This window comes from Balaenoptera borealis (genome assembly GCF_965194805.1).
Source record: "Balaenoptera borealis genome assembly, chromosome: 2".
Classification (NCBI taxonomy): Eukaryota; Metazoa; Chordata; class Mammalia; order Artiodactyla; family Balaenopteridae; genus Balaenoptera; species Balaenoptera borealis.
This window is the reverse complement of record NC_138867.1, coordinates 174,717,546-174,919,734: the sequence shown is the minus strand read 5'-3', so window position 1 is coordinate 174,919,734 and position 202,189 is coordinate 174,717,546. Positions and strand designations below refer to the sequence as shown.

At 44.4% G+C, this 202,189-nt stretch overlaps 3 protein-coding genes, 3 long non-coding RNA genes and 1 pseudogene across 11 annotated transcripts; 5 read left to right on the top strand and 2 right to left on the bottom strand.

The window, feature by feature from the left end:
* Positions 1 to 9,696: 9,696 nt before the first annotated feature.
* LOC309624694 (uncharacterized protein) lies at positions 9,697 to 23,742 on the top strand. Of its 2 annotated transcripts, XM_082383078.1 has the most exons (5): positions 9,697 to 9,953; positions 19,950 to 20,076; positions 20,273 to 20,333; positions 20,741 to 22,492; positions 23,673 to 23,742. In XM_082383078.1, exons 1-4 carry the CDS (start codon positions 9,951 to 9,953, stop codon positions 22,467 to 22,469), a joined length of 1,920 nt encoding a protein of 639 aa, XP_082239204.1. In that variant the 5' UTR covers positions 9,697 to 9,950; the 3' UTR covers positions 22,470 to 22,492; positions 23,673 to 23,742. The 2 variants fall into 2 exon arrangements, with proteins under 2 accessions (XP_082239204.1, XP_082239203.1); XM_082383077.1 differs by lacking the exon at positions 23,673 to 23,742 and having other exon boundaries at positions 20,741 to 22,678.
* A 10,030-nt stretch (positions 23,743 to 33,772) lies between these two features.
* On the bottom strand, positions 33,773 to 48,758 carry LOC309624717. 3 transcript variants are annotated; one of them, XR_014242090.1, is made up of 3 exons: positions 48,457 to 48,758; positions 47,717 to 47,809; positions 33,773 to 40,637 (listed from the first exon to the last, which is right to left on the bottom strand). It is a non-coding gene; the product is annotated as an uncharacterized lncRNA (long non-coding RNA). The 3 variants fall into 3 exon arrangements; XR_014242091.1 differs by lacking the exon at positions 33,773 to 40,637 and adding an exon at positions 40,652 to 47,126 and having other exon boundaries at positions 47,576 to 47,809; positions 48,209 to 48,710; XR_014242092.1 differs by lacking the exon at positions 33,773 to 40,637 and adding an exon at positions 40,652 to 47,126 and having other exon boundaries at positions 47,576 to 47,809; positions 48,457 to 48,708.
* A 202-nt stretch (positions 48,759 to 48,960) lies between these two features.
* LOC309624718 lies at positions 48,961 to 50,292 on the top strand. The gene is made up of 2 exons (XR_014242093.1): positions 48,961 to 49,046; positions 49,939 to 50,292. It is a non-coding gene; the product is annotated as an uncharacterized lncRNA (long non-coding RNA).
* A 3,021-nt stretch (positions 50,293 to 53,313) lies between these two features.
* LOC309624710 (protein LRATD2 pseudogene) lies at positions 53,314 to 54,296 on the top strand (annotated as a pseudogene). The gene has a single exon. The product of its transcript is annotated as a protein LRATD2 pseudogene (transcript).
* A 2,068-nt stretch (positions 54,297 to 56,364) lies between these two features.
* On the top strand, positions 56,365 to 57,087 carry MBD3L1 (methyl-CpG binding domain protein 3 like 1). Its single transcript, XM_082383103.1, is given in 4 exon segments — positions 56,365 to 56,432; positions 56,434 to 56,466; positions 56,468 to 56,839; positions 56,841 to 57,087. Coding segments are annotated over 4 exon segments (546 nt in total). The 5' UTR covers positions 56,365 to 56,376; the 3' UTR covers positions 56,926 to 57,087.
* Positions 57,088 to 58,584: 1,497 nt separating this feature from the next.
* MUC16 (mucin 16, cell surface associated) lies at positions 58,585 to 201,782 on the bottom strand. The gene is made up of 30 exons (XM_082380461.1): positions 199,694 to 201,782; positions 160,980 to 161,458; positions 160,705 to 160,755; positions 158,711 to 158,813; positions 125,264 to 125,503; positions 103,890 to 124,178; positions 102,139 to 102,243; positions 91,181 to 94,675; positions 89,932 to 90,056; positions 89,771 to 89,838; positions 86,414 to 86,586; positions 84,105 to 84,140; positions 83,818 to 83,883; positions 81,792 to 81,922; positions 81,629 to 81,696; positions 78,876 to 79,048; positions 75,472 to 75,507; positions 74,445 to 74,510; positions 73,245 to 73,366; positions 73,076 to 73,143; positions 72,742 to 72,914; positions 70,791 to 70,921; positions 70,364 to 70,431; positions 69,390 to 69,538; positions 67,697 to 67,857; positions 66,711 to 66,778; positions 62,246 to 62,412; positions 60,444 to 60,485; positions 60,126 to 60,241; positions 58,585 to 58,765 (listed from the first exon to the last, which is right to left on the bottom strand). Exons 1-30 carry the CDS (start codon positions 199,773 to 199,775, stop codon positions 58,667 to 58,669), a joined length of 27,150 nt encoding a protein of 9,049 aa, XP_082236587.1. The 5' UTR covers positions 199,776 to 201,782; the 3' UTR covers positions 58,585 to 58,666.
* LOC309624716 lies at positions 139,853 to 156,059 on the top strand. Of its 2 annotated transcripts, XR_014242088.1 has the most exons (5): positions 139,897 to 139,975; positions 141,962 to 142,017; positions 143,100 to 143,397; positions 143,890 to 143,963; positions 153,260 to 156,059. It is a non-coding gene; the product is annotated as an uncharacterized lncRNA (long non-coding RNA). The 2 variants fall into 2 exon arrangements; XR_014242089.1 differs by lacking the exons at positions 143,100 to 143,397; positions 153,260 to 156,059 and adding an exon at positions 146,056 to 149,869 and having other exon boundaries at positions 139,853 to 139,975.
* Positions 201,783 to 202,189: the final 407 nt, after the last annotated feature.

Sequence of the window (202,189 nt, the reverse complement as noted above, 5' to 3'; positions counted from 1 at the left end):
TCTCAGATTCACAGGATCATAATGAACAATTCGTCCTCCATGGTGCTTTTCAAACAGACCCAATATATTGTTTATCCTTTTTCCACAGCGTCATGGATATCTCTTTTTACAAGATTTATTGTTTTGTCTATGGAAAGAGGAAAAGCAGAGAGTAACCGGCTGGAACCGGGTTGCATGAAATCCTTGTGCCTCTCCCCCCAGGGTCTTTCCTGGGCACAGACATCCTATGGGAAGTCCTTTGGGTGGAGGTTCCTCGTAGGAAAATTTTCTGGGTGATCCGTCCTGTCAGCACTGCCCCTCCCTGGGTTTGTCACTTTGAAAAGATTTAATCACTTATTTGAATCTCAGTTTTTCAAAAATTTATAATTTAAGTGATCAATAGAGCTTGAAAGTATAAAATATTTCCAAAGAGGCAGGAAATAGGTGAATAGCAGAAAAAAAGAAAATAGGACTTACCTGGTGGCGCAGTGGTTAAGAATCCACCTGCCAATGCAGGGGACACAGATTCCAGCCCTGGTCCGGGAAGATCCCACATGCCGCAGAACAACTAAGCCCGTGCGCCACAACTACTGAGCCTGCGCTCTAGAGCCTGTGAGCCACAACTACTGAAGCCCACGCGCCTAGAGCCCGTGCTCCGTGACAAGAGAAGCCACCGCGATGAGAAGCCCGCGCACCACAATGAAGACCTAATGCAGCCAAAAATAAATAAATAAAATAAATTTATTAAAAAGAAAAAAAGAAAAAGAAAATAATCTAGGGACTTCCCTGGTGGTCCAGTGGTTAAGACTCCGTGCTCACAATGCAGGGGGCCCAGATTCGATCCCTGGTCAGGGAACTAGATCCCGCATATCTCAACTAAAGATCCCGCATGCCACAACGAAGACCCGGTTCAGCCAAATAAATAAATAAATATTAAAAGAAAATAGTCTAGAATTACTTAAATTCTTGTTTCCCTTTTTTCCTCTCCTGAGTGTGTAGTAATAGGATGTTTTTCTTTCTTGGGGAGGAGGGTGGTATTTTCAAATGGAATTCCAGAGCTTACACTTGAACAGCAGAAGTGTTCCTGCATGATTAATTCTTTTTTTTTTTTTTTAAAAACAAATTACTTTTTTTTTTTTTTTAATAAAGACAGTGAAATAGAGAGAAAGTCTTATTTATTTATTTATTTATGGCTGTGTTGGGTCTCCGTTTCTGTGCAAGGGCTTTCTCTAGTTGCGGCAAGTGGGGGCCACTCTTCATCGCGGTGCGCGGGCCTCTCACCATCGCGGCCTCTCTTGTTGCGGAGCACAGGCTCCAGACGCGCAGGCTCAGTAGTTGTGGCTCACGGGCCTAGTTGCTCCGCGGCATGTGGGATCTTCCCAGACCAGGGCTCGAACCCGTGTCCCCTGCATTGGCAGGCAGATTCTCAACCACTGCGCCACCAGGGAAGCCCTGATTAATTCTTTATAAAACAATTTCTTGCCTTGGAAATAATATTATTTTCCAAAAGTAATGAATACTGTGAATTTTCTTGTTGAACTAGGAAAATGCCTTATAGTTTTATACTCTCCTTTTCACATAAACATTGGGTTTGTGTGATTTTGCTTGATCCTTCAAATACTGAGTTTGTGTCATTTCAAATGTCAGTGGTGGTCCAAAGCAATGTGACTGGGAGCAGAGACCTGAGGTCAGTGTCTCCAAGCAAAGCCCCCCCCGACTCGCCTCCGCCATCCCAAACCCCACCCCACAGCCCCGCCAAGAGCCTGCAAAGGAAGTATTTGTAGGCCCGGTTGTTTTTCCTGGGGAGTCTCCCTGAACAGGTGTCCTTGCTCACACCCACCGCAGAAGGAGTCTTTATTTTGAGAAAAGCTACAGAGCCCTCGAAAGCTGGGGATATACATGCTCATGGTGGGGAGTGGGGTTGATGCCCTTTTTGAGCTTTTAGTTGTGGTTCTCCTGGGCCTGTTTGTAGACGTAGGTTGGAGTTCTGCATCCATAGTGCAGCTGCCCTCAGAGTGTATTTGTTTACGTTGAGAAAGTCTGTGAAAGTCAAGAGTTCTGTGTCCTGGGTTAGGGCTCATGAATTTGGAAGCTCATTTTAGTCACAGCCTGAAACTGAGTCCTGCTCAGAGTTTTCTCATTGTGGGAATGGAAGCCTGAAAAAGGGAGTGGTTCCGTTATTCCCTGGGGAGAGGAGGGTGCATAGCGTTCCCAGAGTCCATTCCTGTGGCTGCTCAGGTGCCCCCACCCTCCTTCACCAGGGACTGACCTGGTCCAGCGGTTCTGTCTCAACCAGGATAGCCTAGCGTGTGTTAAACTTGCTGAATGTGGCTCCTTCTGCCCTGTGGAGCTCAGGCTGCTTATCTGTGCTGATTCCAATATTTGTGTTTCTTTCCTTCGGATTCTTTTATCGTTGAATAGTGCAGTCCTTTGGCTCTTGTTTCCTTTAGCACTTTGTAATTAATTCCCTATGTGAGAAATAACATTGTTTGTTTCTTGAGCTTAAAAATGTAAGTTGATTGAGAGAAATGATGTCATCAAGGCAAGAAAATTATGGATCTGCTGACTTTAAAAAAACGCAGAACGTGAAAGTTGCGAGTTATGTTTTATTTGGGGCAAAATGAAGAGTATAGCCCAGGAGACAGCGTCTCAGATAGCTCTGAGAAACTGCTCCAAAGAAGTACGGGGGAAGGTCAGTATATATGTGATTTTGGTGAAGCGGGAATACATGCAATCAAGCACTATTTTTTACAGAAGGTTTCTGCTAGTCTCGTGAAGGTTACTGCTAGTCACGAGGAGCAGACGTCACCATGAAGGATTTTAGTACTTTTCTAGATATGAGGAGATACAGAATTGGGCTCATAAAATCATCTCCTGAAAATATCTAGCTATCTGAAGACTTGTTCTGCCAGTTTTTCCCAGAGCACAGAGTTCCTTATTTCTGCTCTCCACCCTGGACTCCTTTCAGGGGGTGTTGAAAGTCAGCAGCTGCAGCGGAGCATGATTTAATCCCCGTAGAGGCAGATGGCAAGTGCCAGTGGCAGGTGCCAACTTGTAGTTGACAGAACTAAGAAGAATTTCTGTTCCTTTTAGGCAAGATAACTTCAACTTGTGAGATGAATATATTTAAGTTCTCAGATACATTTTTCATTTTTAGATCAGTGTTTGTATATGCATGCCCCTAGAGAACATTTAAATTTCAAAGACTAAAGTAATTGAATTTCTATTTTAATTGATGTGAGGAAAACTACTCAAAGCTTATGTAAATCTTTGAAAATACTACTACATATAAGGGGCTAAACTAAAACCACTATTGCATTATAATACTCTACTTATTCCTGAAAGTACCCCCGTGTGAGAATAGGGAAAGGACAAACTAGGATGCCGCATATCCTTTAAGTTGGAAATAGTTTGAAAATTTTCTTTTCTTTTTGTATGGTTTATAATTTTGTAACCATTAGTGTTTAAAGGAATTAAATCTTAGAATGATTTCCTATGTAAAAAAAAGTTTAAAAAAGGCTGTCAGATAAATCTAGCATACATAAATTTCTCTGTTAATTTTAAATAAATCTGTAAAACAGGAAAGTCTAATTTAAGAAAATTCACTGCCCACATATCCTGGTCCCGTCTAGCACTGTTACTCGTCAGCCACCCCCAGTATACAGTTTTGCTCTTTTTTTTCTATGGCCGCGTGGCTTGCGGGATCTTAATTCTCTGACCAGGGATCTAACCCAGGCTCCCTGCACTAGAAGCGCAGAGTCCTAACCACTGGACCACCAGGGAATTTCCAGTTTAGCTCATTTTTTGAGCTTCCTGGGGATGTTTGTTTAAATAAGGTTCCTGGGTCGGTGGTTTGCTTCACTTATTTCTTCTGTTTCTTTGTATCTTTCTTCTCTTTCATATATTCTTGCTCTGTGTTTGTTATACCTTTTGTGATTTTCCCAAAGTTCTTGGACTTCTGTTCTGCCTTTGTTGTCCTTCTCACCTCTTTGGAAAAATGCAGTGTAATTACTGACAGTTGGGTTTTCTCTTTTTGTAATGCAAGTGCTTGACTTAAGCTTTGATTGCCGAGGCATCCACTTCAAAGAGGCATCCACTTCAAAGAGGCATCCACTTCAAAGACAGCTCTTGCCAGCCACAAAGAGCCAGGCCACCTCCCCCCACTTAGACTCCTTTGTTTTAGAGATCTTGGTTGATTTCAATAACTGACCATTTGAGCCACTTGTTTTCCTCTTACTGCACTTTAAATTCCTGCTCTTATATTTTAAATTCACCAATAAAGAGTGAGCTTCTGAACCCTAGGCCCGCACCCTCTACCCCAATAAAAATAGAACCCCAGGCCCCCCTCCCCCCCGCCGTCACTCCCCACCATACCCCACAATCTCGCTGTGTGGCCCCTGGTGTGCTGTGTGATTTGCAGGTCCTATAAATAATAAACCTTTATTTTTTTCAAAGTTTCCTGATGGTTATTGCTGAAGGGCAACCGGCAATCATAATAAGAACCACAAAGGCTGGTCCAACCATAACATTAGTTATTCATAGGCTGAGACCTGCACAAAATAAAAGGTTCTATTGACATTTTCTCAAGCTTACTGGTTCTTTCCTTACACATTTCCACTGTGATGAGCATCCCCCCTTTACCCAGGAATACTTCATTTCTGTTCTGTTTTTTTGTTTGTTTTACATTTCTTGCATTTCTCTTTTGTTTTTTTCTTAGTGTTTCCATCTCTGCAAACATTACCTATCTATTTTTGCATGCATCTGCTATTTCTATTAGAGCCTTCAGCATAATCATGTTTGCTTGATTCAAATATCTGGTAATTGCAAGATATCTGCTACATCTGAATCAGGTTCTTTTGTTTGTCCTATTTCCTGAAAAAATTTTTTTAATTCTTTTTTTAAAATTTATTTTTAAGTGAAGTATAGTTGAATTACAATGTTGTGTTAATTACTGCTGTACAGCAAAGTGACTCAGTTATATATATATATATATATATATATATATATATATATATACACATTCTTTTTTATATTCTTTTCCATTATGGTTTATCACAGGATATTGAATATAGTTCCCTGTGTTATAGAGTAGGACCTTGTTTATCCATTCTATATATATCAGTTTGCATCTGCTAATCCCAAACTCCCAATCCAACCCTCTCCCACCCCCCTCCTCCTTGCCAACCACCAGTCTATTCTCTATGTCCCTGATTCTGTTTCATAGATAGGTTGATTTGTGTCATATTTTAGATTCCACATATAAGTGATATCATATGGTATTTGTCTTTCTCTTTCTGACTTACTTCACTTAGTATAATAATCTCTAATTGCATCCATGCTGCTGCAAATGGCATTATTTTGTTCTTTTTTATGGCTGAGTAGTATTCCACTGTATATATGTACCACATCTTCTTTATCCACTGGAAAAAAAATTTTAAGCTTTCTATTGTGCCTTTTAATTTTTTCTTGAATACTGGACATGATGTACTGTAAAAAGGAACTGAGGTAACTAGGTCTTTAGTGTAAGGTTTTATGTTTATCCAAGGATTTAGGCTATGTTTACTATTTCTTGTAACTGTCAGTGGCTAAAGTATCCTCAGGTTCCTTGCTTTTGTTTCCCATGACATCTTTGAGGATACTATAGAGACTTCTTAAATAAGTTTGGAAACATACAGTTCTTTCAGTATTTCCAACTGTTATTAAACAGGACTTTTCTTGATGTAGTGGCATGTTGTGGGTGGAGAGGAAATGTTCTATCGTCCTATGATTTGGTCTCAGTATTTTAATGAGCCTGTATCCCTGGGCTGTGTGACCTTCTGTGGTATGATAAGAAAAATGTTTGGTCTTTGCCCATGGTTCTTAGCAAAGACCTCCTAAAGCCCTTGGACTTTCTGAGTGATAAGTGTGATAAGAGCATCTTACGTCCCAATGAGGCAACTGTTTCCAGGCCCCTAGATGGCTTCAGGATGGGGCTTGGTTGCTAGGAAGACCAAGCTTTGATTAGAGGCTTAGAACGTTCAGCCCAGTTCCCAGCCTCTGGGGAGGAGAGAAGGGCTGGAGATAGAGTTATTCACCAATGGTCGACATAAGGAAACTCCATGGAAACGTCTAAACCTCGGGATTCAGAGAGATCTGAGTTGGCGAACACATCACCATGCTGGGAGGCTGTCATGCCAGGAGAGGGCATGGAAGCTCCCTAGCCCCCGACCACCACTTTGCCCGGTGCACCCTTTCCATTTGGCTGTTCCTGACTTGTATCTTTTACAATAAACTGGTAATAATAAGTAAAGTGCTTTTCTTCACTCTGATGATCGTTCTAGACAATCAGCAAGTGTGAGGTGTTCAAGGAGCCTCTGAATTTGTAGTGGGCTATGCAGAAATGTGTGTAGGCTGCCCCCCCAATTTGTGGCTAGCATGTAACATGGGGGCAGTCTCATGGGACTGAGGAGTCCTTATACTGTGGAGTCTGAGCTTAACTCTGATTAGTTATTAGCAGAATTGAATTGAATTGTAGGCCATCCAGTTGGTTTTGGAGAGTTTGATAAATGCTTTCAGAAAACACACTGCATGTTTGAAGTCAGGAGGGAAAAATAACCTATTAACCTCACAAGTTTTTGTTTGCTTTGTTCTGTTTTGTTTTCGGCCGCGCCGCATGGCTCGTGGAATATCTTAGTTTCCAGACCAGGGATTGACCCCAAGCCCTCAGCAGTGAAAGTGCAGAGTCCTAACCACTGGACCGCCAGGGAATTCTCCAACCTCCCAAGTGTTTCTGAGTCCCCACTGCTACCCTCAACTTAGGTGAGGCAGAGAGGGTAGGGGAAGCTCAAATTGACAATTTCCTTCCCACCGTGTCAGTTTGGCTAGTAAAATCCCAGGAGTTAGATTTTGGTGAAATAGAATCTTTTGAGGACAGGCCTTGTTAAGCAAAATAGAATATTTTGGGCATATTTCAGAATAGCTGTTTTTCTCTCTTTCAAATTTTGGAGGTAGCGGTTTGCCCTGCAACCTCAATTCTTTGATAGATCTAAGAAGAGCGGTTGCTTTTAAGTTTGTTTGCTTTTTTAAATAGTGAAGATGGGAATGTCACCTTCTAAGCTTCTTATCTGGAAAAACAAAAACCCAAGGTCTCTGACTCCATTTTTTAAATATTTGACTGCTGGTGTGTTAGAAAAACCAAGTAGTCTTCCTCAGTGGGCAAAATCCCAGTTCTTTCCTCTTGTGTGTCTCCTTTATACTCATCCAGAACAATCACTTCTGACATTTCTGATACCAAATGTGTGAGGGTTTTTCTCCACAATAAACAATTCTCTGTGACACCTGCCAGGTATCCTGCAACTTAATCCGAGCAGTATCAAGGCAGAGATAGCATCCTGTCCCACTGGTTAAGGGCTCAGTCCCACAAGACTGCTTCCTCCCCACTTCTGATGCCAGTTGCAAGTGTAGGTTCTTAGGTTACTCACAACTTCTGTCTGACTTGCCTATAAATCTGAGGTTCCCACACAACCCCCTCCTTGGGTCTGATTAATTTGCTAGAGCAGCTCACAGTACTCACAGAAACATTCACTTAATTTACCAGTTTATTAAAGGACATGATGAAGGATACAGAAGAACAGCCAGATGAAGTGATACACAGGGTGATGTCTGAGAGGGTCTCTGTGGAGTTAGGGTGTATCACCCTCCCCGTATATAGATGTGCTCACCAACCTAGGAGCTCTCTAAACCCCATACCACTGGGATTTTACGGAGGCTCCTTCACATAGGCATGATCAATTATTAACTCCACTTCCAGCCCCTCTCCCCTCTCCGGAGGATGGGGTGTTGGGCTGAAAATTCCAAGCTCCTAATCATGGCTTGCTCTTTCTGGTGACCAGCCCCCAACTGGGAGCCCAAGCAGAGTTGCTTCAATAGAACAAAAGATGGTCCTAGTGCTCTTATCAATTATGAATTTACAAGCGTTTCAGGAGCCCTGTGTCAGGGACAGGGTCAAACACGAAATATTAGAACTAGAGGTGTTCCTAGTGTTCTTATCGCTTAGGAATTTACAAAGGATTTAGGAGCTCTGTGCCAGGAACTGGGGGGCAGAAACCAGTACATATATATATATATATATATTTTTTTTTTTTTTTTTTTTTTAGAGGAGGAAGTTTTTTTTTTTTTTAAATTATTTATTTATTTATTTATGGCTGTATTGGGTCTTCGTTTCTGTGCGAGGGCTTTCTCTAGTTGCGGCAAGCGGGGACCACTCTTCATCGCGGTGCGCGGGCCTCTCACTATCGCGGCCTCTCTTGTTGCGGAGCACAGGCTCCAGACGCGCAGGCTCAGTAGTTGTGGCTCACGGGCCTAGTTGCTCCACGGCACGTGGGATCTTCCCAGACCAGGGCTCGAACCCGTGTCCCCTGCATTGGCAGGCAGACTCTCAACCACTGCACCACCAGGGAAGCCCAGTACATATATTTTTATTATCCGACAGCTGACAACTTTATGGTCTATCCCTCCTTCTTCCCCTTGTGCCCCACATCAGTACAAAGTGATTAAAAAAAAGTGACAACTTGCTGTGTCGGTGCTGGCAAGAGATTCACCAGAAAGCCCCCACTGTGTGTGTGAATTCCCATCCTAGCTCACCTCTTAACCTCAATAAAAAAACCCAGGCCAGGCTCCTTTCCTTGCTCTCTGAAGGCATTTCCCACCTGCTTGAGAGGCCTGCCTGCTCTCCCCAGAGCCCTCAGTTATCAAGTAATTAACCCTTTCATGTATTTCTGGTAGGTGTGTGGTAGTCTCCACTACTCAACCAAACCTTGGGTGGTGGTCAGAGGTCTACCTGTCTCAGCAGGTTATAGAAAAGGTAGCATGGTATATATATTGTAATATACTTCGCTTATTTGTTCTATTGATAAATCCTCCAGATCTTTTCATATCAATACCCTTTGTCTTTTGAAAGTACATACGATAATGAATTTATGTAAAACATCCTTTCTAAATACACACTGGCCTGTTACCAGTTTTTGCTGCCCAAACCATGAATTGCTACATTATAGGACAAACAAATATACACAAGGTATGTTCTTTTCCAACCTTAATTACTTCTTAAAATTTTTATCATCAGATATATTCGAGGAAAAACGTACAAGACGTTTTGTGGTAAGATTTAGTAATAATATAAACATGCTTGGAATCATCATGAAGATTCATAAATGGCCTGTGGGCAGTGGTGAAAGTCTATCGATATTCTTTATCCTTCATACCTTCACCATCTCTTAGTTTTTACTCAGCAGTGTTCTTTCAGTTTTGCCTCCTTTGATCTTTCAAAAAATGAGTATTAAAGGAATTTAATTGAAAAGGTTTTCCGGTGGTTTCTCTTTCTGTGTTTCACACATGCTAGTGTCTGAGGCTTCAGGGCTGGTCTAGGACTGCGGGGTTCATCCTCCCACCAGAGCCAAGTGCCCCTGAGGCCGCCGGGCTTTATAAAGCACCGAACGAGTCCGGGTGGGGAGGGATGGACGGAAGTCGCCCACAGGAAATGGTCAAAGATCAAAGTGGAGTCACACTCATTATTACGTATGGTGAGGCCACTTTTAAGTGACCGTATTTATGAAGCAGTGTCACAGTTCCGCGAGGGTTCACGGCCATTTGGGTCAGTGCAGCGGCGTCTCTAGAGAGGAAAGCACCCACCCACTGTCAATATAGCTCTGTTCAAAGACCCGACCGCCGGCCTGCTGTCACTCAGGCACGGGTGGGCGGGGCCTTGCGAACTGTCCAATCAGGGGAGTCGCCGGTTACGTACGTGTGGGCGAAGCTCCGCTGACGGCGTGGGTGGCGTGGACAGCGAGCTGGAGCCAAGGTGTTCCCGCGGTTAGATTGCCTCTCGGTACCCGTTAAGTACAGATGGCTCTGCCGCATCTTCTGTTGCTGTGACCTGCACTTGCTGCTCGGGAATCTTGAGGTGGACGACCCGGAACCCGAGAAACCGAAACATGGTGAGTTGCGGGGCTCGGGGACCTGAGTACGCAGGTGGCGCGGCGCAGCGTGGGGGCTCGGCAGGCGGCCGTTTCTCCTCTAGATTGTGCGCTGATCACGGCGAAGGTCATTGGGACGGTCGTGACTCGGTCTCCGGGGTTCGTGCGTGGGAGGAACTGTGGTCTGTGGGGTCTCTCCTATCTCCCCAGGAGACCGTTTCCCCCTCACTTTTGTAAGTTTGAGGAGCACGACCCTGTCCCCCCAGATTGGTTTTCCTAGGGCTGGCAATAAATGCCTAAATATCCAGATCTCCCTCCAGTTCATACCATCATTATTACCTCTTATCCTCCGTGGTGCGTTTTAAACTACGCAGTATTTTAATTGTTTATCATTTCTCCACTGAGCCATGGATGGCTCTTTTTAAAGATTTGGTTTTTTTGCCTGTGGATATTTTCCATGAGAGGAAATCAGAGATTAACCACCTGGAACTACGTTTTATAAAAGCCTTATGCCTTTCCTCCCCAGGACCTATCCTGGGCACAGACATCCTATGTGAGTCCTTTGGGTAGAGAGTCCTCTTTGGAGACTCCTGGGTGATCTGTCCTTTTATCACAGTTCCACTTCAGCACTGCACCTCCCTGAGTTTGTGACTTTATTCACTTTTGTTTTAAGTTTCCATTTTCCAAATAAGTATAAAATGTACTTAATAAATTGGAAGAGTGTATAAAATATTTCCAAAGAGGCAAGAAAGAGGTAGATTTCAGAAAAAATAAAGTATTCCATTATTCCACTTTCATTTTTTTCTTCCCATGACAGAGTGTAGTAACATTCTGAGATCTGGTGTTTTCTTTTTTAAAAAAATATTTATTTATTTATTTATTTGGTTGCACCGGGTCTTAGTTGTGGCAGGTGGGCTCCTTAGTTGTGGCCTGTGAACTCTTAGTTGTGGCATGCATGTGGGATCTAGTTCCCCGACCAGGGATCCAACCTGGGCCCCCTGCATTGGGAGCTCGGAGTCTTATCCACTTCGCCACCTGGGAAGTCCCTGAGATCTGGTTTTTTCTTTTGGGTGATTTCAAATGCAATATCAGGGCTTACGCTTCCAGCATCTAGTAGTGTGTTCAATTATGATTGTTTTCCACGCAATTTTTTCCCATGGAAATAATAATCAACTGACATTTATTTTCTGAAATGAATGGATGTTTGTGGGGGGGTTTTGTTGTTGAATTAGAAAAATGCCTTACAATTTTCTTTCATCCTTTATACATAAACACTGGGTTTAAGTGATTTTACCGGACTGTTCAAATACTGGGTTTCTGTGTTTAAAGTATCGATGCTGGTCCAGAGCAACTAACTGGGAAGCAGAGACCTGAAGTCAGTGTCTCTTAGCTAAGCTAGCCCCCTCCCCACCCCATGCAAAGGGAAGTACTTGAAGGCCTAGTTGGTTCTTCTAGGGAGCCTCACCTGTGGGTGTCCTATCTGCTCACACCTACTGTGGAAGAAGCCTTTATGCTGAGAGAAGCTACAGAGACCTGAAAAGCTGGGGATGTACATGCACATGGCAGGAGGCGTTTGTCGGGGTCTAGGGAGTGATGCTGTTTCTGAGATTGTAATTGTCTTTTCCTAGGGCCTGTTTCTAGACGTAGGCTTGAGCTTTGCATCCGCAGTGTAAATGCACTGGGAGTAATTTGTGTACATAGAGGAAGTCTGTGAAGTCAGGAGATCTGTCTTCTGGACAGAGTGTTTATGAATTGGAGAGTTCATTTGGGTCACAATCTGAAATACTTTCTGGCCAAGAGTTCCTCACTTGTGAGAACAGAAGCCTGAGAGAGGGAGTGTTTCCATTATGTCTTGAGAAGAGAGTGTGCAGAGCTCCCAGAGTTTGTTCCTGACACTGCTCAGGTGCCCCTACCCTCCATTACCAGGGACTGACCCACTCTAGGGTTTGTGTCCCAACAAGGGGAGCCTGGACCTCAAACTTGGGAAGCAAGGCTGCTTCTGAAATATGGGGAAGCAGGCTGCTTCTCTCACCTGATTCGAATATTTGTGTTTCTTTCCTTGTATGCGTTTACATCTTGGATATTGCAACTCTTAATTCTGTTTCCCTTGGTAGTTTGTGATATTATTTCCCGTGTGAGTGTGTAAGATTTCTCATTCTTGGACTTTGAAGATGTAAATTGATTGAAAGAAACAATGGGAGGAAGGCAAGAAATTCTGGAACCAAGCAGAATATTTGTTCCTTTTAGGCAAGAGACCCTCAAGATAAGAGATGGGTGTATTTGAGTTTTCAGGTGGATTTTACATTTTGTAGGTCATTTGAGTATATGTGACCCTAGAGAGCTTTGAAAATTTAAATACTGTGATATTAGTAAGGCAATGAGTTCCTATTTTAATTGATACGAGAAAAACTACTCAAAACTTACTTAACCCCCCCCCCCACCCTTTTTTTTTGGCCTTGCTGCATGGCATGTGGGATCTTAGTTGCCTGACCAGGGATCGAACCTGTGTCTCCTGCATTGGAAGTGTGGGGTCTTAACCAGTGGACCACCAGGGAAGTCCCATAAAACCATTGAAAATCCTAAAACATTTAATGGATTAGGACCAAATCCTGAGTGTATTATAAAATGTTGCTTATTCTTGAGATAACCCCCTAGAGTGAGATACAAGGAGGAAGTATGATGCCTCTTCTTATTTTAGTTAGAAAGAGATTTGGAACTTCATTTTTTATGGTTTAAATTTTATAAGCATTAATGTTCAAAGGAGTAAATCTTAGAATGGTTTCCTCTGTAGAAAAGTAAAAGTTAAATAAATTTAAAAATAAAAATTTTAAAGCAAAAGTAAGTTAATTAAAAATAAAGGCTATTAAATAGAAAAATATGGTTTACATAAATTACTCAGTTTATTTTAAATAATAATTCATGCGAAGGTTAGCAAAAATCCGTAAGAGGAGAAGGTCTAAAGTAGATTCACTCCGGAACATCCTGATCCCCTCCAGGATTTCTTTGTTGGGATTTATCTGTATTATAGTGAAGCTGTGACAGAGGCTGTGTTGGACACAACGTATGGGGCACGGGTTGAAGAGGGGGATTATATCCTGTGCAAGAGGTAGGTCCAGTGAGTGGTCAGTCCCAAAAGAGCAGTTATATAAAAATAGAGAAGAGGGGGGAAAGGCTGTATTAGATGGCAGGCTTGAGTCCACACTCTTAATTCAAGAGAGCTCCTTAGGACACTTAAGTGCCTCTACTGCTGCTGCTGCTGCCTCTGTTGAAACAAACGTCCTGTCCTTCCAGGTTACAGAGGACAACACCATGGCAACCCTGTGGAACAGCCAAGGGATTAGTTCAAACCTGACTTGAGCCCAGGTTCCTTATACTTCGTAAAACAACCACTTGTCTTGGAGGCAGCCTGTCACCCTGATGGCACTGATTTGAGGCTCTATGGAGGAAAAAATTTATAAATAGCAGGGTACAGAGGACACCCCTCTCCTGAAGCATATCCAGGGACTAAAAAAACAAAACAGGGAAGGACAAGAGGGAGAGGACAAAAGAAAAAAATTCTGAAACAAAGGTCCACAATTTGACTCAATTGGAAATCCAAAATATACTGAAAGAATTTACACAACAAAAGAGATGAAAGGGCACTACTTGGCTTTGGGGTCAACATAGTTGGTGAAGTAATTTTGCCATCTGCTATACTACAGTAATTCTCAAACCTTCATGCAAATAATCAATACCATGGCTCAAATTACAGTTATACGTGGGATGCCTTAAATTTAAGTCAGATACCTATGATAATCTTAGAGAAGTTAGTAACTATCATGTAGAATACAAATAGGTATGTTTCACCTTAACTATGAGAACTGTGGTCTTACCTGAATTCCCCATGATTGTTTTAAACTATCCCACACCCAGCGGGGAAGGTCTGAACCAATGAGTTATAAATTAAATTTTAATTTAGTCTTTGACACTTTCAAATTACATTATGAAAAATGGGACCCTAAGACCTTACCCCAGTTAAATTACTTACTGTGGCCCAAGGTAAATTAAACAGGTTCTTGAAGGATTGCAAACCAATGTACAACACCTGTTTACTGAAGAAGTCATTATCCCCTCTCTTCTCCTTTTAACAGCTTTATTTGGCATGTTCTTCAAACTGAAAAGAACAAATGGCACCTCAGGGTGGATAATGGCAACCTTGAGGCCATGATCACACCAAAAAACCCCTATTCCCAGTCCCCAACATTGTGGAAATTTTTGACTCCATTCATTCAGTATCTGGTAAACATTCTGCTCTCACAGATTGGGCTAAGTCTGTTCTGTTCAGTGTCTATTTTAACAGTCTCTCTACTGCAGTTGCCTTCACTTCTAAAAGGACATGATATTCTTTTACCTGGTTACCCTCAGGGAACCTCAACACCATTGCCACTGCACACAGCCCCTGAAGGCAGGGTCTGAACTGTAGCCACCTTCCTCCAGAAGCACAGGTATGACATTACATCAATGGCATCCTCTTCTGAGGATATTCAGGATATTCAAATATTGAGAATAGAGCTCATAAAAAGCGCAGAGTCTATTGCCATATATAGCACGTGAGACACTGACACCTTGTTCAAATTCCTAAAAATTATTTGGTAATCTGGGGCCTGCTCCCTCCCTGACATGGTAGAAATAAGTTGTTCATAGGCTTCTAATGCAAGAGCCTGCCCTAGGCCCCAAAGTGTATGGCATTCGAGCTGCAGTTGTCTCTTCCTTTTTTTTTTTTAAATTAATTAATTTATTTATTTATTTATTGGCTGCATTGGGTCTTCCTTGCTGCACGGGCTTTCTCTAGTTGCGGTGAGCGGGGCTACTCTTTGTTGCAGTGTACGGGCTTCTCATTGCGGTGGCTTCTCTTTGTTGCAGAGCACAGGCTCTAGACACGCGGGCTTCGGTAGTTGTGGCTCGCGGGCTCTAGAGCGCAGGCTCAGTAGTTGTGGCGCATGGGCTTAGTTGGTCCATGGCATATGGGATCTTCCCGGACCAGCGCTCGAACCTGTGTCCCCTGCATTGGCAGGCAGATTCTTAACCACTGTGCCACCAGGGAAGTCCCTGCAATTATCCCTTCTGACAGAGCTGTGCTAAAAATAGATAGCCCTGAGCATGTGACCCCTCATCCAGATTCCCATTATGATTTGGGACCTGTAAACAGCACCCCAAGAGCTCAGCTACAGAGACACCCTTGAGACAAGATACAGCTAAACCTGGGCCCCCCTGCCATAACCTGCCTGCAGGAGGGGTGGCCTCCCTTCTCCTCAGTTCCTTGCCAGGTGCCAGGTGCTCAAGGAGGTCACCCCTTTCCCAGGCCCCTAGGCTCCCTGTGAGCTCCTTAGGATTCCCCGAGTGAAAAGCAATGAGAGTTTTAGACATTAGAGACAACATCACCGCAATCGTACATGATCCAGCTCAGGCAGTTGCTGCTTTTCATCCCTCATTTAGGACAGCCTGATGAAGGATGGGTCTCAAGGGTCCACAACTGACCAAACATCAGGCTGTCGTCTTAGCCCTGATCAGAAGTTGCCTTCGTCAGCATGTGTTTGCAGACCCCTGAATGATTGTCTAAGAGTTGCCCCTTTGTGGTCAAAGAATTCTGGAAATCTCTTGCCTAACAGATACCCACAATAGAAATCAAGATAACACTTGTCTGTATGTATACTGAGGCCACAACACAGGGCCTCGCCAGAACACTCTTATCCGCGTCAGAGTCCCAGGCACTACTGATAGTAACCAAGGCACTCATTTCACTTTTCAGAATATACAGTGCTGGGCTGTGGAACACGGCATTCAGTGTAGTTTTACCCTCTCTTTTCCAGGTCTCAGGCTCCAGGCCTCATTAAGAGCACCAAAATGGCTCATTGAAATAACTTCAAATCAATTGACTGAAGATGGCCTTTTTCAGTCATCAGTCATCAGGGATGAATATTAATGCAGCTGTCTTTATCTTTTTTTTTTTTCCTATAAGACTTTACTTTTTTTTACAGCAAACAATTTTAGGTTTACAGAAAACTTGATCAGAAAGTACAGAGAGTTCCCACATAATCCTTCTACCTCCACATAGTTTGCCTTATTTTTTATATTTTGTTATACTGTCTTCAGGCTTTGGCAATGTATCCACGGACAGTTACATGTGTCCATGATTCCTGTGTCCTGTAGAATACTTTCACTGCCCTAAAATTCTCTCATGTTCCACCTACTCATTCATTCCTTCTCACTCCCAAATCTCTGGCAACCAAAAATCTTTCACTTTCTCAGTTTTGTCTTTTCCAGAACTGTGCCTGGAATCATACAGTGTGTGGACTCGTCATATTGGTTGCTTTCACTTAGCAATATGATTTTTAACATTTATCCACATCTTTTTCGCTTGATACCTCATTTCCTTTTATTACTTGTTGATATATTTTATCGTATGGATGTTCCCATGATTAATTTTCCATTTGCAATTGGGGGATATCTTTTTACCTGTAAGTCCTGACAATCATGAATAAAGCTCTTATAAAAATTCACGTGCAAGTTTTTTTTTGTTTCTGTGGGTTTTTTTTTTTTTTTTTTGAGAGAGTTCTTTTGGGTTTTTTGTTTGTTTTGTTTTGTTTTGTTTTTTGGCTTCCCATCTGGCATGCAGGATCTTAGTTCCCCCACCAGGGATTGAACCCCATGCCCCCTGCAATGGAAGCACTGAGTCTTAACCACTGGACCGCCAGGGAAGTCCCCCAAGTTTTTTTTATGAGCATAATTTTTCAACTCTTTTTGGGGAAATACGAAGAAGCCCGATTGCTAGCTTGTCTGGCAAGAATAGGATTAGTTTTTTAAGAAACCTCCCATCTTCCAGAGTAGGCATATCGTTTTCCATTCCCACCGGCAATGAATGCGGGTTCCTGTTGTCCCACATCTTCTCCATCATTTGGTCATGGTTCTCAGTGTTTTGAATTTCAACCATTGTGGTGTCTAGTAATATCTCCTCCTTTTATTTGGAATTCCTAATGACATATGATGTTGAGCATTTTTTCTTATGCTTATTTACAATCCGTATACCTTCTTTGGTGAGGTGTGTGTTCACATCATTTGCCTGTCTTCTAATTGTTGAGTTTTAAGAGTTTTTTGGACATTTTGGATACTAGTCCTTTATCAGATAAATGTTTTTTTTTTTTTTTCCATGCTAACTCTCTTTTTCTTTTTCTTTTGGCTGTGCTGGATCTTAGTTGCTGCGCACGGGCTTTCTCTAGTTGCGGCGAGAGGGGGGCTATTCTTCCCTCTGCTGCGTGGCCTTCTCATTGGAGTGGCTTCTCTTGTGGAGCACTGGCTCTAGGCGCACGGGCTTCAGTAGTTGCAGCACGCGGGCCCCAGAACACACAGGCTCAGTAGTTGCGGCCCACGGGCTTAGTTGCCCCGCGGCATGTGGGATCTTCCGGGACCAGGGATCAAACCTGTGTCCCCTGCATTGGCGGGCGTTTTCTTAACCACTAGATCACCAGGGAAGTCCCCAGATAAATGTTTTGCAAAGATTTTTCTCCCAGACTGTGGCTTGTGTATTCAGTCTCTTAATGCTGTCTTTCACAGAGCAGGTTTTCATTTAATGAGGTCAAACTTACTATTTTTTTTTCTCTCATTGATCTTGCTTTTGGTGTTTTATCTAAAAATTCATCACCAAATCCAAGGTTGCCTACATTTTCCCCTATGTTATCTTCTAGTAATTTTGCATTTTACATTAGATCTGTGATCCATTTTGAGTTAATTTTTGTGAAAGGTATAAGATCCATATGTAGAGTTGTGGGGGTTTTTTGTATATGCATGTTGAGTTTTCCTGGCACTATTTGTTGAATATACTATGTTTTCTCCATTGAATTGCATTTGATCATTTGTCAAAGATCAGTTGATTATATTTGTTTGGATCTATAAGAAAATATTGATTTTAGTGTATTAACCATTTATCCTTAAACCTTAATCTACTCATGTGTTAGTTCATGGGGCTTCTTTATTATTGTTGATTTTTTGAGATTTTCTCCTTAGATGATCATGTCGTGTGCAACAAAGACACAAGTATTTTTTACTTCCCATTCTGTATACCTTTCTCCTTCTTTGTTTTGATCAATACAGTTTCAGTATAGTTTTGATCAGTACTGGTGAGAATGAACATCATTGCCTTCTTCCTGATCTTACCAGGAAAGCATCTTATTTCTCACCAGGAGGTATCATGTTAACTGCAGGTTTCTTGTAGATGATCTTTCTCAGGATGAGGAAATTTCCCGCTATTTCTAGTTTGCTGTCATAAATGGATTTTGAATTTTGTCAGATTTCCTCTCCTTTCATTCTTGATATTAGTATCTTTTTTCTCAGCTTGTATAGATGTATGTCAATTTTATTAATCTTTTAAAGGAAGCAGCTTTTGGTTTTACTGATTTTTCTCTATTGATTTCTCATATTGTTGATTTCTTTTCTAATTTTTATTACTTCTCTTTTTGTACTTTATATTTTTAAAATAGGTTATTTATTTATTATTTTAAAAAATTATTTTTATTTATTTATTTTTGGCTGCATTGGATCTTTGTTGCTGCGTGTGGGCTTTCTCTAGTTGTGGTGAGCGGAGGCCACTCTTCGTTATGGTGCGTGGGCTTCTCATTGTGGTGGCGTCTCTTGTTGTGGAGCACGGGCTCTAGGCGTGCAAGCTTCAGTAAGTGTAGCACGCGGGCTCTAGAGCTCAGGCTCGGTAGTTGTGGCGCACGGGCTTAGTTGCTCTGTGGCATGTGGGATCTTCCTGGACCAGGGCTTGAACCTGTGTCCCCTGCATTGGCAGGCGGATTCTTAACCACTGTGCCACCAGGGAAGGCCCTCTTGCATATTCTTTTTTTAAAAAATAAATTTATTTATTTATTTTTGGCTGCGTTGGGTCTTTATTGCTGCACATAGGCTTTCTCTAGTTGCGGCAAGCAGGAGCTACTCTTCATTGTGGTGTGTGGGCTTCTCATTGTGGTGGCTTCTTTTGTTGCAGAGCAGGGTCTCTAGGCGCGCGGGCTCAGTAGTTGTGGCTTGCGGGCTGTAGAGTGCAGGCTCAGTAGTTGTGGCGCACGGGCGTAGTTGCTCCGTGGCATGTGGGATCTTCCCAGACGAGGGCTCAAACCTGTGTCCCCTGCATTGGTAGGCGGATTCTTAATCACTGCGCCACCAGGGAAGTGCCCCTCTTGCATATTCTTGATTGAGTGTCTATGTCTATGTTTGCCAAGAGTTGGCTAGAAGCTGCTCTGAGGCACATGAGTGTACGGATTTTGTAATCTAAGTTGTCATGTCTTCTTCCTCATGTCTGAGCTCTAAGATCCAAATTACTTTCTAGCCCATCAAATAGAACAGAGAGAGAGGAAGAATTGCATCTGTGGTGAATATTATACAAGTTAAAAGTAATATTCTCCACAGAATATTTGCATTCAGCCACTTGCATCTGATTACTTCTAATGGCCTGGAGTACCTAGAACTATATGGCCAGCTAGGCTTTGTTAAACGTTTGCTTTCCACAGGCCTCCTGGAATCTCATGTTTGGTGATGAAAATAAAAGAGAAACCCTCTATTTCTTTACCATGTTTTTATTCATTGAAACCTCATGTAGATCTGACCTTCTGCTTCATGGAGTGCTGTAAACAGTAGGTAATAAAGAAGGAGATGAAAGGTTTTCTCACAAGGAATGAATGGTCTTAAAATGATAACATTTGTTTCATTTATATAGCATTGTGTCATTTCCCAACATACTCTGGACCCTTCCATTAGAGAGCAGTAATATATAATATGATCACTATAAAAGTATGTAATAGCCATGTGTTCATGATGCTGTTAAATTTATGAGGAAGTAAGTGTGGACAGAGAGTTTTTGATGATCAAGTCATAGAATAAAGGTTTGGAAATAGCAGAATCATACATAACCTGCCTATAAATGGAGTATAGGTGTCCAATGCTGTCAGTCTTACTCATCCTACCATACACATATTTGGTATGTTTTAGGACTCAGTGATTTTTGAGGATGTGGCTGTGAACTTCACCCTCGAGGAATGGGCTTTACTGAATTTTTCACAGAAGAAACTCTATAGAGATGTGATGCGGGAAACCTTGAGGAACCTGGCCTCAGTAGGTAAGGATGACAACTTTCCTTTACTTTGTCAGAGAACAAGTTTTCTTGCCCATGAACATTGTTCATGTAGAATGTGGAAAGGGAGCACATTGGTAAATAAGCTAGGCATGGTCACAGCTCATTATACAACTAGAATCTAATAATTTTTATATAATTCCTAATATTTTGGAGTCATTTTTCTGGGTTTGCATTTTAGGGAAGAAATGGGAAGATCATGACGTTGAAGATCAGTACAAAAATCAGAGGAGAAAACCAAGGTGAGTCTCTCTCACAATAGAAAGTACTCTCTCATGTCAGAGTCCTGGTATAATATGAAATTTTAAAAACAAGCAAACAAAAGAAATAAGCCTGACTTCAAATGTATTTATTCTTAGAAGATTTTCACCAAAATACCCTCTTATATATGATATAGATTTTCAGTGTTTGCAAAATAGTTCACTTGGAAACAGTATTCATAAACCCTATGTATGGATATCACTGTTTTGATGATAGCAAGGGTGAAGTCCCGTTGCAGGGTATTCAGTATATTCAATTCCAGATAATTTAGGCAAGGCAGGAAATCTACACTTTGGAGATAAATCATAAAAATGTAGTTCAAGTATTCTAATAAATATAAAATCATTAATAAAGAAATCATTGATAACATGCTTCTCCTATTTTACAGAAATCATGTGGTAGGAAGACTCTTTGAAAATAAAGAGGGTAGTCAATGTGGAGAAAACTTCAGCTTTATTTCAAATCTCAGTCTGAACAAGAAAACTGCTGGAGTGAAACCACATGAATGCAGTGCATGTGGAAAAGTCTTCATGCGTCTTTCATCCCTTAATAGACACATGAGATGTCACACTGGACATAAACCATATGAATATCAGAAATATGGGGAGAAGCCATATAAATGTAAGGAACATGGGGAAGTCTTCCATTATCTCCAGTATTTTGAAAAACATGAAGGAAATCACAATGGAAAGAAAACCTATACATGTGTGGAATGTGGGAAAACCTTCATGTGGCTCAGAAGTTTTCAAAGACACAAGGTAACGCACACTGGAAATTCTCCTCATAAATGTAAGGAATGTGGCAAAACCTTTATTTCTTCAAATTCTCTTCAAATACATGAAAGAACCCACACTGGAGAAAAATCCTATCAATGTATACAATGTGGAAAAGCCTATGGATATCATCAAAATTTTCAAACACATTTAAGGACTCACACAGAAGAGAAACCGTTTGAATGTAAAAAATGTAGTAACGTTTTCATTTGTCCTGGTTCTCTTCGGAAACATGAAAGAACTCATACTGAGGTGAAACCCTATGAATGTAAGCAATGTGGTAAAGCTTTCCGTTCTCACGTAGACTTCCAGTTACATGAAAGAAATCATACTGGAGAAAAACCCTATGAATGTAAAAAATGTAGTAAAGCATTCAGCTTTCTCAGTTACCTTCGAAAACATGAAAGAACTCACACTGAAGAGAAACACTATGATTGTAAACATTGTGGTAAAGCTTACAGAGATTACAAATTCTTACAAATACATGAAAGAACTCATACTGGAGAGAAACCCTATGAATGTAAACACTGTGGTAAAGCCTTCAGTTATTATAGTTCCTTGAAAATACACAGAAGGACTCATACTGGAGAGAGACCCTATGAATGTAAGGAATGTGGGAAAACTTACAGATATTACAATTCCTTTCAAACACATGAAAGGACTCACACAGGAGAAAAACCCTATGAATGTAAACAATGTGGTAAAGCTTTCAGTTCTCAAAGAGGTTTCCAAGTACATGTAAGAAATCACACTGGAGAAAAACCGTATGAATGTAAAATATGTAGTAAAGCATTCAGTTGTCCCAGTTCTCTTCGAAAACATGAAAGAACTCACAGTGGAGAGAAACCTTATGAATGTAAGGAATGTGGGAAAGCCTTCATTTGTCACACAAACTATCGAAGGCATGTGAAAATGCACACTGGAGAGAAACCCTATGAATGTAAGCAATGTAGTAAAGCATTCGTGTGTCCCAGTTATCTGCGCAAACATGAAAAAACTCATACTGGAGAGAAACCCTATGAATGTCAACAATGTGGTAAAGCCTTCAGTTATTACTATTCCTTACAAACACATGAAAAAACTCATACTGGAGAGAAACCCTATGAATGTAAACATTGTGGTAAAGCCTTTAGTTATTACCATTCCTTTTACACACATGAAAAAACTCACACTGGAGAGAAACCCTATAAATGTAGTGAATGTGGAAAAGCCTTCATTTGTCACTCAAACTGTCTAAGACATGTGAGACTGCACAGTGGAGAGAACCATATAAATGTGAAGAATGTGGGAAAGCCTACAGTCATCTTAATTCCTTCAGAAGGCACAAAAAGACTCACTGGATAATCTTCCTGAATGTAAACAGCATGGTAAGGGACTTCCCTGGCAGTCCATTGGTTAAGACTCCATGCTTCCAATGCAGGGGCTGCAGGTTCGATCCCTGGTTGGGGAACTAAGATCCCACATGCTGCGTGGTGTGGCCAAAAAAACCAAAAAACAAAAGAAGTTAAACAGCATGGTAAGTCTTCATGGGCCCACATTACATATGAAATCTCCTACAGAAAAGAAAAAATGTAAGTAACATGACAAAGTTTGATGGAAATTGATTTATGTATAATGTTCCAGAAAACTTTCAGCATGAAAAACTTGTTATTAATGTTGTAAATATATTATGTTTATCAAACCTCTTCCTTGAAGTGCATCACTGGACCGTGGATTTCTACCGGTTAATTTTTAGAAATGAATATTGAAGTGAGATAATTCTACAAGTTGTTTTCAACAGTAGTACATATGAGTAATAGGTAGTCCTTTTTTCTTAAATTAGTTAATATTTTCTCTCAGTTTTGAACCTGTTGGATCCTTGCATGAATTAAAGTGTGTTTCTAATAAGCAATTAGGTTAATTTTTAAATAATGTTTTATTTGTTCTGTGTTAAAGGACCACTGAAAAATGATAGTTTGGATTTTCCTACTGGCTTTGTGGTGGTTTCTAGATATCCCTAGTCCAGTATATATATTCCACCTTTGTTACTGACAAAGCTCCTCTTTAGGGGTGACGGGTATCTGAGCCTTTTTCCACTTTCCATATGAATAAACAGTTGGAAAAAAATTTTTGTGTGTGTCAAGTTTATGAAAGAATATAGTTTCATGTGAGTTATTATTTTCACATTTGGGCCTTTGCTTTTTGTCCTTTATTCTGACTGGTATTTGGTGAATAGAGTTTGATTTAAGCAGAGAGATATGAAAGGCCCCAAAAAATGTAAAATTGGAGATATCCTCCCTGTGGATAATGTTAGGAACTAGAGTTTACAGAATTCATCCCCCTTATGGCTCCATGTTAGAATTCACCAATAGCCTCACTTGCATAGGATTTGGAAGGCAGAAACGAACATGGCATTAGTCAGAGTTTGGAGCCACCATACAGGGAGAGAGACTGATACATATAGGAACTTCAGGGATACCATCTTCCAGCCTATTTTCTGGATTGTTGATCTTCTAATCAAGAGTATCCTCAAAACCACCACCAACTGTTTGATTTCCATTTTTGTAGAGCTGTGGGTTTCCACTGATGTCTTTCCAAGATCCACATCAAAGATCCATTAAAGTTTGGATTTTTTGGTAAGTTCTTTTGTGTCTATCAGGAAACTAATTCAGACTTTCATGCTTGGAAGTATTATCTGATTCCCCTCTTCTCTACTTATATCCATATAAGGTCTAATTTGCACAGGAAACGCATTATGCTTTTAGCAGTGCTAGTGAGAATGTTTGCATTTACTAAGGTGCAGTCAGTAAAGAACGACATGGGAGTTTGTTTCTCTGCTGATTGTACACTGGCTGCCTTCACCTGGTCCTTCCATGTGAGAATAAGCACCTTCCTCATGTCAGCAGGACCGTGGGTGTCTCCTATTCCTTGTAGCTGAATGTATGTCTAAATGTTTTCAAATATGTGTGCGCATTTTTTTGTCAAAAGAAACCTTCTGTATTTCTTTCATTGAAATATATTATTAACTCTTTTCTAAGCTGTCACATGATAAGAAATACTGTGTTTTTTATTTCCTAAGAGGATATATTAAAAAGTCCCATTATAATTGTGGATTTTCAAATAAACTTTGTGGTTTTCTTCATTTCATCTTTATAAATTATGAGTCAGTGTTATCATTTCCATAAAAGTTCAGGTAATTTTTCTCAGGCATATTTTATTTTTTAATATCTACAGTTTTTGACATGAAACTAATTTCTCACTCATAATTAATACCCCAAACTTAAATTATGTTTTTTCAGTGCCCACTTGCCAGTGACCTGCATGATTACACCTGTAGTCAAAGAGAGGAGGGTAATGAATTCTGATAATAAGAATGACTGCAAGGTACACGTGACCATGAAGTGTATCATAAAAGGTACTTTGGACTTTTATAGGATTTTGAGGAAGTCAGGATGGCAGAGCAGTCTAAGACGTTGTGTTCAGGATTTTGGCTTATGTTATACGATTTGATTGCTATTGAAGGCATCAACAATTTTTTGTGTATTGAATGCTGTGAGGGCTAATCTTTCTCCTATCATTGGTAATTGTAAACTTTGTTTTCTCAAAGGCCAAAACAATTTGATGGAATTAAATTTAATTCATGAGAAGCCCCAGTAGTCATATTAGTAAGAAGAGGGAAATATTGGTCACTGTTACGATTTGAAACTTTATCTTTTATCATTGTTAGATATATGTTTATAAAATCCCCTTATAAATGTCTTGGCCCATCATAGTCACTGACTACCTTTAATGAAGGACGTATGTGACATTTTCTCTTTAAAGGATAAGAGTAGGCCTTGCCCTGAATGTAGGCCAGCTCCTGGTCCTTTGGAACAGCTTTTGCCTTTCCTACGTATTACTAAAAACTGTTGTATTATACACTTTTTACCATAAAGTGTGTCAGTTAAAATATATAAATTAACTCCTTAGTATGCTATGTAATATTTTCAGTAACTCCCTTATGATTCCACTGAGTTGAATAAGTTTAGATAAACACAAATGTAGCAAGGGAGAAAGACAAGACCGCTGTTCCAGTCAAGCCTTTCTTGCGCAGACACTATACTCTTGAAGCTAATGATTCAACATCCCTCATTGCCATGCACTTAAGAGTCAGTGTACCCCATTTAGCACAAATAAACAAGGCACTGTAGGATTTGGTTATAGCGGAGTGAGACAAACAAGTTCTTGCAGTCATGGTGCTTATAATTTTGTGGGAACAAGAGAGATGGTTAACATGGTAAAGCTTTGGTTTATAAGATGGAAATAAGGGCTTTGATGAAATGTAAAGAATGAAATGCGATATAGGAAGGTAGGGTGAGTGTGCGGGGCCTTGTGTCCAGGATGCGGAGGAGCGACTGCCTGTGGCCTCCCCGTGGTCAACTCTGGAATCTGCGGACCTGAGTCCATTGCGGGGACCGCTTGGACCTCAGTTGCCTCCGTGCACAGTGCGGGGGCTGGGCTGGCAGCTGGGACCCTGGACGTTCTGTCCAGTTACTGCGCCTGACAACTTCAGCCCGGGGCTTCTCTCAGCAGCTCTGTACCTACAGTCTCTCATCTGCCCTTAATTGTATGATGAGATGGGGTGTGTCAGCAGTGGATAATCCTGACTCTTGTCTTTTGGGTTCATATGTGGGAGGAGCTGTGGTCTGTGGAGTCCTCAGTCCCTCCTTTCTTTCTAGAGGGGATCAGTTTTCTCCTGAGTTTTCCAAATGTTTGGGGAGCAGGAGCTCAAATCCACGACCCTAACCCCCTAGCCTACTCTTCCTAGGGCTGGCAATATGTCCCTAAATTTCCAGATCCCTCCTGAATTCCCAAAGCCAACTTTCCCTCTCTGGTCACAGCATCATTATCAACTTTTTGTCCACCATGGTGCATTTCAGACTCAATATTTTAACTTTATTAATTTTTCTCAGGGCCCTGGATAGGATATTTTTTAAAATTCATATTTGTCTGTGGATTTTTACATGAGAAGAAGGTGAAGAATAATTACCTGGAACTAGGTTGCATGAAATCCTGTGCCTCTTCTCCCAGAATATTTCCTGGGCAACAGACATCTCGTTTGAGTCGTTTGGGTGAAGGATCTACTTTGGAGACATTCCTAGGTGATCTGTCCTTTTCATGGCATTACTCCTCCCTGAGTTTGCAAGTTCATTCGCTATTTTAATTATCTGTTTTTCAATAAGTGTAAATATGTTTAATCAATAGATCTTGAAAGAGAGTATATAGTATTTCCAAAGAGTCAAGAAACAGGTGAATTTCAGAAAAAAATGAAAGATTCTATTATTACATTCCATTTGTTAAAATTTTTGTTTCCTTTTTTCTTTCCACGAATGGATGTAGTAGCATTCTGAGATCTGTTCTTTTGGGTGATTTCAAATGCAGTATCAGGGCTTATGCTTCCAAGATTTAGAAGTGCATTCAATTATGATTGTTTTCCAAGCAATTTCTTGCATGGAAATAATAATTAACTGACATTTATTTTCTGAAAATAGTGGATATTTGTGCACTTTCTTCTTGAACTAGAGAAATGCCTTACGATTTTCTTCTATTCTTTACACATAAACACTGGGTTTGAGTGCTTTTGCTGGATTGTTCCAACACTGGGTTTGTATATTTAGAGTATAAATGGTGGTCCAGCACCTCCAGGGGGAAGCAGAGCCTGTCAGCGTCTCCAATCTTTGAGGATGCAAAGGGAAGTTCTTGAAGGGCCAGCTGGTTCTCTTTGGGGAGTCTCCTCCTGCAGGTGTCCTACCTGCTCACATCCACCGTGGAAGGAGCCTTTATACTGAGAGAAGCTACGGAGCCCTGGAAATGGGGATGCACATGTGATAGTGGGTGGGGGGATGGGGGTAATCCCCTTTCTGAGGTTGTAACTCGTTTACTTGGGCCTGTTTCTAGACATAGGCTTGAGCTTTGCATCCGCAGCGTAGGTGCGCTCAGAGTAATTTGAGTACGTTGAGAAAGTCTGTGAAGGTCAGGAGTTCTGTCTTCTAAACAAAGGGCTTATGAATTTGGGAGCTTGTTTGGGTCACAACCTTAAATTCAGTCTGTCCAGGAGTTTCCCCACTTGTGAGAATGGAAGCCTCGGGGAGGAAGGCTTATATGCTCACGGGATAGGATGGTATGTGAAGCCACCAGATATCGTTCCTTTGGCTGCTCAGGTGTCCCTATCCTCCATCACCAACCAGAAACTGACCAACTCCAGGGGTTGTATCCCCACAGGGGAGTCTGGCCCTCAAGCTTGGGAATGTGGGTTTTCTTCTGAACTGTGGGGAAGCAGGCTGTCTGTCTCACCTGATTCATGTATTTGCATTTCTTTCTTTGTATACATTTATATATTGAACTTTGCAGCTCTTAATTCTAGTTTATCTTAGCAGTTGTGATATTATTTCCTGTGTGAGTATATAAAATCTTTCATTCTGGGTTTTGAAAATGTAAATTGATTGAGAGATACAAGGGGAGGAAGGCAAGAAATTCTGGAACCAAATAGAATATTTGTTCATTTTAGGCAAAAGGTCCTCAAGATAAGAGATTTGAGTCTCAGGTGGATTTTACATTTTTAAGTCATTTGGGTTTGTGCATATCCCAAGAGGACTTTGAAAATTTAAGTTCTATAATATTGGTGAGGCAAATGAATCCCTATTTTAATTGATAAGAGGTAAACTACTATACAAATCATTGAAAATCCTAATACATTTAATGAATTAGGACCAGATCCCTTATGCATTATAAAATGTTACTTATTCCTGAGATAACCTCCTAGAGTGAGAAATAAAGAGAAACTCTGCCTCTTGTTATTTTACTTAGATTTGAAACTTCTCATTTTTTATGGTTTAAACTTTTATAAGTTAGTGTTTAAAGGAGTAAATCTTAGAATGCTTTCCTCTGTAGAAAAGTAAAAATCAAATAGATTTTAAATTAAAAAAAATTTTATTGAAGTATAGTTGATTTACAATGTTGTGTTTATTTCTGCTGTACAGCAAAGTGACTCAGTTTATATATATATATATATATATATATTCTTTTTCATATTCTTTTCCATTATGGTTTATCACAGGATACTGAATATAGTCCCCTGTGCTATAGAGTACGACCTTGTTGTTTATCCATTCTCTATATTGATATAGTAGTTTGCATCTGCAAATCCCAAACTTCCAATCCATCCCTTCCCCCCACAACCACAAGTCTGTTCTCTACGTCTGTGAGTCTGTTTCTGTTTTGTAGATAGGTTCATTTGTGTCGTATATTAGATTCCATATATAAGTGATATCGTGTGGTATTTGTCTTTCTCTTTCTGACTTAACTTCACTTAGTATGATAATCTCTAGGTCTACCCATGTTGCTGCAAATGGCCTTATTTCATTTTTTATGGCTGAGTAGTATTCCATTGTATATATATACACCACATCTTCTTGATCCATTCATCTGTGGATGGACATTTAGGTTGTTTCCATGTCTTGGCTATTGTGAATAGTGCTGCTGTGAACATAGGGGTGTATGTAACTTTTCGAATTATAGTTTTTTCTGGATATATGCTCAGGAGTGGGATTGCTGGATCATATGGCAACTCTATTTTTATTTTTTTGAGGAACCTCCATACTGTTTTCCATAGTGGTTGTACCAGTTTACATTCCCACCAACAGTGTAGGAGGGTTCCCTTTTCTCCACACCCTCCAGCATTTGTTATTTGTAGACTTTTTAATGATGGCCATTCTGACTGGTGTGAGGGGTACCTCACTGTAGTTTTGATTTGCATTTCTCTAATAGGGATGTTGAACATCGTTTCATGTGCCTCTTGGCCATCTGTTTGTCTTCTTTGGAGAAATGTCTATTTAGATCTTCTGCCCATTTTTCAATTGGGTTGTTTGTTTTTTGATATTGAGTTGTATGAGCTATTTGTATATTTTGGAAATGAAGCCCTTATTGGTCGCATCATTTGCAGATATTTTTTCCCAGTCTGTAGGTTGGCTTTTCACTTTGTTTATGGTTTCCTTTGCCATACAAAAGCTTGTAAGTTTGATTAGGTCCCATTTGTTTATTTTTGCTTTTATTTCTATTGCTTTGGGAGACTGACCTAAGAAAATGTTGGTACGATTTATGTCAGAGAATGTTTTGCCTGTGTTCTCTCCTAGGAGTTTTATGGTGTCATGTCTTGTATTTAAATCTTTAAGTCATTTTGAGTTTATTTTTGTGTATGGTATGAGGGTGTGTTCTAACTTCATTGATTTACATGCACCTTTCCTTGCTCTCTTAAGCTATTTCAAGCTGGCTCGAGAGGCCTGACTTACTCTCCTCAGAGACCTCAATTATGAAGGAATAAACCTTTTCATAGGCTATTTGGAGTGTGTGGTATCATCAGCTGAGGGGTTCATTCTTATGCTCAGAGGTTGAGCTGTCATGCCCTTTACTTCACAGGGGAGCTTGGAAATTACAGAAATGGTCTGGGCAGCTTCTAGAGTACATGGTCAGAAAACATTTCTACCTGATTGGAGAATGGAGATTTTATGTTCTTTTGGAAGAAAGTGCTGCTGACACTGTTATGTATTTCATAATCATGGGAAAAATTCACCATCAACCCATTGTGGATTTCACTGAACGCTCTGCAATCTACAGCTCCTTTAAAATTTTTTTTTATTTTATATTGGAGTATAGTTGATTAACAATGTTGTGTTAGTTTCGGGTGTACAGCAAAGTGATTCAGTTATACATATACATCTATCTATTCCTTTTCAAATTCTTTTCCCATTAGGTTATTACAGGGTATTGAGCAGAGTTCCCTGTGCTATACAGTAGGCCCTTGTTACCTATTTTAAATATAGCAATGTGTACTTGTCAATCCCAAACTCCCAATCTATCCCTCCCTCTACCCTTCTTCCCCAGTAACGATGTTTGTTCTCTAAGTCTGTGAGTCTGTTTCTGTTTTGTAAATAAGTTCATTTGTATCATTTTTTTTTGATTCTGCACATAAGCAACATCATATGATATTTGTCCTTCTCTGTCTGACTTAATTCACTTAGTATGATAATCTCCAGGTCCATCCATGTTGCTGCAAATGGCATTATTTCATTCTTTTTAGCGGCTGAGTAATATTCCATTGTATATATATACTGCATCTTCTTTATCCATTCATCTGTTGCTGGACATTTAGGTTGCTTCCATGTCTTGGCTATTGTAAACAGTGCTACAATGAACACTGTGGTGCATGTATCCTTTCGAACCATGTTTTTCTCCAGATATATGCCCAGGAGTGGGATTGCTGTGTCATAGGGTAGCTCTATTTTTAGTTTTCTAAGGAACCTCCATACTGTTCTCCACAGTGGCTGTACCAATTTACATTCCCACCAACAGTGTAGGAGGGTTTCCTTTTCTCCACACCCTCTCCAGCATTTGTTGTTTGTAGATTTTTTGATGATGACCATTCTGACTGGTGTGAGGTGATATCTCATTATAGTTTTGATTTGCATTTCTCTAGTAATTAGTGATGTTGAGCATATTTTCATGTGCTTCTTGGCCATCTGTATGTCTTCCTCGGAGAAATGTCTCTTTAGGTCTTCTGTGCATTTTTTTGATTGGGTTGTTTGTTTTTATGATATTGAGCTGCATGAGCTGCTTGTAAATTTTGGAGACTAATCCTTTGTCAGTCATATTGTTTGCAAATATTTTCTCCCATTCTGTGGGTTGTCTTTTCGTTTTGTTTATGGTTTCCTTTGTTGTGCAAAAGATTTTGAGTTTAATTAGGTCCCATTTGTTTGTTTTTGTTTTTATGTCCATTATTCTGGGAGACGGATCGAAAAAGATATGGCTGTGATTTATGTCTGAGAGTATTCTGCCTGTGTTCTGCCTAAGAGTTTTATAGTATCTGGTATTATGTTTAGGTCTTTAATCCATTTAGAGTTTTTTTTGTGTGTGGTGTTAAAGAGTGTTCTAATTTCATTATTTTATATGTAGCTGTTCAGTTTTCCCAGCACCATTTTTTTTTTTTTTTGTGATTGTGTTTTTATATATACGGTTTTATGGGTTTTTGTTGTTGTTGTTGTTTTTGTTTTGTTTTTTATGGCTGTGTTGGGTCTTTGTTTCTGTGCGAGGGCTTTCTCCAGTTGTGGCAAGCGGGGGCCACTCTTCATTGCGGTGCGCGGGCCTCTCACCATCGCGGCCCCTCCCGTTGCGGAGCACAGGCTCCAGACGCGCAGGCTCAGCAATTATGGCTCACGGGCCCAGTTGCTCTGTGGCATGTGGGATCTTCCCAGACCAGGGCTCGAACCCGTGTCCCCTGCATCGGCAGGCAGACTCTCAACCACTGCGCCACCAGGGAAGCCCCCCAGCACCATTTATTGAGGAGACTGTCTTTCCTCCATTGTATAGTTTTGCCTCTTTTGTTGTAGATTAATTGACCATAGGTGTGTGGGTTTACTTCTGGGCTTTCTATCCTGTTCCACTGATCTATATTTCTGTTATGTACCAGTATCATACTGTTTTGATGACTATAGCTTTGTAGTATAGTCTGAAGCCAGGCAGCCTGATTCCTCCAGCTCCATTTTTCTTTCTCAAGATTGCTTTGGCTATTTGGGGTCTTTTGTGTCTCCATACAAATTTTAAGATTTTTTGTTCTAATTCTGTGAAAAGTGCTATTGGTAATTTGATGGGGATTGCACTGAATCTGTAGATTGCCTTGGGTAGTATAGTCATTTTGACAGTATTGAGTCTTCCAATCCAAGAACACGGTGTACCTTTCCATCTGTTTGTGTTGTCTTCAATTTCTTTCATCAGCATCTTACAGTTTTCAGAGTACAGGTCTATTGTCTCCTTAGGTTTATTCCTAGGTATTTTATTCTTTTTGATGCAATGATAAATGGGATTGTTTCTTTAATTTTTCTTTCTGATTTTTCATTGTTAATGTGTAGAAATGCAACAGATTTCTGTGTGTTAATTTTGTATCCTGCAACTTTATTGAATTCATTGATAAGCTCTAGTAGTTTTCCAGTAGCATCTGTAGCATCTATAGTATCATGTCATCTGCAAACAGTGACAGTTTTACTTCTTTTGCAAGTTGGATTCCTTTTATTTCTCTTTCTTCTCTGATTGCCATGGCTAGGACTTCCAAAACTTTGTTGAATAAAAGTGGCAAGAGTGGACCTTCTTGTCATGTTCCTGATCTTAGAGGAAATGCTCTCAGGTTTTTGCAATCTACAGCTCTTAACCTGTTCCTCAAGGACAGCAAGGCCCAGGATAGACTGTAATGGTTCTGCCAGAAAGAGCTCTTCTGGCATATTATTGATTTGGTGTGTGTGCCTGTGTGTGCCAAGATTGGCTGTAAACAGCCCCGAGGCCCATGGGTATAGGGATTTTGAGGTCTAAGTTGTCATGTCTTCTTTGTTTCTGTGCTCTAAGTTCCAAATAACTCCTAACACATCTGTATGGCTGTTAGCATAACTGACACCATCTTGGACCTGTACAGTTCCTCCTGCCCTTCCACTGACCCTACCCAGGACTGTACTGTATGGAAAATCACTTCTCTGTCATTAAGGGCTGTGTAGTTAATAGATGCAGTTTAATGATCATTAGGTCTATGCTCTGTTAGCCTCCAAACAATGATGAAGACCTTCGCTGATGTATTCCTGGTACCCACGAGACTAGATGCCCATTCATAAATCTTGACTTGGGAGTGCAGTTCCTCTCTTCAGCCATGTACTCCCATACCCTAGGTGAATGATAAATTTGTCCCAGTTGCCCCTTGGCAGAGTGGAGTGCAGCTTCAAATGCTTCTGGATCATTGTCTGCCCACCTACCCTGTGAGTAAATTACTCTATAGTAAACAGATCCATTGATTTATATGGAGCTGCCTGCCTCGTTTTTTAGTCTCAAGATACCTTCTTGTCTCTGGGCACTTTTTGTTTCCTCTGTCCTTCAATACCATCAAATCGGTTGGAGAGAGAAAGGAAGAACTGCTCTGTGATGAATATTAACACAAATTAAAAGCAATGCTTATTTTTAAGAATATTTACATTTGGGCAGCTGCATGTCCTTCTAATGGGCTGGAATACAATTGACTCTTGTATAATGCAGGGGTTAGGTATTCTGACTCTCTGCCCGGTGGAACATCCATATAACTTAAATAGGCCCTCTGCATCTGCAGTTTCTCATCTTGGGTTCAACCAACCCTGGATCCTGGGCACTGTAGTATTTACCATTGAAAAACCTCCATGTATATGTGGATCCATGCAGCTCAAACCCGTGTTGTTTCAATGATCAACTATACTTTAGGACAATACAGCCAGCTGGGCTTTGTTAAAAGTTTGCTTAGGACTTCCGTAGTGGCACAGTGGTTAAGAATCCACCTGCCAATGCAGGGGACACGGATTCAAGCCCTGCTCTGGGAAGATCCCACATGCTGTGGAGCAACTAAGCCCGTGCGACACAACTACTGAGTCCGCGCTCTAGAGCCCACGTGCCACACCTACTGAAGCCCGAGCGCCCAGAGCCCGTGCTTCGCAACAAGAGAAGCCACCGCAATGAGAATCCTGCGCACCGCAACGAAGAGTAGCCCCCACTCACCACAACTAGAGAAAGCCCGCATGCAGCAACGAAGACCCAATGCAGCCAAAAATAAATAAATAGATAAATATATTAAAAAAATAAAAGTTTGCTTAATACAGGCCTCCTGGACTGTCATGTTTGGTGATGAAAATAGAAGAGAAAACTTTCTCCTTCTTCACTGTTTTTATTAATGGAAACTTCATGCAGGTTGGACCCTCTGCCTCATGGAGTGCTGTAAATGGTGGGTAACAAGGAAGGAAAGAGTTTTTCTCACAAGGAATTAATTGTCTTAAAATGATAATATTTATTTCATTTGTATGGCATTTCTGTCATTTCCCAACAGGCTCTGCACTCTGCTGTTGGAGAGAAACAAGATATATCATGATCATAGTAAAATGTATAAATATTTTTCATGTGTTCTTGATGCTGTTAAATTTATGAGGAAGTATGAGAGTAAGTTTCTGATGATTGAGTCATAGAATAAATGTTCGGAGATGACCGAATCATACGACACCTTCCTGTAAATGGAGTATAGATGTCCAATCCTGTCAGTCTCATACATCCCACTATACACATAATTGGGATGTTTTAAAACTCAGTGGTTTTTGAGGATGTGGCTGTGAACTTCACCCTGGAGGAGTGGGTTTTACTGGATCCTTCACAGAAGAAACTACAGAGGTATGATTTGGGAAACCTTCAGGAACCTTCCATTAATAGGTAAGGATGATGACTTTTCTTCACTTTGGCAATCAGAGGACAAGTGTTTTTTGCGCATCAACATTGTTTCAAGATGTAGAATGTGGGAGGGGAGGATGTTGGTAAACAAAAAAGGCATGGATACAGCTCATCCTGGGCCTAGACATATCATAATTAAACCTCTTTGCTGGGACTAGGAGCATGTGAGATTTTGTGTTTGCCCTTTAAGAGTGGACTCTCTGTTTCCTACAGCCCTCTAGCTGTTTGGTTTTTTTTAAATAGATTTTATTTATTTATTTATTTATTTATTTATTTATTGGCTGCGTTGGGCACGCGGGCTTTCTCCAGTTGCAGCGAGTTGGGGCTACTCTTCATTGTGTGTGGGCTTCTCATTGCAGTGGCTTCTCTTGTTGTGGAGCACGGGCTCTAGGCGCACGGGCTTCAGTAGTTGTGGCTCCCTGGCTCTAGAACACAGACTCAATAGTGTGGTGCATGGGCTTAGTTGCTCCGCGGCATGTGGAATCTTTCCGGACCAGGGCTCGAAGCCATGTCCCCTGCATTGGCAGGCAGATTCTTAACCACTGCGCCACCAGCGAAGTCCTCAGTATTTTAATTGGTAAGGCTGTATCCATGCATGTCCACACATCATCAGTTTGATGGCATTCCCCTGCTGGAACCCCAGCTCCCACCCTTTTATGCCTCATCTTTCAAATCTTCCAACAGGAAAATTCCACGCCCCTTAAAATCATCACAGCACAACAGTGGAAAAGAATATAGCTGTCCCAGAGGCAACAAGGTCTACAGGTTTAGGCCCTGCTGAACCTTTACTACAAGTTGGTAAGGACAGAACTGAGTGTGTAAACTGGAGATTGTCTGAGACCGTGGACCTCAGAACCACACAGGCCCAGAAGTTACCCTGGACAGCAAAGGGGAGTGTGGATCATTCACAAGTTGACTAGATAATAACAAGTTCTAGTATTTGGTGAAAAGAAACTTGAACAAGAGAGACAGAAATGTTCCCTCCGCCTCAAGAGCTGTAGAAAAACATCCATGGTCCTTGGGAAGGATATGGTCCTACCACAGACTACTTGTAAGATACCCTTATTTCAGGGGTTATTGCTCTGCCTATGAAAGAACCTCCAACCTGTAAATCCCAGGAGTTCTGAGAGCCTGTCCCTGCTCCTGGCCCTGGTGAACAACACTGAGATAAATGATTCTGTCATCTGAGGAAGGGGGCATGGGGTGTCCTTCAGTAGCCAGGGACGGGGATGGGGGCTGGCCCTTCTCCCTTCTCCCACATACAAGAAGCTGATGACCCAGCCGAATTACTTATTTCAAGGAGAAATGTGAAATTCTGTATGTCATTTCTATGAGCACAGGAAGTGAAAGAACCACAACATGACTCCCAGGCTCTAGTGAAAACAGAATAGAATGTTATATTAAAATCCTAACTATTTACAAGAATTAAATATTGCACTTTGCCTAGGTAAATAGGCCCTGGTGTACAGATGTCAGGTAGATGGGAGGGGGGGGTCACTCCCTATTTTTGGGCTTCATGCGACCCCAGGAAAAGGCTTACAAAATTCTCTTTCCCTTAAGAGCTGGCCCTGTGCACCATGAATGTCCCAGTTGTGTCCCCACCATAGAGGTAGTGGCTGTACTTGAGCTGGCTTCAGGAGTCAGATCGGCCACTGGTTCTGGTCGATGTGTCAGGGACTTCGTGACTGAATAGAAGAGACAGATATCTGTGAGGCCTCCCCCAGAATCACAACCCACCTCCCTGCCCCCACTACAGTCTGCTCCAAGTCCTGAGCTGAATGCTTAGTCAGTCAACAGCACCCCATCTGTCATTGTCATGGGACTTTAGCATCACCCATTTTATAGAGGATGAATATGAGTCCCATAAAAGTAGCCAAAGTCTCTCCATGACAGGAATGGTTAGTGGTGGAATTGGGATCCAGTATCAACTGTTCTTCTCCCCAGGCCCATGCTTAACCCAAAGCTTCACTGAACCCCAGGATTCAGCCTCTGCCTGCCCAGACACTCACTCAGACCTGAACTTGTTGACAGACAGACCTTGTTGGCCTTCAAGAATAATTCGTTCTTTCCTGGACATACACAGCGGCAGCAGAAGATGCCGTTGGCCAGACCTAATTGGAGTTGAAGGCCACTCTCATCATGCTGGCCTTTTGGTGCTGGGGCTCTAGGTGGCAGGACAGGCGGTAGCTACTGGACAGAGGAGCACCTGTGAGGCTACCAAGAGGGCCACCTCCCAGCAGCTGGAGTCCGGCTGTCCCAGGGGTCACCAAGCAACAAGGTCTGGGGCTGACCAGGGAGCCATGGCTGCAGACTCTCTGGAGCAGCCAGCAGAGAGAGTTTACCCTATCCTCAACCATCTTCTGTCCCGCCTCACCTCACTTCCTTGACAAAGGGCTCCATAGCCTGGAACCAGGCCCCAAATTGCTCCTGGGCTCCAGCTTGTAATGGTTTGCAGCCACCTGGAGCAGCTGGATCTCCCTAATTGCTTGCAGTTCCTGGGACAGAGGGAAGGACAGGATGCAGACAGGGCTCTTCAGGGGCCTTGTGGGGGTGAGGAGTGGGGCATGGGGCAGGTAATAAGTCCTAGCTCACATGGGGACCTTCCTTCCCTCCACTTCCATCCGGGCCCTGCCTCTTCTCACAGTTGGTGTTAAATAGCTCCTCCTCCAGGAAGTTGTCCTTGATGCCATCCTCCTGTGCCCACCCACCAGTGGGATGGCTCTCCTCAACTCTGTGTATCAGTTACCCAATAAATGTACGAAAGATGGGGCCAGAGAGGGTCCTGCCTGGGGGGTCTGTGGTTTCCACACCCACACCGTCCCCCAGTGAGGCCACAGCTGCTCACCTCTGTACTTTTCCCAAATTAGATTGCATTGCTCTGGAAGGCAGATGGCCAAAGTCCATTAGAAACAGCCCCCTTAGCCTGTAACTAGCCCCCTTCCACACCCCATCTCATGTTGCTTTACTGTCAGGGCCCACCAGAGGGCAGGCATGCTCAGAGGAGGACTTGGACCTGAGCCAGGCTCTGGGGTCCTGAGAAGCGGGGACAGGGGACCTCAGGCCAGAGACCTTCTAGCCCAACACGCTCTGATAACTGATGGGGAGACTGAGCCTCTGGTAGGATGTGTTTTTTGACTTGGAAGGATAGGCTTCACTCCCCATCACGGGCAGGGTCTGAGGGAGTGGATGAGTCCAGCTCAGACTCAGCCTCCTGTAGCGTTGCAGTCAGGCGGCCCTGAGCTTCATCTGCCCAGGGAACTGGGAGGGCGGCTTATTGGGAGGCTCCTTTCACTCATGACCAGGACGGGCCTAAGTCCCTGCTCCCAAGGGCGGCTGTTAGGCTCCCATGAGAGGAGGTTTGCCACATGCTGAGAGCTAAGGGCTCAGGGTGGGGCTGTCTCCTTCCCAACCTCAGGATCCTGCCCACGCCCCCACTCCAGGCTCCCTTTCTCGTGATCGTCCATTATGTAGTCCAGCAGCAGCAGGTGACTGAGGACGGGGACGCCACTCTGTGCCATCGGGATAGGAATGGTGATGAGCCCCCTCTCTCAGGGGCCATCTGAAGGTCCCCTGAAGCCCCTCACTCTCAGCTTCCTCTCCCGCCCCCAGACCCCACACGGAGTAACCCAGGACTCTCAGCAGCCTCCTCCGAACCCCCTCCCTTCCCCTTCAGGAGCACCAAACTTCCTCCAGTCACCTCCCAAGGCTGGTATTTGGCAGATCCCAGGTTATGCGGTCCCTGGCCCATCCCTCCCCAAATCCCTCCTTCTGGTCACTTCCAATGCAGTCAGCTCAGGTCCCGTGGTACCAGGGGCAGGTGTGCAGAGGGAAGGCGCCCCCCTCCTGGGGGGTGCCTCCAGCTGGGAGGGAGGAGCACCGTCTGCTCTGACCCCTGGGCCTCTCCCCTCCGCAGGCACTCTCACCTGCTGCTGCTGCGTCTCCTGAGCTCCCTGGAGCTCCACCTCCACGGCGGCCAACAGGGAGGTTGCCTCCTGCAGGGTGGAGGACAGCGTCATTGTGGCCATACTACCCTCCCACATTTCCCCCAAGCCGCGTGATCTCAACCCCTGGACATGTGGCCTGAGTGACCTGGTACCTCTGCTGCGCCAACCTCCAGTGAGCTCTGAGTCTAGAACAACCCCAGCTCCAACACTCACTTGTGTGTGACCTTGGTTCTGTGACCTGGCCTCCCTGAGCGTCTAGCCTTATCTGGACCGTGTGAGGAGAACTCCGCCTGCGTCCCTGGGTCTCCTGAGCGCTCAGTGTCCTGTGACTGTCATTCCTGCCCTCACCCCTCCAGGTGGAGCCATCACAAAGCTCCACACATTCTTCTCCTCCCTTGAACCTATGCATTGAACCTCCTTGTGCAGCCTAAGTACAGAAGCATCTCTCTCCAGATCTTCCCGGTTAGGGGACTGAGGCCCTCAGAGGTGAGTGACTTACAGAGGGGTCCACAGAGGAGAGGCCACTACCCCTCCCAGCCGTAGGCCCTGTCCTGGGTGCCTTCACCCCGCCCCCAGCTCCGCCACTGACCACAGTCCTAACCTCTGGACTAATGAGTGTCCAAGCTCCCAGCAAGGAGCTGAGCCATGGAGGGGAATTAACAGGGTATGTTGGGGGGCCTGGTTGAGAGGCTCCTGACTGCCCTAGCCTCCTGTCCTCTGACCCTAGGCTGACCCGAGGCCATGCTAAAGCCTCACTTCCCTAAGAACCCCTCATGACATTCCCTTGCACAGAAATCCTTTTCCATGTACTCAGAAAGGGGACCCCTGAGGTGCTCTGACTGACAGGGCAGCGGGCGATCAGAGCACTAACTTCCACCTTTTTTGTGGCAACTTTTGAAGTCCAGTCAGGAAGGATCCATTAGGAATCCATCAGTTCCTCAGATCCTTCTCTTCACCATCTGGGGCAACTATCATTGCTAAAAAGGCATCAGGCGAGAATCCCTCCGGGATCGTTTAGCAGTGACTCTGTAGGACAGAGTGGGGAGTTTCAGAAAGCACACATAATCTTTCTCAGGCTGGGCAGTGCCCCACCATCCCCCTGGTCCCTGGGATTCTCGCTGTGTCCATCCCTGTTGCAGCCAGGGTCCCCTTCTCCTGCGAGGTACGGTGAAGACAGAAGGAGCAGCAGGGGCCTGGCTGAGTGAGGACAGGCTGGGCTGGTTTAGGAAGAAAGGACCCCCACCTGCACCGTCCGCCCAACAGCCTGCAGGACGATGAGTGGCAGCTGATGGGCCAGCAAGGAAGCCAGAGGACTACTAATTCTACCAGCTTCTCACCCTCCTGAAACAGTCCAGCCAACACCGCTACATCCCACGACCAAGGCCTCCTGCCCCAGACTGCCCCCACCTGCAAACACCGCTACATCCCACGACCAAGGCCTCCTGCCCCAGACTGCCCCCACCTGCCTGTAGAGCTCACACATCCCTCTTCCTGTCAACCTGGACAAGACAGACTGAGTTTCTCAGAGAACTTTTTGTGATAAGCTACCCACACCACATCCTGCCTGGTCCCCCCTCCTTCCAGATCTACAGCCTCCAGGTCACCTCAGTGATTGTCCTCCTGCTTAGCAGTTCATTTTTCCGGCATAACTTTTCAAATTGTCGGGAGCTCTTCCTGAGGGGAAGGGAAAAAAGGAAGAAAACAGGGGAATAATGTGCAGGGATTTGAGAGCAAATCCTTTTTATTTGAGTACCTGGAAAATTAATGGGCCTCATGAGGGTATCCCCTGCGTCGTCTGGGCCCAGAGGTCTCTGTGGGACTGGGGAGGAGGCTGTCATGTTGTCTCCTGGGGCCTTTGTTCCCTTCGCTCCTGAGCAGATCTGTTTTGACCGGTGTTGATTTCAGTTGGATAAAGAGTTCTGTCGCTGGAAAGTAAACACTTGAAAATCTCCCATTTGGTCCAATGCAGGATCTGACATTTAAAGATCCTGATTTTTTAAGCAGAACCACAGGCCTCAGGTCCTAGAGAGACTCAAGAGACCTGCCAACCAGGTGGCTTCCCGTCCCCAGGGTCCACTGTCTCCCAGGACCTCCCAGCTGACGGAGGGGACACAGCCAGCAACATGGCGGGTGGTGTCTTGTCTACTCTGGTGCTCAGATGGAAAGCAGCTTACTCACCTGGAAACTTGTCCCCATGTGTTTCTGAGGTGCTTTAATGGAGGGCTCTGTAGAGCCAAAATGATGGCTTGTAGAGAGGAGTAATTCCTTAGGCCTCTGCACACTTGGGGAAGGAAGGGAATGGTCAGTGAGGAGAGAGCTGGAACCCCGCTCCTCTGGCTTCTGTCCCCTCATTAACGTCTCTCCTGGATGAGAAAGATGCCCAGTGGCCCTGGGGAGGGTGCACCTGGGACCCCATGACTAATACTCCTGGGCAGGAGGGTTTTAGCTCAACCCAAGGAGGAAGTGAGCAGCCCATCACTGGGATCTGAATGTCAAGGTCAGTGTGCCCCTGGCAGGAGGGGCCTAGGGACTGTGTAGGAACTCAGGCCCCAGACTTCAATCCTGAGAGCTGAGAAAGGAGAAGGGGCAGTGCCCAGGGCTCCGGAGAGCACTCCCTGGGCCCTCCCACAGCATACCTTGGCCACCTGGATCCAGAATTCCACCACCTCGGCCCTGTTCTGGGCTGTCATGATTGGGTTCCCGAGGTAGGTGGTGGTGATAAAGTTGACCACCTTTTGGAAGTGGGTGATGGTGTTGTGGACAGTGGGCACCAGGTGCTCGTGGCCCCTTTTGGTCCCCTGGGACCAGATGGAGCCCAGGCAGTGATGGGGCACCACCTTCTTGAACAGCTCCTGGGGAGGATGCAGAGTGTCACTCAGCCGCCACACCACAGCTAGCATCTGCAGTTCCCCACGGTTCTACACCGGGGTTTCTGGTCAGAGCTGGAGCTCAGGAAGCTGAGGATGTGGCCTGAAGCTTCTTGGAGTCCCTGGGTCTGTTTATGTCCAATGAAGATGCCCGGCACAGGATGACACAGGACTCAGTACTGGGGAGGGGGGAGTGGCATTTGCATCCAGCCCAGCTTCACTTCTTCCAAGCACCAGAAACGTGACTCACACCTGCCCATCTCAAGGGGCATCTTCCACTCATTCTGATACCCCTCGGGTCTGACTCCCCATTCAGATGCACATTCTCCCATGGCTGCTACAACCAGGGTCTTTGTCTCCCATTAGACAAGTACACACCAGGTGCCTAATAAATGCGGAGGCTGTTGAGCAAATGCTGGGCAAATGCGTGATTGATCCCAGGACCTGGAAGCACTTCAGTGAGCTCACCTCCCTCCCTCAAAGGACCAGCCCCACCCAATGTACTATCTGTTCTTCCTCATTAATCTGCAAAGTCACCCTGTGCAGCAGGCCCTCTCAGTGTCCACCTCTACTGTCCATATTGGACACCGAAGATCTGGGGTTTTAAGAAAGTTGCTCAGGTCACGCAGTGGGAAGTGGGGGAGGAATAGGGCTTCGGACCCAGATCATCAGGTTCTTGATCAGGGAATGGCAGGTGTGGGGCAGCTGATGAGAAAGCTGGGTCCACCCAGCCTTCCCTGAGAGCCAGCTGCTCACCACACCCATCAAAGTCAACTGTTCAGCCACCAGCCGGGCAGGGAATATTCTAGAATATTAGGCCTCTAACATTGAGTACATTGTGCTGTCTTATTAAGCCCTGAAAAGGGGATGCGAAAAGGAAGGAAATCAGAAAACATAAAAATTCTCATCTCCCACTCTGAAGGAAACAGTGAAGTGGGTGGAAAGAGACAAAATAATTATGGACAGTTGTGGGGAAGTCGGGGTGCAGGGGAAAGGACAGGACAGGTGATGCAGAGAGCCTTGGTTCATCCATCCACAGATCCCCTAAGCATCATTCATCATAGTAATCAAGCAGAAAATGAATAAATAGAAAGGCACTTCCTGCTGGAAAATGACATCCTTGCTAGGCTCACTGATCCCACTCTATGGGAGAAATATAAAAAAGGGGAAGCGGGCTTCCCTGGTGGCACAGTGGTTGAGAATCTGCCTGCCAATGCAGGGGACACAGGTTCAAGCCCTGGTCTGGGAAGATCCCACATGCCGCGGAGCAACTGGGCCCGTGAGCCACAATTACTGAGCCTCTGGAGCCTGTGCTCTGCAACAAGAGACTTCACGATAGTGAGAGGCCCGCGCACCGCGATGAAGAGTGGCCCCCACTTGCCGCAACTAGAGAAAGCCCTCGCATAGAAACGAAGACCCAACACAGCCATAAATAAATAAATAAATAAAATTTAAAAAATAAATAAATAAATAAAATAAAAATAAAAAAATAAAAAAGGGGAAGAAAACACCAATAACCAACCTCCATCTTTGTATACACTGGGTTTATTCTCAGAAAGCTGCTGGGATCAGCCAAAGTGCAGACAAAGACAGGAAAATGCAGGACCAGGAAGATGAAAATCAAAGGGAATATCTTAGAAGTATCTGCAAAGCCCTAAGTCTGTGTGAGGTGTGGATGGAGCACAGGTGGAACCTGCAGCCTCAAGCAGGCATATATATACATGTATCTGTACATATACATACATACATATTCATATACATGTAACTGTATGTGTATATATAAACACACGCACACACACATTTATACGTTTATCTATATATCTATTGGTGTGTGTGTGTTATTCTATGGATGGGACAAGCAACTGTAATGTCTCCAGACTCCTTTCAGCAAAGTCTCTTCCTCTCCCCCGGAGTATCCGTACCTCTTTCTGCCCCCCACTACATAACCTTAGCACAAGCATCCAAATCAGAACATAGATATGTAAAACTTTGAGTTCACACCAATTTCTCCAGTCCAACCTCACAGAGTTCTTTTTAAGCTTCTCACTTTCCATATTTGTAACTCCCTCCTATGACGGAGAGAAACTGCTCTCACCATCCTCCGTGTATTTCCTTATTTTTCCCAATACCCCTGTGGCTAACAGACCTCCCCGCCATGCTGGCTGTCCCCTCTGCCCCACCCCTGTGGCTGGCTGCTGCTTGGTCCAGCTCTGCCAATCCCACTCCCCGTTAGCCTCTGCGGTGCTGGCTGCTGCTTCTTCAGGCCTTGGCCCTGACCATGCCAGTTGCTGGGAAGGGAAAGTTAATTAATTTATTTTTGAATGGTGTGATGTAGAGATATAGCTTTTTTTTTTTTTTTAATGGATAACCAATTGTCCCAACACCTATTCTCAATTATTTGAAATGCTATCCACAATTTTGTGTCAGTAGCTGATGATCTTTTCTCTTCTGTTAATCTTTTTTTTCTGTTTGTGACCCAATATCATCCTTTAATGACTGTGATTGTATATTTTGATACGTGGTAGTTAGAGGCCCCTCAGTATGCTTAAAAAATGTCTAGCTCTTCTTAAGCATGTATTCTTCCAGATGAGTTTTAGCATTAGCGTATCAATTTTGTTAAAAATCCTATTGTAATTTTGATTGGAATTACATTGAATTTGTAAATTATTTGGGTAAAATGGCACCTTTACCAGATCAGGTCTTCCCATTAGGGAACATGGTATGCCTTTTCGTTTATGCAGTTTTTAAAATTTCCTTCACTGAACATTTATAGTTTTTTTTGTGTATCGCACATAGAGTTTGTTCCGAGGTTTAAAAATTTTTTTCTGTGGCTGTTATTAATGAGATCAAAAGATCTTCTTTCTACGTATTTTACACATTATTAAGATTATGCTGCATATACAATTCTGTATCCTGTTTTTTTAACTTAATGTGTCATACAAATTTCTTCACTAATAGTTTTTATGATTTCATAATTGCCCATCAAATTTTCATGTCATAATTTAACCATTAACATACACTTGGCTTCTTTGTATTTCTCAGTGTCATATAAAATCATCTTCAAAATTTCAAAAATTTATTGTGTGCCTTATAAAGTTGAGTGCTGCATAATTCAGAGAATGTCTGTATACTGAATATAATTTAATTTTCTTGATTACTCAAGGTTAATATAGAATCAGATTTTAATATTTCTTCCACAAGGCCTATAGAGGTGTAGGACTTTTTCCCCCTAGGCTAAAGACACTAAATTGCGTTGCTTTTTGATCATTAAGTCAATTTTTATGCCTTTTTTTAATCTCTGTCCCGCTTATAGACTTCCAGTCTTCTTACTGCTATCTGCATGCCCACATGGGATAGTTTCTCATCCCACTTCTAGTTTACGGATTTTAATTTTTTATGAGTTTGGAAACCGGACTGCCAGGTCCTTTAAAATCAAATCCAAGTAAAGATTAATAACCTATGAGAAAGGGCTTTGATGAATCTCTAGGAGTAAGGGGCTTGATCTTTAGGGCATGGACTTTGGTGATCTCTGTTTTATTTCTGAAGAGGTCTTTTTCCATCTCTTTTATTTCCTTGGTTCTTTGCTGTACTTTAGATAGATGAGATTCTCAGATAGCCAAGTTACACCTGAATGAAGTTTCATTACAATTATTAGGTTGGCAACGTAACATGAAAATGCCCCGCTCCCTTTCTTCTGCTGAATTCTGACTCTCGACTTCCTTTTTTGTTCCTTTCACACTGTGCATCAGGCTTGGTTCACTCAACCTAGAGAAACTGTGACACGGGCTTCAGATGTGTGGGATAAAGTCCAATTGAAACCTTTATTTCCCCTCACTTTTCTTCCTCTCAACTCTTTTTTTTTTTTTATAATTGAAAACTCTTTACATTTCAAATCAACAAAGATATAATTCCATTATATTTTTAAAAAATTCATCTCTTGTCTGAAGCCATTTTGGATTCAAAGAAATTAGGGGTATTCCATTATATGAAAGAAAATAAAGACAGTTTACACAACTCTACTGTTGTCTTCCCTTTACTCATTGCTACTTGATAAGGGCTATGGTACCAAACCATGACTGTGTGGTCATTCTCTGTAAAGGCCAATCATGCTCCCTTTGCTGCCAATAGCTCCTCCTAATATTTAACTCCCTTGTAAGTACTTAGGTACTTTGAGTAAGGGGATTTGCAGGTTCAATAAAACCCATACAATACTGGAGAATCGACTCAAACTTCTTGTCTTATTAGTGGTGGGTCAGTGGTGTCATGTTTGTATTTGGGTACAATAAATACCCTTGATGATGACAGAATTGTAATTTCTTTAGTATACTGTCTTTGAAAAAAATGTGTCAACAATGAGTGCAAAATAGGTGGTCATCAATGTTTGTGATTTCAACTTTAGATCAACTTAGAGTTTCTTTTACAATGCCATTCCTTAGTCATCTTTTAATACATGGAATTGTGACATACTTGCATTTGCTGGTGAATGAACGTTTTAAGCTCTTACACAATGGCCCAGCCTACCAGTCAAGAGTTTATTTTTGGCAGCATCTTCATTTACGGTATTTGTTTATATGACTGAACATTTCACTACATTTTTATCACCATTTATAAATATGAATAGAAAATGGAAATGCTGATACTAGTGATAAGAAACATAGTTTTCTTAAATTTACTACAACTGAGCAAAGATGGAGTCATTAACTGTATACAAAGCAGTGACTCTAATTAGGACAAAATCAGAAAATATAATACAAGCTGGAAGTACTTTTTCAAAGATCAGATCTTAAAGGTGAGTTGCAATTAGGAATTGAATAGTGATTTTCAGCTCTCTTGGGGAAAAATGCTCTTGTAATATACTGTGTATTTAATTTTTTTCATAATCAACTTTTGTATATGTGTTCAGGAGTGTATGAATAAACTAGGAGGGAATGGGTTGGAAATAAATTAGGGTTCCACCTGTAGAAAGTTCCAAATGGAACTTAATTTTCCCCCCTTTCCCAGTCAAAATGTCTTTTACAGAATTTACATTGTCAATACAAAGTACCTTCAAACTCTGTAGAGAACTGAGGAAGAGGTCTGTGCCTAAAAGTGTCTGTGCCAGACAAACAGATGTGCTTTTTGCCTGTTGCTTTTGCCCACTAAAGAGCTCTGCTGCTAAAACTGAACAATTACAGTGGTTTCTTAATTTTCAGGAAGAATGGATTTAAAGGTTTGCATTTTGTGAATTGTTCTTAAATGTTTGATACTTTCTATCTTGTGAAGAGTTGCCAACAAATTTTAAAGGAAAAAAGCAAAATCAACTATACTTCAATAAAATTTAAAAAAAAAAGGAAAAGGCAGACATATTATTTCTTAAAATACATTTTTTAATATGTGGGAGATCTGAATAAACATAATATAGCCAAATTTAGTGTTAGTAAATTTGTGTCAAGTCCATGTGGAAAAATTAAATCCATCAACATTTCATAGGGTTCCACAATGACTACCCTAATTTCTAAGTCCTGCCACCTGAACTAGTTTGAAAACCAACACTTGACACCTCTGACTGCCTTTTGTTATTCTGGGGGAAAGGAATGTTATTAGTTCAGTGGTACAAAGTAATACTTAAAATAAATTTAAAAGACCAGAGGAGTAGAGTACATGTGAGTGTAAGAAAAATAATGTAACAATGGCTACTGCTTCCCAAGCACTTATTATTTAGCAGGCTTAGTGCTAAGTATTTTGCAAACATAATTTGATTTGATCCTTACAACCATCCTGTGAGGTAACATCACCCATATTAGATAGATGAAAAAAAGAAGGCTCAGAGACTTGCTCAAGTTCACATAGCTGGTAATTGGTGAGTGACACTGAGATTCAAACCCAAGTTTCCAGATTCCAATCATGATCATGTTGTAATGCCTCTGTGTGTGTATAAAATTAAAAAAAAAAAAAGTTTTAGAATTGATATGCAGTAAAGCACACAAATCTTTTTACACATGTTAACATTTGTAATCATTAACCAAATCAAGATATTGACCATTTCCAGTAACCCAGAAGGCTCCCTCCTGCCCCCTCTCAAGTCAATTCCCCCAAAGTAATCACTACTCTGCCTCCATCACCATAGACAGATCCGTTTTAGAGTAATCTAACTTTTTGGAGTTATCACCAAAAAATTACATCTACCAATCCTTCACCCTGCCATTTTAGCCGTAGTATTCAAAGCTGCTCTAGTTCTAACTTTTCAAGCACTCACTGTAGAGACTAGCTTTTGGAAATGGTTTCATATTCAACCTCCTGTATTATTCTGAAATTCATACTAACTTTGGGGGGGAAAAAAAAAAAAGTCCTGAAGCAGATTCAAAGGACTTACCAAACCAACCTCTCTTAGAAACACCAGGGACACAGGTTGCTTGACTGAAGTAATTTGTCTTATCTATTTCCAATCACGGCTTCTCATTAGGGACCGGATGACCCCAAAAGGTCGTCTCAGTTGATGGAAGGAAAGACTAACCAGGAAGAGTATGTGACAGTGGTTGCTTTGCGTCATCTTACAGCCCATGAGGAAAACGTATGTCCAGGTATCTTCCACAGTTGGCTTGCTCTTCTATGATGCAAGGGAAAGAACAGTCAAAGGGAAGAGGATCTAGGTGGAGGCAAATGGGGTAAATAGGACCTTCAAGGAGGCTTTAATATGGGGGCTTTCTGTGCCTTGCCGACTAGCTCTCAAAACCGCATTACTTCTTGCCCAACCTGGCAGTGACAGAAGGAGGGTCACAGCTGCACCTCAGGCTCTCAGGCTGGCGTTGGTGAATTTCAGCGGTGATTCCAGACAACGCAGTCGGCCTTCTCTCTCTTCCCTCCCCACCCCCAACCCCCCAGGGCTGCCTTTTGCACCTCATCCCCGATTCCCACCTCAGCCAACTGTGGCGTTTCAAACAGTCTACAGATTACAGCTCAGCATCAAGGAAAGAATAACTGACATTTATAAGGACCAATGGCTCACCTGTGCGTGTGAGGTGACTGAAGTGGGGGAGGGGGGCATCTAAAGGAACGTTCCGGCCCTCAAAGCGGGAGGACTGGCCCAGAAATGGGCGCACGTGACAACAGCATCACCCAGCGCGATCTCACCCCTGGCGGCAGAGCTGAACTATCTAGGGCCTGGAGATCTATTGAATTCCCCTTCCGCTTCCTCACAAAATACCAAGGACCCCGCCAGTCAGAGGCCCCTGAGGAAAAGAGGAATGCCCAAACCTCACAGGGCGGCAGAGCCACGGTTCACCTTCTCCGCGCAGAGAAGGGTTTGGTCTCCGTTCTCTCTCGCAGCTGCTCATCACCCACAAACTGTGGAGAGGGCAGGGCTGCCCGTTCTTTGGAGGGTGCGACGGCCCCGTCGCGAAGGCAGCGCCACCGGGAGGCCGGGAGCTGCGGGTTCCCGGGTGCCGGTCAATTGGGCGCTGGCAACGCGGGCCAGTGATACCCAACCGCCCCACCCCCCCGCAGGGGAAGCTGGGAACTCTCTGAGCGCAGGGCAGGGGTCGCCCTTAAGGCCTCCGGCCTCGCCCTCCGCGCATGCTCCGCGCGGCCCCGCCCCCAGCCGCGTTCGCCTCCCAGCTGAGCGCTTACTTCAGGGCTGAGAGCTGACGAAGAGCTGAAGTGGAGAGCTGGCGTCTGTGAGGCGGCCGCTGACAGGAGAGGGCCGCCGCGCTTTGCCGGGCGCAGTTTCACCGCAGGCAGCGAAGCGCGGCGAGATGCTCGGGGAATGGCGGGCGGCGCCGGCCTGACAGGAGACCCCGGGGCCTGGGGCTTGACCCCCACGTGCCAAGAGCACCTCGGAGCGGCAGGTAAGAGACTGGCGAGCCGGGCGGGAAAGGTGGCTTCGTGAAGGGCGGGCGTTCGTCTCCAGCGCCTGAGCTCCAGGGAGAGGGACGGGGCGAGCGGGAGACGGCGAAGTGGGCAGCCAACGGAGCCCATGGCGATTCGGCTACTGATTTATTTTGTGTCCTGAAGTTTTCTTTTATGAAGGATTTGATAAGAGCTGAGAGAAAGAGTACTTGAATAACCGTAAACTTACTCAAAAACTTTTAGGAGAAAAATTCTGTTGGGCTGACTCCTAGTACGCATTTCTTTCTGTACTATTCTCCTTTAACCACCACAGAGTTGACAAAAATTAAATTTTAATCTCCTCGGTGAAATAGCAAACCACAGCTTTTCTAGAGACAATGAGCCCTTTGGCAAATTTTAAAAATTCGATTATGTAAATATTTTCAAGTTTTACAAACATTTCTCACTTTTGTGAGTAACTGCAACTTTCTGAGTGTGAGAACTTTATCGCTCCCCCCCCCACCCGGCCCCATGCTCCATGTTGATAGCTTTTTGTAAGTTTTCATTTGAAATTTTTTCATATGTGGCGATCGGTCAAGGTGGTTGGTTTTCCTTTGTGATCTACTTAGTAAAAAGGACTTGTCTATTTACGGTGTAAAATATAAAATAACACACTGGGAAAAAATTTGCCCCTCTTTCTTTAGTGTAGATGACAAGCTGACTATTCAGAATGTCATTTTTCCCCCCAAGCTTCAATGATTTCTGTAATATCTTGCCTTTTTCAGCTAATCTGTGTATGTATGATGGGTACAATTATTCCTTAAATATTTTCCTTTAAATGGACTTGACTCATTTTCTCTTTGTTTTATCCTTGGTTGTCCTCATATCCATGAACTGATAATTTTGTGCTAGTTGTAAATGAAAAACTAGTTCTTCCTGAAGATGTCTTGCTTAATGCACTTGGGAAAGACCACGTCTATGTAACTTTGGTTCCAGATTGATTGCTTTGTATTTTCAGGTAAAGGAACTTCATAATGATTCTTCTTCTTGCTTTTGATAATTTTATTCTATTTTCGTTTTTGGGTGTATTAATTGTAGCTATTTATTCGTTCTCAACAGATGTTAATTGACATCACTTTTAATAGATAACTGGGGTTTCCTACCCCCACCACCATCCTACCTTTGTTAAAAAAAAATTACAAAAGAAATACTCTGCTTGCAATCACTAAACAAACCAGGGGTGAATAAAGAAAAAGTTAATATATTCCTCCCCTCTCAGGTCTCTCCCTTCTCCACTGTACTCCTTGGGGTAGCCAACATTAACCAACACTTTGAGTATTTTTCGACATCTTTCTCTTTGCTCAAAAATATATAAGCATACATACACACATATATAGACTTTTTGTAACTTGCTATATTCATTTAAGAGTATATCATGGCTATCTCTTTGGGTTAGTCAATGGACCTCTCAAAATTAAGAAAAAGCTGAGTAACATTCCATAGTACACTACACCATAATTTATTCTGTTGTTCTCCATCTGATGGATGTTGTTTGTTTTCATTTTTTTTGCTATTGTAAACATTAGCCCACTGTAACACATGATTAGAGAAGCAAACATTCTGAATAAAATATTAGCAAAATAAATCCAGCTGTGTATTTAAAAGACATACATCATGATCCAGTAGAGTTTATTCCATAATGGCAAGGACAGTTAAATATTAACATAATTTATTGTATTAACATATTTCAGGGTAAAAACTATATGATTATCTCTCTTTTGTGGTAAGTGGCGGGTGGGGGATGGAATTTATATTGTATTTCTATAAATTGCATAGGGAGATACCTGCCCAGGCGGGCAGTAGTCCAAGTTTTGTACCATTTTTGATCCTCAAAGTTGATAGACAAAAGCTTTTTTCCTGGAGTCTTTGGGGGAACTTTTTGGGACCTTGGCCTTGGCTTTGACCTTGGCCTCACTCATGGTCTGTGATTGCCAAAGTGTAGTACTCTTGACTACATGGGAAAAGAAAAACAACATACTTCCAGAGACTGGGGTGGATGATATGGGTGAGACTGTCTAATTTAGGGCTGGCACTTTTTAATATCTTGTATTTGACTACTTTGGGCTTAATGAGCACCTTGTTGGCCTCTGTACAGATTAATTTTCATTGTCTTGGAAACATTGGCCTGAATCTTTTGAGGCCTTTCTTGTTGTGCTTGTTGACCAAATATGCATTCCCACCTCAGTCCTCCATGCATCTGGGAGTCAGGACTGAGGATTGAGGCAGACCCGTGAGCACATTTCTCCCACGTCTCCTGTCCTGGGCCTGATGGTGGGTGTCAGGAGTGGTGGATGTGGAGGGGGCCAGGTAGATGAAGATGGGACTGTGGTGGGGATGGTTATTTCAGGGGATGCTCAACCCATCCTCCCCTTTGATTCTCAAGGGACCTGGGACCCCATATACAGTTCTCTTTCCTCCTGTTCCAAAGCAGAAGCTTCCAGACCTCAGCCCTCCCAGGGAAATCAAAAGATTGTGTGAGATCCAAGGTTCTGCCAGTCACTCCCTACACACAGCCCCTATACTCTCCCCATCTGTTTTGTGGGGACAGGAGGCCCTTCTTCTGGGCCCAAACACCACTCAGGTTTTTAGTTGGTCCTGTGGTTCATCATCCCAGTTAGAATATGGGAGGGTGCTTGCAGATCTAGATGAGGGCATCACATGTGATGTACAATGGGCAGGACCTGCAAATGATGTCTAGTATGACTGTGACTCTTCTGCTATATTGAGGCCCAGGTATTGTGTCTGCTTCATTCACTGAGTTATGTTAAGTGTCTCAGAAAGTGCCTGCATGTAGTAGATGCTTAATATATACTGTGGAATGAATGAACTTCAACCAGAACCATCCCAGGTATCTGAGTGGGCCTGGGGCCTCTCATCCTGCCCACAGAGATCCCTACTCTGGCCACACCAAGGACAAGGACCAGGATCAGCAAGATGGCATCTCAAACCTCCTTTGCATTGGAATAGCAGGTTGCTTTCCATGTGCTTTTCTAAACTCAGGAAGGCCCCAGACCAGTGCGGTGTGGCAGATGGCCTTTCATGGAGGAGGGGAAAATAATAACCAGGAACAACCCCAGCACGTCCAGCGGCCCTTTCTGCAGAGCCAGGCACCAGACAGGCACCTGCCATAGCTGATCCAGTAGTCCCTACAAGGAGGACTCTATGGGTTTATCCTCTACCACCCTACTTCTTGGAGCAAACTGAGGCTCAGAGAGGTTTGGTCACATTCTCAAACACACACAGCTAGCAGTGGGCAGAGTCACCACTGTGCTGAGGAGGGGGCCACGCTCACCTAGTGAGCCACTGGTCCAGTACCTGTTGGGCGGTGTTGCAAGTGGGGTAGGTGGACAGCAATGTGGCCACGTAGGAGACATTTCTCCCTGGTAGGTACCATGGATTTCACAGGCTTCTACACTGTCTCTTCCTGGAGGGTACCCATCCTGCAGGCCTCATTTAGTTGAAGAGTTGATTCATCTTTGCCTGCAACAACAGGGGACAGTCAGTGGCATCACCATGAACTACCAGGAGGATGGAGGTCTGGAGCTCACCCAAGAACTCCCAGCCCCTCAGGCACATGTGCAAGAGGAGGGCCAGGAGTGCCCGCAGTGAAAAAGGCTTTGGCTTTGAAAGTACATTTTGAGTCTGGTTGAGGGGGAAAGTTATACAATTGTTACCTTCTAGGCAGTTTGTTAGCTGAGGAACAACAGACTTTCCTGTATTAACAGTCTGTATTACTTCCCCTGGGGAAGCCGGGAGCAGGATCTAGTACAATCCCAGCTCTCCTGATCTGGTGCTTGTTGCTCACAGGGCTGAGTGGGAGCTGCCGATGGCAGGCAGCAAGGCCGCTTCCTTCTCCTTCTGGAGCCCCACCTCCCCGAGAGCAGGTTGAGGGGGCGCAGCAGCCCCAGCAGGAGGGAAGGGATGGGTGTGAACAGGCATCGCCCTCCTACCTTCAAGCCTTGAGGCGCGATGCAGCTGTAAGGGCAAGACGTGTGTCCCTTCCCCCTGCCCAGCCTCGCTGCCACCACGCCAGGAGAGGAACTGCGGAGCCCACACTTGCAAACTGCCCTAGAAGTCTCAGGGTGCAGCGCCCCCCTCCCCAAAATTCCCCACAGCCTCCACCTCTCCCGGGTGGTCTCAGTCCCTGTCCGGAGACCTGTGCCAATGACCCTAGTGGCGGTTCCGCTTTCTCCTCTCTCGGCGGTGTGAACTTGCGTCCGCAATGTGATGGGAAACCATGCGGAGAAAATGACCCGCCTAAGTTATTAGGAAGTTCCCACAGCCGACCCGACGGGCCCCACATCGGAATCTCCTACATCTTCTCCGATGATGATGAGGCCGTGGAGCCGCAGCCGCTGCCCCAGAAGCCGGATGGCGGCGGCCGTTTGCCCAACTGCAGTGACGCGCAGCCGCTGCCCCCGCCGTGGACCTCTGACCCGCGGCTGCGCGAGGTGGGGCGCTCCGAGTTCTACCACCACGAGTGCATCTACCAGAAAAGCTTTGCGCGGGCTCCGTGGCGGTGAGCACCTACACGCCCGAGAACCTGCTCAAAAATGCCGACCTGGCGACCTGGGGGAGTTCGACCTGGGGGAGTTCGTGTGGCAGGCGCAGTACCTGCACAGGACTGTATACGTGGGCAATTTCCAGGTGGTGCATTTGCATGGGCTGGAGGTGAGCAACAGCCTCCCACCCGACGCGAGCCGCGTGGTGAACCATCTACAGCTACGAGCCGCGGAGCCTCAGCGCCACGGAGTGCAGCGCGAGCTGAGCAGACGCCACTCCGAGAGCTTCACCCGATTGATGCCGCCTAGGCCAGCGCGGGTTCAAGATCGGCGACGAGCCGCGCTTCGGCCAGCAGCCCTACGGGGTGCAGATCCAGCTCTTTGCCCAGCGCAACCACGCGCTCGAGTTACAGAGCCTGGAGGACCTGATTATGGAGAAGCGGCACAACGACCACTTCGGGCGTGCAGCGGCGCTGCAGGAGCTCGCCAAGCACCTGCACCCCGCGGAGCTGGAGGAGGGCGAACACAACGCCACGCAGACTTCGCCGCCTCGCTGACGCCCCCCTGCGCCAGGCCGGGAGGAGGAGGACCGAGAGGCGGTGGTGCACTGATGCGCGCGCTGAGTGCGGAGCTGTGAGGCGAAGCTGTTTGCAGCACCTGCTGCCCCCTCCCTTCCCTCACTCTCTCCTCCACCACCTTGTGATCGCTGTATGGCGAAATGCGCAGGCTTTGGCTTGAGCGTGTTATCTTGGACGGAGGAGGAAGAGGGAGCAGGTAGGAGCCCTTTGGCAGGGGGAGATTCCTGTCCGCCCGCTCAGTCTTTCGTTCTTTCTGAAGTGGGGTAAACTGTTGACTTGCCTGACAATTAATCCCTGCTAGACCTGGATCCAAAAATCGACGCTTCTAACGCGCGCGGGGGTGGAGAAAAGTCGGAGTACCGTCGCCTGCCATTGCCTCCTACCCGCTTCCGCTCCCAGCCTGGGCTTGGAGGATACCCTGTACTAAGGCCAGAGCCGGTTTGTGGTGGCGTTACCCCCGTGGAGCTGTCTGTGGGATCCGGGAGTAGGGGGTGGTTTATCTTATGGGACTCCTAGGGTGCAAAGCTGGTGAAATCAGAACCAGGTCTGGGAGCAGCAGACTAAAACCTAGCAGCCTTCTATGATGTGTAACAAATAGTTGAGTAAATTTGGGCTACAAAACAGAGACTTTGCTACCTCCCTCCTCCCCATCCCCAAGCAATTCATCTTCTGGAGCTGGCTTCTAGCTGAGTCTCCTGCTCCCTCCGGCTCCAGCTGCCACTTCCCAGGTTACAAGTAAATCACAGGCCAGCTAGGAGAAGGATCAATTATGGTTCTGTTTTGCTGCCTTTGTTTCTCGCCTGCTATTGTAGGCGCTTACAGCTGCTTTATTTGTTATCAAAGGAGGGAATAGCCCTTTGTGTCTCTGATCTAATTAATTAAACCTGTTTGGCTGCATTCATCCTCTGGTCACACGTTGGCTGGTGTCACCCCATAAAGTATCCACTACAGAAGCAGCCAAACTGGGTCAAATATATATATTTGACTATCATCATTGACTGTTAATGATGTACCACACTCAGCCCTGGTCTGGGACTTTGAAGAAATATCAGTCTCCTTTTGGAAATGTAGATCTAGTTCCTGTGTTTAATAATCTTTAAAGTTTAGTAATAAGCTCTGTGTTTATAGTCTCCTGGTTGTGGAAAAACAGAGCAAGATAAATGTGGGTAAAGACATGTAACAGAGAGCCTGCAATACCTAACAGATTTGGATTTTCTTTTATGCTTAACACCGTAGCGAAAGTTGAAAGAAACGACCAATGTGCAGGCAGCAGTAGGGAAGAACAGAGCAGCACTGTCTAGCAGCTCTGGGGGCTGGGGAAGCCAGCTGTCTTTTTCACTCCCTCATCTCTGTCTCCCTCCTTTGCCCTCAAATGGAAAGTGAATGTCATTGATCATAGCAGTGACCAGCTGTTGTTACAAACGTCTTTGTGAGAAATCTGAATTTGAGGGAAGAACGCCTGTAAAATCCATACCAAGAGTAGCATTCTCCGTCTAGAGAAGAGATTTTTGATAATAGGGCTTGAAAATGAACTAGAAGAGGAAATAGATCTACTCCAGATGCTGCTTTCCAGTGCAATGCAAACGTTTTTACAGGGTACCAGAAGTGTGAAATATGCTTCAGAATGGTGATTCCGTTGGACGTTTTCTTAGGGTTATCATGCTTAAAGTAAAGCAACAACCCATCAGTGAAGGTTCCAAAAAAGGGAATCACATCAACTGTTGGATCTTTCCTGAAAATGGCAGTGTTGTGGATAAGTTTTTAATGCCCGGGCAATGGCTCCATTGGCACTTAAAAATATATATATAAGGACATGGGGAGGGCGAAGGGTAAGCTGAGACGAAGTGAGAGACTAGCATTGACTTATATACACTACCAAATGTAAAATAGATAGCTAGTGGGAAGCAGCCGCATAGCACAGGGAGATCAGCTCAGTGCTTTGTGACCAACTAGAGGGGTGGGATAGGGAGGGTGGGAGGGAGACCCAAGAGGGAGGAGATGTGGGGATATATGTATATGTATAGCTGATTCACTTTGTTATAAAGCAGAAACTAACACAACATTGTAAAGCAATTATACTCCAATAAAGATGTTAAAAATATATATATATATATTTAATAATATTTGTTTCTCCTTAGGAATAAGACGTTAGAACTATTTTGTCCTGTACAATTTCATGATTAATTTTATAGGATAAGAAGAAAAGAAGCATGATGGTCAAGACTTCACAGAGGAGGCAACGTGATTGTAGAAACCAATGCAAAGTGTGGCTTAAGCACCTCCATCCCTTTGAGAATGTCTGTACATATTCAAGAGGCTGGTTACTAGAATCACATCCTATCCTGGCAATGAGATCAGATGCCGTCAATGGGAGGAAACCTTGGACAAGCCCCAGCAAGTGCTCTGGCAGAAGAGACTGCATGGATTCCAGGCCTTCAGTGGAACCAGAGAACCCTTAAGTACTTTGGATCTTGCCAAAGCCTTGCAAAAACGTGCAACTAGTTGCACAGGTGAATCTCTGCCAGGAGTTCTCACAGGTGGTCTGAACTCCAGCCCCAGGCCCACCCCTGCCCAGTCTTCAGATTTGGCAGAGATGATTCCAGGAGCTGGTCTGGGTATCTCACAGCTCCTCTGCAAACAATTTCCGGTGACTGAGGAAGATATCAGGAAACAGGAAAGTGAAGATGGCAAGAGAGAGACTGAGGATAGCATTGATTGCAGACAGGCTAGCTATCAAGGCAGAAAAAGTGAGGGGCTAAGAAGGATGTCCTGACAAACACTATGGAAAAAAAAAGAGAAAATGGTGCAGATGAAATGGTACACCACAGCACTTTATTAATGACTCTCTGCAGTATCTGTAAGTTTTTCTTGCTTTGAGCTCTTGAAACTTGAAAATAAACCAATACTTTTCTTTCATTAAATTCTTTTGCGTGGCATAGAAAATATAGACAGTGATCTATTTATGTTTGTTTGTTTGTTTTTTGCTGGCCCCTCAGCTTGAGGGATCTTAGTTCCCTGATGAGGGATCAAACCCGGGCCCGTGGCAGTGAAAGCGCCGAGTCCTAACCACTGGACTGCCAGGGAATTCCCTAGACAGTGATCTTTTTGAGGGGAGTGATTTGGTTTCTGGTGAGAAGAAGAGATCTTTCCTCTTCATGTTGTTATTCATTTTCCTCTCTATGTATGTTATTGATTTGTATTTTAAAGTCAATAGAGAGTTATCAAAGTTATGGGATTATTTAGTTTTTTTGCCCTTACAATCACAGAATAAAACCTACCTTTTCACAATAGATTATCCTTTTTTGTATAATACCTAGTAGATTCCAAAATAATATTGCATTAAAGAGCTGTTATAATTATGTTCTCACATAAGGTATCTGCTACTAGGTCTCTATTTTTGTGTTGTTGCATGCTAATTCAGAGTTGCATATAATGAGATACCAAACTTTTCCTCATTTTTAAAGATTTTTGTGTGTTGAAAATTTGATTCATGAAAATTGACATGCCATTTGGGGTATCATGATATCAAAAGAGACTGTTTTCCGCATCATTAATCTAACAATAAGTCACTGCTTGTTGGGATTTATTTGCCTGTTTGCCTCATCAAGCATGTTGTATTATTCAAATCCTCTTTATCATGACTTACTTTTGTCTGAAGGATTTATAGTTTCTGAGAGCGAGGTGTTAAACAATAATAGAGCATCTGTAGTATTTGTTTCATGCCTGGGATGCTTCGCACTGCCTGTTAGGGAGTTTCTGCTTTAACTGTTTGGTTAGATTCAGTGCAAAAAAAAATGAAAAAAAGACTATCTTTTTTTTCCTCTCAGACCTTTCCCCCGAGTTTTATTAATCTTTAAATCCAAAGCAGACCCTCTCTCTCTAGAGTTTGGTATTACTCAGGGATTCAGTCTTCCCAGATACCTAGTCATTTCAGCTCCCAAGTCCCAAGGCTGATTGCAGAGTCATGTCAGACCCACTCATTCCTTCTTGGTGTGTTTCCCACCTTGGAGGACCTGTGATGAGGGAAAGGAGTCACCAAGGCAGATTTTCTGGACGTCCTGGTGAATCTGAACATCAGAGAACGAAGTAGTTCAAGGGGAACTTGAGACTGTCAGGGCTTCAGGGAAGGGGGTGCAGAATATGGAGGAATAGAGATGGGGTGATGGCTGTGCAGGAGTCGAGGAGAGACGTGTGTAGTGGGTGACTAGGTAGGCAGACCTCACACTTAAGTGGGATGTTGATTTTGTTCATTGACAATGTCTGTGCCTGTTTCACCAATCCTGGTGTCCCTGAGGGATGATATGGTGTGAAACCATAAGACAGAAGTTGCAGTTGTCTTTAGGACATAATGAAGGGGAAAACTTTTATCTCAGTACAGTGTGAACCAGGTAGGGGCCAAGTCAGGAAAGACCCAGAGGTTGTGTCTGACCAATGTGGTTTATTTCTGTTCTGGCCAAGCTCCTTTGGAACCTGACTGGGTAAAGGGGACTCAAGCAGATGTCACTGCAGCTTCCTCAGGTCCACGCGTGGCAGGTAATAGCCCAGGCGTTGTTGCTGAGCCTCGCAGTCTTCCTCCTCCTTCTGCCTGGAAACAGTGACCTGTGAGGGTGAGCAGAGGGCATCAGAATGGACCAGTCATTGCCAAGTATCGGGGGCTACAGGGGAGGGACATGGCCACAGCCACAGAGACCTGATGTTCCTGTGTGTCTCTCTTCCTTTTTTCTCTTTTTCTCTTAATTTTCTCTCCCAGCCCTTTTCCTCTCTTTTCTCCCTCTTTCACCTCTTTCTCTTCTTCTCTCTTCCTTTTAACTTTTTTTTTCTACCATTTTCTCTCTGATATCCCCTTAATATCTTCTGTTTTCCTCCCCCCAACCCCAGCTTAACTGATGTATAACTGACATACAGTAAACTGCATACATTTAAAGTGAATGATTTGATAAGTTTGGATTATAAACTTATTGAACCATCCCCACAATCGAAATGAGGAATGCTCATTATCCCCCCAATTGTCCTCATGTTCTTTTGCAGTTCCTCCTCCCCTGCTATTTACAAACACATTCTTATTCCCAGACAGCCACTGATCTGATTTCTGGCCTCAGAGATTAGCTAGTATTTTCAAGAGTTTGTTTATAAATGGAATCATACAGTAAGTACTCTTTTTCATCTGACTTCTTTCATTCAGCATAATTATTTTGAGATTAATCATTGCATGTGTTAATAATCCTATTATTAACACATTGCATGTGTTAATAATACTATTATTGCTAAATAGTATTGAGTTGTGTGGATATACCACAGTTTGTTTATCCCTTCCCCTGTTGATGGACTTCTGGGTTGTTTTTAGTCTTTGGCTAGTACAAATATTATTATGAACATCTGTGTACAAGTCTTTGTATAGACATATGTTTTCATTTCTCTTGGATAAATTCTTAGGACTGGATTGTTGCATAGATGTAAGTAACTTCTTTTAAAATTTGTTTTTTAATTGAACTATAGTTGGTTTACAATGTTGTGTTAATTTCTGCTGTACCGCAAAGTGACTCAGTTATACACATATATACATTCTTTTATATTCTTTTCTATTATGGTTTCATCTCAGGATATTAGATATAGTTCCCTGTGCTATACAGTAGGACCTTGTTTAGCCATTCTATATGTAATAGTTTGCATCTACTACCCCCAATGTAACTTTTAAAGATGTGTCCATGTTATGTTTTACCAGCACTATATGCGAGTTCCAGTTGCTTCATATCTTCACCAACACTTGTTATCATCTTTTTAATTTTAGCCATTCTCATGTGTAGTGGTATCTCATTATGACTTTCATTTACATTTCCCTAATGACTAATGTTATTAAGAAAAGGAAAAGGCAAACTACACGCAGACTAGGAGAAAATATTTGCAAAACATATCCCCAGCAGAAGACAGGTATTTGTAATATATAAAGGGCTCTTACAACCTGATAGTAAGAAGACAACAACACTTCCTTGCTTATCAGGAAACAGCAGATCAGGCATATGATGAGCCCCAGGAGTCCTGCCAGACAGATGAGGATGATGGCCCAGAAGGGGAGGTCTGGGGAGACAAGTGCTTGTGTGAGCCACCTCCTATCGTTCCCCTAGGGCTCCTGATTCCCCCTACTGTGCCTCAAAGTCCTTAGCGTGGGTTGGCCAACATTCATCATCATCCAATACCCTGGGTACATGGTTCCCTTTAGTGAGGCAGATAATCAAAATATTCCCTCCCCATCCTGGCCTGGAGCGTCTTTGAGGCTTACCCGAATTCTCAGTCAAGACATTGTTTCTGTTGGGAGAATACCCTGAAAGTGAATGAAATGGAGAATGCATGTGAGTGTGTTTTACTTTTTTAAATAAAACTTTTCAAATACACAGAAAAATAGAACCACATTATAAACGTGCATCACCTAGAAATAACAATATATAATTTATCCAGTTAAAACAGTATCATACCCAATGTATAAATTATTAACACTTGCTACCCTTGCATCATCCCGTAATTCCATTTAAATATTAAAGTCATGTAGCCATAATGATGTTTCACTCCATTTTAGTTTGTATCACTGGAAAATGAGGATATTTTGCTACATAATAACAAAGCCATTATCACACTACAAGAGTGATATTTCAAATCATACCTCTGGGAATGGATGACTGATGATGGGCTGGACCATCTTATGCTAGTGGAGGGGAGAATGGATCATCACAGTTGACAAGACCATGGCATCTCTTTAAATTTATAAATTCCCACTCAAAACTCTCTTCTCTGGCTATGAATACATTCACTCCCTTCTCCTTTACTGAGTTTTTAATGCTTATTTTCCAGGATTCACCTATACTGTAACTTCCTCCAGGAAGCCTTCTGATTACCACTCCCCAGTATGGATTGGTTCACATAAAATAATTTATAATTTTAAATTGGCTATTCTTGTTATTTCCAACTGCAACACAAACTCTATGAGGGTAGGGACACATAGCACCCATTGGGCAACGGGAGAGGGTTTCAGGTCCCCCTGCTCGTACAACCCCAGGCAAATTCTTAAGATGTGCTGCCTGATACGAGCAGGAACAAGTGCCATTTTATTTATTTTATTTTATTTAATTTTTCATTTTTTTTTCTACATCCACTTGGAGGTTTATTCTTACTTCCATTCAAACCAGGTTTACAAAATATATGCTGTGATTAATTAATTAATTAATTTTTTACTTAAAAAATTTTTTTTAAAAATTAAAAAAAAGTTTTTAACATCTTCATTGGAGTAAAATTGCTTTAAAATGTTGTGTTAGTTTCTGCTGTATAACAAAGTGAATTAGCTATATGTATACATATATCTCCATATCCCCTCCCTCTTGTGTCTCCCTCCCACCCTCCCTATCCCACCCCTCTAGGTGGTCACAAAGCATCGAGCTGATCTCCCTGTGCTATGCAGCTGCTTCCCACCAGCCATCTATTTCACATTTGGTAGTGTATATATGTCAATGCTACTCTCTCACTTTGTCCCAGCTTACCCTTCCCCCTCCCCGTGTCCTCAAGTCCATTCTCTACGTCTGCGTCTTTATTCCGGTCCTACCCCTGGGTTCATTAGAACCATTTTTCTTTTAGATTCCATATATATGTGTTAGCATATGGTATTTGTTTTTCTCTTCCTGACTTCAACAAGTGCCTTTTTAAATTAAAATTAATTTTAATTAAGTGAAATTTTAAAAATCTGGTAGTCAGTACTATTAAAAATCATTAACCATAAAAGCCAGTCACAATGGCCATGCTTAAATAAGAGCTTCATGTGGCTTATGCACTGGATAGCACAGTTATATAACATTTCCTTCACTAAGAAAGTTCTATTGCATGGTGCAGTCTAGGAGAAGGCGAGTGTCTCCTATATCCCACTGAATGTCCTTTCCTCTCCCTCAGTGGTGGGTAAAATCTGTGGGAGTATGCACCTCCTGCCAGCCTGGGGAAGTTCAGTGCTGACTCATCCCCAAGTCTCCAGATTCCCAGGAAAGTCCCCATGTGAGGAAATTAGAAGCCCCCACTTCTGCCCCAATGATCAGGGAGCCTTACCATCCACAAGGACACTATTCCTGTCCAGGATAAAATTCTGCAGCTGGGTACCATTCTTGGTCAGCTGCAGGAATTCCTCATAGATGGCAACTCTGTCCAGTCTCTGAGCCAATGGTGAGAAGTTACACTGAGCATCTACCCCAGTGTGGTTGCTGGGGGGCTCAGACCTGGAAGGACACAAGGGATGAACAAGGGTATCTGGAATTCTACCCCGATTCCTGGTTCCCTGGTTCTAGTCCTGTCTAGGAGAACTTTCTGCAATGATGTAAACATTTGTGTCTGTACTATCCAATACAGTCATTATTTGCCCCATGTTGTTATCGAACACTTAAAATATGGCTAGTGTGAGTGAGCAACCGAATGTCTCATTTTATTTAATTGAATTAATTTATAAATAAGTAGCTGCAGGGAGAACATTTTGAAATGTTGGAGTAAGGACTTCTGAAAATCCGTGAAAAGAATGAGAACACTGGCAAACATGGTCAAAATCAACTTTTTCAGAAGTCTAGAAATTAACCGAAGGCTTGCAACAATTCAAGCAGCATTTAGTTAAGAAAAAATGTTTGAATCTTGGTAAATGGAGTAAACGTTACGGTGTTATAACTTGCGCAGTTCTCATCCTGCTCTCACAAGGGGCTCAGTAACTTTGAAAACCATAATGGGGTTAGAGCTCCCCAAAAGACCCATCACCATTGAATTGTCACTATTTGACCTATCTGGCAGCTCCTTGAAAAAGCCTCATTTTCACAGCTTGTCTTTATTTGACTCAGAGTTTGTTCATTGGAGTATAATTGCTTTACAATGTTGTGTTAGTTTCTGCTGTATAACAAAGTGAATCAGCTATATGTATGCGTATATCCCCATATCCTCTCCCTCTTGCATCTCCTTCCCACCCTCCCTATCACACCCCTCTAGGTGGTCACAAAGCACCGAGCTGATCTCCCCATGCGATGCAGCTGCTTCCCACTAGCTATCTATTTTACATTTGGTAGTGTATATATGTCAGTGCAACTCTCTCCCTTCGTCCCAGCTTACCCTTCCCCCTCCCTGTATCCTCAAGTCCATTCTCTACATCTGCGTCTTTATTCCTGTTCTGCCCCTAGGTTCTTTAGAACCTTTTTTTTTTTTTTAAGATTTCATATATATGTGTTAGCGTACGGTATTTGTTTTTCTCTTTCTGACTTACTTCACTCTGTATGACAGACTCTAGGTCCATCTACCTCACTACAAATAACTCAGTTTTGTTTCTTTTTATGGCTGAATAATATTCCATTGTATATATGTGCCATATCTTCTTTATCCATTCATCTGTCAGTGGGCACTCAGGTTGCTTCCATGTTCTGGCTATTGTAAATAGTGCCGCAATGAACATTGTGGTACATGTCTCTTTTTGAATTATGGTTTTCTCAGGGTATATGCCCAGTAGTGGAATTGCTGGGTCATATGGTAGTTCAGAGCTTGTTTAGTGAGGAAAGCCTAACCCCATGGCACTTGCCACAGTCGGTGGTAATTGTTTTCCACTATATCTGCCCAAGGGAGCAATACCAGTTGAGGCAAGCAAGAGGTGAGCTAATAACTTAAAAGAAAAAATTGGGGAATGAGAGGTCTACAGGGGGCTTTGAAAAGCTCCAGTGTATTCCTGGGGATCTAGAAGACCACAAGAGTGCTGTGCAAGACTTGAGAAGGTCTTAAACTCTTACCTCTAGCTGAAAGGTTGGCTTAATATCTAAAAAAATTGATCAATGTAACATACCATATTAATAGAATAAAGGACAAATACCACATGTTTTCTTTTTTTTCCCCACGTTTTCAATAGACACAAAAAAGAATTTGACAAAATATAATTTCATGATTAAAAAAACCTCAACAAACTAGGAATAGAAAGAAACTTTACAAACCTGATAAAGAACATTCATGCAAAGACTACCCCTAACATCATACTTAATGGTGGAAGAGTGAAAACTTTTCCCTTAAGACCAAGGGCAAGACAAGTATGTCTGCCCTCATCTTATATGTTATTCACATCATACTGAAGGTTCTTATGGGGCCAATTAGGAAAGAAAAAGAAATAAAAGGCATTTAGGTTGGAAAAGAAGATGTTAAACTCTCTATTTGCAGATGACATGATATTGTATATAGAAAAATCCCAAGAAAGACACACACACACACTACTAAATCCTATTAGCTCAGCATGATTGTAGGATATAAGAGCAATATGCAAAAATCTATATTGTATTTCTATACACTAGTTATTAACATTCTGAAAATAAAGTTAAGAAAGCAGTTCCATTTACAATAGCATCAAGCAATGTACAAAACACTTTGGAATAAATTTAAAAAAAGAAATGTAAGATTTGTATATTCAAAACTATAAAACTTTGTTCAAAGACTTTTAAAAAGACCTAAATAAATGAAAAGGCATCCTATATTCATGAATTGGGGATTTAATGTTATTAAGATGCTAGCACTCCCCAAATTGACCTAAAGATTAAATTCAATCCCTATCAAAATCCCAGCTGGCTCTTTTGCAGAAATTGATAGCTGATACTAAAATTAATATGGAATTTCAAGGGACTCGAATAACCAAACCAATATGGAAAAAGAACAATGCTGGACAGCGCCACTTCCCAATTGCAAAACTTAGTACTAAACTACAGTAATCAAAACACTGCCACTGGCAAAAAGAGAGACATACAGATCAATGAAATAAAATTTACTGTCTATAAACAAAGTCATGCAATTATGGACAACTGATTTTCAACAAAGTTTCCAAAACAACAGGGAAAGGATAGGCTACTTAACAAATAGAGCTGGGACAACTAGATATTCACATGCAAAAGAAGGAAGTTGGACCCCTATCTCAGCATATACAAAAATTAACTGAAAATAAATTAAAGATCTAAATGTGAGAGATAAAATTATATAACCTTTGGAAGAAAACATAAGAGTAAATCTTCATAACCTTGGATTAGTCATTGCTTCCTTAGATATGGTACTAAAAGCACAAGAATCCAAAGGAAAAAGTAGATAAATTGGATTTCACCAAAATGAAAAACTGTTGTGCTTTAAAAGATACTATTATGAACATGAAAATCCAACCTTTCAAATGGGAGAAAATATTTGCAAATCATGTATCTTGTAAGGGTCTAGTATCCAGACTATATTAAGAACTATTATACCCCAACATTAAAAAGAAAAATCAATTTTAAAAATGGGTAAAGGGCTTGAATAAACAATTCTCCAAAGAAGATATAAAAATGGCCAATAAATATATGAAGAAATGCTCAACATCGCTAATCATTAGGGAAATGCAAATCAAAACTACAATGAGCTACCACTTCACACCCACTAGGATGACTATAGTGGGGGGAAAAAGGACAATACTAATCATTGGTGAGGATGTGAAGAATTTGGAACCTTTATACATTGCTGAAGGGAATATAAAATGGTGGAACCTCTGTAGAAAATAATTCAGTAGTTCCTCAAAAATTAAACATAGTTACCCTATGACCCTACAATACCCATTCCTATTTATATGCCCCAAAGCATTGAAAACATAAGTTCACGTAAAAACTTGGCTATTAATGATCATAACAGCATTATTCATAATAGCCAAAAAGTGGAAACAATCCAATGTCTATCAGTGGATGTACAGATAAACAAAAGTGGTACAGCCATCCAACAGAATATTATTCAGTCCTAAAAAGGAATGAAGGACTGATATATGTTACAGCATGGATGATCCTGAGAACATTATGCTAAGTGAAAGAAATCAGTCACAAAAGACCACATAGTGTATGATTCCATTTATATACATTTCATATAAATGGAATGCCTATTGTCCTGAATAGGCAAATCTACAGAGGGAGAAAGTAAATTGTTTGCTAGGGGGTGGGGGTGAGGGAAGAATGAGTGACTGCTAATGGGTGGGTACAAGATTTCTTTTTGGTGTGATGAAAATGTTCCTCCCTCCATTAGGTAGTGGGATAGTTGTACCACTATATACATATACCACTAAATTATGTACATCAAAAAGGTAAATTTTATGGTATGTTAAACATATCCCAAGAGGTGTATAAAAGTTTTTAATTGCCTCTTATGGCTAGTGGCTACAGTGTTGGACAGCACGGTTAGTCTGCTGGATTCTAAGTCATCTGGTTCTAACCCCCCAGCTCCCATGAATTCTGCCTTCAGTGGCCGATTTCTTAAGATATGAATGCTACACTCTATATTCCATGGCCCCCAGCACCAGACACCTTCATGTCTACCTAGGTTGACACAAGCTCTCCTGAGTTTCTAGCCAGCTGTACTCACTGGTTCAGGAACAAGCTGATGTTTGGGTAACAGCTTTATATTCCTAGGGCTCTCCTCCATAACAGCTAGGAACTGAGAGACTATGGCAGTGGGACACTCTCAAAGGACAGAACAAACCTCCATAGTGATTGTGTCCTGAGTTGGAACTCACCTGAATGCTGAAACTTGACAGTCAGAAAAATAATTCTTGATGCTGCTGTTTCGGAAGAGCTGGTTGAGCTGAAAGACAGGGCAACATTTCCTTGGTCAGCATCCATGGCCCATTGGCATCAGAGAATGCCAATTAATCAAAGAGCACACTTCCCCATCAATTTTTTTTTTTTTTTTGTCGGTCCAGTGGTTAAGAATCTGTGCTTCCACTGTAGGGGGCACGGGTTTGATCCCTGGTCGGGGAACTGAGATCCCGCATGCTGAGTGGTGTGGCCAAAAAAAAAAAAAAAAACAACACGAAAATGAAAAAGAAAACACTAGTCCAGGTCCTGTTCCAGGGTATGACTTGGGCTAGCAAGTGAACCCCTCTATGGCTGTCTCTTAGTTTGTAAAATGGGAATAAGAACCTGTCTTCATGAATTGTTAAAAAAAAAAGTCACCCTCCAGATAACCAACAAGGATCTACTGTATAGCACAGGGAACTATACTCAATATTTTGTATTAACCTTTAAGGGAAGAGAATCTGAAGAAGGATATATATATATATCTGAATCGCTGTGCTGTACACCCAAAGCTAACATGATATTGTAAATCAACTATACTTCAATTTTTAAAAATGACCAGCATATATACACTACCAAATGTAAAATAGATAGCTAGTGGGAAGCAGCCGCATAGCACAGGGAGATCAGCTCAATGCTTTGTGTCCACCTAGAGGGGTGGGATAGGGAGGGTAGGAGGGAGACGCAAGAGGGAGGAGATATGGGGATATATGTATAGCTGATTCACTTTGTTATAAAGCAGAAACTAACACACCATTGTAAAGCAATTATACTCCAATAAAGACGTTAAAAAAAAAATGTCCAGATTGCCAAACTGAAAAAAAAATAAATGTGCACACCAAAAAAAAAGTCACCCTCTGACTACCCAGTGTCCATAGGTCAGTCTCTACATGGGAACAGAGTGGACAAACAACCCCATTCTCACCGCATCCTCAATATTTCTCTTGTTCCGCTGGTGTTTGGGGGTGCCTGGGGCTATGTCCTGGGAATAGATTAAGTTGGTGACAGTGAAATTCAGCTGGAAGTTCTGGAAGCTGGGACTGATTGTTGGTTGGTCTGTTGGTAGATGAATTGATGGCTCCACTTCTAGAATAAAAAGAAAGTATGAAGTTTTTAACAAAGAAGTCATTGCAGCCAGTCTACTTATTCCTGGCAATGTGGACTGAGCTGGGTTTTTAGAAGTGGGCTACACTCAAAAAGAATGAAATAATGCCATTTGCAGCAACATGGATGGACCTAGAGATGATCACACTAAGCAAAGCAAGTCAGAAAGAGAAAGACAAATACCGTATGATATCACTTATATGTGGAATCTAAAATTCGATACAAATCAACATATCTATGAAGCAAAACCAGACTCACAGACATAGAGAACAGATTTGTGGTTGCCAAGGGGGAGGGGGATGTGGGAGGGAGGGAATGGGAGTTTGGGATTAGCAAAGGCAAACTATTATATATAGGATGGATAAACAAGGTCCTACTGTATAGCACAGGGAACTATATTCAATATCCTGTGACAAACCGTAATGGAAAAGAATATGAAAAAGAATATATATATGTATAACTGAGTCATTTTGCTGTACAGAAGAGGTTAACACACCATTGTAAATCAACTGTACTTCAATAAAATTAAAAAAAAAAAGTGGCCTACAGAGGACCGTTCATCTGCCTGTTCACCTTGAATCCACTCATCTGTCTGCCTGTCCAACTCTCCACCAAGCATTATGAGAGTTCACTAGGATGTGGGGAAGAGGAGCTTGGGCTTCTCTGGGGCACAGTTGGCAGGTGCAGGTGCTGACCATCTCAGTGGGCATCTATCACACACCTTTGCTGACCTAGGTTCCTAATGTGTCTTCCTGCCTCTGTTCTTTCTCCCCATCCCCAATCATTGTCCTTTTAACACCGAGAGGATGCGCTTTCTAAAGTAGAATTCTGAGTGTGTCCTGTTCCTCCACAAACCATTCCAGTGCCCAGGAAAGTCCCTGCCCACATCTTCAGCTACAGCTTTCCCATGTCTCATGTCAAGGTGTATGCTTCAGCCACACCAAACTTCTTAAAGCCTCCTCCAATGACATGTTCTTTCTATATTCTCGGTTATAGACACATGTAGCACAGCTGCCCATCTCTTTCCCCCAACTAGGTCCTGTTCTCCTTCAGATCTCAGTTTCTTCATCACTTCCTCTAGAAAACTTACCAAGAGAGAATTGTGTATCCCTTTTGGGGGTTCCCACAGACTTTAGAAATTCCCCTGTTATAGCGGTTATCACAATGTATCATCAGTGCCTATTTATCTTCATGGCGTATACATTGAATGAATGAATGAATCAACCAATGCATGACTCATAACTGCAGCCTAAGAAGGAAACACAGGATCCTTTACATTCTGGGTTAGAAAAACTGACATGTAAAATAACCATTTCCTTGGTTGCAGTCGCTGCATTTTCTCTTCCTGCATCCTGTTGGATGACACATTGCCATGAATCATCAACATGGGCTTCAGAAAGCCCCCCTTTTTCCTCTGCAGCCTCTTTCCATTTCACTGCTACCCAGAAGCCCTATCCTTCTTCATAAAACCATCTTTTCCAGCCATGAACCTATTCCCCCACTTTATCTCATACCTGTCACATGCACATCTGTCAACTGGTAGGTGGCACCCAGCCAGTAGGATGAGGCATTAAGGGTCTTGCCTAGAAACACTTGCTTCACCACGCTGGAGTCCAGATTGGAGGCGAATAATGCCTTGATGCTGACCGACATGGGATCCAACCTAGGAACAGAGACCATGGGAACTCAGCCAGCACCCAACACCAGCAGTGTCTCCTGAGTTACTGTTTTATAGAGCCAAAGACCTAAGGACAAGCACTGTGGGTATCTGACTGCCTCTTCCCCCCGGCAAGAGAAGAGACCCTGACCAAAAAGGGAAAGACTTCTAGGGGTTGGGAATAGAAGCAATAACAGTAACAATAATGAATGTCTAATGTGCACCTCTAAGAAGTGAATTCCACATTCCTTCCCCATCACTCTGGTGGAAGCTATTATTATAATTATCCCTATTTTAAAGACAAAGGAACTGAAGTTTGGTAACATTCAAAGTCAGCATCGTGTCCCATGATCCTCCCTCTCTCTAGTATAGATGTCCTAGTTCCTCTACCCATCCCTCAGAGAACTGGGTTCAAACCCAACTTTGACAGCTCTTGGGCTGTTCACTTCTCTGAGCCTCAGTCTTCCCATGTGAACACTGGGGATGAGCATTGCATTCACTTCCTGGGGGATGTTATGAGAATTAAATGAGATGATCTTGCATGAAAGTACTCAGCAGGGAGCCTGGCCACGGTAAATGGTATTATTGGACTATTATTAGCTGAAAGTTGTATTTCCCAAGAAGGAGGTGGGTGCAAGGGGTTGGTGGCTCCATGAGGTTAATCCTTTTCCTGCACCCCAAAGACATACAGAAGGAGATGGTAAGATTAGCTGTCAGGGACATGTGGAAGAGTGGGCACCATGTCAATGAACCTTCCAGTTCAAGGGTGTGCCAACAGGGGGTCAGAGCCTCAAGCCGCCAGCTCAGCCAATGCTTCCAATCTCAACTTACATCAAGTTGGTGACCAGGCAGGAGTGGAATATGTCTTGTAGCTGGCTGCCTCTGTACAGTTTTGTGACCTGGAATAAAGGGTAGGGAGAGTGAGTGAGATGGAGGTCTCTTGGGGCTGGAGGGGGCCACTGGAGCCAGTGGAGGAACAAACATAGGTCTTGAAGGAAGGGAGACCTGGGTTCCAATCCTGGCTCTGCCCTTAACTCAACTGTGTGACCTTAGGCACAGTGCTCCCCTTTCTGAGCCTCAGTTTGCCCATCTGAGATGTGGGGAGGCAGCTAGGGTACGACCCCTGGAATCTGAAAGAACCCAGAACATGTGGGTAAAGTGAAGAGTTGAAGCCATCACTTAACAGATGTAAGTCAGACTGAGGAATGAGAGGGGCACCCAGAGCAAGGAGAGATGGGAGAGGGGAGAGAGACCCTACCTTGTCCTGGATGTCCTTCAGCAGGGCAATGTACTCTAAGGACGTGGGGTCTGGGTTGCTGAGGTTCCAGTTGATGATGTGGAAATTTAGCTGGTACTCGCTCTGGATAGATAAACTCTGGGGTGCATAGCCTGGAGCCACCAAGAGGAAGAAAAGACAGATGGAGACTCTCAGCTTTTAGGACAGAGGCATGGTGGCCTGGGGGCCCCTACCTACTGTCATAATCAACCAAAACCAGGTCCACCTGTTGGGGACTATAGGGCTTCCAAATGGAAAGTCACCCCGTAGAGGGGGAAAACAGGAATTTTATAAGGAAACTCCTAAACTGAGCTTTTCTGCTTGTGCTTATGCAGTTCCCGCTTCCTGGAATGCTCTTCCACCCTTTTCTTTTCCAGGAAAACTCCTATTTCTGCTTCAGGAGCCCATTGAGGTGGAGCTCCATGAGAGCAGGCATTCATCTATCTTGTTCTTGTCATGTTCAGTGCCTAGTACAGTTTCAGGAGGCACTCCTTGACTTGCCCCATCTCTGCACTCCCATGGCACCCTGTTAATAATAGTGTCTCTGCCTTTTTTGTGTCCTTAAGTAATATATATATTTTTTGGCCATGCCATGCCACATGTGGGATCTTAGTTCCCCAACCGGGGATCGAATCTATGCCCCCTGCAGTGGAAGCGCAGAGTCTTAAACACTGGACCGCCAGGGAAGTCCCCGTAAGTAATATTAAAAAAAAAATTTATTTTATTGAAGTATAGTTAATTTACAATGTTGTGTTAATTTCTACTGTATAGCAAAGTGATTCAGTTATACATATATATATATATTTTCATATTCTTTTCCATTATGGTTTGTCACAGAATATTAAATACAGTTCCCTGTGCTATACAGTAGGACCTTGTTTATCCATTCTATATATGATAGTTTGCATCTGCTAACCCCAAATTCCCAACTCACCCCTCCCCCATGGCAACCATAAGTCTCTTCTCTGTAAGTCTGTTTGTTTCATAGATAGTTTCATTAGTGTTATATTTTAGATTCCACATATAAGTGATATCATATGGTGTTTGTCTTTCTCCTTCTGACTTACTTCACTTGTGTCCCTAAGTAATCTTTTTTTTTTTTTTCCTAAGTAATCTTGAGTTCACTTGATTATGACTTTTTCAGAGACAGAACCTGTGTATTCTATCTCCATGGCCAGAACATGGCTTGGGACAGAATGGTCACACATATGAGTCTGTTGAATGAATAAATGTGAACTGCAGTGGATCCCCAGATATTAGGGCTGAGATACACATCTTTCATTTGTTCACTCTTTCATTGGGTACTATGATGTGCCAACATATTAAGAACTGAGGATACAGTGCCACATTAAACAAACACTAATTTTATAGAATTGGATAATTAAACAAATAATTGCTGTGAAGTGATAAGTGTTGGTCTGGTGCTCAGCTAGGAACTATGAGACCGTGTTCAGCAGGGTTTCTCGTCCTCAGAACTACTGAAATTTCAGGCTGTATAATTCTCGGTGGTGAGGTTCCCCTGTGCACTGGAGGATATTAGCTACATATCTGGCCTTTATCCACTAGATTCCAGTAGCACTCTCCCCCATTATGACAATCAAAAATGTCTCCAGACATTGCTGAGTATCTCCTGGGGTGGGGTAGAATCACCCCCAGATAAGAACCACTGGCATGGATGAACCTCGCATAGAAGAACCTCTATCCCAAGAGATCCCATGGGTCAGACATTTTGGTATTGAATGAAAATTCATTACATTCATTTGGTCAAAGAATTTTGTGCTGTTTTCCTGAACTGACAGGAGAGACCCTCCCCATGGAGGTTTGGGGAGGGTGCTCCTCAAATAAAACTTTGACTGACTTGTTCAAGAGGAAATAAAATAGAACAGTGACAAGTAATGATCACTATAGGTCCAAGTTCAGCATGAACACTCACCATTGACGAAGAGGCTGTCCTTGGCCAGGGTGTAGAAGCCCATCTGGGTGGCACCACTGGTCAGCTGGTTCAGCTCCCAATAAAGCTGCTCTCTGTCCAGCCTGTGGCCCGTGGGGTCAGGGTGGTAGGTGCAGACGGCATCCATGCTGGTGGCTGCACCATCCTTCTCAGGTCTGGGGAGAGAGAGAGGTGGGGACTCAAGAGAGAGGTCTTGAAACCTCTGGGTGTGGGGCCAGAAAGAGGGAGAAGCAAATGGGAGGTCAGTGGGAAGACTGAGAAAGGGGTGGTCACCCAAAGTGGTCCTTACTGGCAAATGCTCAGGAAAAGGTCTTACTTGAGGGAGATTGGTCTGCAACCCGAGTAGAAGGGGCCCAGGCTGCTCTTCTGGAACAACGATCCAAGCTGGGGAGGTAGGAGAAGGATGAGGAACAGAAAGGACAGGGATTGGGAGAGGGGCTGGGTGGGAATCATCCCACCAGGGGTTGCTAGGACCAACATCTCACCAGGCGCTGCAGGACCATCTCGGTGGAGTTGAACATGGCTGAGCCATTGCTCATGTCTGATGAATATGGAAGGTTGGAGATGGTGAAGTTGAGTGTGAGGGTCTTCAGGTTGTGTCCCATAGCTGCAATAAGGTAGGGGGATAGATGGTTATCACTGAGGCCTGACCTGGGACTACATCAGAGTCCTGCATTCATTATAATCTGTTGTCTTCTCTTCCAGTAGCACTACCTCCCACCAATGGTGTCACCCAAGTCAAAACCAGCATATTTGCTCGGCTTCTCTTCTCTCACCTCCAATTAACCACAATTCTACTTGCAGAATGGTTCCTACATACATCCCCTCTCTCCATTCCTGTCCCAGCTTAGGTCTTATCTTCTCTGACCTGGACCAACACCCCAGCAGACTCACTGGATGCCCTGTCTAAAGGATGTTCTCTACACTGAATACTAGAAGAAATTTTCTTAAATAAAAATCTCACTACTGTCACCACTGCTCTAGTATCACCCGTGGCTACCTATGGCCTTCAGCACTAAGTTCAACTTTTTAATTAATTAATGTTTTCACCACGCGGCATGTGAGATCTTAGTTCCCCGGCCAGGGATCTAACCCATGCCCCTTGCAGTGGAAGTGTGGAGACTTAACCACTGGACCGCCAGGGAAGTCCCTAAGTTCAACTTTTTTCGATCTGGCACTTGAAGTCCTTCTTAATCTGGTTCTTGCCAACCTTTCAGCTTAATTTATCCATCTACTCCAGGTTAAGCTTTAAGCTTCATGCAAACCAAATTCTTCTCAATTTTCCCCGTACACTGTGCTGCTTTTGACCACTGACATTTTGCTCATGGAATCCCATCTGCTAGGAAAACTTTTCATCCCCTATTTGCCTGGATGAGTCCTACTTTTTCTTAAAGACTCAGGTCATGTGAAACTTTCTCCAGAAAGCCTTTCCCTTCAAAATTGTGCTAGGTGCCTCATCCCAAGACCATACCACATTATGTTATAATAGTCTGTTAGTCTCACAAGACTGGAGGCTCCATGAGGGCCAGCATCAGATTGAATTATTGGTATAATATTTGTGATCAGCACGATTGCCCTAAAATCAGAATTGCACCCCCTGGCCTCCCAGCTCCTGTGTTACAGTTGGCCAGTGGATGTGTGGGGCTGGAGAGCTTCTCTTGGGAAGGAAAAGGGGCCCCCAATACCTGTGGTGGATTCTGGTTGCACAGGTGATGATGAAGTAGGCAGGAACATGGTAGCTGGTTCGGGAGCTATGGGAAGTGCAGTCATTAGGGAGGAACAGAGCCCCCCACAGAGTGGGAGAAGCCTCCAGGCTTACCTGGGCTCCAGAAGCCCCCAGGCTCACCTGGGCTCTAGAAACCATTCATAGGTTTACCATTAATGAGAGTGAGCGAAGGAGTGATTGTGTGAGTAGAGGGACGAGCAAACCTGTGAATGAAATGAACCCAAGAGAGTGTGAGTGGGTAAACAAGAAAGAGACTGAACAAAGAGGACAGACAGATGGAGGGGCAGAAATACAGGCAGACAGACGGGATACTTAGACGGACAGAGGAAGAATGGACAGAAGGAGGGTCAAAGAGAAGGAAAGAAGAATAAACACAAGGAAGAAAAGTTGAGAGATGAATGGAAGTGCAGAAGGAAAGAAAGACAAACAGGTGAATAGGCAGAAGGATGGTTGGTTGGATGGATGGATGGATAGATGGATGGACGGGAGGGAGGGAAGGAGGGAGGGAGGAAGGAAGAGGTCTGAGAGAAGGGATAACTAGGAGAATGGAAGAATGGAATGGGTGAAAAGATAGGTGAAGTGATCATTGGATGAGTGAATGGACAAATGTGGCCAAACCACTGAGTAGCCACCAGAGTTTGCAACTTGACACCAAGGCCCATTCTGCAGCCCCTATTAAAAGGTTTTGTTATCAGGAGGCATGGACTGCAAGGTCATTATCTGACCTGAACCCTTATTTCTGTAGCGAACGCTCGTTCAAATTTCTTCCTCCGACCCAGAAGGGTGTGGAAAATTCGGAAAGCCAATACCATGGCTTCAGGTCTAAAAAGAGACAAAGGACTCAGCATCCTTCCTCCCACTGATACCCTGCCCCCACTCAGGAGACCTAGCCTGAGTTTGGGGCAAGCTCCCTTTGTCAGTGAGAAGAAAAGTTTGGCTCAAGACCATTGGAGGCTGAAATGGACAGTGGATGAAAAGATGCATACTTGTAAGAGGCTCATCTGGACCATGTTCATTATAACCTGGAAACAAAAAAGTCACACATTAAGGGGAGGCTGAGGAACAAGCCCAGATATCCCTGCCTTTGTCCATGTGGGGCATCTTTCTGGATGTCATTCCCTCTGTACCAGGTGAGCATCTATGCATCTTCTAGGATCAGACTCAAATGTCATCTCCACTATAAAGGCTTTCCTGACCTTTGGATTAGAGATGACCCTTCCTTACCCACCTCACCAGCAAGCCCCCAACAAGAGACTCTCATAATATTTATGTTCACACATTTTTGCCCCCAAATATCCATCCACCCTGCCATCTGCCCTTCCAACCTCCCTCCAATCTATCCCTACATCCAGTGAATATTTACAGAAAGCTTACAACGTGTCAGGTTCCATTTACATTTGGGGAATATACTGCCGAATCAAACAGTCTTTGCCCCACTGGAGCTTACATTAGGATAGGTTGTACATGTAGCCTGTCTGTCTCTGGTGTCGGGCACAAGGCCTGGCTTATAGTAGATGCTTGGTAAATGCTGAATGAGTGAACACAATGAAGCATATAAGTTGTGCAGCTTACAAGGGGCTGGGGGGAGTCTTTTTTTTTTTTTTTTTTAATTGTTGAAGCCTCCTTGCTGAGGCCCAGTTTTGTTTTTTTTTTTAATTTACTTATGGCTGTGTTGGGTCTTCGTTTCTGTGCGAGGGCTTTCTCTAGTTGTGGCAAGCGGGGGCCGCTCTTCATTGCGGTGCGCGGGCCTCTCACTATCGTGGCCTCTCTCGTTGCAGAGCACAGGCTCCAGACGCGCAGGCTCAGTAATTGTGGCTCACGGGCCCAGTTGCTCCGTGGCATGTGGGATCTTCCTGGACCAGGGCTCGAACCCGTGTCCCCTGCATTGGCAGGCGGATTCTCAACCACTGCGCCACCAGGGAAGCCCTGGGGGGAGTCTTAAACTGGCCCCTGCAGTGGCCAAGGTGAAGGGAAAAAATGTGAACTCAGAAGAACCTCAGGACCTAGATTGGTGAAAAACCTACTGTGGGTGTGGACAGTTCCCGTCCCTTCTCTGTAATTCTGTTTTCCTCTTTGCTAAAATAGGAGTCCAGGATGTCTCCTGCCCACCTGATGGGACCAGGATGTCTCCTGCCCGCCTGATGGGGCAACGGCGATAAGAAAGTGTGAGTTGCCAAACTCTATTCCTAGGTTGGGGACAGAGAGGAGGGAAGCTGAGTAATTTCAGTCAACCTCACCACAGCTGTGCGTTGACCCTCAGAGCCCCCGTTAAGGGTCACCCTTCCAAATGCTCTTTCTTCCTGGATTCTAGGCTGATGCCCAGTGTGTCCGAAGCTTGGATCTCCTAGGTGTTCAGAGTGCCTTTCTGGCATCGGGGCCCCAACCAAGAGAGAAACCCATCCTGGTCAAAAGTGAAAAGTGGGGCTGTAGAGCACAGGAAACTCTACTTAATACTGTGTAATGGCCTATATGGGAAAAGAATCTAAAAAAAAAAAAGAGTGGAAATATGTGTATGTAAAAAAAAAAAGCAAAATTATTAGTCATTACAGTTGCAGATTTAAATAAAATGATAATGTCTTAAATTATTAAATACAAGGAAGAAATAAAAGAGGTCAGTGATTTTTTAAAAATTACCCCTAACGGTTGTAGAATTTAGAATTAGATGTTATGTCATTTGCGGGTAGTGATGGTTTTTCTTCTTCTTTTCTGGTTTGTGTGTCTTTTGTTTCTTTTTCTTGTCTGTTTGCTGTGGCTGGGACTTCCAATGCTATGTTGGGTATAGGTAGTGAGGGTGGGCATCCTTGTCTTGTTTCTGGTATTGGGGGAAGGGCTTTCAGCTTTTCACTATTGAGTGTGATGTTGCCTGTGGGTTAGTCATAGATGGGCTTGATGTGTTCTCTCTGTACCATCTTCGATGGGTTTTTTTGTTATGAATGGGTGTTGAATTTTATCAGGTGCTTTTTCTGCATCTATTGAGATGATCATGTGATTTTTATCCTTCCTTTGTTGGTGTGTTGTATTACATTGATTGATTTGTAGATGTTGGACTATCCTTGTATTCCTGGAATGGATCCCACTTAAGCATGATGTATTAAAAAAAAAGTGAGGGCTTCCCTGGTGGCACAGTGGTTAAGAATCTGCCTGCCAATGCCCTGGTCTGGGAAGATCCCACAGGCCGCAGAGCAACTGGGCCCGTGCACCACAGCTACTGAGCCTGCGCTCTGGAGCCCGCGAGCCACAATTACTGAAGCCCGCATGCCTAGAGCCCGTGTTCTGCAACAGGAGAAGCCACTGCAATGAGAAGCCCGCGCACCACAACGAAGAGTAGCCCCCACTTGCCGCACTAGAGAAAGCCCGTGCGCAGCAACGAAGACCCAACGCAGCCCCCCCCCAAAAAAAGGGGCTTCCCTGGTGGCACAGTGGTTGAGAATCTGCCTGCTAATGCAGGGTACGCAGGTTCGAGCCCTGGTCTGGGAAGATCCCACATGTCACAGAGCAACTAGGCCCGTGAGCCACAACTACGGAGCCTGCATGTCTGGAGCCTGTGCTCCACAACAAGAGAGGCCGCGACAGTGAGAGGCCTGTGCACCGCGATGAAGAGTGGCCCCCACTTGCCACAACTAGAGAAAACCCTCGCACAGAAATGAAGACCCAACACAGCCAAAAATAAATAAATAAATAAAAATAGTAAAAAAAAAAAAAAAAATGCCGAGTTTGAGAAATTGCTGTACACAGATTCACAGTTCTGGTACAAATCTAGCATTACCTTGGGGCTTATTATTTTTTTTAATAAATTAATTTTATTTATTTATTTTTGGCTGTGTTGGGTCTTCGTTGCTGTGCACGGGCTTTCTCTAGTTGCAGCGAGCAGGGGCTCCTCTTCGTTGCAGTGTGCGGGCTTCTCATTGCGATGGCTTCTCTCATTGAGGAGCATGGGCTCTAGGCGCACGGGCTTCAGTAACTGTGGCACGGGGGCTCAGTAGTTGTGGCTGGCGGGCTCTAGAGCGCAGGCTCAGCAGCTGTGGCCCACGGGCTTAAGCTGCTCCGTGGCACATGGGATCTTCCCGGACCAGAGCTCGAACCCGTGTCACCTGCACTGGCAGGCAGATTCTCAACCACTGCGCCACCAGGGAAGTACAAACTCAGCATTTTTGACATTTTTGCCTAGAGAATTCATTTTGGTGAGGAGCTGCCTTGCGCATTGTGAGATGTTTAGTAGCACTTCCTGCCTCTACCCACTAAATGTCATTAGCACCCCACCAATCATGACTTGAAAATGTCTCCAGATGTTGCCAAGTATCCCCTGGGGTGCAGAATCTTCCCCAGTTGAGAATTACTGGTATAGAGAGACATGGCCTGTAGGAGACCCCGGCCCCACATGGACACTCACCATTGACATAGAGCTTATTACGGTCCAGGGTGTAGGTGCCCAGCTGAGTGACTCCATGAGTCAGCTGACTCAGCTCCTGGTACAACTTTTCTCTGTCCAGCCCGGGATGCATGGGGTCAGGATGGTAGGTGCAGATGGCATCCACTCCAGTTGCTGCCCCATCCTTTTCAGTCCTAGGGTGGCAGGGACAGAGGAATAGGGACATTCAGAGGTGTGGGAGAGTTATATAATTTGTTCATCTTGAGACCAGCTGGGACCATTTACTGCCGTGCTTGCACCTGGACAAATGTCTCCTCAAGCAACAAAATACAAAGAAAGTATAAGGGACTAAAAATAACTGCGTGCATGCACAGTTGGGGCAAATTACGGACAACAAGATACAAAGAGACCAAAATACCCAACTGCCACTTCTGAAGAGCCAGGAGCAAAAGCAGGGGGTTGGGAGCAAAAGCATGGTACTGCGCATGCCCCCTGCACACAACACCACCAAAGGGGTGGGCAAAACACCTAAGCCACCCCTCCAGCCCCATCCCTGGACACACCCCTCCCCTCACCCCATATAAGCCACCCTCGTGCATCTGCTTATCCAACTCGCCCCCCATCTTGGGGAGTGAGCAAGCAAGGGGACCTATTGCTTGTTCTTGCTACCCCCTGCCACAGCAGGGGCCCCAATAAAGCCTTGCCTGAATTTCTTGTCTGGCCTCTCATCAATTTCTGTTGATTAAGGAGGCTAAGAACCCTTGTCGGTAAAAATCTCCCTCCTTTAGACTGATCCCCACCCCCGCCCCACCCCCGCTTTGGTTTATGACATTTCTCTTTACTGGGTCTTGTCTGGTTTCTCAGCCATGGTCTTTTCTGGGTCCTCTTCGTCTAGGTACCTTCCTACTCCATAAAGTGATTGATCTTCACGTCTTCACCCTCAGCCAACTTCTCTTCTTTTTCCCCTCATTCTTCTTGGATTATTCGGTTCATACTCACTTTTTTCAGCTACCAGCTTTATTATCATGAAATCCAGTTTCTCTCTCTCTAGCCAAGACCTCCCTCTTGAGCTCTGTGCCACGTAACCAACAGCCTCAAGGATGTCTTCCAGACCCATTAGATTCCAATGGGAAGATAATTAAGTTTATTATCTTCCCCCATAAAAATGCAGAACCTGCTCCTTCTCCCACGTTTCTATATCAGTGCCAGAGCCAGAGATGTAGGAGGCTTTCTGGACATTCCCCATCCTTTGTCCCCCCCATCCAAGCAATATCAGGTCCAGTCTGACATCTCACTGGTCTCCCCACCTGCTGTTCCCTCATCACAGCAAATTTTTCCACCCCCATACCTACCAGTGTTCTACTTAAAATAAACTACACCATTTCAGACTCTGCTTACGATGGTTGCATGGTTTCCTACAGTTTTGAGTAAGTATAACTAATATTTATGGAACACCTACTAGTTGATAATATTTATGGAACACCTACTAGTTGATAATATTTATGGAACACCTACTGGGTGATCTATTTTTACATTTGCTATCTCTTTTTATCTTTTCAGCAACTCTATGAGCTAGATGCTGATATGATTCCCACTTTATAATTGAGAAAACAAAGTCATGCAGATATTAAAGAACTTCCCAAGCATCACACAGCTAGTGACAGAAACAGGGTGTGATGTCATGTATTTGGACACTGAGACCATTAATGCTTGACCTTGGGAATTCCCTGGTGGTCCAGTGGTTAGGACGCCGCACTTCCACTGTAGGGGGCACGGGTTCAACCCCTGGTCGGGGAACTAAGATCTCACAAATCCTGCAAGCTGCGCTTTTGCTGTGCAAAATACTGTGAAAATTCCTTAGTATGACCTTTGGCCCCAGCTCCAATCTGAACTTTTGATGATATTTACTAGTACAAACTCATCCCACAATTCATCCACCATTCATGCAACTACACTTAATTTATCTATCCACTCAGCAACCTCTTTCTCTAGCTCTTTCTTTTCCCCTTCCTTCCTTCCTTTCTTCCTTCCTCTCTCTCTCTTCTTCCCTCCCTCCCCGCTTCCCTTCCTCCCTTCTTCCCTCCTCCCTCATTCATTCAGTTTGCCTCACACTCTACTCTCACAGACCTTTTCTCATGTACCATGATATTTCTCACATCTATCCCATTACTTAAGGTATGCCAGCCCTTGAAATATCCATGCCAATGTTTCTTCTGGCAAATGCACACTCGACTGTCAACACTTGGCTCAGGCATCACCTTCTCCAGCCAGCCTCCACTCAGCCCCCTAGATGGAGCTAAGAGTCTATTCTCTGGGCTCCTATGGCCACTGTGAAGTGCTTTATCATTGTACTAACCACATTCATATTATAGTTTTAAGTCCATATGGCTGTTGTCCTCTCTACACTGGGGGCACCTTGAGGGAAGGGCCCATGACTGATTCTCTCAGTGCCCTTAGCACCTGTCACAGGGCGTGTCCTGAGGTACCTCACTTCATGTTTGTTTAATGAGTCAGTGTTGCCCTTTCTGACTGCTGAGTGTGAATGCTCCATGCATCTGCTTATCCAAATAATTTAAGACCTCTGACAGCCACCTCTTTCAGGAAGCCCTCTCTGATACACTCAGCCAGGGTGTATGTCTTCTCCGCTGAATTCCTGGAAGGCCCCAGTCATTTATGATTCTCACCTTGTAGTTGTCACGTTCAGGTCTTCACCTCCAGGTGAGCTTGCCTGTGACAGTGCAGCCCTCAGGTTGTGAGGAGGGGCGGAGTCTTACCTGAGCAGAGTCAGTCTGCAGCCAGAGTACAGTGGGCCGATACTGGTGTTCTTGAACAGAGGACCAAGCTGGGGAGAAGGGGGAGACACATGAGCAAGAGGGGCTGAGGGACTGGGTGGGGTGAGGACAAGGCAGGCCAGCGAAGGCATTGAAGGCCTCTTACCAGGCGATTCAGAGGCTTCTCAGTGAAGTTGAACTTTGCGTAGCCTCTGTGCCCCATGTCTGGGGTATAGAACAGGTTGGTGATGGTGAAATTAAGGGTGAATGGCACCAGGGCTGGGCCCATGCTTGCAACTGGAGGGAGAAAGAGAGAGAGGAGACCCATCAGTCTTAGGCCTGAGCTGTTTAAGGGCGAAGGGACTAGTGCCATCTCTCTGCCCATAGTGTCTAGTAGGTGAAGACTGAGATATCCCATTGGGATACCCCCCCTCCTCACCTCCTCAGCCAGCCAGGGGAGGAGAAGGGACCTTTGTCCTAGAAGTGCAACATCAACTTGAAAGGAAACCTCAACCCTCTTATCCTGGAGTGTCCAAAGGCTGACATGTCATGGACATTTTTGTAGGAACAGGAGGGACCAAGACCTTTGTGCTCAGGCCTTAAGCCACAAATACTTGAGCAGTCAAGAAAATCAAAATAACAGTAATTTTTAAAGATGTGCATCTTATATATTTTATTAACCCTAACTTATGGTTACCAGGGGGGAAAGGGGGGAGGGATAAATTGGGAGATTGGGATTGACATATACACACTACTATATATAAAATAGCTAACTATTAAGAACCTACTGTATAGCACAGGGAACTCCACTCAATACTCTGTAATGGCCTATATGGGAAAAGAATCTAAAAAAGAGTAGCTATATGTATACGTATAACTGATTCACTTTGCTGTACACCTGAAACTGACACAACACTGGAGATCAACTATACCCCAAGAAAAATTTTTTTAAAATGTGCATCTCATGTATTTTATTAACAAGCTTACATTTATTAAAAATATTCTTAAATTTTTTATACAATATGATTTATTTTTATTTATTTTATTTTTTTGGCTGTGCTGCACGGCATGTGGGATCTTATTCCCTGACCAGGGATCGAACCCGTGCCCCCTGCATTGGGAGCTCGGAGTCTTAACCACTGGACCATCAGGGAAGTCCCTTTTATACAATTTTAAAGGTTACTTTCCATTTACAGTTATTACAAAATATTGGCTATTTTCCCCATGTTGTACAATACATCCTTGAGCCTACCTTACACCCAGTAGCTTATGCCTCCCACTTCCCAACCCCTGTGTTGCCCCTCCCCCCATCCCCACCGGTAACCACTACTTTGTTCTTTACATCTGCGAGTCTGCTTCTTTTTCGTTATATTCACTAGTTTGTTGTATTTTTTTAGATTCCACATATAAGTGAGATCATACAGTATTTGTCTTTCTCTGTCTGACTTATTTCACTTAACATCATACCCTCCAAGTCCATCTGTGTAGCTGCAAATGGCAAAATTTTGTCCTTTTTTATGACTGAGTAGTATTCCATTGTACACACACGCACACACACACACACACACACACACACATCTTTTTTTATCCATTCATCTGTTGATGGACGCTTAGGTTGCTTCCATATCTTGGCAATTGTAAATAATGCTGCTATGAACGCTGGGGTGCAGTTATATTTTCAAATTAGTTTTTGTTTTTTTCAAGAGTGGAATTGCTGGGTCATATAGTAGTTCTATTTCTAGTTTTTTGAGAAACCTCCATACTGTTTTCTGCAATGACTATACCAATTTACATTCCTACCAACAGTGTACAAGGGTTCCCTTTTATCCACATCCTTGCACACAGAATAGCAGTAATTTCCAGGAAGAAAATGTTCATATCAATAGGAATAGAATAGAGATTAGCTATGGGGAAAAGCTATTTTCTAGGAGACGATCTGAGCAAGAACATGCTGTGATGAGATTTGGAAGACAAGGAGGAACCAAGCACAGCTGAGTTCCAAAAACAGTAAGTACATGAGGATGGAAGGATGTCTGGGCCCTGCAGGAACAGAAGTGAGGCTGGATTAGGGAGCAAGGTAGACAGTGGGACAGGCTGGGGCTGCGTGGGCATCAGGGTCCAGACCATGCAAGAATCCATCAGCCACTAGATGGGATTTGAAATTTCATGAGACCCAGAGATTAGATTCCTACCTGTAGAGCTGGGGGTGGAGGTCAGAGTTGTTGGAGGTCCTGGAGAGAATGTAGAGGTCACCGGAGCTGAAAGAATAAAATTGTTGGATCCTATCATGAAGCAACGAGAGGCTAGAGTTATTAATGGAAACTTGCATCTCTACCTTGGCTTAACCTGAGACTTTTGCTGGTCTGAGGCTATTGTGGGGCTAAGGATCTGGGGGATGGGGCATACTTTCCTCCCAGGGAGCAGGCTGAGGGAGGAAGGGTCCCAGGGTCATGGGAATATCTGAGCCCTCATTACTCACTGCTGGTGGTGGGGATCCAGTACTGATGGTTATAACCTGCAGAGAGAGGCAGAAAGAGTAAGATGATGAGAGAAGGTTAAGAAAGGAGTGAAGGGGGACTTCCCTGGCAGTCCAGTGGTTAAGACTTCACCTTCCAATGCAGGGGGTGCGGGTTCAATCCCTGTTCGGGGAGCTAAGATCCCACATGCCTCGCGGCCAAAAAAACCAAAACATAAAACAGAAGCAATACTGTAACAAATTCAGTAAAGACTTAAAAAAAAAAAAAAAGAAAGAAAGGAGTGAAGTGTAGAACTGGAAACACAAGCTCACAGACCTTCCTGAGTGCTTTCTTTGAGATTCATCAATAAATAATGATGGTTATTCTTTATGAGTTAACTGCCTCATACTCTGATGCTCCTGATAATTTCATCCTCATAACCATTAACCTCAAAGAAAATAATGATCAAATCACCCTCAATATTGTGGAGATTTACTAGGTGCCTGGAATAATATCAACCTCATCAAATGAATAATAAGGACAGCAATTTTATGTGTGTTTCCAGCCTTATTTGTGTTCTCTTCATCCATGACATATAATTTTGTCCTTGCTTGTTGAGTTTCTCCTAATACCCAGCTCTCCAAAGACAAAGTTTGACCTCTGACAGCATAGTTCTTGGACTTCTGTAATGTTGGACTGAGAACAGTGAGGGAGATGGAGAGAGAGAGAGAGACTTGGGGGTCAGCCAGAGAGTATAAAGTTGGAGAATAAGAGAAAATGGAGGAAAGCGGATTTGAATAAGTATGGTTCTGGATAATGGATTGGATCCTCTTTGATGCTCTGTAAGAAATGCAAGTAAAACTTAGACTTATTTTATATTTAATAGTCTCATTGGGTTTATTGAAATGAAACTTCTCAGAGACTTGACCAAGTGGAGCCTGTGGTTTACTTGGGTTATTCAGGTTTCATCTCATTTGACTCACACTTAGGTGACTTTTTTTTTTTTTTTTTAATAAGGAATTGGCTTATGTAATTATGGAGGCTGAAAAGTCCCAAGATCTGCCCTCTGTAAGCTGGCGACCCATTAGAGTCAATGGTGTAGTTCCAGTCCAAGTTCGTAGATGACTTTTAAAAAAATTCCATTCTAGCAACAAGAGAGGCCGCGATAGTGAGAGGCCCACGCACCGCGATGAAGAGTGGCCCCTGCTCGCCGCAACTAGAGAAAGCCCTCGCACAGAAACGAAGACCCAACACAGCCAAAAATAAAAAATAAATAAATAAATAAATAAAAAATACTTAAAAAAAAAAATTCCATTCTAAAAATGGACAAAAGTCTGGAGAGGTCATGACTTGCCCAGGGCCACATAGTAAGCAAAAGGCAGGACCAGGGCTTAATTAAAGCAAGACCTATAGTTCACCAAAACCCATAGTGGTTAACTACTGCTTTCAGGTAATTCCCAAGGACTGCTGAAATACAAAATAGATTTTAATCCAGGTAGAAATAAATTGTCCAAGGTGATATAGTGACATAATTACTTAGTTTAAATTGTTGTATTAGGGGCCCCTTAATATTCTTTTCCATCCTGAGATTTGAGGCTTGTTATAGCCAGGTTAGTCTGAGCTGTAGCCTCGTAATTAGGTGGGCTTAGATTTTCGAGTCAATTTAGGTTTGAGTCTCGATTCTACCACATGTATTAGCTGTCTGATCTTGGGAAAATGGATTTCTGTCCCTGAACTTTGTTTGATCCTCTGTAAAATATACATAATACCCCATAGAGTGCTGGGCAGGATTACTAAGACATAATACATATAATGCTTTAGAACATAGGAATCCCTCAATAAATATTAGCCTTTAGTACAGGTGGTATTGCGGGTGCTGTTGCTAAGAGCATTGTGGCAAAGGAATTTGTTGCCAAAAGCATTACTAACAGCTTTGTTGTGTGTTTCTTAGGTGGGGTGTAGTTCCAGCTGGCCCTTGGAGAGTGAGTAAAGGGACCACAAGCTGCCATAAGGAAGAGAAAGAAGTGCAGTCACTGCATTGGGAACCCATTGCCTCTTGGGGAAGAGTTAACCCCAATGGCCACCATGGGCTTGCTTTACCCTTTTTCTTCTTTGATGTCTGCACATTCCATTTGGGCTTCTGTGAAAGGTCATTGAAATGAAGTAAACTTAGGAGGAAACCTTTATTTCCAGACCTGGAAAGTTCCTTTTTAGGTGTTCTGAGGGGAGAGAACTGAGCCTCCATGGAAATTCTAGGTCGGTCCAGAACTATGAAGGTGGGTACAGAGAAATTACACTGCAAGGAGACCCCAGCTACAGCAGAACTGCTCACCATTGACGTAGAGACTGTTCCTGTCCAGGGTGTAGGGGCCCAACCGAGTGATACCATGGGTCTGTTGGCTTAGTTCCCAATACAGCCGTTCTCTGTCCAGCCTGAAGCCTGTGGGATCTGGGCGGTAGGTGCAGACCGCATCCATTCTGGTGCTTGTTCCATCCTTGTCAGCCCTGGGGAAGGAGGGACATGGGAGTAGGAACATAAAAGACACCTGAGGGTTAGATACTCTTGACAACACCTTCCTTCAATTGCACTTCTTGGTTTTTATTTTTTAAAATTGAAAAAAATTTTTTTATTGGAGTATAGTTGATTTACAATGTTGTGTTAGTTTCAGGTGTACAGCAAAACGAATCAGTTATACGTATGCATGTATCCACTCATTTTTAGATTCTTTTCCCATGTAGGCCATTATGGAGTATTGAGCAGAGTTCCCTGTGCTATACAGTAGGTCCCTATTAGTTGTCTATTTTATACATAATAGTGTGTATATGCCAGTCCTAATCTCCCAATTTATCTCTCCCCCTCTCTTACTCCCTGGTTTGAGAGGTGTTTGTTTTCTACATTTGTAACTCTCTTTCTGTTTTGTAGATAAGTTCATTTGAACCTTTTTTTTTTTAGATCGGCACTTTTCCCTAGGTTTTTTTTTTTTTTTTTTTTTCTTCCCTAGGTTTTATCTGCTTTCTTGAACACGTCTTTTTCTGTCTCATGTGGGGATCCAGATCCCCCCACCTCCTTAAGTGCAGTACTCTCTAGGGCTACTCCTTAGCTCAGTTTCTTCTTTTTCTCCCTGTTCTTCTTACTAATTGCTTCAAGCTCATTGTTTCACTACCAGCCCCTAGTACCTTCCCTGTCCACTCATGAAGGTAAATACAGATAGTGTCCACTCCAGCAACAGTTGAGTCCTGCTTGGGCCCTGGGGTTGGGGATGTAAAGCTCCCAGGGAGGAAACTCCTGAGAATCCTGGGGCCAGGTAGCACGTGGAAGGGAAAAGCAAGAGGATCAGAGACCTTGGAGAATGTGAGTGAATCACCCCCATGGCTGGCTGTGACGTTGTGTGACAACTATTGTGGAGCCTGAAAGGGGGGACTTTATTTCAAGTTGGAAAGTCCAAAGGCTGAGGTCAACTCTTTGGGAACACATGTTGGGTAGGCAACCCAGTTTGGAGAGAAAGAGAGAAAATGAGTTAAGAAGTAATAAAGGGAAAGATGGTTCAAAAATATCTTTGTCCTGAATTTAAGCTGACCCTACAGTGATTCACCCAGCTTTGCAGGTAGGAAGAAAGATCCCATCCCTCCCCTGTCTGGGAATTCTACTTGCTATTATCCATGCTATTCAAAGCATTCCCATGATATGTCTATACAGCATAGTGCAGTGGTTCTCAAAGTGTGGCCCAAAGACCCCTGGAGTTCCCAAAACTCACAGGGCATCCACCAAGTGAAAAATATTTCTTAGTAATACTAAGACATTATTTTCACTCTCGCTCTTTCAGGAGTATACAGTGAGATTTTTTCCGGAGGCCACAGGTGAAATATTGTAAAAATAAGGAATGCAGAAGCAGATATCCTTCTGTGTCTTCTACTAAGCCAGACATTTAAAAAATTTGGAAAAATATAAACAATAACCCTCTTCTCATTACACTTTTGGGGGGGGTGGTAGGAGAAATATGGCTTTTATTCATAAAAATGTTATTTATGCTAACCTGTAATGGTATTATCATTTTTAGTGAATTAATGAATAAATCTTTATAAAATTTATCCATTTTTTGGTAAGCACATAAAGTTCTTTAATATGGTTTTAGATTCTAGATTGCAACCAACTTTTAATAATTACCATTTACTGAGTTTGATGCAGTTTGGCATAGTATCAAGTAAGTATATATACAATTTTCAGAAAAGACAAAATCTTTGCTTACAACTTACTGGGTTTTCTCTCTCACTCTCTTTTGGTTGAAGTAAATGAAGATTTCTCCATTTTAATTTCTAATACAGTAAATATGGACAATATAACCCTTAAGTCCAAAGGCTCTTTGGAGTTCAGGGTACTTTTTTTTTTTTTTTTTGGCTGCGTTGGGTCTTTGTTGCTGTGCGCGGGCTTTCTCTAGTTGCAGTGAGCAGGGGCTACTCTTTGTTGCGATGTGCAGGCTTCTCATTGCAGTGGCTTCTTTTGTTGCAGAGCACGGGCTCTAGGCGTGCGGGCTTCAGTAGTTGTGGCACGTGGGCTCAGTAGTTGTGGCCTGCTGGCTCTAGAGCGCAGGCTCAGTAGTTGTGGCGCACGGGCTTAGTTGCTCCGTGGCATGTGGGATCTTCCTGGACCAGGACTCGAACCTGTGTCCCCTGCATTGGCAGGCGGATTCTTAACCACTGTGCCACCGGGGAAGTCCCTGGGTACTTTTTAAGAATGTAAAATGCTATTGAGCCCAGCAAGCTTGAGCACTGCTGGTATTGTGGTTAAAAGGAGCGACTCAAGAACCAGAACACCTGGGCTCAAACCCTGACTCCTCTAAAGCAAGTGACTTGACTACTCTGAGCCTTAGTGTTCCGTCTGCAAGGTAGGATAATAATCATGTTCTTGTGAGGATGAAATGAATGAAAACATGCAAACCACTTGGATTATTGTGTGGTATGTAGTATGGGCAATATTATTATTATTATTATTATTATTATTTATTCTCCCATCTTATGGAGAGATGGGGGCAGAGAACCCACCTCTTCAGCAGGATGACTTGAATTGGCTGCATGAAGGACCTCATGGAAAGGCCATAGCGTCATGAAGTGTAAGAAATGGGTACTGAGCACACTGACCTCAGAGGACAGAGAGGAGAAGAGAGGCCATTTCTGCAGAGTTCAGGTCCATTTGAGAGTTTTAAAATTGCAATATATCCTACTGGTAATCTATATTTGTTTTGTGTCCCCCTTTGGTTCAGTACCTCTTTTCAGGGAATAAACTGCAGAGCTGTAGTGTCTAGAGTTTGTCCCCCAGCAGGATAGAGATGAGCTGGGGGCAGGGAGAGTGTCAGGGATTCTGGCAACACAGTTGGCAAAGATGTTACACCAGCTGGCACTACGAGATCCCATTAATAGAATGCTCACAATGGGTCAGGCATTGTATTGAACAATTAACAACCCCAAGAGTAAGGTACTGTTATTATCACCATTTTATAGATAATGTGATTGAAGAACAGAGAGGTTTTGTGACTTGCCCAAGATCACACAGCTAGCAGGTGGGAGAGGAGGGCTTTAAACCCAGGCACTTTTGATCCTCTATGATACACAAGTAGCTGTGGTTGACCAGGGTGTGGGGGACCAAGAAAGGAGAGAATTGGCGTTTCTGGAGGTGATCTGGAGGAAGTCTCACCTGAGCAAGGTCAGTCTACAGCTGGTATACAGGGAACCAACGCTGCTCTTTTTGAACAGAGGACTGAGCTGGAAAGAATGAGAGGGGGATTAGCAGCAGGGACCAAGATAGCAGGGTGTGGTAGGGTTGGGGCAAGGTGGGCATTGGTGGGGGTCTCTTACCAGGTGCTGCAGGTCTCTCTCAGTGGCACTGAATAACTCAGAGTCCGAGTTTCCCATGTCCTCCGTGTAGTGCAGGTTGGTGATGGTGAAGTTGACAGTAAAAGGCATCAATAAAGGAATTGCAGCTGCAGTGGTGGGGAGAGTAAAATGAGGCCAGTCCTGAGTCAAGCCTGGGCTGGGGGCAGGAGGTAAGACTCTGACGACATACCTTAACTCCATTGCCCAGTTGTGGGTCTGGCCTAGGCTGTCCTACCTGAGACACCTCATGTAGCAATCCCTGTCCAGGGCCCTCTCACATAAGGTGACCAACCATCCCAGTTTGCTGGGACTATGTGGATTTCTGGGATGCAGAGTTGGTCACCCTACTCCCACTTCCCCTTGGCTCTTACCATTTCACCACACACCAGCACTTGCATCTCTTTGTCTTAGGGGACTTAGGCCCAGGGGGCATCTGTCTAGCAATGACTGATGGGAGTTGGTGGCTAAATACCCCAGCTCCCTCACCACCAAGATGGGATAACTCCAAAGTGCATGCTCTGTGCATTCTCTCAGGGTCCCTCTCCAGCCTCCAGAACTGTGAGATGATAGATTTCTGTTGTTTAAGCCACCCAGTATGTTGTACTTTGTTAAGGCAGCCCTAACAAACTAATACACCAAATGACCTAACAATTTCTATTCTAGGTGTATACCCAAAAGGAATGGAAACAGGGACTCAGACAGGTGTACACCCATGTTCATAGCAGCATTATTCACCATAGCCAAAAGGTGGAGACAGCCTGAGTGTCCATCAAGAGATGAATGGACAGATAAAATGAGCTACATCCATACAATGGAATATTATTCCTCCTAAACAAGAGTGAAGTTCTGATATTCACTACAACATGGATGAAACTTGAAGACATTATGCTAAGCAAAATAACCCAGACACAAAAGGAAAAATACTTTGGATGATTCTACTTATATGAAGTATCTATAATAGTCAAATTCATAGAGACAGTAAGTAGATTAGAGGTCACCAGGGGCTAGAGGGAGTGGGGAAGGGGGAATTCTTGCTTAATGGGTTCACAGACCCTGTTCAGGGTGATTGAAAACAGTAGAGATAGTTGCACAATACTGTCAGTGTAATTAATGCTGCTGAATTGTACATTTTAAATGGTTACAATGGCAAATATTATTTCATATATATATATATATATATATATATATATATATAAATTATATTTGACCACAATAAAGAAGTTATTCTTACTTGTTCCTGAAGTCACACTCACAGAGGCCAAGGTAGAGGTTCCAGGTGTGGTCACAGGGGCAAAAGGACTTCCAGACAGTGTATTGAAGGTGATTGTGGTCTCAGCCACAGTGGGACCTGAACCTGTGGCAGCTAAATGAGTGGTCTCAACAGTGGTGGTTTTCAGGATAGCGGTTGTACTTAATCCTTCCCCATGACTGGTTTTAGATGGTGTTGGGGTCTCTGATGCTATCAAGGTCACGGTGTCCCCTGTCACAGTCTTGGGAAATTCTGGGTGTCCAACTGAGGTTGTGGGTGGTGAGGTTTCTGTGCTCCAGGAAGGTACAGTATAAAGCCCAACAGTTGTTGCAGAGGTCCTGGAAGGCCCAAGAACGCCAGGGGAAACAGTCAGAGCTGGGGTACTTGTACTGGCCTCTGTTGCAGGCCTGGTGGCCAATAAGCCTGTGGTCTCTGGTAAACCACGGGAAAGAGCTGAAGTTGAGATAGTTGCGCTGATGTCTGTCCCAGGATGGGTGGAGAGTGAGGCTGTTTCTGCAGGAACATCAAATGAAGCCGTTGGAGTTAGATTAACTCTGGCTGTCTTGGTCACAGTTGTGGTGAAGAGAGAGGATGTTTCTGGTGGACTGAGAGAAACAGTCTGATTTGGAAGAGCTGTACTAGTCTCCAACCCAGGTGGGATGGATGGTGCGGCTGTGATCTCTGGTAAATGAGGGAAAATAGTTGAAGCAGGAAAACTTGTGCTTGTCTCTGCACTGGAATGGGTGACCAATAAGACTGTGGTTGCCGGTTCACCAGGAGAAAGAGTCAGAGGTACAATAGCCATAGTGTTGTCTGTCTCAGAGCTAGTGACCTGTGAAGTTATGATATCTGGCACACCAGCTGAGACAGTAGGAGTTGGAACAACTGAACTGACTTCTGCCCCAAGACTGGTGACCACTGAGAATGTGGTGTCTGATTCACTATGGGAAACATTGGGGGTTGTCCTGGGAATAGTCAGGCTGGTCTCTTCAGGATGGGTGACCAGTGAGACTGTTGTATCTGGCTTCCCAGGGGAAACAGTCTTAGCTGGAATAGCTGAACTTGTTTCTGTCCCAGAGTGGGTGACCCCTGAGGCTGTTGGCTCTGGTTTGTTCACAGAATCAGTCAGAGTCAGAAAAGTTGTACTGATTTCTGCTTCAGAACTAGTGACCAGTGAGTTCATCATATCTGGTACACCAGGGGAGATAGTTGTAGTTGGAATGGCTGAACTGGCTTCTGCCCGAGGGGTGGTAGCCATTGAGGGTGTGACGTCTGATTTACTCTGAGAAAAATTTGGAGTTGTTCTAGAAACAGGTGTACTGGTCTCCATGGAATGGGTGACCCATGAGGCTGTTGTCTTTGGTTTGTGTGGGGAATCAGTTGGAATTGGAAAAGTTGTACTGGTCTCTGCCCCAAAATTTGTGACCAGTGAGGTCACCAGCTGTGATGCAGTAGAGGAGAGAGTTGGAGTTGGAATTGCTGAACTGGTCTGCACCCCAGGATGAGTGACCAATGAGGCTTTGGTCACTGGCTCAACAGGAGAAACTGTCAGAGTTGGAACTGCCGTACTAGCATCTGTCTCAGAGCTAGTGACCTGTGAGATTACTATATCTCGTACAACAGTGGAGAGAGTTGGAGTTGGATCAGCTGAACTGACTTCTGCCCCAAGACTGGTGGCCACTGAGAATGTGGTGTCTGATTCACTATGGAAAACATTGGGGGTTGTCCTGGGAACAGTCGGGCTGGTCTCTACAGGATGGGTGACCAGTGAAACTGTTGTATTTGGCTTCCCAGGGTAAGCAGTCATAGTTGGAATAGCTGAAATTGTTTCTGTATGGGTGACCCATGAGGCTGTTGTCTCTGGTTTGTGCATGGAATCAGTCAGAGTTGGAAAAGTTGTACTGGTCTCTGCCCCAGAACTGGTAACCAGTGAGGTCACCATCCCTGGCATACCAGGTGAGACAGTTGTAGCTGGGACAGCTGAACTGACTTTTGCCCCAGGACCTGTGGCCATTGAGAATGTGGTGTCTGATTCACGATGGGAAACATTGGGGGTTGTCCTGGGAATGGTTTGGCTAGTCTCTTCAGGATGGGTGACCAGTGAGACTGTTGTATCTGGCTTCCCATGGGAAACAGCCATAGTTTGAATAGCTGAACTTGTTTCTGTTCCAGAGTGGGTGACGTGAGAGGCTGTTGTCTCTGGTTTATGTGGGGAATCAGTTGGAATTGGAAAAGTTGTACTGGTCTCTGCCCCAGAACTTGTGACCAGTGAGGTTACCAGCCCTGGCACAGTAGAGGAGACAGTTGGAGTTGGAGCAGCTGGACTGGTCTGCACCCCAGGTTGAGTGACCAGTGAGGCTGTGGTCACTGGCTCAACAGGAGGAAGTTTCAGACTTGGAATAGCCATACTATCATCTATCTCAAAACTAGTGGCCTGTGAGGTCACCATATCTGGTACACCAGAGAAGATAGGTGTAGTTGGAACAGCTGAACTGGCTTCTGTCCCAAGGCTGGTGGCCATTGAGGGTGTACTATGGGAAACATTGGGGGTTGTTCTGGGAAGACTTGGGCTGGATTCTGCAGGTTGGGTGACCAAGGAGACTGTTGACTCTGATTCATGCAGGGACTCAGTCAGAGTTGAAAAGATTGTATTGGTGTCTGTCCCAGAACTAATGACCAGTGAGGTCACCATCACTGGTATGCTAGGTGAGACAGTCATCATAGGAGTGGCTGAAATGGCTTCTGCCCCAGGAATGGTGGCTGCTGAAGATGTGGTGTCTAATTCACTAGGGGAAAAATTCAGAGTTGTTTTGGAAACAGGTGTGCTGGTCTCTGTGGAATGGAGCCATGAGGCTGTTGCATCTGGCTGACCAGGGGAAACAGTCAGAGTTTGATCAACTGAGCTGGTCTCTGTCCCAGAACTAGTAACCAGTGAGGTCACCATCCCCAGTACATCAGGGGAGACAGTCAGAGTTGGAACAGCTGAACTGACTTCTTCCCCAGAACTTGTAGCTGTTGGGGGTGTCCTGTCTGATTCACTATGAGAAACATTCAGGATTGCCCTGGAAACAGTTGGGCCAGTCTCTGCAGGATGGGTGACCCATGAGGTTGTGGTCTCTGGCTCACCAAAGGAAACAGTCAGAGTTGGAACAGCTGCACTGGTCTCTGCCCCAGAACTAGGGACCAGTGAGGGTGTAGTCTCTGGTCCTCTACTGAAAATAGATGGGGTTGTCATGGGAACTACTGTGCTGGTCTTGTCTCCAGGTCTGATGACAAATGAGGCTGTCATCTTTGGAATATCTGGGGTTGTGATTATCATTCCTGTTGTGCTTATGCTGGCTGTTTTATCTGATGTCCTAAGGAGAGACAGCATACCTGAAGTGGGAGTAGAGACTCTGGTAGTCAAAGTCACTGTGGAAGTGGTCTTCAGAACCATGGCAGTGGTCTCTGCCCTCTCTGTCCCTCCTGTTGATAGTCCTGTGAATTGTAGGAGGGACACATGATTACTACTTACTGGGTTGGCAATTGCTTATTTTTTCTCCACATCAGGAAAGGGAGAGAAATGTCTGCCTGGGGTGTGCCAGTGATGCTTCTGGAATGGGAAAAGGAATTGTGATTGGCATTCCCTCACCTTACCTGACTCATCTTGGGCTGCAACTCCTCCATGAATTCTTTTTTTGTCTGTTTGTTTAAAAGTATTTATTTAGAACAGGAACAGAATTTTAAAACATCAGTTTATAGGACTTCCCTGGTGGTCCTGTGGTTAAGACTCCACACTTCCAATGCAAGGGGCACCGGTTCGATCCCTGGTTGGGGAGCTAAGATCCCACATGCCATGCGGCGGCCAAGAAAATATATTAAAAAATCACTTTATGAGTTTATTATAAATATTAAGAGCATGAAAATAAAAAGAACAGTGAAAAAACTGAAAATGGAAACCGACATAAGGTTTATCATTTTTTTCTCAGGTAGAAATCAGAATAATAACAACAGAAACAAAACTTAAAAACATAATGGAGTAAAACTTTCCTTAAAAAAGATCCATGCATGGGACTACCCTGGTGCTCCAGTGATAAAGAATCCACCTTCCAATGCAGGGGATGTGGGTTCGATCCCTGGTCAGGGAACTAAGATCCCACATGCCGTGGGGCAACTAAGCCCGCGTGCTGCAACTACTGAGCTCTCGGGCCTCAACAAGAGAGGCTGCGTGCCACAAACTACAAAGCCCATGTGCTCTGGACCCCACGCACCACAACTACAGAGCCCACACTCCCTGGAGCCTGCGCACCACAACTAGAGAAAAAATCTGCCACAACTGGAGAGAAGCCCATGTGCTGCAAAGAAAGACCCTGCATGCCTCAGGGAAGATCCTGCATGCCACAACTAAGACCCAACGCAGGCAAAAATAAATAAAATAAATAAATAAATCTTAAAAAAAATAAGATCCATGCACATAAAATGAAAGAGCTCTCTGAAATCCGAATAAATCTAATTGCTCTTTTTATTAACTATAGACATAGGTGGCAGCTATAATGCCCAAGTTCAAGAGAGTATAAATGCCTCAGGACCATATTGGAATAATCTCTAATCTAAAATGAGTGAAAGTTGGAGAAGGAAGAGGGAAAAAGTATGATCCAGAAAATTAGACCACTGCTCATTTTTTAACCAGAGCTGTGATGATAATTATTTGTTTAGCTTTAAAAAAAAATATCTATCTATTCTGAACACACCCTCACAGAGATCCTGAGTCTGTCAATCAGACTATCATCTGGGCAAGTGTTCTGTCACCACAGGCAATTTCTTCATACGCATCCCTGGTTGGGAACTTACAGTTGAGAACATGATACTGAAATGGAGCAGGACCCTATTGTCTATGCCCCCCATGTCCTCAGCCTGCCTTTTGTCTGTGGAAACACTTTAGCCAAAGAATAAGTTTAATCAGAGAAGTGAGAAAATGCAGAAGCAAAGAAAAGCAGTCAAACAAGACTAAATGATAGTTTAGTCATTAAGCAAAGTCAAGGACTTTTAGATCCTTCTCAAGGGCTATAGATAATATTCTGAGCCGTATCCTGTGAGCTGTCTTGTAGAGACTGAAACCCCTACCAGGTGGAAGAAGTTAACAACATGATGACCAGACCGTAGCCATGACATAAGCTGCCACAATTCCAAGAATTTGCCTCAAAGAAATGGAAACAAACCGACCCTAGAACTGAAGATTAACTGTACTTAAAACAATCAAGATGACGCTGGTCAGACCACCGATGACCAATTTCGAGATGACTGTGAGAGCTGACTGTGCTGTTTCTGCATGTAGCCCCCTGCTCCATCTATAAAAGCTCTTGCCCACTGGTTGTGGGGGTGGGAGTTGGCCTTTGGACAGGAGTCTGCCCTCTCCCCTCCCCGCAGTGGCTGACATCCAAAATAAAGCAAACCTTCCTTTCCATCAACCTTGACTCTTTATTGGCTTTTGAGCGGTAAGCAGCTGGGCCCCACTTACGGTTACAAATAATAATATCATAACTGGAGACCTCTCATTTGTTAACTATCCTATATTAATTATCATTTTAAACCTTTAAAATTATGATTACATAGTAATCACTTTTATTTTATGGATGAAAGAGCTGATGCTCAGGGAGGTTAAAATATTTAGATAGTACCTCCAAAGACTTGACTTTATTTAATGCACCCAATACCTATTTTGATGTAGATATTTCTCCCCACACTTTACAGATAGGAGATTAAGCAATATATCTAAGATCATCGAGTAAGTAGCTACTGGAACCAGTACGCAGAGATTTTTGATATTTAATTACATCTAGAGTGTCAAGACCAGGATTTAAACTGTAGTTCATGTAAGTCTAAGAACTTTACCTTTTTCGATAAACTATTCAGGAAGTGAGAAGGAGATCCTGGGAAGTTTGGCCAAGCACGAATAACCCACAAGACTGTGGTTAACGTTGCCATTCACTAAGGAATGAGATTACAAATGGATTAAAAAAATTTTTTTTGGCTGTGTTGGGTCTTTGTTGCTGCGCTCGGGCTTTCTCTAGTTGCGGCGAGCGGGGGCTATTCTTCATTGCAGTATGTGGGCTTCTCATTGCGGTGGCATCTCGTTGCAGAGCATGGGCCCTAGGGTGCGCAGCCTCCAGTAGTTGCGGCGTGTGGGCTCAGTAGTTGTGGTGCGCGAGCTTAGTTGCCCCGCGGCATGTGGGATCTTCCTGAACCAGGGCTTGAACCCGTGTCCCCTGCATTAGCAGGCAGATTCTTAACCACTGCGCCACCAGGGAAGTCCCATACAAATGGATTTTTAAAAATGGATTTCAGGTTTTGGTTTTTGTTTTTTGTATTTATAAAAAAAAGTCCTCAAAGTGCTAGTCACTTTCTATAAATTTCTGTGATATATTTATTATCTCCTCAATGAATATCAGTCAGAGGAATAGATGTGGGAACTCCTCCATGAATTCTTGACCACCACCTGTTCCCAGATGTTCTCTGTACTCTTCCTCTGAGCCTTTGTTCAAGCTGTTTTCTCTACCTGCCATGCCCATCTCTCATCGGTTTTCTTATGTTCTGCCCTTCTTCAAACCCTAGCTCAAATCTACCTTTACAAATCCATGTTGGAATCCATCTCTCCCTTCTCAATATTTCCTCATCATACTGTCTGAACCTGCACTGTACCACCCCTCCCAGTCTGCCTGGTAATATCTACTAATGTCTGACTGCTTGGCATATTGTAGGTGCTCAACAAATATTTGTTGAATGAATGAATGAACAAATAGATGGATGAATATGTACATTGGCAGGTCTCCTCTGACTTGAGAGAGATCATGTATCTTTGTGCTTAAGAGCTTGGGCTCTTAAGCCACATTAGTGTTCTGGCTCCTCCACTAAACAGATGTGTGGCTCTTTAAGTTGTCAGATCTTGCTAGACCTCCATTTTCTTATCTATAAAGTAGGAATAAGTACAGTGGTTATCTCAGAGTCTTGATAAAAATGCACCAAGCACAATGCCTCCTGGTTTGTAATAAGATGTTACCACTACTACCACTACTATTTATCGACTATTACCACTGTTATTACTGCTCTTGCTACTACCTACTACTACTACTCTTACTACTATCACTGCCTCTACCTACCATTTCTGCTGTTATTACTACTGTTACTACTACCACTGCCACTACCTAACATTACTGCTGTTACTACTACTATTACCACCTATTACTACTGTTATTGCTACTGTTACTACTACCACTGCTACTACTACTATCTACTATTACCTACCATTGCTAGAGTTATTACTACTGTTACTACTACCACTGCTGCTACCTTCCATTACTGCTGTTACTACTACTATTACCACTGTTATTGCTACTATTACTACTACTAGTACTGCCTACTATTATCTACTATTGCTAGAGTTATTACTACTGTTACTACTATCACTGCCTCTACCTACCATTTCTGCTGTTATTAATACTGTTAATGCTACCACTGCTGCTACCAACCATTACTGCTGTTACTACTACTATTACCACCTATCACTACTGTTATTGCTACTACTGCTGCTGCTGCCTGCTATTATCTACTATTGCTAGAGTTATTGCTACTGTTAGTAGCTACAACCACACATTATTACTACTCCTACTCTTTGGACTTCTAATAGACAATAAATGTTTACCGAATTGAATTTGCCAGGAACCACACTAGCTGGCCAAGGTGACTGGAATTCAGTCTCTGAGGAAGAGTAGAGTGACATTAGCTGAGACAGCAGCTACTGACCAGGCCTTCAGAAAAGGGTCCCCAGGAAGGAGGAAAAACTACAGGGATGCTTCTCTATAAAGACCACAAAGCCTACTGGAAGTTGCTGCAGGGAGAGGGACAAAATGAGGAGGATTTGGACTCTGATGGTGGAACAATGTCCTTGTGTTGCTGGGTATACCCTAAAAAACATATCTCCAAGAGTAGACGTCCTAATGTGTTTAATATGTTTTTGATGATGAAGATGATGATGTTGATGATGATGAGCAAATTACCTAACATGCCTTGTATTTTTGAGCCTCACAAGAACACTGAGTGTATATCCTATTATTCTTGTCATTTTACAGACCAGGGAAAGGACAGAAACTCAGAGATCATCATTTGCCAAGATCACACAGCTACTGACTGATAGTGTGGAAATTTCAACATAGTTCTCTCTGAATCCTAGACCTATGCTCTCAACCACTGCAGGTTATTAATTCCCTAACTGAGTTTCAGGATCTTGTGGGGGCCAGGATGGAAAGGAAGGATGTAAGGAGAAAATGACCATGGGGGTGGGGTCCTCAAGGATTCTCTAATTTAGTGGTCTCAGCCTGGGACAGTTTTGCTCCCAGGAGACACTTGGCAATGTCAGGAGACAGTTTTGTTTGTCACAGCTGTGTGTATATGGAGGGTGCTACTGGCATCCCGTGAGCAGAGGCCAGGGATGCTGTTGAACATCCTACAGCCCCCTACAACAAGTAGTTATCTGCCCAAAATATCGATAGTACTGAGGTTGAGAAATCCCACTCTATATTGAAAGAAGGCAATGAATATGGTTAGCTATCCCTCATAAACTTTGCTATCTAAATATTGGTTATCACCTGAAGCTCAGTGATCCATTTCCAAGTGATCTGATGTAGCCAACTGGCAATGCCTCACTCATATCCCGTAAGCACTCACTGCTGCAGTACGTAACCACGATGGGATCCTAATGCAGCCCCTGTAGCTCTGCACCTAAGGGCTTTCACTTAGCCTGTGTGTCCGGCAGGCTGGGAGTGCTGAGGGTTACCTCCAGGACCAAGCAGCCCATGGCCAACAATGGAAGGAAGTTGGATGATAAACACTCCAGCCACTTGGCTAGGTGAGGTGTTCTATGCTGTCTCCTAGAGGTCCCTAGTGGAACTGACACTCTTTTGCCCACAGCTGTGACCTGCTCAGGAAAGCACCTTGCATTGACTTCCTTTCCTTCTCTTCTCCAGCGCTTCCTGGGACCACCCCCAACCTAAAATAAACTACTTGCCCACGTCCTTAACTCATATCTGCTTCTGGGGGGGGCCAACCAAAGATACCTGGGTCACAGGATAAGACTAATAACCTGACTGGTGGTGACTCTGTCCAAAGCCTGGATCTGGCAAAAAGCTTCCAAAATGTACTGGTAAAATAGTCTGGTCTCTAAAAATGTTGGAAAATGGGACATCCCTGGTGGCGCAGTGGTTAAGAATCCGCCTGCCAATGCAGGAGACACGGGTTCGATCCCTGGTCCGTGAAGATCCCACATGCTGTGGAGCAAATAAGCCTGTGCACCACAACTACTGAGCCTGCACTCTAGAGCCCCCGAGCCACAACTACTGAGCCCACGTACCACAACTACTGAAACCTGCATGCCTAGAGCCCATGCTCTGCAACAGGAGAAGTCACTGCAATGAGAAGCCCGCGCACCGCAATGAAGAGTAGCCCCTGCTGGATGCAACTAGAAAAAGCCCACGCGCAGCAAGGAAGACCCAATGCAGCCAAAAATAAATAAATAAACAAACAGATAAATAAATAAATAAAATTTTTAAAAATGTTGGAAGAAACTTAATGGGTATGGGGAACTTTACCTTTTAGCCATGTGGTGAGGAGAACCCCTTGCTATATACACGTGCCCCTCTTAAGCACTCATGCAGACCAGTAATACTGTAACATGTTAGTAGGCGCCTTTCAGCGGAAAAAATTATACAGCCAAATAATTATGTAAAACCCTGTGTTGAATAAGGCTAAACAAGTTTCTTTACAGCAGGATATCTCAGAGCCTTTAATATGCTTATGCATGTTATTACCCTCTAGGAAGGAGCAAAAAAAATTTTTTTTGCCACACCACGCAGCTTGTGGAATCTTAGTTCCCTGACCAGGGATTGAACCCCTGCCCCCTGCAATGGAAGCACAGAGTCCTAACCATTGGACCGCCAGGGAATTTCCAGGAGCAACATGTTTGTCAGACTGTTCGGCCACAAACTTTTTGTCCTTTTGTTAAAGGGCATCCAAGCATTACAAGAGCTTAAAAGGTTTTCTGAATGTTGTTTTCTGCCCGTCTACAGTCTCATCTCCCACCATCTCATCTGTATATTTCATAGTTTAGCAAAGGTGAATTATTTGTACCTCCCAAATATGTCCAGGTTTTACCCTTCCCTGTGCCTTTGCATGCAGCTCTCCCTTCTGTCCAGAATGTCTTCATCAATTCTCCTTGTCTTCCTGCTATATTCCTCTTCATCCTTTCAAACCCAGCTCAAATGTTACCTCCTCCATGAAGCCTTCCTTCTACCATTCAGATACTTTAAAGTTGCATCATATAACTAATAAGGACCTACTGTATAGCACAGGGAACTCTACTCAATACTCTGTAATGGCCTATATGGGAAAAGAACCTAAAAAAGAGTGGATATATGTATATGTGTAACTGATTCACTTTTCTGTACACCTGAAACTAACACAACATTGTAAATCAACTATACTCCAATAAAAGTTTTTTTAAAACTTGCATCACAATTATTTTGTTCCTTTGCTGTCTCCTCTACTGGACTGAGAGCTCCATGGATGCAATGCTGATCTATTTTCATCTGTGCATCCTTAGTTTATATCATAGTTTCTAACAGACAGTAAATTATTAATAAGCACTTTCAGAATTAAGTTAAACTGGGTCGGATTTGTGAAGTTGACATATCCGACCCAGTTTAACCTTGAACTAAACTCACTCAGCATGTTATGAGGGAATGAAAAGTAACATCTACCTGGTAACCACTTGACAAAGATACAGTTGAGACAGGGAAGCCCATGGCAACTCCACATAGTTCTTTCTCTAAAGAAACAAACATTTCATCCCTCTGGAACAGGAAATAAAGGCATAAGTCGGATTACTGGGAAGTAAGCAAAGTTGAACCTACCTCTAAGACTAGCAGACGTGGATGCCAGGGGGACATGGATGGTGGTGTCTCCATGTGCTGCTTCATTGGGTATCTTTGTGATACGCTCCACAATGCCATCAGTCCCTGCAGGAGAGGGTAGGGAAGAGACCTAGAGTAACTCATCTCATCCAGAAGCAGAACATGGTCTAAATAGATCCACTTAATTTGACTATACAACGCATTTCTTCTCAACCATCTGTATGGATTGGAACCAGGACTGTGTCCATCCATTCACCCAGAGATTCATCCATCTTTCTGTCCATCTATCCCTATATCTACCCATTTATTCTTCCATCCATCCTTCCTTTTATCCTTTCTTCCTACCATGCATCTTTCCTTTCATATTTCCTCTCTCCTTTCTTTGCAACTTTTCATCCCTACAGTATTTCCTTCAATCTTTATTTCCTTCAATCCTTTCTTCCATCCATCTTCCTTATTTTCATCCTTCCCTCTATACATTCATCCTTCCTTCTATACATCCATCTTTTCTTCTTTCATTTATCTATCACTCCATTCTTCCTTTCTTCCCTCCTCCCATCCAACCACAGTCCTACCTTCTTTCCATTCCACTCATCACTTGCTTACTGAACACCCATCACTCAACTATCGAGCCACATTTTAAGACATGGGTCAATAGCCATCAATGTGTCTAACCTGATTGTGAATTGTTAAAACTAGTTTGGGAAATAATCAAATCACCCTTCTGTACATATTTTCTAGTGAACAGGTGCTGGAGTAGTTGGAGGGCCTTGTTGGATTTGTGTCCAGAACAAAATCTGGCGTCAAATTCAACTTATCCAAGGAATGGAATCCTCCCAAGAAGTTCCCTACCTCATCTACTGTTCTTTTGGAGGTGGTGTTTCTCCTCCTAGGTCCTAAGTACCTCCCACATCCATAGGTACTTTGTTCCCTCGATTTTCATTCACTCACCTTTTTCTTTCCCTTTTCCCTTGCTGACTCTCTTCTCAGTATAGAAACATGCTCAGTTTAAAGGAGGAATCTCTCCTTTTATCCATGTATTATTTTATCTGTTGTTTCAGTCCTCTAAAACTCACTGATGCTCCCTTCATTAGAATCCCTGAGGACCCACATGTTGTCAGAGAACTTCTCACCTCATTTCAATTTGGCTATTCTGTAGCATTTGACGGAACTGACCATCCCTCCTTCCTAAAACTCTCTCTTCCTCTGGCTTCTGTGAGGCCAGAATCTCTTGCTTTTTCTCCTATCTCTCGGACCACTCCTGCCTAGCCTAATGGCTAAGAACATGGGTTCCTAGTGCCATATAGTCTGAGTTCTTATCACTTCCCAGCTTTAATGATCTTGAACAAATTACTCAACCTCTCTCTGTATCAGTTGAGTCATTTGTATAATGGGCTTATAATAGTCCCTTCTCAAACTGTGTTCCAATGAGGAACTTAATAGAACAGCATTTGACACAGAATAAGTGTTCTATAAACATTTGTTGTTATCATTATTGTCATCATCAACATTAGCCGTAATGTTACAACATCCATCATGGTACTATAATTATTCAACTACTTGCTTATTTAGCTTTGTTTCCCCAGTGCTTATTTCAATGCCTGGACATGAAAATAGATCAAAATATATGTTTTCTAAAGGAATTTCTGGTGCAGTAATAAACTCCTAAGTAACTCCTTTTTACCTGTTGGGAAAGAAGCCATTTTCTCTGAGCCCCAAATAATGAGAGTGTAGGAGCAGTGGGTCCTTACTTGTCAACTGGGTTGAGTGTGGAAGAACTTGAGAAGAACTTGTCACTGTTCCCAAACCAACACTCTCTGTCATTCTGGTATCCATAATGGGTGGTAAAGATGTCCTGACTGACTGTGTCCAAGTCTGCAAAGTACTGGCTGTAACCAAGGGTAATGCAGCAGTGCTTCGGCTCTCTGCCTCAAGGTTGGTGTCTACTGTTCTTGGGGTAGCTAGTGAGGAGGTAATCCAATGGGGGAGTGGGCTGTTTGAAGAATCAGTGGTACGGAAGGTCAAAGAGGGGAATGGTATTGAAGATGAAGAAGGTAGACTCTCTGCAGTGGTGGGCATAGTAGCATCCCCAGGGCCTGATTCTGTCCTAGAAAATGGACTGACTGAGATGGCACCTGGAACTCCAGATGTAGCAAAGGAAGCCATGGCCTCTGACAAAGAAGGCGTTACTGTGTTATTAGCAAAAATGGTCTCAGCTGAAGACAGCATATCTGTGCTTAGGTAACGTGTATTTTCTGATACAGGCACAGAAAGATTGGATCCTGGGACAGTTATGCCAGCAGACCCTGTAATGGAGGGAGAAGTGTAAAAGCGTGTGACTGTTTCCACTGGAATGTCAGTATACTGTGTAGACAGAGGCTGATCTGGGGATGATACTTTCACAGAGGACGTAATATCAGTCTTGGGACCCTTCAAACCATGAGTGGACAGAGGCGATGAAGGTGTGTTTGTGAGTGTGCTTGACCTGGAATCCAAGGCTATTCTTGTCTCCTTCAGTCCAGGAGTCAGATGGGAAAGTGTCTTGGTCTCAAAGGAGGAAGGCATTGATGTGGAAAGAGTGGTCTCATCCACGGAGGAAGCAGTACCCATAGGATATATGGTGCTGGAGGACTCAGGGAAAATTGGGACAGAGGAACTTTGTTCATGTCCAGAAGTACTGGAACCCTCAGTACTCAAGACTGTGTATATGGAAGGAAGAATTTTCGCTGTATCTATGGAGAATTCAGAGGTGGAAATTGTCTCAACTGTGGGACTACTCAAACTTGGAGGTAACGTGGTCACTGCTCCCAAGGTTGTACCCAATGCATCTTTGGTCTTCCCCAGACTACGGGTGAGAAGTGAGGTCACAGAGGTAGGAGAGGAGGGGCTCCTCGCTGGTAATGTGGATGGCTCAGAGAAGGGGGTTCTCATGGCAGGTACAATCACTGGGGAAGATGGAGAGCCAGTTTCTTTCACAGAGGCAGGGCTTGTCCATGACACATCCTCGAGACCTCTGCTCCTGCGAGTGGTCATCTCTGAGTGCGTAAAACTCTGAGTCACAGTCGAATGAATCTCTGCCCCTGAGGTGTTGGTTGTAGTGCCCATGGTAAGTGGGTTCTGTGATGTATCCTCAGTGGCACCTCTTTGGGTGGTCATGGTCACTTCTGCAGATTCTGTTGTCCCAGGAGAGGCAGGGGGCCTGGTGACGATGCCTGTAGGGAGGTCTGGCGACATCGTGGACTGAACAGGGCCAGGGATGGACGTGTGGCTAGAGGAGATGGGTTCTGTCGTAGAGAACTCAGTAGTCGTATCAGTGGGAAGTCTGGAAAGGACGGTGATTTTCCCTGGGGCTGAGCTGTTCTGCTGGACGGTGCTGGTCTTCCTCAGTTCAGGAGTCAGAGAGGATGTGGAGTCTATCTCAGACATTGTAGTTTCTAAAGAGTGAGGCATTGATGTGGAAACACGGGTGTCCCTAGAGGTGGAAGGAGTAACCGTTGGAGACGTGATATTGGATGCCTCTGAGTCAGCTGGGGCAGAGGAATGTGCTTCATGTCCAGAACTTGTGTTGGCCCCATGGGTCGCAGCTGCGTTTTTGGAGGGCTGAATTGCATCTGTTCCTGTGGAGGCTTCAGAGGTGGACAGTATGTCAATGGTGGTGCTGGTCTCACTTGAAGGTGAGCTGGACACAGGTTCCACACTTGTACCCCATGTGTCTTTGGTCTTCCCCAGACCACGGGTGAGAAGTGAGGTCACGGGGGTAGGAGAGGAGGGGCTCCTCGCTGGTAATGTGGATGGCTCAGGGGAGGGTGTTGTCATGGGAGATACAATCAGTGGGGAAGACGGAGAGCCAGTTTCTTTCACAGAGGCAGGGCTTGTCCAAGACACATCCTCGAGACCTCTGCTCCTGCGAGTGGTCATCTCTGAGTGCGTAAAACTCTGAGTCACAGTCGAGTGAATCTCTGCCCCTGAGGTGTTGGTTGTAGTGCCCATGGTAAGTGGGTTCTGTGATGTATCCTCAGTGGCACCTCTTTGGGTGGTCATGGTCACTTCTGCAGATTCTGTTGTCCCAGGAGAGGCAGAGGGCCTGGTGACGATGCCTGTAGGGAGGTCTGGCGACATCGTGGACTGAACAGGGCCAGGGATGGACGTGTGGCTAGAGGAGATGGGTTCTGTCGTAGAGAACTCAGTAGTCGTATCAGTGGGAAGTCTGGAAAGGACGGTGATTTTCCCTGGGGCTGAGCTGTTCTGCTGGACGGTGCTGGTCTTCCTCAGTTCAGGAGTCAGAGAGGATGTGGAGTCTATCTCAGACATTGTAGTTTCTAAAGAGTGAGGCATTGATGTGGAAACACGGGTGTCCCTAGAGGTGGAAGGAGTAACCGTTGGAGACGTGATATTGGATGCCTCTGAGTCAGCTGGGGCAGAGGAATGTGCTTCATGTCCAGAACTTGTGTTGGCCCCATGGGTCGCAGCTGCGTTTTTGGAGGGCTGAATTGCATCTGTTCCTGTGGAGGCTTCAGAGGTGGACAGTATGTCAATGGTGGTGCTGGTCTCACTTGAAGGTGAGCTGGACACAGGTTCCACACTTGTACCCCATGTGTCTTTGGTCTTCCCCAGACCACGGGTGAGAAGTGAGGTCACGGGGGTAGGAGAGGAGGGGCCCCTCGCTGGTAATGTGGATGGCTCAGGGGAGGGTGTTGTCATGGGAGATACAATCAGTGGGGAAGACGGAGAGCCAGTTTCTTTCACAGAGGCAGGGCTTGTCCAAGACACATCCTCGAGACCTCTGCTCCTGCGAGTGGTCATCTCTGAGTGCGTAAAACTCTGAGTCACAGTCGAGTGAATCTCTGCCCCTGAGGTGTTGGTTGTAGTGCCCATGGTAAGTGGGTTCTGTGATGTATCCTCAGTGGCACCTCTTTGGGTGGTCATGGTCACTTCTGCAGATTCTGTTGTCCCAGGAGAGGCAGAGGGCCTGGTGACGATGCCTGTAGGGAGGTCTGGCGACATCGTGGACTGAACAGGGCCAGGGATGGATGTGTGGCTAGAGGAGATGGGTTCTGTCGTAGAGAACTCAGTAGTCGTATCAGTGGGAAGTCTGGAAAGGACGGTGATTTTCCCTGGGGCTGAGCTGTTCTGCTGGACGGTGCTGGTCTTCCTCAGTTCAGGAGTCAGAGAGGATGTGGAGTCTATCTCAGACATTGTAGTTTCTAAAGAGTGAGGCATTGATGTGGAAACACGGGTGTCCCTAGAGGTGGAAGGAGTAACCGTTGGAGACGTGATATTGGATGCCTCTGAGTCAGCTGGGGCAGAGGAATGTGCTTCATGTCCAGAACTTGTGTTGGCCCCATGGGTCGCAGCTGCGTTTTTGGAGGGCTGAATTGCATCTGTTCCTGTGGAGGCTTCAGAGGTGGACAGTATGTCAATGGTGGTGCTGGTCTCACTTGAAGGTGAGCTGGACACAGGTTCCACACTTGTACCCCACGTGTCTTTGGTCTTCCCCAGACCACGGGTGAGAAGTGAGGTCACGGGGGTAGGAGAGGAGGGGCTCCTCGCTGGTAATGTGGATGGCTCAGGGGAGGGTGTTGTCATGGGAGATACAATCAGTGGGGAAGACGGAGAGCCAGTTTCTTTCACAGAGGCAGGGCTTGTCCAAGACACATCCTCGAGACCTCTGCTCCTGCGAGTGGTCATCTCTGAGTGCGTAAAACTCTGAGTCACAGTCGAGTGAATCTCTGCCCCTGAGGTGTTGGTTGTAGTGCCCATGGTAAGTGGGTTCTGTGATGTATCCTCAGTGGCACCTCTTTGGGTGGTCATGGTCACGTCTGCAGATTCTGTTGTCCCAGGAGAGGCAGAGGGCCTGGTGACGATGCCTGTAGGGAGGTCTGGCGACATCGTGGACTGAACGGGGCCAGGGATGGACGTGTGGCTAGAGGAGATGGGTTCTGTCGTAGAGAACTCAGTAGTCGTATCAGTGGGAAGTCTGGAAAGGACGGTGATTTTCCCTGGGGCTGAGCTGTTCTGCTGGACGGTGCTGGTCTTCCTCAGTTCAGGAGTCAGAGAGGATGTGGAGTCTATCTCAGACATTGTAGTTTCTAAAGAGTGAGGCATTGATGTGGAAACACGGGTGTCCCTAGAGGTGGAAGGAGTAACCGTTGGAGACGTGATATTGGATGCCTCTGAGTCAGCTGGGGCAGAGGAATGTGCTTCATGTCCAGAACTTGTGTTGGCCCCATGGGTCGCAGCTGCGTTTTTGGAGGGCTGAATTGCATCTGTTCCTGTGGAGGCTTCAGAGGTGGACAGTATGTCAATGGTGGTGCTGGTCTCACTTGAAGGTGAGCTGGACACAGGTTCCACACTTGTACCCCACGTGTCTTTGGTCTTCCCCAGACCACGGGTGAGAAGTGAGGTCACGGGGGTAGGAGAGGAGGGGCTCCTCGCTGGTAATGTGGATGGCTCAGGGGAGGGTGTTGTCATGGGAGATACAATCAGTGGGGAAGACGGAGAGCCAGTTTCTTTCACAGAGGCAGGGCTTGTCCAAGACACATCCTCGAGACCTCTGCTCCTGCGAGTGGTCATCTCTGAGTGCGTAAAACTCTGAGTCACAGTCGAGTGAATCTCTGCCCCTGAGGTGTTGGTTGTAGTGCCCATGGTAAGTGGGTTCTGTGATGTATCCTCAGTGGCACCTCTTTGGGTGGTCATGGTCACGTCTGCAGATTCTGTTGTCCCAGGAGAGGCAGAGGGCCTGGTGACGATGCCTGTAGGGAGGTCTGGCGACATCGTGGACTGAACAGGGCCAGGGATGGACGTGTGGCTAGAGGAGATGGGTTCTGTCGTAGAGAACTCAGTAGTCGTATCAGTGGGAAGTCTGGAAAGGACGGTGATTTTCCCTGGGGCTGAGCTGTTCTGCTGGACGGTGCTGGTCTTCCTCAGTTCAGGAGTCAGAGAGGATGTGGAGTCTATCTCAGACATTGTAGTTTCTAAAGAGTGAGGCATTGATGTGGAAACACGGGTGTCCCTAGAGGTGGAAGGAGTAACCGTTGGAGACGTGATATTGGATGCCTCTGAGTCAGCTGGGGCAGAGGAATGTGCTTCATGTCCAGAACTTGTGTTGGCCCCATGGGTCGCAGCTGCGTTTTTGGAGGGCTGAATTGCATCTGTTCCTGTGGAGGCTTCAGAGGTGGACAGTATGTCAATGGTGGTGCTGGTCTCACTTGAAGGTGAGCTGGACACAGGTTCCACACTTGTACCCCACGTGTCTTTGGTCTTCCCCAGACCACGGGTGAGAAGTGAGGTCACGGGGGTAGGAGAGGAGGGGCTCCTCGCTGGTAATGTGGATGGCTCAGGGGAGGGTGTTGTCATGGGAGATACAATCAGTGGGGAAGACGGAGAGCCAGTTTCTTTCACAGAGGCAGGGCTTGTCCAAGACACATCCTCGAGACCTCTGCTCCTGCGAGTGGTCATCTCTGAGTGCGTAAAACTCTGAGTCACAGTCGAGTGAATCTCTGCCCCTGAGGTGTTGGTTGTAGTGCCCATGGTAAGTGGGTTCTGTGATGTATCCTCAGTGGCACCTCTTTGGGTGGTCATGGTCACGTCTGCAGATTCTGTTGTCCCAGGAGAGGCAGAGGGCCTGGTGACGATGCCTGTAGGGAGGTCTGGCGACATCGTGGACTGAACAGGGCCAGGGATGGACGTGTGGCTAGAGGAGATGGGTTCTGTCGTAGAGAACTCAGTAGTCGTATCAGTGGGAAGTCTGGAAAGGACGGTGATTTTCCCTGGGGCTGAGCTGTTCTGCTGGACGGTGCTGGTCTTCCTCAGTTCAGGAGTCAGAGAGGATGTGGAGTCTATCTCAGACATTGTAGTTTCTAAAGAGTGAGGCATTGATGTGGAAACACGGGTGTCCCTAGAGGTGGAAGGAGTAACCGTTGGAGACGTGATATTGGATGCCTCTGAGTCAGCTGGGGCAGAGGAATGTGCTTCATGTCCAGAACTTGTGTTGGCCCCATGGGTCGCAGCTGCGTTTTTGGAGGGCTGAATTGCATCTGTTCCTGTGGAGGCTTCAGAGGTGGACAGTATGTCAATGGTGGTGCTGGTCTCACTTGAAGGTGAGCTGGACACAGGTTCCACACTTGTACCCCACGTGTCTTTGGTCTTCCCCAGACCACGGGTGAGAAGTGAGGTCACGGGGGTAGGAGAGGAGGGGCTCCTCGCTGGTAATGTGGATGGCTCAGGGGAGGGTGTTGTCATGGTAGATACAATCAGTGGGGAAGACGGAGAGCCAGTTTCTTTCACAGAGGCAGGGCTTGTCCAAGACACATCCTCGAGACCTCTGCTCCTGCGAGTGGTCATCTCTGAGTGCGTAAAACTCTGAGTCACAGTCGAGTGAATCTCTGCCCCTGAGGTGTTGGTTGTAGTGCCCATGGTAAGTGGGTTCTGTGATGTATCCTCAGTGGCACCTCTTTGGGTGGTCATGGTCACGTCTGCAGATTCTGTTGTCCCAGGAGAGGCAGAGGGCCTGGTGACGATGCCTGTAGGGAGGTCTGGCGACATCGTGGACTGAACAGGGCCAGGGATGGACGTGTGGCTAGAGGAGATGGGTTCTGTCGTAGAGAACTCAGTAGTCGTATCAGTGGGAAGTCTGGAAAGGACGGTGATTTTCCCTGGGGCTGAGCTGTTCTGCTGGACGGTGCTGGTCTTCCTCAGTTCAGGAGTCAGAGAGGATGTGGAGTCTATCTCAGACATTGTAGTTTCTAAAGAGTGAGGCATTGATGTGGAAACACGGGTGTCCCTAGAGGTGGAAGGAGTAACCGTTGGAGACGTGATATTGGATGCCTCTGAGTCAGCTGGGGCAGAGGAATGTGCTTCATGTCCAGAACTTGTGTTGGCCCCATGGGTCGCAGCTGCGTTTTTGGAGGGCTGAATTGCATCTGTTCCTGTGGAGGCTTCAGAGGTGGACAGTATGTCAATGGTGGTGCTGGTCTCACTTGAAGGTGAGCTGGACACAGGTTCCACACTTGTACCCCACGTGTCTTTGGTCTTCCCCAGACCACGGGTGAGAAGTGAGGTCACGGGGGTAGGAGAGGAGGGGCTCCTCGCTGGTAATGTGGATGGCTCAGGGGAGGGTGTTGTCATGGGAGATACAATCAGTGGGGAAGACGGAGAGCCAGTTTCTTTCACAGAGGCAGGGCTTGTCCAAGACACATCCTCGAGACCTCTGCTCCTGCGAGTGGTCATCTCTGAGTGCGTAAAACTCTGAGTCACAGTCGAGTGAATCTCTGCCCCTGAGGTGTTGGTTGTAGTGCCCATGGTAAGTGGGTTCTGTGATGTATCCTCAGTGGCACCTCTTTGGGTGGTCATGGTCACGTCTGCAGATTCTGTTGTCCCAGGAGAGGCAGAGGGCCTGGTGACGATGCCTGTAGGGAGGTCTGGCGACATCGTGGACTGAACAGGGCCAGGGATGGACGTGTGGCTAGAGGAGATGGGTTCTGTCGTAGAGAACTCAGTAGTCGTATCAGTGGGAAGTCTGGAAAGGACGGTGATTTTCCCTGGGGCTGAGCTGTTCTGCTGGACGGTGCTGGTCTTCCTCAGTTCAGGAGTCAGAGAGGATGTGGAGTCTATCTCAGACATTGTAGTTTCTAAAGAGTGAGGCATTGATGTGGAAACACGGGTGTCCCTAGAGGTGGAAGGAGTAACCGTTGGAGACGTGATATTGGATGCCTCTGAGTCAGCTGGGGCAGAGGAATGTGCTTCATGTCCAGAACTTGTGTTGGCCCCATGGGTCGCAGCTGCGTTTTTGGAGGGCTGAATTGCATCTGTTCCTGTGGAGGCTTCAGAGGTGGACAGTATGTCAATGGTGGTGCTGGTCTCACTTGAAGGTGAGCTGGACACAGGTTCCACACTTGTACCCCACGTGTCTTTGGTCTTCCCCAGACCACGGGTGAGAAGTGAGGTCACGGGGGTAGGAGAGGAGGGGCTCCTCGCTGGTAATGTGGATGGCTCAGGGGAGGGTGTTGTCATGGGAGATACAATCAGTGGGGAAGACGGAGAGCCAGTTTCTTTCACAGAGGCAGGGCTTGTCCAAGACACATCCTCGAGACCTCTGCTCCTGCGAGTGGTCATCTCTGAGTGCGTAAAACTCTGAGTCACAGTCGAGTGAATCTCTGCCCCTGAGGTGTTGGTTGTAGTGCCCATGGTAAGTGGGTTCTGTGATGTATCCTCAGTGGCACCTCTTTGGGTGGTCATGGTCACGTCTGCAGATTCTGTTGTCCCAGGAGAGGCAGAGGGCCTGGTGACGATGCCTGTAGGGAGGTCTGGCGACATCGTGGACTGAACAGGGCCAGGGATGGACGTGTGGCTAGAGGAGATGGGTTCTGTCGTAGAGAACTCAGTAGTCGTATCAGTGGGAAGTCTGGAAAGGACGGTGATTTTCCCTGGGGCTGAGCTGTTCTGCTGGACGGTGCTGGTCTTCCTCAGTTCAGGAGTCAGAGAGGATGTGGAGTCTATCTCAGACATTGTAGTTTCTAAAGAGTGAGGCATTGATGTGGAAACACGGGTGTCCCTAGAGGTGGAAGGAGTAACCGTTGGAGACGTGATATTGGATGCCTCTGAGTCAGCTGGGGCAGAGGAATGTGCTTCATGTCCAGAACTTGTGTTGGCCCCATGGGTCGCAGCTGCGTTTTTGGAGGGCTGAATTGCATCTGTTCCTGTGGAGGCTTCAGAGGTGGACAGTATGTCAATGGTGGTGCTGGTCTCACTTGAAGGTGAGCTGGACACAGGTTCCACACTTGTACCCCACGTGTCTTTGGTCTTCCCCAGACCACGGGTGAGAAGTGAGGTCACGGGGGTAGGAGAGGAGGGGCTCCTCGCTGGTAATGTGGATGGCTCAGGGGAGGGTGTTGTCATGGTAGATACAATCAGTGGGGAAGACGGAGAGCCAGTTTCTTTCACAGAGGCAGGGCTTGTCCAAGACACATCCTCGAGACCTCTGCTCCTGCGAGTGGTCATCTCTGAGTGCGTGAAACTCTGAGTCACAGTCGAGTGAATCTCTGCCCCTGAGGTGTTGGTTGTAGTGCCCATGGTAAGTGGGTTCTGTGATGTATCCTCAGTGGCACCTCTTTGGGTGGTCATGGTCACGTCTGCAGATTCTGTTGTCCCAGGAGAGGCAGAGGGCCTGGTGACGATGCCTGTAGGGAGGTCTGGCGACATCGTGGACTGAACGGGGCCAGGGATGGACGTGTGGCTAGAGGAGATGGGTTCTGTCGTAGAGAACTCAGTAGTCGTATCAGTGGGAAGTCTGGAAAGGACGGTGATTTTCCCTGGGGCTGAGCTGTTCTGCTGGACGGTGCTGGTCTTCCTCAGTTCAGGAGTCAGAGAGGATGTGGAGTCTATCTCAGACATTGTAGTTTCTAAAGAGTGAGGCATTGATGTGGAAACACGGGTGTCCCTAGAGGTGGAAGGAGTAACCGTTGGAGACGTGATATTGGATGCCTCTGAGTCAGCTGGGGCAGAGGAATGTGCTTCATGTCCAGAACTTGTGTTGGCCCCATGGGTCGCAGCTGCGTTTTTGGAGGGCTGAATTGCATCTGTTCCTGTGGAGGCTTCAGAGGTGGACAGTATGTCAATGGTGGTGCTGGTCTCACTTGAAGGTGAGCTGGACACAGGTTCCACACTTGTACCCCACGTGTCTTTGGTCTTCCCCAGACCACGGGTGAGAAGTGAGGTCACGGGGGTAGGAGAGGAGGGGCTCCTCGCTGGTAATGTGGATGGCTCAGGGGAGGGTGTTGTCATGGTAGATACAATCAGTGGGGAAGACGGAGAGCCAGTTTCTTTCACAGAGGCAGGGCTTGTCCAAGACACATCCTCGAGACCTCTGCTCCTGCGAGTGGTCATCTCTGAGTGCGTAAAACTCTGAGTCACAGTCGAGTGAATCTCTGCCCCTGAGGTGTTGGTTGTAGTGCCCATGGTAAGTGGGTTCTGTGATGTATCCTCAGTGGCACCTCTTTGGGTGGTCATGGTCACGTCTGCAGATTCTGTTGTCCCAGGAGAGGCAGAGGGCCTGGTGACGATGCCTGTAGGGAGGTCTGGCGACATCGTGGACTGAACAGGGCCAGGGATGGACGTGTGGCTAGAGGAGATGGGTTCTGTCGTAGAGAACTCAGTAGTCGTATCAGTGGGAAGTCTGGAAAGGACGGTGATTTTCCCTGGGGCTGAGCTGTTCTGCTGGACGGTGCTGGTCTTCCTCAGTTCAGGAGTCAGAGAGGATGTGGAGTCTATCTCAGACATTGTAGTTTCTAAAGAGTGAGGCATTGATGTGGAAACACGGGTGTCCCTAGAGGTGGAAGGAGTAACCGTTGGAGACGTGATATTGGATGCCTCTGAGTCAGCTGGGGCAGAGGAATGTGCTTCATGTCCAGAACTTGTGTTGGCCCCATGGGTCGCAGCTGCGTTTTTGGAGGGCTGAATTGCATCTGTTCCTGTGGAGGCTTCAGAGGTGGACAGTATGTCAATGGTGGTGCTGGTCTCACTTGAAGGTGAGCTGGACACAGGTTCCACACTTGTACCCCACGTGTCTTTGGTCTTCCCCAGACCACGGGTGAGAAGTGAGGTCACGGGGGTAGGAGAGGAGGGGCTCCTCGCTGGTAATGTGGATGGCTCAGGGGAGGGTGTTGTCATGGGAGATACAATCAGTGGGGAAGACGGAGAGCCAGTTTCTTTCACAGAGGCAGGGCTTGTCCAAGACACATCCTCGAGACCTCTGCTCCTGCGAGTGGTCATCTCTGAGTGCGTAAAACTCTGAGTCACAGTCGAGTGAATCTCTGCCCCTGAGGTGTTGGTTGTAGTGCCCATGGTAAGTGGGTTCTGTGATGTATCCTCAGTGGCACCTCTTTGGGTGGTCATGGTCACGTCTGCAGATTCTGTTGTCCCAGGAGAGGCAGAGGGCCTGGTGACGATGCCTGTAGGGAGGTCTGGCGACATCGTGGACTGAACAGGGCCAGGGATGGACGTGTGGCTAGAGGAGATGGGTTCTGTCGTAGAGAACTCAGTAGTCGTATCAGTGGGAAGTCTGGAAAGGACGGTGATTTTCCCTGGGGCTGAGCTGTTCTGCTGGACGGTGCTGGTCTTCCTCAGTTCAGGAGTCAGAGAGGATGTGGAGTCTATCTCAGACATTGTAGTTTCTAAAGAGTGAGGCATTGATGTGGAAACACGGGTGTCCCTAGAGGTGGAAGGAGTAACCGTTGGAGACGTGATATTGGATGCCTCTGAGTCAGCTGGGGCAGAGGAATGTGCTTCATGTCCAGAACTTGTGTTGGCCCCATGGGTCGCAGCTGCGTTTTTGGAGGGCTGAATTGCATCTGTTCCTGTGGAGGCTTCAGAGGTGGACAGTATGTCAATGGTGGTGCTGGTCTCACTTGAAGGTGAGCTGGACACAGGTTCCACACTTGTACCCCACGTGTCTTTGGTCTTCCCCAGACCACGGGTGAGAAGTGAGGTCACGGGGGTAGGAGAGGAGGGGCTCCTCGCTGGTAATGTGGATGGCTCAGGGGAGGGTGTTGTCATGGTAGATACAATCAGTGGGGAAGACGGAGAGCCAGTTTCTTTCACAGAGGCAGGGCTTGTCCAAGACACATCCTCGAGACCTCTGCTCCTGCGAGTGGTCATCTCTGAGTGCGTAAAACTCTGAGTCACAGTCGAGTGAATCTCTGCCCCTGAGGTGTTGGTTGTAGTGCCCATGGTAAGTGGGTTCTGTGATGTATCCTCAGTGGCACCTCTTTGGGTGGTCATGGTCACGTCTGCAGATTCTGTTGTCCCAGGAGAGGCAGAGGGCCTGGTGACGATGCCTGTAGGGAGGTCTGGCGACATCGTGGACTGAACAGGGCCAGGGATGGACGTGTGGCTAGAGGAGATGGGTTCTGTCGTAGAGAACTCAGTAGTCGTATCAGTGGGAAGTCTGGAAAGGACGGTGATTTTCCCTGGGGCTGAGCTGTTCTGCTGGACGGTGCTGGTCTTCCTCAGTTCAGGAGTCAGAGAGGATGTGGAGTCTATCTCAGACATTGTAGTTTCTAAAGAGTGAGGCATTGATGTGGAAACACGGGTGTCCCTAGAGGTGGAAGGAGTAACCGTTGGAGACGTGATATTGGATGCCTCTGAGTCAGCTGGGGCAGAGGAATGTGCTTCATGTCCAGAACTTGTGTTGGCCCCATGGGTCGCAGCTGCGTTTTTGGAGGGCTGAATTGCATCTGTTCCTGTGGAGGCTTCAGAGGTGGACAGTATGTCAATGGTGGTGCTGGTCTCACTTGAAGGTGAGCTGGACACAGGTTCCACACTTGTACCCCACGTGTCTTTGGTCTTCCCCAGACCACGGGTGAGAAGTGAGGTCACGGGGGTAGGAGAGGAGGGGCTCCTCGCTGGTAATGTGGATGGCTCAGGGGAGGGTGTTGTCATGGGAGATACAATCAGTGGGGAAGACGGAGAGCCAGTTTCTTTCACAGAGGCAGGGCTTGTCCAAGACACATCCTCGAGACCTCTGCTCCTGCGAGTGGTCATCTCTGAGTGCGTAAAACTCTGAGTCACAGTCGAGTGAATCTCTGCCCCTGAGGTGTTGGTTGTAGTGCCCATGGTAAGTGGGTTCTGTGATGTATCCTCAGTGGCACCTCTTTGGGTGGTCATGGTCACGTCTGCAGATTCTGTTGTCCCAGGAGAGGCAGAGGGCCTGGTGACGATGCCTGTAGGGAGGTCTGGCGACATCGTGGACTGAACAGGGCCAGGGATGGACGTGTGGCTAGAGGAGATGGGTTCTGTCGTAGAGAACTCAGTAGTCGTATCAGTGGGAAGTCTGGAAAGGACGGTGATTTTCCCTGGGGCTGAGCTGTTCTGCTGGACGGTGCTGGTCTTCCTCAGTTCAGGAGTCAGAGAGGATGTGGAGTCTATCTCAGACATTGTAGTTTCTAAAGAGTGAGGCATTGATGTGGAAACACGGGTGTCCCTAGAGGTGGAAGGAGTAACCGTTGGAGACGTGATATTGGATGCCTCTGAGTCAGCTGGGGCAGAGGAATGTGCTTCATGTCCAGAACTTGTGTTGGCCCCATGGGTCGCAGCTGCGTTTTTGGAGGGCTGAATTGCATCTGTTCCTGTGGAGGCTTCAGAGGTGGACAGTATGTCAATGGTGGTGCTGGTCTCACTTGAAGGTGAGCTGGACACAGGTTCCACACTTGTACCCCACGTGTCTTTGGTCTTCCCCAGACCACGGGTGAGAAGTGAGGTCACGGGGGTAGGAGAGGAGGGGCTCCTCGCTGGTAATGTGGATGGCTCAGGGGAGGGTGTTGTCATGGGAGATACAATCAGTGGGGAAGACGGAGAGCCAGTTTCTTTCACAGAGGCAGGGCTTGTCCAAGACACATCCTCGAGACCTCTGCTCCTGCGAGTGGTCATCTCTGAGTGCGTAAAACTCTGAGTCACAGTCGAGTGAATCTCTGCCCCTGAGGTGTTGGTTGTAGTGCCCATGGTAAGTGGGTTCTGTGATGTATCCTCAGTGGCACCTCTTTGGGTGGTCATGGTCACGTCTGCAGATTCTGTTGTCCCAGGAGAGGCAGAGGGCCTGGTGACGATGCCTGTAGGGAGGTCTGGCGACATCGTGGACTGAACAGGGCCAGGGATGGACGTGTGGCTAGAGGAGATGGGTTCTGTCGTAGAGAACTCAGTAGTCGTATCAGTGGGAAGTCTGGAAAGGACGGTGATTTTCCCTGGGGCTGAGCTGTTCTGCTGGACGGTGCTGGTCTTCCTCAGTTCAGGAGTCAGAGAGGATGTGGAGTCTATCTCAGACATTGTAGTTTCTAAAGAGTGAGGCATTGATGTGGAAACACGGGTGTCCCTAGAGGTGGAAGGAGTAACCGTTGGAGACGTGATATTGGATGCCTCTGAGTCAGCTGGGGCAGAGGAATGTGCTTCATGTCCAGAACTTGTGTTGGCCCCATGGGTCGCAGCTGCGTTTTTGGAGGGCTGAATTGCATCTGTTCCTGTGGAGGCTTCAGAGGTGGACAGTATGTCAATGGTGGTGCTGGTCTCACTTGAAGGTGAGCTGGACACAGGTTCCACACTTGTACCCCACGTGTCTTTGGTCTTCCCCAGACCACGGGTGAGAAGTGAGGTCACGGGGGTAGGAGAGGAGGGGCTCCTCGCTGGTAATGTGGATGGCTCAGGGGAGGGTGTTGTCATGGGAGATACAATCAGTGGGGAAGACGGAGAGCCAGTTTCTTTCACAGAGGCAGGGCTTGTCCAAGACACATCCTCGAGACCTCTGCTCCTGCGAGTGGTCATCTCTGAGTGCGTAAAACTCTGAGTCACAGTCGAGTGAATCTCTGCCCCTGAGGTGTTGGTTGTAGTGCCCATGGTAAGTGGGTTCTGTGATGTATCCTCAGTGGCACCTCTTTGGGTGGTCATGGTCACGTCTGCAGATTCTGTTGTCCCAGGAGAGGCAGAGGGCCTGGTGACGATGCCTGTAGGGAGGTCTGGCGACATCGTGGACTGAACAGGGCCAGGGATGGACGTGTGGCTAGAGGAGATGGGTTCTGTCGTAGAGAACTCAGTAGTCGTATCAGTGGGAAGTCTGGAAAGGACGGTGATTTTCCCTGGGGCTGAGCTGTTCTGCTGGACGGTGCTGGTCTTCCTCAGTTCAGGAGTCAGAGAGGATGTGGAGTCTATCTCAGACATTGTAGTTTCTAAAGAGTGAGGCATTGATGTGGAAACACGGGTGTCCCTAGAGGTGGAAGGAGTAACCGTTGGAGACGTGATATTGGATGCCTCTGAGTCAGCTGGGGCAGAGGAATGTGCTTCATGTCCAGAACTTGTGTTGGCCCCATGGGTCGCAGCTGCGTTTTTGGAGGGCTGAATTGCATCTGTTCCTGTGGAGGCTTCAGAGGTGGACAGTATGTCAATGGTGGTGCTGTTCTCACTTGAAGGTGAACTGGACACAGGTTCCACACTGGTACCCAATGCATCTTTGGTCTTCCCCAGACTATGGGTGAGAAGTGTGGTCCCAGGTGTAGGAAAGGAGGGGCTCCTCGCTGGTAATGTGAATGGCTCAGGGGAGGGTGTTCTCATGGCAGGTGCAATCACTGGGGAAGATGGAGAGCCAGTTTCTTTCACAGAGGCACGGCTTCGCCAAGACACATCCTCATCACCTCTGCTAATGGCAGTCATCAGCTTTGTTTGTAGAATTCTCTGAGTCACAGGTGTATGGATCCCTACCATGGATGTTTTGGGTGATGTGGTCCAGCGAAATATGTCCTGTGATGTCGCTGCAGGAGTACCTGTTTCAGTGGTCACAGTTTTTTCTGTTGATTTTGTTATTGTGGGGAAAGTAAAAAGTTTTGTGATGGTTTCTGTAGCGTTTATTGCTGACATGGTGGAAATAGCAGGGCTTGGATTGAGTACACTACTAGAGGCGATGTCTTCTGTCCTTGTCACCTCAGTAATAGAACTAATGTTCACACCAGGAAGGATAATGGTTGGCTCTGTGGATGAGTTGGTTTCCTTGGAGGTGCTGGTTTCCCTCAGTCCAAACATCAAGGAGGGACTTGTCTCAGTCTCAATTCTTGTAGTCTCAGAGTAGCTAGACTTTGGGGTGGAAACCGTGGTTTTCCCAATGGTGGTGGCTGTATTCATTGGAAATACGGCTTTGGATGGTTTTGAGTCAGTTGAGACAAAGGAATGTGATTCATGTTCATAAGTGGTGGTCCCCACATTGGTTATGGCTGTGTTTTGAGAAGTATCTCTACTTGAGCTTTTCCCCTGATAGGTGCTGGTATCCCTCAGTCCAGGGGTCAAGGAGGATATTGACTCTGTTGCAATCTTTGTAGTTTTGGAAGAGTCTGAAATTGACGTGGAGACAGTGGTGTCCCTTATGGTAGAAGAGATAACCATTGGAGATGTGGCTTTGGATGGCTCTGTGTTGGCTGGGACTGTGAACTGTGATTTATGTGCTGAACTAGTGATCCCCATATCGGTTACTGTTGAAGAATGAATTGTTTCTGTATCTGTGGTGGCTTCTGAAGTGGTCAGTATCTCATGCAAGACGTTGTTCACACTTTCAGGTGTACTGGTCACAGGTTCCAAGCTTGTGTCCAAAATTTCTGTGGTCTTTCTCAAGCCAGAGGTGAGAACTGAGGTCATGGAAACAGGAGAGAAGGTACTGTTCCCTTGTAATGTGAAAGGTGCAGGAGAAGGTGAGGATGTGGCAAGGATGGGTTCTAGGGAAGAGCGAGACCTGGTTTTTTCCACAGAGGTAGGGCTTGTCCAAGACACATCCTCAGGACCTCTGCTCCTGAGAGTGGTCATCTCTGAATGTGTAAAACTCTGAGTCACAGTCGAGTGAGTCCCTGCCCCAGAGACCTTGGTCGGTATGTCCAAGGTAAGTGTGTCCTGTGATGTAGGCCCTGGGGGACCTGTTTGGGTGGTGATGGTCATTCCTGAAGATTCTGTCATGAACATGGATATAGAGGGGCTGGTTCTGCTTTCTGTAGGTGTGTTTGGAGAAGTTTTGAAGTGAGCAGGGCTTGGGATGGATATCCTGCTAGAGGAGGTAACTTGTGTCCTGGTGACCTCAGTAGTAGCATCACTTGTGGACACATTGGAAATGACAGTGCTTGTCTCTGTAGCAGAGCTGGTCTCCTGGTAGGTACTTGTCTCCCTAAGTCCAGTATTCAGAGAGGACACTGACTCTCTCTCAATCTTTATAGTCTCAGATGAGCCAGACATTGCTGTGGGAGCAGTAATGTCCCACATGGTAGAGGAGGTAACCACTGAAGATGTAGCTTTGGATGGCTGTGTGTGGGCCAGGACAGGAGAATGTGATTCATGTCCACAACTGGTAGTCTCTACATGTGTCGTTGCTGTGTTTGTGGAAGGATGAATTGCTTCTATATCTGTGGTGACAAGCATCTCATCTGAGCTACTGCTCAAATTTGGGGGTAAACTGGTATCAGTTTCCAAACTTGTCCTCAACATGTCTCTGGTCTTCCCCAAGCCGAAGTTCTCAGGCAAGAGACCTGAGGTCACAGGTAGAGTAGAAGAGGTACTTTGCCCTTGTGATGTCAACAAAACATGAGAAGATGAGGTTGTGTCAGAGATAGGTGCTAGGGAAGAGGAAGATGGGGTTTCTCCCACAGAGGGAGGGTTTGTCCATGACACACCTTCAGGACCTTTGCTCATTTGAGTGGTTATCTTTGACTGTGGAAATCCCTGAGTCACAGCCAAGTAAGTCCCTGACAGGGAGGCTGTGGCTAATGTGTCCATGGTAGGTGCACCCAGTGATGTAGTCCCAGAAGGACCTGTTTGCATGGTGATGGTCATTCTTTCAGAGTCTATTATGTCAGGGAAGGTAGAGGGCCTGGTGGTGTCTGATGACCTTGTGGACTGAGCTAGATCTGGGCTGGAAATTCTGTCAGAGGTAGTGACTTCTGCCCCGGACACCCTAGTAATAGCAAAAGAACTTAGGGAATGGACACTGCTTATCTCTGTGGTTGAGTTGGTATCCATGTAAGTACTGGACTCCCTCAGTTCAGTGGTCAGGGGGTAATCAAGCTCTCTTCCAGCCCTTGTGGATTCTGGCCAGGTAGTTGTTGATGTGGAAACAATGGTATTCAGCATGATGGAGGTAGTATTCATTGGATATGTGCCCATCGATGACTCTGAGTGGGCTGGGACAGTGGAATGAAGATCATGTTCAGAATTTGAGGGCCATACTATTGTATCTACTGTGTTTGTAGATGGGTGAATTGCCCCTTTGTCTGTGGTAGGTTCAGAAGTGGCTATTCTCTCATATGTGCCATTTTTCCAATTTGGAGATGAAGTTGTCCCAGATTCCAAGCTTATGCCCAGTAGATCTGTGGTCTTTAATAAGCCTGGGGAGTCAGTAACCTCCTTGATGGTCCCTCCTGAGACAGAAGAGACATTTACCACCTCAGTGTTCAGAGATGTGCTTGAGCTTGTTTCTTCTTCCCCCATCCAGGAATGAGATGTAGCTTTTGCCTCTGTTGTAGGAGTCCTTATCCCATTCACCTGGGGAATTGGATATGGAGTTCTTACTGTGTATGGGATTAAATCCAGAGTTGTTGCTTCTGGTCTAGACATATGCCCTGGATCTGCAGAAGCTGTGACGTGAAGCTGGGTAGAACTCTGCTCTACTTCTTTGCTAGCAAGATCTGGCCTCCCTGATAAAGTGACTTTAGAGCTATTTACCATTGTAACAGGTGTGACCTCACTTGTAATGTCCTCTATGGAGGAGGGCAGCTGTGAGGTAGTTGGGCTGATCATGTTCTCCAAAGGGAGTTCTGAAGGAGTTGTAACCTCCTGAAGAACTGAGGTAGAGGTTATGGCTGATGACACAGAACTCCCAGTGGCCCAGTCAAGAGTGGACAGAGAATCAGGCAGAGGAGTAGATGGGAGGATCTTTGGGATAGTCTTTGTATTTGGATGGTCCATAGAAGCCATTGAAACATGCAAGGCTTCTGTTTCTCTTCTACTGGGAGTCCAACTTGTGCTTAAAATGTCAGGAACTGAGGTGCTCATCCTCTCGACACCAGAAGTTGAGATGGGCATAGATGCAGTTGTGTCTAAAGGACTCAGTGTCCTTACACTTGTGCTGGCCTCTGTCTTTTCAACTGATGCAAAGGAGGATGGGACGGCTAGGCTGGTTCCAATGACAGTCACAAGGCCATGGGGGGTAGACACAGAGCCTGATTCAGTGCTTGACGCTATGGATGAAGTTGCGCTCATTGCAGAAATTGCTTTAGGAGAACCTGTGACTTCCAAGATTGAAGCCATGTCTGTGATAGTCCTGGGGCCTGATGTTGGGGCAGGAACAGCTGTGGATGACCAGGTGGGCGGGTGCTGTAGGGCAGATGTGCTGGTCTCTGTAGCCAGGGTGCTGTCCATGGTGCTCACACTTCCTTTTGGGTGGGGCATGGTAGTCAGGACTGAATTGGTTTCCACAGTGGTGATGGTGGTGGTGACAAGTGGAGTGGGAGCTACGGTTACCTCCATGTTGCTCACTCCTGCAGGATGTGAGGTCTGTGATAGTTGCCCAAGAGTAGAAGCAACATCACTAGTTACTACACTTGTGATGGTCTCCAGTGTCTTAGACCCCACGGAGGGGAATGTGACAGATGGTGAAGAGCTCATTTTTCCTCCTGAGGCATTGGTGATGCTGGTAATGTCTTGGCTTTCAGAGGTCAGAGATGCTAATGTGGTTTGTTCTACGGAGGTTTTAAGCAATGTGTCTTTGGCCTCAGGGGATTTACCAAGAATCAGGTTATTCCCAGTTGTCTGCTCTGACCATGGGCTAGCAGATGAATAAGCCTCACTCACAGATATACTTGCCTGTTGTTCATCTGTCATTGTATCTTTACTCAGAACAGTGGAAGGAATGACTGTGATGTTGACCCTTGTCTTGGTTATAAATTCAGATTTATCTGTCACTGAGCTCATGGTTACCATCTGGGTTGTCAAAGAGTCCGGGATGGCCACAGAGTCTTCAGGACCAGTGGAAGATGTGTTCAGAGAGACATGTGTGTCCACGGTGGTCCCTCCAGTGGAGCCAAGCCAGATGGATAAATTCATTCCAGTTGTCCTTGGAATCAGAGTTGGGCTTCTTTGTGGACCAGTCCCTATGTTGCCTTTAGGATTTGACTCTCGGGAGACAGAGGACACTGTGCCCAATAACTTTTTGGTCCCTTCTGGAGTCCCAAGATGGGGGTTGGTCCAAACCTCAGATGGGGAGAGTGAGACCCATTCTGTAGTTGCTTTCCCTTTTGTTGGTGACTTGGCTGGTGTCATGAATCCTGTGGGCAGGTGAGGGAGGCTGATGTTGCCACTCTCTATGGCTGTGGTCTGAAGTGTGACTGGTTCCACTGTGGTCTTCGTAGGGACAGTTGCTGTTGAAGTATTCCAAGAATTTCCCAGAGTGTACTTCATCTCTGGGCTGGTGCTGGGCTCCTTGGAGCTTATGATTTTGAAGGCTGTAGCCATTTCTGGGCTTCTTGTGGACATACCTGTGATTAGAAAGTGAGTTGGTAGGAGATATGCAAACGGTACAGGAGTCCTGATTGACAGTATCATTTGTTCCTTCCTGTGATTTCAACTCAAACTATTTCCTATTTCTCCAGAAAAGAAAATGTTAACCCTCTCATACCACATTTCAAGACTCTGGACACCAGGGAATATACTGACCATCTCCGAAGATGGATCAAAGTGTTAGGGTTAGTGGGGTGAGGGCTTTGACCCTCTTGTTTACTCAGGAGAAATTGTTACCTGGAACTCAGTGTACTACATACCCTACAAAGAAGGGCTCTTTGTACAAGGAAGGATGTGATGAACCTGGATTCTACCCATGCACGAGGCTTTCCCTACCCTATTTTACTTTTCTCCTTGGAGCCTGCCCTTGCGGAACCAGTTTCAGCTTATAACTTCGACCCTCCTCTAGATGTCCCAAATCTTAGTTCACTGAAAAGCCACTTAAGGATTTATATTTGAGAAGCAACAGAATAGAAGGGTGATAAAATTCTTTTCCTTTGCCTTCAACCTCTTTCAAATTCATCTGCTCTCTGAACCCTTTTCCTATCCTTGAGGTAAAGGGCATGTAACTGCCACAGGGATAAGGAAAGCTCGACCTTCTAAGAGCACTCTTTTTCAAATTATCCTCACCAACTTGGCGTAGCCAAGGACCATGATCCCTTCCTCTACTGTAACAAAAGAAAACTGTATCACCTCAAGTCTGTCTGTGCCCTCCCTGTCAACACAAAATTCCAGTGAGGATCTCCGATTTAGAAAGATCCTTCACCCTGGTGCAAGAGAAAGTGTGGAGGGAACTGACCCTGTGGCATTTTCTCCTGCTGAATTGATTGGCTACTAATCATATAAATTACTAAGGTGAAGCAATAACAGTGTTCCATTAATACAATCTCTAGGAAAAAGAATAACCAACATCTTTCGAGTGGCAAGAAGCCAAAGAAATCGATTTCAAACCTAGTCATTTTACTTCCTTAAACAATCCTATTTTTGACCCCAGGAATGAAGAGAGAGGACCCAAATGGGTCCTCTTAGACTTGAAGAAAAGAGAGATGATGCTCGTACTTACCCACATTGATCATAGTCGTAAGAGAGGCGGGGTTACTGGTTGGCCAAGTGGTTCCTCCATGTTCTCCTTGACTCAGCTCCCTGGTGGTGATTGCCACAGACTCATCAGGGCCTGAAGTAAAAGACAGAGGTGTTACCTTTGCGTTCCCTAAGAATACGGACCTATGAGGAACATACGCACTAGATACTGGCTTAGCAATGCCCTCATTTGTCTCTGGGAAGGCATTTAAAGAGTAACTGTCTTTTTTACATTAAATCAAACCCTCAGGATGGTCATAAGGGATGGAAAGCTTTTTGTTAATTATGGGGACTTCTGATCTGATTGGTCTCAACATATAAATTTTTAAAACTATCTGACTCCTTAGAACAAGTAGGGTCTTCATCACTCTATTATACCTTTATTCATTTTGAAATATTCATATATAACATGAGTTAAATCCAGCAAAATTGTCGTAGTTATTGAGGAGTCTGGCTCCTAGGTAAAAAGCTGTGTGTGATTTTTCAGGCCCAACCATAGGCAATTACCTCAAGGATATTAGCTTCAAATAGGAAATCTGTCCTCCCCACACCAGACTTTGTGCACAGCCAATACACTGAAGTTGCTCAAGACAGTTGCAGTCAAGGACTTGGGTCTCTCTTGACCAGCCGTGCTCTTATGCATTCCTAGACCAGGAGCCTTCATTCCTAGGTCTCTTTATTTATTATTTTTTTTAATAGATCTTTATTGGAATATAATTGCTTCACAATACTGTGTTAGTTTCTGTTGTACAACGAAGCAAATCAGCCATATGCATATGCATGTCCCCATATCCCCTCCCTCTTGAGCCTCCCTCCCATCCTCCCTATCCCACCCCTCTAGGTCATCGAAAAGCACGAAGCCGATCTCCCTGTGCTATGCTGCTTCTTCCCACCAGCCAACTATTTTATATTCGGTAGTGTATATATGTCAATGCTACTCTTACTTCGCCCTAGCTTTGCCTTCCCAGCTTCATGTCCATTTTCTATGTCTACCTCTTTATTCCTGCCCTGCAACTAGGTTTATCAGTACCATTTTTTTTTTTTTTTTAGATTCCATGTATATGCGTTAGCATACAGTATTTGTTTTTCTCTTTCTGACTTACTTCACTCTGTATGACAGTCTCTAGGTCCATCCACCTCACTACAAATAATTCAATTTCGTTTCTTTTAATGGCTGAGTAATATTCCATTGTATATATGTACCACATCTTCTTTATCCATTCCTGTGTTGTTGGACATTCAGGTTGCTTCCATGTCCTGGCTATTGTAAATAGTGCTGCAATGAACATTGGGGTGCATGTATCTTTTTGAATTATGGTTTTCTCAGGGTATATGCCCAGTAGTGGAATTGCTGGGTCATATGGTAGTTCTATTTTTAGTTTTTTAAGGAACCTCCATACTGTTCTCCACAGTGGCTGTAACAGTTTACATTCCCACCAACAGTGCAGGAGGGTTCCCTTTCCACCACACCCTCTCCAGCATTTATTGTTTCTAGATTTTTTGAAAATGACCATTCTGACCGGCGTGAAGTGATACCTCATTGTAGTTTTGATTTGCATTTCTCTAATAATTAGTGATGTTGAGCATCTTTTCATGTGCCTCTTGGCCATCTGTATGTCTTCCTTGGTGAAATGTCTATTTAGGTCTTCTGCCCATTTTTGGATTGGGTTGTTTGTTTTTTTGATATTGAGCTCCGTGAGCTGTTTGTATATTTTGGAGATTAATCCTTTGTCTGTTGTTTCATTTGCAAATATTTTCTCCCATTCTGAGGGTTGTCTTTTTGTCTTGTTTATGGTTTCCTATGCTGTGCAAAAGCTTTTTAGTTTAATTAAGTCCCATTTGTTTATTTTTGTTTTTATCCATTACTCTAGGAGGTGGGTCAAAAGAGATCTTGCTGTGGTTTATGTCAAACAGTGTTTTTCCTATGTTTTCCTCTAAGAGTTTTATAGTGTCTGGTCTTAGATTGAAACCTTGAATCCATTTGGAGTTTATTTTTGTGTATGGTGTTAGGGAGTGTTCTAATTTCATTCTTTTATATGTAGCTGTCCAGTTTTCCCAGCACCACATATTGAAGAGGCTGTTTTTTCTCCATTGTGTGATCTTGCCTCCTTTGTCGTAAATTAGGTGCCCATATGTGCATGGGTTTATCTCTGGGTATTCTATCCTGTAACACTGATCAATATTTCTGTTTTTGTGCCAGTACCATACTGTCTTGATTACTGTAGCTTTGTGGTATAGTTTGAAGTTGGGGAGCCTGAGTCCTCCAACTCCGTTTTTCTTTCTCAAGATTGCTATGGCTACTCGGGGTCTTTTGTGTTTCCATATGAATTGTAAAAAATTTTTTTCTAATTCTGTGGAGAATGCCATTGGTAATTTGATAGGGATTACATTGAATCTGTAGATTGCTTTGGGTAGTTTAATCATTTTCACAATATTGATTCTTCCAATCCAAAGAACATAGTATATTTCTCCATCTGTGTATGTCATCTTTGATTTCTTTCATCAGTGTTTTATAGTTTTCTGAGTACAAGTCTTTCACCTCCTTAGGCAGGTTTATTCCTAGGTATTTTATTCTTTTTGTTGCAATGGTAAATGAGAGTGTTTCCTTAATTTCTCTTTCTGATTTTTCATTGTTGGTGTATAGGAATGCCAGAGATTTCTGTGCATTAAGTTTGTATCCTGCAACCTTACCAAATTCATTGATTAGTTCTAGTAGTTTTCTGGTGGCATCTTTAGGATTTTCTGTGTATAGTATCATGTCATCAGCAAACAGTGACAGTTTTACTTCTTCTTTTCTGATTTGTATTCCTTTTATTTCTTTTTCGTCTCTGATTGCTGTGGCTAGGACTTCCAAAACTATGTTGAATAAGAGTGGCAAGAGTGGACATCCTTGTCTTGTTCATGATCTTAGTGGAAATGTTTTCAGTTTTTCACCATTGAGTGTGATGCTTGCTGTAGGTTTGTTATATATGGCCTTTATTATGTTGTGGTAGGTTCCCCCTATGCCCATTTTCTGGAGAGTTTTTATCATAAATAGGTGTTGAATTTTCTCAAAAGCTTCTTCTGCATCTATTGAGATGATCATATGGTTTTTATTCCTTAGTTTGTTAATGTGGTGTATCACATTGATTGATTTGCATATATTGAAGAATCCTGGCATCCCTGGGATAAATCCCACTTGATCATGGTGTATGATCCTTTTAATGTGCTGTTGGATTCTGTTTGCTAGTATTTTTCTTTAAACATCTTTACTGGACTATAATTGCTTTACAATGGTGTGTTAGTTTCTGCTGTATAACAAAGTGAATTAGCTATATGTACACATATATCCCCACATACCCTCCCTCTTCCGTCTCCCTCTCACCCTCCCTATCCCACCCCTCTAGGTGGTCACAAAGCACCGAGCTGATCTCCCTGTGCCATGTGGCTGCTTCCCACTAGCTATCTCTTTTACATTTGGTAGTGTATATATGTCCATGCCAGTCTCTCACTTCATCCCAGCTTATGCTTCCCCCTCCCCGTGTCCTCAAGTCCATTCTCTACGTCTGTGTCTTTATTCCTGTCCTGCCCCTAGGTTCTTCACAACCACTTTTTTTCTTAGATTCCATATATATTTGTTAGCATATGGCATTTGTTTTTCTCTTTCTGACTTACTTCACTCTGTATGACAGTCTCTAGGTCCATCCACCTCACTACAAATAATTCAATTTCCTTTCTTTTAATGGCTGAGTAATATTCCATTGTATATATGTGCCACATCTTTATCCATTCATCTGTCGATGGACACTTAGGTTGCTTCCATGTCCTGGCTATTGTAAATGGAGCTGCAATGCACATTGTGGTACATGACTCTTTTTGAAATATGCTTTTCTCAGGGTATATGCCCAGTAGTGGGATTGCTGGGTTGTATGGTAGTTCTATTTTTAGTTTTTTAAGGAACCTCCATACTGTTCTCCATAGTGGCTGTATCAATTTACATTCCCACCAACAGTGCAAGAGAGTTCCCTTTTCTCCACACCCTCTCCAGCATTTATTGTTTGTAGATTTTTTTATCATGGCCATTCTGATGGGTGTGAGGTGATACCTCATTGTAGTTTTGATTTGCATTTCTCTAATGATTAATGATGTTGAGCATTCTTTCATGTGTTTGTTGGCAATCTGTATATCTTCTTTGGAGAAATGTTTATTTAGGTCTTCTGCCCATTTTTGGATTGGGTTGTTTGGTTTTTTGTTTTTTGTTTTTAATTTTTGATTTAATTTTATTTATATTTTATACAGCAGGTTCTTATTAGTTATCTCTTTTATACATATTAGTGTATATATGTCAATCCCAATCTCCCAATTAATCACACCACCACCACCCCACAACCACCACTTTCCCCCCTTGGTGTCCATACGTTTATTCTCTACATCCCTGTCTCTATTTCTGCTCTGCAAACCAGTTCATCTGTACCATTTTTCTAGGTTCCACAAATATGCGTTAATATACAATATTTGTTCTTCTCTTTCTGACTTACTTCACTCTGTATGATGGTCTCTAATCCATCCACGTCTCTACAAGTGACCCAATTTCATTCCTTTTTATGGCTGAGTAATATTTCATTGTATATATGTACCACATCTTCTTTATCCATTCATCTGTCAATGGGCATTTAGGTTGCTTCCATGACCTGGCTGTTGTAAATAGTGCTGCAATGAACATTGGGGTGCATTGTCTTTTTGAATTATGGTTTTCTCAGGGTATATGCCCTGTAGTGGGATTGCTGGGTCATATGGTAGTTCCATTTTTAATTTTTTTAAGGAAACTCCATACTGTTCTCCATAGTGGCTGTATCAATTTACATTCCCACCAACAGTGCAAAAGGGTTCCCTTTTCTCCACACCCGCTCCAGCATTTGTTGTTTGTAGATTTTCTGATGATGCCCATCCTAACTGGTGTGAGGTGATACCTCACTGTAGTTTTGATTTGCATTTCTCTAATAATTAGTGACATTGAGCAGCCTTTCTTTTCATGTGCTTCTTGGCCATCTGTATGTCTTCTTTGGAGAAATGTCTATTTAGGTCTTCTTCTCATTTTTGGATTGGGTTGTTTGTTTTTTTGATATTGAGCTGCATGAGCTGTTTATATATTTTAGAGTTTAATCCTTTGTCCATTGATTCGTTTGCAAATATTTTCTGCCATTCTGAGGGTTGTCTTTTTGTCTTGTTTGTAGTTTCCTTTGCTGTGCAAAAGATTTTAAGTTTCATTAGGTCCCATTTGTTTACTTTTGTTTTTATTTCCATTACTCTAGGAGGTGGATCAAAAAAGATCTTGCTGTGATTTATGTCAAAGAGTGTTCTTCTTATGTTTTCCTCTAAGAGTTTTATAGTGTTCAGTCTTACATTTAGGTCTCTAATCCATTTTGAGCTTATTTTTGTGTATGGTGTTAGGGAGTGTTCTAATTTCATTCTTTTACATGTAGCTGTCCAGTTTTCCCAGCACCACATATTGAAGAGACTGTCTTTTCTCTATTGTGTATCCTTGCCTCCATTGTCATAGATTAGTTGACCATAGGTGCGTGGGTTTATGTCTGGGATTTTCATCCTGTTCCATTGATCTATATTTCTGGTTTTGTGCCAGTACCATATTGTCTTGATGACTGTAGCTTTGTAGTATAGTCTGAAATCAGGGAGTCTAATTCCTCCAGCTCTATTTTTCTCCCCTCAACACTGCTTTGGCTATTTGGGGTCCTTTGTGTCTCCATACAAATTTTAAGATTTTTGGTTCTAGTTCTGTAAAAAATGCCATAGGTAGTTTGATAGGGATTGCATTGAATCTGTAGATTGCTATGGGTAGTATAGTCATTTTCACAATATTGCTTCTTCCAATCCAAGAACATGGTATACCTCTCCATCTGTTTGTGTCATCTTTGATTTCTTTCATCAGTGTCTTATAGTTTTCTGCATACATTTCTTTTACCTTCTTAGGTAGGTTTATTCCTAGGTATTTTATTCTTTTTGTTGCAATGGTGAATGGGATTATTTCTTTAATTTCTCTTTCTGATTTTTCATCGTTAGTGTATAGGAATGCAAGAGATTTCTGTGCATTAATTTTGTATCCTGCAACTCTACCAAATTCATTGATTAGCTCTAGCAGTTTTCTGGTGGCATCTTTAGGGTTCACTATGTATACAATCATGTCTTCTGCAAATAGGGACAGTTTTACTTCTTCTTTTCCAATTTGGATTCCTTTTATTTCTTTTTCCTCTCTGATTGCTGTGGCTATTCAGGGTCTTTTGTGGTTCCATATAAATTTTAGGATTTTAAAATTCTATTTCTGTGAAAAATGTCATTGAAATTTTGATAGGGATTGCACTGAACACTTATAAACTGTTGGTGTTAAGGTAAATTGGTGCAGTCACTATGAAAAACAGTCTAAAGATTCCTCAGAAAATTAATAATAGAACTACCGTATGATTCAACTATTTCACTTCTGGGCATTTATCCAGAGAATATCAAAACACTAATCTGAAAAAAATATATGCACCCCTCTGTTCATTGCAGCATTATTTACAATAGCCAAGATATTGAAACAACCTAAATGCCCATCAGTGAATGAAAGGATAAAGAATGTGTGTGACACACACACACTGGACTACTACTCAGTCATAAAAAATGTGAAATCTTGCCATTTGTGACAACATGGGTGGATCTAGAGGGTATTATGCTAAGTGGAATAAGTCAGACAGAGAAAGTCAAATACCATATGATCTCACTTAGTTGTGGAATATAAAAAACAAACATATAAATAAAATACTGCATAAATAAAACTGAATTTAAAAAAAAGAAATAAGTGAACAAACCAAACCAAACAAAAACAAACACATAGGTACAGAGAACATAGTACAGGTTATCAGAAGGGAAATGGAATGGGTGGAGGACGAAATGAGTTAAGAAGATCAACCCTATGGTGATGGAGGAAACTAAGCTTTTGGTGGTGAGCATGCTGTAGTGTATATAGAAGTCGAAATATAATGTTGTACACATGAAACTTATATAATGTTATAAACCAGTGTTACCTCAATAAATGAAAAAAAAACCCCACACAGTTCAAGCATCTCCTCCTCTGGAAAGTCTTCTTTAAAGCTGTGATATTGTAATTTACAATAAGAAATATGTATTTGGTCTTTGTCCCCATTTCTGGCAAAGAGCTCCTAATACCCTTGGAAATTCCTGCATGATGAGAGCAATAAAGGTGCCTTTTGTCATGTTAATGAGGTGACTTTTAAAATTGATGTATAGTTGATTTACAATATTATATTAGTTTCAGATGTATAGCCTAGTGATTCAGTATTTCTACAGCTTATATATACTCCATTAAAAATTATTACAAGATAACAGCTATACTTCCCTGTGCTATACAATATATCCTTGTTGCTTATCTATTTTATATTGGGTTGGCCAAAAAGTTCGTTTGGTTTTAAGCAAAAATAAAAGACACATTTTTCATTTTTACCAAGAACTTTATTGAAGAACGTATTCATTAACCGAACGAACTTTTTGGCCAACCCAATACACAGTGGTTTGTATCTCTTAACCCCCTACTCCTAACCTGCCCCTCCCCCCTTCCCTCTCACCTTTGGTAACCACTCTTTTGTTTTCCATATCGTTGAGTCTGTTTCTCTTTCGCATATACATTCATTTATATATTTGTTTAGATTTCACATATAAGTGATATGATTTCACATATAAGTAATATCATACAGTATTTGTCTTTCTCTGTCTTATTTCACTAAGCATAATATTCTCTAGGTCCACCCACGTTGCTGCAAATGGCAGAATAATACACCATGATCGAGTTGGATTGATTTCTGTGTAAATGCTCCCAGAAGCCCTGACAGAGATAAGCAAATGGAAGGAGAACATTGGGGCCATTACTCCCAAGGACACACAGCCGCCAATGCCAAGAACCCCAGCACACACACACACACCCCTGCTGAATGGCACTAAGTTATCCACATAATATAATAATTCATTATCATTATTTCCACCCTATAAGCTTCTGGGTTGGAAGGAGCCAGCTTCCTAGAATCCAGGGGAGGAGAAGAGTCTGTGATAAGATAGGGCCATCCCAGCCCCCCTCATACTGACTGGCTGAACCCCTAATAAGAAGGCACATATCCTAAAGAGAGGTGGCCTTACGCACAGCCTGAAGCCTTTGGGGACTTCAACTAGAAGAAGCAAGAAGTTGCCTCCTCCTCTTGCCCCAAGGATGAGCAGGGATTCAGCTCCGTAGCGGCAAGGGCTCTGAGTGAGGGTCCACATCGAGTTCTGTTGTGACCCGACTTCTCTGGGGCCTTCTGTCCTATCCTAAGCAGGCTGCTTCTTTCTCAGGGTCCAGGTTAGGGTGCTTTCTGCCCTTAAAGCTCAGTAGAGGGGAGGGGACCTCTCAGATGCAGGTAGCACTCATCTGCCATCAGGTCCCACTGAGCTAAGCGCTCAAACATGCAAACTAGCACTCGAAAATGAATACAAGGAAAGTGCAATAGGGATGCAGCGACGTGCAGGTCCAGAATTTATTGTCTCCTGGGGCTTCCTGGTGCTATTATCTTTAGTCAGTGGTTCTGAATGGCTCCAGACGGTCACAGGCCTGCGCTAGGTGCTTTCCATATGCCTTCTTTGTTAGTCAGTGAAATTATTTCCATTTTACAGATGGACAAACTGAGGCACAGAGTGGCAACACTTTCCAAGGTAATGTAGCTAATGAAGGGCAACGCTGATGACTGGGTCTATGTTTTTTGGACTCCCCATCCCACTGCCGGTTGCTGCCGGGAGTACCTCTTCGTTTGGTTGCATCCACCCTGCCAGGTCCCAGATACCAGAGGCCTGGTCCTTCCTCCCCAGCAGGCAAATTGCAGGCTCTCTCACCCCTAGAGCTGAGGAGCCAGCCTTGCTTATAAGTAGCAGGGGTGCAATCAGACATAAATGGCTTCCTTTGAGGTGGTGGTTGAGGGCAAGACCCCCAGACTCCGGGGGATCTTGCAGGAGTTTGCTCTTGATAACTCAGGGGATGATGACTAGCCTACAAAGCTTAGGGACTCAAGGTTTAAAAAAAAAGAAATGACCCTAGAGCTACACTGCTTCTTAACAATAGTGATAGGTTTGATCTCTTTCTTCTAGAGTCTGTCAATCTGGCTTTTTCTTGTTCTTCTTTCATTTGTTTCATTCAGCAAACCTAAAATATTAGGTAAATACATCTATTGTGATTACCCTATCACAATATTCATTAAATAAACACATGTATGGAAATATGTTCTTAGGATTCTGAATATTTAACCAGAAATAAACATGGAGTTTTGTTACACATTTTAAATGTCAATTCTTATTTTTGTAAGATTAATACATTTATATTTCTAATAAATTTCTAACATACTTTTATCAAAAAAAAAGGATGAGGAGGATGGAATAAAAAAATAAAAAGCAAAAATGAAACTGACTGTGACGATGAGGGTAATAAATCTAGGAAGCAGGGAGTCTCAGACAACTCAGAACAGATCCTGAAACAGGAATGAAGCCAGAATTCAGAATTCCTGCTCATCCACCCAGGGGAAAGCTGCCCACCTGCACGGCCCAGCACACCACAGAAGGCAGAGGCTCATTCCTTGTAAACTGAGTGATGCTGGAAGGAGACAAAGCCCAGGGCTTTTCCTTCATCCAGCTGGGTTTCTCCCCAGCATGGGGGGCTGTGAACTGCCTGGGTTGTAGGCTCAGGCATGGTTGCTGCTGGCATTGTGTTTCTAAGAGACAGTTCCTACACTGTTGGTGGGAATGTAAATGGGTACAGCCACTATGGAGAACAGTATGGAGGTTCCTTAAACAACTGAAAATAGAGCTACTATGTGATCCAGCAATCCCACTCCTGGGCATATATCCAGAGAAAACCATACTTCAAAAAGATACCTGCACCCCAATGTTCACTGCAGCACTATTTATTGATACAATAGCCAGGACATGGAAACAACCTAAATGTCCATCGACAGAGGAATGGATAAAGAAGATGTGGGGCTTCCCTGGTGGTGCAGTGGTTGAGAATCCGCCTGCCAATGCAGGGGACACGGGTTCGAGCCCTGGTCTGGGAAGATCCCACATGCCGCGGAGCAGCTAGGCCCGTGAGCCACAACTACTGAACCTGCGCGTCCGGAGCCTGTGCTCCGCAACAAGAGAGGCCGCGATAGTGAGAGGCCCGCGCACCGCGATGAAGAGTGGCCCCCGCTCGCCGCAACTAGAGAAAGCCCTCGCACAGAAACGAAGACCCAACACAGCCAAAAATAAATAAATAAATAAATAAATTTATTAAAAAAAAAAAAAGATGTGGTACATATATACTATGGAATATTACTCAGCCATGAAAAGAATGAAATAATGCCATTTGCAGCAACATGGATGGACCTAGAGATTGTCATACTGAGTGAATAAGTGAGACAGAGAAAGACAAATATCATATGATATCGCTTGTACATGGAATCTAAAAAAAATGGTACAAATAAACTTATTTACAAAACAGAAATAGAGTCATAGGTGTAGTAAACAAACTTATGGTTACCAAGGGGGAAAGGGGGGGAGGGATAAATTGGGAGATTGGGATTGACATATACACACTACTATATATAAAATAGATAACTAATAAAGACCTACTGTAAAGCACAGGAAACTCTACTCAATACTCTGTAATGACCTATATGGGAAAAGAATCTAAAATAGAGTGGATATATGTATATGTATAACTGACTCACTTTGCTGTACACCTGAAACTAACACAACATTGTAAATCAACTATACTCCAATAAAAATTTTTAAAAAGACAGTTCTTTGTCCCTGAAGCATCCTCCAAGGTTCATGCCCCAGATGAGCCATGTTCTCAGAGACAGGCTGTGAAGAAGACAGGGACTCAAAAAATAGGCTGGACATTGTCCCCAAGAATGTCCCCAAAAGGAGAAGCTGGACCCATGACAGGATTGGGGACAGAGCCCTGGCTGAAGTGGGGGGGGCATGTGGGTACCACTTGACACAAACCTAAGGGCTCTTCCAGAGGGCCCTGTGAGGATGGAGTGGGGTACAGAGGGAGAGGGGGCAAAGCTGGATGCTTCTCTAAGAGCCTCAGGAGAGTTGAGGACTGAGTTCGTCCTGGGGCTCTCAGAGGAGGTTGCAGCTGTCAGAAAAGATGTTTCGCTTGTCTTCATGCCAGTGCTGGCAACCTGAGCTTGGGTTTTACTTTGGACAGTTCAGATGAACTAGCATCCCCTCAGGTTATCAGGGCATCTGTCATGACTGGGGAATGAGGCTGCAGACCAGTAGTCTCCTCCTCCTTTATTCATGCAATGAATATTTACTGCATACCTACTATGTTCCAGGTACTGGGACAGGCTGCCTTACACATAACTGGTCATAGGGTACAATGTATTTCTCATTATGGATCCCAGTCTAAAAAGTCTGCTAGATGCTCCTGCCTCAGCTCCTCCTCTGCTATCCAGCTCTGCCTGGCTTCCTTCCCAATCCCATCTCTTCTCTCATCACTGGGGTCACTGGGAAGGTGGCGGGGTCTGAGTTCACAAGGGAGCTGGTGTCAGTATCACTGGGGATTTACAGAGCCAGGCTGCCTGGAATAGAGGCCCAGCTCTACCACGGACCAGTGACTTGACCTTAGGCAAGTCACACAACTAACAGTGCCTCGGTTTCGGTTTCCTTATCTGCAACGTGGAAATGATAATGGTATGTACTTCATCAGGTCGCTAAGAGTATTAAATGAATTAATCTATGCAAAGGGCTTAAAACAAGTGTCCGGCACACGACAGTGTTCTCGATTGTTGTATGAATATGATTTGTCAAAATTCACCAAAGACTGAACTTTATGTGAATTAAAATTTAAAAATACAAAATAAAATAAAATAAAATAAAAATAATATTACAACTCATTTTAGCATAGCACTTAGCACAATATTATTATTATTATTATTATTATTATTATTATTACTACTAGAGGGAGGAGGTAACTTGGATCAGAGTTACTCTTAGGGAGTGGGTCAGAATCAGAGAAAGTGGGGACCAGGATAAGAATCAATGACGGGGAGCAGGGGTCAGATTCACTGTATGTTGGAGAGTCACAAAGCTGGACGCCCAAAGGACAGCTGTCCCAGAACAGCCCTTGTAAGGGGCAGCGTGGTCCAATGGAGGCAGGTGAGACTGGGCAGTGTGGGATGAGAGGTCCAGAGAGGGTGGGGGACAGCCAGGCAGGATGCCCCACTGCAATGTCTGTTCCCTTGACTGTTGTGAGGCCCGGCTCCACGCAGGTATGGGGTCAGACGAGCTGGGGCAGCTCCTTGGGCATCTCATCCCAGGCAGGGACCCAGCAGGGGGGTGCAGGGAGGGGGCGCCCAGCCCAGGACAGCAGGAGAAATGCCAAGCCCATCCTCACCTGCAGGAGGGGCCTCCGATAATGGGCAGAGTCCACTGCTCCTACCCTGCCCTGCTGGCCCATCCTGCACCCACAAGGGACTGCTGGTGGGGGTGGTCCTTTGGGGGTTTCAGCACCAACCGTTCCCCAGGGCAGAGGTCCTATCTGCCCTGGAAGGAAAGACCTAAGGGCTCTTCTTCCCACCTGAGAAAAGTGAGGGCGTGCTGCCAGGAGAGAAAGAGGAGGACCCCCTGCAAGAAAAAAAGAGCTCTCTCTCTCTCTCTCTCTTTCTCACACACACACACAGACACACACACACACGCATGCACTCTCCCACATACTTGTGCACACATACAAATTCAGTAACACACACACACACACAAATGCATGCACACACACAGCTGGAACTCAAGTCCTGGAGTCCTGGATTTCATCCTGGTTCTGCCCCAGCTCACTTCATGGATCCTCAGTTTCCCCATCTTTAAAGCAGAAATAACATCAGAGCACACCTATCCCCGTGTTGCACTGGGTTTCACTGGGATGTGTTAGTCATGGACCCACAGCAACAGCGTCCTCCCCCTTCAAGTCTGCTTCTCAGGGAGGCTTCCCCCAACCCCGCCCCATTGAAAAGAGCAACCCGCCCCCCAACACACTCCAGCACCCCAGATTCTCTGTCCCCAATTTTTCTCCTTATCACCTTCTTAATACTTAAATACTTAATTTACTTACTATTGTTATGGGTTATGGTCTGTCTCCCCCTGCTAGAATATCAGCTCAGCAAGGATCTTTCTCTTGCTCACAGCTGGCCTGGCATTTGCCTCCCGCAGCTCTGGGCTTATGATGCATTAAGGCCCCTGGGCACAGCTCTGAGCCCTGAGCAGGAGGAGGAAGATGAGGAAGCGGGCTGGTACCTGTGCCCAGAAGCCAGACCTGGATAGCAGGATGCAGAGTGTGGTGTTTGGAGTCAGACACACTGGGTTTGAAGCCCAGATCTACCCTGGTCACACGAGGAACCTTCTTCTTTGAACTTCTGTCCCCTCACCTCTGAAATGGGGATGGCCATTGACATCACTCTGGAACTTTGGGTCTCCCTGAAGGCGGGAGGGGCTCATTTACCTGCTCGCCTGGGGCAACCTTGGGAGCATCAAGTGACCAGAAGGACAACCTAGGTATAAAGAAGCCCAGGGCTGCCCTGCCTGCCTGGATCCAGCACCTTCCTTTTGGGGGAGGCCACACAGTAACTGGAAAGAAAGGTGACTCTATTGCTTGTGATCGGGAGAAAACATGAGCAAACCTTTCCTCTTTTCCTGGAGCTGAGTCACAGGTGGTGAAAGATTCTGAAATTCTGGCCAGAGCAGGTTACACTCTGGAACCCACCTCTCAGCTCCAGATACCCTCCACGCACACACCTACTCCCTCCAATGCCCTGTCCCTTGATAATCTCCCTCCCTGGACCTCGGATATCTCAGCCAAGCCTGGACTGGGGCGATGACTGTTGTCCAGGGACCCAGGAAGGAGCTCAACAGCACAGCAAGATCTTCATGCTGTCAGGGCCCTGCTGGGAGGGGCAATGGAGAACAGCTATCTCCCCTGGGCGAGGTACTCAAGGGCCAGGAAACAGCCAGGAGAGGAGAAATCCTCCTCAACCCTCAGTCTCTTCCCAGGCAGAGGGTAAAGGTCAGGACTTAGTAATCATCTAAAAATAGGTGTTCAGATCCCTGCTGTGTGACTTTAAACAAAAGGCTCAACCTCTCTGAGCCTCAGTTTCCTCTTCTGTAAAATGGGAGGCAATATGCCCCTATTCTCACCCACACAAGCTCAATCCAGATAACGCAGGTAAAAGCCCTGGCACATACATCTCCATATCCCCTCCCCCCTTGCGTCTCCCTCCCACTTTCCCTATCCCACCGCTCTAGGTGGTCACAAAGCACCAAGCTGATCTCCTTGTGCTATGCAGCTGCTTCCCACTAGCTATCTATTTTACATTTGGTAGTGTGTATATATATATATATATATATATATATATATGGCTGATTCACTTTGTTACACAGCAGAAACTAACAGAACATTGTAAAGCAATTATAGTCTAATAACAATGTTAAAAAAAAAAAGCCCTGGCACATAGTAGGCACGCAATACAAAATGATGATTATTGCAGTCCTCTGGGATCTTGGGGTGTTTCAGCCGCAGGGGCAAAGAGGGAAAAAGCACAGGATGCAGATGTGGATGAAGATGCACCAGATGGGGTCCAGGGTGGAGGGAAAGGTGAGTGGGGAATGGATCGCCCCCAGCTCTGGCATTTTTTAAATTACTCTTTGGGGAGATAGAAACTCAGAGAGGTTAGGTGTCAAGCCCAAGGACACACAGCCTGTCAGCACTGGATTTAGATTTCTTTTCATCTCTGCCCAGGGATTAAGGGAGTCTTTCCCAGCATTAAAGTCAAGAGTCCTGCAGGGTGTCTGAATTGATATTCCAGGGGGATCCCTGCCCTGACAGGTGTCCTGTTTACTGTGGAATTGATGGGGAATTGGGGAGGAGTGTCAACCCTTAGTCCAGGCAACCAGCCCTCACTGGGGCAGCAGCAAGAGTCTGCTCAGTTCAAACAGCCCTCAGCATCAGACTCTGAGGGAGCCTTAGGGTCAAAAGCAGTTAAACAGCCTCTGTTTGTGGTGATGTGCTTTGGGGACAGCTCAGGGGGACACGCCCCATCAGAGGTGGTGGAATTGTCTGATACAAACCCGCCCACAATTCAGGCCATTGTGTGTGTGCCTTACAATGGCGTCCAACCGCAAAGCTCTTCCAGGGGCAAGAGCTGGCCTGGGTGACTCAGGGCTGGGGGGCTGGGGTGCCCTCTCCACCTGCTTCAGGAGCTGCAGAGAGGCCTGTGTGGGTGAGGAGGCGGCCCACCTACTCCGGGTGGCTCCTGGGCTGCCAGTGTCCAGGGCCTGAGGTCCTCAGGATGGGGAAGCAGGATGACCCCACCATCACTCTCCTTCAGGCCTTAGTGGCTTCCGTTTCCCAGACAAGCATTGAGGACAGTCCTTTCTCCTGGGAGGAGTAAACGAACAGATATTTAAGCACCTGGCACATAGTAGATGCCCGTTCTCAGGTTATCTTGGACACCAGAGTGGTTTGGCTGGAAAGCCCTGACTTCCTGCCCAAGGAGGCAGCTGGAGTAAAACAGTCCAGGAGTCTAGGCAGCCCTGGAGCCACACGTGGAGGATCTTGGACCTTCTTTCCATAGGAGAGAGAGCCCAACATCAAGCTGGACTCCCAGCTTTTCCTGAGGCCAGTGGGTTTCTCTGGTTAGCCAGACCCAAGCTGATCCCCCAGATGACCAACAGGCCTGCAAAGTCCCCCTTGAGAGCCAAGAACATACCTCCCCTAACCCTCACAGTCTGCCTTTCTGCTCCCACCCCTCCCCTCAGCATCCCCCCTTCAAGCAGCCCAAATGCGCTCACATCACATTGAACGACCCAAACACACCTTGCACCTTCCTGCCTCCTGGCCTCTGCCCACCCAGTTCTCCCTGCCAGGAGTGCCCTTTTTCTTCTTCCACTAATTGCACCTGTAGAAATCCCTGCCAACTGAACACCACCCTGCAGTTTAGGCAAACCCTCACCTCCAGAACCCCTAAGGTGGCAAAGCTCCTGCTCAGCCTTGTACCAAGAGAGCCTGGGCACCACTCTGCCTCGCCCACCAGCCTGGACCTCCTGCAAGCCTGGGGCTGTGACTTGCTCATTTCCCACCTGAGAGCTGAGCACAGGTACTGGGATCAGAGGTGTCAATAAAAAACAAAAAAACCAAATAAAACCAGATAGATAACCAATAAGGACCTACTGTATAGCACAGGGAACTCTACTCAATATTCTGTGATAACCTATATGAGAAAAGAATCTAAAAAAGAATGAATGTATAATGTATAACTGAATCACTTTGCTGTACACCTGAAACTAACACATTGTAAATCAACTATACTCCAATAAAAAACAAAAAACAACACACCCAAACCCTAGGGAATGAACGTGCAAGTGAGCCAGCGAAAGAAGAGGTGCCTGGGTATCTCTGATCCAGCAATATTTAATTCACGATGCAGCCACTGTGTGAAGTCTCCCCAGTCAGTTTGGAAAACGTAGCCTCACCTGGCTGGCTGTGATGGAAGCCTTTGCTGAAAAGCAAAAGCCCTTGTGGCTGCCCCTGTGGGGGGCTTGGGAAGCTGACGCGCCTGTCACATCTGCCCCTCTTTTCCAGGAATCTGTCCGACTCCTCCGCTGGCCCCAGCTCAGCCCGGCTTACCTGGCCCGCAGGTGAGGAGGAGGGTCACGGTCAGAGCCACCAGCTGCCCTCGCCGATGGCGCCCCAGGTGTGCAGGGCTTTCCCTGCCCATGCTCCTGCCCACCCACCCGGGGAGTGCTCCTCACACCCCGAGCGAGTCCCAGTGACTGAACCCAGCCCAGTAGAGCCAGCCGGGCTCCTGGGAGGGCGTTGAGGACACGCCTTGCTGAGCTTCCCGAGAGGGGCAGGGCCTGCCCTAGGGGGAAGCAGTGGCTCGGTGGCTGGCAAAGGTCAGCTGGCATTATTCAGTGCCCTCGTGGCGACTAACACCTGCCAACTGATACCCTTTGTGAAGAGGGGCACAGGGGATCCCCACCCACCAGACTCAGCCTGGCTCCCGAAAAGCCTGTTGCCAGACCAAGAGACGCCCCCCTACCCCACCCCACCCCCTGCCCCCCACCCAAGGGTCCGGCTGGCCTTACAGGTGAACAGGAGGCTGACCATAGATCTGTCCTAATCTTTCAAGTCCCCTGGGTTCTACCTGACAACTTCCTGCTCAGGGGCTGGCACCACCAGGCCGAGCTGGGTGGACCCTCCCTGGGGGAGGCGCGGCTGGCTCCCAGGGTTTTGGAATGTGCGGGAGTGGGAGACTGCGTGCCCACGTGGGAACTCCCTGGCTGCCAGGGAAGCAGAGGGCCGGGGTTGTTGTCCGCTTGGGGAGCCCCTCAGGGCCCCCCTGTGCCCCACCCCGTACCCCTCCAGGCCCCACATGGCCAGCATGGGGGCTGCAGTGCTCACTCCCCAGCCGAGCCCTGCGGCGGCCCCAGGGGCAGAGAAGAGCAGGAGGGGCTGGCATGGGATTCTGCCTCCTCCTTGACAAGGCTGCAGCCTCCAGGGATTCTGGTCACCCCAGGCCTGGGCTGTTACAACAGCTGCCCTTCTCCCCCACCGTCTGCCAAACAGATTTTGCCAGGGCGATCCTCCTTAGGTACGTGATCCCCAGTGTCCCCCATGCTCCTCCCTCATCCAGGCACTCAGGAGACCCTCACCCTCCCTCCTGGTCCACCCCTCAAGCCTCTAACAGCCAGACAGGTGGGTTTATCTTCTCATCCAGGGGACGGCACACGCAGGTGTGAAGGTGGCAGGCAGTGGCCACCCCACGAAACCTCACATCTCTCCTGCATCTGGTACCCAGAGCCAAACTCCATGGACCTGTAGCCAAGGCGAGCTTATCAGAACACCCACCCACCCACCTGCCCCCCGGTCCTTCATGCTCAACGCGACGTCCTGCTAACCTACTCTCCACCCTTCTTGCCCGGATGCCATTCACTCACTCTCAGCATGGACACACTCTGCTGAGCCCCTGCTACACTTCAGGCATGCAGCCTGGCCAAGATGGACAAATGATCAAGGTGGGGTGGCAGAAGCGTAGAAGTCGGTGGGAGACACCAGTCCCAGACTGGGAACGGGCAGGGGATCAGGAAAGGCTTCCTGGAGGAGGTGCCACGTACACCAAGTCCTGAAGGATAAGCTGAAGCCAGCTGGGCCAGGGGAGGTGGGGAGTGGAGAAAGGAGTGTTCCAGGGAAAAGACACAGTGTTAGCAAAGACTGGAGGCAGCAGGAAGCAGGAAGTGGAGTCTGGCTTTTGTCCAAACCCCCTCCCTTGGTTGTCTACCCGGGCACCTCCTCCCTTCCTTAAGGAAACAATCAGAAACAGAGGCCAAGCTAGAGGGTCCAGTGGGAGATCACGGTGGTCAGCTCCCCGCACCTCACAGAGGGGAAAATTGGGCACCCAAAAAGTACCAGGACCAGCAAGATCAGTGACAGAGCTGGGACCAGACCCCAGATCCTTGGACTCTCCGAACTCTGCCTATTTAAGCGATTTAAATCCTCTGTCTCTCCAGGACACGACAACAAGCACCCCCGAACACCATCAGAGAGGCCTCAGCGTCCAGGAGCTGCCCTGCTCTTACAACGGGTGCACAGGGGTTTATGGGTTTAGGTTCACAATAGGTAATCACAACTACTGTTTATTGAACACCTACTATGCGCTGGGCATGGCTTCCAGTCATCCCCACGACCCTGAAGCTAGGTTTTACCCTCACAGTGGTTCTATAAGGTGGTTGCTACTCATTGTCCCATTGCACAGATGAGAATGCCGAGGCTTAGGGATTTGCCCAAAGTCACTCATCTAGCACATAGCAGAACTAGGATTTGAACTCTGTTTTGATCGAGAACAGTGTTTCTCACCTAAGGGTTATTTCCCCCACCCCCCAGAGGACATTTGGCAATGTCTAGAGTCATTTTTGGTTGTCATGAGGGGAAGGGGGGCTGCTACTGGCATCTAGTGGATAGAGAACAGGGATGTTGGTGAATATCCTACAGTGCAAAAGACAAACCCACTTGACAATGAATTATCCAGCCCCAAATGTCAATACTGACACTGATAAAAAACAAAAACAAACAAACAACACCCCCCCCAAAAAAACCAAACTGGTCTAAAGCCACACTGTTGTCCAGTGGAACTTTCTGGATAATGTTCATGTTCTATATCTGTGCCATCCAACAGGGCCACCCACCATGAGCCACATGTGGCCACTGAGCACTTGAAATGTGGCTGGTGTGACTGAGGAACTGAATTTTTTATTTTGTTTAATCTGAATTAAAAAAAAAAACAATCCTCAGTTCAGTTATTAGAAAATTTATGAGTAGGCTTGGAACAGCTTAAGCATGTGAATGTACTTTTTCTTTTTTTTAATTTATTTTATTGAAGTATAGTTGATTTACAATGTTGTATTAATATCTACTGTACAGCAAAGTGATTCAGCTATACATATATATACATTCTTTTTCATATTCTTTTCCATTATGGTTTATCCCAGGATGTTGAGTATAGTCCCCTGTGCTATACAGTAGGACCTTGTTGTTTATCCACTCTATAAATAATAGTTTGCATCTGCTAATCCCAAACTCCCGATCCTTCCCTCCCCCTCTCCCCCTCCCACTTGGTAACCACAAGTCTGTTCTCTATATCTGTGAGTCTGTTGTTTTTTGGTAGATAAGTTCATTTGTGTCATACTTTAGATTCCACATATAAGCGATATCATATGATACTTGTCTTTGTCTGGCTTAACTTCACTTATTATGATAATCTATCTCTAGGTCTACCCATGTTGCTGCAAATAACATTATTTCATTCTTTTTTACAGCTGAGTAATATTCCACTGTATATATGTACCACATCTTCTTTATCCATTCATCTGTCGATGGACATTTAGGTTGTTTCCATGTCTTGGCTATTGTGAATAGTGCTGCAATGAATATTGGGGTGCATGTATCTTTTCAAAGTATGGTTTTCTACAGATATATGCCCAGGAGTGGGGTTGCTGGATCATATGTTAGCTTTAGTTTTTTAAGGAACCTCAATACTGTTCTCCATAGGGGCTGCACCAATTTACATTCCCACCAACAGTGTAGAGGATTCCCTTTTCTCCACACCCTCTCCAGCATTTGTTATTTGTAGACATTTTAATGATGGCCATTCTAACCAGTGTGAGGTGGTACCTCATTGTAGTTTTGATTTGCATTTGTCTAATAATTAGCGGATGTACTTTTTCTACTGGAGTTTTATGAAATCTAAATACAGATCCAGAGTTCAGATTAAAAATCTAGCATCTGAAATGAGATGCTCTATAAAGTTTAAAATGCATACCAGATTTAGAAGATGTAGTATGAGAAAATAATATAAAATATCTTCTTAGTCATTTTATACTAGTTACTTATTGAAATGATAACTATTTGGATATACTGGTTAAATAAAATAGATGATGAAGATGAACAGCACCAGTGTCTTTTTACTCTTTTAATGTGGCTACTGGAAAATCTCCAATTACGTATGTGACTTGGGTTCTTGGGTTCTCTTTCTATTGGTTAACACTGGTCTGGGATCTGAGTGCTCCCCACTATAAATAATGTTAATTATTTAAGATATTATTATTACTATTTAATTATTTAATCTTAGTCGTCTTAACTATAAATACCTTTGCCTCTCTTTGTTCTGTCTCCCCCAGCTTGGCAGTTCCTGCACCGATGACAAGGATGGGGTGGGATCCATATTCCCTTCTCTACCCTTGACGATGCTTAGCTACGTCAGCAGGACCACTTGGGAACGGGGGAAGATGAGGGCAGGTCCCTGGATGCTCTTCTCTCAGAGGTCTGCCTGCCCTTCTGTGGGGACATGGAGCAAACAGCAGGGTCAGAGAAGGAGCAAAGCAACCTCTGGCTTCTGCTGGACCCAGAATGACCCTGTGGCCTGAGCCAGCCTTGCTTTCCGATGGCATTGCTGGGGGAAGAAGGGAAAGGTCAGGGCTGGGCTGGGCTGCCTGAGCAAGACAGAAGGCTGAGGATACTGCCTGGGCAGAAAGGGAGAGAGAAGCTAGCGGTAGAGGCACAATCAGAGAAACAGGAGGAGTAACCCACACGGTCGGTCGTCACTGAACCTGCAGGAGGAGTGGGTGTTGAGGGCAAGGGAGAGACTACCATACACATGTCATATAAAAGGCAGAGGTAGGGACTCCCCTGGCGGTTCAGTGGTGAAGACTCCACGCTTCCACTACAGGTGGCACGAGTTCGATCCCTGGTTGGGGAACTAAGATCCTGCATGCGTGCAACCAAAAAAAAAAAAAAAAAAAGCAGAGGTAGAAGAAGCTCAGGAGAAGTTATCAGTGATTCCTGAGACAGTTGTTTCCATGCAGGAAAATGGGCAAGGCCAGGTTGTCAGGCTTAGAAGTCCAGAGGGTATGAGACTGGTGCTAGGGGTAGCCTGGGTTCAAATCCTTGTCACTCCACAGCAGCGATAATGACTACAATAATAACAATGTTTACTGACCACCTACTGTATGCCAGCCATTAGGGAAAAAGGAAGAAGTGTGCCAGGAGCTAAGGGCGCTGACATTAAATCACAGCATTAACAAGCAGCATTTATTCAATGTTTTCTCTGACCTCCTTCCTTTACAGGCTTTAATGGCTCATTTGGTTCTATGAGGTGGTGCATTCATCAACCCATTTCACAGAGAAAGAAACCGAGGTGCAAAGAAGCTCTATAATCACACAAGACTGCAGTGAGGCAGCTTATGTTTCCATTCATAATATGTTCAAGAACAGGCAAGACTAACAGATGGGAATGAAAGCCAATGATGTGCTGGGGATGGGGACATTGGAAAAGGAGCATGAGGGAAACTTCTAGAGCAGCAGTTCTCAATCAGGGACAATTATGCTCCCCAGGGACATTTGGCACTGTCTGGGGACATTCTGAGCTGTCCAAACTGAGAAGTTTCTCAAAGAAGACATACAGATGGCCAACAGGTACATGAAAAGGTGCTGAACGTCACTAATCATCAGGAAAATGCAAATCAAAACCATAAGGAGATGTTGCTTCAACCTCTTAGGATGGCTGTCATCAAAAAGACAAGAGATAGTTCATAGCAGCACTATTTACAATAGCCAAGACATGGAAGCAACCTAGATGTCCATCGACAGATGAATGCATAAAGAAGATGTGGTACATATATACAATGGAATATTACTCAGCCATAAAAAGAATGAAATAATGCCATTTGCAGCAACATGGATGGACCTAGAGATTATCAGACTAAGTGAAGTAAACCAGACAAAGACAAATATCATATGACATCGCTTATGTGTGGAATCTAATAAAAAAGATACAAATGAACTTATTTACAAAACAGAAAGAGACTCACAGACATAGAAAACAAGCTTATAGTTACCAACGGGGAAAGGAGGTGGGGAAGGATAAATTAGGAGGTTGATTAACATATACACTACTATATGTAAAACAGATAACCAACAAGGACCTACTGTATAGCACAGGGAACTATACTCAATATTTGTAATAACCTATAAGGGAAAAGAATCTGAAAAAGAATATATATATGCACAACTGAATCACTGTTCTGTATACCTGAAACTAACATGATATTGTAAATCAACTATACTTCAATAAAAAAAGTAAAGAAAAACAGTGTTTAGCACCTTAAAATAATCATATATACATGATTATTTAGCACCTTAAAATAATCATATACACACACATATATATGTACATATAAATTGCTATAAAAAAAGAAAAGACGAGATAACAAATGCTAGTGAGGATGTGGAGAAAAGGGAATCCTCACGTACTGTTGGCGAAATGTAAATTGGTGCAGCCCCTACAGTTAAAAATTTTTAAATAGAACTACCATACCATATGATCCAGCAATCCCACTTCTGGGTATTTATCCAAAGGAAATAAAATCTTGATCTCAAAGAGATATCTGCACCTCCACGTCATTGCAGCATTATTTACAATAGCCAAGACATGGAAACAACCTAAGTGTCTATCAATGGATGAATGGATAAAGAAAGCATCACACACACACACACACACACACACTGGAATATCATTTAGCCATAAATAGGAGAAAATCTTGTCATTTGCAACAACAAGGATGCACCCGAAGGGTATTATGCTAAGTGAAATAAGCCAGGCAGAGAAATACAAGTGCTGTATGATTTCACATGTGGAATCTAAACAAACCGTACTCAGTAATACAGAGAACAGACTGGTGGTTGCCAGAGGTGGGGAGTGATGGGGGAGGGGTACAGGAAATGGGTGAAGGTAGTCAAAACACACAAACTTCCAAGCAACAAAAAAACAAGTCAGAGGTGTGATGTGGGTGCTACCGGCATCTAGTGGGTGTTGGCTGGGGTCGAGGTCAACATCCTACAATACACAAGACAGCCCCTCCCAACAAAGGATCATCCCACGCCAAACATCAGTACTGTGGTGGCTTGAGAAACCATGTTCTAGAGGAAAGGAATGTTCTATACCTTGGGCGGTGTGGAGGTTACACGTAAGCAAAAATTCATTGAGTCATCCACTTATGACCAGGGAATTGTACACTTTAGTGGGTAGATGTTATACCTCAAAAAAAATTTTTTAAAATTAACTTTAAATATTTATTTTTTTAATTTAATTTTTATTTTATATTGGAGTACAGTTGATTTACAATGCTGTGTTAGTTTCAGGTGTACAGCGAAATGATTCAGTTATACCTATACCTATTCTTTTTCAGATTCTTTTCCCTTATAGGTTATTACAGAATCTTGAGTAGAGTTCCCTGTGCTATACAGTAGGTCCTTGTTGATCATCTGTTTTATATATAGTAGTGTGTATACGTTAATCCCAAATTCCTAATTTATCCCTCCCCCGGACCTTTCTCCCCTTTGGTAACCATAAGTGTGTTTCGAAGTCAGTGACTCTGTTTCTGTTTTGTAAATAAGTTCATTTGTATCATTTTTTTTTTTAGATTTCCCATATAAGTGATATCATATAATATTTAGAAATTTTTAAATGTAATTGGCAGAGGGCGGTGCTGAACCGAGGCCTGTCCGAATAATATTGGGCTAGCCAAAAAGTTCGTTCGGGTTTTTCCATTACATCGCATGGAAAAACCCGAACGAACTTTTGGGCCAGCCCATAGTTTTTCACCTGAACAATGAGGACACGTTGCTCATTGGCTCCCTGCCTCCCTTCTTGCTCTGCTCCAAATCATTCTCCACAGCGCATCTGTTCAGACTCTCCAATGTCCTCCTCATACCACACGTGGAATAAAATCTAAATTCCTCACCAAGACCTCCACAGCCCTCGGGTCTGGCTCCAGCCACCTCTTAGTCTTTTTTTCCCTCTCCTCTCCCCTCTCTCTCTGATCTACCACACTGGTCTCTTTGCTGGAAGTTGCACATGTGAGGGCTTTGCAACCTCAGGGCCTTTGCACGTGCTGTTCCCTCTGTGCCTGACTCGCCTCACGACAATTTCTTTTCACGCTTCAGGTCCACCTCAGGGCCATTGCACCTGCTCTTACCTCTGCCTGACTCTACACAACTGGCACCTTCCCATCCCTCAAGCCTCCATTGAGATATCACCTCGCCAGAGAAGTCTGCCTTCACCATCCCCCCCCAAACTGTCCTGCCTTATCCATCATGTGCCACTTCATCATCCTCTTTTTATATGCCCCTCCTGCCCAAGTCAATTTTCTAAATTGTATCATCCATTTGTTCACTTGCTTATTGTCTCCATTTCCCCCTAGGGGGCAGGTCTGGGTCTATCTTAGTCATGGCTCTATCCCGCATGAATGACACACAATGGGCCCTCAAATACTTGTTGAATAAAAAAATAAAGTCCTAGGATTTCCTCAGTGGAGTTGAGAAGGGTACCCTATTCTATTTACTTTAGCTCTATGAGGGCTTAGCAGCCTTGGGAAATCAGCCTTCTGGGGGTGCGCTATGTGAAACCCTGTCCTGGACCCTTCCTTTCCATCCTCGGAAACTTCTACGTCATTCTTGACCCTCTGCCCCCAACCCCACCTGAGTTCAAGCCTTCGTCATCTCTGACTTTTTGAAACGGCCTCTTTACGCATCCTCTGCCTCCACCCACCCAGAATGACCTTCCAAAAATGCAAAACTGTCCATGCCCCGCCCCTGGTCTGAATTCTTCTGTGCCTTCTCATTGCCCTCAGGATCAAGTCCAAAGTCCCCAGCCTGGCTCTTAAGGTTCATCTTGATCTGGGACCAGCCCCGCCCCCGCCCCCGCCCCCGCGCATTCGCCTGAGCGCAGTTTCCCCGTAAACCAGGGATTCAGCAGCGCCAGAGCATCTTGCCACGCCCACAACACTGGGCATGATCTCTCCCCTCCAAGCCTTTGCCCGGGCTGTTCCCTCTGTCAGGACTGCTCTCCCTCTCTTCACCTGACACATTCCTTCAAAGGCTTTGTTTACAGGTCCTGTGATTCATGAAGGGCCCTCGCCCTCACCTCCGCCTCCCACAGACAGAATGCTTACCTCCCGTCCCGGTTTCCAGAGCACTCTGTAACTTCCTCCGTGAAAGAGCTTGACCACACGATCACACATCTGGGTTTGGATCTCTTACAGTCCCTAGATTTGTGAATACCACAGAGGGTACCTGACACGCAGGAGGTGTGCAAAAAAATAATAATAAAGGAGTTTCCTGACCGATTTCATTTATTTACTTACCAGTCACCAGACACCAAGCTCTGCGCATAAAGAGGTGAATGAAACAGACCCACTGCACCTCCTCTGTGGTTTCTGTGCCTCTTTGATGCTTCATCTGATCTTGGTGTGTAGTTATTTATATATGGTGTGCAGGACCCCTTGATGGAGCCCAAGCTGATTCAGTCTCAAATCCAGACACATCTGGGTAATGCTGGAGGATGGATGGATTGGAAGATTTGAGGTCTATTGATATCAGGGTTTCTTCATTTTGACACTATTGATGTTTGGAGCCAGATAATCCTTTGCTGGGGGGGGGTGGGGGGGAAGAGGTTGTCCTGTGCATTGTAGGGTGTTTAGCAGAATCCCTGACCTCTACCTACAAAATGCCAGTAGCACCTCCCAAGTGGTGACAACCTAAATGCCACCAGATATTGCCAACTGTCATCTGGGCGCAAAATCACTCTTAATTGAAAAACCTAATTGATTTATATTAATATCAAAGAATCTACCCCAAAGACAAAATCCAGTTAGCAAGAAGAAAAGTGACTCCAAGTGCAGCCCAGTGGTTAAAAGCTTAGAGTTCATATGAAAATTCATTGAGCTATCCACTTAGGATTTGTGGACTTTACTGGGTATACATTATACTTCCATATAAAAGAATAAAAGGGAGGGTAATATGTTATATCTCTGTGGGGTGAGGTTGGTGATATTTTACAGCTCAAGAGAAATTTGGGTTACACCGAAGTAGGCGTTTGTCCAAAGTTAGCAAATTACACCTGAGATCTGTGCATTTCACTTAACGTAAATTTGATCTCAAAAGATAAAAATCTATATACAAATATTGAATTCTAGTTAACTCTCTGCGTGATGAACTACTTAGAGGGGGATGGTACTGATAATGCAACTTCTTTGGAAGCATCAAAATTAAGATGCTTAGATACGACAGATAGAGGGATGAAGGGATGGATGGATGGATCGATCGATGAGTGGATGATAGATGGATGGATGGACAGACAGATGTGTGAGAGTGGATGATGGGTGGATGGATGGATAGACAGATGTGTGATAAAGCAAGTATGGCAAAATATGAAAGTAGAATCTAGGTGGTGGGTATATGAGAGTTCACAGCAACATTCTTTCAACTTTGCTGTATGTTTGAAATTTTTCATAAGAAGGTATTGGAAAACAATGCCTTGGGCCATGCATGTTTTTGTGCCTAAGTTCTAATTCCTTAAAAAAGGGAAAAGATAATAGTCTATATGGATTTGGGGTCAGATTCACCTCTGACCAGGCTGTGCCCTTTCTTCCTCTGGACCTGCTTTTCCTCCCATCAGCTTGGGGCTGTGATTTATTAAGGCAGGGTTACAGGCGCAAGTCCTGGAGTCAGACACACAGGGCTCAATCATGGCTCCACCACTTTGCAAGTGTGCAGCCTTGGACAATGACCTCACGTTCTGTGCATCTCAAACTGGCGTTTGCAACGACATGGATGGACCTAAAGATTTATCATACTAAGTGAAGGAAGCCAGACAAAGACAAATATCATATGATATCGCTTATATGGAATCTAAAAAAAGAAAAAGATACAAATGAGCTTATTTACAAAACAGAAAGAGACTCATAGACATAGAAAATGAATTTATGGTTACCAAAGGGGAAAGGGGGGGAGGGATAAATTAGGAGTTTGGGATTAACATATATACACTACTATATATAAAATAATCAACAAGGACCTGCTGTATAGTACAGGGAACTATACTCAATATAATAACCTATATTATATTTGTAATAACCTGTAAGGGAAAAGAATCTGAAAAAGAAGATATATGTATCTGGATCACTGTGCTGTACACCTGAGACTAACATGACATTGTAAATCAACTATACTTCAATAAAAAAGAAGAATCATGGGGGTGGAAAAAAAAACTGGACATTGGAAGTACCTGTTTTGCAACATTGCCATGGGGGCTGAAATGAGAAACCTCGTACCCATGTAGCAAAGCTAGTGGTGACAAGAGGTGGCAATAAGCATGCTTATCTGGGAGTTTCTGTGAGACACCTCCTGCAGTCGACCTGGGGGAGAACTTGAGAGACTTCAGAAAAGTGGAAGAGGATGGTAGGGCAGGGCCAAGCCAAGGAAATATTTTCTTGCAATTATTTGCAATAAATAAATAATAAAATCTCTTCATTTTCATTCCTCCAGGTGATACAGCCTGAGAAATAGGAATTCCAAAGGCACATCTGCTCTTCCTCACTTGCAGATCTTGAAAGCAGGATTAAGATGTCTTCCAGGGAATTCCTTGGTGGTCCAGTGGTTAGGACTCCAGGCTTCCATTGCAGGGGGCATGAGTTCGATCCCTGGTTGGGGAACTAAGATCCCGCATGCTGTGCAGCGTGACCAAAAAAAAAAAAGAAAAAAAGACACCTTCTAGGACTTGCCATGGGGTCTCCAGCCCTCAGCTTAAGGGTCTATTTTACTTAGTAAGTCCCTTTACCCATATTTTCTGAGTTACGTGAAAGTGGAGGCAAAGATGATTGAAGTTTCAAGTGTGGGTGACTCCGAGGGCAGAAGCCTCGTGTTATGGGTTAAATTGTGTCCCCCCCCCCACCGCAAAGATGCTAAAGTCCTAACCCCCAGTACCTATGCATGGGATTTTGGATTTTATTTGGAAATAGGTTCTTTCCAGATGATCAAGTTAAAATGAGGTCATGAGGGTGGGCCCTAATCCAATATGACTCTGTCCTTATAAAACGGGGAAATTTGGACACAGAGACCGACATGCACAGGGAGAAGGCCATGAGAAGATGAAGGCAGAGATCAGGGTGATACATCTATAACACAAGTGTTGCCAAAGATTGCCAGCAAACCACCATAAGCTGGGAGAGAGGAGTGAAACAGACTTTGTCTCCACCACAGCCTTCAAATAGAACCAACCCTGACAACACATTGATCGTGGACTTCTATCTTCCAGAACTCTGAGATAATCCATTTCTGTCATTGAAGCCACCCAGCTTGTGATGTTTTGTGACAGCATCCCTAGGAAACGAATACACCTGTATATAGCAGCAAGGAAGCCAGCCATGGGGCAGGATGAGAAAGGGCAACGATTCAATTCAAACTAACAAGTTGTTTCCAGGGGCTGCCACATGCCTGGTGCTGTGCTAGGTATGAGGATGTAGCAGTGAGCAAGAGTCACAGCCCCTGCCCTTAGGGGGCTTTAGAGTGACCCGAAGGAGGCAGGCAGTAAGGAATAGCACTCATGCCATTGTGACTTCAGGTGATTTACAAGGTGGGGATTTAATCTAATCTGGGAACTTGGTGAAACTGGGGGTGGGGTGGGGGGAAGGAGGGGGTGGTGTGGAGACGTGAAGGGTGAGTAATACCAGACAAAGGGAGAGCAGAGGAGCATTTAGACAGATGGGATGATGTACCAAAGCCCAAAGACTTGAGTGACCTGGGGCAGAAGTTTCCTTTCATGGGAAGAGAGACCTAGAAAGAATCTAGAGAGCCAGGTGGCGGGGGCCAAGGCAGTGGACCCGGATGTGGTTGGCAAAATCATGGTCTCCCAGAGATGTCCGCGTCCACATCCCCAGAACGTGCAAATGTGACTCTACATGACAAAAGGGACTTTGAGGATGTGATTGAGTTAAGGATCTCGAGATGGAGAGATTATCTTGGATTATCCAGATGGCTCAAAGTCATCACAAGGGTCCTTGTAAGAGGGAAGCGTGAGGGTCAGAGTCAGAGAAGGAGATGTGAGGAGGGAAGCAGAGGTCGGAGAGTCAGAGAGAGATTTGAAGATGATACACTGCTTTTTTTTTTAAGATTTTTTTTTTTTTTAATGTGGACCATTTTTAAAGTCTTTATTGAATTTGTTACAATATTGCTTCTGGTTTTTTTTTTTTTTTTATGTTTTGGGTTTTTTTTGGCCTTGAGGCATGTAGGATCCCAGTTCCCCAACCAGGGATCAAACCCACACCCCCTGCATTGGAAGACGAAGTGTTAACCACTGGACCACCAGGGAAGTCCCTACACTGCTGGTTTTGAAGATAGAGGTAGGAGCCATGAGCCAAGGAATGTGAACAACTTTCTTGAAGCTGGAAAAAGCAAGGAACAGGTTCTCGCCGAGGGTCTCCAGAAGGAATGCAGCCCTGCTGACACCTTGATGTTAACCCAGGGAGACCCATTTTCAGACATCTGACTTCCCGAACTGTAAGATAATAAAATGGTTTTGTTTCAATCAAAAAATGGGTGGAAGACCTAAATAGACATTTCTCCAAAGAAGACATACAGATGGCCAACAAACACATGAAAAGATGCTGAATATCACTAATTATTAGAGAAATGCAAATCAAAACCACAGTGAGGTATCACCTCACACCCGTCAGAATGGCCATCATCAAAAAATCTACAAGGAGAGGGTGTGGAGAAAAGGGAACCCTCTTGCACTGTTGGTGGGAATGTAAATTCACACAGCCACTTTGGAGAACAGTATGGAGGTTCCTTAAAAAGCTAAAAATAGAACTACCATATGACACAGCAATCCCACTACTGGGCATATACCTGGAGAAAAACATAATTCAAAAAGATACACGTACCACAGTGTTCTTTGCAGCACTATTTACAATAGCCAGGACATGGAAGCAACCTAAATGTTCATCGACAGATGATGAATAGATAAAAAGATGTCGTACATATATACAATGGAATATTACTCAGTCATAAAAAGGAACAAAACTGGGGCATTTGTAGTGATGTGCATGAACTTAGAGTCTGTCATACAGAGTGAAGTAAGTCAGAAAGAGAAAAACAAATATTGTATATTAACACATATATATGGAATCTAGAAAAATGGTACTTATGAACCTATTTGCAGGGTAGGAAAAGAGACACAGACGTAGAGAATGGACTTGTGGACACAGGGTGGGAATGGGAGGGTGGGACGAATTGAGAGAGTAGCACTGACATATATATACTACCACGTTTAAAATACGTAGCTAGTGGGAAGCTGCAGTATAGCACAGGGAGCTCAGCTCGGTGCTCTGTGATGTCCTAAAGGGGTGGGATGGGGCGGGGGTCAGAGGGAGGCTCAAGGGGGAGGGGATATATGTATACATATAGCTGATTCACTTTGTTCTGCAGCAGAAACTAACACAACATTGCAAAGCAATTATACTCCAAGAAAAAAATAAACTGGTTTTGTTTGAAGGCGTTATGTTTGTGGTGATTTGGGACAGCAGCCATAGGAAACTGATACACCAGGAGACTGACCAGTCAGGAGGGACTTCACGGGGGAGGTTCAGAGAACTGATGCCAGCTCCCCACAGGCAGTACAGAGGGATGTGAACGCCCAGCCTCCAAGAAATATTTGCCAGACGACCATGTGAATAGATGAGTCAACAAACAAGTCGGCAACCCTCATCACCATCGTCACCACTTTTTTTTTTTTTTTGAGCACTTACAGAATACAAAGGCACTTACTGGCAGGAACTTGTTTTATTTCTTTAAGCCTCACAACAAACTTAACAGTTACGCAATATTTCCCCCTTTGTACAGACGTGGAAACCGTGGCTCAGAGGAATCGTCTGACTTGATCAATCATTCAGTGGAGGAGAGGCAAAGGCAGGATTTGAACCCAGACAGGTCTGAGTCCAGAGCCTGCATGCGTGTACTTCAGTGTGCATTTGTTAAACAGATGAATGTACTCACAAAGGCATCCACAACCCTGCAGCTGAGATGTCCTTCCCCAGGGACCCTCCTCCAAGGAGGGGGTGGCACTGACATCTCTGGGAAGGAATCTTTGAGGAGTTCTTGAGCCTGGGCATGCAGGGATGGGGACAAAGAATCCACATCTGAGAGGCTGAAGCCACTCAGACTATCACCTAGGTATTCAGGACTATTCACCCATTTTCTTTCAAGGAAGAACTTCCCAAGAGTGGTCTTTACAATGGTGCCACAGTGACAGATTTTAATTACATGAAAATGCTCAGGTCTTGCCCAGCCTATAAGGACCTGCTACAACATTCCCCATGTGGAGTCTTTCAGCCTCTACTTGCATGCCTCTAGCAATGGGGAGCTCACTACCTTATTCAACTCATGATTAATCATGATATATCAAAACTCTTATGATTAATCATGATAGCATCCCTCTATTGGTCCAAATTCTGACCTCTAGAGCTACAAAGTCTTCTTCTCTCTTCCACTGCGAGATCCCTTGGCTTTTTCTTGTCAGAGGCAGACTGGCAAAATAACGTATGTAAACGCCTACTTAGTTCCCTGCACTCATATTAAGACCCAACATCACACACTGGCTCAGCCAGCTGTTGTTAGATAGCTTTCAAAGATGGTCCTCAGTGATCCCCAATTTCTGATAATCACACCCTTGTGGAACCCCCTCCCCTCGGGTGTGGGCTGGACTTAATCAGTTCAAATGAACAGAATATGGCAAGAGAACAGAATATGGCAATCACTTTCATGATTAGGTTACAAAAGATTGATGCTTTCATCTTGTCGGACTCTATTGCCTTCTGGGCTTGCATGCTTTGATGAAGCAAATGGCCACGTGGGAGAGGATCACGTGACAAGGAAGTGAGGGTGGTCTCCGGCCAAAAGCCAGCAAGAAACTGAGGGTCCTTAATCCAACAGCCACTGGGAACCGAATCCTGCCAACAGTGAACTTGGAGGCAAGTCCTTCCCCAGTTGAGCCTTGAGATGACTGAAGCCACAAATGATACCTTGACTGCAGCTTGTGAGGGAACTTGAGGCAGAGGACCCAGCTAAGCTGCACCCAGATGCTTCACCCATAGAAGCTGTGACATATCAAATGTTGTTTTAAACCTTTACATGTTGGGGGATAATTTGTTACGCAGCAATAGATGACTGATACAAATGCCCCACACAAGCTAGCGCCTGCCCACCCTGTTGACCTCATCTCACAGGACTCCCTTCTTGTTCACAACACCCCAGCCACTCCAGCCTTCTTAAAGCCCCCACAGCCATGCCACACACATTTTCTGCTTAGAGCTTTCACAAAGGCTGTTCCATCTGCCTGAAATCCCTTTCCCTTTGCAGGATCTCTCTCACCATTGAGTCTTGGCTCAAATGCCACCTCTTCAGAGAGGCTTTCCCTGACCACCTTGTCTGAAGTCTCACCCAGCCCCTTGCTCACCCAGTTCTATGTTCACTTTTTTCTGCCTCTATGAAAGCAGAGGCCTTGATCGTTTTGCTTGCTGTGCATCGCTTGTGCTCGGCACCAGTGTGGCCACAAAGCAGGCGCTCAATAAATATTTGCCAGAAGAGTGAATGAGTGAATGAAGCTGGTGCCAACGAGACGCGTCTGCTTGGTGCTTGGTGCTTGGTCACAAAGCAGGCGCTCAATAAATATTTGCCAAAAGAGTGAATGAGTGAATGAAGCTGGTGCCAACGAGACACGTCTGCTTGGTGCTTTGAGCTGGAAAACAAAGCAAAGGCAGGAGCTGGTGCCACATTCATCCCCAAATGTCCAGCACCGCCCTGTGCCCAGCTCTTGCTGGCTGGCCAGGCAGGGGTCAGCGTGCCCTTCCTTCACCCCTAGCAGAGGCTGTGTGGCATTTCTCAGCTGCAAGGAGGACTCCCTCCTGCTGCAAAATTGGTCTAGTGACTGTCATGCCCCACTGGCCTCCATGGTCTCCCGGCCACACCTGTGGGTGTCAGCCAGCTCAGGTAACACCGTGACGGGCTGCTGATCCCAAGTGGCCGCAGAAGCAGCTGGGCAGGGCTGTAAGGAAGTGTTCAGGTGGGGCCAGACCAGGAGAGCCTAGGCAAAAGTGCGCTGGCTCTCCTGAAATATACGAAGAACTCATTCAGTCTCGGGGAGGTGGTGACTTAGAGGGTCCCCAGGCAATGGCTTTAGGGAGCTGTCCTCCTGCTAGTGATTTCTGTGAGCCAAGCACTGTGCTAAGCTTTTGCCATATGTTATCTCATTATATGTTCACGGAAACCCAGAGGAGAGACATTGCTCTTACGACCACATTTTATAGATGAAGATGCTGAGGGTCAACAGGTTAAGAAATGTGTCCATCAGATGAATGAATAAAGAAGATGTGGTATATATATAGAATGGAATATTACTCAGCCATTAAAAAAAATGAAATAGGGCTTCCCTGGTGGCGCAGTGGTTGAGAATCTGCCTGCCAATGCAGGAGACACGGGTTCGAGCCCTGGTCTGGGAAGATCCCACATGCCGCGGAGCAAATGGGCCCGTGAGCCACAACTACTGAGCCTGCGCGTTTGGAGCTTGTGCTCCGCAACAAGAGAGGCCGCGATAGTGAGAGGCCCGCGCACCGCGATGAAGAGTGGCCGCCGCTTGCCACAACTAGAGAAAGCCCTCGCACAGAAACGAAGATCCAACACAGCCATAAATAAATAAATTAATTAATTAATTAAAAAAAAATGAAATAATGCCATTGGCAGCAACATGGATGGACCTAGAGGCTTATCATACTAAGTGAAGTAAGTCAGAAAGAGGACGAGAAATACCATGATACCACTTATATGTGGAATCTAAAATACAACACAAATGAACGTATCTACAAAACAGAAACAGACTCACAGACATAGAGAACAGACTTGTGGTTGCCAAGGGGGAGGGGGATGTGGGCGGGAAGTAGTAAGAGTTTGGGATTAGCAGATGCAAACTATTATATATAGGATGGATAAACGACAAAGTCCTACTGCATAGCACAGGGAGCTGTATTCAATATCCTGTGATAAACCATAATGGAAAAGAATATGAAAAAGAATATATACATGTATAACTGAGTCACTTTGCTGTACAGCAGAAATTAGCACAACATTGTAAATCAACTGTACTTCAATAAAATTTTTAAAAAAAGAAAGAAATGTGTCCACAATCAGAGAGCAGAAGAGCAGGAATTCAAACCCAGGAAGTCTGAGGCCAGAAACCAACAAGAATAATGACTGGCTTCCCCTGTCCCTCTCTACCTTGACCTACACTCACCAGACAGCACTTGGGGGAAGAGATGAGCAAGAACCGAGGGGGGACGTGTGCCCCTCTAGCAGATGCTGGAAACCCCCTGCAGCAGTTCTTCCGGTGGAAATACAATGCAATTTAAAATACAATATAATTTAAAATTTTCTAGCAGCCACCCACAACAAAAGTAAAAAGAAACAGTGAAAATAAAATGAATCATATACTCCAAGGCCCAGCAAACTTTCTCTGTAAGAGAAAGTATTTTAGGTTCCATAAGCTGTGCTTATGTGCTTATGTGCTTATGTGGTTTCATAAGCTGTGCTTATGTGGTTTCTGTTGCATATTCCTTTTTGCTCTTTTTTTGTTTGTTTTGTTTTTGGTTAGTTTATTTAGGGTTGGTTTGTTTGTTTTTGCCCTAGCCGTTTAAACATGTGAAAACCATTCTGAGCTTGAGGTCTGCACAAAAAAAGAGCCACAGGGCCTTTGCCCATGACCCGAAGGACTCAAGAAATGAATGGTAATCGGTTTTGAAACAGTTGAAGGAGGAAGAGGAGGGAGAAGGGGAAGAAGGCAATTAAGGTTAGCAGAGAAGGAGAAAGTGGAGAGGGGAAGAAAGAAAGAGGCAGCTGGGAGGAAGGAGAAAAAAACATCAATTAGGTCTCTGTGTCTTTCCCACCTCCTGGCCTTTGCTGGTGAACTCCTTCTCCTCCAGCTTCAATTTCAGTGCCTAATGGAAGAAACCCAGATTCTCTAACCCAGGTTAGGCCCCCTGCCAGGACCCCGGGTCCTTCTCCTCGCCTCCACATCATCGCAATCTATTGGGACAACTTGTTTGAAGTCTACCTTCACTGTTTGCCTCTGAGCTGTGTGATGCCGGGAAGGATTTGGCCGCAGTGACCTTGACCGTCGGTATCAGGCACAACCTCAACATCTGTTAAACCAATCAGGTCAGAACCAAAGACGGTAAAACACTTGAATGAGCAATGTCAACTTGGAAGAGTAAAACAGCAAGGACTTACTGTCTCTGGTCCGGGAATGGGAGGCTGGTGGGTGCCTCAGCTCTGAGCGAGGAGGGTGTGGCTGGGCAGGGGGCACTGGATGCACCAGGACCTTGGTGCCTCCTGGGTCCCATCCCTGGCTTCTGGCGCCTGGACTCTGGGAACTCAGAGGGCCCGAGGAGACTGGGCTGGCTGCTGCCCTTCTGATCAGCTTTCTCTTGTTCGGCTGCCTCTTGGTGTCCACAGAAGGGTCACTCATGTTCCTGACTCTGGACAGTGAGTGTGTCCCTGGAGGTCTCCCAGGGGAGATGGGTACCTCTGTGCACAGCCCCCCAGCAGAAGGCTGAGATGTGGGCACATGACGATCACCCAGAATCCCTGTGGTTGCATCCAGGCTAAGCAGAACTCTGGTGTCCAGGTGAGTAATTCCTCCTGGAGAGAAGAGAGAGAGGAGAGAGGACAAGTGTTACCTCTCTGGTAATTTAGAAAATCCTGAACCACAAATGTACTTTAAAAGAGACACTCCTCGAGGGTGTGGAGAAAAGGGAAACCCTCCTACATTGTTGGTGGGAGTGTAAGTTGGTGCAGCCACTATGGAGAACAGTATGGAGGTTCCTCAGAAAACTCAAAATAGAATTACCCTATGATCCAGCAATCCCACTCCTGGGCATACACCTGGACAAAACTATAATTCAAAAAGATACATGCACCCCCTATTTCATAGCAGCAGTATTCACAATAGCCAAGACATGGAAACAACCTAAATGTCCACTGACAGATGAATGGATAAAGAAGATGTGGTGTATATCTACAATGGAATACTACTCAGCCATAAAAAAAGAATGAAATAATGCCATTTGCAGCAACATGGATGCAACTAGAGATTATCATACTAAGTGAAGTAAGTCAGAAAGAGAAAGACAAATACCATATGATATCACTTATATGTGGAATCTAAAATATGGCACAAATGAACTTATCTACGAAACAGAAACAGACTCACAGACATAGAGAACAGACTTGTGGTTGCCAAGAGGGTAGGGGAGGGAGAGAGATGGAGTGGGAGTTTGGGGTTAGTGGATGCAAACTGTTATATATAGAATGGATAAACAACAAAGTCCTATTGTATAGCACAGGGAACTATATCCAGTCTCCTGTGATAAAACTTAACGGAAAAGAATATAAAAAAAGAATGTATATATGTGTATAACTGAGTCACTTTGTTGTACAGCAGAAATGAGCACAACATTGTAAATCAACTAACTTCAATAAAAATTTTTAAAACTGAGGCACTCCTCTGTAAACATTCCCTGAATAACAAATACCCATCATTACAAGTGAGCCTGGCCAACAACTACCCAGAAGCAGCCAGAGTTGCAGCCCAATTCTTGAAGCTGCAATATTACAAATTTTAAAACGGTAGCACTACCATTTATTGAGTTGCCAGCTTATGCCGGGTACTGGCCATGCTAAATCCCACGCCTCATGACAACTCTTGTCAGTATTGGTAATATTAATGGTGGGGCTGTTTGAACTTTAATCCACATGGAAATCACTTGTTTAAATGCAAATTCGAATACAGTAGGTCCTGCTGAGATTCTTCATGTCTAACAAGCCCCCGTATGCTATTCCTTCTCCACGGTCCTTGCAGAGATTTAAAGCATGAGTATTTAGGCAAAATTGACATTCAGTGATTTTGATGGATGGACGGATGGATGCCAAAGCAATCATTAGCTCTAAAAAACTGCAAAGCCTCCTTTTTCTCTATATCTACTTTGCCCTCTACAGTGTATCCTCCTTATAGCTTAAGGTGTTTCTTAATTTTCCATTTCCAGGACAAAGATCAAAGCCTGCCTCAGCCAGCCAGGTCCAGGCTGCATGGTCTGGCTGCCATCTATTTTCTTAGCTTTTTGTACTATTTACCTTCTTGCTCTCAGGGCTCCCACAACTTTGCCAGCCAGTGATTCTTTAAAACTGCAGTGCTCCTTCTTACCCCAGGGTCTTTGCACAGACTGGTCTCTCTGTACCCAAGTAACTCCTTCTCCCTTGTAGCCAGTAATTATATCATACATTGTGTAGCTCATTTAGCTTCTGTCTTCTCACTGGAGTGAAAGCTTCAGAAAGGCAGGGATTGTATCCGTTTTGCTCACTGCTTTTCCCCAGAGCCCAAACAGTGGCTGGCAATGGACAGGCAAGGCAGTAAATACTTATTGAATGAACAAATGCCCTGTATCTAGAAATTACAGTCACACTTCTGTCATAGGGAAGAACAAATCTGACTCCATATTAGATCTGTTTCTTTTACTTTAACCTTAGTATTCCATGGCTTTTGCTCTGAGTTAAGAATGGTGCCTATAGCCTGAAATATACAGGATAGCTCATTCTCAAGGCTCTGACCATCAAGTGTATAACACTTTCCCATTCACATAGAGACAAAAAGTTGCAGAACAGAGAATAGCATTTGTTTTGTGAGAGGTTTACAGGAACATCATGACCTGACCTACATGGGCAGCTGCAAGAACAAAGGATTCCTGAACCAAGAAGTTTGCAACAATCAACCAGGCTTCTCTCTCACCTTGCCTTATATATACACTACCAAATGTAAAATAGATAGTTAGTGGGAAGCAGCCCCATAGCACAGGGAGACCAGCTCGGTGCTTTGTGTCCACCTAGAGGGGTGGGATAGGGAGGGTGGGAGGGAGACGCAAGAGGGAGGAGATATGGGGATGTATGTATATGTATAGCTGATTCACTTTGTTATACAGCAGAAACTAACACACGATTGTAAAGCAATTTTACACCAATAAACATGTTAAAAAAATGCTTTGCTGAAATCGTTCGGGGAGTTCGGGAGTTTTTTTGGAACATAAGCATCCCCCACCCAACACTCCCCCTTCCCGCCTTTCTCCTTGCTTGGCCCTGCAATAAACCTTTCTCTGCTCCAAACTCTGACCTTTAGGTTTGTTTTGCCTCACTGTGCATCAGGCACATGAAATTGCGTTCAGTAACACTTCTTGCTCAAGAGAGCCCAAGCTTTGGCTGACACCGATTCTGAAAGAAATTTCTCCGATGGATCATTGCAGTTGGGCCAAATGGGGTGCTGAGTGATGCCCAACAGATCGTGTGCACCGAGACATTGGTACTATAAATGCAACGTTGCCTTTCAAACCATTAGTTTCTGTAACGCCCCTGGCCGCAAGCCAGGATTGAGGTTTCAGCAGAAGATTTTGTTCAAGGTGGGTTTCTCAACCTTGCCCTATGGATATTTGGAACTTACTGCATAATTCTCTGTTGTCAGGGTTGTTCTGTGTATTGTAAGATGTTCGGCAGCATCCCTGGCCTCTCCCTACTAGATGCCATAGCGTCTGCCCCTCTCTCCAGGTGTGACAAACAAATGTCTCCAGCCATTGCCAAATGTCCCCTGGGGGCAGAATCAGCCCAGTTTGGACCCAATGGATTAAAGCTTGCTGGTGGTGGGCCATACCAATGAGGGATACAGGTTACTTTCTGGTGGTCTGGCTTGATCCAAGAATTACATTTATACTATCTACAGCAGAGGTGCATAATATCTAGGGAGTCGTGGATCCACTGGAGAATCTGATGAAATCTATTAATTCTCTGGGTGCAGAGAGGGGATGCACAGATACCCAAGCCACTTCCCTAAATATTCAGGAAGATTACTGACCATCTGTAGTCTATTTATACCTTACGCAGGCGTTTATGGACTTCAGTCTAAAAACCCCTAATTTAAAAAAATTGGATGGTCTGTGCATCTTTGAGGCATTTTTCTCATTAATATAGTACTTATGCATGTAGACCCCTCCTCATTCAAAGTGAAAAAGGAATATAGAGTTACACACAGCAAGCTAAAACTTAAATGAGGAGATCAGAGGGAAAAAATGAAGCAATGTCTAAAAACGTTGATGCCTATTTTTCATGTTAACAAAGCACCTTATATTAAGTCAACATTGGGTATAACTGACTCTGAGCCAATGTAAAGGGAGAAATGTAACCAGCTTATATGTTCCATTGTCCTAAGGGAATACCCCAAGATGAGGCCAATATTTTCCCTCTATTTTTCTTTCTCTCTCCCCTTCCCCATTTTTTCTTCAGTAATTTCCTCAGAGTGCAATTTTAGGCTCACCAAGGACCAAACATTTGAGTCCATAGGGAATTTATTGAAATGGTTTTGTTACCGACCAGGGTTCTTACACTCCTTAATCAATAGAAATTGACAAGAGGCCAGACAGGAAATTCAGGCAAGGCTTGGAGTGAAAACAGGTAACAGGTTCCCTTGCTCCCTGAGGGGGGGGCAAGCTGATCCCTTTTATGGGGTGAGGGTAGAGGTGGGTCCAGGGGTCAGGCCAGAGGGGTGGTCTGCCCACCCTTTGGTGATGCTGTGTGCAGTGTGCATGCACAGTACCCTGCTTTTGCTCCCAACTCCTCAGAAGTGGCAGTTGGGTTTTTTGGTCTTTTTGTATCTTTTGTCCAGAAATTGCCCCAACTGCACATGCACGCAGTTATTTTTAGTCCCTTATAGTTTCTTTGTATTTTGTTGCCTGAGGAGAGGAGATGTGTGTCCAGGTGCAAGCACTGCAGCAAAGGGTTCCAGGTCCCAGGTTTCAGGTCCCAGCCTGTCTCAGTTTCAGCCTACTCAAAAAAATTTTTTTAATACAGGAATCCCTAAATGCCAGTTATTAAATGCCAGCATGACTTTGAAAAGCCTTCTGGCCTGGTGCCTGCTGCCTAGCAGGATCTGGGTAAAGGTCATTCTTGTTATTTAATTATAATAATTGTCATAACCACCCAGCAAGGTGGGTGTTACCCAGAGACACCTTACAGGTAGGGAAACCGAGGCTCAGGGAGAAGGTGTGGCAGCGTCACAGAGCTAGCAAATGTCAGGGTGCTGTTTGTAACATAGTAACATTCCCAGAAAAGCATCACAGTTGCAGATCAGCCTGGCATATTCTGGGAAATAGGACAGACTCCAAGCTGATGATATAGAAATATGTGGGGAATAGATACAGTGCCCATCTCTCAAAGCCAGCAAGATTCATTTCCCAGCAACCAGAGGAAAGGAGTTTCCCAGACAGGTCATCACACACCTTGCCAAGTGCTGGGATGACACCTGGGGGGGAGGAAACAGCAGGTGTGAGCGCCCAGAGAAAAGAACCTATTCTAGGACAAATCATCCCCAGAGGGCTGGGCCCCTCCTGACTTGGGGCTGACTCACCACTTTCCTCTTCTGATGAGTGACCAGGGTCACGCACACACACCTGGGAGGTTAATGGGCTCAGCAGACACTGAGAAGCCTGATTTGAAGTGGAAAGCTTTTAAAAAATTAAACATTGAATGAACAGTTCCAGGAATACAATGCCACGCCCGCGCAGGCCCTTGAGAAAGCCACAGGAATGGGGCAGATAATGTTCCCTAAAGGATAAGATCTCAAACATATATCCTGGCCAACACTTGTGGTCTCTGATATCAGCCATTCTAAAGTGTGAAGGGAGACTTTCCTGGTGGTCCAGTGGTTAACACTTCAGGCTTCCACTGCTGGGGGCACTGGTTCGATCCCTGGTCAGGGAAATAAGGTCCTGCAGGCCATGCTTTGCCGGCCAAATAAATAAATAAATAAATGAAATAAAGACAAAAGTAAGTTTAAAAAATAAATAAAAATAAAATAAAGTGTGAAGGGACATCTCACTGTGGTTTTGATTGGCATTTCCCCCATGATTACTGATGCCCAGCACCTGTCGGCCATTTGTATGTCTTTGGAAAAACGTATATTCAGTTCCTCTCCTTTTTTTTTTTTTTTTGCTTATAGAAGATCTTAAATGCTTTCAACACACAAAAAAAGAAATGGTAATTATATGATGTGATAGAGGAGTTAGCTGAACTCTGATGGTGATAATTTTGCAATGTATCAAATCACTACATTGCACATCTTTTTTTTTTTTTCAAATAGCCTTTTCTTTTATTTATTTATTTATTTTTGGCTGTGTTGGGTCTTCGTTGCTGTGCACGGGCTTTCTCTAGTTGCTGTGAGCAGGGGCCACTCTTCATTGTGGTGCGCGGGCCTCTCATTGCAGTGGTTTCTCTTGTTGCAGAGCACGAGCTGTAGGCGCGCGGGCTTCAGTAATTGTGGCACACAGGCTCAGTAGTTGTGGCTCGCGGGCTCTAGAGCACAGGCTCAGTAGTTGTGGCACATGGGCTTAGTTGCTCCGCGGCATGTGGGATCTTCCCGGACCAGGGCTTGAACCCGTGACCCCTGCATTGGCAGGCAGATTCTTAACCACAGCACCACCAGGGAAGCCCTACATTGCACGTCTTAAACTTACACAATGTTATATGTCCATTGTAGCTCAAGAAACCTAGAGAAAAAAAAAAGATCTCAAGCATGCAACTGAGAAATGGGAAACTCCTGGGTGGGTATTTTGTCCAGAGCAAACTGAGAAGGACGCTCAGAGCAATGAAGAGCCAGGTGTTGCCCAAGCCTTTCTTCACGGGCAGCTAGCAAGCCCCAGGCTGGGGTCACATGTGACAGTGAAACCCCTTAGTTACGTAGGAGGCCCTTGGGGTTGTCCCTTCTGTGGAAAAAAATCTGCCTTTTTTCCTCCTAGCAGCTGTTGGCAGGAAGGCCATGGAGACGGTCAAGTTTGGGCTTTAAAATCAGTCAAATCTGGGCTGAAACCCTGGCCTCTCTCCTTGCCTAAAGTCTGCAATTTTTACCAGGTCACCTAATGCCTCTACGACTCACTTTCCTTATCTTTAAAATGAAGATAGTAATAGGTGGAACCTTATTAAATTGTCATTTTTGTGGCTGAAAACCAATATCGACAATTTCCTGTGGTTCCATGTAATGCTTATCGCCTGAGGTGTCTGTGGGGATTGAGAGATCATTCACATGGTGTGTAGTCACTGCTCAATACAACAAAATATTAAAAATATTTTGTTAATTATTTTTCAATGTTTTTATTGATTGTATTTATTTAAAAATGTATGTAACAAATTTGCTATCTTAACCTTTTTTAAGTGTACAGTTTATTGATACTAAGCACATTTATATTATCGTGCAACCATCACCACCATTCATCTCCGGAACTCTTTTCATTTTGCAAAACTGAAACTCTGTCCCCATTAAATGCTAACTCCCCATGACCCCCTCCCCTAAGCCCCTTGTAACCTCCATGCTACTTTTTTTTTTTTAATCTTCTTTTCCCCATCCCCCAGCTTCTGGTAAACCACCAGTCTATTCTCTGTTGCTATGAGTTCAGCTTTTTGTTGTTGTTTTGTTTTTTAAGATTGCACAACTCAGGGAATTCCCTGGCAGTCCAGTGGTTAGGACTCCAAACTTCCACTGCCTGGTCGGGGAACTAAGATCCTGCAAGCTGCATGGTGCGGAAAAAAAAAAAAAAAAGGTTCCACAACTCAGTAGCAAGAAAACCAAGTAATCCAACTGAAAAATGGGCAGAGGACCTGAATAGACATTTTTCCAAAGAAGATATACAAATGGCTAACAGGTATATGAAAAGGTGCTCTACATCACTAATAACCAGAGAAATGCAAATCAAAACCACATATGAGCCTCAAGCCTGTTAGATGGCTAGTCTCAAAAAGGCAAGAGATGACAAGTGTTGGTGAGGATGTGGAGAAAAGGGAGCCCTGTTGCACTATTGGTGGGAATGTAAATTGATGCAGCTACTATGGTAAAGGGTCTGGTGGTTCCTCAAAAAAATTAAAAAATAGAACTACCATATGACCTAGCAATCCCATTTCAGGTATACATCCAAAAGAAATAAAGTCACTTTTGATCAATTATCAGTATCGTTTTCAGATCACGAGAGACTGAATTTTCCTTTATTCAGAAGAAAGGGGATGATTGGCAATCAGAGTAATTGAAGGCTCACCCTCATGCATTTGGGAGGAGCAGGGGAAAAGCTCAAAGTTGCTTTTTAAATTTTTTTAATTAATTAATTTTTAAATTGAAGTATAGTTGATTTACAATGTTGTGTTAATTTCTGCTGAACAGCAAAGTGATTCAGTTATATATATATATATATACCATCCCTCCCCCACCTCTCCTCCCCCTTGGCAACCACAGCTGTTTAATTTTTAATTGGAAAGAGGTACCTTACAACTCTAATGAGAAATTTGAAAAGTTGTGTCATCAGTGTAAAAGGAAAAAATGCAGAATGATTTCTATAATATCATTACAAATATGTAAGTGTTTTGGTTAAAAATTGTAAAAATAAGACACTCTCAAATACCCAAAAGATGTAAATACCCACAAAAGAACAATATCAAAAGGTAAGAGCAGTCAGTTGCTTTTGTATGGTGTGGTTATGATTTTTTTCCCTCTCTCTTAGCGGTTAGATTTTCATTTCCATAAACTCCTTGAAGGCGAGCTTACCCCAGGTGGAGCTGGGTGCCTGGTGCAACACCTGTTTGCTGAATGAATAAATGAATCAGTCCACTCAGTATTCAGTACCCGTTGGCTGAGTGAATAAGTGAAGATACTTTTAGTGTTGTGCATTTGAATGTAGACCTCTATTCAACAGGTGAAGAAAAATAGTCAAAATGAGCCTGTGTAATTGACCCAGAAAACTTTTCTTCCTCCTCTGAACTATGGTAGTGACCATTTGTGTGGAATGAAAAAGCCCCTTATCTGAGAGTCTTGGGTCTCCTAACCTGTGTGACTTTAGAAAAGTGAAACTGTTGTAAAGTAATTAGAAAGTGATGAGTTTTGAGTATTGATTACTTTTATTTTAATGAAACAACTATAACTTTATATCATTTTTAATAACAGTTGTGTGTATCAACTTGCTTGCAAGGTTATGGAGAATTTCACAACCGTCTCTTGCTAGCTGGTACAAATAATGCAAGAATTTTAATCTCACCCCTTCTGATTGAGGTAGGAGATAAATGGGTCCCTGGACTGAGCAGCTGGAATTTGTCAAGCAGAGTAATTTGGAGCTTTGTCTTCCTTAGACACGCCAAGGACAAAGTTAGTGGCAGGAACTCAGCTCTGCTGGAGTAAAGAGATAGGACGACCACATGTGCAGGAAGGCTCCTTGGGGGTCATAAAGGGAGGGGGCGCCACCCCATAATAGGTGATGTCAAACCTCCCATTAGCCTCTGCGCTGGAATCCGTCTTGGTAAAAAGATGTGCATGCATATTGGGGAAGGCCTTGGACAGGTCAGGTGTGGGAAAAGAAACAAGATAACGTGCCAGAGGAGAACAAAGACCCTGAGAACTGCCCTGTGTAATTGATGTAACTGCCTCTTTACTGCACTCCTCCTCATTAGGGAGGACACCACACCCTTGCCTTGCTTCTGTCTTAAATAAATAGACTACTTCTCTGTGTGCTCTCCCACATATTGTGCTGTGCTAATAATAATAAACGTTGTACCTGTTTTAACAGTTTTTGCCTCCTTGAAACATTCTTGCTTTCAAATCGAGCAAGAGCCTGGGCAACTTTGCTTCTAGCCTCTAGCCCCTGGTGGTCTAGCAGCTAGGATTCCTGGTTTTTATCCAGGCTACCCAGGCTCAATTCCTGGGCAGGGAACTAATATCTCTCTTCAGGACTGCTCATTGCTGTCTCTCCGAGATCCTGATCGTGTCCCACCAAACACTCTCCTAGGTCATGGCATGCCTTCTTCTTATTTTATTTTTTCCCTGGCCTTCTGTTTATTTTCTTTAACAGCTTTATTGAGATACAACTTACATATGATACAATTCACCCATCTGAAGTGCACAATCTGACAATGTTCAAAACCATCACCAGTTTTAGAACATTTTTGTCAGCTCAGAAAGAAACCCTGTACTTTAACTATCACCTCCAACCCCACCATCAACTCCCACCCCTAAGAAACCACTAATCTACTTTCTGTCTCTATACATGGCCCTGTTCTGAACATTTTCATATGAACAGAATCATACAATGTGTGGTCTTTCTTGACTAACTTCTTTCACTTAGAATAATGTTTTCAAGGTTCATACATGTTGTCACATGTATCAGTATTTCATTTTTTTATGGCCAAATAATATCCCACTGTATGCATATACCACACTTCATTTATCCATTTATCAGTTGATGGACATTTGGGTTGTTTCCACTTTTTGGTTGTTATGAATGGTGCTGGTATAAACATTTTAGTATAAGTTTTTGTGTGGACATATGCTTTTATTTCTCTTGGATATATATACTTAGAGTGAAATTGCTGTGTCATATGGTAACTCTGTTTAACTTTCGAGGAACTGCCAACTTGTTTTCCAAAGCAGCTGCACCAGATGATATTCCTCAGCGACATATAAGGGTTCCAATTCCTTCACATTTTCACCAACACTTATTATCTGACTTTTTGATTCTAGCTATCCTAGTGGTTATGAAGTGGTATCTCACTGTGGTTTTGATTTGCATTTCTCTGATGAATAATGATGTTGAGCATTTTTTCATGTGCTTATTGGCCATTTGTATATCTTTTTGGGAGAAATATCCATTCAGATATCTTGACCATTTTTATATTGGGTTATTTTTATTTTTATTTTTAAAATTTTATTTATTTTTGGCTGCATTGGGTCTTCGTTGCTGCACGTGAGCTTTCTCTAGTTGCGGCGCACGTGGGCTACTCTTCGTTACGGTGCGCGGGCTTCTCATTGCGGTGGCTTCTCTTGTTGCAGAGCACGGGCTCTAGGCACAAGGGCTTCAGTAGCTGCAGCACGCGGGCTTCAGTAGTTGTGGCGCACAGGCTCATTTGCTCCGCAGCATGTGGGATCTTCCCAGACCAGGGATTGAACCCCTGCATTGGCAGGTGGATTCTTAACCCCTGCATTGGCAGGTGGATTCTTAACCACTGCGCCACCAGGGAAGTCCCTATTTTTATTATTGAGTTGTAAGAACTCTTCATATATTTTGGATACAAGTTCCTTATCAGATATGGGATTTTTGAATTTTTCTCCCATTCAGTGGGTTACCTTTTCACAATTATCTAGTTTTTTAAAAAAAAAATTTTTGTATTGGAGTATAGTCGATTTACAATGTTGTGTTAGTTTCAGGTGTACAGGAAAGTGAATCAGTTATACATATACATGTATCCACTCTTTTTTAGATTCTTTTCCCTTAAAGGCCATGGCATGCTTTCAATTGCCTCTCACACACTCAGCATCTCTACACTCTAATGCCAGCCCACCTCTTTCTTTTTCTGAGGGTATTTCCAGAACCAATTACCCAGCTGAACCTTTTGAGATACATCAGTGACCTCAAATCTTATAGGGGTCCAACAGAGATGATTATCCCTCGTGCCCCATTACTGCTCTTCCTTCTTCTTTTTTTTAAAATTTTTTATTTATTTATTTATTAATTTTAATTTATGGCTATGTTGGATCTTCGTATCTGTGCGAGGGCTTTCTCTAGTTGTGGCAAGTGGGGGCCACTCTTCATCGCTGTGCGCGGGCCTCTTAACTATCGCGGCCTCTCTTGTTGCAGAGCACAGGCTCCAGACACGCAGGCTCAGTAATTGTGGCTCACGGGCCCAGCCGCTCCGCGGCACGTGGGATCCTCCCAGACCAGGGCTCGAACCCGTGTTCCCCGCATTAGCAGGCAGATTCTCAACCACTGCGCCACCAGGGAAGCCCCTTCCTTCTTCTTTAATGATTCTAACAACCACTCCTTCGTCCCAAAGACCCAGAAACCACCTTATCTTCTTCCCTACGCTGTACTTCCCCCAACATAACATCCATTGCTGTTTATTTCAACTGCTTGTTGGAGCCCCATGTCCCCCCTTATACCTTTAGCCTTGTAAAAAAAAAAAAAAAAAAGAGACTGAGTTGTTTATTTTTTAATCTTTGTATCCCAGTGCCTACCAAAGTACCAAACTTAAATGTGTTTAACTACGCATTCAATCCATCCAAGAGCCTTTACTGAACACCTGCTGTTTTTCAGGCACTATGCACCAGGAAATGATAAGGCAGAAAACACAACTTTTCTTCTGGAGAAGTTTGCAGTCCAGTGAGCCCTCAGATGTCAGGGTCAATGTACAGTGTTCAGTGCTCCCACCTCCTACATCTAAACCCTATTCAAGCAACTTCCCCCAGGTTCACACAGCTGGTGAGTGGCACAGCTGGGATTCAAACCTGAGAAGTTTGGTTCCCGAGCTATGCCCTGAGTCCTGAAATTTTATGTCTTGGTTCTTTTCTTGGCAGGTGGGATCATTGTGTGGAAAAAAAAGTCACCCATGTTTCTTAAGAGAAGTTAATTTTTAATTTTTTAAGTCTTTAAAGATAAATTTATTTTTAATTTGTTTGTATTTTAATGTATTTTAAAATTTAATACATTAATAAAAACACATAGTATTATATTACACATTTATTTTTCAGAACTATTTTGACAACCATGTTTCAGTGTAATTGGTTTCTCTTGTAATTATGTGTATTTTATTTTTTGCATTAAAAAACATTAATCTGAAAGGGATCCCTAGCTTGACCAGATTGTCTCTAGATTGCCAACAGGGTCCATGACACATACAAAGGGTTAAGAACACTGGCTTTGTAGCTTCATGTCAAAGTAGAAACTTCCAGAAGGCATAATAGGCATAATTTCATTTATTCATTGCACAGAATTGTAAGGTCATGAATATGGCTGGAAAGGACTTTGAATAGAACACTTACTGTACAGAAGGAGAAAATTTTTTTAATGCCCATGGAATAACCCTGGAGAAGATGGAAGAGATCTGGTCTGCTGGTGATGGGTGGAGGCTGAATGAGTAGAGAGTGACAGCCTGGCAGGGGGAAGAGGATTTCCTTCTAGGTGCTGGGGCAGGCTGTGGTCACACAAGTGAATAGATTAAAAGATACAGGAATTCATACTGCAAAGAGGTGAAATATGCCCGCACTGGAACCCATGGACCTGAGTTGTCTCACATCAGGGCTCTGCAACCCAAGGGTGTGGAGCTTGGTCAAGTCTACCTCTCTGAGCCCTGGCTTCAGCCTTGGAGGAGATACAGGGAGAAATCGAGGGCCACATTCATAAGAGACAGTCTTAATTAGCGCACAGTACCTAACGTTTCGGTACTATTATGAGGACCAATGCTCAAAGTGGATTTTGTTCTTGAACAGTGTCCCTGTAGATTTGACGACATTTATTGGCTTGAGGTTTGATGTTTTTTCTTTCCCTAATAGATTTAAGATTTCTATTTAGTGTTGAAAAACTGCACAAATTTGTATGGAACAAAGCCTAGAAAAATGAAAAATATAGATTGAATAGTAATCTAAATTAGTCCTAGAATATATGATAGAGGAGGGAAAATTTTGGTGCCATAATTTCTCTCTTCATGGTGTTGGACTTAAATCAGTTGAAATGTATTTCTGTACCACAATTTAAGCTTCAATAAAGGTTTGCTTAATTCATTGTCTAGTGACATTCAAAAAAAAAAAAAAAAGAAGACACCACAGTCTTGGGGCTGATCAGAAGACCCCAGGAGGCCCTGCAGAAAGTGCAATGACTGCACCCAGCACTTTCAAGCACCTCTGACATGCTAGGTCCTTCCTTCTGAGGCTCACAGAGGTTCAATAACTTGCCCAAGGTCACAGAGCTGTAATCAGGATTCGAACCTGTGACCCTCACAGTCTAGACCAAATGCTGTTCTCCATCTTCCAAGGTTGTGCAAATGTTGACTCCAGTCTCACATCCCATCCCTACTGCCTGGCTCTCTCCACTTCAGATACACCGACCATTTATCAGATTCTCCTGCAGTGCCCTGCCTCCCACCATCTACTCTCTCTGTTTGGAGCATTCTTCCTGCGTGTGTATCTTTCAGTTCAGCCCGTGGATGATGGGACTCAGGTGGCCCCTTCCTTATCCACCCGTTGGAAACGATTCCTTAGTACTGATTCTGTCTTTTCTGTAGGTCTCAGTGCAATGCCTAACCACACACAAAGTTTGTGATGGTCTGATTATGACCTTCGCCACCAGAATACAAGCTCCATGACGGCCAAACTGGGTCTGACTTATCTGACTTACTTACCCAAGCCTAACATCCCACACAGTACTTGGGCACGAAGTAGGTGCTCAATAAATATTAATTGCATATATTTGTTATGCAATAGACACTTAATGTAGCACTCGCCAGGGATTAACAAAGTGCATTAAAGGTACTAACTCATTTAATACTGAAAACAATTCCATAAAGCAATTCCACAAATTCCATACTAGATCAATATGGCAGCCCATAGCCCCACGTGACCACTTGAAATGTGGCCAGTGTGACAAAAAAACTGAACTTTTAATTTTGTTTAATTTTAGTTCATTTAGATTTAAAAACTGATCCTCAATTCAGTTATTAGAAAACTTTTAAGTTTGTTTGGGACAACTTGGGTATGGGAATCTATACTTTCAACTATGAGATCAAGTATTTCCAACAAAAATGTGGCTAGTCCAAACTGAGATGTGCTGTAAGTATAAAATATGCACCTGATTTTCAAGACTTGGTGCCGAAAAAAGAAAACTGTAAACTGCCTCATTAATATTTTTTAAAAGCTTTTTAAAAATATTTATTTATTTATTTAGGCTGCGCCAGGTCTTTAGTCTTTAGCTGAGGCATGTGGGATCTTTTAGTTGCGGCATGCATGCGGGATCTAGTTCCCTGACCAGGGATCGAACCCTGGCCCCCTGCATTGGGAGTGCAGAGTCTTACCCACTGGACCACCAGGGAAGTCCCCCTCAGGAATATTTTTTTATTACAGATTGAAATGATAATATTTTGGCTAAATTTGGTTGAATAAAATACATTAAAGTTAATTCTACTTGAGTGTTAGTCTATTCTGGTTGCTATAAGACTGGGTGGCTTATAGACAACAGAAACTTTTGCCCCATATTTCTAGGGGTTGTAAGTCTGAGATCACAGTGCCAGCATGGCCAGGTGAGGGCCCTCTTCCAGTTCATAGATTTCTTCTTTTTTTTTTCTTTTTTAAAAATAATTAAAAAAAAAACTTTTTTGGCTGAGCCGTGCAGCAGGTGGGATCTTAGTTCCCAATCAGGGATCGAACCCATGCCCCCTGCATTGGAAGCACAGACTCTTACCCACTGGACTGCCAGGGAAGTCTCGTTATTTTCCTTTTTTTAAAAAAAATTGAAGTATAGTTGGTTTACAATGTTAGTTTTAGTTTCAGGTGTACTGCAAAGTGATTCAGTTTCATTTCAGATTATTTTCCCTATTAGATTATTAGAAGATATTGACTATAGTTCCCTGTGCTATACAGTGGGTCCTTGTTGGTTATCTATTTTATACTTAGTAGTGTGTATATGTTAATCCGAAACTCCTAATTTATCCCTCCCTCCCACTTTCCCCTTTTGTAACCATAAATTTGTTTTCTCTGTCTGTGAGTCTATTTCTGTTTCCAGTTCACAGATTTCTTATATCCTCAAATGGCACAAGGGGCCAGGAAGGTCTCTGGGATCTCTTCTATAAGAGCGTTAATCTCATTCATGAGGGCTCAGCCCTCATGATCTAATCACCTGCCAAAGGCCCCCACCTCCTAATAGGATCATATTGGACGTTAGGATTTAGGATTTCAACGTATGAATTTAAGCCTGGGTGGGTGGGGGTGAGGGGAACACAGCCATTCAGACCATAGAACCTCTTTATTTTTACTTTAAAAAAATACAGCTATTCGAAAAATTTAAATTACACACGTGGCTCACATTATATTTCTGTTGGGCAGTGCTGTATTATAATTACCCTCATTTCTCAGAGGAGCAAATCGAGACACAGAGAGGTTAAGTAACATGCCCAGCGTCCTCCAGCTGGCGAGTAGCAGAGCTGAGATCTGAATCAAGAACAGGTGTCTCCACTACCATATGATTCAGCAATCCCACTCCTGGGCATATATCCAGAGAAAACCGTAATTTGAAATGATGCATGCACCCCAATGCAGCACGATTTACAATAGCCAAGACATGGAAGCAACCTAAATGTCCATCAACAGAGGAATGGATAAAGAAGATGTGGTACATATATACAATGGAATATTACTCAGCCATAAAAAAGAACGAAATAATGCCATTTGCAGCCACATAGATGGAACTAGAGATTGTCATACTGAGTGAGGCAAGCCAGACAGAGAAAGACAAATATCATGATATAGCTTATATGTGGAATCTAAAACAAATGGTACAAATGAACTTATTTACAAAACAGAAATAGAGTCACAGATGTAGAAAACAAACTTATGGTTACCAGTGGGGAAAGCAGCCGGGGGAGGGGGGAGGGATAAATTGGGAGACTGGGATTGACATATACACACTACTGTATATACAATAGATAACTAATAAGGACCTACTGTATAGTACAGGGAACTCTAGTCAATACTCTGTAATGACCTATATGGGAAAAGAATCTAAAAAAGAGTGGGTGGATATATGTGTATGTATAACCGGTTCACTTTACTGTACAGCAGGAACTAACACAACATTGTAAATCAACTATACTCCAAAAAAAATTAAAGAAAAAAAAAAAAAAGAACAGGTGGCTCCGAAGCCAGTGTACTTAGCCACTGTCATGGCCCCCAAATTCCTCATACATCAGTGGGGGAAGTCTAGGGAGGGATATCTGAGGATCAGAGACCCCAGCCCCCCACACCAGGAGGGAGCCCTTGCACCAAGATTGTCTGCATTGGACAGAGAAAGCCAAGAGTTGAACAACACGTTTGGACTTGTCTGTCTCTCCCTGACAGATTCACATCCAGGGCGAATCTTCAGCTTCCTCCTGTGGAGCCCAGTCCCATAGCAAGAGGGAAATATTTGCCAACATCAAGTGGAAGAAAAAGAAGTGACGTGTGGAACAAAACACAATTGTGTTTCTGGATGATTGGGTTTAAAGTAAACGAAACTCTCTCTCTCTCTCTCTCTCTGAATGTGGTTGGCCCTAGAGACAGAGCTAAGGGTACCACCCAGCTTCCAGGGACACCTGTTATCGGCAGAAAGGTCATCAGCTGGTCAGAGTGAATACCTTTCCTGGGACTTCAGGGGCCAGCCTCTCAGGAAAAAGATAAAGAGGAATGTCACCTCTTTTCCTTGCCTGTGGAGTCCTCCTATTTAAAGCCACACTCACCTTATCACTAAAGCCAAACTGATGTGCGGTCAGAGATATTCACACCCAGACTCACTCGTCCCAAACCTGCACTACACACCTAGCTGCTCACAGGTCCTCACCCCCCACGGGTATGCTCCCTCAGGGACATGTAGACTCAGAAACATACCTCCACAGGATTTTCACACAAACCCATCCCCTTAGAAACATACTACACTGTTATTTCTCTCTACAACTGCACATTTCAAAGAAGTACACAACCAGAAACAGACCAGTAGGAGTCCTCTGTAATTATTAAATCTACCCTGCCAGATCACAAGTTACCCCATGTCTGTTACAGAAAACTCTAATTCGAAAAGATACATGCACCCCAATGTTCATTGCAGCACTATCTACAGTAGCCAAGACATGCAAACAACCTAAATGTCCATTGACAGATGAATGGATAAAGAAGATGTGGTACATGTATACAATGGAATATTACTCAGCCATAAAAAAGAATGAAATAATGCCATTGGCAGCAACATGGATGGACCTAGAGATTATCATACCAAGTGAAGTAAGTTGGAAAGAGAAATACAAATACCATATGATATCACTTATATGTGGAATCTAAAACATGACACAAATGAACCTATCTACAAAACAGAAACAGACTCACAGACATAGAGAACAGACTTGTGGTTGCCCAGGGGGAGGGGGCTGTGGGGGAGGGGTGCATTGGGAGTTTGGGATTAGTAGATGCAAACTATTATATATAGGATGGATAAACAACAAGGCCCTGCTGTATAGCACAGGGAACTATATTCAATATCCTGTGATTAAACCCTAATGGAAAGAATATGAAAAGAATATATATATGTAAAACTGAATCACTTTGCTGTACAGTAGAAATGAACACAACACTGTAAATCAACTATTCTTCAATAAAATAAAATTTTAAAAAGAGTCAAGAAAAAAACAACAACCAAATATGTGGACCTTGTGTTCTTGTATTCAAAGAAACCAATTGTAAAAGCCGTATCAGAGATAACAGGAGCCTTCCAACATGGACTTGGTGTTTGATGATGTTTAGGAAGCATCATTAATTTTGTGATGTGTGACGATGGCAAGAGCTGCAGTGGGCTCAAGATGGCCCCAAATCCTTCCTCCCATCAAGAGGTGGGCTCAGCTGCAGACTTGTTTTAGCCAACTTAGAACATGGCAGAAGTGGCACTGTGAGACTTCTGAAGCTGAGCCTTAGGACATCTGTAGCTTCCATTTTTGCGGGCTTGGAATGCTCCCTCTAGGAATCCATCAACCATGCTGTGAGAAGCCCAAGCCAAGTGGAGGAGAGTCAAGATGCTCTGGTCAATAGCCCCACTGACAACCAGCACCAAGCTCCCACCCACGGGAGGGAACCATCTGGAAGGTCCAGTCCAGTCAATGCTTCACATGACTGTAGCCTCAGCTAACACTTTGTGGCCGGAAGAACTTCCCGCCTCAGCCCAGACAAATCATGGAACCATGAGATGTTGGATGGTTGTTGTTTCAAGCTGCCACATTTTGGAGTTTTTTGTTTGCTTGCTTGTTTTTTACATAGCAGTTGACAGCAGTAATAATGTTAACAAGCAAAAATAAACAAGTTCTCCTTGTGCACTGTTGGTAGGAATGTAAATTGGTACAGCCACTATTGTAAACAGTATGGAGGTTTCTCAAAAAATTTAAAATAGCACTACCATATGATCCAGCAATTTCACTTCTGGGTATTTATCTGAAGGAAATGAAAACACTAAATCAAAAAGATATCTGCAGGACTTCCCTGGTGGTGCAGTGGTTAAGAATCTGCCTGCCAATGCTGGGGAATGGGTTTGAGCCCTGGTCTGGGAAGATCCCACATGCCGCTGAGCAACTAAGCCCATGTGCCACAACTACTGAGCCTGTGCTCTAGAGCCCACAGGCCACAACTACTGAGCCCACGTGCCACAACGACTGAAGCCCACGTGCTTAGAGCCCTGCTCTGCAACAAAGAGAAACCACCGCAATGAGATGCCCGTGCACTGCAATGAAGAGTAGCCCCCACTCGCCGCAACTAGAGAAAGCCCACACAGCAACAAAGACCCAACACAGCCACACACACACACAAAATAAAATAAATAAATAAAGTGCAAATTTTGATTTAAAAAAAAGATATCTGCACACCCATGTTCACTGTAGCATTATTTACAATAGCCAAGATATGGAAGCAACCTAAGTGTCCATCGATGGATGAATGGATAAAGAAAATGTGATATATATATATGTCTGTGTGTGTGTGTGTGTACATATATATATATACATATATATACACATATATATAAAATGGAATATTATTCAGCTGTAAAAAGAAGGAAATCTTGCCATTTGCAACAACATGGATGGATCTTGAGGGCATTAGGCTAAGTGAAATAAGTCAGACAGAGAAAGACAAATATCATATGATCTCACTTGTATGTGGAATCTAAAAACAAAACAATAACTCAGATACAGAGAACAGATTGATAATTGCCAGAGGCAGGGGGTAAGAGATGGGCAAAATGAGTGAAGGGGATCAAAAGATACAAACTTCCAGTTTTTAAATAAACAAGTCCTGGGAATGTAATGTACAGCATGGTGACTATAGTTTATAACAATGGATTGTATATTTGAAAGTTGCTAAGAGACTAGGTCCTAAAAGTTCTCTTCACAAGAAAAAAAAATTGTAATTATGTGTGGTTATGGGTGTTAACTAGACTTACTGTGGTGATCCTTTGCAATATATACAAATATTGAACCTTTATGTCGTACACCTGAAACTAATATAACATGTTAATTATGCTGCAATTAAAACTTTAAAAAAAATAAGTTCTTACTCTCAAATATATTCACAGACATTCAGTCTCCTCAACCAAAACACACTTTTCTAACAGATACTCTACACAGGAACCCCCAGCTCCCTGAATGTACATCCACAAATAAGCAACACCAGGAACTGACCCCCAGATATTGAATGACCCCCAGGCAAACAGTAGCTTCACTCACCAACTGATCAGCACACAGATTTAACCACAAAGAGGACAGAAGTTTGTATATTGACATATACCAATTCATGGACATACCCACACTCCCTTAACTACCCATACATATGTACGCCAAGATCTTAGTGAGGAGACAAATATCCATGAGACCAAGGGCATTGACAGACAAGCAGGGAGTGCTTGTCTCAAACTCTAGCCAGGGACACTTCACTCATTCATTTATTTATTCTTTCAACAAATACATATTGAGTGCCTACTGTGTGCCAGGCACTGTTTTAAACATTTAGGAAACATCAACAAGCAAAACAAAGATTCCTGTCTTGGAGGGTATCAAAAGTAAAAAGTCCTGGGATATCTTGTACCAGAAAGAAAGGAAGTGCTCAAATATTAATGGGGACATGTTGATAGGACAAAGGAGGCATCCTGGAAGAGCTCCTATTGGCTAAAGCTGAGATCATTTGAGCATCAGCATAAATAATGATAGTAACCAATGATACTCCATTGAATGCACTAAGAATCAAGAGTTTATGCTAACATAAATTAATAATGAATAATATTTACCTAAATGAAGGAAAAGAGAAAGCTTTCCTCACAGTAGAATGCCAGCCAATAAATGCAGAAGAAATGGTAGAGCTAGAAAACCAACATTTTGCAACCATCATGAGAATAACAGATTCAACAAGAATCATCAACGTCTTCTGTGATGGTTAAGCGTATGTGTCAGTTTGACTTAGCCACGAATGCCCACATGTTTGGTCAACATTATTCTGGATATTTCTGTTAGGGTGTTTTTGGATGAGATTAACACTTGAAATGGTAGACCAAGTGAAGCAGATTGCCCTCCCTAAAGTGCGTGGGCCTCATCCAATCAGTTGAAAGACTAAAGAGATCAAAAGCCTGACCTTCCCCCAACTAAGACAGAATTCCTCCTGCCTAACTAGCTTTGGAGCGGGACATGAGCTTTTTCCAGCCTTTGGACTCAAGCTGAAACATTGGCTCTTCCTGGGTCTCAAGGCTTTCTTACGGGAACCACATCATTGGCTCTCCTGGTGCTCAGGCCTTCAGACTCAGACTGGAACTTATACCATCCGTTCTCCTGGGTCTCCAGCTTGCTGACTCACCCTACAGATTTTGGGACTTGTCAGCTTCAATAACTGTGTGAGTCAATTACTTAAAATTAAAATCTCTCTCTCATTCTCTCTCTCTCCACTGAGCTCTATTCTCCTGTACCAAACTGCTTGACGTCTCTGTGTGGATACCTACGAAGCATCTCCAGCCCTGGATGTGTAGAACAAAGCTTCAGTTGAATGTTTGCTTCCACCTAAAATTCATATATTGAAGCTCTAACCCCCACTGTGGTGGTATTTGGAGATGAGACCTTTGGGATCCAATTAGGATTAGATTAGGTCATGCGGGTGGGGTCCTCATGATGGGATTAATGGTCTTATAGGAAAAGATTCTCTCTCTTTTCTCCACGAAGGCACAGAGGAAAGGCCATATGACAACACAGTGAGAAGCTAAGAAGACAGCCACCTGCAACCCAAGGAGCGACCAGACACCAGACACCAGCCCTGCTGGCACCTTGATCTTGGACTTCCAACCTCCAGAACTATTAGAAAATAAATTTTGATTGTTTAAGCTACTCAGTCCATTTTGTTCTGGCAGTCTGAGAAGACTAAGACATTCAGGTTCTCCATTGCTGCCGAAAATTGTCTCCCCTCTCAGCCAAATTCATCACTGTGTCCTTAGCATCATCTGAAGCTGTCCTGCAACACTGTGAAGTCCTTCCGCCAAGGAGTGGTAATCCCAGGGCTCAGCATAAAGCCTGGCATATAGAAGGTCTTTTGGTGCTCTGAGACTCAAATTCCAATGTAGTGAGGGTATGTGGCGGTTTCCTCCCACACCAACAAGCAGTTCTCAGACACCAGCAGATTTCAACTCAATTCAACTCAGTTCTGACACTATCTCCCCGGGGGTAGCATCAGATTACACAGGTTAAGAGTTCAGTTCTACAAGACTGCCCGCCTCCACGCCCCCACCCCCTTCAGAAGCACAATCGTTACCTGTGCTTCCAGCCAACTGGCTATAAATCAGAGGTTCCCATGACCCCTTTTTGGGGTTTGATTAATTTGCTAGAAGTGATGGCACACAAAACTCAAAGAAATAGTTTACTTACTAGATCACCAGTTTATTATAAAAAGAGAAAACTTAGGAACAGCCAGATGGAAGAGATGCATAGGCCAATGTATTGCGAAAGGATGCAACTTCTACGCTCTCTCCAGGCTTGCCATTTTCCCCAAATCTCCTCTGACCCAGAAACTCTCTAAACCCTGTCCTTTTGGGTGTTTATGGACACTTCATTACATAGGCCTAACTGACTAAATCATTGGCCATTGGAGACTGATTCAACCTCCAGCCCCTTACCTCTCCCCCTCTAATCACACAGTTAGGTGTCCTTGGCAACCAGCCCCCATCCTTAGGTGAGGACCAAAAGTCACCTCACTAATGTAACAAAAGACAACTTGATCACTTGCAATACTTCCAAGGGTTTTAGGAGCTCTGTGCCAGAAGCTGGATGAAGACCAAATATATACTTCTTCTTATAAATTACAATATCACAGAAGGCTAGCTGGGTGGTTGGCTGGTGACAAAGATTCTTTGCTTGACCAAACTTTAATCAGACTTCAGAAACCTCTCATAGCCGCATGTGTGCACTTCTTTGTAAAATTAAGTTTTAGTAAGAACCTCTCCACCCTGATCACTTTCAATATCTAATGCCTAATATAGTAATATAATATAATAATATCTATTATCTAGTTGGTTTTGCCAAAATCCTCCTTACCCCTGATGTTTCCTCTTAGTAATTTTTTATCCATTGACCCTGCCCCACCCCCAACCTGCCATCCTGCTCTTTAGCTATAACTTTCCACTGGCCCATGTTGTTTATGGAGTTAAGCCCAATCTCACTCCCCCAGTGGAAAATTCCATCACAGTGGGCCCTATACCTGATAGTCTTCCCCTTGTGTAAAGTCTTTTTTACCATGTTTTAAAAATGTCATTAAGTATATTTTTCTTTAACACTGGCAGAATATATGAAGGAAGGAAGGAAGGAAGGAAGGTATGAGCAACCTTTCAAAAATAGGTGTGCCAGGGCTTGCCTGGTGGCGCAGTGGTTGAGAGTCCGCCTGCCAATGCAGGGGACACGGGTTCGAGCCCTGGTCTGGGAAGATCCCACATGCCGCGGAGCAACTAGGCCCGTGAGCCACAACTACTGAGCCTGCGCGTCTGGAGCCCGTGCTCCGCAACGGGAGAGGCCGCCATAGTGAGAGGCCCGTGCACCGCGATGAAGGGTGGCCCCTGCTTGCCGCAACTGGAGAAAGCCCTCGCATGAAACGAAGACCCAACATAGCCAAAAAAAAAAAAAAAAAAAAAATCCTTCCCTCTACTTAAAAAAAAAAAAAAAAAGGTGTGCCAGCCATTACCTTTACCTAGGGATGCGAAGCAGACTAGAGAGATAGATTGATGAATGGAAAGAAGAAACTAAAGCTCATAGTCAGCAATGAAAGTAGGTCTGGGAAAATCTGCCCCAGGGTAGGAGGGGAGGATACTGTGCCACCTTCCAATGCAGTGCTGTTCCTTAGAAATATGAGCCACAAAGATAATTTAAAATTTTCTACTGTTAAAAGAAAAAATAATCTAACTTGTTAAAATGGTGAGGACTACTTTATTTAATAGAAGAATTACAGTAGAGAGAGAGATCAAGGTTAACTCAGAATACAATAGGACAAGTGGGGATTTATAGCCAAGGAGCAGGGTCGGGGGTGGGGGGTCCATGCACAGAAAAATCACTGAGGAGACTTCAAGGGGAGAGGGATTCTTGCTTAACGGACCTACCAGGATTCTTGCTAAAGGTAGGTCAAAGATTTGTACAGCAAGGGTGAGGGATGAGGAAACTGATCAGATGTCAGGGATGATCAGATATCAAGGATGCGGGGATTCTTGATAAACTGCCTTAGCCAGATTCTTGCTAAGACTGGGCTAGGCAGCCTTGACAAGGATAGAATGGAAACAGAAAGCCAAGGTCAAGGTCTACTCAAGAAGAGGACTCAGAAGAGCCTGACTAAAGTTTGATTAAGAAGAGGGTTTTTGTCAGTATTATGATATTAGTTCTAATGATGTGTTTTATTGAACCTGACATTTCCAAAGTAGTACCATTTTGACTTAATATCAATGTCAAAAAAAGTGTCAATGAGAAATTTTGCATTCCTTTACTCTGTTTAATTTTTTTAACTAAGCCTTTGTCTCATGCTCAGTTTGGACCAGCCACATCTCAAGTGCTCAGTAGCCACGGGAAGCTAGTGGCTATCTTAGTGGACTGCACAGCTCTGGCAAATGGACTCAGACTGCAGATGCAGCCTAGAAAGAACACAAGAGCCGTCAGAGGCAAGCCAGGGGTGCCAGGCAAGCTGGAAAGAGAGGGAGCTGCCCCCACCAAGCTGAGAACGCTGGGCCAGGGAAGGAAAGAAAGGATATTTCAACTCTAGAGACCTCAACGAAGGTACCAGGTGGAGAACAGCCCTCACGCTGAGGACCAGATCTGTTATTACCTCCCTCCAGGAGCTTGCACCCACCAACAGAAGACTTGTAGGCAGCAGATGTCAGAAATCCAGTGACTCTGTGATTCTACTTCCAACACACCCGCCTCAGGTAAACTCCTGGCTGGTGTCATTCCACTTTCCTTCTGTCACCCACTATCCCTTTAGTTCCACCTGTTGTTATGTATTTGCATCTTTGTTTAATGTCCGTCCCTGCTTCCAGAATTTCAGCTCCAGGAGCATGGAAGACTGTGTCTGTTTTGTTGAACCAGAAAGAGGCTATTAATTTGGGTATATTTCCTATGTGCTCTGACTCAGTTTTACTCATCTGGAAAATGGGGATGAGCATGGCTGCCACCTGGAGGGCTGTACAGGTCATTAAATGAGTTAATATCTTCTTAAAATTCCTCTGTGCATGCCCCAACCATAATGAGTGCTCAGTAAAAGGGATCTGTAGTTATCTTTCTTACTTTCCCCTTCCCCAACCTCACATATCTCAGCGGATCCAGGATCTCCCAATTCTTCACCTACCATACCTGCCTGGCCCCAGAGCTTCCTCTCACAAGCCTCTTGGACCATCTGACAAGGATGGAGGACATTTCCCATCACTCAAGAGCAAAGCCACCTTTTCCCTGCTTCCATGAACGTAATAAAAAGCCTATGCTTGTTCGTTTTATCTACTGAGGGTTTTCACCCCACAGACCCTTCTGAAAATACTAATTTGGGGCACTGCTTAATTTCTCTTCTCAACCGCCTGAATTCCCTGCATGCACGCATCCCATTTCCAGTGACCTGTCCCTCAGCAAATCCTTCAAGGTCTTTAAAATCTATTCACAAGTCGACGGCTTCTCACTACCTCCCAAGCTCAGTCATCACCCTCTTTCTCCTGGATGATCACAGTAGCCTCCTAACGGCCTCTCTGCCTTCTACCCTTGCCCCCACCAATCTATTCTCCAGGCAGCAGCCAGAAGAATATTGTTAAAAAATAAGAATAAGAGTACAATGGGCCAAGCTTTATGGCCCTGCATTTAGGTCAGCGTAAACGCCAAATTCCTTACAATGACCTATGAGGACCTATTGATTTATCTCCCCATCCCCAACCCCCAGCCTGTGTCCCTCCCCTAATTCCTTCTCTCCCACTCATTCACTGTGCCTTACTCTGATCTCATTACTGTTTCTTAAACTCAGTCCTGCCTCAGGGCCCTTGCACCTGCTGTTCCCACTGCCTGAAACATCCTTTTGCCAAATATCTACATGAGTCCATTCTCACCCCGGTCAATCCTCAGCTTAGATGTCACCTCTTCAAGAACCATCCCTACACCCCTGTTACCCACTATCTCTCTTCTCTTTTTCCCAAAGCATTAGTACCACCAGACATGATACTTTTCCTCGCTCGTTTGTCGACCCCTTCTCCTCTGGAGCTTCAACTCCAGGGCAGCAAAGGTGATGTCCATTTTGCTCACCACTGTATCCCCAGTGCAGTGCCTAGCACACAGTATGGTCAATGAATGTTTGTGGAATGAATAAATGATGGAAAAGGGCTTCTACTCAAAGTCTTCTCTCCTGTCCTCTTTCTCCCCTTCACCCCAGATCTTTCTCCTCCTCTTAGCCACCCCCAAATGTCCTCCCTTACCTTTCCTCCCCTGCTGAAGACAGATGTGGACCTGGACCCGCCCCGCGGACCTAGACCTTCAAACCCCACCTTTATCACCTATTGGTGATGTTTCTTGGCAAGTTGTTTAATCCTTCTGAGCCTCAGTTTCTTTGACTACCAAACATACACAAGTGAGCAGTTGCAATAATATTTCTTACCTAAATATGACTAATAATTATAAAGATTTACATAATCATTAATCATAATAGTTGTACCACCTCTTATATTGACCTCTGAATCTGTTCTTAACATATTATAGATAATCAATAAACATTTATTGAATGAATGAATGGTTATTGAACTTTTGTGGGGGGAGATTGTGGACCCCAGTGAGAACTAACAGGTACACACATAACATTACACACAATTCAAAAGATTTCAGTTTCCTTTCATAATTCCACCCAAAACTCTTTGCCAAAAGGTTTCTCTCACCATGGGAAATTGTTTCTATTTTCTCAAGCATCTCAAAGATTTCTTAGGCACCAGGGTCCATACCTCCCTCAAAAGTTGTACATCACAGCCTCTTCATAACCTAAGGCAACTTTTGCCACTCTCTCCTCATCTAGTCTCCTGAAATTGGGGTTGGTCTTGTTATCTCTGTGTGGGCAATGATAATCATCCAACAGTATTATTATCATCAACAACAGATTTTATTGAGCACTTGGATGTGATAGTCCCTGTTCTGAGCACTTCTAATCATAGCAATGCATTCACACCTCGAACAAGCCCCTAAGGATTTCTCTAAGTGGATGTTCAGGAGGAGAAGGGAGAAGAAGAGGAGGAGGAGAGAGGCAGAGGGAGAACAGGAGGAGCCGGTCCACTTAGGGGAGAGGGACCAGTTCACATAGGGCCATGGTCTGACTTTGGTGATGTCACACACCTTTGGAAGCTCTCAGAGGCCAAAGGCATCCCAACATCCTTGTTATGCAAATTCTTCTGGAGAAAATGCATTGTCAGCACCAGAAATTGGCACCCATGGTAAGACCTTCCTTGAAGTAAGAGTTTAAGCAAGTCCCTGGCCCAACAGTGCTGCAACGAGGTCAGAAAGAAGGCACTGAGGTGCAATCCTGATTCCACCCTTGGCCAGCTGCGTGGGCTTCTCTGAGCCTCAGTTTTCTCATCTGTAAAGTGGGAACGACAATAATAAAACCTTCCTCAAAAGGTTCTCGTAAGGGCTTTGTGAGAAGGACCATGGACATTGGTCCCAGCAAATGGTTTTTGCTCAATAGTTGTGGGCTGCTCTTTTGACTGGCATAAGCCAAAGGGCAGGCTATCTCAGATCAGATGCTTTTTAAAGAACTATATTGCTCCCTAAATGAAGCCTTCAAATCCTCAGGCTGTTGCTCAATTTCTGGCTGGTTCCAATCCCTCCTTATAGCTAAACTTTTACCCCTCCGTTCGGCGCCACCCCCCCTTTCATATACCCTGCATTCCAGCAAAATTGGCCAGTGCACCACAGGCCAGACACACCTGGTGATGTCTACCCCAGGACCTTTGCTTATCCTTTCACCTCAAGAGACCTCATGGTAGAGTGAATAGGCAAGGGCATCAGAATTTAACAATCTTGGACTGTGTCCCAGTTACACCTCGCAGATGCTGTTGATCTTTAGCAAGTGACAAAACCTCTCTGATCTTCAGTTTCTTCATATGTAGGATAGAGTGGATAATTTACACTCTATATGAATCTAAATTCGTAAACTTTACAGATTACGAATGAGGGTTAAAAGGGGATGGGAAACTCATCTGGACCAGGGATGTCTATTACTTATCATTATTATTAGTGTAAAATAAATAATAATATTAGATGCTAATTAGTGTTATTACATATAAGTATATAATAGATTATTATAATTATAATTATTATTGCATATAATTATACATAATATATAAACGTAATATATAATAGTAAATAATTATTATAGTAAAATAAATAAAATGTTAATGTTAATAATAGATGTTAATGTTATATTATGTTATCATATAATTATAATAATAGGTTATTATAATTATATATAATACATAATAATTATATAATTACATAACATTTATAATATATAATATATTACATTTATTATACATACTAGATATTTATTGTATATATTAATTATATATTATATAATATAAATATTACATAATATAATTATGTAATTATTAAATTATATAATATATTATTATATAAATATATAATAGTATTAATAATAGATATTAATAATTATTTGTATCAATAACATATAGATATTAAATTCTTTTACAATGTTAATAAGCATTTACCATGTGCCAGGCACTGTTCCAAAAGCTCTACGTGTATTGTCATGGAATTCTCACAACAACCCTTTGATGTCAGTACTATTGTTAAACAAAGCCATTTTACAGATGAGGAAACTAAGGCAAGGAGAGGTAGAGTACCTAGCCCAAGGTCACACAACTAGGAAGTAGCAAAGCAGGGTTTTAAACCCTGGAAGTCTCACTCCAGAGCATTGCTCTCCAATAGGCCACTGGACATTTCAGCAGCAATAGACATGTTTTGTACCATCGATATAGTAACCACCAGCCCCCACACAGCTACTGAGCTCTTGAAAAGTGTCTACTATGGCTGAGGAATGTAATTTTTATTTTTATCTAATTTTTATTAATTTAAATAAAAACAGCCACATGTGACTAGAGGCTGTCGTATTGAGAAGCAGACTTTGGGACCATTTCTCTGAACCACCACACTTCACCTCCTGACATATAGTGTCCGTGATTGAACAAGCTGGCTGTAAGAAAAGCAAACTTTGTATAACAAACGTGGAGGAATAAACTTGACTTCTATAAAGAAATACTTCTTGGGTTCCTGGGAATATGAGGCTCCCATTTCCCACTTGACTTGGAGAAGCTAACTTTAGACAAATATTTCACCTTCTCCTAAACTTTATTCCAAAGAAGAACCAGCAGTGCAGCTGTAAAGAGGAGGGAAATTGGGTCCTCCAACTCAGCATCCAGGGGGCAACAGGGAGTGGTGGGAACGGAGGCAAATTGAAAAGCTCGTCCTGCTCCATCTAAAGGAACAGGTGCTGCTCTGCTTCTGCTGGGAGGTACACCTATGATGGCTGGAACTTCAAACTTCTTAAAAAAAAAGTTGGAAACCTGGAAAGTTTATGGACTACCAGAGTTTGAAATATTGAGGAATGCAAATATTTTTAAGACACTGTGCAGCGAAACAAACACATCATGTTTAGGCCTGAATCAAGGCCTAGGCCATCATTTCAAAACTTTTGATTTTAATTCCTTGGCGGTCCAGTGGTTAGGACTCCGCGTTCTCACTGCCAAGGGCCTGGGTTCATTCCCTGGTTGGGGAACTAAAATTCCACAAGCCGCGTGGCACGGCTTTTGATATTAATCGATGGTTCTCCATCCTGGCTGTGCATTAAAATCTCCTGAGAAAGTTTTTTAAAAGAAAAATACCAGTCTGGGGTGGAGTGCTGACGTAGAACTGTTTTCAAAGCTTCCAGGCATTCACGAGCCTGGATTTAAATTTAAATTAAATTTAAATTAAATCAGAGCCACTGATTTAAATGCCTCGGACTCTTCATCCAATAAACATTTGTTGCATGTCCGTGTGCTGTATTTTGTGACAGGGACAAAGTCGGCGCTTGATAGATGGGATAGAAATGTAGAAAAATAGGCACCTCACTTTATCTCTCTCTCCCCACCTCCTGCCTCTCTCCCTCTCCCTTCCATCTCTCTCTCTCTCTCTCCCTTTCTTTCTCCATCTCTCTCTTCTTTTAAATCTTCCCCTCCTCACGTCTGTCACCCCGAGTGGAAAGTGGGAGGAAGAAGGCAAAGAGGACAAGCTCTCGTTTACTCCCATCCTTTTCTCTCTTCATTTTCACTGACATTTGAGCCCTGAAACCAGCCGGAGGCCTGGAGTATATGAATGACTTCCTGGCACGCCTTGGGAAGACTTGAGCAGTTCTGACATTCTTTAATCCTCATCAAACAGGATTGGTCAAGAGGCTTACAACACTGAAGAAAGCCTCCAGATAACTTCCTGCTGTGAGACCACAAAAGCAGCCCTGGGGGCAAAACAATAAAGCAGTATGGACTGGGGTGTGGGGAGGTTCCCCCTCCTTTGCATGCAGGGAGCATTCATTTTTTTCTTTCAAAGATTGCAGAGGAGCAAAAAAAAAAGAAAAAAAAAAATTGTGAGTTGGAACAAATAGAAACTTGAAGATAGAAATTTTCTGGCTTTGAGCCAAGGGCTGTGCTCCCCTCGGGCTGCTTAGACCTTAGTCAGCTGGGGCTCCTTTAAAATGAAACTTGGTTTTAAAGATTCCAGCTCTTCAAAAGCAGACATGACCACATTTACTTAGATAATTTCTCTCCCATTGGTTTTATCTGATATTTGAGCTCTAAAGTGGGTGCTTGAAGGCTGGGGGTATAAGCTGAGAAGCCCCTGGCCACCCCCAGCCAGGCTTTCTGTTTTGTTATAAGCCATGTCCAGAGCTCGGAAAGGGCTCAGTACTGCCCTTCTCTGCTCAAAAATCTGCTACCCATCTGTGTAGCCATCCAATAAATATGTACTTAGTGTCTCACATAGGCTAAATTCTACGCTAGAACCTAAGGATTATATCATTATTACTATCATAACAGCAAAAACAGCAAACGCTTAAATGTATAGTCCCTATTCTGTGTCCCCTACATGTTCTAAAAGTTGTTTATTTAATCCTTATTGAAACTCTATGTTCCTCTTCTTATGGAGGAAGAAACAGAGGTTCAGAGAGGCCCCATGTCACACATCTGAGCTGGGATTCCAGTCTAGGCTGTGGGCCCTCAGATGGGTGCCACTGTCATGGAACATATAGCCTAGTGAGGGAAGCATAATCATTAAACAAACAAGGTAATTTTAAGTATTTTGGTGCTCTGAGGATTCTAAAACAGAGTATTTCCTGATTTATTTTTGTAGAAGAAGCCAGTCACACCTTGAATGATGAGAAGGAGCCAGCCCTGGGGAGAGAGAGAGAACACTCAGGCAGAGCAAAATAGCAAGTGCAAAGGCCCTGTGGTCCAAACCTCTCCAGAAACAGCAAAGGCCAGTGTAGCTGGAGGAAAGGGCTAAGAGGCGGGAGAGCAGAAAACAGGGGTTGGGCTTCCCTGGTGGCACAGTGGTTAAGAATCCGCCTGCCAATGCAGGGGACATGGGTTCAAGCCCTGGTCCGGGAAGATCCCACATGCCGTGGAGCAACTAAGCCCGTGTGCCACAACTACTGAAGCCCACGTGCCTAGAGCCCGTGCTCCACTACAAGAGAAGCCACCGCAATGAGAAGTCAGTGTACCACAACGAAGACAACAGCAACTAGAGAAAAGTCCACGCGCAGCAACAGCAATGAAGACCCAATGCAGCCAAAAATAAATTAAAAAAAAAAAAAAGCATACATTAAAAAAAAAGAAAAAGAAAGCAGGGGTTTTAGGCTACATGAGGAGTAAAGGTTTTATCCCGAGGACAGGAGCCTGGGAGCATAAACAGGGGAGTGGGAGGTGGTTTTTCAATCTCGCTGGGTCTCTATTCATGCCTCAGTTGCCCTCACCTCAGACCCTTCTCACTCTTGCTCCTCTAAGACCCAATTCTTGTGAATTCTTTGCAGCCCCCTGAATAACAAAAACAAGGCAAACCACCCCCAATCCTCCTCTCTCCGCTCCCTTTCACTTTATATGCTGGACTTGTCTGTGGAAGGACAAATAAACATTAAAAATAAGAAGCTTAAATTTCCCGGTCTCCCCGTTTCTGTGGGAGCATAGGAGGCTAACTTTAGCTGGTGCCTTGCTCCAAGTTGCAAAATTACCTCCTGTCACCAAGAGATGAGAAATTTGGTTTTGCTGTGGATAAAGCCAATTAGCTAACACAAATGGTCACTCCAATTACCAGGGTGAATCTCAGACGACCTGGGTGTGACAAATGGTGTTATCAAGTCCTCTGACTTGAGGATTAATTATCTTTTATCTTGCAAACGTGTATGTCATAGGTTGTATCAGCATGGCTGTGGAAAAAGGTGAGATGTCTTTCTGTCTCGCAATCTCTTAGCAAATTGCCTGTGAGGTGCATCACATTAACGCTTGTGGTTTCATGGTTTTCAATTATATTTCTCCAACAAGTGCATGTCACTTCTTATTTTTTGCTAATCTACACAGCCAGTCTATGAGTCCCAGGAAGCCAGAGATGACCCAGTTTGTTGTTATAATTTTATAGTGACATAATGGACTCTGCCATTAATTCTGGGTTCGAATCCTGTGTGGCCTGGACAAAGCATTCAACCTCTCTGTGCCTGAGTTTCCCTTTTGGTAAATTGGAATTATGTATAACACCGCTTATTTCAGAGTGTTTTTACCAGGACTTATGGGGCAAAAGACTTAGCACAAATCCCAGCACAAATCAAACCATTATAGTCAATAATAATAACCACCATGCTTTTAGGATCACTCATGCTCATTGGGTCAGCACCATGTCAAACCCCAATATTAATGACAATGGAATGATATCTGCATTCTCAATAAAAGCTAATATTTAGTTTTGATTGGATGGCAGGCATTGGGTTCATTCCTTTTTATTTATTTTTTAAAAATTGTGGTAAAATACACACAACATAAAATTTGCTATCTTAATCATTTTTAAGTACACAGTTCAGTGGCATTAAGTACATTCACACTGTCGTGCACCCATCACCACCGTCCATCTCCAAAACGCTTTTCATCTTCCCGAACTGAAACTCTGTCCCCATTTAACACTAACTCCCCATCCCCCTCCCCCAGCCCCTGGCAACCCACCAGCCTATTTTTGTCTCTGTGAATTTGACTCCTCTAGGGACCTCCTATAAATGGAATTGTACAATATATGTCCGTTTGTGTCTGGCTTATTTCACTCAGCATAATGTTCTCATGTTGAAGCAGGTGTCAGAAATTCCCTCCTTTTTCAGGACTGACTAATATTCCATTCTGTATTTTATATACATTTTATATACATCCATTCATCTCATCTGTTAACAGACATTTGGGTTGCTTCCACATTTTGCTTCTTATGAATAATGCTGCTATGAACATGGGTGTACAAATATCTGTTCACGCCCTGTTTTCAATTCTTCTGGGTATATATCCAGAAGCAGAATTGCAGGATCTTACAGTAATTCTATTTTTAAATTTTTGAGGAACTGCCATACTGTTTTCCATATTTTACATCCCCACCAACAGTGCACAAAGATTCCAATTTCTCTACATCCTCATGCATACTTGTTTGGGGTTTTTTTTGTATTTTATTTATGTATTTATTTTTATAGTAGGCATCTTAATGGGTATGAAGTGGGGGGCTAATTCTTTTTATATCATGTCATTTTGAATAAAGGTGCCCTGGATTCTACCGTTTGAGTCCTGAACTTGATCTTCCTTCCAACACAGACTGCTTTTTACTCTTAGCCAATTTAGTCCAACAGTTCCCCAGAGCTGCATCTTTAAGCCTGCTTGACCTTTAGAATCCCCCGGGGATGCTTTCATTATGAAACTCACAGAGTACCAGGCATTGTTCTGCCAGCCTTTCAGAGCCTTAGCTCAGTGCTTTTCTAAGTGGTCTCCAGACCATCAGCATCACTAGAGATGCTGTTAGAAATGTCAGTTCTCCAACCCCACCCCAGACCTACTGAATCAGAAACGTTGGTGGTGGGGCTCAGCCCTCTGTATTATAAACCCCTGCCCCGCAGGTGACGCACCCTACCATTTGAAATCTACTCTTTGTTAGTTCATCAAATCTCCCAGACAAACCCATTTTAAGGGTGAGAAGACTGAGGCTTGCATGGATGGTAAAAGAACTTGCCCAAGGCTCCTTCCCTGGAAATGTTTTTTAACTGATAGATTTACTTTTTTATTTTTTTATTGAAGTGTAGTTGATGCACAATGTTGTGTTAGTTTTAGGTATACAGCAAAGTGTTTCAGTTATATGTACATATATAATATATGTATTCTTTTTCAGATTCTTTTCCCTTGTAGGTTATTACAAAATATTGAGTATAGTTCTCTGTGTTATACAGTAGGTCCTTGTTGGTTATCTGTTTTATATGTAGCTGTGTGTATATGTTAATCCCAAACTCCTAATTTATCCCTCCCTTCTCCCTGGAAATTTGAGTTCAACAAGTGGGAACCAAGAATCTGGATTTCAACACCTTTTCCTATTCTCCACCCCCTCGTACACAGGGGTGATTCTTATGTGGGCAAGACTGGGGCCCCATGTCTCAGAGGAAGGCCTCTATGAGCTTTCTGGCTGGCACAGATTCATACAGGTATTGGTTTTCATTTTCTGTTTTGTTTGCAGAGTTAAGATTGCTTCTGTTTATAAAGCAGACATGGACCCAGGCTGCAAAACAGTGATTCTTGAAGTGTGGTTCCCTGGATGAGTCTGACCAGCCATATCAGCATCACCTGATAACTTGTTAGAAATGTAAATTCCTGGGCCCCATTGCAGACTTACTCCCAGAAGCTGTGTTTTAATAAGCCCTGTAGGTGCTGCTGATGTGCCCTCCATCTGAGAACCACTGGAGTGAAAGTTCCTTCTTTCTCTCACCTCACATCCCTCTGCAATGTGGGTCATGGGGACCATAAGTGGGCAGACCCCAACCTCCCTCAGTTGTCCTTTGACTTAAACCTCACCACCTGGGGCTGGGATTCCCACCCTTTGTCTCAAGCCAAGCTAGTGCAAGACCCTCTCTGACAACAGGGCTCAACTGTAACCCCACCTTCTTGGAGAAGGTTCCCCCCCACCCCACACCCCTAGCTCAGCTACCTTTACTTTCCTAATGCCTCTGTTATGAGTTTAATCGTCTCCCCTTTGACATATGTCAATTTCATACATTGAAGTCCTAACCCTTAGGACCTCTCACAATGTGACATTGTTTGGAAATAGGGCTGGTGCTGATGTGATTAGTTAAGTCACAATGAGGTCATACTGGGGTAGGGTGGGTGTAACCGAGTAGGACCCTATGAAGCCTTCCCAGCATAGACCCCCACCCATGTCTTCCGCCTTCCTTTTGTCTGTAGAAAAACTTTAGTCAAAGAGTAAATTTAAAAAAAAAAAAGTAAATTTAATCAGAGAAGAGAGAAAACGCAAAAAGAAAGGAAAACAGTCAAGCAAGACAAAATAACAATATTTTAGCCATCAAACAAAGTCAAGGACCTTTATTTCCTCCTCCAGGGCTATAGATAATATTCTGTCCATATCCTTTGAGCTCTTTTGCAGATATTGAAACTCCCACCAGGTGGAAGAGGTTTACTGTATGTTGCCCACAGCACATAGACTGGTTGGAACCAGAAGGTTGATGATGCTGACTCCCAATTACCTCACCACCAACCAATCAGAAGAATGTCCACGAGCTGACCACGCCCTGCTCCCTGAACACTATAAGACCCCTCACTACCCCCTGCAGGGTGGGACACACAGTCTTGAGGGCATTAGCCCAATGTGGCCCCCTTTGCTTGGCAGAGCAATAAAGCGATTTCTTTCTACTTCACCCAAAACTCTGTCTCCAAGATTTAATCCGGCACCGGTGTACAGAGGCCAAATTTTGGCAATGTGGGTCTCTAATCCGGTATGACTGGTGTCCTTATAGAAAAGAGAAATTTGGACACAGACAGGCACACACAGAAAACCAAATGAAGATGAAGGCAGAGATGGAGTGAGGCTACCAGAAGCCAGGGAATGCCAAAGGTTGCCAGCAAATCACCAGAAGCTAAGAGAGAGGCATGGAACATTCTTCTTCATAGCACTCAGAAGAAACCAACCTTGCAGATACCTTGCTCTCAGACTTCTGGCCTTCAGAACTGTGAGACTACATTTCTGTCATTTAAGCCTCCAGTCAGTGGTACTTTGTTATGGCAGCCCCAGGAAAAGAATACAAACCTCTCATCTCTCTGTACTGTGCTTCTACTTTCCCTGTGCCATGGGCCTGCTGTATCCTCAAAGCCTGGAGGGGTACATGGCAGGGACTCAGCAAATAAATGCCCAATGAGTGACTGAGTGACCCTCCCAGGGGAGGCAGAAAGAAGGTAGGACTGTGTTAAGGAAGAGGAATCTTGGACCTGGACCCACTTCCTCTGCTGTGTGGCTCTGGGAAAATCCTCACCCCCTCTGAACCTCAGTTTTCTGCTCAATAAAATGGGGCCTACAAACAGCTCATGCAGCTCAATATCAAAAAAGTACATAATGACCCAATCGAAAAAAGGGCTGAAGATCTAAACAAACATTTCTCCAAAGAAGACATACAGATGGCCAAAAACACATGAAAAGGTGCTCAACATCACTAATTACTAGAGAAATGCAAATCAGAACTACAATGAGGTATCACCTCACACCCATCAGAATGGCCATCATCAAAAAATCTACAAAAATAAATGCTGAAGGGGGTGTGGAGAAAAGGGAACCCTCCTACACTGTTGGTGGGAATGTAAGATGGTACAGCCACTATGGAGAACAGTATGGAGGTTCCTTAAAAAACTAAAAATAGAATTACCACATGACCCAGCAATCCCACTCCTGGGCATACCAGGAGAAAACCATAATTTGAAAAGATACATGCACCCCAATGTTCATTGCAGCATTATTCACAATAGCCAGGACATGGAAACAACCTAAGTGTCCATTGACAGAGGAATGGAAGAAGAAGATGTGGTACATATATACAATGGAATATTACTCAGCCATAAAGAAGAACGAAATAATGCCATTTGCAGCGACATGGACGGACCTAGAGATTGTCATACTGAGTGAAGTAAGTCAGACACAGAAAGACAAATATCATATGATATCACTTATATGTGGAATCTAAAAAAAAGGGTACAAATGAACCTATTTACAAAATAGAAGTAGAGTCACGGATGTAGAAAACAAAGTTATGGTTACCAGGGGATAAGCGGGGGAGGGATAAATTGGGAGATTGGGATTGACATATACACACTACTATACATAAAATAGATAGCTAATAAGGACCTACTGTATAGCACAGGGAACTCTACTCAATACTCTGTAATGACCTATACAGGAATAGAATCTAAAAAACAGTGGATATATGTATACGTATAACTGATTTACTTTGTTGTATACCTGAAACTAACACAATATTGTACATCAACTATACTCCGATAAAAAAAAAAAAAAAAGGGCTTCCCTGGTGGCGCAGTGGTTGAGAATCTGCCTGCTAATACAGGGGACACGGGTTCGAGCCCTGGTCTGGGAGGATCCCACATGCCGTGGAGCAACTAGGCCCGTGAGCCACAACTACTGAGCCTGCGCGTCTGGAGCCTGTGCTCCGCAACAAGAGAGGCCGCGATAGTGAGAGGCCTGCGCACCGCGATGAAGAGTGGCCCCCGCTTGCCACAACTAGAGAAAGCCCTCGCACAGAAACGAAGACCCAACACAGCCAAAAATAAATAAAATAAAATAAAATAAAATAAAGTAAAATAAAAATTAAAAAAAAAGGGTCCATCAGATAAGCTGGTATCTCTAAGCTCCCTGTGTTATCATATATCCTACTTGCTGCCTCCCCTGAAGCCTGCATGGAAAATGTGGTTTCTTCTGGGTGCCATGCAGAGATGGTCCTATCCACGACCCTCACCCCACTTGTGTGTGCCCTTCCCACTTCATAACAGTAACAGTCACTGCACACTGACCTTTCAGCATGCCAGTCATCATCTCCATGACCCCATCAAATCCTCCCAACCTGCCCTGCAAGCCAAGTGCTGCTGTCATCATCATGTCCATTTTGCAGATAGGGAAAACCGAGCCTCAGAAGGCCAAGTCAAGTGGCTTCAGGAGTCACAGCGAGTGACTGGTGAAGGTGGAATTCAACCTCCAAACTCAAGCCTTTGGTTGCTGTGTTTTCCACCCCCAGGCAGAGTGGACCTAGGTTACAAGATGAATATTTACGGAGGGCCTACGGTGTGCCAAGCACTGTGACAGGCGCTGAGGACAAATCAGTGAACAGTTCAAAACAGTTCACTGTCCTCATGGGGCTCATGAGCTAGAGGGGGATATAGACAAACAAGTGAATCAATAACAGTGGAATGTAAAGTTAGGTGGAGCGAAGGAAAGTAAAGGGGAGAAGGGGAGGGAGAGTGGTCTTTGTTGGTGAGATGTTTGGAAACATGGAAGAAGGGATAGTTGGGTGGAGACCAAGCTGGAAAGGGAAATCCAGTGCAGTTGACACTCAAGGCCATCCAAGAATGAGCCTAGGCCTTTGGGCACCTATATCACCTCCCCCACCAGAGGACCAGCACCAAAGGCCCTTACCTATGGGCAGCAGGTATCTCAGCGCCAGCAGCACCAGGAGCCACTGCCGGCTTCCAGGGGTGCCCTGCCATGGGGCGGCCATTCAAGGCATCAGGAAGATGGGGGGGCCACTCTTGGCCCTTGGTACAGCCCCCCGGCTGAGCCCACAGACGTGTCCAGCACCTCCTCTCCTGGGCCAGGAGGCCAGGTGGCTGAGATCTGGCAGGTATCAAATGTACCCAGTTGTCCTAATCCCTGTGAGGCCAGGCAGGGCTGGGAAAGGGCCCTTCGCCTGTTCCCAGGCCCCGATTGTCTCCCTGGGCCCTTGGTTCAGCCTACCTGGGTTCTCAGGAAGACAAGGACTCATGGGCTTGGGGGTTGCCTGCCAGGCTTGGCCATGGGTGTCTGGGAAAGATTCCCTGGCATGTAGGCGGTACTTCCTCCGCCTGTTCCCCAAACGCAGCCACCTCACAATTTTCATGAGCCCCAGGCACTTTTGCTGCCTTATTGAGCCCCCTCATCCATTAAAATTAAAAAAAAATATATATATATATATATTTTACAATAGCTTTGGTATAAAGGTAAATATAATTCACAGTGGAGTTTATTCATTTTTTTCCCCTTCTGATTTTAGAAGAAGTGAAACATTTTTGTGAGCCCCTGAAAGGATCATGGGCCCCAGGCACTGCACTTTCTGTCCCTAAAGGATGAGTCAGCTCTGCCCAGAACATCAGTCCTGAGAAATGCTTCCTCAGAGGAAAGAAAGAGGTTGGATACCTTTGAGAAATCCCACGGCCTCTTCTTAGAGGCTCAGAACATACATTAACAGCTCACAAAGGAGTGGACTCCTTAAATCCAGCACTTGCCAAACCTGTTTGACCAAAGACCGGTTTTAAGAACAGAGAGGTTGAGTAAGTTGCCAAAGTCACACAGCCAGTTTGAACATAGGTCCGTTGGGTGCCGCAGAACATGTACTTCATCACTGTCCTGTGCCACTACCTTCTGGCTGGAGCAGAGCAGAAGAGTGTGGGCATCCTGTGTGATCTCAGGGCCCCAGGTTTGGAAGGAGAGATCCTGGAGGCAAAAGGGGCCAATGGGGGCAGTGGGCTGCTAGAGTGAGTCAGGGAAGCGCAATTTGAGTCATAGTGGTGGGGCAGAGGGACGGGAACAGCCACTTGGTGGGTGGAACAGAGTGGGCTTGGAGAGTGATGGATGAGGAGGAGACAGGGGCGGAGCAGGGCTCCAGGATGGGAGTTCTGTTGGGCCGATGGCTGGTGGTAGCCCCCTGCTTCTCCTGGATCCATCCCCACACAACCTTGGATCTGGTCACTTAGCCCAACTTAAAAACTTTCAGTGATTTCTTATGACCCCAGGACAGAGTCTGATTCTTTAATTGGCAAAAAAGACCATGCAGGCATGGTTGAATGTTCTGCTGTCACTGTCTTGTAATTCTTCATCATTTTTGAACAAGGGGTCCAGGTTTTCATTTTGCACTGGGCCCTGTGAATTATGTATCTGGTGTCTGCAAGAGGTGGTCTCTGCTACCTTGGCAGCCCAAAGTCCCCCTCCCAGCACTATTTCTCTCTCTCTCTCTCTTTTCACACACAGCTTATGTTCCTACAGTTCTGAACCTCTTGTCTTCCTCAAAGCTCAACATACTGATCCTTTCTATTCCTTCTGCCTCACAGGCTGTTCCCTCCACCCACTAAGTAACTGGCTGCTTGTCCTACAAGATCCTATGATACTCCCTTGACCCCCTGAGGAAGTTGCTCAGACTGTCTCTTGTGTCAGCACCTCGCTGCTACTTCCCTCTCTGACCACCTGAGCTCATTTTTGCCACTGATGTGTTCTTAAGACCGCTCTGTTTCAAGCCTATGAGTTCCATCTACCTGTCCATCCATCCGTCCATCCATGTAACATGTAAGTATTGAGTGCCTACTGTGTGGGGGGCATTGTTCCAGGTACAAAAGACACAGCAACCAATGGACAAAACAGACAGACATCCCTGCCTCGTGGGCAAATACATTTAAGTAAGGTCATTTCAGATATCAATAACTCTTAGGAAGGGGGGGGAAAAGGGGGAGAAGACAGTGATTAATCAAAGCAGGAGGTTGCAGAGGGGATACTTCAAGCAGGATACTTCAAAGCAGGAGGTTGCAGAGGGGATACTGAGGATGTGATACGTACACATGACAAAGATCCAAAATGCCTGGGGAAGAGCATTGTTTGCAACAGCAAGTGCAAAGGCCCTGCGGTGGGAATGTTCCTGAGGCCAGTGTGGGTATAGAACAGGAAGTAACGGGGAGAGACACAGAGAAATGGATGGGGGGAGTAAGATCTAACGGACAGGGCTCAGTCCTATTGCTTATGTCCAGCACCTATTTATTTATTCGTTTGTTTGTTTGTTTGTTTTTATTGAAGTATACTTGAATTACAATGTTGCATTAATTACTGCTGTACAGCAAAGTGACTCAGTTATACATGTATATACTTTTTTTTCATATTCTTTTCCATTAT

Coding starts and splice junctions, on each gene's coding strand:
- MUC16 (XM_082380461.1), bottom strand. CDS start 199,775: ATGGCCGCCCCATGGCAGGGCACCCCTGGAAGCCGGCAGTGGCTCCTG. Junction 102,244..103,889: donor ACACTCAACCCAGTTGACAA/GTAAGGACCCAC, acceptor CCTCTCCTGCAG/GGACTGATGGCATTGTGGAG. Junction 60,486..62,245: donor GAATAGTGTCCTTGTGGATG/GTAAGGCTCCCT, acceptor ATTCACTTTCAG/GGTATTCTCCCAACAGAAAC.
- LOC309624694 (XM_082383078.1), top strand. Junction 20,077..20,272: donor GAGGAACCTGGCCTCAGTAG/GTAAGGATGACA, acceptor TTTGCATTTTAG/GGAAGAAATGGGAAGATCAT. Junction 20,334..20,740: donor AATCAGAGGAGAAAACCAAG/GTGAGTCTCTCT, acceptor CCTATTTTACAG/AAATCATGTGGTAGGAAGAC.